At 41.6% G+C, this 288358-nt stretch overlaps 11 protein-coding genes and 1 long non-coding RNA gene across 30 annotated transcripts; 9 read left to right on the plus strand and 3 right to left on the minus strand.

Annotated features, from left to right (window-relative positions):
• Positions 1-2528: 2528 nt before the first annotated feature.
• On the plus strand, positions 2529-8409 carry LOC118318572. The gene is made up of 5 exons (XM_035648353.2): positions 2529-2804; positions 3965-4291; positions 5154-5300; positions 6687-6730; positions 6831-8409. Exons 1-5 carry the CDS (start codon positions 2735-2737, stop codon positions 6975-6977), a joined length of 735 nt encoding a protein of 244 aa, XP_035504246.1. The 5' UTR covers positions 2529-2734; the 3' UTR covers positions 6978-8409.
• Positions 8410-14826: 6417 nt separating this feature from the next.
• Positions 14827-23915, plus strand: il12rb1 (interleukin 12 receptor subunit beta 1). 9 transcript variants are annotated; one of them, XM_047336943.1, is made up of 17 exons: positions 14828-15040; positions 15472-15592; positions 15695-15821; positions 16678-16806; positions 17218-17360; positions 17455-17476; positions 17610-17681; positions 18119-18241; positions 18707-18783; positions 19282-19516; positions 19612-19752; positions 20120-20230; positions 21210-21365; positions 21453-21608; positions 21707-21776; positions 22383-22458; positions 23222-23915. In XM_047336943.1, the coding sequence occupies exons 4-17, from the start codon at positions 16773-16775 to the stop codon at positions 23549-23551; spliced, it is 1746 nt and encodes a 581-aa protein (XP_047192899.1). In that variant the 5' UTR covers positions 14828-15040; positions 15472-15592; positions 15695-15821; positions 16678-16772; the 3' UTR covers positions 23552-23915. The 9 variants fall into 9 exon arrangements, with proteins under 9 accessions (XP_047192894.1, XP_047192895.1, XP_047192896.1 ...); XM_047336944.1 differs by having other exon boundaries at positions 17260-17360; XM_047336938.1 differs by lacking the exon at positions 15472-15592 and having other exon boundaries at positions 14827-15040; positions 16678-16829.
• Positions 23916-26564: 2649 nt separating this feature from the next.
• On the plus strand, positions 26565-32554 carry klhl26 (kelch-like family member 26). Its single transcript, XM_035647533.2, has 3 exons — positions 26565-26857; positions 28788-28970; positions 29437-32554. Exons 1-3 carry the CDS (start codon positions 26784-26786, stop codon positions 31016-31018), a joined length of 1839 nt encoding a protein of 612 aa, XP_035503426.1. The 5' UTR covers positions 26565-26783; the 3' UTR covers positions 31019-32554.
• A 1288-nt stretch (positions 32555-33842) lies between these two features.
• crtc1b (CREB regulated transcription coactivator 1b) lies at positions 33843-49205 on the plus strand. Of its 4 annotated transcripts, none has more exons than XM_035647535.2 (14): positions 33844-34044; positions 36072-36188; positions 36687-36812; positions 37721-37782; positions 38008-38102; positions 38611-38693; positions 38777-38820; positions 39757-39980; positions 41316-41467; positions 41579-41803; positions 42414-42500; positions 43523-43609; positions 43702-43876; positions 44576-49205. In XM_035647535.2, the coding sequence occupies exons 1-14, from the start codon at positions 33919-33921 to the stop codon at positions 44785-44787; spliced, it is 1815 nt and encodes a 604-aa protein (XP_035503428.1). In that variant the 5' UTR covers positions 33844-33918; the 3' UTR covers positions 44788-49205. The 4 variants fall into 4 exon arrangements, with proteins under 4 accessions (XP_047192792.1, XP_035503428.1, XP_035503430.1 ...); XM_035647537.2 differs by having other exon boundaries at positions 33845-34044; positions 38626-38693; XM_035647534.2 differs by lacking the exon at positions 33844-34044 and adding an exon at positions 34937-35760.
• A 1909-nt stretch (positions 49206-51114) lies between these two features.
• On the minus strand, positions 51115-60909 carry LOC118318161 (cartilage oligomeric matrix protein). Its single transcript, XM_035647532.2, has 19 exons — positions 60748-60909; positions 58928-59001; positions 58477-58528; positions 58061-58209; positions 57739-57876; positions 56884-56961; positions 56511-56663; positions 56206-56310; positions 55500-55607; positions 55205-55364; positions 54811-54929; positions 54526-54578; positions 54247-54440; positions 53977-54155; positions 53815-53863; positions 53218-53414; positions 52730-52902; positions 52409-52548; positions 51115-51538 (listed from the first exon to the last, which is right to left on the minus strand). Exons 1-19 carry the CDS (start codon positions 60812-60814, stop codon positions 51480-51482), a joined length of 2247 nt encoding a protein of 748 aa, XP_035503425.2. The 5' UTR covers positions 60815-60909; the 3' UTR covers positions 51115-51479.
• A 2544-nt stretch (positions 60910-63453) lies between these two features.
• Positions 63454-72989, minus strand: tmem38a (transmembrane protein 38A). 2 transcript variants are annotated; one of them, XM_035647893.2, is made up of 6 exons: positions 72642-72989; positions 67690-67846; positions 66534-66718; positions 66130-66217; positions 65004-65121; positions 63454-64191 (listed from the first exon to the last, which is right to left on the minus strand). In XM_035647893.2, exons 1-6 carry the CDS (start codon positions 72646-72648, stop codon positions 63991-63993), a joined length of 756 nt encoding a protein of 251 aa, XP_035503786.1. In that variant the 5' UTR covers positions 72649-72989; the 3' UTR covers positions 63454-63990. The 2 variants fall into 2 exon arrangements, with proteins under 2 accessions (XP_035503786.1, XP_035503785.1); XM_035647892.2 differs by lacking the exon at positions 72642-72989 and adding an exon at positions 72336-72616.
• Positions 72990-73908: 919 nt separating this feature from the next.
• smim7 (small integral membrane protein 7) lies at positions 73909-76925 on the plus strand. The gene is made up of 5 exons (XM_035647894.2): positions 73909-74062; positions 74282-74323; positions 74893-74945; positions 75040-75130; positions 76195-76925. Exons 1-5 carry the CDS (start codon positions 74037-74039, stop codon positions 76208-76210), a joined length of 228 nt encoding a protein of 75 aa, XP_035503787.1. The 5' UTR covers positions 73909-74036; the 3' UTR covers positions 76211-76925.
• Positions 76926-78024: 1099 nt separating this feature from the next.
• ccdc124 (coiled-coil domain containing 124) lies at positions 78025-81173 on the plus strand. Its single transcript, XM_035648546.2, has 5 exons — positions 78025-78172; positions 79025-79202; positions 80022-80211; positions 80374-80479; positions 80622-81173. Exons 2-5 carry the CDS (start codon positions 79044-79046, stop codon positions 80824-80826), a joined length of 660 nt encoding a protein of 219 aa, XP_035504439.2. The 5' UTR covers positions 78025-78172; positions 79025-79043; the 3' UTR covers positions 80827-81173.
• Positions 81174-82363: 1190 nt separating this feature from the next.
• On the plus strand, positions 82364-90791 carry LOC118318102 (small conductance calcium-activated potassium channel protein 2-like). Its single transcript, XM_035647440.2, has 10 exons — positions 82364-83642; positions 85268-86443; positions 86574-87011; positions 87221-87316; positions 87838-88256; positions 88502-88643; positions 88935-89045; positions 89308-89435; positions 89591-89660; positions 89861-90791. The coding sequence occupies exons 2-10, from the start codon at positions 85307-85309 to the stop codon at positions 90143-90145; spliced, it is 2826 nt and encodes a 941-aa protein (XP_035503333.1). The 5' UTR covers positions 82364-83642; positions 85268-85306; the 3' UTR covers positions 90146-90791.
• Positions 90792-91553: 762 nt separating this feature from the next.
• On the plus strand, positions 91554-103595 carry uhrf1 (ubiquitin-like with PHD and ring finger domains 1). The gene is made up of 17 exons (XM_035648085.2): positions 91554-91707; positions 94423-94585; positions 94892-95158; positions 95763-95917; positions 96763-96978; positions 97224-97339; positions 97448-97634; positions 97969-98092; positions 98363-98470; positions 98649-98753; positions 98888-98994; positions 99106-99268; positions 99466-99603; positions 100323-100434; positions 100681-100829; positions 101186-101284; positions 101769-103595. Exons 2-17 carry the CDS (start codon positions 94433-94435, stop codon positions 101913-101915), a joined length of 2346 nt encoding a protein of 781 aa, XP_035503978.1. The 5' UTR covers positions 91554-91707; positions 94423-94432; the 3' UTR covers positions 101916-103595.
• Positions 103596-104135: 540 nt separating this feature from the next.
• kdm4b (lysine (K)-specific demethylase 4B) lies at positions 104136-142152 on the plus strand. 2 transcript variants are annotated; one of them, XM_035647253.2, is made up of 22 exons: positions 104136-104273; positions 106755-107196; positions 108306-108481; positions 109171-109285; positions 109766-109959; positions 116345-116394; positions 120036-120139; positions 122403-122540; positions 127640-127836; positions 128095-128342; positions 128821-129071; positions 129507-129627; positions 130644-130801; positions 130990-131194; positions 132719-132795; positions 133029-133084; positions 133256-133364; positions 136893-137081; positions 137633-137809; positions 138165-138284; positions 139109-139201; positions 139985-142152. In XM_035647253.2, the coding sequence occupies exons 2-22, from the start codon at positions 106783-106785 to the stop codon at positions 140513-140515; spliced, it is 3723 nt and encodes a 1240-aa protein (XP_035503146.2). In that variant the 5' UTR covers positions 104136-104273; positions 106755-106782; the 3' UTR covers positions 140516-142152. The 2 variants fall into 2 exon arrangements, with proteins under 2 accessions (XP_035503146.2, XP_035503147.2); XM_035647254.2 differs by having other exon boundaries at positions 128824-129071.
• Positions 133150-225392, minus strand: LOC118318010. 6 transcript variants are annotated; one of them, XR_004795596.2, is made up of 8 exons: positions 225105-225392; positions 207282-207384; positions 143568-143706; positions 142898-142985; positions 135618-135746; positions 135404-135433; positions 134085-134158; positions 133150-133361 (listed from the first exon to the last, which is right to left on the minus strand). It is a non-coding gene; the product is annotated as an uncharacterized LOC118318010 (long non-coding RNA). The 6 variants fall into 6 exon arrangements; XR_004795592.2 differs by lacking the exon at positions 134085-134158 and adding an exon at positions 206671-206703 and having other exon boundaries at positions 133157-133361; XR_004795597.2 differs by lacking the exon at positions 135404-135433 and having other exon boundaries at positions 133153-133361.
• Between the last annotated feature and the right edge of the window lie 62966 nt (positions 225393-288358).

Raw genomic sequence — 288358 nt, forward strand, 5'->3', positions numbered from 1 at the left:
AATACGAAACCACACAAAAACACTGTAAAGTGAACATGAACACAAATAGATGCCGCTTCAAAATGCCACTGGACTTGCACAGGGACCCTAACAACATACATAACATCACAGGGGAAATGAGCGACAATAAATGTGAGTATGTAAGTGTGTACTAGTGTGTTTCTGTTTCTGAGTGTGGGAGAGGAAAACGTGCGTGTGTGTGTGTGTGTGTGTGTGTGTGTGTGTGTGTAATCACGTGTCAGAGGCTTTGCAAGTGTTCTGCTTCATATACCTAAGTCCACAAGATGGCGTAGAAATGCAATGGTGCCAGTGGTATAATCACGTCAGGGCCTGTAAATACAGAAAAATATATTGATTGAAAATATTGAAATAGATTAGAAAGAGAAAGATGAAATGCTAAATGAGATGTGAAAAGTAGGAAGATCAGTCAAAGATAATAAACCACTTAAAGAGATGTGAAAAGGAAAAACATAGAATAATAAGACGCTAAAAGAGATGTGAAAAGGTAAAGATAAAATAAAGAAAAAAATCAAAAATGCTAGAAAAAGTGTAAGTAAGACCAGAGATAAGAAAATAGGGTATTAAAGGGGGAAAAATCAGAGAAGGTGAAACATTTAAAAGCACTAATAAGCATTCTGGTTGGACACGTTGACCCCTGATGGATGTTTGTGATCTGTGGTCCTCTGTTGTATTACATTATAGCAAATACACAGATAAAAACACTTTTCCTACAGTGTTGTCATTATAGAGCAAAACCAAGCGTATTCCTCAAACTACTCACTGTTATTTTAAATAAAAGGACAAGCAAATGGGAGTCTTCACTTATGATATGTCCCCAACAAGGGTCTGCACAAACGACAATAACACTGTTAACACACACGAGATATTGGCCAAAGTGTGTAGTTAGCCAATCAGAAGCATAGTAGGATTATTTTCAATGTGACTGCAGTATTTATATCATATTGAACAAAGGGGATGAAGGACTGAAAGAGATGAGATGCCAGTGAAAAGTAAACTCACCTGTACAAAAACATGCTGTACTCATTGTGAGACAATCGGCCTTTGGTCATTTTATGACAATGTGCTGTCGTGTTTGTCTCTTTGTGGTAATTTTTTTGGTTTCTTTACTGTCAGTTTTGTCCGCAGCCACAAGCTGTGTGGATTTAGAAAGATTTACATTTATCAGTTACTCAATATTGCTTTCATATGCAGCAGCTGTGTGCTGCATTTGAAAACACATTCAACTGTGTCCGCGCTTTACACACTCTGAAGGTCTCCAGCATGGCTGTGATTTAAAGAAGGGGCATTACATCACTTCCAATTGTAGGCCCCTTACACCTGAGTCATCTGCTTTTGTGGTTTAAGACGCAGGGTCTCCCTCTGCACAATCATGCTGAGTTTACAGTGGTGTTCCAGTGGGAAGACTGAGAGCAGGAGCTGCAAGGAAATGGCCGCTTCCATAAACCACTGAAACCACATCCAACCAACAAAATACCCCCTGAGCCATACACTGACGGTGTGTTTCTTTTAAAGCCCCCAACTTCCTCTGCTGTGGTGTGGTTAAAGTGTTGCTATGTGTGTGTGTGGTGTGTGTGTGTGTGTGTGTGATTTTTACCAATATTGAATCAACATCACAACAATTTATCTTACTTGTCCACAATCTGGATAGTTGCTAACAAGACAGTTTGCGAGGACAGACATTGATAAAATAATATCAACAAAAATGACTTTTATCGTATATAAATACGGGTTTATTCAAAAAGAGGGACTGATCTGCATGAGTCAGACCTGAAAAGCAATAAATGATAATCTGCAAAACTGCAGCTAATAAGATGTTGCCGCTTGAGCTCATCTGTGAGGAAACAGCCGTGCGTAACCCCGGACTAAAATGTTGGGCTCCCATCATTTATACCAGCTCATCATTTATAAGGTCGGAGCCAGTGCCAGCTCACTTTGGACTGGTTTCCAGTCTTTTGCAGGCCCGACATGGACAATAATTCACACTCACAATCACACATATAGTCAATTTGGCCTGGTAGCTCATGTCGTACAATGCAGTAGTGCTACAGAGGTGGCTGAATGGGAACACGGCTCTCTTTGTGCTTGGGGCAGAAGAAAAGTTACATAGTCAAAAGAGATCTGAAAAGCCTCAGCAGACAAAAACCGAAACTAGTCTAAGAATAGTAATGTAGGGGGTTTTTTCTTTTGCAATTCAAGTGAACTAAATCTTTAAAACAAAGTTGTTCACAGTCACTGACTGTACTGGTGAACTCCAGTATGATGGATAAAGAAAACAGCTTAAACGCCCCAGCTCAAAACTATTGACAGGGGGTTATTGGCAGCAGAAAGAAAATCCAACCCATAACCACTGTATGGTGAGCTTAGTTTTTCTCCTGTGGGTAAAGTGTTTGCTTTAAATTGGAAGGAAACGATTTGCTCCTGCTAAATTTGCAAGTACCGTGTGAGTGACAACACAGTTCCCCTCAGTCTGCACCACATGTCCATGAACCACTTTCTTCCGTGACAGGAGGTGCTTATGATGCTGTCGGTATAAATCGGGGTTTGTGCTGGTTCCTGTCGACAGTTTCCTCCTGTCAGGCACACAAACTGCTCTTTGGCAAGAAGAATTAAACGAAAGGATCCAACACACAGGGGGCAGCCCATAATCATTCAGCACGATCAGAGACTCCAGGGCCAATCTCGCCAGGCCTGTAAGCAAAGCATTTCTTCTACCATGGTTGCCAACATTGTCACAAAGTCACTCGGGTTGGTTTTGTTCGCCACAGCACACGTGGTTTTCAAAGGTAAGCGATCTTCTTCATTACCGACGTTTTACCCTGTGACATTTGACTGATTTTTGTATTTCTTTGTTCTTTCATGTCATAGTGCCTGTTTTTAAAAAGGTTTATCTTTTTTTTTTACAATTATACATCGTTTTGCCACAGTCACGGAAGTGAAACGGGACAAATGTATTTGCCGGGTTTGTGTTGTTGTTCGACCAAGTCCAGTTGCCCTGGATTCTACATTCCTTGGATGACCATGGCATGGATGACAAGGATGAATCTTCACAGACATTTCATCTCGTTAAAAAACACTTATTAATGCTCACTGAGACATTGAATGTGGAATCATCTAACACAAATGCATTTACTTTAAGGTGATTGTTTGAAATGACAGTGAAATGATCCCTGCAAAAATATCCAAATGAATTCAAATTTTAGCCTTAAATGTTTTAAGTAAAACAAAGTCTGCCTTGTATTATGTGTCCTAAAAACAGATGGGATACCCAGTTTGTGAAATGCCCTCAAGGTTTCATTAAAAGTTTGGTACATACTATGTACTATGTTCACATGCAGTGAAAACATGCTGACACTACACAAGTTGAGAAAAAGGCTTTAACATTTTCAGGCCAAAAATTGTGAAAGAAAGAAAGATTGTGCACTTAGCGCTGGAATACTCTTCGCGGGAAGATGAAATAATCTGTCAGCTGTTTTGTCTACTTAAAAGTGTGTTTTTGAAAGAAAATAAACTTCACTTTTACCATTTATGGTTCAAATTTCATAGGAATAAGCTGCAGGGTACTGCTTGGCGACATCTGTACATCCAGCCTACCTATATTTATACTAAATAAATAATTCTAGTTTTGTATTAATAATATCAATATGTGATTTAAATGTAGTATAATTACACCAAATCCCATACATTCTTATAAAGTAAAAAAACAGAAATGAATGTCCGGAAAACCCATTTTTTTGAACTACTTCCTCATTAAGCAAATATAGTAAGTGTAGTAAGTAGCAGTTTCAAGCACACAGAATAACAAAGTAGTAGTCGTAGTTCACTCAGAGAGCATTAACTACACAGCCACAGCACAGTTACTGTGGGCCGCTTTTTTGCCTTTACAGTAAGTAGTGATGATTGTATCCTCCCACTCATGCACATCTCTTGTTTTATCCTCACACAGGCCTGAGGCAAGCAGAGGTCACTGGGATCCTTGGCACCAACGTCACCCTTCATTTTACATTTGACGACACCGTCATCAATAATAACAGTCATTTTGCAGTTTATAGACCAGGAATGAAAAAGATTGCGGAATGCTCAAAGAACAAAGGTTGCTCTGGGGGAGTCGTTTTGGACATTCACCAGAATAGTTCTGTACAGTACCACATCACTAAACTCCAACAAGATCACTGTGGAATTTATTGGGCCAGCTTGTTCATAAACTCAGGACCACCCAAAGAAAGTAACAAGGTTCAGGTGTTTGTCCAAAAAGAGAACAGCAGCAACACAGGTAAAGTCCCACTTCATCATTATATGCTACACCTACAAGAAATGACACAAATATAAAGCAAATATATAAATTCATACACTATAAATACATCAAGGTTTTACAACCTGAATTTCGTTGATCCATTCAGCTGTATTTTATACATATTTGAGATGAATAACACTGTATTCATTTTACTGCAGTAAAATCAATAGCATGCCAACAATATTGTTACATTGCCATTTTGCAATCCTGCTCATTAATTTGCTTATATTCAGGTCTGCTACAACCACAATTATTAAAAAGCTAGATACCATGGTATGAGGTAAATATTTAGTTGTCTCGTTTCATATTGTCAAAGCATTGCTGCAAGAATATCCCACTAAAGTCAGAGGGTAGCATGGATATTTGAACCAAATTTCCATGAATGGTTTTGAGTTTTGAGCTCATGAAGGCACTAGAGAAAAAGAAAAAAAAAATCAGCGGTTCACCAAATTCTCAAGGACACATCCTCTCAACACCTTGGGTGTCTGAACCACATTTCAGGCCAATCTGTCCATTAGTTGTTGAGATATGTTAGTCTGTACGAAAGCCCAGACTGAAATATCTCTACAGCCAAATATCTAATCCTCCTCAGATGTAGGTTATATATATATATATATAGTGACCTTTTTAAAAGATTTCATTAACTTTCAAAGGAAAGACTGGAATTAGTGAGAGACAGGGTGTTGAGTCACACGTGAGATACTGTTGGCCAATCCAGTGCTACATCTCTCCTTGCCATAGCACAACTCGTTAAGGACATCGAAAAGATATTTTCTGTTTTGTTTTTTTCGGCAAAGCGATGAGAGTACATATTTTCATAATTTCCCTTTGACTCCCACAGTTTCTCCACTGCAAACCAACATCACAACACTCACAAAAGACAGTGGGAGTTCCAGTTTCTCCTTCTATCACATCATCACTATCCTTGTGGTCGTGCTACTGGCTGCAGTACTTCTCTTGCTGATCTGGTGTCTCGTGAGAGACAAAGGTAAAAAAAAAAAGAAAAAGAAAAGAAAAGATCTTCTTATTTGTGTTTGTTTTACTTGTCTGGCATTGCTGACAAATCCGGGTTCTCTGGGTTTTTGTGTTGTGTCATTTGTTGGGATATGCCTCTCGATGTTGACTTACACCACCTGTTGGTTGCATGTAATTTCGGTGAGTTAAGTCTGTATGCAGTACACAAGTGACAGCCGAGCTCTTAAAATCAAAAATACAAAGTGTTAATCTTTGACCTGATAATTCAGCCAAATCAAATCCAAGGTTGTAGTGGGACTTGTAGTGAGACTACCTATTCGGGGCTACGGCGAGGGGAACTTTCTAAAAGATTTCTTTCAAGCGAGCATTGTTATTCAGTGGAAAATATGTGCAGTTGTGTGGTAAGATGCTCAAAAATGCAAACCAGATTACAGTTTCACATCCTTTTTGATGATTCACAGCTTTTGAAACAAAGTCCTCCCTCAGAGCACTATCACTGGAGGGTGTAAAGGGAAAAAAAAAAGAAGCTTGCATTATTTGCTCACTATCATGGCCTAGTTTGAGTAGGAACATTGCAGCTTAAAAATATCTGACAGCCCCAGTTAACCGCAGAGACCACATTTGATGATTTTCCCGTATGTATATACAAATGCAGGCTTTCGCTGACGGTGCGCTCCTGTGTATGCTCACTTTGTCCGACGCCGTCCACAGATAGCACCGCTCTGAGTCTTCGACTGAGACAATATCACAACTCAGCAAACTGACAGATGGTGGAGATAGACTCTCCTGCCATGTCGAGCTCATTTGCACTGCCAGAGCACAAGAGGATAACGCCGTTACAAGCTCATGCAAGTGGCGTAGTCGTGTACGAGAGCTACACGTCAGACTTAGTCAGACTGCAGCGGGATGAACACGTTAATGTCTGCACAATTCAACAAAAAACATGTCCGCTGGGTGTCGTGACACGCTCATGTCCGTGCGTCAAGAATGGAATTTGGCAGCTCATTACCGTACCTTAGCTTAAGAATGAAAGCAGGGGGGGGGGGGGGGGGGGGGGGGGGGGGGGGGGGGGGAGAGCTTGTCAGGCTCACACAAAAACAGAAACGCAGACAATAACAGTTTCTCATCCAATGTTTTTTCACAAGGCCTTCGGTGCAGCGTCTCCAGCTAGGTTTCCAGATATGGTCACCGAGCAATGGTATTCGCAGATATATTTGTACATCAGTTGTGAGATGGTGCCGAATCTGGGAGAGAGGGCATTTTGATGACAAAACCATACAACTCACAGCAAGACAATTACTAAGCTTATTTGCAAAGAGTTCCAACTATTCCTCCAAGGAGACGAACTGAACGATTTCTGACGCTGACTGACATTTCACCCCTTGTGCTCCTCATGCAGACAAAGAACAACCACAACAACAGAACTCTAATCCCACTGTGCAGGTAAGAAGACCTCTCGTTGTTTCCCACTTTTGAAGCCTGACAACACGTCAAAGTCAATACTTGCAGAACTTCTTCAGCTTTCCTCTAACCGTCTTTGCAGGGAAGAGTTGAGGGGTCCTACAGCGCGGCGCCACCCTCACTCATTTACAGCGTCCTGGACTTTGCCCAAAGACCGTCTGCCGTGTTGGACATCGACCCAAATGACACCGAGTACGCGAATGTCAGCTATCTCCCGGAGAAGAGATAAATGTGATGCTCGGCTGAATGTGAACCGTTCTTGGTCTGAGCAATGGTTTGGCCGATGACTTACATACTGTTGACAGAATCTAGAAATGTATCGCTCGTAAGAGTGGCAGTTGCTTCTTTTTGTAATTGAGTCATGGAAACTCCCGGCGTGTAATAAATCACAAACAATGGAGCTCTGAGGGGAAAGCAAACCCAAGACTTCATGCCAGAGGGTCATTATTATGTTAGGTCCCACTTAGTTTTTTGGTGTTTGCTAGATTAAATGTAGACAGTTGCCGCGGCAACCCAAGAGCCGGCACAGACACAGTGTGTGTCACGATAATACACCAACGGTTTGGTTTGATTTGGTTTGGTATTGTTTGCACTTTATTCGTTCTGGACGCATCCGGCCCCCAGACTCTCGAAGGGCTCGTGTGGCGAAATTCTATATTTCTTTAACTGATCCCATAACAAGTGTCTCCATTGTTACGACCAAATTTAATGAAAACTTCGGCGTCAAATTTCTTTAGAAGAATCTGAGCCTTTTTGACCTGCATTCTAAAAATGAAACTGCATATTTCGGCTGCGTTTCAAAACATTTAGATCGTTCGGACTGATGCGTGTTCAGTCTTCAGAACTAACTGACAAAATGAAAATCTGTCTCTCTTTGGCTTTTGCCCGCAGATTAAATTTGGACCACAGTGTTGAACTTCAACGAAGTGACATATCTGACTTGATTATTAATACTTTTTATTTGTTAGTGAGGAGGTGGGATGCCTTTGCCTGCTCCCTTTGGTTTTCAGGTTTCAGATTCCATTCTGTCAATGTATTCATCACAGTTTTGAGTGATCAGCTTTCCTTCATTTTTCAGGTTTTTAAAATGAACAAAAACTAAATGAAACAGAGACATGGTGAAATTTCAATTGCAAATAATGAGCTGGTTGTAGCTCAACGGTACTGTATGTTCACGAATCACTTGTGTGATTTTCCCTTGACACTGTCCCACCAGTTTCACACGCACAACAACTATCGGACACTATCTCGGCACCATTTTCCACTGCATGGCATCGGAAGTACGTTTTTGGTAGATCTGTCTGTCGAATTGTTGATTTAGTTGTGTCATCGAGTTTTGAAGTGTGTTAAAGTCACTCAACGCATCTGTCAGTGTCGGACAAGTAAGTTGTTTATTCACATCACATGTTGGTTGTTATTCGAGAAGGGAAATAACCCTCTGAGACAGTTAATTAAGACAGTGGTTTTTCAAACGGTTGGTCACAGTGACATGAAACCAAACACACACTGCTCGGAAAAGCGGAAAAGAAAAGAAAATTTGAAACCTACCATGGTACCAAGTTTAATATTTTTTATATCGCTAAACTGTTTCTTCCTTGAGTGCGAACATTATTTGCACTCATTTGAATGTCTAAAAATAATAAACCTTTATTTTTTTGGTACTTGTGTTCATTGGTGTTTCATTCCTGCATGCAGGGCCCCATGTGGCAAATGTTAGGTCAGTTCAACATGATGACAACAAGCTGAACAAAGCTGATTTTTTTTCTTTTCTTACTAAAATACCTTTATTCACTCAGTTTCATTTCACAGTAATGGAAATTCTTATTTAAATGGGCGGCCTTTTTTTTTTTGAAGTGCGTAAACCCCAGATATTTCACCCTTTTTCTTTTATATACTTATTTTTGAGTCTTTTGATAGTGAAAAGAAAACATTTTACATGATCTACATTAAAGGCATGTAGATTCTTTGATTATTGATTCACTTAACTGGTGCATATTTCTTTACAAATTTATGTTTATTCAAATCACTACACACAACAAACCTCAAGTGAAAAAATTGTTGCATCTGTTGGGGTCGAGGTAAAACACAATGATTCTCCTATTTTTTTCTGTACAGTACTGTAAATCATTTGAAATGAATGTAATGTAACTTTAAAATGTTTCACCGTTGTCTTAAACATGCGATTTAAGTCAACATAGGTTGAATGTTGTCTTGTGAGTTTTGCAAAATTAAAACCAATTGATTTAGGAATTAAGAACTTAAGTTTGATTTACAGCTGTTCAGTCACAGTGTCGATCATTAGACAGGTTTGCTTTTCCATATGACTTATCTTCATAACTATGAGACAAAGACAAACAGGAAGTTAAGATCAGATCTGTGTTTCCTCTAGCTAAAAAAGTATAGTTTCAATTCTTAAACAATGCTGCAAAATCTGCCAGCATAAAAAAGACTTCAAAACAACTCATGCATATCATTTCTGAAGCAGTCTGAATAACAAAAAAACTAGAAATGTAACTTTAATTTTTTGCAAATTGTTTAATTTGCATACTGGCCAGCCAGCATTAAAACTAGCCTTATCAGACTAAATACATACAGATACATCATTCTGCTAAGTGATGTTCAATCAGCCAACCCCCCCCCCCCCGCCCCCCCCTCTACACACACACACACACACACACACACACACACACAAATATTGGAATCAGTTCAGTATTTGTGGGTAAAGAAAGTGATACGAAACCTGACTTCATTGCATTTTTTGGTGAGCTTATTTGCTGCCATGCTCATACTTGTTGCAATGTCACAAGCAAATACCGTGCCTGCACTTTGCACAGTGTAACACCCACCTCCCCTGTGCCGAGGTTTCTCATAAACCAGCCAAACCTCATTTTTCCATAAGAGTGCTGCTTTATCTTTTGCATCAATCTAGCAACATTTAAATTTGTCATTGACAAACAATGCAGGTGATGGCAATGTGTATTTTGTTTCTGGTAACACGTCTACTTCCCCTGAAGGGCACTATGTCTACCACATTGACGGCTAGTCCATGACATTCATCCTCATCAAAGGTCCACTAGAATCATAAAGAGCCATATACTCATTTGCCTAAAAACACTTTAAATATAAATAGACAACTCATGTACAATTATTTCAAAATCAAATTACAGAAATGAATGCTGCCTGCCACAAGGAGACGTTTCTCAACGTGTTGATTGTTTAGTTATGGTTATGAAGATGTTAGTATGATTACAGGGTTGGTAATGGGAGGAGTAAAATACAATGTATTGGCAATACAACACCATTGTATTTAATCTGGGCTCAATCCGAGCGATTATTTGTATTATTTCATTAGTTATTCTTTCTTCCAAGTCAGACATACAGCATTAGATAATGACCTGGTGAAAGCATCCAGTATTTGTGTAAAATACAAAAAAATTTGTATTGCTATTTTCATCTTGCAACCCCCCAGATTTATTTGTGGAGCCCTTGGCTCAGTAACTCGGGCATAGAAATCCAGCCTGGTTGTTTCTGATTCTCTCGCCTGCTCTGTTATGACCCATTGCCTAACTTTTATTTAACTTCATCACATACGTTTTCCCGCTTTGCCCTCACTTGGTTGCCTTTTGATTGCCTGCTTGTGAAAGCCTGATTTGAATAATGGCCCAGTCAATTTTTCTTTGACCGACTTCACAAAGTATTCCACTGAATCTGATTCAGTCAGTAAACAATGGCCACATTTATGCATAGCTGAAAATGTGTTACGACATTCTTTGTTTATTATTTCATAAGATTTTTTCCCCTTTGTTATGATATTGTCATTTGTCAAAAGTATTAGTTGCAAGATATAAGAAATATAATTAACTCTGACCTTGGTTGAGACCTGGGTGTTCTGTGGGGGGAAACTTGCAGAGCTTTTGATCTGTAGGTGTGGGGTTAACATAGATCTTGTTTTCCACTTGACATCAGCAGAAAGAGTAGCATCCTCTCGTCTGAATGTAAAAAAAAGAAGGTTTCACAAGTCAGCAATGCATCTTATCTGGTCAGAGCCAAATTTCATCTTTAGAGAATGCTCAAATGCAACTACCTCACTATGCAATAAAGCATCCAAACTCCCTTTCTGCTTCTAAACCCTCATAGTGGATGAAGATCCAGCCGGGGTGATAACTTGCACATTTCCGATTTCGCCTTTAAATTATACTAAGCGCTGTTTGAGATATCTGCAGGAGAGATTTTAAACTGCAAAATACAATTTTCTTAATATTGTACTTACATACAGTCCATTAATCTCTACACTCTCACTTCTCCACATCCCTTGGATCACTGGTCACTCCTCTACAACACTGTCCCAACTGTCTTGATGAGAGAAAAAGGACAGTTTAATGCATTTTTTGAGAAAGTGCATGACATATCAGTTTCAAGCCAGCTCTCAAAAAACTGAAATGATGTAAATATTTTTCTGTATATACAAATTTGAATGTAGGGTATGTGAAAAGAGTTTATTTCTTGTGATTTGGTTAACACTGGGCTCAACTGAAAAGTCAGAGAAATGCCTTCCTCCTTTGGCCAAACTTGCAGCTGAGACTGCCCTCTGGTGGCAGTGAGTCACACTGCTGGAACCACAGATGAAATTCAATCTGAACCTCACCTGTTCTTTGAGGCACATATTTTTTTATGGCCCAAAATGTCCTCACTTGCCCAAAATGACCTCACTCCGTAAGGTCTATACATAAATGTTCCTCTCACAGATATAAGTACAAGTAAAAACACAAACACACACACACACGCACACACACACACACAGGCATGCTTCAATAATATACAGTAGTTATCCCACAATCATTCATCCTTTATAAAAAATGTATATATACTGAACAAGGCTATAGGTTTTTTTTATACGCACAGTGATACCACTCTGGCTAATAATAAGCCAGTTTCCAGAAGCCTTTAGGAAATGATAAGTCTGACTCTAAAATTGCCAATGCTAGAGAGTTATCTCTACTACCATCTGTTGGACAACTCGTGGTACAATATGTAACCATTGAAATATTACAGTGTTGGCTGATTACAGACACAAAAAAATTATTAGAAATATTGCAAACACATACACACATACACACACACACACACACACACACACACACACACACACACACACACACACACACACAAACACACACACTGTCTTCTTTATTTACCTGTACAAGTATAAGGATGAAGGCTGTGTGTAAAAACAAAAACAAACAATAAAGTAATGTAAAATTTAATATTTAAATTTTACATATTTATAATAACCTTATAAACACATTCATTGAGTTTAACAAACTTAACAATTATGTTCTTAAACTTTTACCAAGCTGTTTGTTGATTTATTGAGATTTACACATCCTTTATTATGTATTTTATTTAGGAGTTAACTATGTTTTTTGTTGCTACCGGATAGTGCCTTTACACCAAAAAAAGGGGGGAAAAAGTAAAATACTACAGTACAAAATCTGACAAGCCATTATCAACTATGTACAAATATAAATGCTGAGATGTGTAATTGTATCTCTATCCATGTGATCCTAACCCTGAAAAAAAATCTCTCAATGTACAGGATGTGTATTCATAGACAATGTGTAAGTAATACGATTTTGTAAATGTTTGTTACTTTGTTTTGCGCCTAGAGTTGGAAATGGGTTTTTTCTTCCGATGGAAGTCCAGAGTTGTGACATGGGGAGTTGTGTACTCAGAAGGCTGGTATACAGGAGGTCAAGTTGTGAGAACAGCACTGCCAGGCAATGGCAACATGGATGCTAATATTAACATTACTGTCGGCATTTAGAAGTCATAGAGGCTCACCAATTACCAAACTAGCAGGCAGGGGTAATTTAATACAGGAAATGCAAAGGCCTAATGCCAGAAGGGAAACATGAGGCCACATAGAAAATTTCTTTAGACAGAAGAAAAATAACTAAAAGTAAACACGTAACAACCTGTTACCTCAGAGCTTTCATTGCTCCAAAATTTCTGAATGGGAATGATATATTTCAGATTAATTTCACACACCTGATCATAGCTGCCACGAGGACATCAGACATATAACCATTCAAACTCAATACTTCAACAGTTCAAAATAAATCTAGGCTTCAGAAGTGCCAATATCAAAGCATGTTCTCAGCTCACTTTTGTGATATGCACATATGTGAGTGAACAGGAGTCACCTTTGCAAAATGAAAGTGCAAGTGATTTGACAATGAAACTGTAATTTATATAAATGGGAATTGGGGATAAAAATGAGGATGTAAGATGAGGAGGAGTTTGATGGGAATTAATCACAACTCTAGCTGGGAGGGCAGTTGTCTTTTAGATATTACAGTTCGGTTGCTGAACATTTTTTTTAGTAGTAGTAGCAGGAGTAAACAGGAGGAGTGAGAGGTCCTGTTTTCAGTGTAAAATCGTTGTTTTTTTCCGACCAGTCGACAACACAGCGTCTGATTGGTACAAGTCTGTAACAAAGCCTCTGATTCGTCAAATGTATCCAAGATGGACAGCTAGAAGTCCGCTAACAACGACAGTAGCCTTTTACGTCTTGAAAAACGGGATAAAGATGATCATCAAAGTCATTCAATGTTGGATTTATCATCGTGCACATGTTGTAACAAAGTATCCGAAAAGACACTGAAGTTCCAGGCCGCACTACAAATCTTCTAAAAGGGCCACGGCCGCACGGAAGCCCTGCCTGGAACGGCGCAAGTGTTAGCTTCCTGTCAAATCAGACCGTGAGTTGCATCAACTGATCAAATGTTATGATCATACGACAGGTTCGGGCTCAGACAGTTAAAACCAATATCCCGGCCTGACTCAGACTTGCCCTGCCTTTTCAGCCACCCGACCCCTCCCCACACACCAACTCACTGCATTGAAGAAGACTTGAAAGTCGAGATGAAGACCATTAACTCCTCAGGAAAGTGTTTAACTGTCTGTTGTTGTAATCAAGTGAGAAGAAGGGTCGTTTTCTCAGAGGTCTACAGAAACAAACTTCTTTTGGGAACCAGCTGAGTTGCCCTCTGCTGGTCATTCGTGAGAATACAGGTTTGAGGCACTTATACATTTTCTTCGCTTTCTGGACCCAGTGACTTTGTCCATTTGATATATAGTCTATACTCATTCTCCATTTAGGACGTAAATGGGGAATAAGTATAGACTATATATCAAAATGGACAAAGTCACTTTGCGCAATCATTGTCGCTCACTGCTTTTGTCTGTCGAGCCTAAATAACTTTGAAATATGTATAATATTTGTTGCTGTGAGTAGTGCGTTTTGACTCCTTCCAATTCTGAAACAGTGGAGAAGTCGCCAGTGAAGTGGTTTTGAATCACCTTCCCAAATCACAACAAGACTGGGTCAAAACCTACAATGTGGTTGGAATGTCAGTCAATGTGCAAAATTGAGGATGTGGGAACCACCACAGACATTTTCCACAGCAGACATTTTGACATGTAGTAGTAGGAAAAGAATGAGTGAAATTTGTAATGACTAAATTGAATTAATAAATTATTCTCCGGCCAATAACTATGTTCATGACAACACGACCAAATCCAAAAAAAAAGCTGAAAAATGCATTCATGCAACACACACACATAGACAAAAACATGCTGTGAATACCCACAACACACCTAATTACAGAAATGTACTTCAAGTAGCACAGATTCACAGAAGTGTGACCAGGGAACAGAAAAAAAGTGATATTAAACATATTAAAAAGTCCAAACTGTAGTTTCAGTAGGCTGGGTGTCATAGAAATACTTGATCCTCCTCCTTCAAACCTCCCGATTGACCCCAATCTAATATCATGATCACCTGCATGCTGCTGACAGAGTTTAGTGTGTGTACTCTGCTGCTGTAATTGTTGAGTTTCATCTATTTTGTCTTTGACTGGGAGCCTGATGAGAACTAGACCAATTGTAGGGAGAAAACCCCCCACAGAAAACAGGGTAATAAAATCAACGGAACGACTTCAAAGAGTTGTCACTTTCAGAAAGGTTGTTGTGTCTGAACCAAACGCATCCTCCCCCCCCGCCCCTGACTACGTTGTTTTGCTGCAACACATCTAACCTGCTTATGAAACTGCTGTGACATTTCTGAGAAAGAAAACGAGTTACATGAAGGAAGAGTCACTCAGACAACTCTTACTCACGTAAGGAGGCTCAACTTTCTAGACTTTCCACTATACCTGATGGAAACCTTGAAACACTGGAGTTCACTACATGGATATATTGTGTTTATGCTTCTTACAACTGTCGGCACAGGTAACTGAACACGTAATCTCTTTATTTTCACCTTTTCTTTTCTTAAATGACCTTACCATGGCTTTTCGTTTACTTACTAATATCAGACAAATATGAGACATATATCAAAACACAATGCTTGATGCTTATCAGACTTGAAATTGAACTTCTAGACAGTAAAAGTGCAATATCCGCCACAACATGTTGGTTACCTCCTGTGGTTTCCACTATCAGATGGCAACTGCACTGCGTTGCTCCGCGCAGCCTTGGGTGTCAGCTTCTTTAATTTTGCGTGAACTTACATTTTACACAGTCAAGTTATCTTTATATGGGTAGTATGTTTTTTTTTTTTTTATTAGTTTGGACTCACAGTACTTGGAAATTTAGTCTTCTAACCTTATCAGAATGGCAAAATCGATGTTATATATAGTTAATCACAAAGTGCTTTTCAGTAACAGGTCACGATGAGAGGGGAGGTAGATGTAAAGTAAGATAGCAGTTAAAATGAGATCCCTGCAGCTGCTGCCTTCTCTATAGATGATTGCTGCGGGTTTGTGGCTGATCCCTAAAAATGTAAATATATTTTTTTAAATTTCTGGATCAACCCAGTAAAATAAAGCGCAAAATCAATTGGATAAGAAATGGGGTATTTTTAAAAATGCTGTTTCTCCAAAGGTTCAGCATGTGAAGCTCCTTCGAGTCCTGAGTGCTTCAGGGAAAGCGATGACGGATCAGTTTACACGTGCGAGTGGAGCACGAACAACACCGCTGATAGCAACGTGACATTTGACCTTTTCTTTAAGTGAGTATGCTTAAAGTGTTTGAGCTGCAATATTTCAACATAGTGATGTGTGCTCCACCAATAAATTGTCCTTGGGGATTTTCCCTCTATGTGTTATGTGAACGTATCAAACTATTGTTCAAACTTTGCGAAAACCATGAACGCATTTACATTTTTTTATTGCAAAGTTTCTAAATTCACGTAGTCTCACACATCAAATAAGTTGAATGAAGTTGTTGGAACAAGACCATAGAGTGTATGAGACAATGTATGATATAGAATATAGTATGTATATTGAAACATGATTTTAAAGGAATAGTTTGACATTTTGATAAATATGCTAATGCTGTCTTTCCGACAGTCCGTAGATTGATGGCGCTCGCATGTCTTTACAGTAAATATGGAAGGAGGCAGTTATCTTAGTGAGCTAAGCATGACAAACTCTTTCTTACGTTAGTGAGCTCTAGAAGTGCTGGTAGGTTGGTTTTGTTCATTTTTTCCCGGTGTTTCCCGGTGAATTTAACATTGGCATCTGCAAGTGGGACAGACTGAAAACTGTGAATAGCTTGGAGCCTGGCAATATGCTACTTCTCTTGCAAGAAGTCCAGCTGCCTGGCAAGGTTACCAGCTTTTCACTCCGCCTTTGAGTCTTTAGGTCGGACAATACATCACAACTACTCCACTCAAGTGCATGCTCTTGACAAGTGAAGACAGTGAATCCATGAATTTGCCCAAAATGTCAAACTGTCTCTTCAACAATGTTAAACTCGACAGAAAAATCTGGATTGTAGGGGTCAATATAAACCTCCAGTCAAGTGGCTGACGTCTTGTGAGATGCTCTCATTGTTTCTGCTCATACCTGCCCGTCGATCTGTAGTGAAACAAAATTTGGGGGCATTAAGACGACCAGGCATCACATCATTGAGGAACTGCTGATTCGATATCGAGCTGTTTACATTTGGGTGGAAGCTCATGTGGGGAACTCCAGCTGCACGTCGCCCAGGAGGTCTGTTGAACTCGAACACATAGGTAATTTATACTTATATCCTGCAGTATGGGCGATCAAAGCAGTGGGGCCTCATTCACCAAGATCTTCCTAAGTTTTTATTCTTCAATTTCTTCCCCGCACAATTGTTGGCACATGTGGTTTCAGTGATGAAGCTCATTGTCCATTGTCGGTTCAAAGCATGTGCCAGTTCAGTTCATGCCAATCCCCATGAAATGGCAGGAAAAAAAAAAACCCCAAGATGCTTGGGATGCCATCACTCTACAAGTACATATGAATAGATCTTAAAGAGAGACTCCTTCTGAAGAATGTTTGGTAAATGAGACCCACTGTTTTGCGACGTGATGAGTAACATTAAAAGAGGTGGGGGGGAAAAACCTCACACACATTTTCTTTGCTTCTCCTCAACAGTTAAGTTTGATGCACCACAAAATATTTCCATGTTTTGGTCAGAAAACAACCTCACCTTGATGTGGAAGAATCCAGGGAAGCATCCGGCTTTAGCCGAGGTCTGGTTTCGCCGAGACGGACCGGCCACAGAATCATGGGAGAAAGTGAGGCCCGCCAAACCTATTGTATCTGAATCCAACACTAAATGCCACAAATTGCCACACTAAATAACAATTTTACCTGCAATGCTTTTTACAGAGATTAACAAACACCACCGTATGTAAGTACCTAAATGTTCTTTCAGGATCATTTCATGTTTTCTAATTCTTTGTATGCTTGATGTGGCTATATATACGCCTAGAAGCATGGAGGGCCACTGAATGTTTCCTGGGCTTTATTTCTCCCTTCCTCAGTGACTGCTCACAGCTCTCGAAAGATCCTGACTTCAATGTGTCCGACTCTAAAAGAAGAGGTGACTTCTGAATGTACGTTCTGTTTACCTGGGTCTGACATTTGAAGGCTTTCCAAGCTCGCGCAACATTTAAATTAGACAACTTTGGACTCGTCTGGAGTCGCATTTCTCCTCTTTTGGTTGAGGCCATACCGTCTAACCTGTAACTCAACCCTATGTATGATGTATAACTTTGACCAGATGCTCGGTTTGACCGCGAACAAGCCCCCCCCCCCCCCCCCCCCCCCCCCAAATGTAAAAGCTCCTGAGCATTGCTGGGATTTTACTGGAAAAGTTAAACAGCACATTACTAAGTGATCTATGACCTTACACTGTAAATCATAGAGTGTCTTTTTTTTTGGTAATTTAGATATGAGGACTTGCAACATGTAAGAGGAAAACAATAATCTACCAGAATTTGAAGTGTCAAGAAAATCAAAACATGTCTGTTTTCCTTTTTTATCTGTACAGACCAGGCGGCTGTTGTGAATCTCTTGAAGCGTTCAGCTTACCAGGTTCAGATCAGACATCGGTCCACTCAGGTTAAAACCCCGCTGTGGAGCAAATGGTCTCCAGTTGTGGTTGTTCCTGCAGGTGAACTCATGTTGGCTCAAAAAACTACCGGATGTATCACAGCTTTGATGGTTTATTTAATGCGGTAGCGCTTTGGACTTCAAATTCATTATTCTGCTTTTAAAGATAATTTGTATGTGATGATTTATGTCATTCGACACAAGTTAAGCCGCTCTAGATATGACAGGAAAGTCTTCTCAATTTACATGAATGAATCACAAAGGAGCACTGCAACAGTGACGAGTATCAAATCCCCCCCTGACTGTTTCGGGCATGATTCGACATGTGTCACCACTCCCACCCAAAACTTACATCATTTGCATTTTTTTTATTAAAATTTTCCTCAAAATTTACACAGGGGTGGCAAACTGCGAACAGATGCAGCTCTACCGAAAAGTTCAGATGTAAAAAAAAAATCAGATGACGAGGAATTTTATCTATTTACTTACACAGACTGCTCGCTATTATTTTCTCATTCTGTTGCAGAGCTTGAACATGAGCCTGAAGTCACCATGACAACAAAACATTTGAAAGGCTTTCGAGAAGTGACGCTGTCCTGGAAGGTAAACCAGTGAAGGGGAAACGACACGAAAGCATCCACACACATCCAACCATTTCAAACAAAATTGCTGCATATAGAATGAAGACACACATTTGAGACATAGAGGAGATGGAATCGCAGACAGAATGGTGACATGCTGTGTGAAATGTCCACCGGAACATTTTGCAGAATATTTTTTTTATCACAGTCGCCATCATTTGTCCCGTTCACTGGTGGAACTTCTTATGTAACAGACAAAAATATGCCTTTAAATTCTTTAAATTCTACTGGGTTTTTTTAAGAAAATCAGTTGCATATAATTTTGAGTTCTATTGGTTATTCTGTACAACTAATCAAGAATTTTAGCATCGGGTGTCTTTGAAATTTGAATGTGTGTTATAATTTGTTTTAGATTCATGTTTCTCCTTTTCACTGAGTTGGTTCAACAGTATGTGAACTGTGGCGTTGTTGAGTTGGTGCTGTTTCCTGTGTTTGACTGGCGGACTCTTCTGCTCTTCAGCCGATGCCACGTGCAGCAGCGGCGGCAGCAGCAGGAGTGAACTACACTGTGGCGGACACACAGTCTTCTCATGGATGTCCTTGTGCGAGGAGGACAATTGACATCAACACAAACAAATACACTATCAATGTGACGTACTCTGCCGTCAACATCTCTGTTATCGCCAGAAATGCAGCGGGGTGTTCTCCTTCAGCCGTCATTCAAGTACCGGCTGAACCTATGGCAAATTTAGAAAGTAGGCACACGTGCTTGTGTGTTTCTTGAGTGCGACAAATATTATTTACTATTGGGCAGAAGTTGAAGGCTGTTCTTTTCTTTTCTCCCTGGCAGCTTGTGACAAACCGTTGGTTGACAAACTCAACAGGAAAACTTGCAAGCAGTGGTACGAGCGTCAAGAAGAAACTTCAAAGCCAGAAAATATCATAACTTTAGCGAGTAAAAAAAAACAAGAAAGGAAGACAGAACGAAAGAGTAATTACATTCTATTGCTATTGATATAGACTATAGGGATTTCTGTTTAGTTTTCAATTGTGAAATTTCAACTTTCAACTTTTCTAACAAATATCCGCCACAATTTATCTTTGGCCAAACTTTTCACCAGATTCCATTCACAGTTGCACGACATCCAAAACCCCCCATCATTTTTTGCTGTTAGTTTACTGACATATAGGCCACGCAAACCAGAACCAAAACCAGTGGAATTTCCGCTGCCTTTTTACAAAAAACACCACATCAACTTTTCTCTTGTTCATATTCTGTTGTGGCGAACTTGCCCTGGGATAATGCTCTCTGCTACAAATCAGTTTCATGCGCTGCTCTGTTCTCTGTTCTGTTACAGGAGGCGTGGCTCTGTTAAAGGAGTATGTTGGCTATCTTTACTTTGAACACGTATGTGATGGTGGGAATCCACGGACCGTTAAAGCGTGCCTCTATTACATTAGAGAGGGTGGTAAGTGTCTGTAAACGCAGAAACCATGCACCAATCCCACCGTTCCCAACACTGAATCAAAAACCTACATTCAGCATCACTGGATGGAACTGTGACTATGAGCATTCGTTTACTTACAAATGTATAATATTTCTACAATGTTTGATACTTCACATTTAGGTGACAGACTTTAACTTATTGTATGTGAGAAAATGAAACTCGCCAATCAATCAATCAACCAATCAATCAATCAACCAATCAATCGATCAATCAATCAATCAATCAACCAATCAACCAATCAATCAATCAATCAATCAATCAACCAATCAATCAATCAACCAATCAATCAATCAACCAATCAATCAATCAATCAATCAACCAATCAATCAATCAACCAATCAATCAATCAATCAATCAATCAACCAATCAATCAATCAACCAATCAATCAATCAATCAATCAACCAATCAACCAATCCACCAATCAATCAATCAACCAATCAATCAATCAACCAATCAATCAATCAACCAATCAATCAATCAACCAATCAATCAATCAACCAATCAATCAATTCATCACCTTCCATACAGGTTAGTGCAGATCAAACTGCTTGAAAAATTGATGAAACAAATTAAAAGGCTGACAATTAAATACTGTTTAAAAGATTTTAGAAAATTCCAATACCAATAAGATGTAAAAAAGCTGATATGCTGATAATAAATACCATGAAAACACTTTTAAAAGACAATGACAAACAATGAGATAATACTTAAAAAGGAAATAGAAACACGATAAATGCCGATAATTAAACACTGTGAAACTGATTTTAAAAGACGACAAGAAACACTTTTAAAAAGATCAATGCTATAAATGAAATATCATAAAGAAGACAGTAAAAAAAACAATATAGAACCCATTTATTATTATTATTATTATTAGTAGTAGTAGTATTATTATGGGGTGGGGTTGCTTTTACCCTAATGTCTTCTTTTCCTTGTCAGAACCACGCGCAGCACCTGAGGATTTCACTGCTCCGAGTAAAACACACAGTTCTGTTACCCTTTCCTGGAAAGCGATCGCCTCTGTGGACCGGCGAGGCGTCCTCACACACTACAGGCTGTGCACCGTGAAGCTCGGCTCGCAGGATGAGCAAAGAGGTGTGAAAGCTCCCTCTGGTATTTGTTTAGTTACAAATGTATCACATTTCAGTACATCACATTGAATTGTCGGCCCTGTTTCATTAGAGTGCCATAATGTATCAGCCTCCCTGACAAAATTACATCTGGAAAAGTTGACACCGGGAGCAAAATACAACATCAGCCTGGCCGCAGTGACGCGAGTGGGAACGGGACCCGCGGCCACAGTGATTGTCAGCACACTGCAGGCGAAAACTGTGAATGGTATTGGACTTTTAGAATCAGCTGTCGTGTGGAAGCAACTTTGCTGTTTTTCCGCGTGTGGATGCTAACTCATTTTCCTTTTACTCTCCCCAAATCAGCGTGGTTGAGTTTCGGCCTGCTCTTTGTGTTCTTCTTAGGCTCAACGATGTGCACCGTTGTCCTGAAGAGGTAGGTGACCTCCATACTTTAAATATGCTACACTTTTGGATGTAAACATTAATAGTCATGCGAACTACACTGTGGTGCTCTCGTTGTGGGGAGATTGTTGAAGCTTTCTGACTTTTTTTCTAAAAGTCAAACCACGTGACTTTTATAAACGACTCACGCACAGGAAGATGTCCAAATTTCTTTCATCTTCTAAGATGCTCTTCGTTTGTCTGGTTTTACTTTTGTGATGAAAGCGACTGTTGTGCCAAAATGCTTCTGTGTACATATTATAGTACCGGTAGCACAAATAGAGCAAATTAACCGACTTGGTCACATCTAAATTTAAGCATTTAGCATTTTACCATACCAGTCAACCCAAGAGAGTAATGAATTGAGTAAGGGTGCATTTTATTGTTCATGAATTCAACATTTCATTTCTTCATATTCTTTTTGGAATTATAGAGTGTCATTTTGGTATTTCGTTGATGTTTTTGTCCCCTATGAAAAAGAAACCACCTCGGTGAACATTAGCACAGTTCATGTGTTGTATTCATTCATGTACGTGGTGGCAGCTTTTTTAAAGGTGTTTGGATTATTTAAACAATTTCTACTACTTCCAATACTCAGAATCAAAAACAGGATCTTTCCTCCCGTGCCGACACCTGTTATTCCAGATTTCTCCTCCAATCAGCCGGAGCATCAGGTGAATCTCTCACACAGACTGCTCTTTATCTGGGCTCAGAACTGTTTATCATTAGGGAACTTTTTACTCTTTCTGAAACCCTGACAGCCTGTCACCTGTATTCATTTATTCAATATAATTTGATCAGACAGCAGATATAATTTCCTCAGACATGGTAAAGAGTGTGTTAGGTAAACCAGTGCCATCTATATTCAGTATATCTATTCAAAGGACGTGTTTTTGTGATTAAAAAGATAACTCACAACTGAAACTATGCAAATCTGCGTCTTCTTTAGTTATAGGGATGATAAAAAACAAACCCTGAATCACGGGGTAAATTAAAAAAAAAAAACAGCACGACTGACGAGACAAAAAGTCTTTCTCCAGTCTTTAAATGTTAAAGTAGATTACAACTTCTATGATTCAGCCACAATTAAGTTACAAATTCTAGCAAAAGTGTCGTTGAAAATAAAATCGTATGCTCACTTTATGGTGAGTAAGGTGAATTTTTAAGTGGTTAGATATGTTTTAATAGTTATTGTTTTAATATTTTCCACCTCTATTGTGCTTTCTGCACTGCTTTATTTGAGTTTTTGAGACATTAGAGCGATTTCTTAGCAAGAACAGAAAAAAGCAGTGACCTGTTCCTTTGATCATTTGTATTGTATACAGTAGACGGTAATCAGACAAAAGCTAAGCAAAGAAGTTTCAAGCAACAGTGAAGTTTGTTCTCCTTTGACTATTGAATCTTCGGTTTCATGTACTGACGTGTGACCTACATCAGGGGATGCTGGAGGGGAAAGAGGAGTTGCATGATGAGCTGATGCTGCTCCAGCTGCATCCGGAGGGGAAGTCTGTGCCCGAGGACACAGAGGAATCCACGGCCCTCCGAGAAGCGTGGGACGCTGGGAGCGACACGGACGTGAAGAAGACCGAGAGGGGCGATTCAAGGTCGTCAGGAGGGAGCGGCGATGACAGTCCTGACTCGGCAGGTCAGGCACCGAGGAGCTCCAGAGAGGGAAAGACGACAGATCTGGACCAGGTGGACAATGAGCTCGCCATGCTGATATACAGGAATGGCTTGGTCTTTGATGTGAAGACAGATTCACCTTAAAATGGATGAAGTCCCGATGCACTAAATGTGTCGCAGCACTAAATTACACAAAGTGTCGACGCATTTCTTCACTTATACGAAAGACTCGATTATCGAATTTTGTTTTGAGAGTCTTTAACTTTTTGAAGATTATATATCAGCAAATCTTGTTACTAAGAATTTATTGGTTTGTGTATTCCTTTTTTAAAACGTTTCCATAAAGAGGCCACTATAAGAGAGCAGGAGGGTTGACCAGTCACACGCTTTGTCAATGCAAGTTTGTTAAAAAACATTTTTTAATTCTAAACTGTGGTAAAGCTTTGTTCAGACAATTTTTTTTCTTTTTGTTTGTTTTTCCCAGACAATAAAATTGTGATGACATACATATTTATTTGACCTGTTCTGCTTATCAAGTCTCCTTGACTAAACTTTCTGCTATACATCAAAAACCTACAACATCTAGATCACATTTATTGATGACATATTATAAAACACAATCAAACCTTCAAACAGATCAGATACACTAAAATTAACATTCTTGTGTTCTGTAACAACAATAAATTGTACACAAGAAGAAAAAAAAGCTTTACTTAAAGTTCAGTGGCCTATTGTTGGTCAGTGAAAAAAGGAATCTGAGACAAAGAAGCGATGGGTGTGAAGGCTGAGCAGCGAAAATGTGAAGCGGTAATCACGTGACAGGAAGTGGTCACAACAGAGAAACGATGGCCTTTAGAATAAAAAGGTGGCTGACGCAAGGTGAACGATTAGATTAGTCATAACCAAAGAGAACTCTGTGGGTTTCAATCGACCTTGTTAAAACTAGAACGTGTCATGTTGATTTGCTAGAAGTGATGGCAGACTTACTGCAATTCCCACAGCACTGCACTTTATTAATTTCTCAGCAGAGAAACGTTCATTTCCCCATGTAGTGTGAAGCCTGCTTCAAGAGAGTAAAATCATTGATAACTTCCCTTTGTACGGCGTCACGTATTTTCTCTCTCACCACACTGAGATCAATATCAGCTATACCGACCACAGGCGGTAGGCTAACACCTGATAAATGTGATTTGTGGTTAAAATACTATCAAACAATACTACTGTGTGCATAAAGACAGTACAGACATTTATGTTCCACACGTGTGGACTTGAGATTGCAAAATGAGTCTGTGTAAGACTTACATGTATCAGCATGCATACTGTGTGGTTAAACTCAGGGGTGTAGGTTTGGTGTGGTTGTTTGTCAGTATGGGCGTGAGTGTTTGTGTGTGTGTTTGTGTGTGTGTGTGTGTCTGTGTGTATGTGTGTGTGTGTGTCTGTGTGTATGTGTATGTGTGTGTGAGTGTGTGTGTGTGTGTGTGTGTGTGTGCGTGTACAGTTGCACTATGACACTTGTTTCTTCAATGTACACACTCTTAATTAAATATGTATTTACACATATATCTTGCCTTAAACAAGACTCAAGACTTATGTATCAAAAAGTGTATATGTAACAGATTTTCACCATTAACCTTACAATAAATAAATGGATAATAACTGGTGGATACTTTCTTTGCATAGTCTGCTAATATGGGCAACACAACTCAAGAGTTTATAAAGTTGGAAGACAACTGATGAATCTGGATTTCCATTGAATTCATGGACGCCGCCACCAGAGCAGGAAACTGCGAAAGGATGTACAACGGAAGTAAACAGGAGTAGCAAGATGGCATGCGCATCAATTACCTGCGAGCATTTGTTCTTTCTTTTATTGCTGATTTTTTTTCTTTTTTTAACTTAAAAAAACGAGCATGGACACAATAGCAGACGTAGAAGACGTCATACCAAGTTTTCTTGGTATGTAAAACAACAACAACAACAACATGGCCACAATGTCATCATGGTTCACACTGAATTACCTGCATGTTGTTGAGCCTGTTCCCTGCTGGTGTTAAAGGGGTAATTAATAAATCGAGAAAATAATCGACAGATTAATCGATTAGTAATCGATTACTTGATGAATCGCCAACTATTTTGTTTATCGATTAATCGGTTTCTATGTATTTTTATGAAAAAAAATCTAAATTATCTGATTTCAGCTTCTTAAATGTGAATATGTTCTGGTTTCTTTGCTCCTCTGTGACAGTGAACTGATTATCTTTGGTGTGTGGACAAATCAAATCATCATCTTGAGGTTTTGGGAAAACACGATCGACAACCATTTTATGACATTTTCTGGATCAAACAACTAATCGATTAATCGAGAAAATAATCAACAGATTAATCGATTATGAAAATAATCGTTAAAAATGACATGAACCCATTTCTATAGACTTGCTTTTATGTGATGACGTCTTTTTATATCGTCTTTTTAAATCTTTTTTTATACAGATATGTGACCTGAAAACCGTATTATGCTGATTTTAATTGTCTATGATTTGTATGTTTTTTTGAAAGCACCATTATTATTAATAGATGGAAGAAAAAACTTCACTGAGTCCTGGCTGGATGCAAGTGTCAGATTGATGTTTGTTATCAGCATGTACCCAATATGTATCTACATGTGAAAATGTGAACAGTCTTTAGATCTCCTGGACTCTGTATGAACTGCCTGGAAAAAATAAGAAAAAAAAGAAAGAAATAAAATAATCGTTATTAGCAGCCCTACAGCACATCCATGATGGGAACCAGTACAGACCCAGGGGCCAACACTGAGGGTGAGAAATGAAGCCTATGCGGAAGTGCTATAAACTGCAGTTCACTAAATGCCCGCTTGAGGCTGGTTCCAGAAAGGAGCAAATCCCCATAGAGCCTCATGTTAAAATGCCCGACTTTACAGCAGAATTAAACATGTTTACAGCCTGGTACAAAAAACGGGTTTGGTCCCAATGGTTAGTTCCCCCCCCCCCCCCCCCCCCCCCCCCCCCCCTTGTGACAACTGTGGGGCCCAACCCAAAACCGGCCTGGAGAAAACATCGGATGACGTCACGGACGCTACGTGTTGATGTAACATGGCGCCTCCCGGTGGCCAGACGCTGTCAGTGCAGGGGGGCGGACAGGTGGCGGACAGCCAGGGGGAGGAGGAGGAGGAGGAGGAGGAGAGGTCGTCACCGTCTGGACCACAGTCCGGGAGAGAGACGGCTGCTGCTGCTGCTTCTGCTGCTGCTCTCCGTCCGCGGCCTGGGCGACAGGCTTGTTCCCGCACGGTCACTAACGCCATGAGCAGGGGGACAACGGCGCTGTTGACCTCGTCCCGCCGCTCCTGAAAACATGACCCATGCGAGCGGCTCTGTGCGAGAAGATGGCGGAGACGGACGGAGCGGACTGTGCCGCGAAACACTCGCAGAGCAGGTGAGAGGAAGCGGGGCGGAGGAGGATGTTGTGTGTGTGTGTGTGTGTGTGTGTGTGTGTGTGTGTGTGTGTGTGTGTGTGTGTGTGTGAGAGTGTGTTTTTGGTTCGTACTCGTCTCCCGGCGTTATATATCGTGGACGAAGTCTCCACTGCTCCGGGGACTGCAGCCCAGTCCGAGACCGCTGCAACGTGCCGGCGCCGCGGCTTGACTTTGAAGAATCGCCGAGGCGCTGCCTGGGGCCTCCGGGGCCTCCGGGGCCCCCGGGGCCTCCGGGGCTGATGGATCAGCTGTGGAGAAGAGGGACGTGTCCGGTTAGAGGAGTTGACACAACATTCCCGGTCTGTTGTGTCGGTACAGCTCAACTTCTGGTCCAATATTTATATTTCAGTTTTTGAGGCTTTTCTTCAGCTTCTTACCTCTCATGTTAAAAAGTCTTGTTTGCATTGGATTAAGGTAACGTCTGAGTAAGTTTCCTGTAGGTACAAGTGTGGATTTCTTGATGGAAATGTCATTATTGTTATAAGTAATTGTATTTCCTTTATTGAACAATACAAATATACTATCATGGATTAGACAGTAGTTTGTGTACTTTGTTGGCAGTGTTGATGCCCTGTAAAGTTCAATGAACCAGCTTGAGGATGCAACTAATGATTACTTATTGTTGATTGATCAATCAATCTATCATCCACAAAAGTGTTACTCTCAGTTTCTCAGATCCCAAGGTAATGTTTGCTTATTTTGTCCTAATCGAACTCAAAACCTATTCAGTTTACAATCAAAGCAGCAAGTATACTCAAATAAGAGAAGCTTACGTTTGTCTGGAAGTTTTTTTTCTTCTATTGATCAAGGGACTCGGTTTGTTTTCATCAATATTCAAAATAGTAGCCAATTGCTTGTTTTTTGTCAGTTGACTGATCGTTGCAGCTAAATCAACCAAGCACAACGAAGCAACGTACTACTGGATTCTTGGGACTGATCATACTGATATCAATTTTTGACAATCTAACAAATCAAATTGAGAAATATCAACAGATAGTGTTTTTTTATATGCGGGTGTTCCGTTACACAATGTTGTTGATTACCGCGTCACTTGAATATGCCACTCTTATCAGTAACTAACACCTGTAGTTTTTCCCACAAAGTAAAAAATATATCTGCTGCGAAAAGGGAGCACTGTGGCCAAGACGTGGGGCATGTTCTAGTTCAAAAACAAGAGCGTAGAGCGCAGACCTCCGCCAAGGTTAAGCAATCCTCCACCCATATGCTGAGAAATTTCTGGATCCAGATCCTCCTTATATTAAATTATCATGCAAATCCGCCCATAACTTTCTGAGTAAACATGCGAAAAGACAAACAGACAGATGATAGACATGTTACCATGTTGCCGTAAATATAAAGAGAATCAATTCCCTTTTTCAACAACAGTTTTTTTTGACGATGAAGCCATTATTTTCTATGGCAGAGAGAATTTCACAATCTCTCATTTTGAGCCTCTTCGCCATTATTTTCTCGCTCCTCAGGAAATTGTTTCCTTTGTGCCGCCAGCAACACATTACAAAAAACGTTCCAAACGTCCTTTTTGTGCAGTCAACCCTGAAACCCTTTTAGGACTAACTTACATTTAATGTTACAGGCTCACTGGACCAGCGCCCGCTCTATGTTGTCGGATGTTCTTTGATCCGTGTAAACACAGGCCTAAATGCTTTAGTGCTTCCGTCCTCCCATGTATTGATGTGTGCATCTGTAATCCGCCTGGTTGGAGAAATTTTTCACTTGTGGCCGTAATCCTCTTCTGTAGACCTGCATATAATGGCTCAGAGCAAACATTGAATGTAAAAGTTCATTGAAGAATTTAAGTACTGGTAATTGTTTTTATGTAAGATCCTTTGATTCGCTGCTTGTGACCAGGTCTTTCTTTCTCTCTTCCAGTATGGCTAACAAGAATAGCACCCTGCGCTGTACCTTCTCAGCCCCGAGCCACAGTGCCGTACTCCTTCAGGGCTTGGCGGCCTTGCGGGCTCAGGGCCAACTACTTGACGTCGTGCTGGCCATCAACGAGGAGCGTTTCCAGGTCCACAGAGCTGTGCTGGCTGCCTGTAGTGATTACTTCCGGTTAGTGAAATCATAAAACTTATCCCTTGCATATTTGCATTTTTAAAGTCAAAGCACTTAGCGGATGCTCTTACCTTTGTACTGAGTGCACTGTCAGAGCAAGCGGCAGTTCACAGATCGACTGTATTCAAAGCAATTTAGCTGTGGAACATAAGAGCGGAGGCTGTCAATACTCCACAGATTTTAGTTCCTGCTCATTATATGTTGTCGAAAGATCTATTCCAGACATGGAATCTGTGAATTTTAAAATTCTGATTTATTAAAACATAAATGAAACCCAAATGTTTGACATAAAAATGTACTTTTAATTTTGTTGTGCACCTTTTTTTCTTTGAACAGTAGTTTTCAGTTCATGTGCAATGGAAATAAAATAGGTAACTTGGTTGTGGAAATTACTGCCCTGCATTTAGAATTATCAAATTTTATGGAATTATAAAAAACGTCTTGTCTTGTTTTTGTGCTTCAGAGCAATGTTTACTGGCGGCATGAGGGAGTCAAATCAAGACACCATTGAGCTGCGGGGTTTGTCTGCCCGTGGGCTGAAACATATTATCGACTTTGCCTACAGTGCAGAAGTCACATTAGACCTGGACTGTATTCAGGATGTCCTCGGAGCAGCGGTGTTTCTTCAGATGGTCCCAGTCGTAGAGCTCTGCGAGGAGTTCCTCAAGTCGGCGATGAGCGTGGAGACCTGCCTTCACATCGGCCAGATGGCCACCACCTTCAGCCTGTCCTCCCTGAAGGAGTCGGTGGACACCTTCACATTTCGTCACTTCCTCCAGATTGCCGAGGAGGAGGACTTCCTGCACATTCCCATGGATCGCCTTGTCTTCTTCCTGCAGAGCAACAAACTGAAGAACTGTTGCGAGATCGATCTATTCCACGCCGCCATCAGGTGGCTCCGGTATGACAAGTGTCGCCGGGCTCAAGCCAGCAGTGTCCTCTGCCACGTCCGCTTCCCGCTAATGCGCTCCTCGGAGCTGGTGGACAGTGTTCAGACAGTGGACATCATGGTGGAGGACGTGCTGTGCCGGCAGTATCTCCTCGAGGCATTCAATTACCAGATCCTTCCCTTCCGACAACATGAGATGCGCTCCTCGCGTACGCTCACTCGTTCTGACGTCTTGTCACTCATCACCTTCGGCGGGACGCCTTACACCGACAACGACCGCACAGTGAGCACCAAGGTGTACTATCTCCCCGACATCACCTCCCGCCAGTTCAAAGAGCTGACAGAGATGGAGACCGGCTGCAGCCACGCTTGTGTTGCTGTACTTGATAACTTTGTGTATATTGTCGGTGGACAGCACTTACAGTACCGTAGTGGCGAGGGCGCGGTGGAAAGCTGCTTCCGCTACGACCCTCACCTCAGCCAGTGGCTGCGCATCCAGCCCATGCAGGAGGCTCGTATCCAGTTTCAGCTCAACGTGCTGCATGGACAGCTGTATGCCACCGGGGGGCGCAATCGATCCGGCAGTCTGTCATCTGTGGAGTGTTATTGCCCAAAGAAGAATGAGTGGACCTATGTGGAACCATTAAAGCGCAGGATTTGGGGTCACGCAGGAAGTCCCTGTGGAGAAAAGCTGTACGTTTCAGGGGGCTACGGCGTCTCGCTGGATGACAAGAAAACGCTTCACTGCTATGATCCAGCATCAGACCAGTGGGACTTTAGAGCTCCCATGAACGAACCCAGAGTGCTGCACGCCATGATCAGCATTGGGGATCGGGTTTACGCTCTGGGCGGTCGCATGGACCACGTGGACCGTTGTTTTGATGTGCTGGCAGCGGAGTATTACGTTCCAGAGCACGACCAGTGGACCACTGTCAGCCCCATGAGAGCCGGGCAGTCTGAGGCAGGCTGCTGCCTACTGGACAGGAAGATCTACGTCGTGGGTGGATACAACTGGCACCTGAACAACGTCACAAGCATCGTGCAGGTGTACAACACCGAGACGGATGAGTGGGAGAGGGATTTGCACTTCCCAGATTCTTTTGCTGGCATCGCCTGTACACAGATTATACTTCCACAAAACACCACACCACACTAAACTGCGACTGTGAAGATTTTTATTCCATGTGCTATTTCTGCCGATCTTGTGTTGTCACAAGGTGTGAAACTAATGTTAGCTGTGTGTGTGTGTGTGTGTGTGTGTGTGTGTGTGTGTGTGTGTGTGTGTGTGTGTGTGTGTGTGTGTGTGTGTGTGTGTGTGTGTGTGTGTGTGTGTGTGTGTGTGTGTGTGTGTGTGTGTGTGTGTGTGTGTGTGTGTGTGTGTGTGAACGAATGGATTTTTACGTTGGGACACTTTGGGAAGCTTTTGAAAGATAGATTTTGACAGTCTGTCAGTGTTCACCAACACATTTTTGCAAGTTGGCAACAGTGGAAAAGCCTTTAGCATGATGATGAGCACTTTTTCTGTTTGAATTCAATAACAAAGTGATTGGTTTATTATTACCAGTCAGATTTAAGTATCATAATATGATATATAAGTGGTATGTTTTAATAATATCTTAACAGTCTTTGATTATTGTACACTTGCCCTCGGGCACATTTACTGGAAATATGTATAGTCTCTCTTCCAAAATTCCAAAATAGTGACATTTATAACACTTTATACCACAGAAATATTGATTGATAATTATATCAACCAATCAACTGTAAAAGTTTCAGAAGGCACAAATACGACTTTTTGATTTTATCCTCGTTTTATCGGAGTATATGTGACTTGGAAATCTCATTTTTGATCAAAAGTCTTGAGTTAAAATTTGCTGTGCAAACACTCAACTTTTATAATGTCGGACATTTTGATTGTACAATTGTGATTTTTTTCAAATTTGAATTTATTGTTTTTATTATTCAAGCAAACAAGATAGCTTATAATCTTACTGTTTTTACTCATCTTTTCAAATGTACTAATCACCAAACCACATATTAACGCACAGAATCGATTGCAAAAGTATTGTGTAAGTATTTGTCTCAACTGAATTACTCTACATTATTTTGTTAATGTTTTTTGTTTTTGTTTGTTTGTCTTGAATAACTACTGCTACTCATGATTCCTGAGATAAACTACCCCCCATCCCCCGACACACTTATCACCTAATGTCACAAACTATAGTAGGCAGCTACATAAATCATTAATGTGTGTCCATTGGAATGTCAGTGTGTGCTGGTTTTGTGTTACATGTTGTAGGATAACTCTCTTTTAGCACCTGAGCTGTTTCCCAAACAAGCACAAATGTCTACTTTTCACGCTCAAACTATCCATTTGTCGCTGCTGATTCCGGCTTTTGTTTTTGTTTGCATTGTTGCACTTTTCAGAGCAGTATTTATACAGTATTTATACAACGGTTGATTTTGATGTGTATAAGGAAGAAGCAAGCTTAAAGTTCTTGTTTCCTTTTAATCGTGACTATCGGTATGATGGCGAGTGTCTCCTGTTTGCCTTAGTGTGTCTTGTTCTGTACCAATAAAAGCACATTATATTGTTCAAGTGCAATATAAAGAAAACTGCTGTAATCAAAGGGGAATGTAGACATCTGTGTAGCTTTATCTGCATTCTTTATTAAAGGAATATTGCTTTTTGGTGCTTTGTCTTTCTCTATTTTGATAAGCTGATGAACTTCCGCAACACTGCTCTGCCTTGCATTATTAAAGTTCCAATGTTTGTGTCTACACATTCCCACATACACCCAAACAGCGCCTTTATTTATATCTAAAAAATAAATATATATTTCTTTTCATTAGGGCTACAACTAACCATTATTTTTCCTTGATTTACAATTTATTTGAAATAAAGAAAAATTAAAAAACCTGCTACAATTCCCAAATGTACCAAATTTAACGTAACAACAGTTTACAGTTTTCAACTTTTAATCACTGTTACTTACCTACAAATGCAGTGGATCATTAAGTTGCAGTGACATTATGGTTCATAATACATTATTCAAACCCACAAACAGCATTAAAAAAATTACACCGTTAATTAAAGACATCTATTATTCTTCACGAAATTACTTTCGCCCATGGTCTCTACATACAATACACTCTGTCCAATGTGTCACCTGTGATGAAAATGAATTACCTGCTTGTACTATATCACCAGCACTGGAGTTTGATCAGTGGATCGACGTGAAATGTGTGGTTTTCCAAAAAGCAATATCATGTAAGGGCAAGAAGACTACAGTGACGTAGAAAATCATCTGTCAGGTATACGCCATCTTTTGGTCCTGATCTTGTTGAGGTGTCAAAATCTAATTTTCAAGGTGTTCACTTATATTTGTGGTAAAGCAACACTAGGTTTTTATCAAAATACATAAAAAAAAATTGTAAAGAAATTAACACCGAAATGGTACAAAGGACATAAATTATTATTACATCCTAGAGGTATAAGTCTTTAATTAACAAATATTTTGATCATCAAAACGTCTGACTATATATATATATATATATATATGTGTGTGTGTGTGTATAATATAGATGTGTTTATATATTGTTTGTTTATTACTATTCTTACTGGTCGGTCAAAAACCCAAAGATAAAAGAAAACGGGGGAAACTAGCACATATTCACGTATTTCTGCTTTTAAAATGAATTGAACAATGAATAATTAATACATTCTCAAAATTATTTTCATTCTACCAACCCACTATGGAACCAGCTGATCATTTGTGCTCCACGGCACCGGCCGGTGTCGGGATCATGTCGGGATGTGTCTGATGAACGGTGGTGGCCGCAGCTCCTCGGTGACCTGGCAACCACAACAGCTGTAGAAGCGAGAAAAGGGCAAACAAAAACACACACGAACAACAACAACAACAACAACAACAACAACAACAATAACCAGGGCAGAAAACCGCTGTCCGTCCGTGCGTGATGACGTCACCGCGAGGGTCTCTGGCGTAGACGAGCGTAACGTAACATTCCATTGAGAAGAAGAGAGGGGGAAAGATGGCGTCCTCGAACAATCCTCGCAAATTCAGCGAAAAGATCGCTCTGCATAACCAGAAGCAGGCGGAGGAGACCGCGGCGTTCGAAGAGGTGATGAAGGACCTGAACATCACCAGAGCTGCTCGGGTAAGACCACCGCCGCCGCCCCCCCCCCCCACACACACACACACACATACACACACCCCTTTCTCCCCGCGGATGTGTACGTTTTGTTGCATCGCTTCTTTTCATTTATTTATTTTCTTCCTGCCGCCAACGAACTGCTGCGGAGATTGAAAGAAAAAAAAAAACCTCAAACAACGGAGCAGTCGGGATGCTACAGTGGCTAAAGTCCATGTTGACGTTAGCATCGATGTGCTCGTTTATTCTACAGCGGGCGCTGTGTGTTCATTCCGAACAACGTGTGTCTGACATGTCATGAGCAAGCACACGTCGGCTGACACGTCCAACCACTGCAGCACGAACATGCTAGCAGAGCCAAAGCCAAGCTGCCGGAAGAGCCGAGCAGCGGCGGCACGTTAGCATCTCTGACGGGGACCAGATGCTGCAACCGGTGATTCACCGCCTCCCCGGCTCGGCGAGTGTCCTCCGTTAGCTCCCCGCTAACCGTTAGCTTGTTTGTCAACAGCTAGCTAGCAGCCGGACTTACGATGACATTTTCTTTTGCCGTTTTAGCCCCCGACAGTTACGTTTTGTTCGTGTAGATTATAGGCCAGTGTGACTTTGACAACTTTCTGTCAACTGTGGTTAAATGGAGCTGCAACAGTTAACCGATTGGCAATCGACTGCTAAATTGATCGCCTACTATTTTGCTACTCGATTAATCGGTTCGCGTGGTTTTTATGGAGAGAAAACGAAGTCAAAAATCTCTGAGTCCATCTTCTTAAATATGAATGTGTTCTGTAAACTGAATATCATTTATCATACATTTTTCACTATTTTATGAACCAAACAACTAATCGATTAGGCGAGAAAATGATCGAAAGATTAATCGATTATGATAATAATCGTTAGTTGCAGCCCTAGTGGTAAACATCAGGGTTGCAGTGTTATTCCATTTTTTTTATGAGTGTATAAAATGTTAGAAAATTGCGAATAGCCTGTTATATTTCTTTCCACAGTCCGACACGATGTCTTCAAATATCTGGTTTTGTCCCAACAACAGTCCAAAACACAAAGATATTCCGTTTACTGTGATGTGTGACAAATTAAAAACATTGTCTTTTGCCACAGAAAAAAAGGGACTGATACAATTATTGGGTTATCAAAATGGCTACCAATGAATTCCTGTCTAATGTTCAAGCTGGATTATAGATCAACCTGATGATTATCATCCCGAGCAATTTAGTGAATTTAGAGCTGAAACCATTAGTTGTTCAGACAATTATTCCACTCATAGGGAGTAATTATTATCATTTTTTTTTTTACCATTAAATGATAATTGAAACAATTTACATGCTATTAAGCCAAACTTTTTTTTGCATTGGTTCCATCTTAAGTGAATAACCGGGACTACAAGCAATTGTTTCAGCTTAATTTACCACAAAAGATGGATCATGTTGTTACCAGGAAATGTTTGGGCCAATTGTCGTCGGCCCTGTTGCTGGAAATGATGCCCGCTAACCACGCACTGCTTCTGTGTCAAGCTGAGCTGTACTGTCATTTGCTGCATGGAGAAGAATTCAATTAACTTCTCAGATTTGTGGTGTCTGCCAGATTTTCTTTGTGTCGTCATCCGAACATCAATCCATTGCATCCGTTCAGATCAACCCCACCGCAGTTCATCCTTGGCACAGGAGGCCTTCCATCACAGTGTTTTTTGTAACAGCATACATGACTTTTGTGAGTGATCTTTGTATTCAGACGTGCGGCCGATGTAATGGCCAGATGTGTGTTACATGGAAAGTCTGATTGTAATTACACTCAGTCAGCTGTCATTCACATCAGCTGATTGACATCTGCCTCTTGATTGCTCATGAAATAGCCTGTCTCATCATTGCAATTGTCATCATGTCACATGTCACCTAACGGATTCATTAATCGTTCATCTCACCACTGTGGACTGACAGGCGTCATTCATTTTTTGGCATCACTTCTTTTGTGAATCAGATCGGTCATTCACTCATGCTTTCATGCAATTTTACTTTGCACAGTTGCAGTTACAGAAGACCCAGTATTTGCAACTAGGGCAGAATCGTGGACAGTACTATGGAGGCTCACTGCCCAATGTCAATCAGATTGGAAATGGCAACATTGACCTGCCTTTTCAGGTGAGCCCTTAGCCTCTCGGCTGGTAAATCAAAGGTTTGTTCTTGACCAGTGTACCTTTCTTAGCTGTTGGCGATAATGTTGGACACACTAAGGTTGCAGTTAAGTGTAGTATTGGTGACAGATTGGCTAAAAACAGTTAATCCTTTATAAAGCAATTTAAGAAAGTCTGCAGGATCAGTTTAGGAAAGTAAAAGTGTTCAAGGTCCGACCAGGTTTTGTCTTGGTTCAGGAACGAAAAGATATATAGGTATATACCAGTTCTACCCTGAGGAGTAATTTGGTTCCTAAATTTTTAAAGTATATCATTGCTTGTCATGGCTTTCCATCTTTAAATACATTTGCCAACTCGAGCACCAGTATGGGGGGCCCATGGCTTGACTCATTTTGAAATGAACACATTTGCACCATTTAATCCTAAGACATTATCTTAAGACGTAGTTTTGTTGTGTAGCTAAGTGGGTTTTCCCAGCCTCATTCACCTGGTGTGTTCACTCTAGAACTCGGTGCTGGATACCAGCCGGACAACCAGGCACCATGGGCTGGTGGAGCGGGTTTACCGCGACCGGAACCGCATCACATCTCCTCACCGCCGGCCGCTGTCAGTCGACAAACATGGACGCCAAATATCCTTTGTTTGAAAAGGCACTGGTAATGAGGATGTTGTGTTGTTTTTTGTAATTGCTTTCTGCATCCAGAGGCGGCTTCATCACAGTGGGATTTACACCCTCATCTTGTTGTGGCCTGTCTTTGGTAATAGACACTTGGGGACACTGAGCCGTGCAAATTAAGTTGTTTTATTTATCCATTCCTGGAAGACTTGACGTTATCCGAGTTTGTTTCAAATGTGAACAGTTAGTGTCTGATCTACTTGTCCTGATACACTGTTGCTATCACTAGTCAGAACCCACAATGTTCACAGACACAAATACAATGACATTTTATTTCAGCCGTATGATATTATAGTTGGAATGACAGATATACTTGAAGCGAAACTACGAAATGGGAATGATCTGCCCACATCTTTAAGCTGTGGCTTTTTGTTTCTGGTTGTCCGATAGATGAGACTTGATTAGCGTGGCTCAGCTAACAGAAGCAAGTAAGGAGTGTAATTGACGAGTAACACTGGAATTATTAAGTTCACAGGCTTCTAATGGTTTCTGAGGAATGTTAAAAAACAAGGAATGAAGCCGTGGATACTTGCCTGATTCATTTAGAGTGATTTCTCTTCTATATATTTAGGCCTAACACATGACAAAACCTCCAGATGTGGTTAAGAGTGTGATATTGAATGATACAATACTGAGACAGTGTGTCGTTTCTCTCCCGTTGACAGGATTATTATTAGAAATATGTTCCGCCATTAGCTAACAAGAACCAGACTGAAGCCTTTTTCAAAGTAATTGGATCCCTTAAACACGTACTGTGTATCTATCACTTCTATTAGGTTGAATCAGCCAACAGGCACGAAAGTACGACCGAGCTCCGATTCATTTTTCATCCCGTCTGCTTCATTAGCCTTAACTAAATTCACATTGACAGCTGTCCTTACAGCTCAGTTTACCTCTCCCCGCCGCCAGACACTAGCTGGAGAAGGTAAGCAACTTGTCATTTTGCTCAAATTGACAGCAAGTTCACAAAACTGCACACAGCTAAACTTCACTCTGTGCATCGGTCTTGATCTGAAACTTCCAAACTCGACCTAAACAAAGAAGGGCCACACATTTGCCGCATGATGGTAACAAGTGATTATTGACGTGTACGTTGCCGTAGAATTGGCTTGGAGTTTTTGCTGACGTCTCGTCTTTCTACCGCATGCAGGACAAATTCGGACTCTGCCTTACACCAGAGCGCCATGAATCCGAAGCCCCAGGAGGTGTTTGCAGGGGGATCACAGGAGCTGCAGCCTAAACGAGGTAACGCAAGATCCAGTGACTAAGACACAGAACTGCTATTACTTATTAATCTGTGAACCCGGTGACACAAAAGGGTTGATGTCACACAGAAAAGAATAATCTCCACTCCGAGTGAAATATTTATAGAGTAAATGGATACTGATCGCTGGCAAAGAACTGCCTCAGCATGCAGCCTAGTGTACAGTACGCAGCTGGCTGTAGAGTAAAGTAACATCTGAATGAAGCTGACTCATGATGATCTAGAAAGGAGGATCAATACTTCTCTGATTATCCATGGATTATGTCTTTTTATGTGTGATGCTCTGCTATAATGAAGCCAAGATTGCATGGCATCCACTCAAACTGTCTGATGGTCACCTTGCTATTTTCAGAGACTCAGGAATCGAGTGCACAGCACTTTATTCTGCACGGCTGTGCGGGATATCGATGACTCATTTCTTGCACCAATTTTTAATTGTTATGTATTTTGTCCTAGCAAGCAACTGTGTCTTGCTGTTTCACTAATTAGTACTGCTGCTAACAGTGCCTGGGATGGAGGACTCAGAATCGGATGCAGATAAGGATGCGCAGGATCAAATGTGGAATGATAAGGTACTGGTGGGAGAGGGAAGGGCTGCAAGGTTCACACTTTATGAGACAAGATTTGTTGTTTCAAGATTCAATTTTCTCCCCAGGATGACGTATCAAACCCCAACACGTGCGATGTCCCGGGAATCAAGTGAGTGGCACAAGTTAATTGTGCTCTTCTTCTTTACAGTGAAACAGTACCGGAGTATTGCAGCAGTCACACAGCCATAAATAAGTCATGCTGTGAGTGCACTGATACAAGACGGCTGGTCTGAGTACACTGGAAACATGCCGCAATGACTCTTGAACATGTTGCCTCAAGTTCAACAGGAAATGGCCATGATGGTGATATATCACCACTGATCCCAGTGAAATGCAGGGCCTGACCTGTGTGTTGCATCAATGTTTTCTAGATGGGAAATTATAATTTAGGGAGCTGCAATTATTGCTCTTAATATAATTTTGAGTCAACTGTTGTTATATTTCAGCATTGCTAAAATTGAAGGTAAAATAAATAATCTCTGCAATCTCAGAAATGTCATTCCCAAATCAATGAATACACAGACTGTAGTTTTTCTGGCGCTGTTATAGTTTCTTCACATCGGTAATGTCTGTCACACGGGCCTAACTTTTCGATTCTGCTCAAACTTCATGGATCTTTTAAGCTGTTTTCAAACATGAACTCTGACATTTTCTGGAAATTTTAGTGGGGGACTGACAGGATAAGTTCACGGAAATGTCCAGAGCAACATTTTTGGATATTTACCTTCTCACATCTGGAAAATTTAAGGAAGGTTTCAGCGTATTTCTTAAAAATGCTCTAGTTTTCCTTGCTGTGGCAAGTCACCATAGATTCATTTTCTGCTAACCTTGATAGAGTTCTATTTGTCTGACTCTAGTTATCCTTTTTCTTTTCTTTTTTATAAAAATTAAAAGGCTTTTTGATCTTGAAAGAAAGCATCAGTTTCTTTATATTTTTTAATAACGGCATCATTGTTTGGTGAAAATGTAGTCCTTGCATTTTTGTTATTGTAAAACAATAGACATTTCTTGTGATTGATGAATCTTGTGGTTTTTTATTTTTTAGTATATTCCCATCACCAGACCAGGAATTAAATCCGTCCGTGCTCCCAGCTGCACACAACACTGGCGGTTCGCTGCCTGATCTGACCAACATGCAGTTCCCTCCTCCGCTGTCCACCCCGCTGGACCCCGAGGACACTGTGGCCTTCCCCTCCCTCAGCTCGTCCAACAGCACGGGCAGCCTGACCACCAACCTCACCCACCTGGGCATCAGCGTTGCCAGCCACGGTAACTAACCACCGATAATGTCGGGAGGTTGAGGAAAAAATACTGACATTCACTTTGAACTTAACAAGACTTTTTCAACACTTTTTTCAGTTTTTTTTTTAATTTTATGTAAGTCAAAGTGGATATAATGCAAATTGTATTTGCTTGAAGCAGCTACAAAAGTGAAAAAGTAGAAGATATCCATACTAAGAGTCTGTAACTATTCACTGGCTTTGTTTTTTTAAGTCTTTTTATTTTATAGAGATTTGTGAATAAATCAAGCTCAATGCTATGCCAGTAATATTCTCAAAATGCCAAAAAAGTAAACAGGATGCTCTTCTTCGCTCATATCTGCCACCTGTAGTGAAAGCACATGCTGTGTTGGCATGATTGCCGAGTCTGGATCAGCAATTGGCTGCCTCTTCAGTTTGGTATCAATTAGTTACAGTCTCTCATAATATAAAACTCAATGTGTTTGAGAGGCAGACTGCATTTTCACACAGTCTTAGCAATTTACATTGTGACTGCAAGTTTTCACCAATTCTTATTTTGTATTTTGACTCTAGCTGCAACAATTACTTGACTAATCAATTAATTAAGCTGCTGTTTTTAAAGAATTAAATAATTTTCGTGTATTTAAACTTTTTCTTTGTCATAGTTGACATTAAATTACATCTTTGGACCGCTGGTATAATATATGACTATTCATGTGAAGATGTCACATTGAGATCGAAGAGATGTGATGACATTCTTCACCATTTTCTGATATTTTATAGCCCAAAAGACAAATTGATTGTGAAAATGAAGAACAGATTAATCATGATGATCATAACGAAAATAATCACAATGCAGCCTTAAATCTGACCATAATCCAGTTTCCTCTTTGGGCACACAGACAAAGAAAGTGTCATATTTTCATGTTGCTTTTGTATTTTTTCAGAAATGTTTAATCAATATCAAACAGTTAGTGTTTTCAACAAGACTAGCATTCAAGGACAGAACAGAGTTTAATATTTATTTCTGAACTAATGCGTTAATGATACCATATGCAGCTGGTATGGCACAGTTGGTTACACCACTGGCTTTGTTACAGAAGGTCAGGGTTCAATTCTCAATCCAGTGTGGGCCCTTAGGCAAGGCCCTTAATGCCCCCTGCCTACCTCTGATATCAGTCAAACATTGATGGGCGTAATGTAATGTAACAAAGCAAAATTCATATTTTCACTTGTCTTATTATTATTGATAATTGTTGCTTTTTGTTTTGTGTTTTTCATACAAATGAGTTCGTCGTTTCGAGTTGAGTTGCGTTCAGAGACGGTAATCATTTATACATGATGTATTTATTTTCCTTCGCAGGTATTCCCACCTCCTCTCAGCCCACCATGACTGTAACGGCACAGCGCCGGCAACCTCCTGTGGTGCCGCTCACCCTCACCTCTGACCTCCACCTCCAACAGTCGCCACAACAGTTCTCACCCACCCTGTCTTCACCTGTCAACATCACACAGGTGAGGATCTGCAGGGCTGCCTGGCTTGGGTGGCGTTTTTACGACAAAAAAAGTGTACAACACACGTTGTTGGACAATGTTAAACAAGAGTCCGTATGTGTCTTTTCTCAGGCCGAATCGTTGACGCTGGAGCAGCAGCTTTCCCAGTACCCGCTGTTCAGCCAGTTGACGGCTCAGGCCCAGGCCCAGCTGCTCAGTGACCTGCAGAAGCAGCAGCAAGCCCTGTCGCAGGGCATCCAGCTCATCAGTTTCCCAACTCCAGCCTCCACTGGAACAGCCAGCAGCCCCTCCCCAGACAGCCAGAGCCAGACGACCGCCAGCATCAGCATCAGCTCGGTAAGACGTCAGCAAGTGGAAGCAGCAGAGATGGCGGTTAGCCTGATGAAATGACTGGCACCCTTTTGCTTATTCTTAAGCTTCTATTCATTTTGTCACTCTATTGCTCAACCCAGAATCCAATATCTTCACATCTTTTGATGCTACTGGTCAATTCTTAGATAACTCACCGTCTCAGGAGAAACACATCAGTTTATTCTATTAGCTGTGTGATTTTCAGGCAGATGCGTATTTGTCCTAAACCTGATACATTTTTCTCACCATTGGGGACTTAATATCGTTTTCTCAGCTTTTGTGTGGGTTGAGGCATTTTTCTAGATGTAGTAGATTGAATTTGTGTTTACTGTTAAAGCCAAAAAATATTGGCTAATATAAAGCTCATAAGAAACACAATCACACCTTTGACCACTCACTTTATCATTTAACGAGAGTGGGATCCACAGATGTGACTATGCTACAGTGTCATTTTCCACAGCGAGTCACACGTATACACACACACTATACAAACCGAGCAGATCCTTGTCGGATGCCCTCTCACAGCCTGTCCTTTGAGATTTGTGTGTGACAGGACATGAAGCGTAGTGCTAGCTAACCCTCTTCCCTCCAACAGTATCGCAATCAGACTGGCTCACCAGCCACTCAGTCTCCAACCTCCCCAGTCTCCAATCAAGGCTTCTCCCCCGGCGGCTCGCCTCAAGTAAGGGCCCACCCACCGAGCTAGCTGCTGTTTGGGGAAGGGCTTTGCACCTGGGGGGGGAAGCTATCTGTAGATGAGTTAGGCTGCTTTTCGTTCTCTGTATCAGCAGTTAACCACTCATGTTGGTGTCAGCCGCTGCATAACTCACCTTCACATCAGCACTGTCACTGTTCACTGTGTGCATGACAACGTGGCCGTGGTTTGTTGATGGAGGCCCCCGACCATCTGTCACTGTGCATATGTTCATGTTACCAAACTCGAAAGGTTCTAGTGATGAGCTGCATTTTTAGAACAGTGGTTCTGAGATCTGTTGGGAAGAGACAGTTATACATTCAACCTTTCGAAAAGGTTTCCCTTCATCATCGAAGCTTTTACTCTTGTATAAGGGAAACATAGAATGCAGTACAATATAAAACGCACACCATCAGTCACATATTCGCACTTTCAGTGGTAAAATCGGCTCCTAATTTGATCTTGGTGCTCATAACGTTAGAGTGCAACTGTCATAAGTGTTAAGTCAATATACTTCTTACATTCTTAGTTAGAAGGTCAAAGTTAGTGCCTGCACACTAACTATGTGTGAGGGTGTGTTCCTGCATACGCTCGCTCACGGATATGCACACTGGTGTTGACTTGGTGCTGTTATTTAAATTCGTCTTTCTGGGATTTTTTTCCCTGTAATGTTAAAATTATTAGGTGTGTTGTTAACACTGAAAATTATTAAAGTACATCACTTCCTTTAAAAAAAAACTTTCATTCACCTCTTCTTGACTCTCGGCCATTACAGCTCTAGTCCAGAAAACCATTTGCTTTGGTCAATGATCAGTCCGACAGTTGTGCTACTCTGTTGGGCTTTATTTTTTTTCGCTTGTGTTTTCAGTTCTTCCATCGCTGCAAGTTCTGCTTGTGGGCCTAGATGACCTACCCCGGGGATAATTTTGCTTTTGGTGTGTGTGAGTGTGTTTTAGTCGTAGCTGCTTTCTTCCCAGTTCTAAATTCCCTGGCGTACTTCTTTCCTCCAGCACATCCCTGTGGTGGGCAGCATATTTGGCGACTCCTTCTATGATCAGCAGTTGGCATCGAGGCAGACCAATGCACTTTCTCACCAGGTGACACAGAACACCCAGACAATAAGCCGATTGAATGTTTCCCTCCGATGGTTCCTGACTTTGCAGCTCGGTGGACTTCTCTTTGTTTCTAGCTGGAGCAGTTCAACATGATCGAGAACCCCATCAGCTCCACCAGCCTTTACAACCAGTGCTCCACCCTCAACTACACGCAGGCGGCCATGATGGGCCTCACTGGGAGCAGCCTACAGGACTCTCAGCAGCTCGGCTACAGTAGCCACGGCAACATCCCCAACATCATCCTTACAGGTAGCCACAGCAGTCAGGCCATTATTTCCACTTTGACCTCATTCCAACCTGTGTAAAAATCTTAAAGTCCCCATCCACTCAAAAAAGTGTTTTTCTTCTGTTTCTGTCCCCTAAAATGTCTGACATTGTCTATAGGGACTTGTATCAGAGCAAATGTTGTTTTTACATTCCTCTCCTGGAGGAGGAGATTTATGTCCCTTCTCTGAAATTTGAAATTCAAACGAATCCTGGCAAGCCAGATTGTAGGCAAGGAAAACCGGAAACTTCCAGTGCGCGCAGAGGCCGCGCATCCATGAGAGGACGACAGGTGTGTCAGCAGACAGTTAGCTTTAGCATTAGCAGTTCGTGAAATTTGAATGGCTGGATCTCACAGAGGTTGCCGCTAGCCATCTTGTTGTGCACATTCTTTCACCCGTAAACCTGGCGCGAGCAGCTGTGGTGGTCAGTGGCGTGTTGCCTGTGTTTATTTGCATATCATGAATATTCATAGTCTCAGGATTCCAAAATGAGGGCGAGTGGATGGTTCCAGCCCCATTTCAGAGGGTTTTTTTAAAACCTTTTTTGGGTGAACAATATTAAACAAAGTATTAGGCATAGCAGATTATTTTTATATACTTTATATACTTATATAAATGTGACAGGAGGGGTTCTTTAACATATAACTTGTCAAACCTCCCTCATCTTTCTACAATGTCTCAGTCACAGGTGAGTCTCCTCCGAGTCTCTCCAAAGAGCTGACCAACTCTCTGGCCGGTGTCGGCGACGTCAGCTTCGACGCAGACTCTCAGTTTCCTCTGGACGAGCTGAAGATCGACCCGCTCACCCTGGACGGCCTGCACATGCTCAACGACCCCGACATGGTGCTCGCCGACCCCGCCACCGAGGACACGTTCAGGATGGACAGGCTGTGACATTAGAGGATGGCTGTGGCCAAAAAGGAAACAAAAGAAAAGAAAATCACTCCTAACTTGTGAACGGAGAGAATCAAAGGGCAGGAAGAAACCTCTCCCTCGTTGCATGGCTGTCCGGCTGTCCGACCTCGCCCCTTATCTCCGTGAAGTCCTTTTGAAACGACGCGCCAACAAAAGACAGCAGGGAACAAGACGTCCAGTGGCTTGCTGGGGAACGGCCTCGCTGTCCATTTGAATGAGCTCGGTCACTCAGCGCTTTCGCTAGCCTGCTGTGTTTACAGTGTACCATTACATGCCACTTATATTCCAAAAAACGCACATTTGACAATTTTTTTTTCTCCCCCCTTGTCATATCCAGTTTATGTTTTGTTTTTGTTTATATTTGCTCGTAGCAGGAAGCTGCTCGGACATTGGGCAAAACTGTTTCCCGTTATAACGACAAAAACAGAAGAAGAAACATCCCACATCCGGTTTGCTTGTACCTGGCGATCAGGTAAATTGGTTTTGCCATCATGCTGTAACGGCTTTCTATTTCACACTCAAAGCTTTATTTTTTGACAACCAAAAGTTATTTTCATCATGTAGTATATGTTTTGATGCTTTGTGTATTTATATGTTCTATTTATTTATTTGGTTAAAGATTTTTTATATTCTATTTCATAATTTAAATTTGATGCCAAAATGCTCTCTGTAAGCATAGTGTACTATTGCACTGATGTGATTTATGTCTATTTATTTATTACTAACATATTTATATATGTGTTTGTTTAAGCTACTTGGTTTAATGAAGGAGTGCAAAACCTCCCCATAGTTGCTCTTTGGTGTTCGATGTGCCATTCTCAGATGTAGGGACATGGTAGACGATGCCGTTGCTGCAAACAAACGGTCAAATTCCAAAAAATGGGTTCGTTTTCACACCACTTAAGAAAATACTTTTTTTTTTCTGAGAAAACAATCAGGTATTTCTATTCAACTAGAAAGCAAGAAAAAACGCGTCCAAATTGATTTTCTGCCAGTGAAAAGCCAACGCGCACTCAGACCGACGCCGTCTGTCTGTGAACAAGAGAACACTAAAATGTCAAATCTTTTTAAGTCGCCACTGTGAAATCACCTGATTTTGCCTTACATGAGTGTTCCACTGTTCTACTTAAGTGTCTGACGTGACAACGTATTTTCGTAACTTATTGTAAAAAAAAAAAAAATCTTGTATTTGAGAAGGAACTTTAACTTTTGATCGGTGATACTTGTGGTTATGTTGTGTAAGGTTTTGACAAATCATTGTACTGTATTTTGTAGCGGTACAGTTTATAGCCAAATTGTCAATGTTTTTTAAAGTGAGGGAAAAACAAAACTTTGAAAAAAAGGAAACTAAAAAACGTCACAGGATGGGTTTAAAGTATTTGAGAAGCGGTGCAATTATGGGAAGGCTTTTCGCTCCTTGACGGGGAAGCTCTAACAAAAACGCTGCTGACCTTCGCCACAGGGGTCATCGATAGCAAAAGTACTAATACAGCGCATTAGAGATTTTACTGGTGGATTGTGGGATATTTAACAGTATCAATCAAAGCCCTCAAATGGTCGGACCTGTAAGATGCAATCTTGCAGTTTCAGAGTTTTATGAATATAAGGATATTTTTATTATATTTAGTAAACATAATGGAGTACATAAAGGCTAAAGAGAGGTTCATTTTAAGAAAGAATATGAGCATATTTATATATTTAAAGTACTTTATGCAATTGTCTGCCAGCGACAAGATCGGCCTCATTCTATTCAGGGTTGTAAACAACTCAAAACGGTCACAACGACAACAGAGGATGTGGTAGAGACTTAAATTGTTGCTTCAAGTGTTCACACACACAAGTTCCATCTGAAACGGTTTATACTCTCATCACCTCTTAACTACATCCATGACACACAAGTCTCTTCTGCCAAAAATGTGTCCAAAACCAATTGTTTCAAATTGAATCGTTCACGCCAGATTTCAGTGTGCGTCGGCCTTTTGTCAGAGTTTCCCTGAGAAGTCGTGTGTGTGTGTGTGGGCCTGTGGGATCATGTTTGGTATATTGTAATGTTTTGTGTACAGACGTGCTGAACATTTACTCACCTGAAGCGCTGTTGGGAAGCGTTCCCAACCTCTCTCTCCTCCTCCTCCTCCTCCTCCTCCACCCTCTTCCCAGAAAAGGAATCACGTTTGGTTTTCACTACACACCTCTAAAGTTGTACAACTAAGTTTGAGTCAGGGTGTTTCCTTGTCTGCTGTACTCCTCCCATCAAAGGTTTTGTTTGCCTTCAACAGATCTGTGATTCCTATGCAAATGAGACACACAAAAAAGAAGAAAAAAAATCTGCGTCATTATGTTTTATGGTTTAACACTCTCCAGGAGCTGAGCTGGATTCATACTTCTGAAATGGTTTGGTGATGGAGACACAGAGGCTTTGGTCCATCTCAAGAATGTACCTTACACATTAGAGCTGCAGCTTGTTTTCTCTCTGACGCGGTGCCACGGCGGTAGGAATTGTTGATATCGAGGACAACAAGGTGAAACCTTGGAAGAAAGATTCAGTAATGTTTGGAAATACCTTTTTATTGTGATCCAGAGAAGCCGTTTCCAACTGTTAACTCTCTCCGTCGTCGTCGTCGTGCACTATAAGGAAAACCTGGAAGACGGAGCAGTATTTTGTGATATCTCTGTTTTATCTAAATTGTTACTTGTTTGCTCACCGAAGGATTTCAAGGGCTCTGTAGACTTTGAAATGATGACTTTCACCAAACGATGACTTCACGGCTCAGTTCTCGTGTCTTCTCTTCTTCGGCCGCTGGGACAAATGTGTGTTTTGAGATGAAGCTGCAGCTCCTTTGTTTATCTGAAGTTAATTATTAAAAAAAAAGACGCAGACTCGATTAGTCGGAGGAGACGACGCGTAATGAATCGCAGGATGAGAAGTTTTACAGTGGTGCTATGACAATCAAATCTCTGTACCGGAGAACTATAAATCCAGCTTTACTCACCTGGCCAGCGAATCACTCACCTGGCCTTTTCTGTCTCATCACTGGTTGATAAGCCCCTACGTGTTTCACTATCCCCCTCCACCTGAACACATTCTGCATCTTTACCTCTTCTACAGGTTCCTCTGTGTGACTGTTCAGCATCAATGCAAAAAAAATAAATAAAAAAAAAATAGCTGTTTGAGAAAAGAAGAATCCTTTCTCTCTGATCGTAAAGAGACGAAGGCCAAACTTGAAACTACGCTTAATATTTCCGATCGATTAAAAAAAACATGTTACTGTAGCTGCTGAAAATATCACTTTAACAGAAGCAGATTATCTTTTGTCTGAAGTCCCCCCCCCACCCCCCCCCTCAAAGGTTTTTATTCCCAAAACAGAAAAATGTGACTGTTGCATCGTCAACCATGCCGGTGCTCTGAGCTTCTCCCGTCATCCCTGTTCTCTCATCCTGCCGATATAACAGTCGCTCACGCCGACCTTGTACATAAACGCTGCAGCCGAAACTAAATGCATGACTATACCGACGGTCAAGGCCTCTGAGCCAAGAGCGGCCTCTGCTGCTCCGCAGGTTGGATTTGTGCAACGTGGCGACGCCGTCACAAAGTCTGAAGGGATGCATGTGTGGGGCTTTTCCTCTCCTCCAACTCTGTATCATGGTACTTTCACGAATGATGAAAAGAATGTATTCTCCGTGGCAGTGTCCTCGTTGCAGCCTGTTGCCGAACGACTCGACCTCTCAGAGTTCTTCGTCCCTGGCGACTTCTCTCTCTCTCTCTCTCTCTCTCTCTCTCTCTCTCTCTGTCTCTCTCTCTGTCCAGTCTTCACTTGCTTGTTCAACTCTCTCTCTCCCCACTGTAGCATCTCACTGTACTAAAGGAGCTCGCTGTCGATCCCGGCTCCTCCTCCTCCTCCTCCTCCTCCTCCTCCTCCTCACTACCTTTTGACTTTCTTGGGAAAAAATGGAAGCAGATGGCAGAGGCACGGGCACTGGTCGTTCGCATAAACGTTGACTTGAATATTCTGACGCTTCTTGCATCACGCTGTCAACTGCATGACATGATAGACCCATTGAGCTGATTCCTCATCCCGTGTACAGGCCTCGGATCTCGCCGTGCCGAGTGTGTCCTATGACATCAGATTAATTTGTTTTATGTTGTTGCCTATCATGTCAGGTTGTGGACTGGGTAAAGTGTAATTCTGTGTTTTTGTTTTCTTCCCTTTCTATTTCTGTGCAATGGTTTGTCCACTAGTTGCTTGGCACTTTATTTGTGGCTTCCTGGCTCCTGAGCAGGGACTGTTCTGCCCGATGTGAATGCTGACTCTTTCACTATACAGATGTAAATTCATCCGGAGATATTTTTCATGTCAAAGAAGAAAAGATGAATTCTCTATTTTCCTTTGTAAACTATATTTTGGCTTGTCTTGTTTATTTGTTATTGGGTTGTTGTTGTTTTTTTGGTTTTGTTTTTTTTGTTTTTTTTATCTGTGAAGATTTTAGGAGATGCAACTTTAGAAAGGGCTTACTCCAGTGCAGCTCTCGTGTTGGGATAGGAACGGCGCTACGAATGTATTTCTCTGTTGGTCATTTCCCCCCCCTCAAATTAAAACAGCGGTGAGTCTTGAGCGAGTCGCGCATTAGATCGACCTCAGTTCAGGAGTTTGTCTCAGCCTCAATAAGACTCGAGTGAAGCAGTTTGCGTCTCGACTTCGTCCACACATACTGCGACTGACCACACCAACACACTCTCACTTCTTGAAGTCTGCCCGACTGAAATGCAGGTTGTGTGTTTTGGACATAAGGAATATGTGAGTCCATCAAAAGTAAAAAAAACAAATCCGGCTCAGTTCTTCTCCAGGACACTTTGCTCTACCAGATGTTTGCAGCTGCTTGGTCGATAGAGCATGGTGAGCTGCACGATGTCTTAAAGTCTCCAAAGTAAGAATTGAAGAATTATGAGACGAGGGTGCTCATTTGAAGATGCCATTTGTTTGTCACACAGTGGAAAGCAGAGGTGAGAGTTGGATTCAGGCAGCTAACACAATTTGGATCAAAGTTAGTGAGTCTGAGTCTATACAGGGAAATATGGAAAAAGAACTTTTCAGGCCAGTGAACAAAAACCGAAGATTCCATTTTTTTTTCAAACGAGAGAGAAAGATCACGTCAAAGAACATTCTCTCAACGGTTGACTTTTGACTCATCTGCTCGATTTAGTTTAAGACTCTTCTTCTCTTCTTGGCACGGCACATTTTTTAATGTTGTGCTAAAAAGCAGAAAGTGGAATCTGGTCCCGAAACCGAAAAAGCAGATGAGCGAAGCTCAAACAGGCGTCATGGGTTTAAAGGCGAATCCTCGAAAGGAAGGAGTTGCTGCTTGTTCCCAGAGATTTCCTTTTTTCTTTTTTCTCGGTCTGACTAATATGTCCCTTTAATGACTTGGGTTTTTTCTAAACGACTACACTTCATAGAAACATGTAAAAGGCTCTGGAAAAAACACGGTTTGAGTTCCACTTAAAGCTTAATAGTGAGAATAGCATTATATCACTGTTGTCCTGTAAGTCGTAGTAAAAGATCTGTAGTTATTTATTTGTTGCCATGTGATTCTCCTTAAGTGACCATTTGTTTATAAGAAGAAAGAAACATGTCAATTAAACTGAATGTTGAAAACAGATTTTTTTTTCCCCCCTCTGCACATAGTCTTGATTTGCAGAATAATGCTGATTTAAAAAAGCAACAAAAAAAAAACCTTTACAACATCGCAGCGTGTTGCTGTGGACATGCATGACGTTTTGATCCTGTTGTATATTGTCTTTGCTATTGTTTCTATTTTGTAATCTGTATTTCCAAATGCAAAATTTAAAAAAGATTATTTTGGATATGTGCATGCCTGTGAAATGTTCAGAATGTTGATTTCCACTAAAAGCTGTTGAGTTTGAAAAGAAAAAATCACGTCTGTTACTTATAGTCAAATGTTTTAGCTCGTTTGTAGAGCTAACATGATGGGAATTTATTTATATTTAATAATTTATAAAAGCCTGATATATAATGCACCTGTAGATACTCAAATATGCTTTATATGCAAAATACATTATTCCCAGCATTTTTTTTTACAAGATACCTTCCATTATCCCCATTGATCCTTAAAAAAATCGAATATTTCACAATTTCTTTTTGGCAAATATTCTTTCATTATTGACTGGAGAGATTAAGGTATATTTAATCGAAAACAATCACAAGTGCAGCAGTAAGAAATTGTCACATCACAGTAAGAAGAGTTTATATTAATTGAGATACAGCACATGATTTACAAAAACACCCCCACTTTTATTTGTTAGTGATAGTTTTAATCCTTGCATTCGCTCTTCCGTCAGAAAGTATACATTGAAAGTTATAAAAACTATAGTTGATGCTATTTTGTTGCAGCATTATTTCAGACCGATTTCATTGGAAAACTGATGGATTCTCTGTTGAACGTTTCATTTTACGTCCAGTTCCTCCTGAAGAGTTTTTACAGCTTGTGGAGTTTCCTCTCGAGTTTTTTGGGCACAGTCAATCTTTTCACCTCACTCCGGAGACGCGTCTTGGACTTTTTCATTAAACGTTGTTTCTTTCTTTCTGAGGCGCAGGTGTGCATTGGAAGGTCTTCCCTGATTTGCCCTCGGGCTCGTCTGTTGTCCCCCGTTTCCCTCAGGCCGCCAGCTGGACCTGCTGAGCTCTGTAGGTGTCAAAGTCCTCGGGAAGAGTGTCTGAAACAAGACACGGCATTAAATTTACTTTACGGTTTGAGCAGCTGACGGGAAAATACTGATGGCATATTTGGATGCATTCACATTGGTCTCCATTTCATTTATATGTAGTTTTCTCTTGCAAGTATACATTTGCCTTTGTGTTCCGATGCCTCCGTCAATACTTTTAGTTCGTACTTTTCATATTTGCAAAAACCTGAAATTCTCTTTGAATTGAAACGGAATTGGCGAACCTTTGGCTTAAACTTGTCATGATGATGTTAAAACTGATTGCACAGTTTAACGGGGATAGAAAGCGACACCATTGGTCCCCTATAAGCCTCGCTTTCACCGTGTCATTTTCTTGTATGATACCAGCATGCTGTTTTCCCGGAAAAAAACATGTTTACGTAGCCATTGGCATAAAAAAAAGAGAAAAAAAAAGGGAATAACGTTCTGCCAGTATCTATCCCCAGTGACGGAAATGGCGGTGGACCAGCTGGATTTACGAGAAACAACTCAACCTCGCAAGAGAAAAAGAATCCCGTTGATGAAGGAGAGCGAGACAACGAGATCCCCGGGACTTGAGAGGCTTCAAAACATGACACGTACATCCTGTTTGTCTTCGTCCTACTGGATCAGTAAGTATCACAACCAGCCAAACAATAATAATACCAACTGGACCCACTAGGGGCACCAAAGTGGTCCGGTGCCTCTTTAACTTCTCGAGTTATTGAAACACGCAAAGCCCAAAGCATGTAAACACGTAAAAGAAGAAAGTGGCAATGTAAGAATAAAGTGTGCTCGTTTTCTGCAAAAAGGTGAACAAGACACAAGATAACAGGAGGGGAAGAGAAGTTTCTGGCCCACATCCAGTGGCGCTCGACTCACCGTTGCAGCGATAGCGCAGGTTGGCCCAGATGATGTTCTCCTGGGAGAAGCAGAAGACCCCCAGTCGGCCTCCTCTCATCGTGGCGTCGATGATCACGCCGGTGTCCGCCACCATCTGAGGACCCTCGAAGAAACGCACTCTGCACGGCGACGGAAGAATCAACGTCACAACATCGCGCAGCAAAGAACCTCCATTTTACATTCGTTATTTTTGTCCGGGAACAATTTCGATTTGTTCTCTTCTGGTAGCAGTTAGCAGTTTGTATTTGTGCTAAGTTAATGAGCTCAATCAACCCCGAAATCTCTTCTCTGAGTCAGCACCTGATGTAGCCGTCAGCAGGCCGGTGTTGGAGGAACCAGCGATACGAAGTCTTGTCCTTCCAGCCGACGTTGCGGGCGTCCTTCCACAGGAGTTTCACCTGGTCGCTGGTGTCGCCCGTGTGCCACAGGGCGTTCCTCAGGTTCTCGCCTGGTCCCGTGTTTGACTTCACGGCCTTTTCAAAACCACCACATGACAAAGTCTGAGTCTCCGGACGAACTGGCGCCCTCGGCCCTTTGAGTGCAGCAGAGCACTCAGGTTATAGATCCGATCTTAAGCCATTAAAAACAACCTTTTTGGTTTACCTGCGAGGATTTATCCATTAGTCAATTGACAGAAATTTAATCGCTAACTGTTTTAATAATCACAATGGTTTTGTTGGTTTCCTTCTTTTGAAATATGAGTATTTGAGACATTTGCCACATAAGATCCAAAAAACACAAAATCCACAATGTATTAAGAGACTCTGACTTTCTGCGACTGAACCCACCTTCAGCTGGATGCCGGGTTCTGCCACCGCTCTGAACGGGTTCGCCTGCCAGTAGATCTGCTCCACTTGCTTCCACATCACCACGTAGAAGCTGGAGCTGTCCTGGTAGCCGAAGATAAACCCGGCGTAGTCGTCGTCCGTGACCGTATTGACATGAAACGTCCCTTCGAAGTCCACGCCGCTGAAGGCAGTGTAGCCTGTGAGGGGAAATGTTGCACGAATGAGCGACGAGGTGTCTCCATGGACTGTGAGTCAGGTGCGTTCACAGGAGCAGGGACATTTCTGGAACAGTCACGCTTGTTTGGAATTTTACTCGGGAGCCGTCCAGAGAAACATTTGCGGACATTCGCCCTCTCTCACTTGCATGTCTTGACCTCAGTGCATGTCTGAAAGCAGCTGAACAAACATGGAGCAACTTCCTGTTATGGTCAACATGCAAAAACTCAAGAGCCATGAGTCTTAAAAAACCACTTGCTCACATAAGGTGCTATCTAGCATTATCTAATATGACATTCCACATTTCAGTATAAATGCCCAAACTTCAAAGGTCATTTACACAAAATTTCTGAAAAGAATATACCGATATAATGCGCTTACCAACAGCCAACCCAGGATCGCTGTTCATGGTCTGGACTATCTCTCTTCCCTGCACAAACCATAACATTGATTTAATAGAGATTTCATGAGATTATGGAAAAGTTTGGGAGACGAAAGATACAACAAAAGTGTGGGGCGGGGGGGGGGGACCAACCACTTCACCTGGTTCAGCACCACCCAGTTGGGGTCGATCTGTGCGTCTCCCTCCGGATCTAAAACAACCGTCTGGTACTCTCTGAAGTCCGTGAGGGTCACCTCGGCATTTTCTGGACAGACGTCGATGGTGTCGACAATGGTGTCGTTGTCGAAATCCTTTTCGCATACATTACCGACACCATTGCCTGGGGAAGATGAATTTTAAAAAAAGACTTGTATACTGACTCGCTTTATTTGTTGTTTACAAGATGTAACACCTACGGAAGGGCTTCCTACCATCAGAGTCCTCCTGCAGGGGGTTGGGGATCAGGCGGCAGTTATCAGGACCCGGCGGCAGCAGGTCCGGGATGCCGTCGTTGTCATCGTCGTCGTCGCACTCGTCCCCCTTGCCATCTTTGTCTGTGTCGAGCTGAGAGCTGTTGATGACAGCCGGGCAGTTGTCCCGAGAGTCCTGGTGACCATCGCCGTCACTGGACGGGGGAAAGTTGGATTTCATTGGCACCTGTGGATTTGTATTTCTTGTCACCAAGAGACATATCTGTGATGCGATGGTACCTGTCCTTGTTGGTGTCGCAGGGGTCGCCAATCAAGTCGTTATCCACATCCGTCTGAGAAAGACAATCTGAGTTATTGTTCAGGTGAAAGTGAAAAAGCTCCATGTGACCTTTGACCAAACCGAGCAGGAAGTAGCAAGGCAATGAACCGTAAGCAGAAGGTTTGCAAAAACAATAACTTAGTTGTTCTTAGCTTTTTTCTGAAGCCAAAAATTGAGTTTTAGTATGTAAGAAGCATCGTACAATGAGTACTATGTTACCAAAAGTGAAAAAGAGCAGGTCTGACCTGTTCGGGGTTGGGAACATAAGGACAACTGTCGCAGGCGTCTCCCACTTTGTCTCCATCTCGATCTTTCTGGTCGGCGTTGGGAACCCTTTTGCAGTTATCCAGATGATTGGGGATTCCTGAAATTGAAATAGTCTTCAGTAAATGTTCAAAGTTTAGCCCTGATTCATAATTCATCAACTATACAATCATATCTCAAATTACAGGCCTCTGGTATGTAACTGTTTGCAAATATTGCAATGACAAATGGACTCACCTCATTCACAAGTAAGTTTAATGATGGATTAGCTGTTTTATAATGTTCATGTCTCAAAATATCAATGCTTAATATAATCTATATATAAATATTCCTATTCCAACCATTAAAGGTTTGGTCTCTCAAAGGCTAACTCACCGTCTCCATCAATGTCTTCATCACACTCGTCGCCAAATTTGTCCACATCGGTGTCTTTCTGGTCGTTGTTTTTCACTGCACGGCAGTTGTCGCAAGCGTCGCCAAAGTCGTCCTCGTCGATGTTCCCCTGATCCACGTTGGGCACCAGCACACAGTTGTCCTGCAAGGAAGCTGTTTCAGTCTGTGCAGGTGAGGTGACTTGAAAAAACACATGCAGGATGTAAAGCTACTCTTTAAACCAGGTCCTCTCTTAAAGCGTTGTCAATTTTTCTGCCACATTCTTCTGCGCATGAACCTGCATGTTGAGGATCCCGTCTCCATCGGCATCCTCATCGCAGGCGTCTCCGATTCCATCTCTGTCTGCGTCTTCTTGACCCGAGTTGGGAACAGTGAGACAATTATCCTGGGAAGAAATGTCTTCATTATTAATCGAAGAAGAATACAAAAAAAAAAAAGGCCAACAAAAATCAGGTACAATATAGAAAGAGAGATGACAGACAAAATGTATAAGTAAACCTCATCTTTTCCAACAGCGAAGTGTTTGATATTCAGTGTTGTGGACAAGTTTCTTCTACCACGAAGAACATGCCTCAATTCAAGAGCGACTAAAACTAAAGTAAGTTAGTTTTAGTTTAGAAATGTAGTAGCTCTTGATGGTATGATTATTCTTTCTAGTGCAATTCAAACCGTGGCCTTAAAACTTATTATATACAGTATAAATTTATTGTAAATGGTGTGAATTTTATTTCACTTTATCTTATTTTATTCTATTTTATTTTATATTATTCTATATTCTTTTGCTAATTCTGTGTATATATGTTGACTGCTACATGCACCTTAATAACACCAACAAAAAAATCCTCATACGTAACCTGTTACTTACCTGGCAATAAAACTGAGTCTGATTCTGATTCTGATTCTGATATATATGTGCACATGTTTTTCTTTGCAGATGACTAAATTGTGAGCTGTTTTTGTGTCATGATATGAGAGAGGCTCACCTTACTACAGCTCATCTCGGGACAGTCCAGTTTCTCATCGGGGACACCGTCGATGTCGATGTCAGGACCACAGAGGTAGCCATTGCCGGCCCATCCGACTCCACACTGTGAGGATGGGAAATGTTTAATGAGCTTCACAGACTGTTTGCTCTGGCCCTGTTGTGCACTGCATACACCATCAGATGAGCTTAAGTCTTCAAACAGGCCTGTGATTTAACGATATCCGGCACGAGAGCTCACCTCAACTGATACTTCTGTACATTTAAAGCTCTGAGACACACGTTCTAAAAGTTCAATTCGTTGACCTGACACTCGATTTTTCCCTCCCGGTGGACGATGCACTCGGCGCTGGCGTGGCAGGGGTTGGGCTGGCCGTTCCCACAGGCTCTTTCAGGCTTGCAGCCGCGTCGCTGGTCGCCAACGTAACCCGTTTTACAGGGTCCACACCTGAAGGAGCCCTGATGACACACAAAGGTACTGACTCCATCAGCATCGGTGCTCAAAGTTTTTGACCAGTGCCCAACCAGATTCAGTCGTAAAGACAGGGTCAGAAATCGTAGATTGGGATTTCAGCCCGGTGTAGCCGGTTGTAGAGCGTCCACTCGCTCTACAGCCGTGAATTTTCCAGCGATTTCCCTTGAACATGACAGTTTTCAAATCCGTAGTGTTCATACTCACAGGTGTGTTCATACAGACAGAGTTTTCCACACAGCCTCCATTGTTGGGCCCTTCACACTCATTGACGTCCTTGCACACCTTGATGGGACAAACGGGCAGAAGGAACATCAGACAACTTGACGTCAGGACTGGAATAAGAGGCGGATGAAAGGAGTGTAGTGAGGGGGAGTCGGCCTTGTTTTGAGGATTAAGGTTTTGCAGAGACATCCCAGCGCGGTCTTTTTTTTGACATACCGTATGTACAGATGAGTGTTGTTGATGGATGTTGAAAGGAGCTGGTGAAAGGGATTAGACAAATATGTTGTGGTGCAGAGGGAAAAATGAATCCGCCTCTGCATTTTTGTATATAATATTGTGAAGGGATATTTTGTGTGTTAAATATTTCATTATTTAAGCATCTTGATATTTTTTGACAATTTCCTTTTTAAATGTCTAATTGAGTAGGCGACCGAATCTCGAGTAGTAAGTGATACGTCTCTATCTTTTTCTTAATTCACTTCCGAACATTTTATTTGTTTAATATTGATAAGACATTGTTGATTTTTTAAGCAATACTAGTCATAGTATTAATACCACACGGCTATTACTGCAACTGAAACCGACATTACTTAAGCATCTGTGCAGCCATAAAACTTGATATGGACCACTTGCTTCAGCAAAATAACTTTAAGAAGGTCGTGCAATTGTCAAATTGGTTTTCATGTTATGACTTTTGTCCATGGTGATTGCTCAGTAAGTTATCAGTCTTGGTTACTTTGTTCTCTTCCTCAGTTGTGACAGCGACAGTGGATTTAGTAGTTCAAAGGAGATTGACAGTGTTCGTGTGTTGGTTCGTCCGTGTTCTTCATTGCCGACCTGTTTGTTGGCGGTGGCGTAGGCGAGGCCGACGCCCTGGACCTGGGGGCCCGTGTATCCAGCGGGACAGGAGCCGCAGCGGAAACCCGGCGAGGTGTTGATGCAGCGCACGCCCATGTGACACGGCATCACTGAACACTACCGACAACAGAGATACAGAGGCAGCACACACATCAGGATGCTGTCAGGGACCCATGGCTGGCTCTGCTACACTAATGCGTTTAGACTTTAAAAGGCCTTGCACCACACACTCAAACACACACACACACACACGTTAATGTATTATTTTCTATCACAAATGTGACGTATGTTCATACCATACCTCGTCCACGTCAGTGCAGTGGGTCCCGTTTCCATCCATGCCTTCAGGACAGGGTCCACACTTTACACCCTGAGGTGTCTCCATGCACGCCACCCCCGGGTGGCAGGGGTTGGGCACACAGGAGGGACGAGGCTGCATTCCTCCCATCCCTGAGGACGAACCAGTTCAAGATCGTCTATTCCGGTTCAATGACTCGTCTCTTGACCAATTTCTTATCTCATCCAATCTGTTCTGTTGGATGCTGTGCTTCATCGGCTCGATAAGATGAAATGTCCGCCAACGCAGATAGATATTGCATCTTGTCATGGTTTTATTCTTGTGTATTTGTTTGCGATACACGTTTTCAAGATTTTGAACAGCTATGGAAACAGTGATGACAGTAATAATGAGGATTTCTGTTTGGAAGGTGGACTCACCGCAGGCCTCACACTCCATCACTGTGTTCTTCAGGAACACGATCTCTTTTATCTGAAAAAACACACCATGGCTCAGTGGATTACTGTACCTACAGTGTGTATGATTCCACAACACAACAGGCTCATAAGAGCAATGGTGGCAAACTCTTCTGAATGTTATTTGTGGGCCTAAATTATTTGTGATTCACAAACACTAGGAAGATTTAAAAAAAACGTTGCATGAACTTTGAGAGAAGTGAGACGATTTGACTTTTAACTATTTCTGTTGAAAACGAGCCGTACGCTTGGTGTTGGTTCCAGTGCGAGCGACTAGCTGAAGCCGAGACACTGAGGATTGGCTGATACGTGTACGATACGATACGATACAGAATTGTGAACACACACGATCTCGCGAGCCGTGAGTCATGAGTGGACGGAGCCGTGTGAGTGTCAGTGAAGGGGAAGGTTTTACCTGTTGTTTCAGAAGCTCCTTGATCTCAGCCAGTGCAATGTTGGACAGTTTGATCTGACTGATAATTTCTCCATCTGCATTTGACAAAACAAAACATTTGATGGGACTGGCATCCATACAGAGATAACTGTGTGTGAGATACAGATCCTTTCAATACACGGTGTCCAAACTGTGAGGGCTCAAAAGTAACTGGACCCTTAGCTACTAAGGTCAACTCAAAAGACTGTCTCTCAGAGTTCATCGAGGGTTGTCATTGAGGTGGAAATCTTTAAAATCACAAAGGTTAGGCTGCAGTTTTCGAAAAGAAAAATGGTGGAGCTGCAGAAACTGGTCAAACAAAGTGATGGAGAGAGTAGAGAAAAAAAGGAACAGCTCATCTCATCGTTACATGCACCTTCTATCTTATCTTATCTTATGACCCGGAGCCACCACCTCCTCTTGTGACTCAGGCCTTCTATGACATCAGGTACGTAGAGATCCATGATATCTCATCATTCAGCGGGACAAAGATCCTGAACAGTCGACCCGACGTGCTCGACCGGGCCGGGCGAACATCACTCGCCCCTCCTTGACAAGATGATCCTCACTGCCTGTCTAATACCGAAGCCTTAGAATACCTGACATTCCTCAGTCACCACAGAGCTCGTCTGGGTCCGCAGCCCACACATTCACTGGAGTCTCGGACCTTTTGATCGCAGCTGCACAATCGATTTTCTAGATATGGAATCATAGGAGGATTTGTTTTTCAACCTGAAAAAAAAGGCTTCACAGGAACTAAACTCCAGGGATGTCCTTGTGTTTCTACAGTATTAAATTATATATATGAAAAACATAAATCTTAAATCAGACCTGAATATTTTTGTGGGTGTTCACTCTCTTGTAGCTGTTTTTCATCTTTTCTAAATCGACCTAAAAGTCCCACATGGTTTGCAACCATGTCTGCCAAAAACAGTTATGTGCCAGTGGTGATTTTTCAGTTTTGTTGTTTTTATTATTATTATAATAAAACAACTGATTATACCCGTTTTAAATTCCCCCTTTAATTCCATCAAAATGAAAAACATCCTCAGTTTACAGATCCTGTGATGTCAGATTCATAAATCCCCAATCAAGGTGGGAAAAAAACGTGTTCGGGTGATTGTCAGGCGATGGACCACCGACTGCTTGTACTAACTGACCCAAAGACCCCCAACATCCCCTCCTTCAATCACCACCGCTTCCCCGGGAGGAGCCGCATCGAGGGCAGAAACCTCAGGAGCTCCGGAAATGTGTTCTTCTCATTAGCAGCAACTCTGTTTACTGAATGAATTCCACACACTGGAAATAAATCCCTCGCCTATATAAAGGTTGGTGGGATCTTCTCTCACATGTAATCCAAACAAAAGTAAGATACTCGGTGAGGACGTTATGAGGTTCTATTAAAACCTGTTTTGTTGAATTTTAAAGCACCAATCGAGCCTGGATGTCGTTTTCCAGGCTCGATTGGTCAGCTGTTATTTGAAGGTTTCCCAACTCAATCCTTGTGTTCATGCTTTTCTAATCATCCTCTTCATTGATGTGCCTCTGTCTCTATCTGCAGTCATCAACTGTCTTCCTTGAAGACAGGGCTCCCTCGAAACAAGAGAGCGTGTGTAATCTCAATGGGACTCACCTGGTAACATAAAGGTAAAAGAAATTCAAAGAAATCTTCCAATGTCATCCCTCTTTTCATGTGTTTGTTAACGCCGTGTGATGAAATGAGGAGAATAGAGTTCCTAGCTCGCAAAACCTTTGAAAATATAATAACAATTAAAAATGTGAAGCAGACGAGTGTGTCCCACCTCTCTGTCCTTGTGTGACGTGTCCTCCCATGGAGAGGACACAGGTCAGGACCAGGAACCACAGCATGGCTTCGCCTCTGCCAATCTTCAGGCACAGCAGCGTCGCCTCGTCTCGTCTCTCCTTCCTTGAGCTCGGCGTCAGTGCTCCTCGTCCAAACCTGGTCCCAGCATAGTTTTAGTCTTTCCTCCCCTGCTTTGGTATTTATACCAGCTCCCCCCGATCCACACATCCCTCGCCCCCCTCCCCCACTCCCTGCCTTACATCCCCAACCCCAGTCCTGCAAATCACTTGGCTGAAAGGTCCAGGAGACAAGGACAGGGGGTTTCGATCGCACAACAAGCAACATGTCCATTGTTTTCTACCACATAACCCCGTGCACCTACTTGTCTTGGCGTCATGGCCGCCCTGCCTCGACAGCGGGATGGGTTTTGACGCTCCGATTGCGAACAGACCCACCGCTCCACCAAGTCCCCGTTTCTCTCTTCACTGTGGGTTCACGCGACACCGAGCCTCAGGGGGATCTACCACAGAGTTTTCTAGGCAACATAGTAAGGTATTTTTATCAGACACATTTCCTCTGAATTTCCCTCTGAGCCTCTGATTGTTTTCTTTGGGTGCTGGACTCATCCAGATGTTCTAAACCGACACCTTCAAACCTGCAGAGAAGTTCTTCAACTTGCAGGGATATTTCAGTGGACACGCTTTATTTTTCTCATATATTTTGACTCTTTCCTTTGGACATTTGCTTTTGAGAAAAAAGAACGGACCAGTCCATCTGCTAAATACCGTACCTCACTGTACCTATGTCGAAAGGTTTGATTTAATGGGGCTCAGTATATAACCAAAGTGGCTCGGGGGGTCCGACGCTCGCTCTGAGGGTCTGATGCTGTGGGTGTAATCCTCAGGGGCTTCCTGAAGTCCGACACCCACGCGAAGCTTTTCCAATTTTGCTCTGGCCAAATATCTCGGCATGTCAGGGGGACTTCTTGGAACTTCTCAGGATGTGGGTTCAATATTTACGAGGCTCCGCGTGTTGCTCAGGTCCAACATCCAAAGTGAGAATCCAGAGACGTTCGACTGAGCAGACGTCTCAGTGTTGTGGGGCAGATTGGAGGGTTGAGCTTGTGAGTTCAGTCCTTGTTCGGCTCAGTGCAGAGTCGCACCGCTCCCCCCTCTCTGATTGACACGGATCACGGGCGCGCGCGGAAACCTTTTGTCAAGAGAAAATCACAAAGGCAATTTTGCACTTTAATCAAGAAAGAAGACCTTAAAAAGTAGAACTCGTGGTCCGACAGTCCGAATGTATGCGTGTTTGTATTTTTTTGTATTCGTCAGTAATGGGATGGGCAGATGTCGGTTACATTCCTTACAGTGAAGGTTTTCGGGGGATTCGGTCCAGATCACTCTGACAAGTTCTCACCACCGCCACTCTCTCTGCCCGCCTGCTGCCTTGCCCAAAGGAGCAGGGAAGGTCTCACTGCGGGCCTCGCTGGAAGAACTAATAGCGCGACACCTCGTTTCTGTCACCGTGCTGGAGAACTGCGCACTTCACTTTGTGTGGAGTAAAAGAAATGACGCAACATCTCCGAGATCGTTCTCCTCACCTTTAAACTATCATCAACTGGAAATTGCTTGTACAGGAAGCACCACGGGAACTTTTCAGCGGACAGATCTTCTTTACCTCGCCCATCTTCTGTGCCGCTGTGAGGAATGCTGAGGTCAAAGGTCGAGTGTAACGACCTCCTGCAAAGTTCATTAGTGATGCTTTTTATTGCCCGAGCCATAAGAGTTTGTCAACACAGCAGGACACTTCCGAGTTTCTCAGCACGTGACCTCAGGCTGACCTCGGGCCTCGGGGGTTACATAACACAGAGGGTCTATGAAGACGTGCTCCAGATTAACACCAGACGCTCAGTCTTATATGTCAGTAGTAAAACCTGTATTATTTCGACAGTGACATCCTAAGTGTTCTAAAAGAATTCACAGTGATTCTCTGAAGGCGTTTTTATTTTGGAGGAAAAGATGTTTTGGAAATGAATAATGCCAAGATCATCTAAAGATACAAGGTCTGCCACAATACCCACACATGCATGAACATTAAAAAAGTTAATGGTTGGTCAAATGTCACTGAGTCAGTTTGCTGAATTATACTTAAGTTGCTTGTACTTAATCTGAGTGTTTCCAGGTTATGCTGCTTTAATTTCCCTTATTCAAACGTGTCGCACAAATGTAAATTTTTTTTTTTTTTTTTATTGAGAATATTTCAACCTTTTTCTGTCAATTCTTTCGGAATCAACTTTCATACATAAAGCAGCGGTGGTTCCATATTCTGTCTTGTTTCAAGATGCATACAGTAGTTGTGTGCTTCTTTTACTAAAGCACCTTAAAAACTTCTTTTCATCGTGGGTATAGATATTCGACTAGTCAGATTTGTGAACTTTTTTGCTCATAACTCCCAAGAACATTTTCCCAAAAGTTACTTTAAGGCAAATATATATATTCGAGCTTTCTTTGCAGAAACATAAAAGTTTTTTCCGAGTTATTTTTCTTTGATTAAACATCTAAGCTTTTGTACAATGTACAAAATACATTTTGCTGAATCTAAGACTGGAACTAAAGTAAATCTACAACACTGGCTTTACATATTTATTCATTCATGAAAATGAATGTCAATAAGAGAAGCAAATTAAAAACCCACCAAGACACAATGTTTCTCTTGATTTTATTCAAAGACGTGAATTTGTCTTTGTCTCAATGTAAAAAGCAGCAATGTTCTTTCACGTATTGCTTCATTTGCATTTTGCATTTGTGATTCAGAGTCCGATTCATTTGCAGATTTCTATTCTTTGAATAAAATAAGGTTTGGTGGACTTAACTGAAACCACTGACACCTGGCGACACAACTACTGATGTGGAAAAAAAAGAAAAGACGTTCCTAAAATGACCCTGTGGCTCCTACACACATGGATCACCGCACAGTGTTGGGCACCGATGTTCACAGACACATGAATAAATAGCCTTAAAATGTCCAGGTTGGGTTGAAGTGTGAAACAGTTGCTGTGGTGTTCACAGAGTCCTCATGCCACATAAAATGCTGAAAGTACCATTTTTGCTCTAACAGAAAGGGCCTCATCTGGTGAAACGTCAAACCGCCCCTCTCCCTAGAAAAGGAATGGGAAGTCCCATCACGTGGCGCCCACCCGGGCGAGTCAGATGCAGCTTCATCGGCGTAGTGCGACGTGCTACTCGGCTTTCTTGGCCTTCCTCTTGCGGGTGCCATCGCCCAGCTCCTCCTTGGTCTTGAGGGGTGAAGACGAAGGGGCGGGGGGATGGTGGTGGTCCTCCTCGGGGCCCCCCAGGGCGGAGCCGAACAGCAGGTGGCACACCCAGGACTCAATGAGGGCGAAGGGGGAGCCGTGGGAGTGTCGGGCGGTCATCACCACCTGGAGGCAGAGGGTGACAGTCAGAAGAGTTCAGTCTCATCGTAGTGAAATCAGTTATATCATTTCACACCGTCTCCCGTCGTTCCGAGAGAACTTTCTGGTGGACAAACCCTGATGACCTTTGTGACGTGGTAACAAAATCCGACCACGAGTTTCATCATGGGAATCGTAGGATCCAGTCATTGGTGCTTGACTAGTGCAAGGGGAACTATTTATCAAATGAAATGTGTGTCTGTTTATTTATGTCTAGCACTGCACTGTCACTGCACTCTGAGTTTTACTTTCTCACGAAGATCTATTGAATACTATGTAATCATGTTAAAATTCTTTTCATGTTGTCTTGTTTTTCTTTTATCTGTTCATGGCTGTTTTTTTTTAAACATGTTCCAGACCCCACAGCAGGAAACGGTCCGAGTCAGAGGCGTTCAATATCCGGGAACATTCAGAGGATGAGTGACGCCTCGGTAGAGCGCCCACTCCCTCTGTGAATCTTACAGATATTTTCCGGCTATATTCCTACATGGGGCTACTCAGACATTCAAACCAGGGGGGCTCGCAGGAGAAGTTCCAGAAAATGTCAAGGAACATCTCCGGACTTCAGTGCATGTCTGAAAACAGCTCACTTCCTTTTTTTTAACTTGCACTCTGAATTTCCTTGCTGTTGAAATAGGCAGTAATTATAACTACCTTATAATTACCTTTAATGAAAAGAGCTAAACAAAAATGTGCATAGCCTGCCGATGCGTCAGAGTTTCAGACTTAAAATAAGAATAAAAAATCTGATCTGTCATCTACATTCAACTCAGCAGCACCTTGCTTGTGGCCATGAAGAGGGTGAAGGCGAGGATGAGGGTGCTCTTGGACACCGGCAGCCATTGAGCCTCCTGCAGGGTGAAGAGGATCGCTCCGTACAGACTGGCTTTGGTCGGGCTGCGGGGACCAAGAGACAAACGGTCAGCAAAACATCTGTTCATCATATTTACCGGGACTGAAATCACAGAGGGACTAGAGGATAAAAGCGCCTCAACTCATTTTATAGGCACAGAGTTCAGTTCATCACTTTAGTACACGTATATACAGTAAACCTTTATGACACAGTATGAAGGTTTCCTTTTTTTGTCAGTTTCATTGAAATTGAAATGTCAGATGTTTCTATTAGTGGTGTGTACACAAAGATTTACTTATTTGAAAAATAATGAGTAATTTACCATTAACACACATTTTAAAATGAGTTAGACCTGATAATGAAATAACCTGTTAGTGTAATAATTTATCACATTATTGGTACAGCGATTATTAGATCTTTGGTTAAGACATTTTATTATCAGTAAGGTTATTGCATTATAAGGTTTTATAAAATTTTTGATGGAGTGATGTGGAGATTTCCATGACATTATTGGTAGTTATTACATTTAGTTGGGGCTCCCTAGGGTAAGGTTTCACAAATCATGTTTAGTTTCTTTTATACAGGAATGAGGAATAAGTTGTATAAGGAAAGTGACCTTAAATGACTTCTGCTTGGCATTATTATGGCAAAAAATGAAAAAAGAAGACTTTTCAGGGGGGGCGGGGCTCCCTTTGGAGGGGGCGCCACATCTAAGGCTTGAATAAACTATCTTAAGGTTATCTAATAAAGTAGAAAATACATTTATGATAAAAACCATACAGTCTTCCTTCTTTCGTCTGACAGAGACAGTGCTGTCTGACAGAGGGTCTCTTTGAGATGCTACCACTAGAGGACGCCAACATCAAGAACGTCTACGAGCAGAGGCTTCAGCAAAGGTGTCGTGTGTTTCTAACAGGTTAACTGTGGTTTGTGGGCGACTGTGATGACATTTATCTTTAAGTGCTAGTTTTGTGTCTGGGTTTTGGAAACGCTGTGATTTAAAACCTGGCTGATTTGCCCATCAGCGGCCGCGGAGCGGGAGACAGACTTACAATGACATGCTGAGGATCTCGTTGGTCTCGGGCCTCCACACGCCGCGCAGCAGCTGCTCAAAATTGGAAATGAGAGCCACTCCAGACCCTGAGAAGATAAAAATAGAAAGAGGAAAAAAATGAGGACCAAAAAAAAAAAAAGGTCTGTGTCTCGTGTCACTGCTCGGACTTCAGCTTTTCTCCCCCCTTATTTTTTTATTTTCTCGCCTGAAGGGCCTCACTACTGCAGCAGGGACGGGAGGGAACTCAATCAAGTTGGCACACAACTTAGAGAGGAAGAACAATTCGTCTTGCTCATAATATGTTGAAATAAATACTGCATATGATCCTGACGAATCTGGAAAACTAACTATTGTGGCCCATACTGTATGGACACTAGTCACTGTGGGGGAAAAAACACGGACCTTTGACGTAGCCCACGATGACCATGATGAAGAAGCCGTGGTGGTAGGCGTGGTGGGCGTGGTGAACGCCGGCGGCGATCTTGCGCGTGCGGACGACTTCCTTCAGCGCGACCAGCACGAGCTTGACGGGCAGGAAAGCCACGCATTTGTAGAAGAGGTTCATTGGGCAGTAGAAGAGGAGGTACCTGTGTTCGGATTGGACACGGCGGAGGGAAAAATAAGATGTCAGAGTCTCGAGTCAAAGTCGCCCCATGAATGATGTTTCCAAGTTGTGTATACGATGAAATTGAACCATTTATTTTTTTGCATTGACATTTGGCAGGTGCTTTTATCCAAATCAAATTATGACTCAAGGACAAAACAAAAGATTCAGTATCGTAAGAGACCTTGAAGGGAATACTAAGCGCTGAATCTGTTCAATAAGACAAAGTGCAGGAGATCAGGTAAAGAAGTTAGATATTAGATATGTTTAGGTGTTCTGTGTAAGGAGAGGAGTTGAATGAAATAAGTCATGAAGAGATTGGTAGAGAAGGACGCCTGACGCTCTGATGGTGTTACACAATGTTCCACAAGTGGGGAACCACAAACGAGAACAGTCTGAGATGGAGGAGATGGATGTCCAGAGAGCCAGAGGTCACTCTTTAGTGACTTGAATTTGATTCTGTATCATAAGTGTACCTGTGAGGACGAGCTGAGGTGCGTGGATTATCCCACGTGACTCGGGGATAGTTTCTTTCAAGATTTCTTACGTTTGACTTTGTTTAATTCTTTAAAAGAAACCTTAGAAACATGTAGATGTACAGTTAGATACCATTGGTTATAATTGGGGAAACATACTTTTTGTGTTTTTTGGGACTGACACACGAAAATCTGAAAATAAATTAACCATTTTATCCTATGACCAGCTCACAAGCCACGTGACATAAATTGCCAGCAATTTTTTTTATTTCATGGAACAGCCTCCAAACAATGTCCGACAGGGGACAGCTGTATCACATATACAGTCTTAAAAGTCGGATAAAAAAGCCTAAATCTCAAAGAAGCAGATCTGCGTCTGCACGTGTGACCTTGAAACAGAATCCCCCCCCCCCCCCCCCCCCCCCCCCCCCCCCCCCCCCCCCGTGAGGGGGTGAAGTCGCCGTGAGGATTTTCTCACCAGACAGCTGAGGCCAGCAGGATGTGGCTGTTGTATTGGAAATAGTCGATGGGGCTGCCTCCGAGCATGACGTCTGCCAGGATGTAACTACCAAAGCAGTAGAGCATGGCGCAGAGCCAGGAGGCCACGGGACTCCGGCGAGAAACCTCCACAGAACCTGAAACACAAGAGGAGCAGCCGTCAGGGACATTCTGCCAACAACCTGTGTGAAAATGAAAATATATAATAGGAATCCAATCCAGTTCCTGTACAAGTTAGTTCAGGGGTCGGGGAAGATGGTGGAGTTTTGTCTTGCTTGTGTCAGTGTGTGTGTAGAATAAGGTAAGAGTATGTCCGGCCTTCATTGAATATCAGATGTCAAAGCTTCATCAGCGATTCACGACCACAGCTTTTATATTCATTGTTCCATTTATTATACTAGATCCATTGAAGGAAATGATTGATACCCATTGGTGAAACTGATTTATGGAAAAGAAGAAAAACTAGGTGAGACATTTCAAAGATTTTATAATCGATAATAATTGATTCCGTCAGCAGCAGATTTCAGCGCATGCCAGAAATCATCTTTCCATAATTTGAATTTTAAAAATGATAAAGATGTATTAATCACTAAATGTTATTATAAGATGTTGGATTACTTATTCTAAAGCCTATTTGCAAAGAAAACTTTGATTTCATCATATTCTTTTCCATATTTATCAAATAATAAGTATCAGTTGTGATTAATAAACACAAACGTCTAAATATGTTTCTAGAAGCTTTTGTGCTCCGACCTAAAGAAAGTTCTGTGGTAATCTTTGTTCTTCTTATTGGAAAATCACAAGCATCAGATTGAAAACTTAAATTTTAAATTTAAAAAAACTTTCTGTTTGTCCTTGGAGTGCAAAACTGTTGGTGATGACCTTCACAAGTCATTATCTGTGGATCCCTCGTGTGTCTGTCTGCTGGTCCACGCCCTGTCCACCATTTTCTGTGCACGCCCTGATAATATGGCTCATTATCATAATCTAATATTGACTCAGGACCTGAGCTGTCGAGGAGTCGACAGCTCAACAAATGCCTCAGTCTTTATAAACTTGAGCAGAACAGCCAGCTCTGTTTGAATAGAGACTCTGTGTTTTATATTTAGTTTTGTACATACGACACGCTTTGAAGTAAAACTACCCACTGTATGTGACGCTGAATATTTTACACCACCAGACTTTGAAATTGCTGGTGTCTGATTGGATGGCAGGTTTCCACTGACACTGTCTACAAGGACGCGTCCATTACATCTCCACTCAACAGTTTGACCACATTTGACCATGGCAGTTGTAGACATGCAATTTTACATGTATTCAGATACTTCAATTAAGCAAATCTACAACAGGAAAATTCTCCATCACACTGTCATATATTATTGCATATTGAATATAATAATATTGAACATGTAAGCTGTACTTAAAAGCAAGATCATGTAACTTCTGAAGGATTCAAGTACATTATTTCTTTCCTCTTGTATGTATAAAGTTGATTTATCAGCTTACTTCTATATTTCGCTGCTAAAGCCTGACTTGTTATGCCACGACACGTAGCGTATGGTTGTCATGATTTTGCGCCTGTGAACTCTTCAACACCTCTTGAACTCTTAAAAGACTTTTTATTTTTTATGTGGCCTTAGTTTATGTATGTTTTTTTCGTTGTTGTTGTGGATTCCTGTTTTGTTTTGATATTCACTTCCTGTTCCCCTGTCTCGTTTTGCCTCATGTTACTTTTTGAGTATTGTATTTCCTGTTTCACTTTGTCGTCACTTTCCTCGTGTCTCTCCACTTCCTGTCGTTGTGTGGTTCCCGCTCCTGTGATAGTCCGCCCCGCCCTAATGTGTTCCACCTCCACTCCTCTTGGGTATATAATAAGATGCTTGGTCTCTGTGCTTCCTTTTGTCTTTGTCGAATCACCTGTTCAGTTTCTTCCTCGTGTTTTTGCTCCTTTTGTTCTCCCCTCATGGATCACCTCAGTTGGATTTTGCTATTTTGTTTGTCCCTTTTATTTAATCCTCACAATGGTGGCTGATATTGGTTAATGGTCACTGACTCTTCCCCACTTGGGCTACTGTTACATTAACATTCAGCCAAAGTTACATAGTCTCACTCAAGTCTTGTCAGTTGGCAGGGTGGAATTTCCTAATCTATAAAATGGTAACTAAAAATAGTTGAGAAATACAGTGGACAGTAAAAATAATGTACTTAAAATCAAAATGAATATAAGAAACTACTTTCCATCACTGCCCATGTATCCTGATACTGTATACACCCCCCCCCCCAATTTTCACTCTTATACTGCTGTATGGAATCTATATGATCACATGAACTTCATACATCACATATGACATATATGCTGTGATTTCAACAACGTGTATGTTTTCAAAGGAGAAAAGACGAGAGTTACATTGTTTAAGACGTACGGTGAGTCGAGATGTGGGCAAAAATCTCCAACAACAGGTGGGCGAGGGTGTCGTGGTGCGACTGGTGCTCGGTTTGAGAGCAACCTGATCCCGAGAAATGCCGCCCTATTAATACACTCGGCTCAACTTCTTCTCCTGCCTTGCAACTGTCGGGCCCGTCTTAACCTCTGACCCCTCCTCCAGTGCTGACTCCCACACCTCATTCATGTGCTCCTCTAACTTGTGTTGTGTGAACTGTGACTACTCAGAAATGTGGGGGGAACATATATATATATATATATATATATATATATATATATATGTATATATATATATATATATTTATATATATAAGGTGATCATGCAAATGTTGGCAGCCGGATTCATTTGACTGTGAAATATTCTGCAGTATGAAATGAGATAAAGTTACAGTCACAAAACCAGGAGACACTTATTAGTTCACCTGAGGTCTTACATTATAATAAATTTTAACTTTAAAACACATGTTAATGCCTTTACCTGCATGACTGTTGAAGTTTATTTTTAAAGAGCACTACCACAGTGTTCTTGTTTATAATTTAAAAGACAACAAATATGTAAATAGGACAATTAGCCCATCGCCTTCACCTCAACTGCTATGATGAATGTGACCAGCATCACAGTGTTGTATCAGCTTTTTTTTAAATCAGTCAATCAAATTGTATTTGTATAGCCCATATTCACAAATCACAATTTGTCTCATGGGGCTTAAAAGTTAAGTAATGCCAGACTGTTTGTGCTGATAAGGTCAATCTGACTGACTTCACTATGTACCTACAAAACCTCCTCTGATGGCTGTAAAACGTTGAGTACAGTAATAACACAGTTTATTATAACTTCACACTCACTAGATTAAAATAACTGGCATATGCTCGTGCACCATTAAGAGTGAAATGTATCTGATCACGATTTTAAAGCGTCTTGAGGGTTGTTCTTAAAACTGGGTTTGGATGAAGTCTCGAGCTACAGGCCTCAGTGGCTCATAGAGGTCTTCTTCCTAACTCAACATGCCGACAGTCTTCCCACCCAAATAGTGACGGTGACTCAAGTGACATCACTTATAAGGCAAATCGTCCTGTTCCATGCAGCTTCTTTAGAGCCACAAAATACAGAGTCGTACTCCCCCGAGGTCCGTGAACAGACTTGGATCTGACGATTAATCTGAAGGTCGTCTCTTGTAAACTACATCTGGTGGATTTCGTAATTCATTCATTTTTGTCTGAATTTGATTTGAAACACAAAAAAGGTCAACAATATAGATAACCCTCACAAACTACAACAGTTGACAGTCAATGTGTTTTAGTTCATCGGCTACACGCCTCCCAAGGGTCAACAAGGTCAAGCTGTGCTTCTTGCTCAACACCTTATTTCATGTTTAACACTTAGTGTAAATAACACACACTCATCTCAAACGCAGCCGTACAAGTGTGCAGCAGTGTAGCTGCTGGGGCCCACCGACTACCTGTCTATTTCAGGATCTTCTATTTATTGCCCCAAGTCGCTGGTATGCACAGGCCCATTCTCTCGGGTTTCATCCCCTCGTGACCCTCTGTTGCTCAAAGGAGTTAAATCTTGGGGGAAAAAACAGCGGGCTTCGACTCAAAGCTGAGTGGTTTAATCTACTCCAGTGGTTTCCCACAGTGTGAACGAGGTCAGGCCGCTGCTGCTGCTGCTGCTGCAACAGACATTCCCTCACAGCAAGTAAGCAGAGCTGTGGTGCTCCTGCTCCAGTTTATGTAACAGGTCATGCTTTATATGGATATGGTACTATGGAGATAACAGCAACACAAAAGCCCATATTGGGATATCAGAGCGATGAGTAGTGGTACCACAGGAAAACTAAGGACAATTAAATTTACCTTGTTGTTATTAAATGCACGTTTAATTTCTGTGACAAACATTCGTTTCTAATGTCATTCATTGCTTATATATATATTCTTAAAGGTATATATTTCCATTTATGTTAGAAATGTGTTATTCTACATGTTTCTTCTTTTTTTAACCTTTTTGTTGTTGTAAATAAGTGCTGCTAAGTCTGCTTAGGGGGAAGCTGGTACAGAGGCTGCACCTGCCAAACAGTTTGCAGAGTAAGACACACTTATTAATTTAATAATGAACCCACACCTTTAATCTGCAAAAGCAAACGCTAACACAGAGCAAACAGAGGAGTGTGAAACACACTTACCTGGCTCATACTTGAGGTAGAGGATGGACACGATGTAATAAGCGAGATCGAACACAGGAAACATTCCCATTTTGGAGAAAACTTGGGCAATGTCGCCCAAATTAAGAACTGACAGCACCTCCATGTTGCGTCTCTGACAACAATCCCTCTTTTTATTTTTTGTCTTATGATATAATTATATATATATTTTTATTCCAAGTGCGTAGTCTGGATCGGAAGCCCCCCCAACCCGGTCCACCGATTCACCACCAAGCCCCCCAGTCACGACAGTGAACGCCTGGGACACTCAAGCCCTCCTATTAATACCACTCATCTCCACAGCCTCGGCATCATCATCATCATCATCATCGTCGTCGTCGTCTGCGCTCCGCTGCCAGCTGCTCCGCGTTCTATGCGACAGGAGGTTTACATGTCAGCTGCCGAAGAATGATCACGACGAACAACTCCTGCCTTCATCAGCATTAGTTCATCCTCTACCACAGGACGCAGTCAGTGAGGGCTTTGTCTGCAGCCAGGAGCCAGGACGCACAACCGCCCGAGACAATGGTCCTCCTCGCTTAGTACGAGCAAAGACTGGTTCCCGTCAAAAACATCACCAACTCCGAGGTCGACTCGGAGCCAAATGACCGACTGTGATCTCGCACAGCTCCACAACGTGCGGCGATATCACCGCTTGTTTACATTTTTCCACGCAGACAATAAAGAGATTAAAGTAATTAAAGGCGCAGTGCCGCGAAACCCACACATGAGCGCGCGCGCGCGCACACACACACAAACACACGCACACGCACACACACACACGAATGTACATAAGTGGGTTTTTTTAAGTTAATTTGATAGTTTTTTCAATTTGGGGGGGGCTTTTAATTCTTGAGAACAATAATCAGAGCAACGACCTCCGTCACCACCAGGGGGCCCCCAAACCACAAAACTGAACCAGTTGTTGACATTATTACCTAGAGGTTTTATTGTAAAAAAAAAATGATTATCTCAACCAAAAAAAGGAGCGTATAGCGGATCTTTAAACTTCATCTAGGAGGTGCTTCAAAGAAAGTAATTAATGATTCTTGTAAAAAAACAATATATCTTTCACTGATTCCATTTTTACCACGTTAGTAACTACAAGTTACTTTACAAAATAAGCTTTTACACACAAACCATCATATTAGCTTTTTAAAAATATTGTCAATTGATTTGAGCTTCCCAGCAGTGTTTGAAATAGTACAATTAATTGAATGCAGTTTCTTTCTTGTTTATTTTTTTAATATATTCACAATTGTAAATTGTTGCTGCTGTTACTTCTCTTGCCTGAGGATGGCGCTCGTTGCCAAGTGTAGAGCCTGCCGGCAGAAACTGAAAGAGACGTGGGTAACTTGTCCCTGAGTTTAGTCTTTAAAGTAGAACTTCTTGATAGTGCCCGTTCTGTTTTCGTCCCCCCTCCTCTTCCTTTTCCATCCCCTCCTCTTCATCCTCCTCCTCGTCCTGCGTCATCACTTTTAACCACAGTTTCAATTGCCACCCATGGTTTAGGAAACCAATCGTCGTTGTGATGAATGGAGACCTGCCTGACAAGTCAAGAGAAAGGTCCCAAATACCGCCGCCCTACGTCACGTCGGACACTGAAAGCTCACTGGTCACATTCCTGATTGCGTGGCCCCCGAAGGCGGAAGCGAGGCGTCTCTGTGATGTGACGAGAGCAAGATGATCGCGGATCTGTTGATATTCGGGTAATTTGTTCAATGTCCGACGTGATTGTGTTCAGAGACAGTTGTTTGATTTAACTGACTCGTTCCTCGTGTGTGTCACTCTACACGCTGGCCTCAGTTAGGTGACGGTGTACCAAGCTAACTAGCTCCGCGCTAATGCCAGCTCAGCAGCTAACGTTAGCCCCGCAGGTAAACAGCCTCACCTGTAAACAAACACTCTTGTGTCTCTCTGCTCTCCAGGACCTTGCTGGTGAACGCAGGGGCTGTGCTGAATTTCAAACTGTGAGTATAGAGTATAAGTATTATCCTCTCAATAATATACACGGAGTACAAGAAGTTGCCAGGAAACTGAATTACTGGAAAGACAGACACAAAGACAATGTATGTGTGAAATTCTCCAGTGACAATCAAAGCATAGATTCTTACAATAGAACAGTAGATATAGACAACTTACAGTTTGACTTCATGTATATATTTCTAATTATCACTGTACATGTGCCAGTGTTAGTCTGCTGATTTCACCCACATTCCTTCAGATGTTCTGAAGTTTACATGCGTCAGACAGAAAACAATAACAAAATAATAATTTTCAAGACAATGTAGATCCCATGCAGAGCAACAGGAAACAGCAAAAACATTAGTACAATAACACAGCAGTGTCATTATCCTTTATTCATTCAAACAACATGAATAATGGCAATATTGACAAGAAATAATCAATAATTCAAATAAATAATAATCATAATGTCAATGTTTACAAAATGTGAAAAGAGGCCGTTATGAATAAAAACTAAATTCCCAGTAAAGTAATCAAATAAAGCGACTGGAGTCTGACTGTGGATGTTTTGCAGCAAAAGGAAAGAGACCCAGGGATTTGGAGATGACTCCAGAGCACCAACAACAGGTGTGTGTGACTGTTCAAGACAGAGATGGAGACACAATTCAGAAAATGTGTGTGTCACAGATTCATGAAACAAACCATCATTCTATTTTTTCAGGTGACAACATCAGAGAGTTTCTACTCAGCCTGCGATACTTTCGAATTTTCATCGCTCTGTGGAACATCTTCATCATGTTCTGCATGATTGTGTAAGTAATAATGCTGTTGGCCAAATGCTGCTCTTATATCTTAAAATAGGCGCAAAGTTGAATGTGCTGCTCTCTCATCAGGTGGCCATTATTTCTGTTTATTCTTGTGACTTTGAAGAAAAGGAGTGACAATATTCTATATTTTTGATATCAGCAATTTCAAGGAAAGGAGACCTAAACCAACAATAAATAGATAATCAACCGGTGCTACTAATAACTATTGTCTTATAACCCTGCACCAAAGAGCTTTATTGTTCAAAATAATAAACACACATCAATGAGCCACACCGTTACACTGGAATATATGTTTCTTAATTGACACTGTACTTTATTCTGACTCAATCCCACGTGCAGTCCAGTGCCATGTACACTTACTATCTCAACACAAGTTTATCATTTATGGAGGAAAACAATCCCCGATAATCAGCTGTTTTTTTGAAATTACCGAGCCCTTTTACAAATGACCTGTTATTCAAGATTTAATTTAGTAGTAGCCAGTGGGTTTGGGTTTGAGTGTCACAGATTGAATAAGGAAGTCAGAGAGTAATTCATTGGGTTTTGTTGACAGTATGAAAAATACATAAATTATGCTTAAAAAAACGTTGAGTTTCTGCTGCTCTAGATAGTAAAGACGTGGCACAGTTAAAGCTTTAATCCAAATATAATTAAAAAGTTGATATCGCTCTCAGATTGATTGACGGCTCTTGCAATACAGGGACACTACGCAACTATGGCGTTCATGTTTTCTAAGGCAGTTAAAATTTATTTTACATCAAACTCATTGCATGCTTGTGGCACAGGGTTGAAATAGGCCTCCAACTAAAATCTGTTTAATAAACACAACATTTATTTTATTTATATATTTAGTCACAGCTTTCAAGAAAGAATATTAATACTTAGCAATGTGAGGTTTCCGGTTCACATAAGCAAACCCAGTTTTCCCTCCTCCATCCTGCATCAACTATACTTCTACATTTTCAAAAATACCTTTTGACAAAACATCGTTTAATTGTGGTGTGACCTTGTTTATCATCTAACTGTCTGAATGTCTTCAATCCTCACAGGTTGTTTGGATCATGATCCACATTTTGCAGGGACCAGAATCCCTCCTTTTTCAAGATGGACACTCTGAACTTCTCCTTGCTAGAACTTCTCCTTGATAGAACTTGTCTGTTGCTTTGGCCATTTAAACATTTAGCTCCATTTTCTTCAGCACCTCAAATTCAAAATCTCCTTCTGGCTGTACAGGAATTTATAAATCGCTGTATTTATTTTGTCTCATAGAAGATGTCACTTTTCTTTTTTCTGTTTAAGCTGTAACTATAGGAACAACCCTGCCCTCTGCTGGACATGTGACGTAATGTGCCCTCTTGCTTCAGAACAGAACATGGGACGTTTTCTTCTTTACAGTGATGGGCAGCCTTCAATAACAGGATAGAAAATGTTTTTCACTTGAGGATCCCATTCTGTCCTAAAACCTCACATTCATCTACTGTAGAGCTGGTGGAGAACCATTGACCTCAATGATAATTTTCCTAAATTTTTTCCCCCCTTACCTTCTAAGGCAGGCAGATATCGGCTGGATCCAACATACAAGTCACAATGATCTCAGCCGCTGTATGATATGATATGATAAATGGCTCTAACATCATCAAATTTACCTGCTGTTATGTGCAGCCTCTCAGATAAACAATGTAATCTCCTTTTGTTCTGGGTCACCTGTGCTGTAAGTAAAAGTATCTGCACTATAATGTAAATGTGTCCTTATTCTTAACAATTAAAATACAGTTTCTTATCCAGGCGTCTGTTCATTGACTTGAATATTATGACTGAATATGATGACCATATATTTGAGCAGGGAATGAGTCAAACTGGCTTTTGCCGCTAGTTGTGGCTGTTCGGGAGCCACTGACCCGCTCCTACCGCTGATTTATTCTATTCTTTTTCACCTGTATTCTTTGGGCTGCTGTTATAACCAAACTTAACATATTAAGTTATAATAATAATTATAATACATGATATTTATATAGTGCCTTTCAGGGAACTCAAAGCGCTTTAGGAGAGACTGAAAGGTGGTGACGGACTCGGGGGTGGCAGATCTCTCGGGGGAGGGAGTTCCACAGCCTGGGAGCTACCCTGGAGAAGGCTCGGTCCACAAAAGTGCGGAGGTTGGTTTTATGGGTGGAGAAGAAACCGGCAGAGGTGGATCTCAGGGACCATGGGGGTTGGTAGGGGGAGAGGAGGTCAGTGAGATATTCAAGACAATGGAGGGGTGTGAAGGTGAGGACCAGGATTATGATGGTAATCCAGTGAAGTTCTTTTAGGACTGTGGTGATGTTGTGCCAGGATTTGGTGTGAGTGATAAGCCGGGCGGCTGCCTTCTGGACCAGTTGGAGTCTACTGATGGAGCTGGAGCTGATGCCATGGAGGAGGGAGTTGCAATAATCGAGACGGAAAAGCAACTTACAATAATTGCATTCAACCATGAAGATACTACCCCAAAAGTACAAGAATCAAGAGAGTACATTAACATTTATCAAACAGGCAAAAAAACAGCTTCAAGTGCTCCATTAAAAAAAAAAGCTTTCTTTTTCAGGCTGTGATGGAAACATTTGGGTTTTCTGCTGTCCTGACTAGTTGTAAACTAATTTTAATTACACAAATTACTGGTTCCCATATTTTTGCCATTTTAACTGCGCTCTGTGTAACTGGCGAGATGCCGCGGGTTGCCAGGTTTCGAGAGATTTCTGCAAAAATGTTGGTATTACAATAATAGAAAATGAAAGTAAGTGAGTTTTTTTTTCTCTCCCCCCCCCATAACCTTTATTCAAATGAACAATACAAACACAGGTACAACACATTTTAAAGTAAGCGAGTTCAAATGACTCAACGAGAGTCGCCGCCGTTACGTATTACGGCGGCGACGCTGACGTACGATCCCGCGGCCAGTGCGGCGTCTGACGTCATCGTCGGCGTCTATGGCAGACGCATCCTCGAAACAGCAGTCGCCCAGCTACGACCTGTTCTTTCCCTCTCGTACTGGTATGAAACCACGTCGGTTACTCCGCCGCGGTCGTGTCGTGATCGTTCCCATCTTAGCGGGAATTGGGCGTCGTCAAACGGGGCAATATCCGGTTCGTTGCCGAGCCTCTCTTGTACCAGGCTAACACCACCTAGCTAAAGCTAACTGGCCCCACTAACAAAGCGAGTGTGTAGTTTGTCGGGGATCTAGGTTCATTCAGTGTTTTCCTTTTAGGGCCATTCTGTCAATGTACGTGCTGGAAAACTCACACGTTCACACCGGTGGTTGGTCGTGGCTGCTTCGTAGCCAGAATGATGCGCTTCCGTTACTTCATTCACATGTTCGACCAAATGGCTTTAGGTTGTTTTACTTATCTCGTCATCTGTGCTGTCAAAACAACAACCGGTGCTCACAACCGGGGAGCTTTTCAAAACATAGACGAGAGACACCTAGAAGAAAAGCCAATGCCACCTTTACACGTTTAAAGTAGGTCATTTGAACAACAGGTTCATTTCATAATCATTATTGTTATGTTTTATACAATATAGTGTCTGGTATTTGAAACGTAAAAAAAGATTGGGATTAAACGCCAATCACATCTTTGCAGAGCCTGAAGTGACATCGGCAAATTACTTGTTTCTATCAAGCCTCCAAAACCCTACGGTTTTAGTTTTATATTTATATATATGATAAAGAGAAGAGCAAACCCTGCCATTTGAGAATCAGGAACCTGGGAATGTTTTGGGTTTTATGTTCACAAAATGTGCCCTTATTTTCCTGTCAAATGATTTAACTCTGGCCATATTAGTATTGAGCAAATCAGTCGGTCATCCTCTTCCTCTCACACTTGATTTTCCCGTGTCGCTTTGCAGCTGAGGAGCAGCTGCTGGGATGCCAAAGAAGTTCCAGGGCGAGAACTCCAAGGCGGTCACAGCCAGAGCCCGCAAGGCCGAGGCCAAGGCAGTGGCAGACGCCCGCAAGAAGAAGGAAGAGGAGGATGCTTTGTGGCAGGAAACGGACAAACATGTACTGAAAAAAGAGCAGAGAAAGGTGAGCCATCTCTCCAGCTTGCAGCGTGCTCAAAGATTAAATTACAAAATATTTAGGTGTGACAAAGGAATAAACACGACAGTGAGGCTGACATAACTTTCACAGTAGAAAATGGGGACTGGGCTTGGGTCTGCGTTTGTTTAACACACACACACACACACACACACACACACACACATCAACATGTCTAAAGTCTAGAGAGCGTTAGGTCTTGATTAGCAACTCGTCACAAAACAGCACAAACACACAATAAAAAAAGAACACATTTCTTTCGCTTAACTTAATCAGCATTTAAGTAATTAGGGGGCCAGAAATCTTAAATATCTTAATGTACATAGTGTGCAAAGAGCTTAATACAGCTACATTAACTGTAGTGAGAGGAAGACGCAGAAAAATGATCTTACTTCATGGATTTAATGTACGTATAACTGTCCCAGAAAGGCTGAGCAATGGACTTTGGTCTTAACTGGGGATTTATTTTAACCTGTCTTTATTAACATGGGAGACTGTGTATACTGTAAGTATTTCGTTATATAATTGTTTTTTCTCTATGATCTTGGACAAACATCGGCTAGGAGATTGCAGATGTGGTATGGCCAAACGACTTATAGCAGAAATATCACATCATCTTATTTAGATGGATTAAATGCACAAATTCTTGCTACACTATCTATACATGTAACAGTTTTGAAGAATCGTCTAAGAGGAGGTATTTTGTTTTGAAGCAATGTGTTTGGTCTGTAAGAGAATGAATATCTGCAGAGTTTCGTCAGCAGAAACGCTCTCCCAGCCTAATAAGACGGCTCGCTGCATTTGCAGGATGACAAGGAGAAGAAGAGGATGGAACTCCTGGAGAGGAAAAAGGAAAACCAGCGTCTTCTGGATGAGGAGAGTGCCAGGATTAAAGGCAAAGCCTTAAGGGAGGCTGCAGCCGGAGGGAAAATGACTCGTGCCCAGATTGAGGAGACTCTTCTGAACGAGGAGCAGGACCAGCAGCTCGACCCGAAAGGTAAAGACTCAGGTTGAAGGTGTTGGTAAATGTGTGATGGTTAAAATAATGATGAAGCTCGAGTGGGGGATCAGATCAAATCAAACAGCAGTGGCTGTTTCGGGATCAAACCCAGGAGTAGATTTTGTTTAACCGTTGTCGTGTCTAAAATTAAATTCACAGAAAAGAACCACCTGGAGACTCCACTAGAGGAGAACGTGAACAGAATTATCCCAGAAGAAGGAACAGAGGAAGCCAGAACAATAGAAGATGCCATCGCAGTGCTTAGGTACATTTACGGTTTTTACTATCTGTGACATCCTGTAATTTCTGCATGTTCAATTAATTCAAAGTGTATAGGCATGTAAATTGACTGTGACCCTTGAATGTGAACAACTCGTTATCACTCACCCTGTCCTACCTACTCCCAGCACGGGGCCTGAGGACCTGGACCGCCACCCAGAGCGGAGGCTGAAAGCAGCGTTTCTCGCCTATGAGGAGGCCAACATGTCCCGCCTAAAAAATGAGAACCCCAACATGAGATTGTCGCAGCTGAAGCAACAGTTGAAGAAGGAGTGGATGAAGGCACCAGAGAATCCCCTGAACCAGCGCTTTTCCACGTACAACTCAAAGTGAATGCACTCCTTCCGCCGGTAATGCCATTTGAAAACTGCACATCGGAGAGTTTCATTTAAAAAACGAGTGCTGCTGACGAGAACATCGGCACTTCCTGCTCAGAAACAGTATCTCCGGCACCAGAGGACTCTTCTTTGTTGTTCCACTCACTTGCAAGGAGACGCTCACCCCCCACCTCATCAACGTCACAACTGATCATCGTGTGTGTGTGTGCACGTGGCCCTTTAATGAGGAATCTCAGCATCTAATAAATTTAATTTCATCTCTTTTTTTTTTAAAGCACTTCTGGGAAGCTGGGGAAGATGTCTTCAGAGTAACTTATTAAAGTTCACCATTCAAATAATCAACATATGCTGTTTCTTGTAAATGGTCTTTCTTGAAGAACCACACTGTCTGACGTCAAACATTTTTTGGCAGCTGCTGCAGCTTTTTAAGAAGAGAAGATAATGGAAATGCAGAGATCAAACTTTACCTAACATTCAAGGAGAAAGTAGACAATATCTGATCAGGCACAGTTTATAGTTCATTTAAAATAGTTGAATGAGTTTAGGTTTTGGATACTTAGGGTTAGGGAATTAAGGGACCAGTTTCTTGTTTCTATGGCAGAACAGTTGGCCTTGAGAATCAAGGCCACTGTCCCCAGTGGATAAAGAGTGTTTCTCTGAATATACACTGATACGAAGTTCATTTCCTACCAGGCTACCAATATATCCTCACCGTGTTTTAGGCAACTTAAGCTGTTTTTAGAGACATGAACTGTCCGCACCCAATTTTCCGGACATTTTCTGTAGTTTGCTGTTAACTTTGCCGAACACGTCTGTCTGGGTCAGACATGTTCACACCAGCGGGCATTTCAGAGTCTGTTGAATGCAGCAAATGTCAAATGAACCTTGTGTGTGCTGTGACTCTTGACTGCGGAGTTGGTGCGAAGCTAATGGTTAAAGGGCTGAGGTATGAGTTTTGACTAGTGAGATTTCCTCACAGCCTTACACACGTACCTGACGTAATGCTGCTGATGCCCCTATTTTCAAGGCACTGACCTCAGCTCGGCTTGATATAATATTGCCATGGGCAGAGTTGAGGTATACATTTGGCCTCATATCTTGTCAGAGCCCTGGTGTGCCTTCTTTTAAGTGAAGTCGCTCGATTGTGTTAACCCACCTGTACCAACTAGAACTTTAACGTCCTTACAGCATTACCAAAATGAGACATTCGTCTTTAAAAAAACAAAACAACCCTCTCTGGATCTCAGTAGGTGACTGGCCTCTCTGTCTGCTGTACTCCTTTGCTTTAGCTAAAGCTATGACTTTGAATTCCTAGCCTTCAAGATAATGTTGGGATGGTGAAATCTCAGTTGAAAACCTCAGCTGTTCTGCTGCTGTGTTACTGTGTCACCGATCACGAATCACCGTTTAATTTTAATGAGCCATATAAAGATCACAACAGGATCGTTCGCTACTGTGTGGAGAGACGTCTCTGGAAGAAACAAAACGATACAACAACAAACTGAATTTATCGTGGAATTACTTTTTAAAAATGTGTTTTGTGACCAGTGCCTCTGTTGGTCACAAAGGATTTCTCCAGCGCAGCAACATTCAAATACTGAGCTGCTGAGGCAGCAGGCTGCAGGCTTTGTAGGTTTGTCTGATGCCAGGTGAAGAGACAGAAAGCACAATCGCAGAGCGGAATATATCTATTTAGGCTTATTTATTTATGTGTATATATAGCCTTATAAGTAACACCAAGAAGTCACGAAAAATTAAGTAAAGTGAAACAAGTAACTCAAATATAGTTCACCAGCGGTTTTATCTGGGAAGTTGGGTTTAAAGAACAACAAGGCTCTTACACAACTCAAGCCATTTACAGGTTTTAAATAATTGGGAAAGGCAAAAAATAATTTTAAAAAGCTACAGCCCTAAATAAAGCAATAAGTACTTGCCGAGCCACAATACTTGGCTATAAGTCCAGCAAGCACATTTGTTGAACACATTTTTTTTTTATTTGACCTGTACAACACATTGAGAGGCATCAGATCTCTCGTTTGTCCAAAGAGCAAAACAAAAACAAAAAAACCACTGAAGTAATAAGTAGTTAGTTGAGCAAGAAGGCATCACTCCTGCTGACTGAATCTAGATTTTAAACATATGTATGGGGTGGTGTTAACATTGAGCAAAATTGCTGCAGCAGTTGCCTTCGTTAGATCTTCCAGGACACGCAGCGAGGCCTTGTACTCACTGGCTTGATTCATTTGAGGCAGATTTATAAATGGACACTTTTGTCCAGCAGGGCTCTTGTGGCGGAGGAGATAAGAGACCCTGTGAAGACCTTTGAAATATACGGCTTTAATGACAAGTTCAACTGACCTTTTATTTTCCATTTTGCATTGAAAGCAACCAATTGCTTTTTTCTTTCCCTTAGCAACCAATCAGTCCACTCCAATTCAGACGGATTTCTTTGAGCTTGTGTACGTGTGATGTTCCGCCTGATCACTCTGGTCTGATGTTACCAGCTTTTTGTTTTTCTGCATCCGAACCTGTTGCTTCTCCCGTCGCCCTCCCACTCCCCGTTTATTTGCATGTCGACCGACCCTGCACGAGGCCAGCTGTTGCTGCCCTTTTATTTCTTCCCACTCAATTCTAATCATTACTTTCAAAGGAAAGTGTCTCTGAAGCTCTTTATCAACTGGGAGGAGGCAATCCGCTGTCCGACACCACTCAGGCTGCCCTTCTTACCACTTCTGTTCTGCACACTGGGAACACTCCCTAATTGTAACCTGCGTCTTTAAGTCTGGAGGAAACAAGACATGGAAGAATAAGGTAATGATCACCTGTGGGGATTTGTTCATAGATTCATTCTATATATTTTAAGGAGAAATTCATAAGAAATGTATATGTTCAAAGGCAACCATTATTTGGATCAATTCATTTCCTTCAAAAATGATTAGTGGTATCCAGTGATACTATAAATGAAATGTATTATTATTATTATTATTATTATTACAAGTTAAGATAAACTATTAAGGTTGTCACTATGCTTGTGTATTTATATTTTCTTGTGGCTCATTATTTTTACGTGGAGGTCGGTGATTAACCAACCATTTGGGCAGAGCTTTAGAAGTTAATCATTTATATACATAAATTGGAATCAGTCCTCATCACATTAGGTTGACATCCTTTATGAAAATAAAAGGATGGATTAGTTATTTTCTAAAAATGTGACAATTTACAAGTTACAGTGTTTGAATGATAGTCCCTGGAAGAGGACTTTAATGGACTGTACATGATCATATCATCTTGGGGGAATCTGTGGATATCTTTTTTTTTTAGAATATACAGTTTGTAATAGCACAGTTAAAAGAAATAAACTTATAAAGCTATTATGTCTGTTACAAAATGTTTATTCTACTCTGCTTCCTAAACAATTTTAGATAAAGACTTCAGCACATTGACACTCCAATGACAATAATCCCACATTAAGAATTTATTTCCGCTAAAATACCTGAATGTTGTGTGAAACTGATCTGTTTAATTTTCTGAGCCTTTATGATTTCCATGCACAGTAGACTAACACGAGAGGTGGGTCACATCTGCTTTTGACAGAATGTTTCTCATTCTTAACCAGCTGAACATACAATCTGAGGCTCAGTAATTCCTTGCGAGGATTACCCCTTGAATAAAAGATACTCACTTAAGATAGTGAATTGTTAGTCAAATGATTTTTTTGATTGACAAATATTCTGACAATTTTTGATGGTGAGCTAAGGCCATTATAGAGGAGAAGAAAGACGAAAAAACGCCACGCCACTTTTAAAATACTTTATTTCTCAGGGAAAATAACATTTGCTTAATGTTTCTTTAGTTTCTATGTGAAATCATTATTTTTTCTCATTTTCAAAATTTGTCCAAATTTTTAGAAAAGTTACTTCCCTTTTCCAGTTTCTTCTGCTATTCCGAAATTGGGTCACAGAGGCAGCTGGCTAAGCAGGGTGTTCCAGACATCCCTTTGCCCAGCCACGCTTTCCTGCTCCTCCTGAGGGATCCCGAGGTGTTCCCAGGCCCTGCAGCAAGTTTGGTGGTCTACCCGTGGGTCCAAACTCCTCACCCTATCTCTAAGACCCAGCAACCATACGGAGCAAACTCATTTAGGCCCCTTATATTCGCAAACTTATCGTTTCGGTCACGACCCAGAGCTAATGACCATAGGCGAGGGTCTGAACGTAGATTGAGCGGTAAATTGACAACTTTTCGTCTTCACCACAACAGTCCAGTACAACACCCACATAACTGCTGACAGTGCACTGATCTGCCTGACCATCTTCTGTATCATCTTCCCTGGAGAAAAAAAACCCATCGATTAAGCGTAATATGTTCGTTCAAATATATTTCAGGAACTTTTTTTGCTTGTCATTTTCATCTGTCTCATTTCTCCTCTCTGTTTCCAGTGACAGTGACAGATCTCATTTCATCTCTACAGTGATGCCATGAGGTTGATTTTGGTTAAACCCACCAATGCAACGCGACGTCTTGACTCAACAGGTGAAGTCTTCCACAACGGGGACCATGAGCATTGCACCTCAGGGGGCCCACCCCCTCAGACAAAAGTACCTGAGGGGAAGTGTGATCAACACTCCGGGGCCTCAGTTGGAGCATCGTCGTCCCCGCAGGAGACAAGCCTGTGCTGTGTTCCACGCCATGAAATGTCTAATGGAATCAATCCTCCGAGAGTTCCAGCCCAGATGTCGCCGCTGAAAACCCAAAACTTAACCTTATCCCAGCTAAGCAATCAGGAGTGGCTGCTTCTTTGTGGCCAGGTTAGCAGCGTAGCGGATGATTCGCCCTCAGCAGAAAGAGTAGTGACCGGCGTGGGGCATCCAAACCACAATGACAAATGTGGTTGTTCCTGTCCTGATGCACATCAGCATTCAGACACTTCCACTTTTCAAGCACCATCAACACACAGCACACTCCAAGACTGCCTCTCCAGAGTTGCAAATAAGAGGAGCTTTTCATCTTCTCTGCAAGCCCAGTCTTTCTCTCAAAGCAGCCAATGTTCAGCCACTTGCCAGGTTTTACCACAGCAAACAAACCAAAAGGATCTTTTGAAACCCGCAGCAAACCATCCGCACCATAATTTCATGCCTCAGTGCAGTGACCAAGAAGGTCGAGACGAGCTTTTACAGCAGCACCCTTGCAATCATTTTAACCTCAAAGACAGCAGCCAGCCAACTTGTCCAAATATGTTCAACATTCCTCTAAACTCTGTCGAGAGTTTGGAAACAAATCAGAAACTTCACCAACGGCCTGAGCCAGCTGTTGCTGCAGACCTCAACTGGAGAGAGCTTTTTGGTAAAGAACCACTGTTAGTTCAACAACGTCAAAAGCATAACTCTCACGGCTTGACAACTGGCGATCAAACCTGTAAACCAGCTGGGGATCCCTCCATTTTCCTCAAATGCCGTCATCTCCCTAAGAACCTACTGACTGGTACTCAGTCACAGTTGAAGAGGTCATCAACACCAGCCAGTGAAAAAAGTGTTCAATCCTTCTCCATCAGCCAGTATAGTTCACTAGAGAACCAGGATTCAGTGGAGGGAAGAGCTCGATATGGACAAAGTCAGGTACAGGATTTCTCTCAATATTGTATTTTCTTTTAAGGCAGTCCTATTTCTCTTGATATACTGTTAACAGTTTCTCCCAGATTTGTTGTCTGATGAGTAACATTCCCTGTTCCGACTGTCTCCCCTGCAGACGACCTCTCAGCAACTCAGTGGATCCAAACTCTCCCTCCCTAAACATACTCCCCCACCAGCTGACAACTTAGACACTGGTGGTTCAGTTAACGGGGATGCCGTGCGGCCGCTGAGCAGCCATGGCACTTTAAGATCCAGTCTTGCAGATCTTCACTCAGGCCAGCAGCCTCTTCAGCTTCTTCACAGTGGCGTCCTGGAGGACGCCTTCTCCAGAGTCATCAGGGACGACTCCAGTAAGGCCAACAGTGAAAACCTGACCAATGACGAAGGCAGCGCACCACAGAAGAGGACTAAGGACATTAGCTACCGCCTGGGGCAAAGAAGAGCTCTCTTTGGGAAGCGCAAACAATTGAGTGACTACGCCTTGGTCTGCGGGATGTTTGGCATTATTGTCATGGTGATTGAGACAGAGCTTTCCAGGGGATTTTACAGCAAGGTAATCCTCTTCCGACTCATGTATTCATGCATTCATTCATATTGATATCTGATACCATTGAGCAATGCAGCCAAGAAAAGCTCATTGCTTACTGACAGAAGACTGACTCAAACATGAAACTGATATCAGCATAGCACCTCTGTCATAGTTTATTCGTTCTGGTGACATTCTTTGCCTCTTTTGCCTTTTTTTGTCTCCATTGTTGACAGGAATCCATATATTCATATGTTCTGAAAGGCCTTATCAGCCTTTCTACAGTTATTCTTCTTGGACTCATTGTGATGTACCATGCAAGGGAAATCCAGGTAAATACTATTAGATAATTGTAATTAAAAAAAACAAACATTTAATTTGGCTAATTATGTGATAAACACTCAAACCTCAATGCTCACTTATTTTGCTATTTCCGAAGCCTTCTTTTGTATTCTAAGGAATCTGCTCTGATGTCATCATGTAAGCCCATGTCATCGAGTACAAGACCGAAGTCTACTAGAAGTTTTAATATATTGATCTTTTTAATTGTTTTCACAGCCAAATCATTGTTGAGGGTAACTTAGTTGGAAGGTAGGCTACTCTTTGTACCCAAGATGGACCTCTCGACAAAAATAGCTTTAAAATTTAAGAGCAGACGCACATCGGTGCCAATAGTATTAACTTAGAGAGTAATTTGGCTATTATCCCCAAATTCCTAGATTTATCAATCATAGGAATAAAACATTGAATGGAAAACTACAATCCAAACAAATCTGTTTATCATAGATGATTCTCTATATTTGGGTTATTTGATTATTAATTGCTCTTATTCTCCTCCTCTCCTGGACTACAGCTGTTCATGGTGGACAATGGGGCAGATGATTGGAGGATAGCTATCACCCTCGAGCGGATTATCTTTGTTGTGTTTGAGCTTCTTGTCTGTGCCATCCATCCAATCCCGGGCCAGTATGTGTTGACCTGGATGGCTCGACTGGCCTTCAGTCACACCACATCAGTCGGGGACACTGATGTGGACATCCTCCTCTCTGTGCCGATGTTCCTGCGCCTCTACCTGATTGGTCGGGTCATGCTGCTTCACAGCAAACTGTTCACCGACGCTTCCTCCCGCAGCATCGGGGCGCTCAACAAGATCAACTTTGACACTCGTTTTGTGATGAAGACGCTGATGACCATTTGCCCCGGCACAGTCCTGCTGGTGTTCAGTGTGTCCTGTTGGATCATCGCAGCATGGACCGTGCGCCTCTGTGAGAGGTATCTGGAAAACATTTCTGAACTGCTCACTCTTTCCTTTTTTTACCTTTAGTAAACAGTTGTATTACCAAGTATCATCAAAAATTTTGTGTATTTTTTTCCCGCAGTATTCAAATGTTTGATGTTAATTTAAGAAATCCAAATCAGTGGTAGTCTACTTTAAAACATCAACCTTGACATTACACAGCACAGCTCTTCGGTTTTTACATCAACTGCTGTTGCAGTTAGGTTTCATGTCTTAACAGGTATCATGATGCGCAGGAGGTAACTGGTACCTTCCTTGGAGCAATGTGGCTGATATCCATCACCTTCCTGTCGATCGGCTACGGAGACATGGTCCCTCACACCTACTGTGGAAAAGGGGTTTGCCTATTAACAGGAATTATGGTGAGACTCATATACAGATACCGTAGAACCAGACATGTAACCCAATCAAAAAACTGTATGCAAACCAACAAGCCAAATTACAAACTATGAGTATAGCAAAAACATTTTGGCCTTGAATTTATAGTCAACATAATCTGGAAATGTATTTGTATCATTTGTATAAAACTGATGAAAATCATATGCAGGAATATATCAAAGGACAGTTGTAAATGGTTTTCATTAAAGACTTTTATTCATATTTGCTCGTAAGCCTAATGCCAATGTGTCACTAACCCCTGCTTTTCTCCTCAGGGAGCGGGCTGCACGGCTTTAGTTGTTGCTGTTGTTGCAAGGAAGTCAGAACTCACCCGAGCTGAAAAGCATGTCCATAATTTCATGATGGATACTCAACTCTACAAAAAGGTTATTTCAATATCAGATATGCAAATTTATTGTGCATTATTGTAGATTATTTAAGATATTATGACTTAAACTCAATCGGAACAGACTGGTCAGTTTAAGTTTTGTCTGGTTTATGTCTCAAGAGCTTTACAATGGAAACTCATCAGCAATGGACACACACTTTACTTTAATGTTTTATGTGAATTACTGTAAATGCTGCTCTGCTAGTTTGTGAATGCTATTTCAACTCTGATGTTTCATCTGTATGATATTCCTTCCTCAGATAAAAAACACAGCGGCCAACGTGTTGAGAGAGACGTGGCTCATCTACAAAAACACTAAGCTGGTCAAGAAGATTGATCATTCCAGAGTACGCCACCATCAGCGTAAATTCCTGCAAGCCATCCACCAGTAGGAATGCCTTTGAATAACATGTATAAATATTGCAGGAAAAATTTAAATGTTGAATACTGTTATCTTGGTTATGACCTCTGTTGTTGTCAAGACAAACTGTTTTCCTCATTTATACTTGGCACAAAAGTGACTGTTTTGATTTTCAACCGTAGACTGCGAAGAGTCAAAATGGAGCAAAGGAAATTAACTGACCAGGCCAATACAGTTGCTGACCTTGCCAAGGTCTGTATATGTAGTATTTTTCACAACAACAACAAAAAATTATTAGAGGAGAACTTTTTACTGGCTCATACTGTGAAGTTATTCCTCCTTAACTTAATTTTGTAATCTCTATCTGAAAATACGCTGAGTGACACTTATTCAAAGTGGCCACAGCATGCTGTAAAGTCAGATGTGTGATCTGTCCACCCTGATGCTTTCAGACTCAGAACATAATGTACGATCTGGTGTTGGAGCTGCAGCATCGAAGCGAGGAGCTGGAAAGGAGGATCGTAGCTCTGGAGGAGAAACTGGACTCCATCCTTCTCGGTGTGCAGTCGCTGCCAGTTGTGCTTACTCAAGCGATAACAAAGCTGCAAAAGGATTTCCTGGACGACTTGGCTTGTCGCGTCCACTTTCTGTCATCCTCCCTGAGCTCCGAGTGCTGTCCGGTCCCTGCCAGGCAGCTCTGTCCAGGGCCCCCCACTCCAGAGACACCGTACAGCTAATAGGCCTTGCCCAGTGGTTTGCAACCATTTTCTTGGCATGCACTTTTAGTAACTCTCCGCTACATGATCATTCAGTTACACACATTCACCCCTGGGAGTTACAGCTGTAGAGTCCTGCTCAGCAGCTCCTATGAGAGGCGAAGTGTTAGCTATTAAGGCATGGAGAAGAGGTCTTCTATTGTTAATATTACTTCCAAAGCAAAAATGGTCTGGTACAAACTAAAACTGAGCTTGTGAGAAATTTAGTCTGAGTGGTCACTCAAAATATGATCATATATATTTATTTACTCACTTGACTCACACTCTTAATTTTTTGTCTCTTTTTCTCTTTTTTTGTTGCAGTTTGAGATTTGATTTACATATGGTGCTTCACTGCTTCTTGTAAATTGCATTGTGGCTGTGTATATGTCCAGGTGCTGTCACTGCTCTTTAAGTTGTATACATGAAAATGTTCTAAAGAATAGAAAAATATAAGTAAAATATATTTATTTTTAATAATTTGGGAACAGTATTTATAGTGCTGAAACCGTATTTTGTGGAATTAGCCTAAATATTTTTGGGGGTTTTAGACAATAGAGACAGGTGACATATAACTTGCCCTTTTTAAAAACGTTTTATTTTTGTAGCAACCACATAGTATTTTATTTATTTGAATACATTATGTATAGCCTATGTATTAAATCACTTATAATAATAAAGATGTTTTTTTCAGAGCTTTATTTCTGTCCTTGTCCTCTCATTCTCTGTCCATCAAAAATACATTTAGGTGTCCGTTGTAGGTTTTAGAGCATGTTCGTTTTTTTTTATTATTATTTCTTATTACTTGTTGCCTGATTGATTGTTGATCCTGGCGAGTGACAGGATCCAGTGACCATCCATGGCACAAGTTTATTATAGTTATTATATGTGCCCAAACACAGATATTGTATTGATATTTCCACTGCTCCAGTGTGAACATGTCATTTGCTTTCAGCTCCTGCAAAAACTGAGGGAGAGTTAAATGTATACAACTTAATTAGTAGCCTATACGTTAAATCAGTAGGATGGCTCCACATTGTAGTTAAACACATTTTTGTACGCTTAGTTTGAAGACGGAAAGGCCACTATGGCACCATATAGCGAGGCCTTCAACTCTCAGGACACCGCCATCAGCTCAACAAGTGAGGTTGTTTACCAGAACCAACCATCTGTCTCTCCAGGACAAAGTCACGATGCTACGGGTTTTACATGGCGCTGCGTAGTCTCGCGATAGTTCCGCCGGGGGCAAGCTGCGCCCACGAGAATGTCATTTCGCGCGCTGAGGCTAAGCTCCAGTCACATTGCAGATCGACAGCTCCGCCGTCCAATGAGAGTGAGCCACTCGGAGAAAAGTAGCCAACGGCGGCGCTGCACTTTCGCAGCGGGCGGGGACTCAAAGTCTTGAAGAATAACTCATTGATCGGTCTCCATCAAGGCAGAGAGTTGGTTGTGAAAAACCACTGCGAGGAAGTTCACTGGGGAAAACGTGCGCGTTATTCCTTCAACGTCGACTTCTTATTTCCACTTGGACGAACAAAACAAAGGTAAACCCGTCACGTTCTCATAACTTTTAAAAACAAAATCCCAACCATTGAGTTATTTATCCAGTAGCTAGCTTAGTAGTAGAGGTTAGCTAACTTGACAAAGTCCCACCTCGTTTCTTGTTTGGTTTACAACCCCCAGTTTTTCTTTAGCCAGACAAATGTAAAATGAAAGGCTGGGGGGTGGGGAATAAATAAAAGTCCCCCGGACAGTTTTGGCGTTGATGGATGTGCTCTGATATCTTTATTGTTAAAAACATGCCAGTGGAAAGCGATGTTCACAATAAGTAGTAACGTGGTTTAGGGCTGGATGATGAACTTGACTACTGCCTGTCGCCCGACAGTGTTGTTTATCCCGGTGTCTCCATATCGTCCAGAACACGTCGTGAACTCCCAACTGGCGTTTTCACTTCACTGTTCACCGCGAAGCAAAACAAACGCGCTCAACCTTACACGGATTTCCTCGTTTTCCCCCTTATTTTTGTCTCGTGGTGAATTGACCCGTGTTTTCATCCTGAACATGCAACCAACTTGTCTCGTGCTAGAGAATGGATTTGTTTTGTTTTGTTTTCCCGATGTTATTACATGCGTTTCGTTCAGTGCTTTTGGGTTTTTTTTTTCATTCGGAGGCGATCAAGAGCCGCAGCTGAGAGCCGAGCGGCCGCCGAGCTCGTCGGTTCCTGCTCGATGGGAACAAAAGCGCGCTCCGTGCGACTCAAATGTCCGTTTGTCGTTGTTTTTGTTATGATCGACTGTATTAAACTGTGTCCTCGGTGATATTTCGTGGTGTTTTATTGTCAGCGAGCGAGGGGGCACATTGTTTGCTAGCGCTCCCTCGCGTCCGGATGTGCCTGCTTTTAAAAGAAACTGGGCGTGGCCTGCACTCGGTTTCCCGCACTGTATTCAAATCAGCCTGTTCCCTCCCTTTCTCATGCCCTGCTGGAGAGAGATGCCCGGTGCTGACAGCTGCTGCACGGTGCACCGAACTGACCATCAAGTCACACCTCTGCCACTGACAAACGTTTAACTTATTCTTTTACACAAAGAAAAAAGGGGCCCATTTGTAATGGACGGAATTGACAGGAATCTTTTCGTAAAGGCATCCGTTTACGGTGTTCATATCACAGGTTTTGTGGTCTGAAGACTAAAGAAGAAGAAAAGAGGAATGTTAAATGTGATCACCTTCGCTTGAACGTGCAGTCACAAGTTCGGAATCTGTTTATCTTTTTTTCTTAATCAAAATATGTCCATGAGAAAAAAATACTACAGCCCGACCGATATGGATTCTGGGGGGCCGATGCCGATATTGATATTTGGGAGTACAAGATTCCAGATACCGATACACCTGCTGATATATGTATGTGTATATATATATATATATATATATATATATATATATATATATACACATCTATCTGTCAATGATTCCTAAGATCAAACCTTTATGACAAAGACGATGTAATCAAGGCTTTACATTTTGGCTTAACCATGAACTTTATCATAAATAACTATAAATTGAAAATAAAATACACAGAGAAACAAATAACTTATAACAAACATTTATTTTACATAAAAATTTAAACATAAATGCACATTTAAATATTATTGGCCAACTGATTTATTGATCAAATCAGTTGACCAATAATATCGGTCCTTCCGATATATTGGTCAGACTCAAGTTAAACGTGAGTATCTTTGCTTGAATGTGTAGTCACAAGTTCAGAATCTGTGAGTCTTTGTTTTTCTTAATCAAAATTTTATCCACTAATTTTTTTCATATTTTAATAATAAAAACTCAAAGTAAGCGCACACATGGTAAGAACATGTTCAATTTAAGTGATAATCCACAAATGCATCATTTTAAAATTATACTCCCAATTATTGGCAAGCTGAAGAGAAAGCGTGATATTAATTCGTATTGACAGCCACATGATATTTATCAACAGTGAGAAATTTTGTGTGCATGTTGTGAATTTTGGTTCAAATTTTAAGACTAAAATTTCAAAATTGAATCATCAATTTCTCTACTAATGCAGGTGCAAAACAAATCTTTTGACTTAATAAGAATTTTACACCCCTGGCAGAAAATGAGGGAAGATGGAGGTTGATACACAGAGCAGATCTTCAATTCTTCTCCACAGTTGAAAATGTTTTGTGCACTTTTAAAGAACATTGCGACATAAAAATGTTTTGGATTTGAAAATGTTTTGGGTCAATTATTGATCCAGAAAATGAGATTTATTACTAGAACTTGACCGATGTATCAGCCAGCTGATATTGTACCATCACAATTATATCTGCAGTGCTATATACGCTGTCCAATATGCACTGATGGGAAAACTTTTTTTTTTAACAAATCATAATGTCGAAAAAGATATTTGGATAATATATAAAATGTCATCACATAGTTTGTCCAGCAGAGTGTGCTCTCACTCCATTGTTTACAATACTCACTATCTGCAGTACATGTATTAGCCAGAGTATGCGTTATAGCTGGGCAGACAGTTTTGCAAAGTCAAGTAGCGTCTTTGTGTTAAGATGCTAACTAGCTTGTTGGGAATTTGATAAACTACCCCATCAATTTCCCTTGTCATTTAGTATAAATAAATAAATAAAAGAATACCGGCCAATGTATCAAAAGCTTTGGCTCCAGCTTTGGTCAGTCAGTATCTAGTGGAATAACTACTCTAATTGATCATGGTTTGGCTGTTGATACAGGGCAGCTGCAATGTGGATTCAAGTGCGCACGATGGACGGGAAGGAGACCCACCGGGTGGACTCCCTGTCCAAACTTACAAAGGTGGATGAGCTGCGTCTCAAAATCACAGAGCTCTTTAAGGTGGAGCCGGAAAGGCAGCGGCTGTTCTACCGCGGCAAGCAGGTGAGACGACGACATGGTTTACATTTTTTTCAGAGATGCATCTTTGATGCTTTTCGTTGTTGTGTTCGTACCTTCAAAGTATCATTTAAGAAGGCACCATCTTAATCATGGTTAATAGAAGTAATTTTGTTTGTTGAATTGTATTTATTCATTCTCAGCTTACAAGCTTGTATTAAGTAGGAATCTAAATTTCTCACCCTGAAAAAATACCTTGTGGTTGTATGGCTACTACTTGGATTAATCAAAGACCACTGAAATGCAAAAGAATTGTAATTAATCATGTTCCACATGTTTATTTTTTATCAGATGGAAGATGGCCATACCATATTCGACTACAGCGTGGGACTTAACGACATAGTGCAGCTGCTTGTTAGGCAGAAGGCGCCCGCTGCTGATGTTGTCAAAAGCAAGGACAAAGAAGCCGAGCTCTCCGACTCTGATTCTGGCTGTGGCTCAACCCAGAGCGAGTCTGACAAGAATTCTACACACGGAGAGGTCGAAGGTCAAACCGCCGGCACCTCTGCCCAGACAAACACCCCAGAGCTAGTCGATCCAGGATTTGGATTTTACAAGGTGCGTTTTGAAGTGTGTTATTCATCCAGGGCATAGTAGTGATCTAAAGGTGGCGAATCAAGAGCAACTGGACTTGGTTGTAGATTCTTTACATGTATATGTGTAGACATTACAGTTTACTTTTTCTTTGGGGGGAATTGAATATTAGGGGTAGGCGGTGAACAGTTTCATTGTATGACCGTGAAGTTCAATTTTCTGCATTCATTTTCACTTGTGCTTTTGGTCTAAATTTACCATGGCATTGTGAGGAAAATGCCACAGAAATTTTATATGGATGATCACAATAAGGTTTGAAATCTAGTAGTGGTAATCTGTGGACTGGTTTTTAGATCGGTTTATTTGTCCATTTCTACTTCCCACTAACAAGACTAAGATGGCAGTCCATGCACTTCACTCAAAGTTAAAGTGGCTTGGATGTGTTCTAGCCTTTCTTTTTCTAATTTCTTAATGACGTGATGCGAATATGTGACTTTTAAATCGTGTTTGTAAGGATGAAGGCCAGTTTAGTTGTTACTAACTGTGCTGTAAACAAAAGAAACAACTACAGCATTTGAAATGTCTCTGGAGATCTGGCTGACTTTTTTTTTCTTGTGTGTTTCTGAAGATTAATGAGATGGTGGATGCGAGAGACTTGAACATGGGAGCCTGGTTTGAGGCCCAGATTACCAACGTAACGAAGACAACAAAGACGCCAAAAGAGGAGGCCGCAGAGGCCCGGCCAGCAGAGGAAGAGATACTGTACCATGTTAAATATGAAGAGTAAGAATCCTTTCTCTGTTTCTCACAAAGAATCTTTTCTCTAGAGTTTTTGACTAATCAATACATAAATCAGATGAGTCCTGAGCCCAGCTATCACTGTCAACCCAAAATTTGCCAGCTATCCCTGCTAACATAGACCCACATACAAAGTTATTTTTAACAAATGGCTCACCTCCTGCAACGTCAAACTGGAAGTCGGAAATAAAATTGGATACTAAATGGGGGTTAGGTGTATCTAGTTTATCGAAATACATGGAGGGCTACCATTTAATCTATTCTCAAGTACAAGACGACCAGACGATGACCGTACTGTGTTGTGTTGGGTTGTCTCAATAAGTTGGTCTCAGTCCATCAGAGGTGATGGGCATTGCCGGATAGAAAAATTTAATATATTGGCAGAAGGAGCATCAATTTAGACCAACCATCTGCCGTTAGACAAAATAACATGCACTCCTTTTGACTGAAAATGAAGTAAGCATCTGTCAATCTACTTCTGTTGTGAAATGAAGACTTCCTGTTCTATTCTCACATCGCAGTGACTTTCATCTTTTTTTTTTTTCAGTCTCAAAACTGAACAAAACTTGAATGATTACTAGACCAGGTACCGGTGTAATCTCTTTGCCCTCCCTGAAAGTTGCTCTTGTGTTAGTGAGTTTCCAAGTGCGTTAGTGTTGGAGGGAATGATCATCTGAGTGGTGCAGCTAGTTTCCACCAGTCAAACATTCTCTTATAGATTCAGCTCCGCTCCCTGGCAGCACTGTAGGAAGCACCTGTCGTGGTGGTGGTGGTGTGTGGCTTCTCGCACCAAACTCCAAACTGATATGGTGTAACATTTACTCTCACAGCTACCCAGAGAACGGGGTGATTCCGTTGCTTGCCAAGGATGTTCGTCCGCGGGCGCGCACAGTGTACCAGTGGCACCAGCTGGAGGCAGGAATGGTCGTCATGGTCAACTACAACCCAGACGACACCAAGGAGCGCGGCTACTGGTATGACGCCGAGATCCAGAGGAAGAGGGAGACGCGCACACTGCGGGAAATCTATGCCAAGATTATCCTTGGGTAAGGGCGTTGTTGTAACACTGTGTAGGGTGAATTACTCCCAAGTGCTAATATCTGCTCATCTAACTGTTGTGGCAGGTGAACAGTGGTTGAACAAGTTTGTTTGGATATTTAATGCCACAGTAGCAGGTGGGCAGATGTTCATTTCCTGTTATGATATGAATATGTTCTTTACATTGTCAAGAGAATGTATTACTGCATTGCTTTTATGCGGGTTACGTTGACATGTTTGTTTTTGTTTGCAGTGATGCCGGCGACTCTCTTAATGATTGCCGCATCATGTTCGTGACTGAAATCTACAAAATCGAGGAACCGGGCTCTCTGGGTGATGCCCCACCTGGTTCTGAGAGTCCACTTAAAAGTAGGTTTACAATGTTGTTTTAATTTATGTAAAGCTTTGTTTGAGGCATTGACAGCAAAAGGTTGTATAATAAAATAAAATATTAAATATTACATCTCTATTCTCCAGGATCAAATGGACCTGAGTGCAAGCACTGTAAGGATGATCTGAAAAAGAACTGTCGCTGGTGCAACTGCCACATCTGCGGCATCAAGCAGGATCCTGACAAACAGTTGCTGTGTGACGAATGTGACATGGCCTATCACACCTACTGCTTGAACCCGCCACTCACCTCCATCCCCGAAGATGAGGACTGGTCAGTCAGAGCAGCTGCAGAACTCCACAATTCCTAAAAGTGTTCAGATATTGGGATGTTTGTTTGTAAACAAAAGTTAGGAAATTACTGGTCGTATAGTGATTAAGGGCAAACTTGTAATCGTCTGTGATGTTGTTGCAATTTTGGCAGGAACTGAAAGTTTTCAGCAGTTAATATACAATCTAATGTTCAGTATTTTCAAATCGTCATTCACACCTGTCTTGCTCAACCACTTCATATCATTCTACGTGTGACACGGTGAAATGATTTGAATCAGCACTTGAGTTTAATAAGTTGGTCTTGACCTTTTACGACACGTGTCATGCTGTTGCAGGTATTGCCCTGGTTGCCGTAACGACAGCAGTGAGGTTGTGTTGGCTGGAGAGAAGCTGAAGGAGAGCAAGAAGAAATCAAAGATGGCTTCGGCCAGCTCCTCCAGCCAGAGGGACTGGGGCAAGGTGAGTGTGAACACAGTGCTGCCAGACTGCAAATCTTTTATTAGATCAAAATTTGGATGTTTTGAGAAGTGGTACAACCAAGTTGCAATTCGAAAGGTGATTTTTCTCAAGGATCATTTTGTGTTTACACTGGTTAAAGCACATAACTGTGCTGTGAGAAATAGGCTTGCTATTTAGATGTTCAGTGCCAATGTAGACATGTAGCCACTATATTATACATATTGTTAACACCAAAGTCTTTACGTGACAATTTTGACTTCTGCCTCTAAGGGAATGGCCTGTGTTGGTCGAACCAAGCAGTGCACCATCGTCCCTTCCAACCACTACGGTCCGATCCCTGGCGTCCCCGTTGGCTCCTTGTGGAAGTTCAGAGTCCAGGTCAATTCATGCAACTTGTCATTTACTCTAATACTGTTGAAACTACTTTTGCAATATAGTGCAAAAAGGTGGAGAAAAACAACTTGTTAAACTTGATGTTATTGTCTCTGTTTTGAACTAAATGACCACAAATTTTTTTTCCTGTGGCATTAATATTTTACCTCTTTGGCTTTTGTAGGTCAGTGAGTCTGGCGTCCATAGGCCACATGTAGCTGGAATTCACGGCCGAAGCAACGATGGTTCCTACTCTCTTGTCCTGGCTGGAGGTTATGAGGATGATGTGGTATGCTTTATACTTTTATTTTTCAAATTCAGTAGCAGGATTACAAAAGTTATTGAGGAAAGGGTATCTCAAATGTCAAGATTAGGTGAGGTTTGTGGTCGTGTGTTATATTTGTGATGGGTCTTACTTTGCAGGATGATGGCAATGAGTTCACTTACACTGGTTCTGGGGGACGAGATCTGTCTGGAAACAAGAGGACTGCTGAGCAGTCATGTGATCAGACACTTACCCACATGAACCGGTATGACACCAAGGGACATGACACATAGCTGCCTTAAATCAACAGGATTTCTCAGTTTTTGCTCCATATTGTTTTGCATATTTCTGACTTGAATTTTGTCGCTGTCACCAGGGCAGTGGCGCTCAACTGCAACGTCCCCGTCAACGACAAAAATGGAGCAGAGTCCAAAAACTGGAGGGAAGGCAAACCAGTCAGAGTTGTGCGCAGCTGCAAGGGTCGTAAACACAGTAAATATTGTCCCGAGGAAGGAAACCGATATGATGGGATATACAAGGTATGAAGATACGCTGGACAGGTTTCTGTTTGCATTTTTAGCAAAAGATCTATTTATATATTAAAAATGGGGTCTTGCAATTCAGTCATCACAGCGATAAATTGCATGATCCAGCCTCACCACAACAGATTAATAATATTGTTTTGCTTTGAGCATCCGTTTGTAGTTTTACATGAAATGTTTTTGACTTCCTTCAGGTGGTGAAATACTGGCCAGCCAAGGGCAAATCTGGCTTCTTGGTGTGGAGGTATCTGCTTAAACGCGATGATGATGAGCCGGCACCGTGGACAAGAGATGGCAAGGAACGCATCAAGAAGCTTGGTCTCATCATGCAGGTAGAGATTAAATTGTGATACTGAGATTGTTTTTTTTTTTTTTGTATGCAAAATAGTAACTTTGGTATTTCTGGGTTTTATCAGTCCCAAATACCACATTTTTGGTAGAATGTGTTTCCTAGTATTTTGTGCTACGGTTTTATAAAACTCTCTCTTTTTAAAATTAATAAATAAATACCTAATTTTTCTCATCTCTAACTTGGCTTTTTCCACCGTTGCATCACTGTAGAGCTGTGTGCGGGCTCTTTGTTGTGCTTGCTCGCTCTCTTTCTCCCTCACAATCGCTTTGACATGTCTGACCTCGTCTTCAAAACATCTATTAAGTTTTTACCATAGTTCCCAAAACTGGCATGCATTTCTCAGTAGGCAGGCAGATGGATTTAGGCTTTCTCCCTCCCCCCTGAGTACCTGACACTTGGCCTTAGTTGCACATAAGAGCGTATTGCAGGCGTTTTTACTTTAATCAACACCCCATTTGCCTGTACCCTGACACAGATAAAGTCTAATTCTTTAGGAAACACTCAACAAGAATTTATAATATTTTGGAGTAAAATGCAAATTCATTTGAATTGTTAGAAAACAAACTTCAGTTTCCATATTCACCTGCATGTTTGTTGATGTGCAAACATTGTAAATGTAGCCTAGTAAATGCAAAATGTTACGTCTAATAGCTGTTAAAATCCAGGTGACGTGATAACGTTGATGTCGTTTGGTTTCAGTATCCCGCTGGCTATCAGAAAGAGAAGGAGAACAAAAATGAAGTGGAGGAGGCAGTGGCTGCGGCGGCAACACCCAGCAAGGCCAAGAGGAAGAGAAAATCTCAGGGCAGCGGTAAGTTACGCGCATCTGAGTGGTTTTTTTTGCGTTTTTTTTTTACTTTTATCTAGTATTCAGACAGGTTCATGTAAGACTTCTCCAAATCATGTGCATACAGTAAACTATTGGTGGTAAGGGTGATCATGATCTTTGGATGCAGGTGGTAGATAGACTTTTCCTGTAGTAACCCAAGTGAAACCTTCCACCCTTTATCACACAACCTCCCTTTCTAAATGGAAAATGTTTCTTTGTGTTTGTCAGACTCCTCCAAGACATCCCCTGCCAAGACTCCCAAGAAAGTCAAGGTAGAGGTGTACAAGCTTACCAAGCAGCAGAAGGCCCTCATCAAGGATGACGAGCCCAACAAGAAGCTGTGGGACGAAGCCATGGAGTCTCTGTCTCTTGGACCGGTGAGGATGACTCTCTTTGGATATGTTGGCCAAAGGTGTTATTTTTTTTAGGGGAAACTTGGTATGATTGTCTTGCATCCATTGGTGATTTCAGACCAAATGCAAAGCAAAACTATATGCGTAATGAGATTACATACAGTATAAAGTCATTGCAAAGATTGCTTCACACGCTCAAGCTGAAACATTTGAACTCAAGTGTAAGATTTGTGTGACGCAGTGTTGTGAAAGCCAATCAGCATTGAGGTTCTCCAAACCAAATGATAGATTGAGGATGCGCTGTAAAATCTGACAAAGTAGCAGTGTCTGTAAGAAAGCAGATTTTATTGTCTTCCCAACTGTGCATTTTGTTCCTGCAGAAATTTTTGAACAAGGTTGAGGAAGTTTTCCTCTGCATTTGCTGCCAAGAAGTGGTCTTTCAGCCCATCACCACAGAGTGCCAACACAACGTCTGCAGGGTAAGAAACTTTAATTGTACCAAATGTAGGAATCTGCAGAAGCAATGACCAAGATTCTCATGGAAAACATGATTGCAATACTCTGCGATTAAATTAACCTTCAAGCTTTTCATATTCACATCTGTAAATATAGGATGTTCATTTTCTTTGAGTATGACTTCTGTTATATAAAGTTCCTTCATCAAATCCCTCAAACAGTAAAGGGATGTTTTATGATGGATGGTAATGCCTTTTATTTTTGTGGTGCAGTAGTGAAACGCTATCTTAAACGTGAGCTGTGGTAGCTTTTTATCTGTTGTCACATCCCTACCGTACGCCTTTCTCTAAAGCTGACACTGTCAAATAACATTCTGGAGAATTGGGGAAACCACCAACCAAATAATGTCATAACAAACTTAATATGATCCCAAACTGGTATTTAACAAGAGTAACCATCTTGTGGACCCCCTGAGAACTGAAAGCCATTGTTTCTGCTTCACTCCAGGAATGCCTTCAGCGGTCCTTCAAAGCAGAGGTGTACACCTGCCCAGCCTGCAGACATGACCTGGGCAAAAACAACTCCATGGCCATCAACAAACCTCTGCAGGATATTCTAAATCAGTTTTTCCCAGGGTACAGCAATGGCCGATGATCCACTGGATCTGCTTAACACAGTCCTTGAGGAAAGGCTATGTAAACTGTAAGGGGAATTTTCAGTATACGCAATAAAGAATCAGTTTCTCTTAATATATTTTTTATGATTATAAAACTACAATTTTTGTGGACTTCAATGTTCCCATTTTCCACCTTGGACTTGCCTTGATGTGTAGTTACTGATTAATCAAGAGTTCCTATATAAACTGCCTGTGCCGTTATGCCTCCAGTAATACTTTCAAACCGTAATTTTACTCACTCTGTTCTGTTCCATTAACTGATGCAAATGTTATCGATGATGTAAAGTTGTTACTTTAAAGTAAAACCCCTCCATGTTTAGCACTCCTTAAGAGAACGTTAAGCCATTTGCTCAAATTGTTAAGAGATTCTTCCTGTAGAAGATTATTATATTATAATCTGGTTCTATTGTTCGTTTTGCTGTGGCTCGTGGATGAATTTGATGCAATTTTATCAACCTGATCATGCAGTTGAAATTTCGTCTCCTGTAGCCGTGTACTCGTTTCTTTTTAAAAGTCCTCTTGTTTAGTTTGTCTCAGTGTTTGCAAACACTGCAGCTTGATTTGCTATCGAGAAATCCCTCGACTAACTAGAGTGACGAGGTAATGTTGTCACCGCAGGTTACAAATGCGCCACTTTGTATTTGTTCTGGCATGATCAGATGATTGAAACTCGCATTAACATGACAAGTGAACAAAGCCATCTTTTGGAGAAAAGAGGCTTTTTTGAAACTAAACCGTTTTGTAAACTGTAGATGAGACTTAACAAACGCGCCCAGACGGAATCGGGTCGTATTTTCTCTCTCTGCCGTTCAGCAGTGTCTCAGAAAAAGTGTCTTGTTGGGAAATCGTGTCATCAAACGTGGTTGGTTTTTATAGCTTGTGTATTGGCTCACTTTTTATATTTTCATAAAGTGATTTTTCTTTTCTAAAATATTTGTATATGAAGTTTCTGAAAGTCAGTTTTAAAAGTTGGTATGAATTTGTTAAAACCCTGAAAGCCAAACATATTAGAATTTTACTCTGTGGCATTAATTTGAGTATCCCCAGTTTTGAAAATGTTCACTTTGATTAAGTCCAAAGAAGCAAATGTGTTTAACCAAGAGTGTAATGTAGAACTCCCATCTATCTAGCTCTTTAGACATTGTCTCTGACATTTAAACCTAATTGAGTCTAGAAACTTTATTTGTGTTTTTGTTTTTTTTGCTACAATTAAAATGTGTAATTTTCATCTTTTATAATTTTACTGCCATCTGTGGAAGGGGGTTGTTCAGTCAGGTTTTTGTCTCTTGTGGTCATGTTACCTGATCTCATTAAAGGAAAGTTGACATTTTAAGTATAGCCACACACTGCTCCTAAAATTTCATAATGAATCCACCAAATTATCTCAATGTCATTGACTAGTTCTGCCACTTTTTTGAGGGGCTTGGTGTTGAATTTCAGCAGCAGTGTGTGACAATGTCCATCCACATGCCAGCACTTTGAGTTTTTAACAGAGAGACAAAGATTTTGCATAAACCAGGAAATGTATATTTTCTAAAATTGTATAATTCTTAGTCCATTTTAGTTTTGATATGTAGTTTTTAGAAATGTTTGCACGAGTTCGGTGCAAAAAATGTGTCAGTAAATGTTCAGTGTTATTCAATAAAAAAGTGAATTGATGCCTTTTGTTTATATCCTCTCACACACCTCTGTTTTGGAATATTTTAGCAAAGGTAGTGGAAGTGCTGTCCCTCTTTAGTTTCCTTAGGTCTGACGAGGACTAAAACAATAAAACTGTTTTACTATCATTCATTTCCAGTGTAGGATGGGTTTTTTTTAATAGGTAGAAATCAATTTAGAAATTCCAACAGGAACTAGAAACGTTGCGGAATGTTTCCTGTTATTCAGGGGAAGGGTAAACTCTTGAACTCATACAGGGGTCATGTGAAAACTGGTTAAAAAAACCCATCTCAACTTGCAGGGGGTTTCATTTCTCTCTTGGCTGACGGAGCCATAACAAGACCTCGACAAACCCGGCACTGTGTACGTGCGTGCCGTGCACGCCTGTTAAGTACCACCATCGAGGACAGGGTGCACGTGAGCGTCTATTATCATTGGTTAAATTGTGTGTCCGTTAAGGGAACACACCAATTATATCACCGGCTTTCTCGCCAAATTACCCCAGCATCCGCGTCATCCAACCAATCACGAGGCGGTGTTCTCCTGGGTGGGCGTGACTTCGACACAGTCTCAGCTAGCTAATGCTAGAAGACAACCACCGATCCAGGGAATTCTTACATATCGAAAGCAAATCGATTCATCGTAACGGGGAAAAGGTGATACCCGCACTGCAGGAGGTAATGCGCCCCAAACGGGATCGATCTTTATTCAATCTCCGAGGCCGTGCTGTCGTTTAATCGAGATGTGTGCGCTTATCTGTCGTCGCGGTGTTTTTATTTTTTTTAAACTGCAGATATGGAAGTGGCTAGCGCGAAGCTAGCTAGTGTTAGCTCGAGAGGATATGCTCTCACGTCAGGACTCGGTGGAGCGCAGCACAGTTAGAACGTTGCAAGTGGCCGGTTCTGCGTGTGTGTGCAAAACACATTGACGGTTCACGTGAGTGTGACCCCAGATATGTGCTTTATTTTAAAGTTCCCTGTCATTTGAGATCAAATGCTAACAGTGTTGCTTGTGCAGAGCTACCGTCGCCCTTAGCAGCAGCAGCAGCAGCAGCAGCCTGTAGGTGAAGCAGCGTCGTTTTACTCTCAGCCAGCCTGAAACAAATGAACTATCGTTAACAAACGCCGTTTATGTGGATTAATATCACAGTCCTCAATAGCAGGGCTGCAGAATCGAGACAAGCTTGGGGCCCAGGTGGAGTTAAAGCGTCTGTGTAGGCCCCTTTTTGTTGTGGTTGGACAGCTGGGGGTCATGTGGCCTTCCTCTCACTGATTAGTTCCCGAGCGAGGGGGCCCACTTATCATTCAGTTATTTTAATAAGCATTACGGTAACATTTTGTCTGTGTGATGAACAGTTGAGGAAGTACAAACGCATTTTACATTGTTAGTTCGATCGGTTGTGTTACCAGCCAGTTCTGGGAGACACTTTTTTTCCCGAGTGTTGTGGTTCAATGGGCTGAGCTTCTTTCTTTTTTTAAAAAATGAGTTTGTTGTGAACTCGCACCATGTTTCCTGCTCAACAGGCCCGTTTGTGTATGATGCAAATGCCTTGCTGAATGACAACCACTCTCATGGGCTCAGTTCCAGTGTGAAGCCCACATTTACATCTGTGTTGTCACACAGTGAGAGGCAAATGTGTGGGATGTGTTGAAAGGGAAAGTTCACAACATAAGGGAAACAAATCAAATCAATGGATGTGATGTAAAACAGAAAGAAATACATGCAGTGAGACTATAGCAATCAGCTGTGATAATTTTTTTTTATTGTTGCACATTATTACATGTGGGGACACCATTTGATAAGTTGTGGATAGTTTGTTTGTGTGACTTGTGCACAGATGATAGTGCCAAGTCGATCTTAAAACAGATGACTTCTTGTCATCTGTCTGGGGGCTGTTTGCATTATGGAGACACTCATAATCGTCTTAATGTTAGTAACCGACCACTGAATTAATGAGCGACTGTTTTGATAATGGATTTAGCGGCTCAAGTAGTTTTTATGAAAAAAAGTCTAAATTCTATGATTTCACTTTCTTAAATGTGAATATTTTGATCAACCTTTTTTCACCCTTTCATGGACCAAGCAACTAATTGAGAAAATACACGGTTAATTGCAATCACTATATAAAAAAAATATAAAATTGCTAATTATTATGTTAGTTTATTGTGACTCCTGTAACTATGAGACGAATATATTTTTCAATGCAACCGAGACAAAAGTCTGAAAACGCTCAGTTTTAGGCCCGTTCACTGAAAAGTCAAGTCTCCTCCGGTCGACTGCTCAGAAGTTGGGTCGCTGCAGTAGTCGGTGTTGAAGGGTGTTCAGGACCACAGTGAAAGTGAAAGTGACTGCTCTGTTCAGCAGCAGAGCAGAGTCACAACCGCAGACTAACAGAATCTGATCACCTGATGAGAGGAGAGTTGACCGACAAGACTGATGACGGTTTTTCTGTCAAAGGATGGTATCATTCCTTCAGTGCGTAAGATCCTGGTTCGTAGTTATAGGTCTCTGCTGTAGTTCTTAGTTCTTTCAGTTGTCCTTGGAGCTGTCCTTGTTGCACCGACACTGCTGTTTGTTCAATCAGAAGCCTCAAGCATGCAACAGTCAGCCACATAAGTCCAACATAAGTTGCCAGTAGTATCAAGATTTTTGTTCTACCGTTTGTGCTGGTGTTTTGGGCTTTGTTGGACCTTAAGTTAGAGAAAGGGTGTGGGGCAGTTGTGAGTGAGATAAGAGAAAACAAACATAATTTATTTGTTGTTTAAGTACTTCTGCTAAAAACAAATTGCCATGGGCATAGTAGAAGCAGTTAGCTACAAAGTAAGTGCCTTGTCTCTGTTTTTTTAACGGGTGGTATTTAATATGGCCTATCTTCACATTTATTTTCGGATTTTCCCCCAGTTCATGTTGATATTTGAATAAAAAAGGCCATCAGCATTTCACAGAGTATCATTGTCATTATGACTATTTTGAAACCACCGACACCAAGACGCCACTCATATCATGTGGTCATGTTCCAATTTACTCTACTCAAAACAAATTCTAGATTCCTTAACGTTTCTGACGTGTTGTACACCTTGTAGCTGTTCGCAAGTTAAGTTTGCAAAAATGTCCTTTGAAATTGAATATCTCCTGATTTCCCATGTTCTCTCGTCCAGGTTCACCTGCGACACGTCAACGACCTTAATGGCTACCGACATGCCCATGGACACGGTGCCGGCTCCTCACCCTGTCCCAGCCTCATCCCCAGACCCGGCCCCAGCCTCACCACCCGCCCTCAGCTCTAGTTCCACCCAAGACCAGATTCCCACCCAGGAGCCAGCAATAGCTGAAACCCCCCACACAGCGGTGTCCTCAGAATACGATGCTGCTCCAGATCCCACCCCAGCCCAGCCTTCTGACCCAGAGATGGCCCCAGGACTTGTTCCAGGTTCCGAGCTGCCCCCGACCCCTCTGCCGCAACCACTGCCACCAGTCAGTGCCAAGAACCCCAGCTGCAAGATCATGACCTTCCGGCCCACCATGGAAGAGTTTAAAGACTTCGCCAAATACATCGTCTACATGGAGAGCCAGGGAGCTCACCGTGCTGGCCTCGCAAAGGTGAGGTCAAAACACGCATGTAGTGTATTGTATATTGTACATACACTTAAATATTTGGATAGTCCTGTAAGTAAGGTATCATTTATACCTTTGACATCAGCAGCTTCTGTCCATTCATGCATATTTTTGCACATTCAAGTCTCTCTCTAAAGTGAGTCATTGTCTAAAACGATCAGAAAACTATTGAAAACACAATTTATTATTATTTATACAACTCTCAAATCTCTTGTCTGTCTGTCCATTGATTTTCTCAAAAACCACCCATCTGATCAATTTCAAACTTGAGGTGTGAGTGGTTGAGAGCCCAAGGAAGTGCAATGTGGAAGTGTTTTGAATGAGCATATCTTGAGAAACATAATAAGGGAAACATTAAACAACAGTTGGTCATGGTTGAGGTGATACATCCATGTAACCGACTTCATCATCATCATCATCATCATCATCATAGCAGCATTTCACAGCAGTATGCTGCAGCTATGCACAGTCAGTGAAAACATCACAGAGTGCTTTGTTTCAGATGCAGCCACAGAAAGGCAGCGCTGATTTGTTTACTGTTTTATCCCCACCCAAGCCGGATATATGAGGATTATCGACAGGTGGAACAATGAACGTATGCACCGCTACGTTGTCATTCAGCCAGTGGTGACGTGATCATTAGATAATTATTATGACTTAATGACTTAACAAATATTGAACTACTAATGAGACAACAAGCAGGTTGTGAACGCACACTAGTAATATTAAAAATTAAAAACAAGCATGTCTTGACATTTTAGAAGCTGAAATTAGCAAATATTTGACATATCAAGTTTTCATGAATGAATGTTCAGTCAAATAATTAATAGATAGATTATAGATCAATAGTATTTGTAATCAGTACTGATCATTGATTGTTTAAAGAATACAGCGGAATAACATTGAATTTTGATAATATCCTGTTGAATTAGAGAATTCTACATGCCCAAAACATTTGAATTTTAGGTGGTTGTTAATATCCCTATGGAATATAAAACATTTTCTTTGATGACCTTTGATGAAGTCACTGTAAACCTCTCAGTTTGAATGTCAGCTAACTGCTTGTGATGCTAACCATCTGCTCACTTTAACAGGTGATTCCCCCGGAGGGCTGGAAGCCGCGGAAATCCTACGACACCATCGAGGACATGGTGATCCCAGCTCCCATCATGCAGGTGGTGACGGGTCAGTCGGGTCTGTTCACCCAATACAACATCCAGAAGAAATCAATGACTGTGAGCGAGTACCGCAAGCTGGCCAACAGCAAGAAGTAAGTCGGCGCTCAGTCCAGTTATAAATGCTCATTCTTTTTTGCTTGAAGATGTCACTCTAAAGCAGTTTGTTCACAGGTAGTCAAATTTTATATATTACAATGCTAATGGTTTTCTTAGACACAACAACACACACACTGTACATGTCTGAAGTGAAACCTTCGTGTTCAGAATAATAAAAAGCGCAATATCGCTCAGCAAAATTCCATCGCTGACATGAAAGCTTGCATTGGACTGTATACAGGTTCGACAAATATTAATAATGTGCAAATTCATTGTAAAAAAAAAAATTCAAAAGCCTAGAATCTTAGAATTTTTTCAGTGATTGGCGTGGATCTCCTTCGACAACAACAAACTTGTTTGTGTGCTGTCTGACCTGCAACAGAATTATATCAACATTTGATGATGATGCGTTGAAGACAATATTGTCTTAAATGAGATGTCTTCTGATTCATGTAAAAATGCGAACATGTATGACAGAGATGGGGAGTCACAGTTGGGAAAAGAGCAACTGCACAAATCATGAAGTTAGAGGACTTCTATGTTGATATGAGAAATGTAAAAGTTTTTTTGGATCATTATGAAACTGGCCACAGTCTAGGTAATTGATGGATGCCAAGATGATGGTGTACTGAAAGGCCACCTCTCTTCACCGTCGACGTTACATCTGGCCCTGCTCTGTTTTTAGGTACTGTACACCTCGCCACAAAGACTTCGACGACCTAGAGAGGAAATACTGGAAAAACTTGACATTTGTGTCACCCATTTATGGTGCAGATGTCAGTGGTTCCATCTACGATGAGGTGAGAGGGGTTTGTGTGTTAGTGCTCATTGGTTAAGGCTGATATGCTTGCCCTACTTGTTTTTCTTCACACCTTTTTATTAAGGTCATTGATCACACTCAGTGAAATAAAGGATACAAAACACTCAGGAATTATATATCATGTTTTTAACTGTGTTTTAGCAACTCACCTGTATTGCTGGTTACCAATATTATTGGATAATATGAGAACTTAATCCAAAATACAGCCTGTGCTTAATTCATCCACTACAGGGATCCATATATGAAATATATTGATGAATTGATAATTTTAAATTTTAAATATTGTGCACTTACTATAAGATGAATTGAATATTCTGACTTGCTGCTAGTATGGGAAAGCTTTCTGCTCCAAATGGTGTAACATTATGACCTTGTGGAGGAGATATTATTGCTTTTTGTTTGACTACAGCAACATCTGGTGGTGAAGTCTTTGATGGGCCTTTCATGTTTTTTTTACCAGGACATCCAAGAGTGGAATATCGGCCGTCTCAACACGCTGCTGGATATGGTGGAGCAGGAGTGTGGCATCGTTATCGAGGGCGTCAACACTCCATATATGTATTTTGGCATGTGGAAGACCACATTTGCCTGGCACACTGAGGACATGGACCTCTACAGCATCAACTACTTGCACTTTGGACAGTCCAAATCCTGGTCAGTCACATTTTATTTGATTATTCTCTTGAAGCTTTTCGTGTGTGTGTGTGTGTGTGTGTGTGTGTGTGTGTGTGTGTGTGTGTGTGTGTGTGTGTGTGTGTGTGTGTGTGTGTGTGTGTGTGTGTGTGTGTGTGTGTGTGTGTGTGTGTGTGTGTGTGTGTGTGTGTGTGTGTGTGTGTGTGTGTGTGTGTGTATATATAGTTGTTCTCGTTACACTATGCCATCTCACAGTCCTATTTCACCATCCGTTATTCGGCGAGTAAACTTTTTGATCGTGTTTGACATTAGTTTGTCTTACAACATTGTTTTGACCTTTAGATATTAGGACCAACGCTTCATGAATAATTCTAATATTCAGTTGGGTTCATCTTTTCCTCCTTTGCCATTTCTTGTCACATTGTTTAAGGATTGTTTACCAATGTTTTGCTCTGTTGCTTTCTCCTCAAATCATTATAATTTGTGCTCAAACTTGTGCAGTAAATTCTTGTAATGTTAATAATGTTGGACTCGCAACAGCTGGTTTAGGGATTTGAACTAATATTTTGCTGGCTCTCTATTATGTGCATCATTTTTTAACATTTTCTTTTGTCTTTCTGTCACTCATCACTGGGGGTCCCTGTCACCCCGAGAAACATATTTCTTTTTTTCCTTGTCTGCCCGTTGATTTTTTCCTTTTGTGTGTGCATGCTTTCCCTTCCTCTCTTTCCCTTTCCCTGTTGTGTGTGTGTGTGTGTGTGTGTGTGTGTGTGTGTGTGTGTGTGTGTGTGTGTGTGTGTGTGTGTGTGTGTGTGTGTGTGTGTGTGTGTGTGTGTGTGTGTGTGTGTGTGTGTGTGTGTGTGTGTGTGTGTGTGTGTGTGTGTGTGTGTGTGTGTGTGTGTGTGTGTGTATACACGCTTTTATTCTCTGTTTTCGTACTCTCACCTGTCTTCATTTTTGTCACAGTATGCTCCCCCTTTCCCCCTCTCCACTGTGTGTCTGTGCGCATGTTTGTGGGTGATACACCAGTTCCTGCGCTGCGATGTGATCTCATTAAAACCATCTACCTGTCTCGTTTTCACACCTCTCACTGACGGTGGCTCTGGATCATTACAGCTCACCGTCAAACAAACACTATGTGGGTGTGTAGATAAAAACTACATCCATCAAGCTGGGATTCATAGGCTGCTGTTTAACAGGCAGAGCAGTGGTGACAGTACCATGCTTGTAGAAATCAGTACTGGTTTAGTCCTGTCTTATACTTTCTTCTCTGGCCATAGTTGTTGTTGTTGTTGAACCACCACTCAGGTCAGATGTTTAACTGATGCAGTGCTACATTGGCAGACAAGCTGGGTGTTACTGTCATGCTCATGGACAATTCAACAACTCATCAATGATGTACCGGACAAATTCATTTTGTCCAGCATCAGTAAAGTAATATAAAGGGCACTGAATATACACATCAGAGTCTGTTCATGGGCCTTGAGGAGCTCTACTGCAGAGTATGTGGAAAACAGTTGTAATACGGTGTGAAGTCAGAAAGAAGTGAGCTTACTGGACCTCTGTAGTTGCTTTTTTTAAATTAATTTTTTAAAATCTCTGCTTGAGGCGAAAAGTTCCAGGCTACATTAGCTGCTACCTGTGTAAGATACTCAAATCTCTCACTGATCTGATGTTCAAGGTCTGTTGTGAGTGATGTCGGTGCCACATTTTGACAAGGAAGATGGATGTGTGGAATTTAAAAAGACTATCTCTGGTTCTGCTGCATCAATTTTGATCCTTTTTTTTGAGAATGGAGTTTGATGATGTTATGTTAGTGCAATACCAAATCAGAGAAGTACTCTTTTAAGAAGAATCAGAGCCTCCGCGGCCTTTCAATTGCAGATTTTTTCCCCCTGCAAATGTCTCCTTTTTAAATATTTTGTCTGGACATTGTATTAGAAATGTTGTGGTTCATAGTTAACGCTTTCAACACCCCTAAACTAAAAGTGGTGCTTTGTAAAAGGCCTCTTGACAAAATGTTAAGTAAATTCAAAGCAATAAATTCTTGAGAAGTCTTTCGTCTTCTGATGATGACAGCTATTTGAAGCAAATTTAGGATGTTGGACAACACAAATAAAACTGACAGGACTCAGCTAAGGACAGTGGGGAAAAAAATGAGATAGATATATATATATAGATATATATATATCTATATATATATATATAGATATATACACACATACTCTCCACACCTATAAACATTAAGCAGATTTGATTTAAGAATGAACATACATTTTTCAGGAGAAAATGAATTGATGAAAGAAAATGTAAACAATTTCAAACCATGAATAAATGTATGATACATAAACACATATACTTTATCACAAACTATTCTACTGCAGAAAGTTCCTTCACATTATTTATATCTATTTAAAAAAATCTATTTTTAAACAAGATTCTTTCTGCTTTCTGTCCTAATTCTTTGGCAGCATAGTCTGACTGAGTGTGTATTTGCAACGTGTCTTAAGAGATGCTCGCCTCAAGTGCGTTCATTAATTTTAACTTCATTAAGCTCATAAATTTCTCTGTGGCATATATGCAGAAGGCAGCTATTCATTGGACTTTTTAATTCTCATCAACTTGCTGACACCGGTGTTTTCCAAATTGGCTTGTCTAATGAGGATGTTCCCCTGTCTCTGTGCATTCAATGCAGCTCCTAATGTGTTTTATCATCAGTAATTTTTGCTAGAATTTGTCAAACACAAAAGACGACTGAGTTTCTGCTCTCTACTCCGTACATCTAAGCTGAGAACCCACACATTCATACAGAGACTGTGGGGGCGGGACTTACACGTCTATATGTTCCGAATCCTCTGCTCTGTGCCTTACTTTATTTCTCTTTGTATTTCCATTTAGTTTGCCCCCCGTTGTCTGTCATCTTCTAAGACTAATTAACTCCCAGATGGATAGATGCCCAACATTTGTTTTCCATTCATAAACATGTTACATTTTTTCCCTCTTTCCTTGCTTTTGTCAAATTCTCTTGCCTGTTTTTTTTCTCCCTTTGTCTCTCTCTCTCTCTGTCTCTCTCTCTCTCTCATTTATTCCTCTGAAATTGAATCATTTATATTTGTGTGTGGTAATTACAGGCTCTTAAATCACACACACACACACACACACACACACACACACACACACACACACACACACACACACACACACACACACACACACACACACACACACACACACACACACACACACACACACACACACACACACACAGCAGTAGATCTGCAGTCAGATGAATGATTCGCCTCAGAACATGTGAGGTGAAGGTAGGGAGAGGCTGACGAAAGAGAATTTAAAGGCATATTTGGAAGCGTAGCCCAGCTGCAACTTCAGGGAAATGGAAGAATTTTTAATGAATCCATCAGTCTTTAGCCTCTTCTGTAGTCCAGCTGTTTTGAACTGTTTCTCATGTGAAGGTGTACTTTGTAGTGTTTGACTGGCGACAGCCATTGTTGAATATCAGAGAGTAAGGGATAAAGTTATGGTCGTGATGAAGTTGCCCAGTTGTGGGACTCATCCCATTGGCCATTGCTCTTTCAAGAAGATTTGGCAAAAAAAAAATTCTACTACGTCATCAGGGGGCATTTACATTGGATCCACAACAGCTTTCATTTAATATCGAGGAATTCACATAATTAACACTGACTATTCCTGTAACTAATCGGCCACAGTTTTCAGACTTTGACTACACACTGTCCAGCCATATACTAGCTTTTGGCCGTGTAATGTAACCCAGAGGAGAGAACCGGAGGACAGAAGATCCGCGTATGGCGTTAGATGAGTGGGAACTGCAGTCTGATTGTTGGGGAGGATGTGCTGGGCTTGACTTCGAGTTTGCAGTAATTAAAGGTGCTATTACAGGTCCCATAGAGACTCTATTAAGTTTCTAGAAAGACCCTGTGAGATGTCAGGAGCTTCCCTCTGTCTGTACAACAAAAATTATTATAGTTTTTCCTGTGGAGAGATGCGGACAAATATCTTAATTTTCCCTTCCTAGCAACACAGGCTCACCATCAACAAATCATACTCTTCCGCAAAGAGGTGGAACATTTCAAGCCTTCATTTACTGTTTTGTTTCGTGTGTTTCTGCTGCCAGAGTGACAGACGTGTTGCTGCCATGGCAACCGGGGCCTTAGGAGGGAGGCAAGGAGACACGCTGATCGGCTGATTTGTTTAGTTTGATGCTGGGATGAAAGGGATCATCTGAGGGATGTTCTCTGGCAAAGGCTGCTCTGAAATGTGTGCACATTTACACAGAAAACTCTGCAAAGTAATGTTTCCCCGTTGACAAAAAATGCTTTTAAAGGAAATAAACTTTTCTGCTCTCTTAACAAAGAGATGAGAAGAGACCAGTTTCATCTGTACAGAGTCATATCCATGATATACTAAGACCAGCAAAACATGAAAAAACCCAAACTTATTTCTGACCAATAAAGTGAACCTCCGACTGACATATTTTCTCTTGTTGTCCTTTGTCTTAGAGCCACGGGACAAATTAAAACTCATAAGTCATAACTTCAGTCATTACCCACAATCCTAAAGTGCAAAACGCACATGTTAAAATAATGCTCACATATAGAGAAATAGATAGAGACAATGGTCATAAAGCCACAACAAATGTGCAGGGGGATATGAACCATGTATTTATCCAGTAATATAGACTAGTGGCAACATTCATTTAAGTACATGTGTTCCTTGTCACTAGCTCCTAAATTACATTAAGGACTTTGTTAAAGAGCCTCTGATGTTGGAGAGCTGTGTAAATCCAGGCTATTATACTGAAACACTGAAGGATGCTGCAGCTCTCTGAAGTTCTACGGTTTTCCCAACAGGTGGCAGTGTGGCTCTATGTCTTGGCTCCTCTGTGTGACCTCATCTTTGTCTCTAACCTTCTCTATATTATCATTGTTATTATTTTTTTCATCTCGCTCGGTGTCTTATGCGCTTGTTTGTTCTTTTTCTCTCTCCTTAAGTCTTGTTGCCTCTCACCATCACTCAATCTTTGCTCTCTCTTTCTACTGCTCTCCTTTTGATTCTCCTCCTCACTCTTGTTTAGGCTTGAGTAAGCAAGGAGAAGTTTATTGTAGTGCCTTTTCTCCCCACCCATGGTTCATTGCCTTATGTCTCTGGAGGCTTAAGCAACCCAGAGGAAATAATTGAAGTAATAAAAAGCATTGTAGTAACTTCCCAAATAGATTTGAGCTCTGCTGGATCCATCCCTCCACTCTGTTTTACAAATAAAATCCCTCTCTAAATGCGGCATCTGATATTTGGTGTAACGTGCAGACTCTACTTTGCCCACTCATTGCATTAACAGTACAAACACTTGGACTTTGTCTTCTGTCTCTACTTCCACACCTACCGAACTGCAAATTTCTCCTGAAAAAAAGATAAATTCGATAGAAAACAGAATACATAAACATTTAGTTCCTCCCACCATGCAGACGCTGACAGGAACAGTGATTGGTGTGCATGATGTGTGTGCATGGCGTGGTATAAGGGGAGGGGAGGGAGGGGTGGTGAGGTGTACAGCATGGGTACAAATTTCATTTCTTAAAACGTTTGAGTGCTGACGTCTGTAAAATAACCCAGCACTCCCAAAACAGCCATTTCTCCTGGTTCTGCCACTTTATCTTTCCCACCAGCCGTCCTGCTCCCCCTTCTCCTTCCCTTCATTTTATAACTTGTTTTAAGCATCTACTCAAGGCTGTTACCTTGTGCAGCTGCTTGTGTGTCATGCTAATGGGTTAGTGTTAATTCAAAGGTATGTTCATAGGCGTGTCCTCTCAGTATTTGTGCAAATTTAATTGCTGGAGTGATTCAACAGTCCTTGTTTACCAACACTGTTGATGTTCTGATTATCTCAATCTTCAACACAAACATCGATTTGCCCATGTTAGTGGCCTTCATGTCACTGCAGTGTTCCCGGAATTTCTGATAATGCGTATGTTGAGCCATAACCTGCAAATGTTTTGCACCAGGTGCAGTGTTGTTACCTCATATGGTGGCGTCTTAATCTTCAATCTGCTCGCCTATCTCGAGTTTGTGTCTGTTTGCATTGACTTTACATACCGTTGGGTTGCCTCCACCTTTATTTGAAGACTCTGAGCATTGCTTAGTGTGACTTCTGCTTTATTCAAAACCTTTGGAAGTTGCATGAGAGGAATAATAGCACAATCCAGGGGGAGTTGTGTATTTTAAGTGGCAAGAATATTGAAAGTGGAAGATTTGATTTAATTAACAGGTTAGAGAATAAGGTGAGACACAGCTTGTTTTTGATGTTGCTGATGCTGATTGCTGCCCCAGTCACAGGCCAACGATCTGATCACCCTTTTATCCCCTCTGTTTGCAGGTATGCCATCCCACCTGAGCACGGCAAGAGGCTGGAGAGGCTGGCACAAGGTGAGGAGCTAGGGATTTGTTCAGTTATTTATATTTTTGGAATTTCCCTGAAGTCATACACATGCTGCACAATTAACACATTCACAGAATACACACTAGCCCACTTACCCATTCTCCCTGGCACAGAAGACTAGAGAGTAAAGTATCAGATCTCAGCTAAACCCTGCCTCATTCCCCTTAAAGCACAGCATGCTCAACACTGTTCAGAACCCTTTGCCAATCATGATAAACAACCTTTTGTGCAGAGTCGTAAAATGTTTTGCTCACATCCAGAAGATGAGAAACTTAAACATTCCACTTTCTCGCCACGTAGAAAGACATATTTTTTAGTCACCTGGCCGTGCTAAAACGGAGCTCGAGAAGGAAGAGCAGCTTGAAGCACTTACTGTGTGCAGTCACTACTTGTTGATGGCGAGTTTGGAGGACAGGCTGGCGGAGCGGAGACCTGCAGCTTCAAATCTTTCTTCTGCACAAAGAGGAGACCTAATGAAGTCCAATCAAAACTGTGATCCAGCCAGTTTGTAGATGGATTGTTTATGATGCTGAGGAGCAAGCATTAGCTGCTGCTACTGCTCGCTTCAACCCAAAAACATTACAACCAGTTTTAATGAATGTGTCAGACTGCACCTCTAGTTTACATGAGCATTACTTGCTTTGCTGGACGGTTCTGACATGAGAGCTTTATCTTAAATTTAAAAAAAAAATCATGTCTGACTATTAAATGGGATCTGTAGTGAGATAGTCTTGAGTCATTCTGCCTTCACTGTTTCATCGACCGTCTGCCCCCCTCACTGGCACAAGATGTCTCCTTGCAACTCTCCTCTTACTTCTTTCCTCCCTTCCGCACACGTTCTCCTATTCCCTGTTTTGATCACTGCAGATTAACTTGTGAATTGCTTGTTGTTCAGAGTAAGATAGAAGATGTGGGGACGATGAGGGAGAGTTGTTCAATCCAAACTGCATGAAATAGACACCGATTGTCCCTGTTGACGCAAATCAATAATCACCAATGCATGGCCCCTGTCACTTGCAATCCCTCTTTTATACCGGAGTGGGTGGGATATTTAATGCACAATATGTGACGGACAAGTGACAGTTGCTCAAAAGGAATTTTTAACACACGATTCACAGTATGATTAACTGTATTCTTATGTAACTACGTAACATTTGTCCTGTAGTTTGAACTTTATGAATGGACTTTTATACCATAGCGTAGTGGTGGATCTAAAGAATAAATTGAATGAGACTTATTTAAGATGCCTCAACATCAATACGATTTTAGCTTTTATTTATGCATTCTTTGTCAGGTGTACTGATACTTTTTTCTATTCAGTATAGCTGCTTTTAACAAGTCACTGAGAGTTGTTCTTCTTCCTGCGTCCCTTTCTGTTGTCCAATCTTCTAGTTAAACTTTTTAAGTACTTCGTAGTCAGTGAAGCGAATGTTTGCTCAGTAGCTGAAGTGCTATAGTGCCATAGTAGTTTGAATTATTGAGTCAAATTTAAGACTTGGGACGTTTTTCGTCTAACGCCAAGTTAAATTATTTTTTTGTGATGGCAATGATTATTCTCTATTAGATTGTTGGATGGTCAAATTAAAATGGATTTGATAAGGGACATGAAAGCGTTCAGAGTTGATTGGTAAATTCCTGATAGATATGATTAAATGCCAATCTTGAAATACACGCAGTCGACATCTGTTGTCATCCTTCGTGTCTTGCGTTCAGCTTTCAATCACAGTCTGATCGCAGCCTTCCTCTCTTATCTAAGCAGCTGGCAGTGGGAGGGAAGCAGTGCCAACGTTATTTAACAAGCACCCACTGACCTATCAAAGCCACCATCAGCAAGGGCAGCCAACTGTTTACGAGATCCTAAAAAGACAGTTATGAGTGTAGTAGGAATGCCTAATGTGGCTGGAACTACGGTCTTGTTACTTGAAATCTCCTCTCCAAACATTTGACACAGCGACAGCCGTTGCTCTTATCACTCCTCATTACCGCATTATTTCAGTCAATGCCTCAGAGTTTTTTGGGGGTGGGGAGTGTAAGGCTGGAAGCAGGAACTTAATTTTCAAACTCAAAAGGAGAGAATGAAGCCTTTAAGTTAATATTACCCCGCAGAGAGCTCAGAGAGCCAGCTGCATTTTAATGGGGATTAATACCCGGACTGTGTCGGCACATTATTCACCTTTATCAGCTCCAACAAGCAGGCAGCCCATGAGAGAATAGAAGCCCTCTCTGCCTCTCTTGCTTTGTAGAGTAGAACAGGGGCTGAAACAATGCAGACGAAAATGAAGGATGAAATGGGTACCGATTATACTGTCAGTCACATTAAAGTTTAACTGGGTGGATGCTTGGGTGAACCCCCCCCCCCCTTTGACGCACTGGTGGGTACAGACAGTACAGAGAGGGGGAGTAAGTGACGGAGGAGAAACTGTTGCTTTGATTGTGCAGAGGCCATCTGAATTTCATTGTCTGCAAGAGCAAAAGTGATCCTTTTTAGAGAGAGAGAGAGTTGTGGCTTTGAAAACCCAAAATGTCAGAGGGGAATATTATGATCTCGAGGCAGAGGGTTTGTTTTGTAAGCCCAAAAGGTAACGCTTGAAAATAGTTGTAATTACAGTCACGCATTTGCGGCAAAACACACTTTTATTGGCCCTGTAAAGTACTGTGACTGCAGAATTTCCTTGTAGTGATCTTGGAGTCATCAACGCATAAAGGAGAGCAGTCAGAGACAATGGGTTTTGTTTTTGGATCAATTACACAGCAGACAAATTCAATCATGGTTAAGACAATCGGCGGCTTTCATCTTTCAGTTTTAGCTCTGCGTCTCGCACAATTTAAATGTACACAGTTGTTTCGCAGCGAAGTAGATCGTCTTCAGGCAAGTGACAGCACCGAGTTTCATTTTTGTGCTATAGTCTTTCTTTTTGCCATAATGCGAGCCATGAGATTTTCCCCTGAAATCCAACCTGGAGGCTCACAAACAATGCACTTACATGCACTGAGGTAACGTGATTATGCAACACTTTAGGCCATAAATTAATTTACGCTCATGTGAAAGGAAAACCAGATTTCCTTTTAGTGTTTGTGGGATCAACAATAATCAGTAAACAGAAGTACATTTCTGCTGAAGAAACCTGTGTATATGACAATACTTAAAACGCCTTCAGCAGAGCCCAAAACTTTCATAAAGCATCATCATACAATTTATTAGCTTTCTGATCGAAACATCACTAATTTGAAAATATGTGCAATTTAGTAAAAAAAAAAGGTACCATACAAATGTGAACCAGACACCATGTCCAGAGTAGTAGAAGTAATCAGACTAATACATCACTTGTTAACATGTTATCTGAAGGCATTACTCATCTTGTAATCTGCTTCTTGTATTTTCTACGTTTTTAGTTTAGTTTGAAGTAAAATAGTACGTATCTTTTTGAAGGAAGTGATGCATTTTGAGATAGCTGTTTGTTTGATAAACAATATTTGCTGGTGATGTATTTCTTATCATGCCTTGCCAGTGCCTCTGGTGTGTTGGCGCAGTCATTCATCGTTTAGTTTTTTCAGATAACTTCAGTTTCTCTCATTTAAGTCAGTAAAATGCTCCTGAACACCATGTTCTCCTTGTGACCCAATGCAGGATTCTTCCCTGGCAGTTCCCAAGGCTGTGACGCCTTCCTTCGCCACAAGATGACACTGATATCTCCATCCATCCTAAAGAAATACAGCATCCCCTTTGACCGGGTGAGTGGGTACAAGTCCATGTTGCATCATAGTAAAGGACATTTTATTGGTCGCTCTGAGAAAAGAATTTTCATTCTGGTCTCCGTAGAGGATGTTGTAGTTAAATAGAGTCTGTCTTATATAGTTAGCAGCTTCTGTCCTTTAGCTTTACTCTGAATTCGATGTGTCATGATGCGTTCACAAAGGTAAAGCCATTTTCCAGCTTTGACACAGTGTCACTCATCATTCAGTTGTGTCCACACACTCAATTGTTGACTCCAATGTTTATCTGAACAAGCCGTTGAAAGTAGTTTTTTTTTCATTATTACCCATTACCTTATGGTCACAAGATTCTTGTCAAATGACAAAATCATGGCCATCAACATTAACGTTTTTTCAGTGTAAAATCATTCCCGGTGCACAGGCCATGATTATTTGATACCTACATGTAAAACAGGTTAATAGTAATTACTGAAAAAGGATGCTAGTTTTTTCCCTGACTGATTCCAGTACTCCTTAACATTAGCCCAGCTACATCTGTACACCTTCACAGTAACATTAACACACACGATGAAAGTGATGTCCATGATTTCGCACACTGATTGGCAATGACATCGATAATAAATAATAAAGGGGCTTGAAAATATGCATGGTTGAAGGAGGAATTGAAGTTACACATTCCATACCCTCTGTTCTCCGGTAACATGAGTGGACTTTGTGTAATTCACAGAAGGGACATGCTTGTTTTGAATGATGAATGACAACACAAGGGAGGTTAGTGTCTCAGCTGTGGCGCAAACACCACCACCGCTGGAGGCTGTAGTTTTGATACTGCATGAGTAATGATCTTCTCTTGTGTCTGACATAGGGAATTAAGTGGAATTTTTTTCACCTCGCTGTTTTTGTTCTATTCGGCAGGCAATAAAAATCTCTACCTGGTAAAAAATTAATTGAAGATTGAATGAGAAAAAAAACTGGCACAGAGCAGGCATACAAAGTTCTCCACTGTCAGCAGAGCCCCCCCCATTTATCTTTTCACTCCCCCCTTCAGGACGTCATTATCACAGCGAACATGCTACTTGTTACACACCTACAGTACCTCTTTCGATTCATGTGTAAAAATAAAACCGCCTTCTTCCGTTCTTGCAGGAGCAAAAAGGGATGTTTGATATATGAACCACTGCCTTTAGCTGAGAAAGTTTGAATCCCGCTCCCAGCCTCTACCCCCCGTTTCTCCCCCCGTGTCTGTCACCTTGTCTGGCTTGATGTGTCTCTTGATTGCCTGGATCCAGGCTTCACAAAGAAGTTGAGATCCACAGCAGACAAGGAGGGCTTAAGGTTTGGGGCAACACATTAAAAAAGAATGTGCGTAACTTGTCCTCGCATTTTTAAACATTCTCAGAGTAACACTGAGCTCATGGGAATGCACTCGAGAGGAGGAGCAGTCATGTTAGACTGAATTAAATCGCTCAAAAGTCAGAAAGTTTAGAGAAAAGTTGTTACTGATAAGTTGAACTCCCTGTCTGTACTTAAAACCTTAATGGAAACTGTTGTGTACGTGAAATTCCTGAGTAATAAAAGAATATAATTAAGAATTAGATCAGATCATTTTTAATGATAAGAAAATGGGGAGTCATAGGTGCACGTAATAATTGGGTAAATCAAAAACCATACATCATGAATTTAAAAAGAGAAGCTAAATGGGCAGCGTGCATAGACCACAGATCCTTTCAGCAATAGGATATATAACACATGAATGCGTGAAGAACATTTAGGTGTGCAAAATGGCCAGGGTGGAAAGGTTATTCATCAGAGTTAAGAGACCACAAAGTAAAATTTGTGTAAAACTAAAATCTACACACAACAAAACTGGTAAAGGTCAAATTGCTCTCTGTACTCGTAGTCCAGTTGATCCTTGCCATTAAAAGCAAAAGGCAAAATATAGTTATACAAAATAAAACGTTCAATAAAAATGTGGCAACAAATAACCATAGTTTTGCCTGAACAAAACCTTCAGACACAAGTGTTTTTGTCTCCCAAGCCAATTAAAATTAAGATTAATAGTCCCCTTGTTGAGAGTCCAGATTTGTTTTTATTTAGTCAGTTCATTAATGAGATGCATAGTTGTCTTTATTGGACTTGACACTGCACTGGGCAATAAATGTGGCCGGGGATTGTCTTCCCTCTTCATGGTGATAGTGATGGGAAATCACAGAATATGGATGGCAATTTAACAAAATGTAAGCAATCAAATCTTTGTTTTCTTTGGCCTCTTTATCAACAGATAACTCAGAATGAAGGGGAGTTTATGATCACCTTTCCTTATGGTTACCATGCCGGCTTCAACCATGGCTTCAACTGTGCAGAGTCCACAAACTTTGCCACCCTGCGCTGGGTCGACTACGGCAAGATGGCCACCCAGGTGAGATGAGATGGACTGAGGGTTGTTTACGCCACACTGTCATTGTAACAGGGATAAAATCTCCGTGTTAAAATGTTTTGAATCTGGGTGTTTAACTGAAAGACATTCCTGTCTGGAAAATTATGGGAAATAATTAACGTTTGTGTCTTGAATTCGTATGGATTGATCTGGAAAAGTATAGAGGCACCGTTGGAACTGCATCTTAACACCAATTTGGGTGTTGCATTAACAGGTTGATTATTTGAAAACGTTTTCTTGGTTTTACCAGGTGTCAACAAACTAATGGCATCATCAGTGTCTGTGAAGCAAGGTTTGACATGTTGAAGTGAAATAAAACACATGGAAGCCTTCAAATAAAACGCCATTAATATCATCATCTTCACACAAACGTTGCAGGCAGGCATTGACACTTGAGGAGGTTTGATCCGATGTGTGAATCATTTTTACAGTGTTTCTGGGAATAGATCATTTAAAATTATACAGGCGTCTGGTTCTCTTTCAAACACTGAGCGAACCCTTGCATCCTTCCATTGATGCTAACTGCCTCTTTGCCTGTGGGCTGCTGAGCATGAAATTGACAGAGCATGGTTTGGTTGTGGATTGGAGTGCAACCCCCCCCCCCCCCACCACCACACACACACACACACACACACACACACACACACACACACACACACACACACACACACACACACACACACACACACACACACACACACTGCCTTGTCTCTTTTCAATATATTCCACTTCATTTTCCTGTTCAGTTCCCCTTCTCTTTTCTCGAGTGTGAGTGTTCATGTGTTTGAGTGCGTACCCTGTCTCCCTGCTTTCTCTTTACTTGGCTGCATGTCAGATTTATTAGGTGCCAGTTTGCAGGAGTACATCTCCCTCCCTTCTCCCTCGTTCTCATTTTCGACCTTCCTACTTTACCCAAGTGGCCTGTTGTAATTTAAGAGCCAGCAGTCCAGGCTCCAGCAGTCTCCAGTCCACCCAGCCCAGTGCTCAAGGGAGCACCACCACTACACTAAACCTCACTCTGATAAAGTCTGATAAAGAAGAGCGGTCCATTCTGCACTGTTCACCCGAGTCGACAAATCGACATTGTAGCGTCACGCCCAAAGAATCAGAGGAATGTGAAAGAGAACAGCTCGGGCTGTGAGACTGGGCCTTTCTGCCGCTCACTCTCACTCCCTCGTTCTATTTGTCTCTTACACATTTCCCTTCTGTCGGGTCGGTGTCGTAGCATAGTGGTCACAGATTGTCCCAGTAACCAGTGCTGCTTAAATTTAGTCCAAGCAGTTGTCACACTGTTTGTCCTCCAGCAAAATGCTGAAACCCATCCAGGATTCCTCTCTGTGAATAAATGTGACTTAGAAGGTAGACTCAGTGCCTTTTTCGGCACATGACCAGTTGGACTGATCTTTTTCCTCCCTGGATCCTATTTCTGCTTATACATATGTGGGTTCAAAAACTGCTGTTAATTGCTATTTGACTATAATATAGGTTATACTGAAAAGATAAATGATATCATCTGTTTTCAAGGCCATGAAAAGAGAGAGAACTATTAGTAGAATTTAGCCCTTGAACACACTCTCACACAACTACTTGCCTACCCCTTACACGCTTACACCCTTACCCTATCTACAACTGACCAAAAGTCAGCTTTTTCCCGATTGGGGACACAGCTTAGTTCCAGATCAGGACAGCCGATGTTAAGCCTAAAACCAAGTCTTAACCGTCAAATAGTCCTTTGAAGCTGTACCAGAAAGTGAGGACTGACCAAAATGTCCCCACTTTCCCAAAATGTCTTCAGTTGAATGGTTTAAAACTCAAGTGTGTAGTTATACAAGCGTTTTATATAGCTCACCTACGTGTCTCCCTCTCTCTCAGTCATATCCGAACCCGTCTGACTCTCTTTCCTCCCCCTCCACTCTTCTGTCAGCACCAAACGGCACGGTGAAAAATGGGGCTCTGTATCAAATTTGTCACCGTCTGGGGGCTGCCAGCTCTCGCCCCATAGAGAGGAAGAGCGACAGCTTGGGTGTGCTTCATGTCTCAGTCTTTTTAAATACAAGCTCCTCAACTGCAGAGCAGACCCATCTCTCCGACTCGCAGAGAAAACACACACCCGCAGTCAAGACCGGTCCAGTGTCTGTACTCCGGGCGTTAACCTCAACAAAATCCAATGCTTACAAAACTTTAAGTGGTTAAACTAGATTGTTTTGAATAAACGGGGAAAATATCTTGTCAAAAGGCCACCCCGATTATTATATATACTGTATATCTGTATATACTTTCATACATGGACGTTTTTGGCAGGTTTGGTAGAAAACCGCCCAGCATGAGCCCACTTAAGATGGCAAAAAGGAACTTGCAGATTATTTGCAAGAGTAGTTACATCTGCGGATCCATTACGTCACTGAATGTTAACAAGCCACGAGGCTTCCAGGGTGATTTCTTTCTGTCTGGTCGAGGAGCGGAAATCATCCTTGCAGTTTCCGAGCTAACGCCATCACTTTTTCATCGTGGGAGTGAATTGCAGATAACTCACTTCATTTTTTTTTTATATATATATATATTTATTTGTTTGCAGGCTTGTCTTGTTTTGAGGAACCCAGACATGCTGTGATTGGACATACTGAATTTCGGTTAGACTGATACCCAACAAACAAAATGTTTTCTCTTAGTTGCGTAGTTGACTCGCTGCATAGGGGAGGAGGATTGGTGTTAGGCGTTAAGAAAAATAGTCATTATTTTAATGTGGTCAGCGTTCTTCTACTGCATGCATCTCAGTAAAAAACCTTTGTGGAAGAGACACAAGCAAATAAGGACTCAGATCAATTCTTCCCCCATTTCACAGTAGGTTTTAATAGCATAAGCAGCTGGATGATATACAGTCCTGCTGAGAAGTATATTTTGCATTTTTCATCTTAACAATCTTTTAATTACCTCTCAAATCTCTCCTCATTCAGTAGATTATCTGCCTGGTTTATTTATGTCCTCAGCAACAGTGAGATCAAAGCAGGCACAAAGAATTTAGGATACTAAACATTTTAAAGCTACCGTGGATCAAGTCAGACAGGTCAGACTCGAGCCCTGGTCTGTCATTAGTACTCGACACATCAAGTCAACTCCACAGGGAGTCCCCGGGCTCCTGCGTTTTTGATTTGTGTGTGGCTCCAACAATTCAGCTTTCATTAGGAACCCAAGCGTACTTCAGGGCTCATTGACTGCCTGCCTCAGGGTGTGTTTTTGTTTTCCTTCATTTTTTGCATCTTCAAATGTGTTCCCCTCCTTTAATTAAGTTTTTATATGATAATAAATTGGAAGTCATCCTGGCCCTCGAGGATGGCAACAATCTCCATAATCTCTTAATAGTTTCGTAAAAATTAAAATAAGCATTTATATTCTTTGACGAATGAAAATAAGCAAATTTTGCCGGTACAGTCGCCGTAAGAGCAATATTTATCTGGTGTTCTTTTCTGTATCTGTAGTTTCCGGCCATGAGGCTTTTTCCACTTTAGGTTTCATGATGGTATCAATCAGCTGGAACCATGCTCACTTGCCCGTGTCTGCCCTCCCACTTTCCGCTCCAACACCCTCCACCCGACACCATATTTTAATGTTCCGTCTGTCAAGTGGTGTCTGGATGAAATGTAGGCTGGATATTGTTTTGCTGGGGAGGGAGAGCCGCTGTGTTTCCAGTAATTGAACATAAGGTTCTCAGCACAGCTCGGGAAATAATAATAGGCCCAGAATGTAATACAGCAAGCAAGGCACAAAAGAAAATATTTTCATCTCCCTCTCCTCTCCTATCTTTTTTTTTTGGTTTATCTCCCTCCTTTTTGTTTTCTTCATTCCCAAACAATTTTTTGCTGTACTTGCCATTTTCCCCTCGCTCATATTCTGCACAGTGTTTAATTTAACGGCACTGAGCGGTGCTCCTCCAGGAGAACGATTCATTCTGCAGTAGTGTCATTGTGAAGGTTTGTGAAGGTTTTGACACGTTGACGTCTGATAGGTTACCAGATGCAGCTGTCGGATTCATTTGCATCAGAACTACCTGCACAATCAGCTTTACCTGCTGTCAGGAGATTGTCCGAGTCAGAAGTGTTCACAACAGCATCAAAATTTCCGGAACATTCAGACTAAGGTTGGCGCCTGGGTAGAGCGCCCACTCGCTCACCATGAGTTGTCCAAAAATGTTGCTGCTGTATTCTCACATGGGCTCACTCTGACATTTTCTGGAAACTGGGGGACAATTAATCGTTGGCACTGTTCACTCAGCCTGTCTGATGATAGTTGTGTCAATTGCTTCTAGTGGGGTCCCATGAACTCACAGAGATGGAGATTGCGTGATTTATCGTTTCCTCTTTCCAATTTCAGTCCATCTTAGTTGCCACGGTAGCCGACAACGGTTACCTAAGGAACTTGACTCTATGTACTTTTTTTTATAAACACTGCTCTTTTATTCAATGTGAAAGACATAAAATACCATTCCAGACCATCTCTCACAACTAAGCACAGTTGTCAATCAATCGGTGGCGTGAATGTAGCATAGTTTATCTCTCTCCCTCCATCTTGGGTAAAATAAAGGTGTATGATAATTATTGTGATTTGCACATATGATATCCGATTCAATGTTTACTTCTTCCTCTGCATACTAAAACCTCTTCATTAGGGAGAGTAGAGACTTTTATTTGCTGAGTGCACAACACAGTTCAAATAAATATGCATTTAATGATATGTTAATTATGAAACATTATATAAATATGTAAAATTCCCTCTGCACAGTGTGATTTCGTTGGCCACAGGTGGTTAACCCCTCTTTTGATCACCCACTGCAGAGTTTTCAGTCATAAATCTGTGAAGCAGAGCAGAAAAAGTCCCGTGTAGCATCTGGTCAATGTGTAGACAAACACCAGGATTCCAGCCCTGAGGAAGATCACACTCTAAAATACTTGAAAGTGGTGTAATGTGACACTGGTTCCCAGATTCGGATTTGCTGAGATCAATAGTTTGTTCCTGTCCAACCTGCAGCTTTTACCCACTCTGACAAACAGCCATCTCCACTTTCCCTGCCGTCTTCTTTCCTCCAGTGTACCTGTCGTAAGGACATGGTGAAGATTTCCATGGACGTGTTTGTGCGCTGCCTGCAGCCCGATCGCTACGAGCTGTGGAAGCAGGGCAAAGACTCTACAGTGTTAGATCATTTGAAGTCCACTGAGCTCAGCTGCCCCGAACTGGAGCAATGGAAGCAGAATCGCGTCACCTTCCGAGAAAACCTCCTGCGAAGGTGAGAGGTCATACTATACACACTGTCTCAGTTTAAAACACACGTTACAGATGTACTAATTGACTGAAACTTAGCCAGTAAAAGTAGGCCAAAAGAGTGAAGTAGTGGGCAACTCGATGTGCTGAGCAAAACTCATTTCTCTCATTTTGGATATGTGCTAAATTGTCATGTTACTGAGGCATAATGTGTATGTGTGAGCATTCGTGAAATTTTTACCTGCCTGTCTCTGGCAATAACTCTAGACTCTAAACCCTATAGGGCCATGCAGAAGATGAAGCAGTTCCGTCGTCTAAAGCTGGAGGAGGTGAAGGTGCTGGCAGAGGAAGGCATTGAGCTGAACGCCGCCGAGTACCAGCGCCAGGTGGAGGAACGTGATGCTCAGCGGAGGAAGGAGAGGGAAGAGCGTCTAGCCAGAGAAGCCATGATGACCCTGGAGGCCATGGAGCGCGAGGAGCAGGAGGCCGCTGAGGCTGCTGCTAAAGCAGCTGAGACTCCAGCCTTAGACGGTGAGGATGATATGAGCAGCGCGGTTGTCTTTTTGTATTCTCCCAGTTTAAGAATCACTGTACTTGATTAATGCGGACATTCGCAAAATATTACTGGTTCAATAAAAAAAACATTTTAGATAGTGTTGATGCAGATTCAGGAGGAAGGAAACCGTAGATGTCTTAAGCAGAAGTATTTAGACTTTTGCTTCGCTACACAGATCAACAGTGTATCGCGTCCCATGACAGTCTGCCTATCTCCGGTCCCTGTAGTTGTATTTAGCTCTGTCTCTGTCAGAATAATGTCGTCATCTCACCGCGACAATGACACCTCCCGAGACAGCCCACCGACTGTTTCGGCTTGCCATAGATAAGATGACCTCGCTTGGTGCCTGAGAAAGCTCATCTTAAGAGTTTTTCAGGAGGAAAGGAGAAAATTCCACAACAACCTTCTTCTGAAGTTTTTTTTTCCCCCTCCTCTTTTTTTTTTTTATATCAGCAGAAGAACATGAGGCCAAACCACAGAACCTGACTGAAGACGGTGAGAAAAAGAAGCAGAAAAAGCCAAAGAAGATGTCAAATGTACACAACGCCATCACTGGATTTGAGGAAGCGTTTGAGCAGTATGCTTCATCGGGCACCACGAATTCAAATACCCCCGTGGTCAGTCCTGCAGAGGTGGGGAACCCTCTAACCCCAAGGCAGAGTGGCATCCCGTCAGACAACAAACTAGATGTAAGCGACACCAAGGTAAAGACCAACACACATGTCTGTTGACTTGCAGGGCAGCACATTTTTTGCTGTTCTCTTTCTTATCCACACTTTCTGGTATTTTATTGTACAAATATGTAGCTGGCGGGAAATAGATTTGAACTACCTTTTAGGTGCTTTTCTGCCACAGTAACAGGTAATGCTGGTTAATCTAACATGGCAAAACTTCCCCACAGTATCGGTGTAACACATAGATGAAATCCAAGAATCAGAATGTAGGTGTCTTTCAGTGTTGATTAATGTGATATTGCATTAAATTAACCAAGGTATATATTTATTGGATTTAACAGTGATTTACAAAGTGATTGTCTACTTATGAATATCTTGAAAGGGTTTTATACATGTGCTGCTTTATGTTGCAAAGTTAAAAGACTGGGAAAAAAATAAAAACAAAACAAACTTTTATTTTATCAGGCATGCTACTCCAAGATGAAGATGCCAACGGAGGTAAAAAAGAGTCGGCGTCATCCCCTCACCAAGCCACCCACACGCTCCCCTCTGTCCGTCGTCAAGCAAGAGCCGACCGGTGACGAAGGTATGTGACTGGCTGTCATTGCATATTCATCTAATCTATGTTATTGTAAATGTTTGCATAGGAAGATTTATACTGTTGAAGGGGAGTCGCCCTTCTTCAGTGAGCTGTTAAACCCACCTACAAGAATTTAATAAACCTGATCTCATGTAATGTAAATGTGGTTTAATATTTGATATAAATGAAACTGTCACAAATTAATCCCACATAGAAATATCGCAAGAAACCTATATCTTTTGAACACTCAAAATAATCAATAATACATCCATTATCAATGTCCATCCCTTTTTTTTCTCTGTTCCCGCGTCATTATTCATCCCACTTATTGTCGTCTGTCGCTGCGTGAAATGAAGGAAAAACATTTTTGTTTAGATTATCGACCTGGAAAAAAAGAAAAACAAACATGACTAAAGCTCCCTGTAGATAATGAAATCAAGACTGCAAAGCTTCTTTTTCCTCCTCCCCTCATTCTGACTTTTCTTTTTTTTCCCCACATTTTCTGATTGACACTTATTGATCTGGGGATCATGACTTCCAATTAACTGCTTTCAAAGTCATTTTAAGTCGGCAGCAGGGGACCTGACTCTGGGCCTGTCCTTCAGGAGAATGCATGGGGGACAAGGAGAAAGAGAAAGGCCAGTGTTGGGAGAAAAAAGAGACTTAAATGGGAATCTTGTGAAAAGATTGTCCTTCCCTCTGTCCAGGTCTAACAAACTGTCTGGATCAGTAGCTTAAGGGGCTTCGCTGCTAAATTGATTCCTGAGGTTGTTGTTGTTGATGCCTCTGCTATTTGTCATCAGCCAATAATTCAGACCGTGGTGATGTTGTTGTCTGGGCGACAGCCTGCTCTTTTTGTTTCTTGGCAAGAGCTTCCATGTTTAAAAGATTCTTGTCCATTTCCAAAAATGCTTTGCATGCATTTACGAGAAAAATAAAAATCATTACCAGTGATGTCTTACTTTAGACGATGGCCTTGTTGTGCAGCAGCACTCAAATGAATTTGATTGTTTTATCCACAGAGCCGTCCTCCCCCATGCCACTGGACGACATGAAGAAACAGGAGCACCTGTGGCAGAACCTCTCACCCAACTTCCTGGCAGAGAAGGCCTTCAATGCTGCAGTCGCGGCACTCCAACCACACTGTGCTGTCTGCTCGCTCTTCTGCCCCTACAATAAGGTACAGCCACACACTGCAGCGACGGCACATTCATGTTAGCCAGCAGGATTAGTAAAGTATGTCATTCGTTAGTTGACAACAAATTGACAACAGCCGTGGGGACATAAATGCAAAGAAAGGATTAATCTCAACCAATGAAAAGACTAACATATAATCAAAATCGTCCTCTTTCCTCCTGACCTTTCCAGCCACACAAAGATGGGTCCGTTGCGAACGACACCCCGCATGCCTCCCTGCCCCGGCACGGCAGTATGACTCGTCCACTGGTCCCAGAGATGTGCTTCTGCGTTGGGGCAGGAAACACAGAACCTCCACCCACCAACCATCACATCGGAGACGATGGCACCAGTCTTCTGCTCCGCTGCTCATCTTGCAACATGCAGGCTCATGCCAGTGAGTGGAATACCTTCAATACAGCAATGGATCAATAACGCGTTGAGCAGTAAAAGTAAATCTGACCACAACACATTGGAGGAAGTTAAATTTCAGCTTTTACACTGAAGCAGCACCAGGAGGTCAGAGCAGCTGCTGAGGCCTTAGATAACAGGTTTTTAAGGATGTTAAAAAGCGGTCCTTGGACAACATTTTCTATTTAATGTATTTATGTATCGAATACGTTTTAATGTTAACTGATGAAGCATAATGGCTGTGAAACAATGATGTCTAAAACAGAGCTCTTTTGGTCACCAGTATATTGAGGATATGAAATGGTAAAATAAACAATAAGAAATTATCTGCAGTGGTACACTAGCAACATTTGATTTATAACATCCAGAATCGTGGTCTTAGCCAGCTACAGGCCCGTTCACGGGCTGACAAGTTTTACGGATGGGCTCTAGTTGGCAAACCCCTGTTCTTCTTGACTATTCACAACTTTTTTTTAAATCCCTGGACCCTTGAGAATAGTGCTGGAAAAAAAGGAACACTGACGACTCCACTACAAGAGTGCAACAAACTGTCAGTCCAATTCCCCTGTTGCTACACTCAGCGAGGCTTCATAGTTTAACTCTCCTTGACTCGGGTTGAACTAGCTAAGAGGCCGCTCAAGCAACGCATGGGCCTCTCTGACGGCGGCACAATATAAAGCATTTTTTCAAAAAGCAAATGATCAAGTGAATTTGGCTTCCATCATAGCAAAGTGTGAAAGGACAGGCAGCTTGCTAACATCGTGTTAGAGATCTCTCTCTCTCTCTATCTCTACTGGAAAAAGAAGCTGTTGTTTGTTTTCAAATCATGCTACAGATAAACAATATTTTAATTCAGTGGTGTTTGTAAAATAAGAAAGTATCAACTTTTTGTTGCTGCACATTGAACCACATGAATTACAGCATGGGCATGTGCAGTCAGTAAAAAGCACAACGCACACACCAACCCTCCTGGGTTCTTATTATCCCTATAGCTGAGGTGCACCTTCAAAAAGGGCCAGTTCATTAGTCATCCAGGGATGAGCCGGGCTCCGATGGGGAAAGCAGCGCTGCTATTGATAAGAGGACATGAAGCAGAAAGAGCCCCTGTCAAGAAACACCCCCATCTTTCTGCTCTCCGTTGTTTTTGAGTGGAAATCCAACAAAAAATCGTTCAGACGGGCCTAAGTGTTACATAAACGTGCCAGTCCTTCGGTTCAGAATCCCAAATTGGAGATAGTGAAGAGAAGATCCAGCCAGTTGTGTATAAAATGTGAACAAACTGGTAAACGAGCAGGTTCGGTGTTAAGTGCTTTGAAGAGGACACAGAGAACAAAGTAATTGTGAAAAAATTAGGACTTTGATAAATACTGGGGTAAAACTGCTACACAGATCATTAATTCTGATCATCTATATGCTCCTGGATCTAGAGGCTTTGGAAACATGAAATGTAAAAAGATAAAAAAAAGTAAGGTATGTGAAGTCAGTTCTCATCATCTTTTCTTTCTTCTAGGTTGTTACGGTGTAAAGCCAGACTCTGTCGGTGATTCCTGGATGTGCTCCAGATGTTCAGCAGGAGCCTGGACAGTGGTGGGTGGCAGCATTACCTCACGTCACACCTCCATGATTAAAATGTTGTTGTATAAGTGTTCATATTAAATTACTAATAAAGTGGGGGTCAAACGTCCAAAAGAGCTGACGGCACTTAAGATGGCACCCATTCATGTATAGTAAAACAAAAAAGTTTGTATCTGCGTCACCCTGTCCCCCATTTCCCTCACCGCCTGAACCCAATCCTCTTTTTTTTTTTTTCTGTTTTTCAGGAGTGTTGTCTCTGCAACTTGCGTGGAGGAGCTTTCAAGACCACCATAGATAACCGGTCAGTGGCACATATGTACCAGATATATACCTCTTTCCTCACATCAAATTAGTTGCAAATTCACAAATACCTAAATCCCAATGGGTTTATTAAAATGTCTTTATTCAGGAAACAAATGAAAAATAATCACTGTATGACGTGTTGATGTTGACGGTCTCTCTCCATGTGTAGGTGGGTCCACGTCATCTGTGCCATCGCTGTGGCTGAAGCTCGCTTTGTCAACGCCATTGAAAGGGAGCCAGTAGACGTCAGCGCTGTTCCAGAAACGCGCAAGAATCTGGTATGTTGAAGCAGAGACAAAAGACTTATTCATCTCTCTTAAGGTACAATGTGATGCCAAACGGGCAGCTTCACAGTTAAAATCTTTACCGTAGTACTAAAAATGACAACCTCTATCTTTAAAGAAATGTTTAAAACTTCCTTGTGCAATGGGGAAAAAAAGGATGGAGTTGACGCTGACTCAGGAAGACGGAGATCGTGAGTGTCTTAAGCAGAAGTATTTATTGCAAGAGCCCAATATATTGAGGAGATTTCTGGTTCGTTACACAGATCATCAAGTGGTCAGTGCACTGCGTCCCTAAAACCTGCCTATCCCCGGTCTCTGCGGTGTATTTATCTCTCTCAGAATCACATGTAGTCATCTCACAGACAGAACGGCTGTCTTTATAGTTAACCCTCTGTCTCTGTCTGAGTGTGCTCGATATTTACCGCAGTGCGCCTCGCAAGATGTCTTTCAACTAAAACTTAAATTCTGCAACTACGACACCCCGAGACAGCTTTCGGCTAACCATTGACTGTCCCGGCATGCCAAAGATAAGATGACCTCGCATAGCGAACAAACACTTCTGAACAGTCTCGCCGAGAGGAGAGAAATTCCCATACACCCTGTACTCTTTAATGCAGACCCTTATTTCTTTTGCCATAACTTCATCCTTAATTTCCCTCTTTCACTCCTATAGTCTTTATCTACTTAGAGGCGAATCCATTCTTTCCTACTCACTGCCTCTGTATCTGTCGCTCTCTCCATTACCCACCCTCCTTCCCCGGTGGATGGATAGATCATGTTTTTGTGAGCTGTGGATGACACAGGGTAAAACAGATGTGCTGAAGGGAATGGCTGAATAATCAGCTGTCATTTCTCACTGTGCCAAATGAACTGCATCGATCCCGTGGGCAAGAGGCAATTTCCTTATCGCTGCCACGTCTTTGAACACAACTCGTCCCCTCCCTCCCTTCCTCTCCTCTAGCCATCCCTTCTTCCCTGTCTCTCCGCTCCCCCTCCGTTCACCCAATCCCATTTCTCAGGCAGTAGCAGTGCTTGCTGGTGTATTATAACAAATCTACAGCCCCCCTTCTCTCTCTCTGAAAATCTATCAAAGACAAGCTGGTTGACATTTGCATCCGAGTGCTGTCAAAGTAAGTTTCCTCCATCTCTTCTTAAAAGGCCATGAGAAGAAACTCTGCAGTCTAATGATTCGGATGGCTGGGCTGATCAAATGTGAACACGCACGTAGCACACTTGGAAGCAGTTTATGTTGCAGCATATTCAGCAATCGCTGGGTTTCCCTCCCATCTACGAACGCATGGTTTTCAGGGATGGAGAGATAGTTATTTCAGATTTTCTCAGATACAGTGAACACCGAACAAATCCAAATTAAACAGATGAATTTCCAACCATTCCCTTCCAGGTCCATTCTCCTGTTACATGCAGCAAAACGCCAAAGGAAGCGGTTGTTATATGGACTACTGCTCTATTTCTGGAGTTAGCAGAGTACTCGAGAGGGTGGATGTAGTGTTCATTAGCATGCACTGTTTTTTATGCTAACAGAGGCCACGGCCAAAGTCATACATTCTCATATTGTACTAATCGAGGCTCAAAATGCATTTAAAAAATGGATCGAAACAAGGTATGTTTTTGTAGATTTCTTTAAAAATTATACTGATTTTGAATTGGAGATTGAATGGAAACATCAAAAGGTGTTAACAAAGTCATGTGTCTTTCCTCTCATCACAGGAGGTCTGTGATTTGCAAGCGGTGAAAACTTTAAGCCGTAGCAGGCGTTTAAATATTGCTCAGTAAAGCTCTTTTGAGAGCTGTTGTATATATTTCCTGCACCCGTACAAAAAATGAAGTATTGGCACTTCAATAAAGAATTTTTATTTGTTATCGATTGGCTGGGCGCTGCGCTACAGCTGCTCGCCGTGTGATTTGTCAAAAGGAGGCGGATGGAGAAGGAAGGGTGAGAGAGAGAAAAGAGGGATTGGGAAAATGCAGACTGTGTGTGTGATAAATAATTTCAACAAACTGAGTACACGGACCAGTCAGATAAGACGAGATGGCTGTCAAAGCTGTTGGGAGAAGAGTTTGAATCTGTTAGTTAGATTGACGCACTGTGTAATGAGGGAATAGTGTATATAATCCCACATTTGTCTCATAAAATGTATGTCTGCAGATGATTTCTCAAAAACAAAGAGTAAAACAAATAAAACTTTTTATTAGGATTTGAGGGAAGATGACGTTTCTGAAACATACCTGAGGTTGCCCTGGTGTATTGAGAATATAACTCAGTTTGACAGGGTTAATTCTCCTACATGCTGTTTGTCCCTCTCCTAGTTGCATCCTGGCTTTTCATTTATCTCCCCCATGTTCTCTCCGTCTAAACTGAAACGGGGGACAAATGAGAGATGGGGAGGATTGAAGGATTTGAAGTGAATGGGGTTGTGGGGCTTGTATGTGTGGTGTGGTTATGTGTGGAAGTGGCTCTGTAGAAAGCAGATCTGGTTCACAGACTCGGGCAAAGCTTTGGTTGGCTGGTGGTAATTTCACAGTCAGGATGTGGGGATGGGATGAAGGGATTTGAAAAGGAAGGTGCTTGAGCAGCAGTAGAGGTTGAACAAGTGATGCAAGAAAGGAAAAACATTTTTTGAATGCCCCAGTGACTGTTCAGGCTGCTGTTGTTAACAGCTGTAACGCTCAACGTGTAAAAAAAAAAAAGAAAAAAAAAAGTGAGTTGGGAAGAGAAAACACAAGAACAACCTGACTTGAGCTACTTTCAGATTTGAACTGAATTTATTTTCCGGAAATTTGCTGGAGGGGGAGAACGCAAATGTCCACAAATGTTGCTCCGGACATTTCCCGGAATTTTTCTCGCCAGCCAGTAAAAGTTCTGGAACATGTCTGACAGAGCCCATGTGAGAATACAGCAGGAAAATGTCCGGAGGACTCACAGCGAGCGAGTGGTCATATTAAGGTCTGTAAACAAAAACACTTTCCACAGAGGAATTATCGTCAAGTTGTGCCTCCTGCGCTCTCTACCCAGACGACACTAAATGTTCGGTTCGGACTCTTGACAATCTCCTGCTGCATTCGTCATATTTGAAAGGCAAACTCCGGATAATGTCCGAACCCAATTTCCCTGATGTCTTCCAGAGTTCATGTCTGAAAACTCTCTCTGTATCAATTTTGTGAAACATCTTCAATATGAATTTTGAAAGTGTCGTGTTTTGACGACAATTTCCCTGATACAGTCGTTTGATAAATGTGTGACGGAGAAGCATCTGTAATCATGAACACTTTCTTTTCTTTGTGTCTCTGTGTTGCTCCGTTCACATATTTCAGATTCAACATTATTGTATTAAGCTGAGAGTCTTTTACAGATACCCCTTAGTAGTTTTGGGTTTGTCTGGCAGTAGGTGACCAAAGGACAGATTATAATTCCTGTGAAAAGGAAACATCTGTGAAAAGAGAACTCAAGAAGTAAAAAAAAAAAAAAAAAAAAAGGATACATTTTTTTCCTTCTCATTGCAGAAGTGTGTGTTCTGCCACGGCAAGAACGCCAATCCGAACCGCGGTGCCTGTATCCAGTGCTCGTATGAGAACTGTGCCACCTCCTTCCACGTCACCTGCGCCCAAATTGCCGGTGTCATCATGAAGCCCGCCGACTGGCCCTACGTGGTGTCCGTCACCTGCCACAGGCACGCACGGGTCTCTGCGAAGGTGAGTGCACATCGAGAGTAGTAATAGACCATTGAAGTGTGTTTTTGTCAAAACAAATCCACAGAAGCTCAGATTTGATTCCTTTTTTTGTTTTGCTGTTTTAAGAGAAGGCGTTACATTTGTCAGAAAGTGGTTCAAGGGAAAATTGTTTTTTTGTTTGTTTCATTGTAGTGGAGAAAGTTTAACATTTTCTTTTTCTCTTGTTATGAAATGACTCTTGCCTGAGTAGTGGAGATTTTTGTGGCCCGGGCAGAAGCACAACAATTGATAAAAGGTTTAAGCCGATGAGCGAAATCAATAAATTTATTTTTGAAATATTCTTGTGAACAACGTAACTCTAATTTCTGTTCCTGTCACAGAGTTGGGAATTTGAATATATATTTTTAAGCCCCTTCCTACATTACTAGCTGCATTGTAGAAAATAGTTTTCCACCTATGTCTTGTTAACACAATCTTGTGCCTCTTGTTTATGGTTCTCTATGAGAGACAGAAAACATGACCAGCCTATCATATTTGATTTTCCAATTAAACCTGTTTCTCCCTCCCTCCAGTCGCGGACAGCACCCAAAGGCCCACAGACTTCGAACCTGGGCCAGAGAGTGATCGGCCGCAACAGTGACGGCTGGTACTACCACTGCACCATTATCGGCATGGCAACGCAGACATTCTATGAGGTCAACTTTGATGATGGGTCATACTGTGACAATCTGCACCCAGAAAACATATTGGTGAGTTCTTTTTTAAAACAACATAAATATCCAAGAAATCAGAAATCAAACTTAATTTTCTGCTGCCTGTTAAAACACTTGAAAGCAGTTTGGATTGCATAAAAGTTAAAAGTGGGGAACGTAACCAAAATCCTGCCAAAAAACTGCTATTAGCCAAATGTGTTTATTCTGGATAGTGAATGTGTCACGAGCTTCCTCTGGTCAGGTACTTGTAATGTTATAGTAAGTTTATTCAGGTAAATGACCCAAGCACGTCTGTTAAATGTCATTTTTCTGTCGCTCCATCTTATTCCTCCATCTACATCCTCTTTCTCTTCTTCCCCCCTCCTCAACCTCATCCTCCTCCTCCTCTCAGAGTCACGACTGCCTGCGTAACGGTCCTCCAGAAGCCGGGGAGTTGATTGTGGTCAGCACGCCAGAGGGTCAGATCCTCAACGCGTCCTTCATCAAACAGCACACTCACAAGTTCTACCAGGTGAGGGCACAACACAACCAGTGTTAATGAGCCTTGTTCATTTATAGTCTTCGGTCAACTAGGTCATTTGGGAAATGTTTTATCTATAATTTTGCATACTGCACCATAGCCCAGAGATCTCTTACTGAAAAAGCGTCTGTATTAAAAACAATGTCTGCGATATAATCAAACCCTTCTTCCATGTTGTTGTTTGATCCCTATACTGGGGGAAACATTTGCAGACATGTATTCGTGTCTCAATCTTGAATCTTGTGTCTGTATTCCTCTTCAGCAAGTCAGTGTTGTATCTCTCTGTGCTCCTTTCACGTCTCGGCGTGGCCGGTGGCCACAGATCCGAGGGTCGCGTTACAGACGAGGAACAGCGTTATCACGAGTAAAAGAAAAAAACAAGCCTCCAGCTGGTCACTGTGTCGAGTCCACAGCCCTGACCTTGTCCTTTTTTTTTTTTCTTCCTCAAGATCTAGATTTACATTTAAAGTATTTGCTGATGGTCTTTTTCAGCCAGTGAGCAGCTTTGGGGTTCAGTGCCACGGTCAAGGGCATTTTGACAGAACACATGGTTGTTGATGAGCCATTTGTTGTGGCTACAATTCAGCCTGTGACTTTCTGAGTACAAGTTTGCAATCATTTTAGTCACCAAGCCTCCCTGACACTCTTTTCCTCGCAACCTGCTGACGCGTCTTCGTTCTCTATGCTAACGGTGGGATCTCCCCTTGATAGAGCCCCAGGTTAAATATTGTTAGAGCTGTGCTCTCTGCTCACGGGAGACCGAACAGTTGGAGATGTTGATTCATTGATCTTGAGCTTTTGTTGTATCTGTGCAGGTTGAGTTTCAGGACCAGAGTCAGCTGATGCTGAAACACTCGGAGATCCATCAGCTGGACCAGGAACTGCCCAAGAGGGTCCGAGCCCGATTGGTGAGTATTTTACTGAATTGTATTTTGCTTCTGCAAACAATAACAAGCTCAAACAATATCTTGTATCATTCAGTAGAAGGACTCGCAGATAAAACAACTCTTTATTCAAACACACAACCAACGCTTTGTAGCCCACAGAGGCTGTTAATTTGAATATATATCTGTTGTATCTGGTAAAAAAAAAAAAAAAAAGAGTTGATGTGCTTCTGAAACTTTAATTCAGCGTTGACATGTAAAGGGTTCTGATTCAGGGCCATGCCACAGATATTTCCCATGAATATTTATCCAGATGAAGGCTGGGCTCACTTTTAAAACCCTGGTTAGATGTGAATACACTTAATAACAGATTTCATAGATCATGTCCAAATGGTAAATCTAAACTGCACTGGGTGATTGGACAGGACCGATCGTGAGCTTTAATATCTCAGTAACTCATGCAAACCAACATGGATGTGTATTAATCTACGCATTATTCAAGCAGAGCGGGGGAAAAACAGGAAAAGAAATTCATTAGCTGTAGTGATGCAGCTTGTGTAAACTGTAACTGGTACAAACAACGTGTCAGTATGAAGTGTCACATTAATAAAATGCTGCTCGTTGCATCCTGGGATTGTTAACTGAACGTTGTGTAAATGCCACGGACACTTTTTATTCCACTCGGGAAGTTTTGACATCACTATACGAGGGATACATTTACATGGTCACTCCTAAACTGTGCACCATTAACGTTGAGTAAATAAGGAGTGAGGTGTCTCATCTGAGTACGTACCTGTCTGCTTTCAGGCGATACTCGTACCCAAGGAGGAGGAACCCTCAGCAGATGAAGCCCAAGCAGCGAAACGCCGCTGCCTTCCCACTGGCTCAGCCCCGCCCACCGAGACGCCTATGGAAACGACCGATCTGCCAACTTGCCCCCTATCTACAGCCCCGGTAGACACGCCAGTAGCAGCACATGACAGTATTAGCACACAGCTGACCTCACAACCTCTGTCCCAGCCCGGCGTGACCCGACAGGACACCCCAGCCCCAACCGCCGGTGTTCAGGTGGACGCCGAGACCCCGATGGACACGAGTGTCTCCCTCACGGAAGCCCTCACAGAGTCGTCCCTGGTCTCGGACCCCACGCTGACTCCACAGACGACCCCCTTTCAGTCGACATTGAACTCGGACCCCCTCCTCTCCGCTCCGTCCCCTCCCCCGCCGCCCCAGCACATGTCCGACAGCTACACGCCGAGCAGCGGCTACGTTTCCTACATGGAGACTCTCCTGCATTCACATTTCCCTCAGGACGACGGGCCCGGGCCCCTCTATTAAATAAAACACACACAAACAAAAACTCCAGTATGTTATTACTCGGTCAATCGAGGCTGAGCCAATAGGAAGTAAGCTAATGGAGGCGGATTCTACTGAGTGCTGTATTAATTGACAAAGAACATTTCCTGAAGCGGCTCTGAGAGCTCGGGGCGGGAGCAGGAGGAGACACGGACACATGAGCACTCTTTTAATGCATGTTACCTTTCTATTTTTGAGTTAATGTATTTGCAGTGGTGCTTTAGCCTGTTCCAACGCAGAAGCAGCTAAAGAGGAAGAGGCTTTTTATTTTTGACTTTATTGTTATTATTATTATAATTATTATTATTTGTTATTTTGTTTGTGGGTTATTTTTTTTAAAGGTCCTTATGCTTATTGTATTTTTTGGTCAGCTGCTGTGCTTTTCTCCTCCATTTGAATATGAATACGTCTCTGGGTGGTATCAACTCCATACCTCGTTGCATTAATTCAATAACGGAACCCTCTTCTTTTCTTTCTATACGAAGCTAATTATCAGGACGACATCTCAGCAGTGAGGTCTCGGTGGACTTTTCTCTTTCTTTTTTTCCTTTTTTAAAATCCAATAACCAGCAACAAAAGATCTCTATTTTTCAATCCAGCCACTGGTTGCGAGAAAAAAGTGTGACATTATCCATCTGCAGGAAATTTTCAGTGCGGTTTTATTGCTGGATTGCAAGAGGTAAATGGGGGGAAAGGGTGGGGGGGGGGAAAGTATTGTAGAGGGAATTCAGTATTTAAATGTCTTAGTCAGATATTGAGAGAATAATTTGTCATAGGATAAACATGTTGAATGCAAACATTAGTAGAATTGTCCTCGGATGTGTCACAGTAGTTAAGAGATGAGACCTTTATATATATTGACATTATTTAAAATGGCTCCACTTTAACCACCCAAAAGTGTCTCAGGGTTCCTACATGCGTAATTGGCACACAACATTATAATTTTTTTTTATTTGGGGCTTGTATTTTCACATTGGCTCCTGGTTACAGTTTATCTGCTGTTCAGGGTGATTACCTTTTGTTTACTTTTATCTCTATGAACGGAAAGTATGGAGAATGTCTGATATTTGGAAAAAGGAACTTCTGTAGGAACCCTAAAATCTGGAAATATTTTCTACCATTCTTGGTTTAAATTCTATGTATTAATCAATATTGTATATTGTTAATGTCGTCTGTTTTTCTATAACTGTATTCTTTCTATGTTCATTTTCTCAAATGAATTCACAAACTTGGCCGATCTTTAAGGGAAAAACATATGAAAACCTTTATTTTTGACAGATTTTTGCAGGCGTATTACTCGGTTTGTACTGACAACTACATGTTTTTGTTTTTTTTCCCCGGACGTGGCCAATTTGTGCTACAAGAGGTGCTAAAGAGATATTAAAACTACTGATGGACTAAATACCCCAAGTTCCCAATACTGTCCACCTTGTACATACCGCAGGCCTTGTGAGTTGTGAATCAAATTTGTAAATGTCTCGCATATACTGTACCTTACCTTTCCTTTCCTTTTTCTTCCCTGTCACCACAACTGAAAAGTTGGAACACACGTGTTCCTGTATCCAAATGACATCCATCAAGAAATCATATTTCACAGGGATTAAAGTGGGTTGCTAGTTGCCAGCTCTTCTGTGTTTCGTGTATTCAGTAGACCATAGATTTGAAAATGTAGTTTCTGGCTCAGTAACAACCCAGGCGGTATGTAAACGGTCACTGGGTCTAGAAAGTGAAGCTGATTCAGCAGTGATATCTATCAGCATCATATCGACCAGACAGATGTAAGTCATGTCAATTCACTCTCAGCAAAAAAAGACACTCAGCGTAACTGTTCCTGGGATTCTCCGTCCAAATACTGATCCGTCCTATAAAATGTTGTTCTGGCCTTTTAGTTATGTGTTTTGGGGGGTTGTTTTTTTTAAGTTCCAACATGCTAAATGTGAACACACGTTTTCAGTACAGACGTTTAAGCAGGCCTCAGCTGACATGTATGGACCGTCATGAGGGACAAAAACAGTTCGACATGTTAAATAATGCACTCACTCATGTCAACTCTAGTAGAGTGTCAGATATCCAGTTAAATAACAAAGATAGGCCCAAGGGTCTTGGATCTTAAACAACAAAAATTTTGTCCCAATAGGACACAGATGTTTGGACAACGTCAGTTAACAGTATCATTAAACCTCCCATCCTCACAATTTCTTTTGTGTGACTGAAGTTTGACTTAAGTCTCAGTCATCATGTTTCGAACATAGCTTGTGAGACACGGGAGTCTAAATAAAAGTTCTTGGGAGTTGTCCTTATTAGTTCCTGCTGATATTCTCACATCCAGACCTAACCCTCTGTAAGACTCACATCACACATTACCATGTCAAACGTTGTATTTCTCTCTCAACACGACCGTCCGCTCTGGCAGACCCATCACAGCCCCTGTGGGAGATCCATCCTCTGCATCCTGAAAGAGAACATCATCATCAGCTTTTCAGCGTGACATTTACAAGGTTGAAATGCTTTTTCGCCCAAGGTCCTCTGGGGGAATGTTTTATTTTTTCCTCCTATTTATTCACTCGCTAATGGTGATATTTAATTAAGGCCACCAGGGTTACCCCGGGTCCGTGGCATGTAATCGCCTGTTGAAAGACATGAACCTCCGTCGCCTCCTCAGACAAAGAGCTTGTTAAGTGTACGTTCAATAAGTGGCAGTGCACACAGCAGCAGCTGCTGTTTATTCCTCTCTGCAGTGTCTGGTTGGCAGGAATCTTGGCTTTGCCCATTAAGCACACAGCGGGGGGGAATGTCTTTGCACTGGCTTGCTGGCCTCATCATGCAAGTTATTTTTAGAGCATAATTAGCTAGGAACCACCATCCTGACCAACCGAAACACCCGGCAAACTAATTCTACAGCTGAATTATGTTTTCATCACTCTTCATGGGAGTTTACATACTGTGTCAACATACCATGATTCGCATTCGATGCTTGTATTTTCGATGTTTGTCTACCAGCATGCCAGAAAGAGGAATGTGTACAAAGACTTACAGCCATTTATTTGTGTGTAGTTAGCACAGTATTTGATGGATGTTCTCTTCTACTTCATTTAGCACCACTGCAACACATGGGAGGGCAGAGGTCACTGCAATGGAAGCGGTGCCTTTAACAAGGAGGACCATCTGCTGCTCTGTAAGAAAAAGAAAAATTCCATCCTCACATATTCTGACACTGTTCTGTGTTTAACCTGAGCCTACAGCTGCTTTCCGGAACTTTTCCTGCCAAACCCCCTTGCAAAGTTTTCCGAGAAAAGTGTCAGGAGCGAGCTCATTTGAGAATACAGTAGAGGAAGGAAATTCTCTGGAGAATACACAGCGAGCGAGTGGGCGTGTTGGTGACTGTAAACAGAAATCACTGCTTTCCACGGGGGAATCGTCATCGTGTCCTGTCCCTCGCATGCTCTTCCCGGAAGCCACAGAATTTTCCTGCTAGCGGAAACGCGTCTGACGCGGACAATCTCCTGCTGCGTTCGTCGCGCGTGAGCAACTCCGGGCGCAATTTCGCAGAGCTCATGTCTGACGACAGCTTACGTGGTCCACAGCATCTTCACACAGGTTGGAATCGTTGTACGGGTACTAATGTTGAACTGGAAATTCAACCAGACCTGTGGTCTGCTACGGCTCCGGGGCCCGTTTCATTAAGAAACAAATTTGCAAATGCTGCTTAGCAAATATCACGAATTAAGGGTGTTTGTTTTCATTAGTGACACGTGAAGATGAGCCAGAGGGAGTGTTGCAAATTTGATAAAACCGGCCCATGTCTACTTCCTGATGTTACATGTGCAGATTGTGGTTTTGAACATTGAACTGTGGTGCAAAATGGCCTCTGTAAAATAACTGACCCTGCAGAACTGACACCGTTTTTTTGTTGTTTTCTACAGCTGAAGCATTTTCCGTCGTCAAACGTCATCACGGCTTTTGAAAACGAAAATGACATCATTTGCTTCGACATTTGCCAAAAGGATTTTTTTTTTTTTTTAAAAGACACGGCAGACCAGCGCAATATGATCACTGAAAGCTGTGTCAGGTGTTTCCTTCCTTCGTGTCCTGATGCACTAACAGGATTCACTTTGACTCCTCGGTGTTAAGACCTTCTAAATTTGGAATCCCAACGAGAAGAGGATAGAAGTGGAGCGGGAGAAGGTCACGGAAAGAAATCTGTGTCTTATGGACAAATTGTTAATGTGGGCATGAGCTCACACAAACACACACACACACACACACACACACACACACACACACACACACACACACACACACACACACACACACACACACACACACACACACACACACACACACACACACACACACACACACACCCCACTAGCCGTGCATATGCCAAGGCTGCATTGCCCTCGCTGGATCAGGGTGGCCATTAACATTCTGAAGTGCCTGCTGTGTCTTTGCGGAGGAACTGGGGATGTGCCAGCTTGGCAATTACTTTAACAACTCCAGAGTTTGATTTCTTTATTCGGTTGAACCTAGCCAGGGGTAAAACTAAGGAGAAACACGAGGGAAAGGACTGCAAAGGACAAAAGTTTGAGTTGACCCAACTGTAGTTTAGCAGAGGAACCGTATGTAAAAACATGAACGAGAACCTATTCCACCCGTATGTGTCCCTGAGTTTACAGAGACCGCAGACACACAAGTTCAAAGGTCATGACGGCCGGTGGGATTCTGTCTCCAACACGGCGTCCTTCAGGGCGACATTCAAGCCTCTAACTTGCTCGATGTGGCTCTCAGACAGCGGAGTGGCTCGCATGGAAATGGAAATCAGCGAATGCAGTGGGATCTAATTGCAGATGGAAGTGGCAATTATGCTGACAAGCCGGTTGATATGACAGGCTCCATTATGGCCTTAAGCCTTTATTACATGTCTGCCTAGTAAATCACATAACGGAGGGAGTATTATCATAATGACTCAGTGGAGCTCAAGCTGTCAACAATGTCCCTTGTTTAAAGGGGACCGGACTGAGTAGTTGTCGGTGGCCGATTTTTATGAACTCCCGTAGACACGGAGGACGTTCAAGTGGCGTAACTATGGTTACATTTTCTCTTTGAAGATCCACTCAGGCTAATCCTCTACAGTACGTTCTGTATAAGATGTCCATCAAGGACTCTGATGGAGGATCAGGGTTGCAACCTGTGTCCCAATCCAGGCTACATTTGAAGACCCACTGCGTCACAACGCTACGACTCACATCGAGGGGCTCCTTCAAATGCGGCCAACAGATAGACCTCCGTAGACCAGACCGTCTCATTTAGGTTGACACGCAGCCATAGAGGGCGCATGGCCTCCGTCTGCCGCGTACACCGCATCATTGAGGCGGGCCCCTGAATTGGGACACAGCTATTGACTGTATGTGAAGATGGACGACGCGTCTCCACTTCCTCCCTCTGTACAAAAATTGAGCCCAAATATCCTGTGGATGATGCCAAGCTCCCATTTGGATCTAGAGTCTATGCAGTGGTTATTGTGGAGTGGTGCTGTGGAGTCTCAGCTGTCAATCACAATATTTCAGCCCATTTTATGACATCAAATTAATTAACATCGAACTTATCCGGAACAGGAACACTTGAACATACATGAGTGTGATCAGAACTGCTTGAAAAAACATTTCTTGTGAAAAATCTTTTGTTTTCGACCACGTCCCATCTGCTAACATGGAGCAGGCGAGGTTATGACCTGTACCGCAGCCAGCCACCAGGGGGTGATCAAGATGCTTCGTCTTCACCTATGGGGAGCTGTCATGTCGTCCGTCTTCAGTCAGCTCAAAGTAGAAGTGATGCTAATTGCTAAATGTTTTTCATCTTGATCCCTCACACATTCGTTCCATATATTTTATATAATCAGTTTTTCTGAAAATGCTTTGCGGTTCAAGGAATCGTTACACAACCTTTTTTTTAAATTGAAGGAGTCTGTATTTTCTGGACGGTAACTGTTTGTCACAGATGTCTGGATCTGGTGATGCAGTTCTTTTTCTCTCAAGTCTCCCATTTGTTTTCTCTCTTGCTCCAGACACAATTAACTGCAGGAGAGAGAGAGAGAGAGAGAGAGAGGCTTGTTGAAGAGCGAGGGGGAAAAGAAAAAACAATGTTGGTAAGTGCCGGGCCTTATTAACGAAGTGAATCTTCATCCAGTCACACACCACAAATAAATGGCCGCCCCCTTGAAGCCCTTAATCGGCCCATTAGTCTTCGAGCGACCACAGCCTCCTCTCTCTCTCTCGTTCCCTCTGAGACAGAGCAGATGCATCCATCACCTCGCATTTGCATGCGGACCACACGCGCTGACAGAGCTGAGTGCACAGCTGGAGATGCTACATCATATTTACTCCCTTACTTGTGCAATAAACACTGTTCTCCACCTCTTCGGGCGCTGTTTCCCTTCCCTCTCCTTCATTTTAAATACTCGCATTACTCTTTTCTTTTCACACGAAACCAGGACAGTCGTCTGCTCAAGGAAGCTCCAGTCTGTCGGCTTCACTTGCACGCTTCTGTCTGCGTGCACAAAAACAAGTCCTGGCCTTGTGAAATATTCTTTTCCTTAGGGTTACTTCACCTTCCACGGTCATTTTCGGGAATATTTGGTTCCTTGCAGTCATTTTTATCCGCTGACGTACAGATTCAGTCTCATTCAGTTCTGTGACTCACTGTATAGGGAGTGTCTGAATGACTGGGATGAAATATGAATACGCCAAGTAATGACAGGGTTTGCTGCTCTAAGTCAGCCTCATTAATCACCAGACGTCGGCATCCTGTGCTCTTTAAGCCGCACAAACACAGACCGACTCTTCTCAGAGAGCTGGCACGCTTATCTGTATATGACCTGCGCGTAGTTTCCCTTCATTTTCTCTCCATTCCTCAGCCGCCGTCCGCTGCACCGTCTGCTAATTTGGCCACTTAAAATCTAATTCCAGACACAATTAGCCTTTAGCCCATCCGGGTGCGTCACCTGCGTGTGGGTCTTTTCCCCCTTTGATTCGTTGTGCACATGTTGTCTTTCTCTCCCTGATAAGAATCATTACGGCGGTCGCAGGAAAGGAGTTTTGATCACTCACCGGAGAAAACACATTAAAGGGCCTTTTAGCGGACGCCATTAGGAGACTGTTCAAACCAATTCCCTTGTTGCCACACTGGGGTTATCAACACCGGGAGACTTGAATTCATTACTTCGCCATAGGTTTTTACATTTGTACTAGAAAGACTCTCACTTAAGCAGAGCCCGGCCCTGCTGCTGTTATTTATTCCTCGGGAAACTCTTAACTGCAGAGCTTGCAAAACGATGAAGCTCATCATTTTTACTTTGCAGGCGAGTCACAACATCATTTCACTGTGTCTGCTCTGCAGCTGCTCGCAAATTGGTTTATTTTTCAAATGCACATTTGGGTAAGTTTTGGGTTTGGCTAAGTGCCTAAAGAGTGCGTGTGTGTGTGTGTGTGTGTGTGTGTGTGTGTGTGTGTGTGTGTGTGTGTGTTTTCTACATTTGTGTGTAAAGCGTCTGAGCAGAAAGTCAATCAGCGACCTGACAGTGTTTGTTATTCACCATTCAAGCGGGGTGCGGCCCAGTGTTTGCAGGTTGTTGGCTGATAATAACAATGCTACTTACATTTCTTGAGGTTATTGTTTCAAAATCAACATTGATATTTATTTGTAGATTGTAGATTTGTACACCCAAATTCTACAAAAATATGTTTTTAAAGAATCCTAGAGATCATAAAAGCAAAGTGTAAAGTGAACATTTCCATTCGGGGGCAAAGTGATGTCGGACTCTTTATCCCACCGTGTGTATTATATCTTACTTGTATGTTTCATTGCATTTAGATGATTCTGAATAATCTCCTATTGCACATTTTCTGTAAATCAAACCTATAGAGTTAGCATATAATTATATATAATATAATATAATAGCATTTTACAGATATGAATTAAATCCTTCATTCAGTCATCTAGGTCATCTCTTATCCATGGATTTCCAATCATATCTGAGGGCTTTTCCAAATCTTGCTGACAGAGACAATCCAAATAAATGTTGAGATATAAAGCCAAATCTTTCTGGGAGGAGTAAAAACTCACCCAGCTTAAGGTAAATGCCTCAGATCAGTGTGTGTGTGTGTGTGTGTGTGTGTGTGTGTGTGTGTGTGTGTGTGTGTGTGTGTGTGTGTGTGTGTGTGTGTGTGTGCGAGCCCTCAGCAGATTGAGCTCTGCTGCGCGGCGCCTCGCCTCCTCCACCTGCCTAACGACTGTTATTTTCCGTTGCAATTGGCAGTGTGGGGTGTTGAGCAAAGGGGGAGAATCTCGGTGCGTGCAGGGACCAGACCGTGGATTTTCGGCTGAGGCACCAGGAAGCAACTATAATAGGGGAGAGAAAAGGGGAGGCAGGGTGTGGAGGGGAGTGTAAGGAAGAGTAAAAGGGATAAGGATAGAGGAACGACAAATGATAATATCGTGTGCTACAGAGTTTGCACGAGAAGGTCATGAGTGATTTTTATTTATACTAAGGTCTAGATTCCTCCAGTACAAACCTCAGACAGTTGTTGATAGCAACCAGATATGCATAAAAAATGCATCCGCACTCCAGTACGAGTATTTCATCCTCTGACTGGACTTTATGAATTCCGTCAAAGACAGAATTGAGTGGGTCGCCGAGGGAACGTGACACTACAGCCCTCTGTCCACGGAGTCAACACTCCAACCTGGTGTCCTGACAGAGGACTGTTCTCTTGACAGGATCTAGTCATCAGAATCAGCCCTCACGACTCCCCATTAAATGAAATGCAAATTCCCAAATTCTCAAACACTATCAACGACATGACCGTGACTTCCTCAGCTGCCTTCTCCTCCTTGTAAGAGGAGTGCGTTGCCGTCATTTTGTAATTGTAATGCTTATTTTAATTTTGTTTCTAATTCTTGAACAAATATTCTTCATTGTACAATACAGCCGATGAAATAAATAACACCAACTCAATCACAATGGATGCCATGGATGGATGATGCATCTGCAATTCTCACTGCTTCTCACAAAATACACAATTTTGTTCATGTGTGTGTGGGCATATAGGATTTCTTGAGAGTTGTGTGTGTGCATTTGTGTGTGTGTGTGTGTGTGTGTGTGTGTGTGTAAGCGTGAACATGTTTCTCTTCCTCCGTGTTGGCGTGTGTACTGTGCCTCTGTGTTTCTGTATAATTATGTGTGTATCCTTATGGGCACAAGTCTCCTCCGTGTGCACGCTTTGCGTGTGATCATGTGCAGTACTCGCCAGCCGGGTTGTGTGTTTGTTTGCGTCTGTCAGTGTGAGAGAGCGAGCGCAGGGAGATTTCCTTTCTATAATTAAAAAAGCTAAGATGGAAGAGGAGAGGGAACACTTTTAATGGCCTTAATTATCCTCCTCTCCTCGTGCGCTACACCTGCGCTGCCGTCGGAGCCTTGGAGGGGATTTCATTTGAATAAAATTAAATTAAATCTGCGTCACAGAGAAAAGTGTTTGTGTGTGTGTGTGTGTGTGTGTCGTCTCCGAGGGTCAACATTAACCGCCAGGGAATTGAATACAAGAGAATGTATTTGTTCCCATTGAGAAGACAGAGAAAAGTAGTCATTTGATTATTTGAGTCTCTGGGTGCGGTCCAATCGTCAATTTTGCTTAGGAAGGTTCCTAACTGAGTGAAAAATATTCTCAGACACAGAAAGTCCATCAAGTATTGAATAACTAGTGCCATACATTCTCAAAGCATCTAGCTCATAGCACACCCTTTCATATTGTGCATGTAAAGTCTTATGACAGCGCTTTATTACGTCCAATTAAACAGCCATCATTAGATATTTAGTGTCTGTGAAATATTAAAGACTCTAACTCACTTTACATGTTCTAACATTTTTACAAAAAAAGAAAGTTTACTTTTTTCATCCATCATGCTCAGTGCAGGGACACACGCCCGCACACACACGCACTCACACTTTCTCACTCACACACACACACACACACACATACACACACGCACACACACACGCGAACACCCCCCCCCCACCCCCACCCCCCGACCACGCACACACATGCATTAGGCGAACACACACACACACACACACACACACATTAGGCGAACGCACAAACACACACACACACACACACATTAGGCGAACGCCGTGTTATGGTTGATGTATTAACAGTGATGTAATATGAGGCCAAATCCATCATTTTTGAAAGCGTAGCAACATCCAATTCAAATAGCAGAGCATATTTTGCAGAAATGAAACATCCGACCCGTCCACACAAAATTGATTTACAATTTGACTCCAGCTGTAATCAAAGCTCCCGCGAACATCAGGCCGCGCAGAGAGCTACATCTGCAGACATGACGCAACAGATGATGAGCCGCTGGTGCGGAAACTGAAGAATGGAGACATCAGCCGTCAACATATCTGATTGGCTTTCCCTCCTCGAACATCCGACAGAAGTGCACCCTGGGAGGAAACCACCCATCAGCCCCCTCCACCTCTCATCCTGAGATCATCCCCTGGATCATTATCACCTCCAACACTCCGGTCTCCGCCCCCTTCGCCGAGGAGCCTTATTTTTCTTGTTAATTGAAAAACACAACACTTCGACGCTGCAGACACACTTCGTGCTCGGCGTCTGAGGAGTTTCTCCGTGGATTCTTCGAAAACACACAAAACTGATCGATGACCTCATTTGCATTTTCCTGCGAGGAATCCTTGCACTTACATCACGACGAACATCTGGGAGTAAAGTAAAACCAGCCTTCGGTATTGTTTCATGTGTGGACATTTCTCAGTGAATTTAACACACCTCCTCACAGCACAGTCGCACTAAGGTGGCACGAAAACAGCAGCTCAAAACAGGGAATAAAACATATATTAGTAAAAAAAATGAAGCAAAATAACTTTCATCTACGATAACAAATACTCATCCAGCTCTGCTGCCTTCTGACGCGGCTCTCTAGCCTGTGGTCACCACAGAGGTGTTGTGCTATTTGTTTCATGTACATCATCTATGAAATGCACACGTCTCATTACAAAGGTAAGTTATGTAACCACTGCTGGCAAGTTTACATAAGTTCACCCGGAGGCTGTCGCCCAAGTTTCCTATTTGTCAGAAGAGTGAGTGATGAATGATAATATGTTTTGCTGCCTTTCCATTTTGAGCGCCGCAGAAATGAATAATTTAATTCACTGTGCCACTCGAAGGCAATCTGTTTTCTTGCGTGATGCTCAATGCGCGAGTTGACGATGTGAACCGATCAACACACCTCCAATTCCAATACGACAACTTTGACCATTCCGTTAGTCTTTTATCGGCTGTCTTACGTGACACACACTTAACGTAATTATTGAATCTTCAAGCGCTTAAATCTCTGTCAGTGTTGGTACGTACTCGTACTGTAGCCTACAAGTACAGCGTAAGTACAAAGAAATGACACCGTAACTGCGGATTATCTTCACCGTACGATGCAGGCTGTAATCTTGAGCGTTACCAGATCTTCTTCTCAAGAGAAGAGGCCAAATAATGTGTCAGCATGAAAACAATGAAAAGAAAATTTGGTGATCAATGGGATGAGAAAATTTGCCAATGTCCGCTTATTGATGCTGCCTTGTCTCTGCCATGTCAACCCAACCAGAGAGTGGAACTCGTTGCTCTGGAAACAAAATTCAGCGGCAGTCGAAGGACCAACCCCTTCGACAGCAAAGATGCAGCCGCCTTATCTGCTTGCCCGTGAACAGCGGCTCCTATCCTCGCTCCTCAACACAACCATATAGACGTGGAGAAGAGGAAGCGGCAATGAACGTCCTCTCGTGTTGCGATGACAGCATCCACAGCCGTTAATGCCAATGAATGAATCCCTCGCCTGCGGAGTCTATATTCAGCGCTGGCCTTGTAAGGGGACATACTGCATACTCCACAGCCGCCTTCAACTTTTAAATGTTTATAGTTAACTCTATCAAATAAGACACAGTTGCCTGGAAGCGCTGCCCTCCGCTCCTTCGTCATTAAAACTAAGGTCATTACTTCAATTAAAGGCCACAGCCTGTAAAGGCGCGGCCTTGCAGCGGTTGCCGCTGCCGCTGCCGCATGAAGCCACACAGTTACTTTACGAATGGAGCCGGCCATTCACATAATTAAACCCAAGATGTTAGGACATAATTCTTAATTAAGCTTTAATGTGATAAAGTGTGTAAGCAGGACCGAACTCTCCTTTAAGGGAAGAAGGCCTTTGTAATGAGGTGATTAATGGACCTAAGAGGGAAGAAGACGTAATTGGCTGGTCGTCCCTCCCGGCTGTAGGACAGGACACTGCCTGTCGTCGGCTGCTCACCGGGACATGATGTGATGTCGTCCGTCCGCAAGAAAAGCCTTCAATAGCAATATCTAATGTCGGCACAGATTAAGATTACAGCTCTTTACCTCGGACTGCCTCCTGCACACACTGTCACAAACAGTAAGGCGACGGGTTTACGGCTCAGACTTAAAGGTCAGTGCATAAACTTGTTTAATATCAGGCAGAAAGAGCTCCTCTCTGGCATAGTTGGGTTTTCTGAAGTGAGCTGCTACGTCACTGCAGCAAGGGAAGAATAGCCGGAGGTCAACAAAACAAACTTTTTTCTTGCAAACAGAAAGTTGGGTTTGCATTCAGTGTAACAAATGCACAACGTGCATCCTTGCAGTGTAAAGCGCCGTTTTCCATTAGACCTATTCAAGTCCTAGGCGACAGTGGGAGATGTGCATCATTAGACGGACCCTTCCTCACATGATTTTGATGCTACTCTGTCAGTGTCAGTATTCCGTCTGCAAATTCAAATGTATCTGAAGCGGGTTCATTGATGTCTTGTACTAAAACCCACTTCCCTCACCATGATGACCCTGGGCTTTGACAACAGTCAGCCTGTGACTGTGACAATACTGCCACAGCATTGCAAACTTATTTCGACACATTTCAGAACAAGTGTCAAACTTGCAGCTGAAGCATGGTCTCCCAAAAGCCCTGTAGCACATGAAAAATGTCCCAGTAACCTGCATGTAAGCAGTTCTTTTACAGGGATTTTCCGAAATTAGACGCACCGCTCTCTGACTTTAATGTAGAGGCTCTCAGAAATGATTCAACTTTGATTTTCACGTGTCGAACAGCATCTCACTTGACCTTGATCTTTTTGACTCTGCGTTATTCATGCCAAGAAATCGGTTTAATGAGTCAAAACTGTAATTGTTACTTGTCACCCTGAGGCTGAAAGTGTACTGATATTCCCTCCTCACCCCTCCTCACAGCCTGCAATATTCTCACCCACTATTCCGTGAATCTGTGTCCTGACCAGGGTCCTGAAAGCCTCTGGAGGTGTTGAAGGCAAATTGATAATCAGAATATGCATATAAGCATCTTCCACAGACTCTAGTTTCAGATGTTTATGCAAAATAAAATAAAAAAGCTTGATTGGCGCATGAATGGACTTTGGGTGTACAATCCAAATCTCTCTTGTTATTGTAGCTGTTAATGATGCAGAGTTGTGCGGCGGCCTAAATCAGGATGTCTCTTCTTTTTTTTCTAACAGCAGTCAGCAGCTGCTACTTTCATTTGCACTTTAAGATGAGCACTAGCTTGTTAGACTTGTTTAAAAGAGTTGTTCACTTGTTCTTGTCACAGCAGAAGTGGTCTTAACAGACCAAGGACGGCTCGTAACCAAACATTAACCACACCTATGAAATACTCATGGACAGAAAACGACAAAAGAACAAAGCGGATGTGGAGGATCGAGGAGATCGTCGCATCATCGCATGAGCAGAAAACCCCCCGAGATGACTTCATGAAGTAATGTGTAACCTGTATCGCTTGACCGAGATCTCCGGCCGGCGCGTTTTGATCAAAAGTAGCAGGAACTTTTTTTTTCTCAAGGAACTAAAAGCAGCGGGACAAATGAATTGGAGGGGGCGCCACAGTCCAGGTGATTAATTGGAAACACTGCATTTAAATCTGGAAACACTACAGCAGCAGTGAGGGAGATTCAAAAAGAGACAAGCAGTAGTAATGAAGCATATTCAAAACACCTGAAATGCTACACTAAATGTCAGGAAACAGATTTGATGAGCTATTTCCGGAGATTGATCGGCTGAAATAAAACGCTGGAGCACTCGACCAAGCAGCCGTGTTCAGGGCTGAATGACCCAACTCAAAGGTTCCTGAACTTTCGTAGAGTTTCAGTAGAGTTCCTGCAAAGGTTCCTAGGTCCTGAGCAAAGTTCAGGTATATATATATATATAGAGAGAGAGAGAGAGAGAGAGAGAGAGAGAGAGAGAGAGAGAGAGAGAGAGGAGGTGTAACTGCTGTGACCTTAATAGCAAAAAGGAATGTTTCAAAATGTTTGTTGTGGTGGATTTGATGAAACATTTCTAGAATCCCTTTGCAGTCACAAACTCAGCGCCACTTGCCATATGAAGAATGAAATGCCAGGACAGTTCTTGTCCTCTCTGCTCTGATGAAACTGTTAATTTGACATCCTGGTGGAAGGGAATTTGCAGCTTTCATTGGAAAATCCAACCCCGAACCTCCCGAATCCTGCTTTGTGTGGGAACAAAGCAGCTTAATGTCGCTGCCGTTTTCCTTCCTGAATATTCAACTGTTTAGAAACAAAGTCAGGCTTGAAAACAGGAGCAGCCATAAGCTGCGGGATTTTGCTTAACCCCATCAGAGCTGCTTTGATTGTGCATTATGGACAAAGAGATCTTAACCTGTGGAGTCTTCATCGTCAAACACAAGTGATGATGCAATTTACCACCTTTTACCGTCCATCTCTGCAGCTAAAAGAGAAAAAGTACCGCCACCACCACAAAACCACTAGATTTTGACCTCCAGGGAGGAATCATAAAAAAGAAATGCAGCCTTAAAAGCAAATATTTCACAATATTTTATAACTTCATCAAACGCAACCGGACCATTTTATATTAAGTGGCTTGAATCGCTAATTCACGCTGAAAATATTACTTTGCAAATTACAGACCTCGAGTGGACCCCGCCATTTAACGACGGGAATTATGTGTGAATTGATTGCTTCTTTGTGCTCCGCTTAGCTGTAATCATGTGAAATCATCAGTGGATTTTTGATGTCAACAGAAATTACGCTTTGTATTTTAATTCATGCTTTTGTACAAATAGGACACTCAGAGAAAAGGACGGGTGATGGAAATGATGTTTCACTTCTTGGCAAGATGTGTTCAGCACACGGGAAGCTCTTAGTGCCCAATGTCAAAGGACAGTGTGAGGTCACCATTCAGATGATATGGGACTCTCTAGCGTGTATAATACACAGAGCTTCCTGAGTTCTGTGTTCATTTATGCATCGCTACTTGAACGCGCCGACTCTCACCTGCAGACGCTGAATTAAACTTACAGGAGACCAACATCGACAATTTGCAGATTTCAAAAGCGACGAATCCACAAACAAATAATAATTCCAAGCCCGCCGGAGGTGGCTGGTCCTCCTTGCCCCTGTATGAGCAGGACAGCAGACCATCACATGTCCAGAGATTCAGACTCTCAGTCAGCTTTGACTTCCTCGCCTGCCAACATGGAGGCTCCAGAACTGTGGCCGCTCTCTGGCCCAGTGAGCAGAGGTTGTCTGTTGGCTTCGCCCGCTGGTCCGTACTTCACGGCTCAACCTGGGCCCACTAATCAGGCCACCCGTCGCCGCCAGTCCCACCCCAGCTGTCTCCACTGGAAACGGGGCGGCGCACAGCTCGACGAGGAGTGAGGGGCGGGAAGCCTCAGTGGAGGGGGAGAGAGAGAGAGGGGCCGTGTCTCCGTCCCCCGGCGGCGTCCCACAACCTGCTGCGCAGCGTGACCTCTGACACCGGGGGAAAAGCACGGACCTGCGCGATCGTCGAAGAGGAATATTTGAACTAGCTCCTCCATCAGTTCAGTTTAAGAGCAATTACGTTTCGCGGCACGAATAACATTTTCCCGGCGAAGACACCTGCAAAAATGTATTCTGCGGGGGGAACGCCTTCCGACGGGCTCATTTACAATTCCTTTAAAAAGTAAAGGGTAATTACGTGGGAAATTAATTGAGGATCATTATATTTCTCTTTTCACGTCAACAAAGATGAATGTTGAACAGCAGCATGCTGCATTCCTAATGACTCGCTCTGCAGTGTTCATGTAACGTTTTACCAAACGCGCCGTATCAGGTAGGATTAGTTGTCACGTGTCGATTTGAACCCGTTCCGTCTCAGGCAAAAACGATATCCACTGCTGCAACTTTTGGCATCTCACCACTTCCCTTTGAACTTGATCTGGATCAGTTAGCGCCCGTGAAGTGTGCCGCCGAACGAAACACAAATAACTGAGATAAAGATGTTAAAGGTAAAGTCTAAATGCTGCTTTCACCCTGCTCCTTCACTCTCTGTGTTTATTTCATGAACAGTATTTTTCTGGTGTTTTTCTGGATTTTTTCCAGTTCATTTCCTGTCATGTGTTTTATGTTTGGCTTCACCTTCTCTGTCTCTGCCACTCTCTCTCGCTTTTCTGTCTTCTCTAAATTTGGCTTTTTTTTCTGGCTCAACTTCTGTGAGCTTCGCCTTTCTTTTTCTTTTTTTCCCCCTCTCTCCTGTTTTCGCCATGTTTTATACTTTTGCTGCCGGCTGTCTCCCTTTATCCACCTTTCTCCTGCTTTTAGACCCGGAGCTAGTCCTGAACTGCAGAACATTGATGATAATTGTAATAATCATAAACACAGAACAGCAACCAACGTTGGTAGAGGTGTAGGAAAGCTGTCCTGAAATGTAAGTCAGACACTCACGACGAGCCCAGGGTGCGTCGCTTCTGTTCTGCCGCTCGTTTTCTTTCACCGCGCGGTTGAATAGAGGATAAATTCAATCAGTTCTCCTGAACCGCAGGTCAGTTTCAGAAAACCGAATGGTTTGAATCTTGACTCTGTCGAGTGAATGAGAGTCAGCGGCTGCTGTTATTTTAAACTCCTTCCGCGTTCCGGTCGACTTCTCTTTGCTCTGTTTGTTCACCTCTTCTGTCTCGGTCACAGTTTATCTCGTGTCAACTTTTTCTTTCATAAACTCACACATGCTCATTTCACGACTGGTCAACTCTCTCTCTCCATATATATATATATATATATATATATATATATATATATATATGTGTTGCCATCAGGGGGCAGTAAACCTCCACATGTTGACACTTTAACGTGTCCACACCCCACTCGCCCTCAAACACAGCCACCAACGAACACACTGAATGAAGGGAATGAGCACTTTGACAAGGAATTCATCACGTGTATTTGTATGAATTCAAACTACAACATTCGATTTCCTCCAAGCAATTGTAATGACTTGCTCTGCATGATTTTCCAAGCCCGTGTTCACACAACCTGTTTGGATTGGAAATGCACGTCCCCACCTCCCCACCATCCAGCGTTGTCGGACATGTTTGCTTCTACATCTCTGAGTGGGTATTTAACAGGACACCATGGTAAATGAAGAAGTCTCTGCCGTTTAAAGCTAAAGCAGTTGCAAGCATCATAATGAATTCAATTGCTGCCAATAGACAATCAAATTAAGATGGTATATTCAAATGATATTTTACCTTTATCTTTTCTTGGATATTTTAACATTTAGTGCAAGTACTAAAGCCTCTATTTCTACCTTGTTTGTTGTAAAAAATATACAGTAAATATACTGTAAGACCGATTTTTTTTGTGACTTGAAGTGTCAACTCCTCTGGGAGATTATCTTAATGACAATCAAGCAAAATGTATTGATTTCACACTTTCTGACAGTTCATCCTTTGAGGCAATTCGACCGAAATATTGTGACGTAAATGTCGACGAGACCAGATACAAACAAACAAAACAAGTACACCGTAGTTTCTTCCATGACTACTTTTCTCTTCACACTCATTGTTTCTATCATACAAACACAGATAAAAGTAGAGGACAGCGCGTTCTTGTATTCTGTCTTTCGTTCCATCAGCGTGTGTGTGCGCGTGTGTGTGTGTGTGTGTGTGTGTGTGTGTGTGTGTGTGTGAGAGAGAGAGAGACTGTGAGCAGCCCTCTCTTTGGCTACTGCATGGATCTCATTTCAGGAGGTGGAATTAAAGCTGGCTGAGACCTAATCCCAACGTAATACCCCCCTTCCTCCCCCGTTCTCCCCTCCTCATTTCATGAAGCAGGGAAACAGGACAGAGGGTGAGAGAAGGATTGGAGGTGTAGAGAGGTGAGCAAGGACGAGGGGTGAAAAAGGCAAAATGAGAGAGAGAGAGAGAGAGAGAGAGAGAGAGAGAGAGAGATGAGACGATGGGGAGAAAAGCTACATCTGGTTCTGCAGTCGTCCAGTGGGTTTTATTTTTTCTGTAAATAATGAGTGTATAATGAGCGAAATCCCTTGAATAACAATAAAGTTCACTGAGTACATATCTGAATAAATATTCAATATGTTCAGTCATCTTGCGGTACATGTGACGAGATAGCGTTTCGCTAGAGCTCCCTGTGCTTGCACCCACGTCCACGCCACTGGACTGGCTCCATTCAGATGAATGAGGATGCTGCGTTTCTTCAGTCGGGCGTGAATGGCGCCCTGAACCGGACACGCTGTCCACACTGGTCATGTGACGAGCAGCCTTCTCATAGTCCTTTCCACCAGAGAGAAGAGAAGTTCTGGTTCTTGAAGCGGTTCTGTCAATGGTTATCTGAACTTTGGTGCCGTCTAGCGAACCCGGCCTACGTCAAAAAAACGAGCGTGGACCGACTTTCCTGCTGTACTGTATGTTCACAAGGGCTCACACAAACGTCTCCTGAGATTCAACAAGGGGGCAGGAAGGGAAAGTATGCGGACAATGTCCCGAGTAGCATTTGCAGACATGTGCGACCTCACATACAGTACAGCCCCTGCAGATAAAAATTCAGGAAAGTGTCCAGACTTTGGTGGATGTCTGACAGCAGCTTTATAGAAATATTGACGCATGTACCTGAGACGCAAAGTGAAAGACTGGGATGCAGCCCCAGACCCGATTGCGCTGGATATGATTTAGACAGGAACCGAGTGGACCTCCACATCAAAACATTCCACTGGGCCACCGTCCCATGTGCCTCGTCACCAGACAGAGAGTTAACCAACGCTAGGGCGCCCCACACTGTACGTCCCTTTATGTACAGACGAGTCGCTTCTCTGCATTTGTGAGGGTTTAGATGACAGCGAGGTGTTTAGTGAAGGTCACTGATGCTGCGGCCCCTCTGTTATTTAGGCTTTTCCGGGACGAGAGCCAATCAGATCCCTCTAAAGCCGTTTCCCCCAAATCCTCATCACATTATGTCGCAGCATAAGCCCTGTTGAATCAGCAGCTATTGGACTAGCAGTAATCAGCTTAGCCTGGCCCCACTGTAAATATGCAAATAGTATTTGATGATTAATTGACCCCAGTTGGCGGTGCAGCCAAGCAGACGGAGGGAGAGAGAGAGTGTGTGTGGGAGAGGAAGAGGCAGAGTGGCAGAAGAAGAGCGTGTGAGGTGAGAGGGAGAGGACGTGGACGTCAAAGAGAGTCAAATGACTCTATGTCCCGTCAGTGGAATGTAGAGTGAGGGCGTACTGTCTTTGGGACAAAAAAAGTTACGGGTAATGTGTTGACAACATGCGTGCAGAATAAAAAGTCATTTTATAGGCATTCACATGAATAATTTAAGTTATACATTAAACGTCACCACCAGCCACACCAGACCTCAGTCGCAGCCAACATTTCATGTCATAGAAAATACATCTGATCCGTTGCTCGAAGAAAAAACAATAACTGAACCAGAGTTTTTGTAGCCTGTGATTAAGAATAGAGACGTCATGGGGGAACTCAGCACATATTTATTTAATTGAGTCGACAAACATTATTGTCTCCTATGGTAACCGTTAATGTACAGTGTAGCCTCTGTCAGTGATGGGTTGAAAAAATCATACTAAATAATTGAACTTTTCCAGAAAACTGCAAACATGAGTGAGTGAGTGTGTGTGTGTGTGTGTGTGTGTGTGTGTGTGTGTGTGTGTGTGTGGTTGCATTTCTTTGAGGGAGTAAGAAAAAATGAAAAAAACTTGGAAATAGAAATTGAAAAATATTTAAAAAAGGGACTGTAGCTATTTACACACGCACACACACACACACACACACACACACACACACACACACACACACACACACACACACACACACACACACACACACACACACACACACACACACACACACACACACACACACACACACACACACACACACACACACACACACACACACACACACGGTGCCCCCACCCCCTTCGGCTCAAATGTCAACAAGGAAAATTGGAAAAGAGTAATTCTCTCAGAGTGAGAAATAGATTGCTTCTCATATATGTACGTCCCTGAATATGACAAATTGATTCTTGCGGAGAGGCGAGCAGCAAATCCACCAAACAATTTTCTATTGTATAGCTTTTTTGAATTATGATTACGATCATTTATTTATTTGTTTGTCTGTTTTTTTTTGCAAAACACAACTCTCCGTTGTAATAGAAGTCCCCTCGCCTGCAGGGCAAGTGTTCCTCCTCCAACCCTCTAATTTGTTGTTTTAGCAGCCTTTACTTTCATTCCATCATACATCCGAGAGTTTGTGAGTGTGCATTTGCACGTGTGTGTGTGTGTGTGTGTGTGAAATCAAGTGAGTGAAAGAGAGAGAGAGAGAGCGAAAGAGAGGGAGAGACTTAAGACTTAGCTTTAGCTGAGGATGAGGGATATCAAATCGATTGGATGCTTCCTGTTTGTGTGTGTTTGATTTTCCAATTTTCCAGCATCTCTTTTTCTCTCGTGTTTCTATATGTCCAACCCAGCCACACGCACGCACGCACACGCACGCACACGCACGCGCGCGCACGCACGCACGCACGCACACACACACACACACACAAATCGACCACCAAATCGCTCTGTCTCCTTCCTCCACCTCTCTCTATCTTTCCCTCAATGTCTCAGGAGGATCAATGTTTTATGGAGTTGGAAGCTTTGTTGCTCTGCCGTTTGCTAAAATTGGTTCGGCAAAAATAACTTGTAACCTGGCTTCTGCTATTGGCTATCTACCAACACACACACACACACACACACACACACACACACACACACACACACACACACACACACACACACACACACACACACACACACACACACACACACACACACACACACACACACACACACACACACACACACACACACACACACGAAGCGTAAGACTGACACGCCTGTAGTTCCTCTTCTTCCATGCAGACATTTACCTCATCATCCATTACTTTTATCTTCCAGGTTATAAGGACTTTTTCATTTTGTTTTAGAATGAGAAAATATACATTTTACTTTATTGACTGTACTAATGTGTATGTAAGAAGAATCAATCAGAAATTTTATATCCTTGTTAATAGTAATTTTTTTTGAAAATAAAAAATGGCTGCAATAGTGATTACGACATGAGTAGTATAATCACTCATACTGTAAAGTACTGCGAGGGTTCTAGTTCCAGCTGTGTTTAGAATGATTAACGATGATTCATTTAATATTTTCTATATACTTTCAAATGGTTCCTGCAGAAATGCATTGCATTTGCCATCATTCTCTTTTGAATGTGTTTTTCAACCGTTTTGAAAACAAAACAAAATGCGTGTTAGCATTTGAAACAATGTGCTGCAGATATATCGTGTTTCGCAGTTGGTGGAGTATGAATGAAGGAAGAGTTCATGGATTTTGGAAAAATGTGGTCACTGAGTGCATTTTTGTGAAAGCAATGGAAAAATGATTCAAAGTTTGGTCCACATACTGACTGTGTGAAGAGTTTTGACAATGTGATTTTATGTTGGCAATGGAACCCCCCCCCCAGTAATGTCAAGGTGTAGTTTGGGGTCAACCTTTGTTGTCTTGGCTCAACGTAGTCCACTTTTATTCAAGCCCGTCCCAGAACTACCTGGACACCTTTTCATCGTTCACCAAAACATCTTCCTTTGGAAGCACCGCAATAGGTGGAGAGTTCAGCCCAGTATTTGCCTTTAAAAAAAAAAGTATAATCCCCAAAGAGATACAACATAGAAACATAGAAGAGAAGGGGATTTACATGGAACTTGTTGACAATGAAATCTGAAAGTGCACAAGCGAGAGGATCAGACACGTCCAGAAATGTCTTGTCGGGGTGAAACTAAAAGGCACCCGAAGAGGAGGCCTCCTGGTGTGGAAGTCGAGGGAACTGCAAAATGAATCCCACTGTCTTATGGACCAATAATAAAATTACTGTTCCCTTAATAATTCATTTTGACTGTTGATTCTACAAAGAAGAATGGAGCCAGGCATAAGGAACTTTTTTTTTTTAATTTTACATTTTGAGAATTAGGATGTAATGTTGAGGAAATAAGTCTTTTAAAAAAAAAAAAATCTGGCATAGCAAGAATACATCTGCATATTTATTAAATCCTGGGTGATGATGAGAAACACGTCCATTTAGAGCTGTTGCTATTATTAACCATAACACAATCTCAACTTTGTATAGTAGTATATAGTAGCAGTAGTACTACTACTGTAAATGAAAATACTGCTTACAAAGTAATCATTTAGGGGTTCTGCTGCTTTGAATACTTTCCTACTTTTACTCTAAAAGCAGGATCTCAAAAGATCTCAATACTTCCTCCATCACGAGTAATTATTATAATAATTAATAATTAAACTGTGAGTAGTTTTTTTTTTACTGTCTTCACTGTTTTATTCTCTATTTCTATCTCCCTGTAGTGTTTTAATACTCCAGTGCATCTGCATGAGGAACCAGACGTGTGTCAAAGCTGCAAAACCTCCATTTCTGACCGAACAAACACTAATGAAATCTCCGAAACAACAAAACAACAGCGTGAGACAAAGGGCAACAGCGGAATAAAACTGTTTTTGCCATGGCGGGTGCACTGAAAACAAAAGATGGCAGGCACAGCGTATTACTGCTGTCTGGTAATCTGAGAGTGCAGATGCTTGTTGGGGGAATTTACGGCGGCTAACTGGATGTGCAGGGAATCCACTGTGAAACATAAAGTCGAACTGACAGTGGTGGTTCCCAGTTGAATCTCCTGGTGGAGCTACACAGTCCATGTCATTTACATAATTCAATTTACTTTGCCTTTTCCAGGAACCGTGTATTTACTTCAAACTGAAACCTGACATTTAGCTTCTATAAAGTATAAAATAGTGATAGAAATAATATTGCTTTTTACGTCTGAATATATTTTAAGTTTTAAAAGCCAGCCTGTATAAGAGAGGCAACCAGGTGCATCGGATTTAAATGTCACTTACACAAACGCACACGTGCAGCAGAAACACGTCTCCGTGACTTCATGGGACATTGACCCTAACCTCAACCTCAACCTCAACCTAACGTCATGGTGCGTTCACGGCAAACCCGAAATCTAATTCTCGAGTCGCGTTACTCACGTGATGCTCGGGCCGCTGGACCAACCCGCCAACACTCGCCGCTTTCGCCGCGCACGTCACTCACGTCAGGAGACTGTCAACGCTCACTGCCTGCCCCCGACACTGCGTCACGCAAATAATTTTGCTCACGTTCAAATGTTTCAACTCGAGTGAAGCAAATGACGCGACTTTCAGGTCTTTGCGTTAAGCGCACTGCGTCATTCGTGGCGCCTCCTTGCATTGACTTTGTTTCTGTAATCTCATCACGCCAAAAATTACGCCACTACGCTCACCTTAAAACATCCTCGCCTACAAATTGAATACATTTGATAATTTACACCAGGAAGACGAAAAACAGATTTAGGTCTCGACAAAATGAGGAATATCTTGACACATGCACACACAGAGATGTCTGCTCACACATCCCCACATTCATAAACTTCACTATCTTGACACCCTACTCCTTCTGTAATCCCTCCTGCCAGGGTTCCAGATAGTGAAGGGGTCGTACTTGGAGCTAAAACATTATCTTTCTGCTCATTAACCTTCGACAGGGTTTCCTTTCCGCCTGGCCGACTCCCCCTCCTCTGCCACCTCTGCCTTCACCTCCATCTCTTCTCCTCGTCGGCCCTCTCCTCCCTATTTGTCGAGGCACTCACCCGGATGAGACGGGAGCCTTTTAAAATGTCTAGTTATGCTTCACGGTGCCTCTCCTCGGCATTGGAGATCGACTTATCTGGACAATTTGTCCCACAAGTTGCCAAGGCACTAATGAGATCATCCGCAGCAAAGTTTTGGGGGTTGAACTCGCAGGCGGTGTTCTCCGACCATGTCTGCGCTGCCGGCCCTGCTGATGCTTTCTTCCTGAAACCAAGCGCCAAAGGTGGACATGTCCAATATCCATTATTATCATGAATTAACATTGACACGCCACACAGTCAATGCTCATTTGCTGAAAAACTGTGATGTCACTGACAGCACTTCCAAAAAGCTCCGCTGAATGCTGATTGGCCGAAAAGCAGAGCATATCAAAGATATGTGTTATTGCATTTCAGCGAATCAAAAATGGCTACATACAGTCAGAGAATTCCTGGAAAATAAAGTATATTATATGTAATATTGGATCATGTGAGTCAGTTTGTTTTTCACTGTTCGTAACTGTCAATGAAGACATGAAAAATTCCTTCCCCTCATGGATTTTTAAAAAATTAAATCCATGAGGGGATTTAATTTGAAAATTAAATTTTCATAATAAAAAAAAACCAAAACTTTTTGATAAAGCTGTAAACACAGAACGCTCCTAAACATAAAACAATAAAAAAAATAAGAAAATACATGAATGAAAACCCTTCCACAGAAGAATTGCCATTTGAGATGGATGTTTGACTGTAAAAGTCTAGATTTTAGAAAATATTTATGTCCATGTGAAATCAATAAGACTTAGATTTCATGACACACACACACACACACACACACACACACACACACACACACACACACACACACACGTTGAGGATGCCAAGCTAGTGGTATAAGAAACAGATATAACAAGCAAACAGCAGTAATGGTTTCCCCTGCTGCTGTGGCATAATCTGACCAATCATCCTCATTTTACCTGGTGCTAAATGTGGCCGCGTCACCGCAGGTTTGTTCCCGTCTCCTCCTGCCACCACTCACACAGCAGCCGCAGCAGCAGGAACATCTCTGCACCAAGAACGACATTTGTGCTTCACCGGTTTTCAACAGGAGCCGGAGAAGACGATCTGATATGGGTGCCACGCTGCGCCAGGGTCCGACCAGGGTGTAAGCTTGCAAACAGAATGATTATTGCATCAGATATTGAATTTTGCGAAATGAGGACCTGACCTCTTTTGGAGAAATCTGCCGTTGAGCAACATGCCTAACTTCAGGGACTCGTGTCAGCCAGTGCGAGTGATTCATAAATCCCCTGTCAAACTGCCTTCAAGCAAGACAGTCATTCCGGTAAAGCACAAGCACAATTGATGTTCAGAGACGTTAATGAGACGCGGACAGACTTTGCGTATAATTCTCACGTATAATCTCAAACGTTTATCCTGTATTGTGCTACAGTCGTCTCATGACATCATGTTTATGTGCAGAGTAAATTAGCGTGGATTACTGGGTGTTGTAATATATCGTGAGTTTGTGCTCGTTGTCTTCATATGATGAATTCTGATCGACCTGTCTGTTTCTATGACGTGCAGGGCCGCAACGCAGCGGCGATCTCACAGACTACTTTTCGAGTCTCTCAGGCCTAAACCTATCCCCATTGCAGTTCTCTGCCAAAGTGTAATTCCCGCATCAGTAATCACCAGCCGACGCTGCGGAGCCTGACTGCTTGTCGACAAAGAGGCGAAGCATACTCAAACTTTGACAAATATTGGTACGGCGCCGTGACATTTCGGCTGGAACAAAGTTCAAGTTAAGAATTTTTCCTGTTTGTGCAACATGTCACAGTGTGCAGACGTGAACACAGCTGCTCCTGTTTGCTTCTTTCAAACAGAAATATGTTTGTGCATCGTCGAATCCAAAGATCTACTGACAAAATGGTGTATGCTGTCTTTCTTTCCTGTAACTCAGTTGTGAGAGTATCTGTGGTTTATCTGTCTTTATTGTTGCTTGAGATGCGTGAGAAATCTCTGCGAGGACCGATAGCAATGTAAAATAATAAAACACTGTTCTCCAGCTGCTCCAGATCATAACCACGCATGTATTACTGTAATGCCCTCTTTGGCTTTTGATGGCACTTAACATTTTCACAATATCCCCTTGATGAAAGTTTGCATTTTTGTCTTTGGCAAATAATTCAGAATTGAAACATATTCGGAAATATCATTTTAAAAGAGAGGTTTCTCATTCATTTATGTTTTACATATTTCATATCATACATAACATAATTAACTAGGTATGATAAAATATATCTAATTGTGAAAGACACAAGAAAGATTAGGGAGATTCGTGGTCTTTTCAGGCTTTCCAAAATGTGTTTCATACCAATTTTTTTCTCACAAGCACATTTCTAAATGAATTAACCTTCTAATTAATGAATCCATTAATTCCACCATGTAGAAATGAACATTTTGTAACTAATATTTTACCTGAGGTGTAAAGTGTTAGAGAGGAGGCGAGTATCGACAACCTGGAGGATGTGATATTGATGTGATCACTCTCACTTACCGAGGGGAGCCGTCGAAGTGTGCCTGTGAATAATCGGCCTTGGCGAGGCGGCGTCACCGCCACATTTTGCAGTAGCTGAGATTTTCCAAGCCCTCTGGGAGGGCGATGAGCAAAAAGGGAAAAATAAATGTTTCATCTGCCCGGCCACAGTGACTGATGGACGCCAGAGGTTAAAAAGATATGTTTCTTTTTTTAAGATAAAATACACAGGAATGCATGTTTGAATTTGAGGAGAGGAGGAGCATGGATCTTTTACAGGAAACCAAAAAACAAGCTGGGGCAAAAAGGGGAATATTTTCACCATAAAAAAAATGTACCAGTGAGCATGTGACTTATGAAATGTATGAGTGAGGATCCCTTTTAATGTAATCTTTTGCATTTTACTCAAAAGAAGCATTTTACTTGATGTTTACATGTTGTTAGCTGCTTTCATGTCATGAGGCAATTTTTACGTTTCACTGCTAATGTGAAGTTATGTGGAAACCAAATAATTAAATAAACCGGTGCAGTCCCGTTCTAAACATGAACATTTCCCGCTGAAAATGCTGTGTGGATGCTGATTGGCTGAAAAGCAGTGATGTCACAGTGATGAAATACAGTGGGTGACGCCACACAGTCAATGCTCATTTGCTGAAAAACTGTGATGTCACTGACGGCACTTCCAAAAAGCTCCGCTGAATGCTGATTGGCCGAAAAGCAGAGCATATCAAAGATATGCGTTATTGCATTTCAGCGAATCAAAAATGGCTACATACAGTCAGAGAATTCCTGGAAATAAAGTATATTACATGTAATATTGGATCATGTGAGTCAGTTTGTTTTTCACTGTTCGTAACTGTCAATGAAGACGTGAAAAATTTCTTCCCCTCGTGGATTTTTTTAATTTTTTTTTTTTTACCTCTGCCTCATTTTCAAATTTAATGAGAAAAGTTAAATATTTTTTCTTGTTACTCAAACGTCATCACTGTTGGCTAAATAAAGAAAACACCACCGGAGTCAATTTATATTTCAAGTGTCTCTCCTGTGGCGAGGTGAGAGCTGTAATGTAGTGGAAAGTGAGAGCTCGATCAGCTCGTACTTGTGATACTGAATTGTAATTCTCCTCTCAGTGGGGATCTCTCCTGTTTGGCTCATTATTTTCCCTCATAAGTGTTTGCGTTACGCTGATCCCAGCATCCACTGTACTCAGATGTCTCCGATGTCAAGAGAGCGTTTGCTCAGCGGCGGCAAACACAGGGAGATGATTGTGAACGTTTTCATAAGTGTACATGCGGCCGCGTCGCTGAAGTGCTGAAATTCCGCAGGGCAGGATTACATCTCTGCCTCTATCAAGGAGGCAGGGTTGACTTTGTTCAACCTAACGTCCTGCTTGACATTCATACACTTCAATCCTCGACTGTCATGCGTGTTAAGTGCTTGATGAGGGTTAATTGTGAGGCTTATATCAGTCGTCCGTCCACTTAAAATGTCGAATTAGAATTACGTTCTTTAAAATAAAAATAAAATAAAATGCCTCATGCCCTTACTGGCTGGTGGGAATGTTTTTTCTCATTTGATTATATTTCAGAAAACTGAATGAAGATTCGGCATGCTAACATGATGTTGTTTGACAGGACACGTTTGTTCTGATCGTTTCACAGGTTAGCGCACTTAAACTAAATATAAAGTGATCAGCTGATTAGCCTCAACATCCAAACTGCTCCTGCTGAACTAACTCGCTACCTCCTGCCCTGATGTTGCCATCTCTACAGAGCTGTTACTGTAGCTTGGCTAAAAACCTTGATTCTACTTTATCAAAAAGATTTTTTTTTTTTTTAAATCCCTCTTTGTGGCATCAAACACGCTAAAACAAGAAGGGCAAAACAGAAGATTCCTCTGACGGATTGATCATCGCATTCCTGAAGTCGACGGTCCCTCTACGATTCCTGTCCCTCAACTCAACTCCCCCTTTGACTGCCAAGCCTCAGTCACATCTCCAGTGGGCGTGATGGGGACGTAAAAATGCAGCTGCTGTCCCCCCCCCCCCCCCCCCCCAATTGCTGAAAGCAAAAAAAAAGAAAAACGGAGGAAACACTCCAGGCTGGAGACATTACTCTAAGTGCCACCTCCCGTGACTCATTCGTCTCATTTAAAGGCCACAGCTCGCCGGCATGCACATATCATACCAGCCATAAAGCTCAGCCTCTCTGCAGCAGCAGGCGGAGAGTCAGGGGAGCAGAGGGAAGACATCAACTTCTCAAAGGACTGATTCCTCCCCCCCCCTCCCTCTCTCTCTCTCTCGACCCAACCGCCGCTCAGAGATGCAGCCGGTCAGCAGAAAGCGCGTTGAGGGATTGCTTTGTGGCAGTGCGAGGTGAAAAACAGAAAAAAAACAAACAGACAAAACAAAAAACGTCAGGAGCAACTTCCTTTGTAATGCTTGCGGCAGACGGTGCCTTTTTACTGTACTCCGGGCCAGCGCAGGCGCCTGACATGCACACAACGTCGAACACGGGCTCACATCATCTTCGTCGCAGGTATTTTTTAATTGCGCTCGCTCACCTGTGTATTCGCAGAGGCCTACTGTCGACACAAACACTGGGACGCGCACTTTACACCTCCCTGCAAGTGGAGGACGATGGATTTTGCCCCCCCCCCCCCCCCCCCCCCGGTCATTTCAAAAGGATTTTTCAGGAGTAGCTGTTTGTCCTGCAAACTCACCCACGGGCAGACCGGAATGAAATGATGAGGGGGGTGTGCCGGACGCAATTAAAGCAGGTTTTGATGGAGTCCATGGCCTTGCATTATTCAGAGCTCAGCCGCTGGCCTTGAGGAATGACGTCCATGTTTTACTGACGAGCTCCTCTTCCAGGCGTTTCCAGGACATTAATTGCCGTGAAGGATTTTCATCACAAACAAAAAAAAAGTGACATAATTCATTTTAAGCACATAAATTCTTAGAAAGCCTGCGGAGGGATATGAATGTCACCGCGCAGGATGATGTGACCTAAGCGTGGTGTTCGCCACGAGGGCGCTTGCCTTGCAATTTTAGAAGAGCTTCAAGAACTCCATTTAAAAGTAGAAATGCCCGCCACATGGACACAAGGCAAAAATAAGATATGCTGCTCAATTCTAAACAGTTGTTGAATATTTATTGATGCATATCAAATATCCATATCAAAATATGCAGACAAAAGTTGCAATTTGAAAAATGACATTCATTTTATTTGAATTCATTAAAAATGAAAACATAACGCGACAGTAAAGTACATTTTGAAAGTCTGAAATTTCTTTTGACGGATTGTTTTTGGAATTTTTTTTTGTTTCGCCCAATTCTGAAAGGTCTAATTTTCTTTCAACCTACACCAGCCAGGAGCTTCACCAGGAAGAAATGTGGAGTTTCACTCTATTCACTCAGTAATCATGTCGTTTCAGGTACCGGGGTGCCAATTAAATATAATCTACAGTAGGATTTCCAGTTTGAGTCTTGGTCAAAAGTTTCCTGCTAAATCAGTGAAGCTCTTTTTTTAAAAAATTCAATTTCTGCCCATGTTGCTATTTTATTTTTTTGTCTCCATGTGCTCTGTGATCATACACTTTATTTTTCTGGGCAGCACACAGCATCACACTGATAATTATGAGAGCTTCATACATTTTTGTAAAAAGCCTGAGTCAGATTAACTACTAAAATATAAAAATCGCACAAATGGTCAGTGGCACTTCTACATTCCCTTTCATGAGCCTTCATCAATAACTAGTGGATACCGAGTTGCCTGACATACAGATCTGTTACATCACTCTGACATGCAGCCAAAGGGAAAGAAGCGTCTCAGAAGAAAGCCTGAATATCATGCAACTGATATCCACACTGTGCTGTGGAGGAAATATTATAATATCAGCACAAATTAATCAATCTAGTTTTCAGTAGTTAGAAGAGGTAGAGAATGTTTCCAGGGGGACTCATCAGTATCGAGTTCAATCAATTCATTTGAAGTTTTTACTTTTGTTTTTAACTTTTACGAATATGGTCCAATATGTATGCTAATGAATCCACAAAGGGTGTTGAATTGTGTGAAAGTATAAATAAATAAATGCTTGTTGTTTTTCACCTGTTGTGCGTAGATTCAGCGCCATGAGCCCCATTAAATTATATTAATGTGATAGTACATTGCTCGCTGCGGGGCCTTCATTTTATGCATCCACACCCACAGCCCATTTCCTGGAAGGTCAGAGGTCGGCAGGTTCAGAACAGCATAACTGAGCGTGGCGGGAATTAATTACATGTTGGAAGCATATCTGATGCTGTCAGGGTTATTTACTGTTCCTGTTCTGCCTTTTTGGGTCCACTAAGGTACAAATGGTAAAAGATTGTATTGATTCAAATAACTTTAGTAAAAGGTAGCGGCAGTGTTCCCAGATGTACTGTAGGTAAATCCCCAGTCGTTTTTGTGGTATGTGATACTGTTGGTATGTTGTCTCAACTAAATTAAAACTTAGAAATAACAGCTTCCTGGGTGTTGTTGTGTTATAACATCATACAGACGGACCTCAATTACTTTGATTATGTCTGCTAAATACACTTAATACAAATGTCTTTCTATCTTCAACCATGAACCAATAATGATTCATTTTCTGTTCCATAGCAGCAGATGTTTTGAATTTCCCAAAAGAGCCTCCCTGACTGACCGGAGGTCAAAGTCCACGGAAGAATCGACATGCCAGTGACTCCTACAGGCTTAGACGGAAACAAGACTTCTGGGAAAGGCAGTGCAGCGACACCATAGCTATTATGTTAATACGCCGATGAGCAGCAAGAATTATTCCTGGTGACCTTTGGCATGTTAGTCTGCTAACACTTGGGGATTAGCTCTAAACACACAGGGCAGCAGAGGCTGATGGGAATGTAATTGCACAAATTGAAATTTTCACCCAATTTGTGACTATTTATCCTCAGGGGGGAAACCGAATGTCTCCGCCGAATCCAAATCCAAATCCATCTAACATTGGTTGAGATATTTCACTCAATACCACAACTGTAATCCAGGTGGTGACGCTGTATGACGAATCAGGCGGTCGTCCGGTGACCTTAAATGTCTGAACCAAACTTGTGCCAATGATCTGAAATATGTTGAGATATTTCACATGGCCAAGTGAATGATTCTGTCATTCCTTGAACCCCACATGACTAAAAAGATTCTTACTCATTACAGAAATAATCAAACTTTGGAGCTGCCACATCTTATGATGCTCATTATTTTGTCCAGACATGTAACACAGTTATTTTTTATTCTACACTTTCAATTAGCTTTTGGGGGCAGCCCGTTAGCCGTTAGGTACCATCTACGCCTTCCATCTTTCCCCCGCTCTCTCATCCTGCTTCCTGTTGCTTCTTCACCATCACACTGTCAAATTAGTCACACAGATTTGTACAAAGATCAGAACGGCCTCGCTTCATAAGTAGAAAGCAGCGCTCAAAAGCAGCGTCGCGTCGTGATTTAGGAACAAACAAAAGAGGCTGCATCTTGTATTTTTCTGCATATTATTAGTGGTGTGGACCGGGATTGCCTATTCCTATTAGTTCCATTCATTACTCACTGGAGGGAGGCCTAATGTATCTTCTCCCCTGCCGCCGTCATAAGCCTCAGATTGGTTCTGGATGGTCGGTGGACTGCAGCCTGCTGCGGTGGAAACATATTGAGCTTCTCCACAACTTTACTTGGGGTCATTTCATTAAAAAGGAGGGGCCTTCTGATTAATTTTCTCTCAGCCTCATTGCTTTGAGTACCCAACAGATAGTTTCCATGGGGGCTCCAGTGTCCCCTGATTCTGTGCATTAGCATTAATCTGCTTGATGGGACATTCAGAGAAAAGTTCCAGCCAAAGCAAATTATGTAAACAGTCTTGATGGATGCATTTTTTAAAAAGTGGCTTCATCAGAAAGTGTCAGTGGAAGTCTCAAAGTTGTTACAGGTGGTGATACATAAGTTTTGACTGTTTTAACAGGGGATGGGGTGTTTTATAAAGGGTTGTGTGGGCCTGTTGGCTCTGTGTCTTTTTGTTTCAGCCAAAGGAGGAAGCTGTTGATGAACTTTTGCTCAGCCTCATTGCTTTGAGAGCCAAAATGATTCCTGGTCAGTCTGTAGTTTCAGGTCTCAGCATTAGTGTTTTCTCCACATGATCAGGAACAAGACTTTGACATCTAAAAAATGATTGTAGAAATCTAAATAAATGTAATGAAAGTGGACCTGTTGTATACCCGCTTGCCAATGTACATTTATCATCCAGTGTTTTTTGTGTGGAGAATTTTCCTTTATCTTTTAATGGATGGACAGAACATTTGTTCTCACAAGAAGAAAAAACAAAACTTACTGGCTTCATTTTGTTGAACATCACATTCATGTTTTACCGTGTCTTGCGAGTGGGAAGCCGGTGAGGGAACTTTGTTCCTGGCTCTTTACCAGGGAACAAAAATCCAAATGGTTTTGAGAACATTTACAGTTTTGCAACAAAGGAACAGTCCCTGTTGATGGTGTAATGGAAGTTGGCATCCATTCAATCATGATTCCTTATTATCGTCATTAAAGTAAAAAATAATTTTGTAGTAATTTAAAATCTCTGCATTTTGCTGCAAAACTTCAAATATGCTCACCGAGCACAAATCTTCCCACGGGGCGAGCTGTGGAGCTCCAACCTCTGGGCAGCCACCTGACAGTATAGATCTCCTTGTAACAACATAATATACATCCAGAAACACTTAAACCCCGCGGGCAGCAGGTGTAGCAGGGGCGGGTTACCTCTCTGCAGGGTATCACAAGGCTCTTGACAGCGAATGGTGTCACCTTTAATTGGAACAAGCACAATGTAATGGAGCGTGTCAGATGGTTTCCACTGTGCCTGAGAGGAGGTACGGCTTCCAGGTTTCTCCATGTTTGGAAGGTCAGCGAGGGAGGGGGAGATGCACACACAAGCAACGGGCCGACAGGAGCAGAGAGAATGGAAAGATTTGATCTGACTGTGTAATGTCAAATCAAAGAGACGTGAAAAACACGCAGATTACGATATCTTGCATTTTTTCTTGATTTCATGTGGATAGTTAATGATATATTTCTCGTTGCGGCAATGGAGACAAGGCGAGAGACATTTATGATGCATTTTTCTTCAAACAAATTAATTTATTGAAATGTATTGATGGCAGAATACATTTCAGAAACCAAAGAGCCTCAGAGTTATCTGCACTGTGTCAATGCAAAACAGCTTTGCTCCAGGCACCACTCCGGGGTAAATAAGTGTGCAACAAATTGTTATATACTGTATATATATATAAATTAACTTATTTGACTGATAAGCACATTCTAAAGTAACGGGAACAATTTTAAGTCAAAGTAGGCTTGTTGTCATTATATTGAGGGGCCAGAAAACAACAGCAACAAAAAAATTCAGTGGCAATTCCCTGAGGCATAAAAATATAAGAACATAAGATGGTTAAAAGAGAGGAGAAAAAAAAATATTGGCTTGCAAACAGCCTTTGTTTTTTGTAGCTGTCTTACATGTGTCGCTTGTTTCATTCTGAACTGGAAAAGCGAATAGCTAAACTCTTCATTTCCTCCATTTCATCTGCAACAAAAAGTCACCAGTGTTGTTTAATTCAAATGGTCGGATGCACTTACAGACACAAAAAGCCTGACTGCCCGATCTTTTACATACCACTTCTATGTCCAGCCAAGTACGTTGAAATTCCCCTCACATGCAACATTCATAAATGATCTTAAATAATGTGAGCTCAACGTAAGGTTAGAAATAATAGATCAAAGCAAGGAATTCAACTGCATCGATTTCGATTCATGTGTTACTTCAGATGGTAATAACTGACGAGATGGATGCTGCGCTGTTTCATCAGAAGGGTAGTGATGAAAATAGCTGGCAAACCGAGGAATGAGCAAAATAAAAAGATAGAAAGACCCCGGTAGATGACTAAATCATGAACACATGAGGACACAGACTGTTTGCAAGGGCTGGCGCTATGATGATCAGACTTTGAAACTGATCTCTCTTATATATTTATGCATCTTTTAACGATCATTCTGGCTCGACAGATGGGATTGTACACCGTCAGGCACACAGTTGTAAAAATTCACAGATCCCTGTGCAGCAGAGGAGGGGGCGGAGGGATTTACAGGTGGCCCACTAGGTGTCGCTCTTTAGTTTTGGCCTCGAGATTCACAGCGACAAGACCCCTCCCAAACATGGAGGGGATTAGACATTACTGTAAAAACAAGGTCTTCATCATAGAGCTGTTACTTAAGGGAACAGTTGAGTGGCAAGCTAACACTTTCCTGATAAAAACACCGTACTAATACAATTAAAACTTACAGGAGACCCGGTTATTATTACTGCGCTAAAATAAAACTGCACTTTGGCTCAATCCAACAGGAACTGATGGAAATATTTTGTCCTCTCTGAATCGAGATAGCGGTGAACAAATACACTGGTAGACAGAGACAGCAATTTAATTCTAAGAATAAAGGGTTGATTAAAGATAAATGCGGTGATTGACGGAGCTCTGACACATTCACCGCAGTGTGCATGAAGATGTAGGGGGATTGTTAGGCTTGCTTCCCTCTTCGGAGCTTAGCACAGGTTGCAAAAATTCACCCTTTTCTTCCCGCAGGAACTTAAACGGAGGCAGCGATGTGTTGTTTGCGCCAGTCAATAATTGTTCTCTTCTGTTTCCATGTTCCCTTGGCAGGAGCAGGTATTCAGCTGCTGTGCCTCCTGTTCGCTGAGCCAGTGGCAGCTCGCTCCACAACACTGCTGTGGGAAAAACTCCCTGCGTGGACCCTAACACCCCGGAGACCTTCCACTGCAGGGCACGGCCAGTAAAGACGGAAGGGGAAGAGCAGGGCGCTGCGTGTCGCAGTAGAATGTGCCGCTCCGTGGCTCCTGCAGACACACTCTTTCAGGCGGAGCGATAAATGCGACTTTTTCATTCCGATAACAGCTCGTTGCTTGTACAAATGTGGGTGTACGTGAGGGGGATGTGAGAGGGTAATACAGGGGCAAAGCGGGGGGGGGGAGGGAAGTGGGAGTTTTCTGTTCCATCATGCTGCGATGTCCTGTGATGAGTGTCTCAGACTGAGAGGGCTCAGACACAGGGTGAAATGGAGGCTGCAAATCAAAAACCATCTCACTCATAACCATCCTCTGCTGCTAATATGTCACATAAGACAATGTAATGTCGTCAGATTGTTAGAGTGCCAACGCAAGATGCTCTTATTAGCCATGCGAGCGTTAAATGACAACTCGCTTTTCGTGTACAAATGGAAACTCTTGAGTTGTAATTCATGGTGCTTGTCAATCAACTGGAGCAGAGTTTCTTCCTCACTTTTGGTTTAAGTTGATCAGTGTTGTCGACTTATACTGTCGACACTTGCCTTGTGCTCAGCTGCCCTAAGGTTCAGCCACAGACACATTTTTCTCTCTGCGTCTGAGTCGCTCTTTACGGCTTATTAGGTGCTCAGATGAGACAGTGCGTGTGCGTGCGTGTGTGTGTGTCTTTTTTCAACCAGACCAGCTTGAAGAGAAAGGCTATATATATATATATATATATATATATATATATATATATATATATATATATATATATATATGTGGATGAACCTGAAACACAAACTTGATTGATAACACTTTTCATCTGCACAAATACGTGGGCCCTTTTGATCGATTGCCCAATAATTTTGGGGGGTTTTAATGCGGTATTTCTTTTTTATTTTGGTTATACTTGTTACACTCCAGGTATTGGACAACAAGGGAGGGAACGCTGAGGTAGTGGTGGGCGGATCAATATAGAAATATGAATACTTCAGATCCCAAATGTTTTTTTCCTCTGGCATCAATTCTCATATTAAAATATTGACATTTAAACTCATGAATTTGAAGTAAATGTATATGTTATCATCCACAGGGAGGGAAAGTAAACACGGTATCATCCAGTCTAAATAATGCTCAGTTGATAGGAACTCTCCTTCTCTCCTAAGACTCTTCACGGCCTCATCTGTCACTTCTCCTACTTCTCCTATTGTCGCCATCTCTGTCTCTGGTTCTCACTCTCACCCCTTCACTCCATCTGCCTGCCACCCCCCCCCCCCACCGGTCTGTGTTGCTTCTCAGTTTCTCTCCTCTCTCTCCTTCTTTCTCTATCTTCACCTTTTCTGCTCTTCCTCTCTCTACCTCCTCCTCCTCACAGACAGTGCTCATTAGCAGCAGCAGCCACTTTTTGCTCCCCGTTTCCAGCCAATGGGCCATTAGTCTGTTGTGTGCAGGGCAATAAATCGCATCAGGCAGCAACCCAAGTGCCCCGACTTCCTCTCCATGTCGGCCAATCAGGACAATTTGCCATGGTTTGTTAAGCAGTGTGGTTTTGCGAAGCAGCAGTATCGCCTCAGAGATGCAGTGATGATGGATTTGTGTGAAGACACAAGTCAACATTTGTGCGGAGAATGCAGGCATCTTACAACAAATATTGCCACAAAGACCAGCATCCAAACTAACAGAAAAGGCTTAACATGCACATTTTCTTAAATGTAATTCAGATATGGATATTTTTGTTACGACAGAAAATCAAAAGTGAAAGAAAATTTCAGCAACTACAGAAATCCTCTTCAAAATAGCAGAGAGCAGTTGAATGCATTTGGTACTGAGGACGCTTGGGACCCTGACAAATTCTGAGAGCCCAATTCATTTGCTCAGCCAGAATACATCTGGATCCCGAAAGGGATTTCCCAGCGGCAGAAATCTTGCCGGTCCAATTCCGATTATCTGATAAAAGGCTGCCGCTGATGAACAAGCATTTGACTAAAAGTACCCGATATTTTCAAATTTCTTTCACGACAAGTGGCAACGCTCATTCACAGACATTGTGGAATCATCATCACAGATAGATATATCCCCTCTTTGCTCTAGTCTTCCAACATTTTCGCATCGCTCACCTAGACGTCAAATGATTCGATGCTCTCACTGGTTGTACGTCTATCCAATTGCGTCCGGAGGCATTATGGTCTGCGTCCGTTGGTAACGCCTCTCGGAAATAGAAAAATGAGCTGAGAGGGCCCTGACTAATATGCATTTGAGTATTTGTCTGGCTACGCCAGGCTAGTACTGAGGAGGAACAAACCACCAAATTGAATGTGCAGATTCTTGCTTTGAGCTTGGTTCTTCCTGGGTCCACATAATCTGAGATCATGCTATACACCACTTGCAAACCTTAAGAGGAAACTGCTTGTGATAGGTCACATACAGACAGATCGCGGAGCCCATCGGCTATTGTCTGACAACAAATGAGCCTACGGGGGCAACGGCCAATATTTTTGGGGCTTCCAGTGTAGACAGCGGATATCCGGGCCAAGACTCCGTCTTCCATTTGCCGCACAATGTCAACAGGCCAACTGGCAACGTGAGACGCGAGACTGGAACAAACGCTACGTTTTAACTCCTCTATTTTAAGTTGTAATCCGACTTTGACAGGTAACTTGTTTCTTTAGTGACACCAGTCAAACTTCTCTCTAGGTGGAGGGTCCATATGACATTTTGGCTAATCTCTATTAACAGTCAATAAGTAAATTAAAAAGCCGATAGCTGATGCATTTCGGTCAATGACTTGTGACTCTTTTGCACTCCACGTTGACTCTTTACCGGCAGGCAACCAAAGCCTGCTCAAATGTGATTGGTCGAACTAGAAATAGACACCAAAAGGCTTCCGGCCCCCAAATCTTGTCACTCCTACAGATTCTGCATATTCACAGGCAGAGTCTGTTTATAGAGATTACATAAAGACCAACTTTCTGGCACAAGCCGGTGCTCCTGTTCTGTGTGCAGTTTAATATCCTGCAAGGTGGTGTAAGTAAAGTACTGAAGTAAAAAACTTTTCAAACATTCTCCTCACTTCACTAATATTTGGGGCTGCCAGATGATCCCTGCGGCGGAAACCAACTTAAAAATTGAATTAACAAGACAGAAGAAGAGCAAAGAAGAGTTAAGGAAATAGAATATGGATGTTATGAACACAGCACTTTTGACATCTCCAGAAGTGAGATATATAAAGTAGAAAATATGTAAATGAAAATTTGGGGAAAACTGGGTTAGAGTGATCAAATGAAAAGCAAAACAACAGCAGCCGAGAAAAATTTATCAAAACAACAATTATATGGGATTAAAATGTCATCACTGCAATGAACGTTCTTAGAAGAATATCAGCAGCATGCAGCTTCAATTTGTGAGAGAAATACACAACTACAAAAGTTACAATATGGGAAAGCTTGATGAATTTGTATTGAAAGTGCATGAACATGCTTCCATTCACACTGGCACATAAACTGGCCCAGTAATGTGATAAAATTACACAAAACACTTCAACAGACAAATCACATGCAGTCATGCATGCATCACATGGAAATGATAAGGTGCCCTTGTTACAGCATTGTAAAAATACAGTGCTCACAATGCTCACAAGCTATTAAATATTACAAAAAAGATGAGAGTATATTGATTAATGAATTGACACATTTGCAGGTAAACAGCACAGATGTTTTGCAGATCAGCGAGCAGGGCTGAACAGCTACTACTACAACTTACTGCACAAGGAAAAAATACAGTTTCCTACACACGTCTGTGTGTAAAATGTATTGTATTGTATGTAATAATTACAGAAAAATAATGAATTAAAAAAAGATTAATTGAAACGTTACAAAGTTCCTTGACCCCATATGGGATGGTGACAATTCTTTCCACGATACCAATGTCTGGTCTGTAAGTATTATTGTTCTCCTTTGGCCCTTTTGTGACAAAAGTTTGGTTCATTTAAAAAAAAGGAGGAAATGATTCAGTAATTAGCCATTGTCGCCGCAGTCACAAATTTTTGATGATTCAGAAGATGAATCAGCAGGTGATCTTGCGTCCTCTCAGATAATTATTGATTTTAATTTAGATTAATTATCGACACAGATTGTAATTAATCAGAGATTTTTTTTGTAATCGCTTCACAGCTCAATAATAAGATAATACGACAATGCAGTATCCTATCTGATGTCTGACCTGTGCAAAATGAGTCAAGGGCGGCATGAGTTGAGCTCATGCACACTTGTGGCTTCAGCTCATCACCTTTCAAAGATCCCAGACGCATATGTCCATGAAATTCTGCTCTCCCCAGTTTGTTATAAAAAAAAAAGCTCCTGCAATTGTTATCAGGACAAGGCCATGCCCTTAAAGTGACAACAGTCCGCACAATCAGACAGGATATAGCAAGATGAATGCAAGCGGGCAACATCAGATTGTTTATGGGATAAAACGCTGTTCTTAGCGGTTCGGAGAGATATCCCCTCCACTTCTGTATCGCTCTGGTCAAGCACTGCTTGCCTTGCTTGTCCTGACCGGATGCCACTGGTTAACAATATTTATTTATAATTTAATTCCATCACTTAAAGTTTACTGTGCATTTTTTTGGCCTCATCCTTTTTCCAGTTTGCATACTAGAACATTGTCATACTGAATGTACAAGGATCCAGGCAGTAACATCGTCTCACAGAAGAGAAGATGTCTGGATTACGAGGCAGCCTTTTCCCTGGTATTTGGACAAACATGCATATATTTTGCTTCTCCGATCATACTGCTGCTAAGGACTGAGCTGACCTTTAAGTGCTTTGTAAGACAGCAATTTGAATGTGGCACAGACACTGCTACAGCACTGGCTTCTTTTCCATTCAGACTCAGTTACTCTAAACCCGAATGGAAACGAAGGTACAGGTACAGATTATACGGAATTGTTCATTAATGGCATGTGTACAATATGTGTTAGTGAATGTATATTCATGTTTACAGCGTGCCAGCATGAAACCAACTTTCTTATATATGTGTAAGATTAGTCTGTTCAACAACTTACATGTAAAGAGATGATAAATCCATCTGCGTTTTTAATTGCACATAAATTTTAGGTAATTTATTATTCGTATTTCCGTTTCTTCCTACTTCATATTTCAATTCCACAACATTTCAGAGAGAAGCAGCTATAACTTCTTCTCAGATAGAGATTTAACTATAAAAACAAAGATCATGTAACAACACGACTGTTATATATAATTAACTGGTGGTATCCAACGGTTTTGTTTTGCTTGTGACACCCTACCAACTGGGGGTCATTGTTAGTTTTCTGATGCCTACAAATTGTTAGCAGTTCCACTACAGAGTGATTCCCTCTATAAACTTCTCAGACTCTCATTTAAATCACTATTTAAGGCCCAAAAGAGTAAAAGCTTAATTGCAGCATAATTGTATTCATGACACTTTCACTCATTCAATTTTTTGAATGCAGGACTTTTGCATATAATGGAGTATTTTTATGATTTGCCAAGTCAAATGTTTGAAACGCAGTAGTGTCACGCTCACTATGATGTTTCTTTCTTACATGAAAACTGAGCTAATTAGAAGTTGTAGCAGCACGGAAGCTAAATGGTGACTAATATCCCAATAAAATGGCATCTTACCTCATTAATTTGATTTATTTTCTGTTTAATACAGGATTTCAGAGAAGGACATAATGTAACCACGGCAGTGCAAAGCAATCGGGCATTGGTTAGGTTAAGAAGGACAATTTGATTTTCAGGGAAAGACATATGAGGCAGCATGTTTCAGAAATGTGGTTTAACTGCTGTTATTCTTCTTAAATTGAAAAGTGTTGTTTGGTTTTGCGAGATCATATGTGTCATGGAGAATTTACATGGAATATTCAAACATAACGCACTACGAGGGACTTGCAACAGCAGCTATTTACTGTTATGTATGCGCGTATCTTTTTTATTTCCTTCAGCACGGACGTATCTACATGTAATGTTTCTCTTTTTCACAGTGCAAGCAGGGAGTGAGACCTAAAAGATGAGAGATTCTGGGGTCTTACATTTTGCTCCCTGTGCCTTGTAAAAGGTTATGTGCTTCCCAGTCGGCAATTGTAAAAAAAAATAAAAAATATCCAAGGTTTTGTGTAAAGCCATCATACTGTTTACAAGTAAGTGTATGTACAAAGAATGGAGAGGGGGGAATGGAAATGTCAGAGAAATGTCAAATGCCTGCTGGCTCTGTCCGCTGCATTTTTGCAACAGAAATGTTCTCTCCAGGGAAGAGGGTCCCAGGCAGGGCAACTGCGGTGGTCCAAGGTCACAGTTGTTGCTGACTTTGAACAAAAACCTGTAATAATGTGGTATGAATTGAATAAGTGAGAAATAAACAGATGGGTCAATAAGGGTCTTATGGTTGGAATTCATAAATTATTGATTGATAATTGAACAGAGGAAAACTGTAGGTGATTCAAAACAGCAAAAGTGTTAATAGACATTCAAGAAATAGACAGATAGATAGATATCATGTTAGCATGTTTTTTTGTGAGGCGACAACTAGAGAAAAATAAACCATGAAATGTTTATAGCTAATGCAAAAAAAGTGATGAAATAATAGATCGATAGATTCTTCCACGGATTGAAAAAGGATTTTAAAAAAGGAGCTTACAAACAAATAAATGTGACTAAATAAATTGATGGGTGGTTGATGGTAGGACAGACAAATAGATGGACAGATGAGACAAACAAGTGAACAGCTGTGTTGGTTACACACAACCACACACACACACACACACACACACACACACACACACACACACACACACACACACACACACACACACACACACACACACACACACACACACACACACACACACACACACACACACACACACACACACACACACACACACACACACACACACACACACACACACACACACACACACACACACGCTTAAATGCACAATTACTACAAATCAAGTGCCTCCACATACACCCCTCTCATTGCCTCCTCCGCTTCCATTGGCGCCATCCGATGCCAGTGAAAAATTGCCTGTCTCCATTCTTTTGATTTGCTTGTTTGTGGGGTGCTAATTTATGGCTTAATCAATTATCCATTAAACCCTTTTTCACATAAAGACTTGTGATGGTAGTTGCCAGCAATACTGTTGTGCTTAATATGCATTAGCATGCCTATCATCCTCCACTTCCCCCTTTATCGTTAATGGGCTGAGGCACTGTTCCAGTTTTTATTATGTGTCATGCATCCGTGGATTTTTCTCCCCTTCGTCTTGCTTAATGGCTTGACTGAAGCACATAGCACTACACTACATACTGCATGAGATCTCCATTGTAAAGTGACATAATTTGTAGCTGTTCTATCACAGCCAGTTAAACCTCCAAGAGCAACTTCAGTTGTTCTTTAATTTGTGTTTATCAAGGTTGGCGTGTTACAGGATTGTTTCGTTTGTATTGTCTGTTGCACCTTAAGGAAGGGACAAATTCATCAACAGTAACCATCATCAGCAATTAAAGGAACCATTACCAGTGCTATGTTTGCAAGCTGGCAAATGTATGTATACTTATTTCTTATTTTCTTATTTATTACTTATTTCTTCTGTCTAGGTTCCACTATGGGTTATTTTCTGACATCTAGAGGTATAAGGAATTTTTCATAAGGAACAAGCATGTCAAGACCAACTCTCACAGAGAGTTGGTCTTGACATGCTCCTTTCCATTCCACCCATCTAGCAGGGATTGAATAACTTATTAGTAGTAACTACTTGGTAGGATAGAAAGGCAGCAGCTCTCTCAGTCCTCAGTGCCAGGATCAGGATTGACAACCACTGTTGCGTTGAATGACTTGCTTTATGAATGCATTAATAATAATACAAAATTGCTGAATATGAACATGTAGTTATATACAGGGTATTGTGTGTTTTGTACTGGATGTATTCTCCTTATTACCATAATGTCTGGTTAATACTAAGAGGAACAAGGCTTCTGTTTAGATTATGGGATATCTCGGAAGCACTGGCATACTGGTCCATTCGTCTAAAGGAAACATTTAAGTTTCAAGTAAGAGCATTGAAAGAGGTCGTCCACAAGTCAGAATTCATATGTCTGCATGTGCACAGCCACACCCAACAACAGTTCATTTCAGCACTAAGCCGTCATCTGTGTTCACACTCTAACGGCGATGGACTAAGCACTCAAACATGCTCATTGTTGACTGCTGCTGTGCAAATAAAGAAGCATTAAATAATACTTTTTGCAAGTGCAGACATCCTCTATAATATCCTGCCTGCACCCTTTTCATATTCATTAGGTTTAGAATTTGTAGTGCAGGCCTTTTGTGTAACATGTTAATGACAAAATATTTCAATTCCCACTCTGTGGGGCTGCAGCTCAGTCACTTAGCATTTGACTACCTGAGCTGAGGAGGTGTTTGGATTCAGTTAAACCATTTGTTTCTTTGGTTAATCACACAGCTGCATGATTAGTACAGGAGCAACTGCACTTACGGAGCTAAACTGCGGCCAAGTGTAAATTGCAAACAATAATGTTGGGGCTACAAAGGAATGCCACCTGATATCTGGTGGAAGCTGGGCATGTGCAGTAGTTTTTCAATTTCGTCCAGTAAATGATAAAATGATCCAAAGTGGGTTAGGGTTTGAATTCTTCAAATGGTCCATTAAGCCACTATTTCTGCACTATTAATTTTTTTTATTGATGAACCCTTACAAATACTACCTTCTACTTTACCCCGCACCTCTCATTCTCTCAAGCATTACCACTCAGGATGTCTGGGAGGCAGAGAAAGTGTAAGGACACATTGTGAGAAAGTCTCGGTAGGAAGCAAACAGCAGACATGACAGGACAGCCTTCCCCAAATCTCCGACTGATATGTTAAGGTTAAGAGGCATTGTCATAAGCATTGACCGTCAAACTCACTCAAACGGATGTAATAATCTGTACTGCAGTAGTATTAGCTCATGAATGGTATACGATCCAAATTGGGATTGGATTTTTGTTTGAGCTAACAACCAACAAGAACATTGAGAACCCTTCCACAGACAAACACAAATATAACAAACTGAAAAAAAATCACACTCTAAACCTCAGCAGGCTTTTCACTCTCTCATTTATTTGAACACAATTTTGTCCAAAGGATTTATAATGTCAACACAGAAGCTCTTTGGTAATGGAGACAAGAATTACCATAGAAATGCACTCCCAGTACAAAATAAGGTAAGGTGGAATTTCAGTATTCAAGTCTGGACGTTAAAGAATGGTGAGCGCCTAGAATGCAACTTGCAGCTGTATACAGGGATCTTGTGTCCACCCCATCCCTAAAAACAATCTTAGCATCATCCATTTATCACCTGAGGTGAAACAGAGAGGCTGCTGTCTCCTCCCCATTGCCTGTGGTGTCACCAGGTATTAAGATCCAATACCAGGTTCAGGGAGAACTGGGGGAGATAAGGTGAAAAGGTTTAAAGAGGAGGTGTGGTTGAAGGATGGATGGGTTACTACTTCAAGGGGCCCCCAGATACCTCACATTTTCAGCACTTTTCATGGATGATAAGGCTCAAGTGCTAAAAAAACAAGGGCTGGCCAAGCCCTGGTCTATTTAATGTTGCTGAATTGGTGCTAGCGGATGGATGACCTGATGACCTTACGAATCAGCTGGTGTTGGATGGTTGGCTTGGAAACATAAACCATTTTTCGTGCAGGTGCTGCTGTTTGTCGTGGTGTGGTGGGTCCCAGCCATGTGTCAATATGACCAAGGAGTGTGCAGGTTTTCACTCCTCTTAAACACTGCAGGCAGAGGGCACTACCAGTGGAATCAACTCCAGAAGTGTTAAATGATACACATGGACCTCTGAGGCAAAAGGAAAAGCTCTGTTGCTGATGTGCGATGTGGGATACCCTAATGGCAGCGGCTTACGTTTGCCTGCGGTAGTAAGAAGACACTTTCACCCGAGCTACAGTCTATTTCAGCCATGCTGGTGGGGCTCAAGGGATGGGAATATTGTTATATCTGGTAGTCGGTTCACCAGTTTTTTTCCAGACTGAAACATCTCAACAACTACTCAATGATTGGTGGCACCACCAGCAGGCCAAAGTCTTCACTATAATGTGAAATATCTCAACACCTTCTTGATGGTTTGCCAATATATCATGAACATTAAAGTTCTTCGAGGATGGATCTAGTAATCCCCCAGTCTGACACACCAGATTTAGACTGTGGGTCGTTCCCGCCAGTGGCCGTGTGTCTCTTCCTCTTCTGCTCCCTGCCTGTTACCATTTTCAAAATCCCTTTCACTATGGGAATCAACAAAGACCTCTGAGCCTACAGCTAACATGCTGAAAATGGCAATGGTTTGACAAAAAATTGGATGATACAATGTTGACATATTGCCGCTTTTTTGATAGACACAGTGAAGTAGAAATAGGAAACTGGGTAAAAGATGCCAGGTGCCACAGAATGTTCCAGAAATTTTGCCGCTGTTGTCTGCAGCTCACATATGTATTAAAAGTGGGGGACAATGCAGCTGAAGCCTCCCCACAACGGGACAAAATGGCTCCAATTATCCTCAGTGTGACTGCCTCAAAGGTGTCTATAACACTGCTGGATGCCTTTGGCCAAGCAGTCCTCCTTACATGTGAGAGAAAGAGCCCCAGCAAGCCACAGCAAAGCCCGATGATCACTTTGAATCACACAGGAGCTTATCTTCCTCTTGTTTCAGAGGTAGGGACCAACCATTGCCTTTTCCTTTATTTGGTTCATTTTTCATGGCTTTAACTTCCATAACAAATGACATAATTACAGACACACTGGAAAGCCATTATGCCAAACAGCTTGCTGTACTGTAGTATTTTCTTCTGTGCCTCCTCTTAATTTCAGCTGGCTTCGTCCCATTGTTGCTAATGATGATGTAGAGGGAAAACAGAGGAGACGCAGCAAGTTAGTTGCTTGTGTGTGTCTTCTCAAAATCCATGTCTCCGCCCCAGGCCCCACACACTTATATCAATGAAAGAAAATCTGATTTGATGTGTAGCAGGTTATTGCAGAACATTGAATAAAAGAACTATATATGACTTCAGTTAACCTGCTGTTACCACAGCTATTATAATGAAAATAATTTTAGAATAATGTCATTATTTATTAAAACACTCTTTTTACTGACTTCCAATAACATGGACATTAATTTATATCACAGATCCTATTCATCTAACATCTAGATCGATTGATGAAAGTCTGACATAATCGGCATAGCATTTACAGAAAGGAGACATGAGGGTGGGGGAGATGTGATCTACTTTAAGTGCTGACAACAGAATAAGGAGCAAAAGAAGAAGCAGGGGGAAGAAAGGGAGTGAGAGGGGATAAAAGAAAGACTGTCAGGCAAAGATAAAGCTAGTCTTTTTCCCTGATGTGCAGTTGTGGCCACTGAGAAGTTAATACTCAGTGGGTCAGATGCAATCTTTTAATGCCACTCGTTCCAGTTCTCCACGGGTACCCCCCCCCCCCCCCCACACACACACACACACACTCTATTTTACACACACACACACACACACACACACACACACACACACACACACACACACACACACACACACACACACACACACACACACACACACACACACACACACACACACACACACACACACACACACACACACACACACAGAGGAAGGACAAGAAAGGTTACAGGTACAAGTCTTCACATCAGCCCCACAGGTCTTTGGTCGATGACCCAGAAAACAACTACAGCGTAGGCAACACTCACTGGTACCATCTGTCAATTGTTCCCTCACACAGATACATGGACACTCAACACACACCTGTCACTGCAGACCTCAGTGATAGAGGAGGTCAGTGAAATTTAGAGAAAAATCATTCAGCTGTGATCTGATGCTCTTTCACATCAACTCCTCAACGGTCATTTTCTATTCATGTTTTTAAAAGTTCCAGGTCCAAGGATAGCCCACTGGATTGGTTTAAAAGTCAGCGCGTGTGCTGTGCTCCTTTCCTCCCTTTCTTCTGTCTAGGCTCCTGTAAGGCAACGCCCCAGTCAGAGACATCTCCTTTTAGTGTTGCTATGGAAACAGTGCGGGTATCTCTATCAAATAAGATAACAGGACGAAAAATAAGTGTGAAAGACTGAGACATGTGTGGTACAGACACAAATGTGTGTCAATAAGAAAGGTATGTGTGTGTGTGTTTGTGTGTGTGTGTGTGTGAGGAGGGAGATAGACCTCAACTGTCTTTAGTGGTTCTTGTGTAAGTGCAATACATGTGCAAATGCTGAAAAATTCACTGGCTATGTTGCCATCCAACTGTCAAGAAAGTGGAAATCTTTCAAATGTTGCGAAAACTTAAATTTGAGTTAGGACTTCTCCATCAGCTGAACTGAAATGAATATTTTTTTTCCCCAAAACACCATGACAGGTGCCTTTTACATGGGGAGAAAAAAATGTCCTTTACTTTTTGCTGTGCTTTTGAGGATATACTGCATTGTTAGAAAAACAGATACTTCTGAATCAGTATTTATTACATCACCATTCATCTATTTAGTTATACGTAATAGTTATAGCTCCATGAGCACATGCATAGGATACCAACCCTCTGATCCAGCTGCCCCCTAAATTCCTCACTTACTGGATCAAGAAACCATTATACAGCCTGAGGAAATAGATTAAAATACACTGGGAAAAAATTGGGTTCATCTTTGGATGCCCCATTACATGCAAATTTCTGTATACTGTACCCTGCAGGCATAGAGCCTGTTCAACAGTTCAGCCTCTGCTCGTAGGCTGTAAACTTCAAGCATGGTTTAGTTGAATCAACTAGTCCTTTGTCATTAACTTAATGATAATTTTATTTAAAAAAATCTATTTTCTTTATTAAGTGCACCCCAGGATTTGGTCAGATTCTTTGATGCCAGCAGGTAAGGTGTGTTCTTCAGGACCTGGATCAGGCCCTCTCAAATACCAGGGGAATGACTCTGGTGATTTTCATAATCCAAAAGTATTAAATCACGAATGCCAACTCTGGCTAGCTCTTGATGATCTTAAGAAAAGCATGGTAATAAAAACTGTTATAATAACGACAACCTTGTGGTCTGTGTGTAGAGTGGCCCGAGGGAGAGCTTCAATTCTCAGCCTGAATGATTTCCCTAATGAAAACCATGCTCCTAACTCAGGGACAGAAGTCAATATATGGTAGATGCCCAGCATCACAGCCTTCTACTGGCTATTGAATTGCAGAGGGATATATGCTTTGCACATGGGGACTGTAGCACTGGTTGATAAAGGAACTTTTCTCTGCCTTGGAAAATAACAAACAAAGCTACAACTCTGAAAACAGGCCCTTCTTAACACTGAGCAATACTTTCTGTCTCCCAATTCCCTCTGAAATGCTTCATGGATTAGAAATATCATCAACCCAATGCTTTGGGACCCCGCACACCCTTTGTAAGCCAGCCCATTGGGGATCAGAGAAGGCAAGGGTTGAAGGTTACTGACTCCTACCAGGGAGCATTAGCTTAGCTAGCTATGAGGTCACATCAGATGATAGTGGATGTTTGCGGAGAAAGGTCATAGGATGGGATTACAGCACAATGCCCAGGTGTCCCACTTTGTCATGACAGCATTGCGATAAGCATCTCAGATGCTGATCTGAGGGAAACAAGTGAACAGATACAGCATGTCATGAAAGCATGTCTGAACAGTCCAAGTACCACATAACCAATCTCAGTGTTATCTTTTATATTTTTATTTTTTACTTACGATTATTTGTGCACTGACATGACAGTCAGGTTCCTTTTGCAAATCACAAAAACTAATAAGCCAGCCAACTTCAATGTCAAAAAACATTGTCCATTTCGTCTAACGTGACACAGAAGCATTGTTTAATATGACATCCCACTGAATATTCAGTATGTGCTACATTGTTGAAATGTTTAAGCATAAAAAGTTTTAACCGTAAAGCACAGAGGAATGTTAAGGAATAACAAAAATATGACATTATCATTAGTAGATTTGTTATGAGATGGGTGCAGACCAAATAATAATAATAGACTGAAGGGAAGGTGGTATTCCCTCAGGTAAAGAAATGAGTGTGATGTCAAACTGGTGAATTTCATGGCGCTGACTTGCTGTTCTCTGCATAACCTTTGCGAGAGTCATGGAGAGGACGATGACAGTGTGTGGGAAGCACATGCAGTAGCAGCCGGCCCCAACGTGGTACTGTCACAGGCTGTGGAAGAGGAGGGCAGGGATGTACGAGAGGGTCTGATGCATTACTGGAATAGGTAAACAACAATTTGCTCTTTCCTATCTTGTGTACTGAGCATATATTCCAAATTATATTAAACAAATCTTAGTAGACCTCATCTATTTTTTCAGTGGTTTCATATTAAAGCAATACATTGTAGAGCAATGAAAACCATTGCATGTTGTTTACAGTTAATTTAATATCTGAGAAAATTTGCACAATATTGCAAAGATGAGCAAAAGACTGCTTGCATGATCGTTTGTAAGAGGATGACCACTCAAGAATCCTCATCATAATTCCTTTTACATGACAGAAAATATAATTTCGACTATCAAGAGGACATCATGCTTGAATATAGCTGTTCAATGGAGCTCAGGGTGCGTCATTGGAGACCTGCAAAATACCTCCCAAATACTTTCTCATGCTTGACGATGAAGATGAGGTGGAATTCAATGCAAATATTTAAATATCTGATTTTGCAATTTAACTTCTTGAATGATTTATAATGTATGCAAACCTGTCATAGCTACAAGTAGAAACCAAAGTCCTGCCCACAGTTTCATCATTATCCTGCCAAGCCTCTCAATCTTTTACTTGACCATTTTTTTTTATTGAAATCCTTATTAAACCCTACCATCCTTTTTGCAAAGCAAATAATGACACATATCCTCATCAACTTGGTGAGATCCATTTTGCTGCAGTACGTTTGTTGCCAGCATTATAGCCAGGTAAGGAAGATGCACTGCAAAGATATTGAATTCTAGCTGTCAGCAAGAGGCAAAGACAGGCCAAGTTCGACAGAAGAGGAGAAAGAGACTAAGGAGGAGGGATTGTCACAGGCAGGTGCAGTAACCGCATCAAGTGTCCAGAAAACAGAACAGTTTGTCCCAGATTTGGATAGAACAACAGAACCCTCCTCAAACCAAATAAAATAATCTTCATTAGATGTCATTATATATATACACACACCCACATTTGTATGCAAAACCCTATTTTTGGAATAACATTTACATGAAATAAACATAAAAGAGATGAAAATACACAATTATGTAATACCAGCTGACGTGGGTTACATAACAGCTGTATTGCAGTTTTCACAAGCAGTGGGAATATGCAGAATTATCTTCTGTGTTGTATATCTTGTCATTTAATCAATGTTAAACATGTTTAACTGCAAAATCTGTAATATATTTTATTTTTATGTTCATAACATGAACTACAGGCTGTTATTTCATCTTCTCCCGAAAGGTCTAAAGATTTTTTTAAATCTATTTTAACCTAATGTAGTTATTCGATTTTTTTTTTTAAATAACCGTGATATTTTTAAATTAGTCTAAAGACCATGAACTTTGGTTAATTGGTTATTTGCTCTATTTTGCGTTTTCAAGCGAACCAGGATTTAACCTGCTTTGTAGGAAGGGAGGCGACTGATACTTATTAAAAACCCTCAGATGAATCAAATCTAGTTAAAGTTGAATCTGTGACTTCAATCAGTTGTAGGGAGATCTTACTTAGGACAATAATCTGAATCGCCAAGTTTGTCATACTTTGAGGATTTTTTCTCGGTGAGTGCACATACATATTCGACTTAATGAACAAACCACACAAGTACACAGACCTTTTTTACAATGATTCAAGAGAGGTAAAACATTTAGGTTAAGGAAATGATCAAAAATAAGAATATACAATAGAGTAAATCTGCAAGTGTAAAATCTAAAGGTGAAGGAGCCAAGAGTGATGAATATGTGAACATGTAAGTGCAGAGTCTGAGGAAACACAACTACAGTACAACCCAATGTCCTTTTATGTGTTGAGCCAGACAGCATTCACGCTGCATTAAAAGGTTATTTTTCTCACAGTGATATCAAAGGGAAATATTCAAGTGACCATTCTCACCGGTGTGCCCTCGGTTGGAATGTCCTCCAAGAGAAGACTGTCAGGATGGGACCTGCATCATTCTCTCTCCTGTCGCTGGCTCTTTTTCTTTCTTGTCTGTGTGCTTGTGGGTTTTCTTCTTTTTTTACATTTCGTTGTCTGGCCATGGCACACATTTCTATATTTTGAGTTTTGATGAGTGGTCGCAGAAGGAAAACACAATGGTAAATTATTTTTCCTGTTGGTTTATGACTGTAGATGAGACCTTTATCTGACCTTTGAGTCAAGAGCCTTACATTAGCCTACATTAGGCCCACAGAGCTGTGGTCTTGGTCATGTTTATTCTGAACAACTAATTTCAATTTTTTTGTTAAGTATACAGTCTATGCTCTGTAGGGTTAAAATCATAATGGTCCTATGTGGTTGTTTTACAGTTTTTACAGGTGTTTTACAACCTATTTTACTTTATTAACCAAAATTCTGTATTGTTAAACTTAAAACTGTCAAGGGTCTCTGAATGGAGATACAGTAGGTCTCTATTTAGAAATATTGTAATTTACTATACATATCTATGTTCTGGTTGACAATTGCAGCAAATTTGAACACATTCAAATCAAAAACTCAAAATACCACACTTAACAATCGTGTGATCTTTTAAATGACCAGTTACAGCTAACTTGTCATGACAGTCATCTCTACCATGATTTTAGCATCATTTCAGTTACTTCTCATTAAAACAGGATGAATAAATGTGTAAAGAATGTCTGATTTATTGTGGACTCAACCTGGCAGCTCAAAAGTTATTTGTAATTACTGAGACAACCTTGCGTAGGATTTTCCATTGAAGAAATACACGTTGTAGTGTCCTGGGAATTTAAGGGTTAAATAAAGACTAATTCAGGAAAATGAGACTTAAAGGGACTCAATTACAGACATATATATAAACAATGCACAATTATATGATCAACTGGAGAAATACTCAGATCAGCCAAAACACTATAAACAGTTAGGGGTTTGAACAAAAATGTTATACATTTGTACTTTTTCACTAATTTCATAATGCAATGATATATGAAGTAAATGAACGAAATATGCAGTTGAAGGAATTTTAACCCTTAATGGCAAGAGTTGTGTTTCATGCTGTAGACTCAGCATGTTTCACCTTGCAAGCTTGTGTTGTATTTCACCGACTTGCTTGGTGTCACATCTTTCACCTAGTCCTGGACCGATATCTCAGATTCCTTTAAGTGGCTGATGACACGCAATAAATTCAAGTGAAACATGTCGCGTTGAAAGGCCTCCACCATGTCGGCCTAGTTTGGTTCTTTATCTCAACAGCGGTGAGCTGCAGTGTGGCAACGCTCTGACAGACAGCCTTGCCAATGAGGTCTCCAAAGGTTTCTCTTTAATCTTTGCAGTTCCTGACATGCCTGCAAAGTTGATATATTTGCAAACGACATGATGTTGTGATATCTGCTTTGTGTCACACTTCCCCCCTTGTGCTGGAACTTGTTGCCATGGTAACAGCTTTTGTGATGCTTCTGTTCTTGATGAAGATACAGTAACTAAGACGGCTAATGACTGGCATATTTATGTGTCCTCCCAGCATCAAATATGGCAGTAACACTTAAAAAATATAACATAACATGTACTGCAGTACAAGGAACACAGCCTTGTATAATTTGTGTAATATGTATTGTTATGTGATTTGAAACAACTAATGCTATTATACAGTACATCTTTGAAATTACATCCAGTTAGTTCAATTAGTTCCATAGATACCACAGGAGTTGGCATAGAAACCAATAAGGCATGGCGTAATGGAAAGCAACCTGACAGATTACAAAATTAGATGTTACATAAGAATGGCCAACAAATGCCATCTCCATCAAACTGCTGATTTCTTCTTCTAACAAGCTTTACTCAAAAGTGAGTTCTGTGACATCCTGCCGGAAGTTGCTCGTCAAGAAAGTGTTTGCACATATTCTCAACAGTTTGTGCATGGTGCAAGGTGTCCATGTGCGCAGCAGTCTCACAGTCATATGAAATATACTTTTCATTGTAGAGGAGGAAGATTTTTTTTTCCTTTCAGCAAATTCCTCAAAAAGCAACTCTATCCCGGTGGAAGAGCTTCACTCGTAGCCCCTTGCACAGAATTTTGCCTCATTTCCTACACATTCTCAGTTTCACTGCCACAATAAAATCAAATGAACTCTTTCCCCCATCTTCTCCTTCTTGTCGCCTTTCTTCTGAGTTGAAGACTGGTATAGTTACTGTCTATTTTTAGCCTGAGATACATTGCCTTTTAGCTTTAGACTCTTTTGTTCTTTCTTGCTCATGCACAATGATCCTTTAGCTCTTTCTTGTTCACTGGCATTCCTCAGGGGATGAGGCTTCTGAGCAGTTGGAGGAGTCTGGTAAAAGAAACAAAAACTTTTCTGAACTACAACTAAGGCGTGTGTTCGGAAAGTACAGTAACAGCAAAGGACAAGAACTCTGTGCCGGGGTATCATCTCACAAAGCTGTCATGTATGCAGTAATTTGTGTTACATACTTGCCGAGATGCTCAATGTGTCTGAGTGCCATGTGCTGAGTGTTATGCTTGAGAGATTTGAGAACATGCCCAGATGGTGCTGTCTGCAAGCAACTGGTGGTTTCAGATGGTTTAAAAAGTGATCAAATACTGACCAAATTTGCTTTTGACATGGCCCTGAGACTGGCAGCAAGTTAAACAGACAGTGTCATATGAGGAAGGGCACGTAAATTATGAGAAGTAAACTCAAATACCCCAACCGTGATTTGACCACATTCAATTATATATAAAATGAAATACATGCCAAATAGAGAAACGGTCAATGGAGGTAGAGGAATGCATCTTTGGTGGCACAAACTGAAGAAAACCCTGATCATTTTCTCGGCTCCACTTTGGTATTTGGTATTAAACTGCTGGCAGTTTTCTCCCGAGAAGACATCCTTCAATACTGACTTGCCATTGTCGAACAAATTTAGAAAGTGTAGAACAAATGATTTTTATTTTCAAGACACCTAGACCTTCTCATCACTACTCAAAGAAATATTTAAAATGTTACTCAAAGAAATTATAATGGACTAGATCATAGAATAGATATAGCTTGTTTTTGCTACACTTGACGATTGTAAAAAAAAGCTAATGTTTGGACATCACAATATGATGACTTATCCTAAGTCAGACATTGTGTGTATGCTGATTAATGGCAGTTATGTTTGCATGTATATGTCTAATGACAGATGTTAAGGCTAAAACAATGGTTATTGCTTCAGTTAGGTTCTACCACAGAGCACTAAGCGCTACATCAACAAGTGGCCATTGAGGGACAGAGAAACAAAGAAGACAATAATGGATCCCTCCCTCTGTCAACAGCTTCATTAATCACGCCCTGAGTCGATGGCTGCACAGGAAACAGGGGCGGCCCAGTGCTTCTCACTAACACACAATAAAATAGATTCTTCCCTGTTCTATCTCTCACTTGTATCTTTGACTCAGTTAGTCACTAAATGTGATTTTACTCTCTGCTGAACACCAACGTGTGAAAACCCCAATGTTTCAGAGTAAATACTGGAGATCATCCTCACTGACACTCATAACTACAGTGCTATTGTTTCACAGTTTCAGTTCCATACCACTTATAATTGTACCATTGTACCATATCACTGATAATAGTGCCTCTTTTTCTTCCCTTCAACTCAAATAGATGTTATGGGTCCCAGAGCTGGCCAATGAGCCATGAAGCATGCTTGATGAATTGAAAAATCTAAAGGGATAAAGGCCAGACTACGGCTAAACTGAGGAGCACAACATGTAATGAAGAGATGCAGGCAGCAATGCTCCAAAGCCAAGAGACAAACGCACTAACAAAAAGACGTTAGACATTATTAAATGCAAGAAGATTATGCTGCAACACATCTGCAAGTAACATATTCATTATAACATATTTAAAATACCAACGGTCACATTTTCCTATAGTTTGATTGAAGACAGGCGCAGAGGAGGGGCAAACATAACACAAACATAAGAAAGATGACGTACTGCAGAAAAGTTGTATCTTTGTTGAAACTGTCGTGGACAGTGAATAATAAGCTCAGCGATTATAGCCTCAAGTCTTCTTGGGTAAGATGCGACAGGCTTTGCACTCCTGGATTTGGGGGATTTTGTGTCATTCTTCTCTGCAGATCAGGTTGAATGGGGACCATTGGTGGACAGCCATTTTCCGGTCTGAGAGAGATGTTAATTTGTTTCTCACTGTCAAGAATCCTTCAGGTGCTTTTATGCACACTTCAAAGAGGCTTTCATGTTTCTTTCACTGAGGAGAGGCCAGATTGATGGAGTGTTGCATTGATGATTGTCCTTCTGGAAGTTTCTTCCATCTCCGCACAGGATCTCTAAAGCTCTGACAGAGTGACCATCGGGGTCTTGATGATTACCACGGCACTTCTTTCCCAATTGCTAAGATTGGATGGGCAGCCAGCTCTAGGAACAGTAAATAAGTCTAATAAATCTTTTTCGTTCATCTCACAACAAATAAGCATTAGAAACCGTCTTATTTGTATAAAATGTATGCGTGTACCGCTGTTCAGGGGGGCTCAAACCACGTAAGATATTTTGTTCAAATATTATATAAGTATTTTAACAAAGCATTACACAAGCTGATCAGCAATGTAATGTATTCCAATTTCCCTGTGTTCTTGCTAATTGGTCCAACTTTTGATATCCTGTTTGATTGTGGCAACTTCACTATATCTGAGTATCTGTCTGAAGCTCCACGAACCCCTGCAGATATCCTAATGAACAAGTTGCATAGATACTGTGGAGTTACTGAAACAATTCAAAGACATGCGGGGAGGGTGGATCCAAATCAAACAGGGGCTGGAAACATGCTCAAAGAAACAACCTCCTGTTGAGACACCTTCACGTTGTCAATGTTCCACACTCGCCATACTAAAGATGGATTCTTTGGATGAAAGATGGAGAGACGGAGGATTTGATGAGGCCACTACCTTGCTTAGTTCAGAAATTTTCCAGAGGTAGGCACCCCACAGTGTAGCACCTCATCTCTGACATGGATTTAAAGGAAAAATAATGTGGCGACCTCTTCACCTTGCCCACGCAACCCGTTCCCTCCACTCATCCCTTGAATTTATCACATCATTAGTGTGCAGCCCTGGAGGATGTTCAAGGTGTTGTAGATGTAAGGCAACCAGATGCATGTTTCACACATCCAGATGCATTTTTTTTTTCACCATTTGCTGTTGTGGTACTGAAGCTGCATCCAAACAGAACACAGTATGACGTGCAGTAAGTAGATGCAGTGTCACTGGAACATTTTTAATCACAGGTTCTTTTGGTCTTGAATCTGAAAGGGGTCTTGAATCCCCTTTCAGGAAAATCTGCCCCTTACTTATATTCAAACACAACAAAACACTGGGGGACCAGAGTTAAGAAGCTGTGTACAGAGCAGTGGTTTGACAGCAGGAACTGTCAGATGGCATCTTTATTATGTTACGTGAGGATTCCTGGAGGATTGCACAAGCATCTGTTTCCCCTCTTACTGCCACTTCAGTCATATACAGTATAAAAATTAACCAAGTTTTTCCATTTGACAGAGGCGGACATGATTTAGGGAAATTGAGGGAAGTGCATAGCAAGTGTGTTGTTGTAAATGAGCATTAAGGAGTTGTGTAATGTAATCTTGTTTGTTTACAACCGATTTAAAGATTCTTTGTAGATATCAAGGATATAGGTATTTGTAGATGCAAACTTTACTGTAGTTGCCTTTGTTAATGAGTCAGAACAAGAAGTAAAATGCTGCCCCGTCAGATCTGGTGCTGCCAAATGTGCACATGAAAAGTGAATAGAACTTTTTTACATAAACCTTCAGATTTATTTTTTAAAAACATAACACTCTCATTCATAGTGGTAAAAATCACAACGTACCCCACTTTCTATACCTTGTAAAAGTGTACACTGAATCTACAACTCCACTTAAAATTTTTCAAACGTTTGTAGAGTTAAAGCTTGGAACTTTCCTTCTAAATTAAAGTATGCAGTTTCAAATTTATCTCAAAGATTTTTAGTGAATGGCTTTCCCTATGAGTCCTTCAGAAGAGTCTCAAAATGCAGGTGTAGTGTAGGAGGAGATGTGTGAGCGTAGGGTTTCAAATTGAATGAAATAATATCTATACATGTGAGACATAAAGGGCACCACCACCTGCTTTTGGGAGCTTGCTGGGAGCATTTCCCAGCAGTTGGTTGAAGATCAGGGATGAAAACGAAGCAGGGACCCAGTGGGGAGTCCAAATCTGGAGTTTTCAAACATGAAGGACCAGAACAGAGGTTTTTTAGGGGCCTGATTTAGCAGGGTTAGGGAAATGCTGTGGCCAAGAAGAACAAAGCACTGTCAGCTGTGTGATTCCAAATGAAGATAAAAAAATAAATAATCAAAATTAGTGTGATGTGACCGACACCAACATCCTTGTGCACATACCCCTCCACCCACACACACACACACACACACACCGGAAAATATTTAATGCTTCACTCGACAATATGGTGCTCTATCAAAGCATTATAATGTTCCTGTTCTTAAATATTTCGACCATACAAGCTGGCTTTGGAGACATTTCTATGGCAACAGAGAAAATGAACCTCCATACTGCTCCTTAATATCTTTTCTGAGTGTTGGGCCTTGGCTGCTCTGCAGGGGGAAAAAGTTATAGATTTCTCCAATACTGAGTTTATGGACAAATAGCAACAACACCAAAACAAATACAACTTGGAGCCACTTCTGCCAGATAAGTACCTCAGAAATTATTTGACGTTGGGATTGTTAAAAGATTAAAGCTGAACAATTTATTTGTGTGGGTTTTTTCTGTACGGTTTAGATTAAAAGCTTCAACACACTTGAAGACTGATATTATTTTCAGACCAACATAAAATGAGTGAGGCAAACATGAAGTTTACTGCCCTGCTTAAGGCCACTAATCTCCTACAGTGCAAACTGATGGGATAAGCATAAACTTTATATACGGTAAGTATTGATAATGAATGGATGAGCAAATAAATAAATAAATTTGTGCAATGCAAAAGAAATTCCAGTGATATCAGACAATGTTATAGTGGTGTATGGGTGGCTTCTTTATTGACTGTGGTTTAGAATAATGGACATTTCTAAAACTAGATTTTTGTTTCATTTCTTACAATATTCAAGGAAAAACAAGGAGGTAAACATTGCATATTATGACTCCCTAATTACAGAGTACAATATACAATCTTACATAAAACAATCTCACACAGACACTTTCTGCAGAATGAGTAATGGTTATTTTTTGCTTCTTACAATAAACCAATTAGCAGCAGTAATTCAGGTGTTAAGGAGGCATCTTAACTTATAAAGCATAAATCACCACTTTAACATATAATTTGAGGATGATAAACACTAACACTGCAGTGAGCTGAATTTACCAAGGCAGTAAGGGCAGAGGGCTTAACTGTTGCTGCAAAGTCTGTCCATATGTATAGGATGAAGCTGGAGAATAAAGAGATTTGTACTACTGTAAAATAATATTTCAGTTAGGGCCACTATAGTCAAAACTGATCCATTTCAATAATTAGTCTTATTAGTAATAATCAGTTATATTCGGCTGTGTGGCTGTTTTGTGAACTGAAAAAAAAAAATCTGTAAAAACCTGAAACTGCCAGTTGTTACTCTGAATTGTACTATAAACCTACTCTGGCACTATATTTACTACTGATGCTACTGCTGATGCTACTACTACTACTACTACTACTACTACTACTACTACTACTACTACTGCATCTACTAATGTGGCTGCTGTTCGCTGATCTGACTATGCCAGACTCATTATGGGATGTTAACTGAGTCTTGTTTATTTCTGCACAATTTAAAGGGTCAGTGTTGTTTTGCAATGTTGTCTTGTGTTACTAATCCTATTTGGATCATCATACCCCATGGGAGCTGTATCAGTTACCTTTATTATAAAGCCTTAGCAACTAAAAAGTTGCTCGAAGCGCCTGTTGCTAAGCTTCTTCTTTCAAGCCTTGATATTGCTGTCTCTATAAATAGGTTTATCTCTGCTGAGGTCAAACTGCTTTATTCAATCTGGTGAATACAGAGTCAGAACCCCATTTATCATCAGTAGTGTTTTCATTTAAAAGATTCACAATTTCATCATTAAGATGGCACTCTTATTCAGGAGTTAGTCAACTGGGATTTACTGTCTTTACATGGACAGATTTCAGAGAGTTAGTTGGTTAGTCAAGCTATGAAGTACCTCCAAACATTGTTTATTCAGTCTCAGTCTAGAGTAACTAACAAATTTAAACCATATTCTAATTGCTATGTTAATTTTAAAGTTACACCCAAACTGGATCCTCATACTAATCCGACTGCTTCTAAAAATCCAAACCTTTTTCCCTAATCCAATTCTCTTACTCTCTCTCTCTGAAAGTATAAAACTCACACTTGATCTTGATAAGAGACTTTCTATAATCCATCCATCCATCCATCGTCTACCGCTTAAAGGGGCCATATTATGCTCCAGGCACCTTTTCAGCCTGCCTCCACGTATATTTGGTTATCTGGGGTGTCTGCCAGCCCACGGAGAATGAAAAGAAAACAATGAGTCGTTGATTCGTGGTTTGGGTTGATCGTGGAGCCAATCCCAGCTGCCATTGGGCGAGAGGCGGGGCCCTCTCTGTATGTGGCCCCCCTATCGCAGGGCCTCATACAGACGGACAACCATTCACTCTCACATTCACACCTACGGTCAATTTAGAGTCATAGAGAATTTACCTAACCCCATTCTGCATGTCTTTGGACTGTGGGAGGAAGCCGAAGAACCCTGAGAGAAGCCACGCATACACGGGGAGAACATGCAAACTCCACACAGAAAGGCCCTGGTTGGTTTGAACTCGAACCCAGAACCTTCTTGCTGTGAGGTGACAGCACTACAGCACCGTGCAGCCCCTCTTACATATTAATTTCCTTATGAATTTATTCTTATTGAGGAACATTTGAAGCTTGTTTTTAATCAATTAGAGAATGCTAAGGTGTTTTGGTTCATGAACATGTGACAGTCTTTATAGTCGTGTCGTGGGTGACCTGTTTATTTTGATCATGAGGCCTCCATACAGGATCCTGCTCTTCATAGGCTGGAGCCACAGGAGAGGACATGGCTTTTTCACAAACCCAAGACCATGTGTCTGAGGTGGAGCCCAGAAATAATCGTCTCAGTGGCCTTTTGTGCAATCAGCAAGGCAAGATGTGGAGTTCATTTGCCGTGAGAATTTATATCTCCCTTTTTCTCTGCTCCTGGTGCTTCCCTTCCCCACCACACACACAGCAGTATGGGTATTCTTCTGTCTGTGGGCATCAGCCGCCATTCCTGACACACCATATGTTTTATTGCCCGCTAAAGCATAATGCTCCACTCCTTTTGATATTGAATAATTTATTTATTTCACGGTGCAGCCTGTAATCCCTTGTGAATGATTGGGCGCTACGGGCCTGCTGTGACACAAACTCTGGGGGTATTAAATATATTGCCAGCATTTGTTTCCCACATATAAGTGGATCGGACGACACTGCAGAAAAATGCCTATCCTCCAAAGTAGAAGCGCGACGACACTTGACAAAACAAGTATGTCCTTAGCTCAATAATGCTTATTGTATCCAGCCATCTGGTGGAGGTAGAATGCAGGAATATAACACTTGTCTGGATTTTGCATATGAAATCTGTGACTTTTCATTACTGTAGAGACTCTGCATGGAACATCATTCATAATAGTCCTTGTGCGTGTGCTTTTCTCTTATTACTTTAAAACAAAACAACAGCATTTGGTCCAGGAAAAGGGAAGGGTGAATTATTTGTTCAAAGACGCCTGCTCTTCAGTAAAATAAAAATCTTCCATCTCTCATACCATATATTACTTTCTTCTCGAATTTGAATATTGAAATATTATTTAGAGATGTTGACACTGAACACCAATTTTAGTCAGCGCACATTTAGATATTGATATAGATATAGATACTGTCAATGTTGAGAAAATACACTGCTCATTCAAAGACATTTGTACGGTAAATCAGTAATAATTCCCAGCAAGGAATAAAACTACTTTCATCTGCAGTCTGTTGTTTTGCTAAAACGCAATGCCTCAGACATTGTAATTGTTGTATCAGCATTTTTGTAAGAATTGATGAAAAAAAAGGGGCAGGGCTGAAGCTCTCTACTCATGAGAGCAACACAGGACCTATTAATTCCCTGACAAAATTTGAGATGTGGGCGTTGGTTCAGAGGTTTGGAACCAGGCTAAGTAATTAATGTAATGCTTCATTAATAGAGTTTGGGACAGGAGGTGGGGATATTTAAAAGACAGCTCTGTCAATTTTAAAATGAAAAGACACTTGATGTTGTTTAATTTCAAAAGAAATAATACTAAACATTCAAAGTAAGTTTACCATATGTGAGTTGATAAAACTTCAAATATGGTATATAAGAACGGTCGCCACTACATTTTGCAATACGTTTGCTGTGATTCATAACCTAATGACAAGTTGGCAAGTTCCACCTGCAGATGTTGAAATGACCATATAAAACCTTCTCAAAAAGGACATCACAAGAAGTCTGTGACCAAGCATACATTTTGGTCAAAAACAGATTCCTAATGCTACAAAGCAACTTAAACTGTAAATACTACTAATGGAAGTTCTCAAATTAGGGTACGGGTTAAGCTTCCCATAACCCTACCCACCACTGTCTTAACCTATAGAGCAAGCAGAAAATCCATATTTTGTCCACAATTCAAGGACAGAACATCTATTATACCATGCGATAAATTTGTCGAACTTCAGTGGAAACTGTGACCGACACAATCCCTTAAGTACTGATGTGAAACATGTGCTGGATGACTGCAGTATGTTTCTCACACTCGCTTCATCTCCATATCTCAGACTTTCTTAGGACTACCCCCTCCCCCTTCTTTCTCTTTCATTCACTCTTTGAAGCTGTGACAAAAGAAACAAATTGAGAGAGTTATCTCAGTTTTTGCATTACCAGCCCATCAGTCTCATACAAAATCATGTTTATTCATGTTGCCCTCGGGGGAGAAGGGGTAAAAGGGAGATGATTAAATTCTAATTTGACCTCTATCATAATTTAGCTGAGCCTATTATTATGTCAATCATTTGAACTGAATACTGCAATACTGAGGAGAGAGTGACTGGGTGGTAAAGGGAAAGGGGATTATAGACAGTTTGGGGACCACACAGTCACTGTATCAAATTGGTTTTATCCAGCCACATGTAATTTTTTCCCCGGAGAGAATAGAGCTTGTTCAAATGTTCGATGTGTGAAGTGAACATGGAGGATCAAAGGAACGATGGACTTGACTATATCTTGTAAAGGTTGCTTTTCAGTGTGTAAAAATTGTGTTGCTTCAAGGGGAATTATTTGCTTATTCAAAGGGTGAGTCAGAGATGTGACAAGCTCCATATGATGGAAGTCTGAGGAAAGAAAAAGTATTTGCTGTTTCCTAGCTCTGTGTTGTATTGCGTGTTGTGTGCTCTTTGTTAGGGTGTGTGTGATGAAAATGCATGGTTGAGAAACAATGAAACCCATTAGGCACATTTGGTGAATGACATTATGTGATTATATTCACCTGCAATACAAAGTAGATCGCCTACACAGGATACTGCATATGAACACTGCAGACTGGACTGATGCTTTTTTGAAAAAAGAAAAAAAAAAGTACTGCAACAATTTAAGGTTGAACAGCTATAAGGATGAAGGATTAACAAGAGACAAGGTCAAAATAGATGATGAAAAACTGTGGTAGCATTCATGTTATTTCCCAGTATGGGTCTGTCCCCCCAAAACACAGCAATTGCCAAAGTGTAAATGTATCATGATTAGACCGTCCATGCAGAGTAAATGTGCAGCTCGTTGAAGCTCCACAGGAACATTTTTGAAACACAGGTGAAAAAGGCTCCTGTGAGTAAAAATCTGTTCCAATATTAAAGTGATTTCTACACCCATACTGCTCAGCTTGAATTGCATTATCTCCGCTCATAATCCTAATCAGCTGACAGGGGGGAAAAAAACAGGAAATATATAAGGTTCATTTGAACCCATGTGACATTTGTTTCGATATTCTAATTAGCTTGTATTAGTCAACTTGGACCTCAGAGAACCAATTACCCCAATTAAATCTAAGTAACTGATGTTTGGGCCAATGATAGAAAAAAGTTGTGGCCCATTATAAATGGGAAATTAAAAGTTTCTAAGACTGCATAGTTCCACCAAATAGCTGTTTTTAAGAGCATGATTAAGCACCTGCACTTCATTGGATGTTTTCAAAATGAAGAAATTTGAATAGATACACTCGTCCTAGATAATCTTCTTTTGTACGGGAGCGTAATGATGTTCATCTAACATGTGTAGTATTGATCCCATTTGTTGCCCGTCTATTGCACCTCTGCTGATCTGTATGGAACACTTGTCGTCGCTGTTGATGCCGGTTATTGATAGCGGAGGATCCTCGGTGCTGTTAACATGGTTGTGGCTCGCTGCCTGGGAAATCTCCCTCTGCTTTTACCACTGTTTACTGTGTTGAGTTGTTTGTCTGTGTAGGGGCTTGTGTAAAGTTGTTGACTGTGATTGATTATCTGGATGTATCTTATGAGTGGGTTGGAATCTCTCTGTGTGTGTGTGTGTGTGTGTGTGTGTGTGTGTGTGTGTGTGTGTGTGTGTGTGTGTGTGTGTGTGTGTGTGTGTGTGTGTGTGTGTGTGTGTGTGTGTGTGTGTGTGTGTGTGTGTGTGTGTGTGTGTGTGTGTGTGTGTGTGTGTGTGTGTGTGTGTGTGTGTGCTCTGCGGTATGTTTGGCCCAGCTGCACATATTTCTTTTCATCAGAGGCTCAAAGACTGGCAGACCACAGGGATCCACTCAGCAGGCGAAATCACTCCTGAGAAGGAGCAGGAAGTATACTCGGGGTTATCTCCTGGAGTGACTGGAGCATGCTATGGGGGATAATGCTACAATGCATGTGATTTAATTCCTCCCTCTGAAAACACACTTTTTTTTCCCAGTCATTTCAAAGCGCAAGCAAAAATCTAGCCTTTCATGAAGTCTGGCTTGGAAATGAAAAAAAAAAGGAACATAAACCTTTAAGAAGTTCAATCCATCTCTGCTTTATATTCTTATCCTCTTTGTCTTCCTATTAGAGTCTTTTTTTTTTTTTCAATTAGCAATTGTTCATGCAAAGCTACCTGCATTATGTGATTTGTCTCTTTTGCTTTGTATATATAGGATATGTAAGGGGCAGTAAGCGATTCTGGAGAAAGCTTGTTTCTCTCTTTGTTGTTGTTGTGATTTTCCTCCTCTGGCCGGGACGCAAACCCGCCAGCAGGTCTCTTAAGGTGTCGACGAGTGATGCTTACAAACTGCGCTCGCAGTGTTGTGTGGTGCAGTCCGCACCATTTTTCTGTTTTTGATTCATGGAGCCTGGGCTTAGCCAAAAACCCAGATTTTTTTTCCGCGTACACACAATAGCAATATATATATATATATATATATATATATATATATATATATATATATATATATATTTGGTTCCATTCAGAACAGAATGACTGTTACATGAGAAATTATACAACTAAATTGCAACAACACAGAGCTTTCTCCAAAATCGCTTACTGTCCCTTTAAGACAGGGCTTTTTCAAAATTACAAAATGTGCCAAATAGAATTATTACTATATCACTGTATAATTAAATTCAACAGACCAGTATGACAACTGTATCTGTGTAGCATAGTTACTGTATGTGTTGACCTGCTCTATCACAGAAGTGAGGCACTTTAAAACCACTCACATATTCTTCAATTATAATGGTTGAGGAAAGACTCCATATTTCATGTCAAATGTCAATCACTAAAAGTTACTTTACTAATTGCTTTAACCTCGACCTACTGTTTGGCTATATTTTTCATAGCAATGTAACTGAAAAAAATCAGGCGGAAAATTTCACTTATTCAGTGAATCATTTTCACTTTTCAATTCCTTTTGACGATTGCAAAAGAACAATTTTGAAAATTAAACATGAAAAAATTTAAAATATATTTCTCCGGAGCTGATGATTCGTGGGCCAACCTGAAGAGATTCCCCTTCAACACTAAGGTCACGTACACTGGGCATGTGTGTGCCAATGTCAACAGGAAGCAGATTGTCTACATTGCAGTCAGTTGCTTAGTTACAGAAAATACTAATAATGAGGAACAGTAATGGTGAAAAGTAAGATCAGGGATTACTTTTCTTGGACAGATGAAGAGGTAGATCGGACAGTAAGTGTTAATTACCTTTTGCACTCACTTCTGGTAGTTGAGTCGGACCTATAATAACAAATCAGGATGTGAATGTGGTTGAAACCATCATCGTTTCCAAACATCTCCATTTTTGCCCATCAATACTGCAACACAGCCATGTAGCTTTCAAACTGAAATGGGGCGAGCAGCATTTCAGACGGTCTGATTGCGCAATTATACGATTTCCTCTGCAGAGATTCATTCTTCCTTCCATGCACCTGTGAAGCGTTTTTATTCTGCTATTAAACTAGCAAAAACCGGATTTCGGACCCTGCCTTATTGCATCTTTGCCACGTGCTTCACACCACTCATTGATCCCTCGGCTCTCCAGCAACCACATCCCTTAGGCTCTTCTCTGACCTTCCCCTCTTTTTTTTTCCTTTCCTCCTTCCCCCTCCTTAATGTCTACCTCCAAACCGCAAAGTCTCATTGATCCGCGTCCTTCAAGGGCACAGCGATCACATGGTTGGATACATCCTGTGATATGGACTCTGAGACAGTCCAACAAGTTAAGATGAGTGCTGTGGTCCACTTGCTTTGGAGAGTCAGCAGGGATGATGATCAAGGGAAGACAGCATAGTACAGCTCAGAGATTGAGGACTTACCCACTTCTCCTCCTCATTATCCTGTTATTCCAATTTATAGATACATTCCTCAGCAGAGCATTGCCCCGAATCATGAAAGGTGGACTTCTCCTCTGCCAATAACCTGGAAGGAGGGAGAAAAAAAAAGAGATATGATTTAAAAAAGCAATTTCCCCACACAGTTTGCCGTGCCGTAGCCGTGAGATGATTTTAATAAAATCCAATGTATTTCTTACCAGATATGACTACATGCATACACCACCCATGCCATTAACGCCCTGCTGTAAATCATGCCTCTTGGTTGTATGTGATTGAAGAAAACAGCTCTTTGAAAACTTGTTCATTGAAGGGTTAGCAGGGTAATATCACACGTGACTTATGTGTTATTTTCCATTGACATCTGTGATTGAATTCATAGTTTCTGCTCCCCAGCCTGCTGAACTAGATTCTCCAGCAGAGATGATTGAACGCAGGAACTACATCACTGGGTCGTTGATGTGTACTGTCGATGAGGAAGAATGAAGGTTTCCCCGAGGCTAATTTGGGATGTTTTTGGATTCAAGCTATAAGTATTTTGATTTTAAAGGATGGCATTGTCCTTGCACAAAATAAAAAATGAATGAATAATTGATAATTGAGAAATTAAATTGTGGGTGACTGAAGACCGTAACTCAAAAAGACTTCAAAATGTTTCAGAATAATATTGTAGCATTTTTAATTAACATTTACTTTTTTTAACAATTTTATTTTGTCTGCATTTATGTGGGAGTTGAATTAAGAAGACATATTTAGCTTTTTCAGTTTTTCCATTCCCTCTAGTGTGCTTTATACATTTTTTGCAAAGTTAAAAAGCCCAAAGTCCGCAGAAAGGGGAGCTCCTCTCCCCGACAGAAAACACTGCTGAAGCTCCTGAAGTTCCTGAAACATTATGATATCATGTGACATTGTGATGCCAGGAAAAGCAGTCAGGTAAAGCGACCAGGTAAAGCGAAAGCTGAGGCCGACACTCCCTACATGCGCTGGAAGCGGTTGACCAATAACAACAAAGTGGGCCTGCTGGCCACTCAGAGACTGGGCTTTATTGGGAGGGGTGCTTTAAAGGGACAGGAGCTAAAACTAAGTGGTTCAGAGAGAGGCTAGAAAGTGGCGCTGCAGGAATGGACAGTCGGAGGAAACTGACAATATGAGCAATATTTGTCTGCTTTAAATAATAAGCCTGTAATAGCCAGCACGTTCTTGGCAGATCCTCACAAATCTAATTGCTGTCATTGTGTCACCAGTTTGTCTTCCCCGCATCTGAATGTGTGTGTGCTTCTCCCTCTATATTGTGTTGTTTCTTCAAGAAAAAAGAAAAACCGGAGCATGGAATCAATATCATAGTTTACTTGTAGCAATCAGCAGGTAAATTACTTGGGGAAGCCACAGTGGGGGCTGCAGCTGTGCCCTCGCTGCTCAGCACCATGTTCCCACCCTCACGTCTGCTTTGAATATTACTTTACATCTCATTGTTGTTTTCTCCCCCATATTTCTCCCCCTGCCCTCTCATCTGTCTCATGTTATATATCTCCTGTGATTGAAATCGGCGTTATTTCCCAACGAACCATCAGCGATGCAGGTATGCAAGTCTCTGATTAGATTACATGCCTTGTCTTTTAAGAAGAGGGGAATTTATGCCTTTTCATTATTAAGGAAAAAGCATTTAATCAATAATTGCTGGGCAGGGTGAATTTATGGCAGGCATAGTCGGGAAAAATCTTTGGGGCCAATGTTATTAACTGCGACAAGGCCTGTGGCTGCTGAGGGCTTGGATCCAGGCCCACCGTGTGTAGACAGGCGGTGGCAAAGCAATCACTCTCTGTGTGTGTGTGTGTGTGTGTGTGTGTGTGTGTGTGTGTGTGTGTGTGTGTGTGTGTGTGTGTGTGTGTGTGTGTGTGTGTGTGTGTGTGTGTGTGTGTGTGTGTGTGTGTGTGTGTGTGTGTGTGTGTGTGTGTGTGGGGACTGCAATGTGTGCCAGCTGCTGACAAGAAGACAAGAGAATTGTGTCACCTTAAATCTCAAATAAGATTTGAGCACTGAAGAGGCATCTGTGTTTTATGAAAAGGAAGGTGAATACACAAAGATAGGTGTGAGCTGCATGTGTACTTATCCCTGTTATGATTGCAGGCAGCCTGAAACTCAGAAAAAATAAAATTCTGAGTTTGGTAAAATTCAAGGCGGACAAGTTCACTCATCACTGCCAATTCAGTCTCCCCTACATTGTTTGTGCTTGTCTGAGCTCTACATTCTGTTCATTTGATGTTCTTTTTTTTTATCTCACTCATACATTTAAGTGTCGGCATTGCCCAAAGGCCTCCCGTTCTCCTCCTTCTTTACCTCCGTAAAGTTTTATATGACTGATTTTCAGAAATTTTGTCTTGTAAATCCACTCTCTCTGTCGTGCTTGGCTTACTGCGCTGATGTCGGCCCGTGCTTCCCACACTGTTTCAGCTAAGAGGAGGTTGAATGAAGGGAGAGGTTGAAGGTATGGACAGAAAGGAGAAATAAAATAAATAAATAACAACCAGGATAGAGAAGGGAGGGAAGCCAGTCCTGTAAGAGGCTTAAGAGGCTCCTGGAAGCCGTCGTTTGGCTTGGGACCGAGTGCTGTTGTGGAATTGAGTTGCTCCTTTATCTGCTCTCGGCTTTGTGATTCCAGGCAAACGTCTGACCACTGCTGCACTGCTTGGTTGGCTGTGGCACATACACACAAAGTAGGCATGCACACACAGCCACAGGCTTAAGACCCTCTCACACACACGACTGGGTTCCATCTTTAATTTCTCAGTTTGAACTTTTTAGTTGCTGTTTGGAGGCAACAACAACAGCAGGGAGCATCGAGCGGAATGAATCTGTTCATGTCTCTGAGTTGGGGGATGAAGTTTGTACATCACAGAGCAGTTTTCCTTCAAAGTTTTTTTTTTTTTTTTTTAAAACCGGTGGTCATCATCGTGGCTTAGATTACTGTTGTGTTCACTGATGTGGCGGTTCCAATAAACATGCTCTGAGGACACAGGTTTGGGTTGTGCAAGAGCCAGTACGTTCAGCAATTTTGAAATATGCTTTCAAGTGAAAAACTGTTATTTTTCTTTCTTTTTTTCAATGCCGTTTAACTTTTGACGGACATTTTCCTAGACGTAGGAGTACAGTCTATCGCAACAGAAGAATTACACATCATACAGGCATCGTGCAAGTAGACACAACCTCAATACAGTTTGCATTTGAGTACAATGTACTTATCAATAAATCATTGTTAAAGTGACAGAATTTGGTTTTACAATTTTAAATTAAAGTGCTTAAATATTCTCGTCCGGACTCATTGGAGGGTCTGGCTTATTGTACCTAAATAAACTACTGAAACAAGTGGAGCAAAAAATTAATTGAAAAAAAACAATTTTTCATAACTATTTTATGAAAAACTCATCACTAGGAAGCAACACAAAATTCCACAGATGGACAATTTACGTCCGATACCAGACAGGTTAAGCAGATGATCAAAAACAACATCCTGGGCATAAAACAGACGGTGAAATCAAAAATATTAATCTGTATGATTCATAATCGTACAGATGAAAATCTGATTCAGTTCACACTCACTCAGTCAGAGTAAATGTTCCGTGTTCAGGTATTCAACAGACACATCTGACAGTGTTTTAAGAGTCAGAATCCAACATCAGGTAGAATTTATTCTCCCGTCATGCATGTCTGGAAAAAATGCTAATTTTACCCAAATGTGCAAAAATATTTGATAACATAAAGTACAATTATTCGCTGAATTCTCTTATCCTGTCATTTTTGAAGGTTATGCTCAGTGTTTGACTTTGACTGACAACTCTAAATTGTCCTCCATCGTTTGTGTAAAAAAAAAAAAAAAAAAAAATTCAATTACAGAGCAGTCACCACTGTGCCTGTGTTTCCTCGGGACAAAATGACAGTGCACACACACACACAGTAAGCTCGCCCATCACGATGCAGTTCCCAAGCTTAAGTTCAAAGCTCCGCTTTGTCTTTAGATACTCACTGAAAAAAACATGTCCAGTTCTCACGGTGTCAGGCTCTGTTTATGAAGTTTTGCTGGATAAATGTCAAATCTTGACCCTTTAAAAAAAATAAGTAATTACTCTCCACAGAAAGCCGACGCAGGTGAGGTGGTCTTTTACTGTTATAATACTTAAGCTGGGGTTATTTCTTTTATAAATTATTGACATCTGCACAATTTGTCCAGAGGAGCCAAAGCTAGAATGAGCATTCAAGTGACATGCTTAAGCGTCTAATGCTAGTCTATTACTAAACATGTTTTTAATGTTTCCCTCAGGATTTATTTGTCTGCAAATTTGAAAATGTCACAAACAACCCTTTTTTCATTAACAAATGAACTGTTAAGTGAACATGTTGTTGTCCAGATCCACTAACACTAGTCAGCTTGTGTTTGGTTTTCAATAACTCCCCTCATTTGATTGTAGACAGGAAGATGGACTACTCCGGCTGACATTAAATGACTGTACTGCTCTGTGGCTAATGTTAATGCAGAGTGTTGTCACCAAATGCCTTAAAAAACATACAGCAATACTAACAGTCTATATCACTCTATTCATGGGAGGTTTTTTAAACAAACACTTCTCTATTTCCGGTTCCTTACAACCACAGTTGTGTACTGCAGGTGCTTAACTACTGGAGGCTCAACGCTACCGTGGTTTTTATTGCACATTTCCCGCATGCAAATGTCAAAGCAGCTGTTCAAACAGGCTGATTTATTTACAACAGCAGCACACAATCCCTGATCCCCTCCTGCATATTTTGTCTTTTTGGTCGCTTGTCAGATCTAAAACAAAGATTTTTTTGAATTTGAAATAATCCGACAACATATGGGGGGAAGCAACAGGTGGTCCAGTGCAGGCACCAAAAAGGATGCAACAATCTGGACATCCAGGGCCATTTGAACTGGGGCGTAAATAAAGTAAACCAGAGGAGTCTGAGCCCTGGGCACAGAACTCAAACGCACTTTTGAAAATCCTATCTAATCTCGAAAGTGGTGATGAGTCTGCCTTCCTAAAGTCATGGCCACGACACACAGCACATCCTCAATGTGCCCCTCTGGAAGCGCGGTGTCAAGCCCAGTGGAGGGTTACATGGCTGTTTTGGCTCTCGATGTCACCACCTGTTCATGCAGCCGAGCGTTAAGTCAAATGAGGCTGCGAGTGAGCTGAGCGGTGAGCGAATGAGCAACATTTGACTGAAGCACCCTTCACGCTAGAATCACACCGCAGGTGAGAGGTACTCTCGACACACACTCGCTTCGTGGACACTTGTGGACAGATGTGCTTATACAGTAAATTATGATTGCTTCTTTACCAATGGAAGTGTGGTTCCCCTTCAAAGTATTTGAGAGAAGCCCTTTCCTCGTTTATTAATCATGTGTTTTTTTATCCATTTGAATTTTGTTACTCTCAACCGGAACAGCATGTGCTAAATGAGTATGATGGTGAGAAAGGACCAGGGGGTCCCCGGCCCTGATTCGTACCGACAACCTTCCTTCTGTGAAGGCTGCAGGTTTTCACTCTCACTTTACTGCTCACGTCTGAACATTTGTGTCGACTGTTTTTTTTAATCACGTGGTGCAGTGGTTAGCAGTGGTTAGCAGTGTCGTCTCACATGAAGATGTTTCAGGGTTCGAACTGGTTTCGACCGGTGCTCCTCCGTATGCATGTTCTCCCCATTGCCTGTGTCCCACGTTCCACCGTAGGTGTGGATGTGAGTGTGGATGGTTGTGTGACTCTGCATGTCAGTCCTGATTGGCTACAGCCCCCCTGTAACCCTCAATAGGAAAAGCGGTATAGAAAGTGGACGGATGGATTAATGGACACCATAAAAACATGGTCACACAGTTTAATTAAGCCTAAGACGCTCTTTCTATCTCGGTCTCTAAGAGGACGGGAGCACTAGTTGGTCACACACACACACACACAGCTATTTTACACAATGTATATTCAGAGTCCAAATACAAATGTAAATAAAATATTTTTACAAACAGAAATGGAGCCTCTTTTAAAACATCAGACAATTAACCATAGTAAAGAAAATATACTTACACGGATCAAATTCAACATTCAAGCCATAGTGTGTAGCAGAGTTAATTAAACCAGCTAACATCTAATTTTGCCAATAGGTCAGCAGACCCCCCCCCCCCATGTACTCAAGACATCAAGCTTTCAATTTAGATAATCATCATCCTGTAAAGTTGAATATAATGTATATGGGAGTCTGATAGGAGATGTCAGGAGAAAAGAGGTCACAGCCTATATGAGCTTTGCGTGTTGTGTCAAAATCCCTGAAGAAGCCAACTTGTCCGGTCAAACATTGATTTAATAAAACTGCATGCAAGCCTGGCATGCATGATTATGCACATACAAATGTTGCGTGATCAAGATGGTGATGTAGAAGTCAACCGCTCAACTTTTCCTTCGTCTGAGAAAAGCCTTTTTTTTGCCTATTTTGCTTTATACCAATACGTGTCATACAAATTACCTCATATTCAACCTGTTGTACACACACACACACACACACACACACACACACACAGAGAGTGATTGCTTTGCCACCGCCTGTCTTCACACGGTGGGCCTGGATCCAACAACCTTTCAGTTATACATTTAGTCTACATGTTGTCCACAAAGAAAAAGCATCTTTGGACAGATTTTTTGGACAGTTTTTCCACAATGAAACGTTCAACTTTTTTAAAGTTTTACCATTAGCGTAGCTGTTCGTCTAACTCCCAACCCTCATTTTAAGGGGTTTTCTAAAGGGTTTATGTACAAGACAAATGATTGAATGACTCTGAAACTGAAATATGCAGCATCTGTCCTCATATAAAGTTGTACCTCAATGACCTCATCAAAATTTATGGCCCCTTGGCCCTGCTTCTGCCTTTGAGTGACCCCATTAAATCGAGGAGTTCGAGGGTCAAGAGGTCATCCAATGTACTCATGCTGCTGGTGCAGGCTGGGATCAATGAAGAGGTACTCCCCAAACACCTATTTTCCCTTTAGCTGATTAAAAATGACACCATACCTTTTCATTATGTGCAGCTCTTCTACGAGACAGCGATTTGATTAAAAGGTGTTGGCCTATTTAATATTGTTCAGTTAATAAAATGTGGAAGCGAACCGCAGCTAGAAAAAGACAAAGAGACAAATGAAAAGCCTACAGTATGAAATGTGTTGGATACCATTTTGAAAATGACTGCTGGAATGAAAGAAAATTCCATCTCAAGGCCTCTTTTTCTCAAGTAATATGATGCAGTTTGTACGGTGAAAGTATTCAGCAGTAAACACAATGGAGAAATATTACATTCAATATGGATATGGTGCATCCGTATCATGTGTTTGAGAGAAAATGTAAGTGAAGAGTGACATATTATGGGTTAACATTAAAGCTACGAGAAGAAAATGATCGTGCTTAAAGAAAAGATTATGAATGTCATGTGCTGGCGGGTCTTTTCTGGGAGAAATGGAGCATCACGCAAGCAGTTATAGATTTCCCACTTTTGTTTGACATATAATGATAATAACCTGGTTATTGAACATGAGAAAACAAAAGAACAACAGATTGCTGCTTGACATGCGATTGATGCATGGTGAGCTGGTCTTGGGGATGAGCAGTAAAAATAAAACACAGCAATGTGCAACAAATCGACAAAGAAATCAAGAGAAGAGAGAAGAGAAGGGGAAAAGAATGACTGACATTTTTTTCTAACATTTCAAATTCAGTGAGAGGAAGAAATACTCAAAAAGACTGAGGGGGGGGAAAAAGATGGGAGTGCAGCAATGATTTTATCCTCAAACGTCAGTAGAGGGCACTGTGAGCCTTTTTGGTCAGTTAAACCCACCCCCCCAAACACAATGCTGCAAGTGGACCGGCCCACTGCCTGGCATGATGTCTGCTGGTGTAGGAGATTTAAACAAAGAGGGTTAATATCAATCAGTGTGTGTGTAAACACACTCATAACTCACTTGAGTAATGAAGCGGCAATGAGTCAGCCCTTTTGCTGTATGGGGATAATGGTGTTTGTGTGTGTGTGTGTGTGAGAGTAGGAGGACTGTAAGAGACGAGGTGAGCCTACAATAGAAGTGTAAGCATGCTTTGTGCAAATGGCCATACACAGATTTTGAAGCAGAGTTGCTGGGTCTGAGCTCTGTTCAGTACTCATACAATCCCTCAGCAAATTGAAATACAAAGTGTGTGAAGCCTAAATTAAAACTGTTCATGCTCAGACTCGGACCTTGAAAAATTTTGCGTTTGAAATCATACAGCTATGTGTGGATATCTTGACTTTAATTACAACATTTCAAAGTCAATAATGTAAAATTAAACTGGAACTGTAAATTTAAAAAAAAAACAAAAACTGTAGACATTATTATTATTTTACTTAAAAAAAATTAAAAAATACGAGAGCATATTCCCCCCTCAGGTACTTCATTTTGTGACGTCAGCCAATTAACATCCAGCATTGTGATCGACTTAACCTCGATTGGTGCGTGTTTGTTTTGACAAGGGCAAGTGTCTCTGGACAGGAATTATACATTTTCCAATGACACTGTCACATCGTAGTCATCTACAGATAGAAATCTGTGATGTCGTGGGCAACACAAAGGGGTTGTCACACACACAGCTTGGATAGTTGCCATTGCCATGGTGATTCTCGCCACACAGTTCAACCCAGCAGAAAACATGGAAGATGCAGGGGAGAGACTGTAAAAAGAAAATATCATAATTTTTATGACTCACTAATGAGTGAGACCACAGCAGCTGACGTAGAACTGGCAGGGTGGGAGAGAGTGAGTGATCACTGCACTCAATCATGTCTCCGTCCTTCCACTAACTTTAATTTCTTGGTGTATATATGTGAAACAAATCTGAGTGAACAAATGTACATTGAGCATATAAAAGTATATACAGTGTAATACAGTAATACTCTTCGAACTACATCACCTGCTTCTGCATAACACTTTGAAGACATGAGCCATATGTGATAATAAAAACAATTAAATCGTAATGACACACGACCATTAGTATGCTCCTGTAAAAGCTGTGAGTCAATCTGATTCCAATTTGCTGTGTTTTATTTATGACGTTGCTTGTTAAACCCTACACTACCCACAAGCATTAGTGAGCTTGCACCAATTGGGGACACTGTTGTTGCCATAGAAACGTTCAAGTTGGCAGCTAGACCACGATTAAGGAACACCAGCAAGCTAGTAATCACTACCAGGGCTTGGCATCGCTCCATGGTGGTTTTACCATCAGACCTTTCTTAGAGAAGAAAGTGAAGAATGTCATTAAAAAATATGAGAATTTGGTGTATGAGATAAATACTTTGTTCTGCCTGAAATATATAATTCAATTCTAGAAAAAGGGATAAGACAGTGGGTGGATTTAAACTCAGTGGAGACTCATGGGAGTTTGAATTCATCTCCTTAAAGACTTGATCCTTCCGAGGAGTAACTGAAACACATTCTTTATCTTACATATATAGTAGATTACAATAGAGCATTCATCAGTAATCCACCTCCCAGCTTGTCACAAGCAAGAACATCCTACTTAACGTTAGTCTTAACTTATAATATCAGGTAAACGGCACAAACTCTAAAGCCTACCGCATCATAAAATGGTCTCAAATGGTCAAGTCAAATTCTTCCAAGCTCTGAGCTGGCATTTGGAATGAAAAGACGGGGACAGATCAAAGATTTATACACAACACCCGAGGTGTATTTTGTAATTTACTGTGTAATCACACAAACTGATTAGGAAAATGCACATTCGACACACACATCCCCGCACATACCCCACTGTCATATCTCACTCCTGGCTCGTGTGGGCAGGTGGATCTGCTGGGCACCCTGTTCATCTCACTGTACATTCAATTACAGTCGCCCACAAATGACTTCAAGAATATGAGCCAGCATGAGCCGCCTGCCACCTCCGCATGCGAACACACTCCTCCTCCTCCTCCTCCTCCGCATGCCCCCTTCTCGCTTTCATTCCCTTCTCTTCTTTGACGATTCCACAGTCGAATGCTGGACAGTTAGCCGCCTGAGAGCAACTCGCTTTTGGTTTCCGTACTTTTTGATCTCACCAACAGAGTCGAGGTGGAAAATAAACACCCTCAATCAAGTGACCTGGTGTGCGGACACGTGCTGATAAATCCTGTTTTCTTCCACCCTGTGCTGTCTACACACATACACATACGACTACACTCGGGCGGATAACATGCACAACGCATTCACAGAAGCATGCACGCTCACATTTATAGTCGCTCAGATGAATGCATGTACACGCATTCCAAAGCAAAAAATACACACAGCCACCCTCGCAAAACGAGCTTGTACTCAGCGTGTGTTCTCTCCATCTTCCCTGCTCCTTCTGTCTCTCTCCAGGGTATGCATGATAGCAACTGATGTAGCCAGCAATTTATATCGCTGAAGGAGGCGTATGAAAAATACAGATGATATCCCGCAAAGGGGGTTTCAAGAGTGGAGGAATGGTGGATGTGAAGGGGGAGAGCGAGAGCAGGGTAAAGGGTCCTGAGAGCTGAATTTATAGTACGGCTATAGTGTCATTCAAACAGTTACACCAGAGACATTTGCAGTCCATCTGATAGTGTTTTATCGAAACTGGTTTTTCTGTGAATGAGAGACAATTCATTGTATTTTATTCCGTTAGTGTCAGAATTAACCATACTGTGAATGGTGATGGGGACAAAATAGTGGGGGGCTTTTCCTGTGTTGGCAAGCAAGTCACTCTGGCCTCCCGTGGAGAGCAGACATAAAAAGAAGATATAATGATAATTCATACTTTATTAAATTAAGCTGATTAGTTACCTTAGGTTCAGGAGCAGGATCACGCCTCAACCACATCTTTAATCACCTACCAAGCCGACAAACACATGATCAACCAATCAAACTCATTTGTCTGAGATTTCTCCACCCTCCCTTTCCCTTCCCTTAACCCATTCACCCTTCGACCTCATCCCCTCTGCTCATCGCTACCCACATCCTTTCATCCCTTTTTATTCAGTTCGGTGCATACCTCTCCCATGTCTCATTCTAGGTACTGGCTGGGAGGTCTGTAATCGGCTCGGGTGGAATGATGCCTGAGACGGAACCCCCCACACTGAGTCTTCCTCCGCGTTCTACCTGACCAGCTTTAGCAGACAATCTGTACCTAAAAACCCCTCAACATCCTTTCTTCCACCCTTTACAAACAATTCATCGATTCCATTAAAACCTTTAAATCACACATTGTTGTGGCGAGGTCTTTGCTTGTGAATGCGCGCTTACAGCAAAACGAGAGCTACAGAAAGAATGAGACAAGACTATATAGATAGACGGTCCTAGTCCAAGTAAGGATGACTTTATTGGGGCCATGCTATACAACTAATGTTAGAGCAGCTTTGTAGTGGTGGTACATTTGATGTAAGGGTAACCAGCCCCGCCTTGTCCTCTCCAACTCAATGGTTATGGTCTCAGTCAAGAAAAAAAAGCTATGTCTAGAGTCACAAGGAAATAGGAAACAAACAGCAGTCACCCAGTGGGTTTACATGTTAATTTCTAGTAGGTGGCCATTGATCTTGGTGTTACATGCCCTTCTGGTGGGTATAGTCACATTATGGCCTTCATAAATAAAACCATACAAAATACATTTAGCTACTATGTATCAGTGTATATACAGTAGAGTTGCACTGGGGTCCAGTTTTGGATTCGGATTGCCAACCAAATCACTGGGAACTCACAGCCAAAATGATGAACGTTATCCAGTGACATTTTTATTTCATTGATAACAGCCTCACTGTTTACTGTCAGCACTCTGTTGCACCAAACCAGCGTGTTTATTGCTTATAATTCAAATGGGAAATTCGTTTGTCCTTGTTTCAGCTGACAGAGCACATGGTGGCTTTTACTACGAAGTGGTCCCAGGAAACGCATGTCTTTTTTCACTACAGTTACTCAGACCAGTCAACAGTCATTTTTGGCATTAGACATTTTTTTGTGAGCGTGTCATTCTCAAGTTTTGTACAGGAAGAGGCAGCGGCGGTGAGCCATCTGATGAGAAGCTGCAGGCAGCACACTGTACACCACCAACTTCTCAACAAGGTGACCAACTTTACTGTGTCCTGCTGCAGTGTGGAAAAATAGCATGAAATCAGATTGTGGTTGCACTTATTTTTGACTGACTTCTCTTCTCAAACATCAGTTTGGACTGTACAAACATGCACCAGTTGCCATTCTGTTGTATTTCTGCCACAGTGAGACTGTCCTGTAAAAAATTTCCCCACAGGTTGTCTGTGCAAGCAGCTTACGTTCTATTGCCAGACAACCACAAGTGGTCGTAGTAATTATGACAGGAGTAAAGCGGCAGTTCAGATGAACGAATATGCAGTAGAGTGTCAAAGTAAGGGGAAGGTTTGGGTTGGCTGGATGGGTCGATAAGACACAGAACCACTGTTGGTTTCCTGTGTCGTGTCTAACAAAAAATGGGAAATCATGACAATAACTGGTGTATATTGATATCTGTTAACAACCAGTCCATAAAAACCTAAAATGTGAATTTCTTTCCATCTTCACACATAGTTTGTGGAAATAGATCCATTTCCCTGCCCTTAAAAAGATGGGTAATATTCGCTGCTGGCGCAGGTTTACTGAACGAAATTGGTCAAAATTCTTAATTGCTGATTCTGAATATGAATGCATTGCATCTAGTCGCCTTCAATTTAAAATCTTTCAGTCAACGTTGCCTTTATTGCACCATAGTAACAACATATATCATACATAATTCAGAAAATTGTATTTAGTTATCTATTTTGTAAATCTTCTACCATTCAATTCATTTTATATAACCTTTATGATATCATTCATTATGATTATTTTCATAATTTAATAAATCATCCTTTATTTTGAGATGATACATATTTTACATTTTAATACGTTTATGATTTTGGAAACCTTTCACACCACAGAAGTGCTGTATGCAACTTTCACTCTACACTAAAAAACCTCAGCCCTGTGCTGAGGCAGATCCACTCAGAGGAAAAAAATGCCGCAGTACACTCTTCATTATAATCTACTACAAAGCCATTCCATTATTTTCAATCAATACACAATTATCCTACAGGCTGGGGGAATATCTTGTTTATGTTCAATATTTTTTTTCTCTAATGGTTCCGGTTGACCTGTGGCTGAGCGGCGAAGACTGGAGGACGACAGAGAATGTGAAGGGTTGTGACTCACTCTCAAGAAGCTTGGTGGCACCACAGTGGGGAGAGGAAGTTGAAAACTTTGGGCATGAATTGGAGAGTTTTAACAAAAGGAGTTTTCATTGAGAAGTTTTTCCACCGATGTCAACAAAAAAAAATTGCAGAGTGAACATAATTCCATAATTGTCTAAGTATCAAAGCTGAATACGAATCAATACGCACATTTTGTGAAGAGCTGAGCAAGATGTTATTGGCTGTTATTGGTTATGGCAATCTTTTTTTTTATTCAGCTATAAAACCAGTTAATGTGGAGTCATTATTATGTTTTACTTACATTAAACAACACAGGCTCCTGAATGACCTGAGAGAATCAATCCAAATGACAAATATTTCCTTACCCAGCAAGGAACAAGGTCAACCTCATGGTTACAGGGGACCCTGTGTTGGATAGTTCAGTTTCATGTCTAAGTGGATCAGTGTTTCCCTTTCCCTCTGGTTAGTGCAGTGGTAAGCTATCCAATATCCCCATAAGGCTTGAGCTCTTCCAGTGGTGGCTTGCAGTAGGGGAGACAAGCCCCCTCGGGTCTTTAACATCCACCTACCCTGGTCTAAAAAAAGTCACCTCCCATTGCTTTATTGATCAGGATACTCTGGGGAGGTCAGACAGTAACATCGGATACCAGGGATCTGCTTGGGGATCGTGTCTGCCTGTCAACACTTTAAATTGCCACTGGGGCCAAACTAGGAACATTTGAGGTATTCAATATGTCAGATGCAGTCTAAGGCAGCGGGTGGGATTATCAGTGAGAGAGTGGGTAACAAAAGCAGCGCCCCATTTTGGGAGGGACACAAACAGGAATTTGTGGAGCAATTTGATTTCCATATTGATAGTTTTTGAAATGAGAAACTAGGAATGGAAATTGATTCTATGCAATTTATCAAATTGATTCCATGATAAGCTCAGCCTTGGCAGCTTTGAGAAGAAGCAGGTTTGGAAGAAAAAAAGAACCCATTTTTATATTATATTACAGCAATAGTTTTCTTACTAGTTTTAGTCATTCACAATGTTCCAACATTTCTTCTATGGAGACCTAAATGGAAAAAAGCTGTTCCCCAATCATATCATTTGACACTGGAAAAGTGACACATTGTTATAAGTGTCGCAACATTACCATTTCTCAGCTGTTAGGTGACTAAGTGGACGGTACGAGACAAAGCGAGGACAGAGTCATTGGAATGTAACCAGGAACCAAGATGACATACGGCTGACAAGAGGAAAGTTATGAAACAAGATTATATTATTATTATATAGGCAGACAAAAGGGTATGGGACAAGAATAAATGGAATTTCAGCTGACTCAGAGGAAAGCTGATAAATGCCAATGAGCCGGTGCAAAGACTTTTATTTTAATGAGACATGGACGAGGGTGAGCGGATGGAATGAGAGATCAAAGTGGCTTGGACATGAATGATTACACACCAACTCAAACATTATAACAAAATACATTTTTAAAGTGTCATTGTAGTTGTCACTGTTCAGATGTGAAATGGGGGCTAATTTTTGACCATTCATTTCTGCATATGTTTCAGATAAGAACCGGCAGGACCACAGGAGAGAAAGATTTTAGAAAAATCATAACCAGATTTGTGACAATCAATATGAATTTCTTTTGTAATACAAATTATTAGCTAATTCCATACAAAATTTAATTTTAATATGAAAAGACTTCATGAACCGAGACAGATAATAACAATTCTCAAGTAGCAGAGTAGTGTACTAGATGTCTATGTCACTCACCAAAAGATATATCACTAAAAGAGTTTTACTTGTTTACATGTTTTTGATATGAAATGCTGCCCCTCAGAAACAATATTCATTTAAGTCCCTGGTGTACTACTCTTCATAATTTCTTTCCTCACATTTTCACTCTATTCTCTTTCTGCTTTCTCATACTGCCAGGCTGATAACAAATATGTAACACTTCAGTTTCTATTTAGTATATACTTTAAACATATTTTACACAATATTTGATGCAAATATTGAATGTGTTTGGCTATGTCGGTTTGCAGATCATCATCTGATTTAAAATGTGCTGTTAGTGTCTAAGTCAGTTGTCTTCTTGGTGGCTGCAAATAAAATAACGACACAAACTGTTTGCACCTTCTGTTTGACTGTCATTTGTTATTTGAGTTAGACTGAATGGGCCAAAGTGGCTGTAGCAAAAGACTGTAGACTGAAATTCTGTATCTGGATCTTCACCAGAATTAAATCAAACTCTTGGGCCAAGGTTTCAGCCAAATCGGTTCATTATATCAGAGCAACGTTGCCAAGAGGCAGATGGAGAATTGTTTTTGTGGCTGTAATGAAATCAACAAAAGAGTGTTGGGCATTTTAAAGAAAGTGTAGCTTTAGTGGGACTGGGCTTTTGTATAAACCGTGTTATAATCATTGGTCATGGTGGCTAATCCCACTGTGGCAATTCATGCTTGTATACGTTACAATTATTGTTAAGAGGCCTCAATGCGGTCACCACATACTGTTTGATAAATGTAAGTCTCAGTGAAGAAGAGATCCTTGTGCTACGAGCAGAAAAGAAACACAGGGGGGGATTTATGTCTGCGGCTCTCTCCCTGGACCAAGAGTCCAAGCTCCTGGAGCCGTCTGTCTCTGACCCCCACAAGTCAGTGTAAGTCCTTTCATCTGAAATTATTCATGTTTCTACAAGCAGAGCTGAAGCTTTAATCAAAATGCCTGCTACCCTTCATGTTGTTGACCTCTCCCGCACACAGCTGTCACAGCGGGGAGGGCAGGTCAATCGCTTCTGCCACCACTGTTTCCTCTGAGGAGCGTTTGCACCGCATGGGATCGCCATTGAAGCAATTTAAATCAGTGTTGGCGGAGTGGACATGGCTTGCCGCTTGCCTTGATAACCCACAATGTAATGATTCATTTGTGTAGGTAATGATGCACCTTAGTTTGGGACAAACAACCTAAGTGACTGGAAAGCCCGTGAATGATGATGAGAATCTGGTCAGGGAATGAAAATGAAATGAAGAGTCGCCCTTCTTTTAACCGCAAATTGGAGAAGCACTAAAGCAGAGCTCTCAGGTCACATCTCCTTGAGAAGAGCTGCGCAATGGTCGCTGGTGAGAGGCTCCAGCCCCATGCAGCGTCATTTTGTCACTGAGCAACTGTCATTTCACTTTAATTAGTAAAACTGGATAAATTGTCGGTTGGAACAGCAGAACTATGCTATGATTATGACTTTGATTTAGAAGCGGGTTTAAACGGGGACTAATTACACAAAATCTGACATGACTGCCTTTGGCTCTGATGAATTTGTGATTGATGACCCTGGAGGTTAGAGAGGCATAGATCCTTCAACACGACTGCCGTTGACATGTTTTCTTACACAGTGTATCACTACTATGCAGTAGTTCGATAGGCTGTAGGATTTGTAGAGGTGCTAATTTAACTGAGACGGTGCTTTACCCCGTAAAGATTCTCATATCATAGGAACCTAATCAGGTCTCGGTTCCGACACAATTGGACCAAATCCCTCGTCATTTTTCTCAACATGAGGCAATATGGCCACACAGCATATTCACAGAACGGTTAGAAACTCGGCTGCACCTCTATATCAACCATTTACTTTCTCGTGGACACTCCTGATTCTGACTTGAATTGTGACTTAGACAGCTTTCACAATCTCTTCTTTTTGACTTTTTTTGCTCAGAGATCGTGGACTACATTTACATTCATGGCAGCATGTTCACAATCCCTTTGTTGCCGACCTCAGGTCTGAACGGATGCAGGTATTGGAATCACATTAAAACACACAATTATTACTTAAAAATAAAATCCATGCAGCCACATATTTGCATCATTGGGGTATAATAGTATCCCTAAAAGAATAAAATCATAACAAACAAATGAAACACAATTAAAATCACAAGCAACTTAATCAGCATGTGGCATAAACACAAAATTGCGCATGTGCGATATGTCCACGTGACAGTCGTGATATTCCGAGCTAACAACACACGCTACACATCAATCGAAAGCTCCGAGTCCACTGATTCCAATAGTGTGTTTACTATAACTCTCAGACCAGCTGTCATCGGATAAGCAGCAGAAGAAGAGAAAAAGAAATGTTTGTATCAAAAAGTGACATGTGAAAATTATATTTGGAATCACATATGCTACATGCTAAACATGAAGCTATGAAGCCATGCGGCATCCGCACAGAACGGGGAGATGCTCGGCTACACGCCAGTGTCAACCCTCTTCACCAACACGAAACACAGTTAAAACACAGAGCAACTGAGTCAGCATATCACATGAACACGACAACTTTACATGATAATATATCACCGATGTCAGACTTGATAGCTGCTGCTACCAACATGCTAACAACGCAAGCAACATATCATGCTAACCCCCAGCCTCTGCACATTCCAATGCTATCCTTCCTCTATAACTCTCAGACAAACATTCAGCCCACCAGCCGCTGACCAATGTTCGTATCAACACAGCGACATCATAATGCATGTCTTACCGTCTAAGTATTTGCAGGAAAAGTTGTGTTTTGATCCATAAATCCGATTCCGTTCGCTAGCTCGAAGACTGCTGGTCAATTCAAGATATTAATCCACCTGGACCGTCCTACGTCGACTACACAGGCGGAAGTCGCACTCTAAATGATGCCCCGTCACAGATACCAATGGTGTCCTTGGGAGGGACTTCGATGTTGTCCGTCGATTCTACTGGCTCTGACGGTTGTATAGACGTGTCAATCACGTAGATTGACCAATGCACTGCTGAGATACACGCCTTCCTACTTTACTTTGAGTCTGTTCCATTGCGTAGCACTTCAAAGATCGTTTATGGAGAGACAGATGCTCACCCGTCTTCATTAAAACGGTTCTATTAGATGTAATACACACTTACAGAGACATGTTGGGCAAATTAAATGAGTTTTTCAATGAGAAACCTCACATGGAACAGCCGGTAACTTTGCCTTGGTTCACTTTATCAGCATGAAATTTGGCACAGATTATGTTCAGATGTTGTTCTTTGGATTTCAAGATGAATGGGATTCACTAGCATTATTACATAGGACAAATTTACTCTGAATTTTTTTTTTTTTCAGGCGGGAATGAAATCTTTAATTTATGTTGTGTTCCATCTTCATTTACTCTGACCCAATACCATCTATACTTGATTGTTCACCTCTGCTGAAATCTCACGAGATTTACCTTTAAATAGATACCAAGATTATTCATATAGACCTTGTAGTTGCACAGATATACTCTTTTAATTTTGGGCATGTCATTTTCGAGCAGGGACCTGCAAAAGGGGCCTGGAGCATAGCTAGTATCCTGAGATTGCCTGGTAACCACTGTATCCAAAACAAAAACTAAAATCTGAGACACTCTATACTGTATGTATAAAATATCACCATATTTCTCCTTTACAATGCATTGACCTTCAAAAGATTTGGAGAATAAAGTCAAGAGCACAGATCCTGATTTTACCCCTAATCTACTTGCTAAATCAAATCCAAATTGGATTAAAAGGGTGTGTGTTGTTCAGACCACCCCCTTGTAGAAGAACACAAGGGCGTGGCCTGAACCATTTCGGCATTGAAATAATTTTTTCTGCATGAACTCTTGTCTATGGCTCAAAAAAAAAACCTGCCATACCATTTTGGAGAAGTCAATCTATTAATAATCTATCAACCTGTGATCTGTACATCTTTACATAAACTTTAGAGACTATAGTCAGACCTCTGTTATTTCAATTCATCTACATGCACCACTTGCTTTGGGTTCCTGAAAAGCACTTTATAAGTTCAATATATTATAATTATTATTACTTGGCATGCTTTTTTGCCATAAATATTGCTTTTATTATTTGAACAGGAATGATTTTTGTTCATCCTTTTCTTCTGAACATGGTCAGACCCCTTGGTCTGGTGCAGTATTTAACGTTAACCTTTAGTAATAACCTTTAATCTAATACAGAGGGCCTGTTGCAACTCAATAAACCAGAGTGTATTATCAAATTCCTTCTGATAAAGTCATCCTTATGACCGACCCAATGGCAGGGCGTCTCCCCGTCTTCCTTTTGTTGTGGTTGCACTACAGACACATGCCGTGTCTGCGGTCATAATTAGATTATTTTGAAAAATGTGTTTTTGTAATTTCTTTTGTGATCTTCAGATTTTCTCCTGCCACGGAGGGGTCAGGTGAATCATTGTCTGGCTAAGCTGAACCTGCAGAATGAATTTCTTCGGACAAACGTCCTTTTTATTGATTTATTTTATGTACCAATGCTGTAAAAGCTCATCTTATTATTTTCACGGGCCCCTGATACGTGAAGGAGCACACTGGCAACAAGAACCTCACTTAAGAGCCATGCTGTTGTTTAAGGAGAGTTGTGATCCCTATAAGTGGGCATGAGGAGGCTTTACAAATATAATGTCTGCTGATAACCTGAACGCATGTTGTTCAAAGACACTTCACGTCCTCCTTGTTTCTCTCTCCATTTCTGGCTCAATCCCAAGAATGGGGCCAGCTCTGTAACTACAACTGACTGAGTGATGAAATGACAACATTGGTCAGCCGGATAAAATGGGACTGATTGATGATTTTTTTTCCAATCTTTATATGAGAACTTTTATTTAGAGAGCATTACAACTTCATGCCATGTTTTGATTCTGTCATGCTGTCCCTCTGAACCGTGCCTCCTATCTAAAACAGACGCTGCTCATATTCAGATGTGCTCCGCTCGTGATACACACGACACTCAGATACGTTCTTACTGAACAGATATCCTGTGCTTCAGTCTGACAACTCAAGCTTCTGCTTCTGTGCACTATGCAAAACATCGGCTATCAGACGTTTCCTGTCGCTTTCAAATTTTTGTGAAATGACCCTGTCAGAATTCTCCAAGCCGTACAATGCCAGACATCACGTTTTCCAAATCTAGCGACTACAGAAGAGAGAACAGCAGCTGACGGACATGACTGAGCTTCTGTCTTTCTCTTTGAGTGATTATTTTTACAATAAGACTGGTGAATTTCTCTATGGTGATTTAGTGAGACAACATTGCATTTATAAAATCAGTGTTTTTATAACGGCAGTGTAGAAGAGCAGCTTGGAAATGGCTTGGAAGTGACTGCTTATTAACATGTTGTCTTAATCGGATGTGTTTCAGTCATTATTTCATACTTGTTCTATTGCGTGACAGTGGAAACAGAAAAAACAGGTAAATGAAAGCAACTTTATTGGGAATTCCGCCGTATTGAAATATTGAATATGTGAGCACAGCGAGGAGTGAAGCAAACAGATACAGGTCTCGAACCAGCTGACACGGGTCAGGATGCAAATAACACAATGACGTTACATGCTTTTTACCTTATTGTGTCATGTAGCAATATTTCGAGCAGGCTTTAGCTTCTTTCCATTGAAATGAGTTGTTTACAGGTGGTTCCACAACAGTTTCCAATGAAATCTTAGATATCTAACAATGACCATACATGGTTCAGCCAGGTTTGACCTAGTCTTGATGTCTTTTCAATGCCTCTCACAGGAATATTAAAATAAATGTTTGAAACAATAAGAGAGAATTTACATTTCCCACACGGATTCAAAGTGTGAACCTTTCAGTCGTAGACTTTCCTTTGCAACACCTCTGTGACATTCCCTGGTGTGTTTCAGAAGTGTCTCACTCATCTGCCTGGTATCTTTACAGGAGCACCTGGCGTGAAACACCAATGTCTTTTTTTATTTCACAACTGCACAGATACACAGATACTGATTCTCAAGCTCACTAGTTGTGTCAATTCCTGATAAGACTTCACCACATGATGCAGTGCAGTATTATACCACACTGACGCCTGCTAATCCCACCTGTCACTGCTAAGGTTCCATTTATTATCACACCATCCAGCTCATCTCTTATCCCCCCGCTGATGTGAAGGATCTAAATGTCATTCACGTCTTTTCACACCCAATTAACTCACGGAGGCAGAATATGCCCTGTTGACCACACTATGTTACCATGAGATATTTCCAACATCAATGCCGCATGACAAGAATAGAACTGTTGCCAGCTGCAGTTACCCTGGCAATCCGTGCCAACACACACTAGACAAAGACACTGCTCTCTGGCCAACAATGCAGCCACGTCCCATCTGTATCAGCTTTCTGTTCCATTACTGCAAATGCACACTAAAAATCCCATTATTGGCAACTTGCACCAGATATTACAGCACATTAGTGTAACTGCACGCTAAACATTACATCTGTGCAGTCAGTCCTGTTAAAATGTGAACATGAAGCATTAAGTGTCATTTAAAACAGCTATGCCATTTCAGAAAACTAGTCATTAACAACATACCAAACTGTAATTACTCTAACTTCTCCATCTTTTCTATGCAGCAGTATCTCTCTCTCTCTCTCTCTCTCTATATATATATATATATATATATAGAGTAAAGCATTGGTTTATTTAGTCTATAATCCTTTCTCTTCATACAACATGATTGCAAACACAACACACAGTAAATCTGTGCATAATCCATCGCTGATAATATAAGTACGCTCTGTTAACACCATCCATCTTTCTATCTTTGTCTCAGAAGAAACAGTGCTGAAGCTGATCCTAATAAAGGTATTTTCTTTCTCATATTGATCAAACAGACACACACAGAGTACATAATTGACCCACAGCAAGTATCTCATTTGTTTTTGTTTAGTTGTCCTTAACAGCTCTGTTATTTCATATTATTAGACTACGTTCAGTGGGATATTTCAGGCAGATGGGGCTAAATTCTTAAATCTGGAAACGCTAATTCCTTCTTGATTTATCTTAAAATAGTTCACTGTCTGTATTGTACCTGCTGTATGGTTTTTGTTTTGCGCAATGGTGATACTTTTGATCACTGTTCTGGGACCATCAGTGCCAAGCGAGTATGGTTTACCAGAGAAACCACCCGGAGAAGACAGAGCCATCTGTATTCCCAATGTCCCTCGTATACGATATGAGTGAACTATGCACAGAGCAGGAAAGTAATTCCCTTTCTGCTGCCTTTTGCTCGTTCAGCTGTTTTCATGTGTGGACAATCGAGAAAGATGAATAAAGACTGGATTTCATTTGTGTGTGTGTGTGTGTGTGTGTGTGTGTGTGTGTGATGCAGTTGTTCTCCTATAGATTCATATGTTACCAAGACTGAGTAGACCACAGCATAGGCTATTGATAATTTCTCAGTGGAAAAGAATGGAAATAAAAACAACTAAATGAACATTCAACAGATGAAATATCTATACGACTTTACACCTACCAATTAAATGCAATGCGATTTCAGTGACAGAGATGCAAGTAAAGTTCCCCAGTCACTTTTCTGTGTAAATTTACCCAATGTTCCATCATGTTGACCAATATTATAGGCTCTGTGACATCTGTTGTTTTACATAATTGAGCTCAGTATTAATCTTTTGAATCATAACTTATTGAAAAGGAATAATCAATGTAGGATTTCATCACAAGTACTTAGAGCAATAGTTATCAAATATGTGGGTTCAATTTAACTCATAACAAGCAGCAATGAAAAGCAATAAAAAGCTGTAAGTTCTGTGTGATACACAAAGGTGTCAACGTTTCCAGTGTTGCTTTACCCTAATTTTACTCCACTTACATTTTATCCTCTTTAATTGACCAAAAACAAACAAAGGATCCTTACCGCAATGGACTGGGTTCAAATTCAGCGCAGACCTTTTGCTGCATGTCACTCCTTATCAATCCTCTCCATTTTCACTGTCATGATAAATGCAAAATTGACCCCAAAAAAGAACTTCAAAAGGAGTAAGTAGTTCTGTGAATAAAATGAAATATTTTCCATGATAATATCTCACAACACTGTTACTGTCTCTGAACATGTAAGAAGTAAGGGGCAGATAGGAATTCCCCCTTCTGTCTCTAATATCAAGCTAGGGATGAATTACCACTCAAATTTGAAACTTGAAACATTTGAAAAAGCCTCTTTCTACTTCTTTAGTTCCCCAGTTTTAACTTGAGTAAAATAAACATGAAACTTGAGTATTTTCATCTTCCAGTTTAATGCAGCAGCCTCTGGAAGCTCCGCTACAGAAATATCCCCGATAATGTCATTAACGATTATCAATATTCCATCAATTGTATATTTTACTGGAGACAGGCACAATCTTTGCATAATCTGCTTTTGATTCATTCATTTTCTCCTTTCTGGGGCCTGTCAGTGCGGAAATCAAGAACTTGCAAAGACAACCCTTTAAATTGCTTCTTCATAACTCTTGAAATTACAAATACAGATAATTAAATTAATGTTAAAATTATGGCCAGGCCTTAGGTTGAGTATTTGATTGATGATGTCGCTGAATGCAATATTATCAATCGCACTATAGGACCAATGTTTATCAGGACACCCACTGCTGACACCCCAAATCACAAAGAATTCTGTTTCGCTGATTATTTTTGGCCTGAGATTTTAAATCCACGGATACAATAGCGCTGAATAATGGGAGAATTAAAGCAGCAGGAAACTGAGTGGCCCCTTGAAGCAGTACTTGTGATGACAGTGACCATTCAACTTCATTAGGCAGTATCGACACATTTGTTCCAAACTTAATCTCTTAGCAACAGGAGCACCGCTTGGCCTTTTTAGACAGTGTCGATGGGATTTCATGCCTGGTCTCCTCCAGCAACCAAAAAGAACTAACGCCAGACAGAGGTACTTCAGTCAGTGTTTTGAAGTGTCATTTCTCTCCATTGGTCCTGGCAACCTGGACGGCAGAAGATAAAGCGCTCTCTTATTGTGCAGGGACACTATGCAAAGCATATCTTTGCAGCAGGTGAAGTTGACATTTCCTCTGTCACAATCAACCCTTTTCTGCCATTTAAAAAAAAAGTTGGTGACCAACCCAGACACCAACCACATTGCTGTCTTCGATCTGCAGTCTCTTATTTGAGCAAGCCAGACAAGTTGCTTTTGCAGCAAGCTACACCGACCATCAGACCTCTGATGCTATTTCAGGCACCTCTGGTTTTATAAGGTTTAGTTAATTTTCTGCACAGACAGTGTTGTTCTCTCAGCTGGAGAACTTCTAAGGCTTGGATGTTCTCGAAACTCTCGTGGCTTAATGATCAGTATCAAAGTCTGGTTCTTTGATATAAAAGTAACCTTTACAAGTCTGTGTTCACGAAAACGTGATTTGAAAAAAGCAACTACAACAGCCATACATTTTGGTTACAACCATCCAATCGCCACGTTTAAATGTCTGGTACCTGCGGTGATAACAATGGCCTGAAGCTATAGATCACATAGAAGTCTGAGGATTTTATCAGTTCGTCGACTAGTTTTCTCAAACTTAGCTATGTATAAGCACACAATAACACTCCGGTTCGCGACGCATTGTAACCGATATGATTTACAGTTTATTCTAAGATATATACACAGTGTTGTGCCTCCTACCTGTATAATTCAGATACAATACATCAACAGGTTTAATTGAAATGTACCTGTTCAATGACATAGACCCATGAAAATGCACAAGAGACAAAAAAGAAATAAATGCTCCGGAAACAATTCAGGAAATGGTGACCATGTGCAATGGCCTTGAGACAAATCACTGCACTGGGCAGTAATTGGTCAAGTGCACCAATTTACCACCGTCAAACTAGAAACTTCAGACTTCATGGCGGAATGATCAAAGCCACCGCACTCTCCAGTGTTCGCTCCGCATACAGCTTCTCAAAAGAGACTTTTATCTCGCATTTCAGATTTTCCTCCTTTTCTCTGCTTTCAAATGTCTACCCCTCTCCTTGCGGATCAAACAAGAATGGAAATCATGATGCTGTATATCAGAGGAGCCTTCATTGCATAAATAATCATGTTACTGTGGCAATAATTAATATTGTTCACACCAGATCATCTACAGCAGAATGTGATTGCTTTAGTATTTTTTACATTGATGGAGCTGTGTGGAGGAATTTACCCATCAAGAAGTGAACTGTATTCACAGTGTCACAATTATTCAATTATTGAGTAAATGAAATTCATGAATATCAGAGCTGAAAAATTGATATGGAAGTTGACGTGTTGCTCTGTTGTTGTCGTTGTTTCCAGTAGTTTAGTTTCTCCAGCAGTACTCATGGATACAGAGTCTAGGACAAATCACACACACACACACACACACACACACACACACACACACACACACACACACACACACACACACACACACACACAGCACAATAGGGCCATAACAATCATGCTGAAAAGCCTAAAGGAATATAAATAGCTTTAATCACTAATGGTTGATAAAAAAAAATTAAAAAAAACATTATGCAAGTTCATATGTTATACAGACACTGTGTACAATGGATTGGAGTGGTATTTGAAAAAAAACATAAGCGTTTTTTAACACTGGATGTAAAAAATTCAAATAAAAAGCCAGACAATATTTTGTATTAAGTTGCTTCGGCAGATAATAAATAAACAGATCAATAACATTTTCTCAGAATCTGACCGGGCAGCTGCCTCTGTCTCACTCCGGGTCTGCAGCAGCTTGTACACCTTCACCAGGCGGAGAGGACGACTTGACATAGTGGGAAAACGATTTACAAAGAGCAGCGTGAAAGCAAGGAGCGCCCACTCTGCAGCTGCTTGTGGGAACCGAAAGGTCCTCAGAAGCACACTGCACACTGCACACACCTGTGAGAATGAAATTATGATGAGACATAGGTTCCAGTTGCCATTGCGATTAGCCTACTGTCACATTAAACTTAAATTTCTTAATCTCTCATTTTATTTGAGACTTTGGCAGGGTTTCATAGCATAGTTAAGATATCTTGTAGATAAATCCAAGGGAGAAATAAGAGACTCATATTCACACAATACAAAGGCGCTGTTGACACAGTAGTGCTGCAGCAGCAAATGCAGGTGCTGATTGCTGATTTCACCCTTGATTATGCTCATTGGAAAAAAAGAGCGTGCAGTTATCATCCAGACGCACTGACCGTGTTCATCTGGGGATGAACAGGATGATTTGAGCAGGATAACCGGATGGTGGTGACATACTTATCACCTCATGACTGTCTTCCAACTCCTTACTCCCCTCCTCTCTCACAAATCCATCTCCTCCCCAGACTGAGAGACCCTCCAAGCAGCGCGAAAAGCCATTATCACCAGCCTTTCTTCATTTTAACTATGATGCTTAGCCAAGCATCTGCATTAATCAAAGAGAGAGAGAGAGAGAGAGAGAGAGAGAGAGAGAAAGTGTAAACCAACAAAGAGATCAGACCTGAGAATACACAGAAGAGGCCACCGAGTGGACCACAAATCACCCTCTTATCTATATGAGATGAAAGACTTGTTTTCCCCCAGCCAGCAAACACAATTATGCATCTGAACATGCTCTCAGAAGATCATTCAGCAACAAATCATTTCAATCTCTAATTATATCTAATGCAAGCCGATAAGAGCCATGCCGAGGCAGTCTGGTAATCTTACCTTTGTGTATAGACCACTCAAAATCGGAGTCATCTTATTTAACACGTTGCGCCACCGTCAACGTGCAAGACAACTCTTTGGCGTTGGAAGGAAAAAAAATTTTTACACTGACCTAAATGGTTCAGGTGCTCATACCAGTGCATTATTACAGGGCTTCAAAGCTAAATATTATTTCGAGTGTTTGCCTTACTGTGTTTTGTAAACTGAGATTCCATTTTAGCATCAACAGCAGAGCACATAAGTGCAGTTTGCACAATGTGTGACAAAGGCAGGATTGTTGCAACACAGGACATGCAGTCTAATTAGATGGCACCAGCGTAGACGCCAGGAAACACTCTTCTTAAGAGATGCCATGAATTTCACATGCAGTCATTAAGTATAAACCGATGACTGGCAATACACTGGGCCAAGTTTGCATGAGACAAACCAAGAATGAGATCATTTGGACATGTGCTCTGCACATATAAATCTATTTGCACACCAATTGTGTTTGGTTGTGGCCGATTCTCACCTCCGCATTAAGCGTCGCGCCCATCTCGGTCTCTCCCTGGCTGGGTGACTCATCTTCCACTACGCTCCTCCAGATCCAACACGGTCTGAGCTCATCAATTGAGCTTCCATTAACACCGAACTGAGGGCCAAACCGAGACTCCTGGGCATTTATTTCATCCTCTCTGCATGTACCGTTGAGAAACCGAGCCTCTGGGGAGAGCAGACAGCTCTGGTTTCATAGTGTAATCTCTGTTTATATGTGAGGGCAAGCAAACTACCCACTTCTCCAATCCCCCCTGGAATAAAAAAAAACGGCTGAAATGTAGGAGGTCTGCTTTGCTCACAGCATGCAGTTTGAAAACGTTCTTTGATACGCAAGTGGAGGATAGATGGGAAAATAAAAGGGCCCTTGGTGCAATTCTAATCTATAGCACTGATATAATAACAAATGTGCATGACTTAAAACAACAACTTCCAACGCAGCAGGAGTCTCATTAAAAACCCATGGTCATTGAGTAACATGGTGTCTTAGGCTTCATAGACGTTACCATGCTTTTGTTTTAAAACACTTCACTGCTGCTACGCTTAAGCCTGCCGTTCACAGTACTCCGGACTTTTACTAGCTCCTGAAACAGAGAAGTTTGGAAATGCCGATCATCCAAGTTTAGTTTGAAAACTCTGGGGCTGCCTGGATGGGCAAAAACTGAGGCGTTTGGAGACGTTGATGCAATCACCCGCAATCACTTCCTGATTGGTTCTCATACCGTATGTCACAACTCGACTAATGCAGTAAACACTTACAGTACTTCAATTAGTAGTTCCACCTCGTCGAAAGATCCAAGGAAAAGAAATCCCTCGTCTCACTTTTTCCCATGGCTGTTTCTCGTTAAAAGTAAACAACTGACTGCAGAGACAATCTGCTTCCTGTTCAGATCGGCATATATACTGTATACATATAGCTGCTGCAACACAGTACATGGCAATGGTCTTGTATTTGAGAAAATAGGTGTAGAACCGTTAGATAAGGTGGTGGCAAGGTGACTCATTTGGTATAAGTAGAAATAGGCTGCTAATGTCTGAGAATTGAATGATTGTCGGGTGCCCACGGATTTGGAAATCACAGCGTATTTCACTTGTGAACACCTCTGAACGACCCATTGCCCATAATGTCTGCTGGTGTCCTAACATTTTGCTCACTGGCCTCGCGATCCTCCGTTTGATGAAAAGGTTTTTCACATCTCAAGTTTACTGCCTCTCTTGGGGTTCGTTTTCAGCTGCAGTCCATGGACTGGGGAATGCTCCTGCGTGTCACTGCTTCCCGGCCTCATTCTATGTACACCAACACGGTTCTCCCATATCCTTAGCCTTTCCCGTCCCCCTCTCCGCTCTCGTTGACTTTGTCCACCATCCAGTGTTCTATGGAATAGGTTGCTGCTGGAAATCAATGAGTCAGCCTTACCTCTCAACATTGTGATTTAATGTGTTCAATACCTTTATTGATCTTTGCTTTCGACACTCTGTCCCTCCATTTCCGCAGCTCCTGCCCAGTTTAAGTTCCTACATGGAGCAGGTGTGGAGGGTCCCTCCTCGAGGTCTCCTTCTGTTTGCGTTGCCCCGATGGGCATGCTTGCAAATCAGTAGTTGAAAGCAGACATATATAACGACGTGTCGAATCGATACATCACCTCGGTGCTGACAGTTTCCAGTGGTGAGGCGTATGAATACAGGTTATGGAGCTGACAGTGTACACGGGGAAAAGAGCACGGGAAACATTTGGTCCCTGGTGGGAAACTCTCCTGTCGCTTCTCCATCCATTACTCAGTGTGTCGCTCCCACTGCCTCGTCCTTTGACTCTCAGACGTGTGCATCAGTTTCTTTTGCAGCTGACAACAAACACCTTCATATGACACTGGAGATTCAGACGTAACATGAATGTAATTTTAATGCGCTCTGTATGTCACAGCACTGTGTAGTCCCATGAGTCAACACAATTCGATCATTAGAGGGTGTGTCACACTTCACCCGCTGAGCAACAGATGTTCAGTGCGCAGCATCACTCTTTGCAGGTGCTAATTAATATGGGGAAGATCTTTATAAATGTGAAGGAACAGGGGCCTTTCAGATGTTTTACATCCACTGGTTGTTGCTTTTTGGGGAAATAAGAGCTGAGAACACGGACTGCGTGTCCATAAATATATCAATAAATGTGGTAAACTTATTGTGACAAGAAAATATTTATTTAGTACCAAAAAGGCCAAAAGGCTGAACAATGTTTGTAGTGTAACAGTAAGCTGAATTTGAAAAAAACCTGCAATTCACTTCAACTTATTGTCACACTATCACATTTTTTATATATATATATATTTGTGTTGATCATTGAGTGTTCTTGCCCGGTTGCAGTTTTGAGTTAGGGTCTGTGGCGTGAGTAGCCATGTTACTATTTTACGTCCATTTTTCATGTTACTTTTACGTCCATTTTTCATTCACAGTTGTAACGCTGCGTTTTTTTAGCGATCACGAACCGCGGTAGCATTCTCACAAACTACATTTCACTCCACTTTCACCCTACATGTTCATTCAGCAGCACTTATCTTCTACTTTGTCACTGCGCCACATCCTTTAAATAAATAGATTAATTAAAAGAAATATTGAAATAAATTATAACTATATAAGATTTTATCTTAATCAAATCAAATATATTTTTCATGCTTATTTACTGTATATTTGACAGACTCTGCTGTCCAACATTAATGCGTTAACAGAAACATATATGACAATGTAGATTATTATCTTTGTCCTGTGAGCTGTCTGAAATAGACAACCATTAAAGAATCTCCATCACAACCAGGGGTGTGTGTGGGTGTGTACACACTGTATACTGGTGGGATGGGGAGGTGGGGGTCTTTGCTGAGGCAAGTTGTTGTCAGCATTTCCAACCCTTTTTTTCATGTGAGCTGGAGACAGAGGAGCTCCCTCAGCTCCTCCATTTCCATTAATCCCCCACTTTCCTGAAGGAGTGAAACAGGTGAATATTTCACGCTGACTGCCCAGAGAGAGGGATGAGGCATATGGGTGACGCTACACTTCGTTTATAATGGATGGGTGGAAAAGGCCGAGCTCGTCTCATAGAGGGTAAAGAATGTTCTCAAGGGGATTCCGTCCTGCTCCGACTTTGCTTTGACGGTCCCTCAGAGAACAGTTGGGGAGTGGACATGATGCCACCCCTGCCCCCACAGCTCCTGCCGGAGGAACCAGGTCATTTCTTTGTGTCCAGTGTCCACTACTGTTAGTCATTACATGACTGCAGCAGTTATTGCCGGAGTGGGAAATTAACACCAGCCACTGGTGGGTTGTTTGCAGCTGGTCAGTATTTTTAAGATATTCTTTGTTTGCTATTTTGACAGCCAGCCTACTATAATTTGAAGTACCTTTTTTTTTTAAGACTCAAATCCAATCTTTCTATCTCTTTGTCACTTGCTTAATACTTGCAAGAATAAAGCCCACTCCACATTAACGTGTTGAGCTAACATTAATGTCTGAAAAACTGGGCGTGTATTGCCAAAATTGGCCTCATAATTAATTTAATCCTACACAAGGACATAACAAAACATTGGAAAAGCAGAAAGTTATGTTACATTAGGGATAAAATTACATTTAGTACACCATAGTATAGCGCTGAGATCTGATACTTAATTCATTAAAAAGGATATTGAAGTTCATTGTTTTGTCCTTCCGCTGTTTAAGATTAAACATTGTATTTTATTTTTTTTCTATATTTTATAGATGATATGTTCTGTAATTGTCTTCATGTTATAAATAAGAATCCCCCCTGGAGGATTTCCCTCAGCCATCTGGTCTTTGGTGTGCTCATAAAATATTGAAGTCTCATTGAAAGTGCAGGTCTGCAGTGGTTGTGGTTCCACAGCGGGCCCTTTTTGTGTTTTGTGTATCTGGGTGTTTTGCATCTCAGTGTGATGATCGTGTACGTGAATGGGCCTGTGTGAGTGTGTGTCTGCATCTGTGAGTGGCGGTGATGTTGGGAGGGGGTGTCTTTCATCGCTGGAAGTTTAAATATATTCAAGCTTTTGGTCAGAGAGCCAACATGCCGGGGCACAATGTCACAAAGGAGTTTTTGATGGAAAGGCGAGCGAGAAGAAAAAGAAACGAGTGGTTTTGGGTCAAAGCATTGGATATCCTTTCGAGCCTGAACACTCCACTGGGCGTTTCAGCAAATGTCACACTCACTTCTGGCTGTGGACAGACAGCCTAATGGACCACAGCACAGTTAGAGTGTGGGAGGCCATAAAAGAGGAGGAGGAGGAGGAGGAGGAGACAGAAACCAAAGGTAAACATAAAGAAAAGATGGTATATGCAACTTTTCATTTTGCTACGTCCAAAACATCTGCAGACGAAGAAGACTAGACAAACTCATGGGTTTGCCAAGACACGTCTCCCCACCTTTCACTCTATGCTCTGGCAGCTCCTGTGGTTTATTTTCCTTTTTTTTAATGCTCTGCTTTGTTGTTGAGACATGGGAGAAACGACTCATGAATAGGAGTACAGCTCCAGCTGTCTCTGCTCTCACTGACAAACATCGGAGGCACTCGGAAGAGCACAAAAGCTTGAAGGATGATGGTGATGAGCTGAAGGCCTCCTTTTGGCTCATACTTCCAGCCACGCAGTGTTTTGACATGAGAGAAGCAAGCCAGAAATTAAAACATGATCAGGATGCAAGCCATGGGAGTGCTTGAGAGGGAATTGTTGATGAATGATTTCCCATTCAAACATCAGACAGTCGCATTGTGGGACTATTTTCTCATGAAGAACACTTGTCAAATTGAATTGAATCCCACATATAATGGTACATGTGTACACCAGCTATCTTTGTTGACATATTGTAGTCTATTGAGCCGCACAATTGTCCATGATATATGCAAATGCATAGCATTTAGGATTGACATGTACATAACGCATTTTTTCGTTGAAGTAGGACATTTACATTTAAAGGGAATATGCTACTGGAAATCTCATCCTCAATGGTCGCAGCTGCTTGAAACAGACTGTAGCTTGCACGTAGCAGCTGTAACTGCTGTGAATTTCTGTGGCGACCATAAAAACTCAAACTGCGGGTCATTCTAAAGAATACAGGCTTCAGGCACTTGGCTTAATTTCCGGACTGGTGACCATGTGCATTTTCATATGTCTATGTAAATGACCCTAGAATGACAAAAACAGAGAAAAACTGACCAAAGACATAGACCTGCACTATTTCTCACGAGGAGTAACTATCTTAAGGAACTGTCTAAGGAAGAAAAGGTAAAATGGAAAACAGGTTAGTACACTATATATATCCTATACAGTCGTCTTCATGACCACCTGTATGTGCTGTGTTTTAGCAGGAGACCTACAGCAGCGGACCAAATGCAGATAAATCCTATTTTAATCTATCAGCTTTAAGAGGGGAACTTGTAGAAAGAATAGAGATTGACTGTTTGCACAACTTCCAATTACCTCATCCCGTCTAATCTGTAATTATATCTTCACTCAACAAAGAGGTGCAGCCGCCAAAAAAAGCGCCCATCTGTTTATGAAAAGCAGTCGCTCGGAGAGCACTGTTCCACCTGGCCGCTTTTTACAGCGCTGTCAACAACACTCTGCGCACATCGTCTCAATTTACCCCGACGTCACTGCTGTTGCCCTCCAACTCCCCTCAACAGTCACACACACTTGGCTCTCATTAATTCCGATACACCACTGTATGCACTGGAAAGGCCTGGTAGACATTGTGCTGACTGTGGATATGTGCAAAGGAATATCTTCCTTTTTGTGTCTGTCAGGTTTAGAGCAAGGAGAGCTGCCAGAACCCCTGTATACTCGCTACAGAACGAAAAAAACTGAAAGTATGAATCAGCATGTTATATTATCATCAATAATAATGCAATATATCTATCTAATAAAGCTCAAATTGAATATAGTTCATCTGCTTTGTGTAAATATAAAACTTTAACAAGATGGAACAAGCTGATTCAAATCATATTAAAAGAAAATTTCCCAATGTTGGAAACATGAACACAACATATGGGGGAAATTAACCTGTAATTAAACTACATGCATTGAAAAAAGCGTCCTGTGTACATTTGAGGAAAAATGCCTATTATGATTGACATCAACCATATTGTTTGTGCTGATTGACTTAAGGTACGACGGCTCACACCTTCAGTGAGTTGAACCACAGTCAGGCCAGTGTGGAGATAAGGCATCTATCCTTCAGATACACAGTGATGACTTTGTCTGCTTGTCGGATTGTTGTGCAGGGACCCCGGCTTTGATGGCTTTGGCTGGAGGGATAAGAAAAGGCCAAAGTGATGGAAATCTGGATTCTGGGGTTTTTTTTGTTTTTTTTTTGCCAACACTGTCTCTGGGTATTGATTTTGTCTGGAAACGTTCAAAGAGGAAGTATTAATGTCTGAGGCACAAGAGAGGTGCAGAGATGCTATTGAGGTGGTTGGAGTGCAACTATTATAGATTAGGCTCAGTCCCAGGGCGTGCCACTGAACGGAGTGGGTTCCCAGGTCAGGAAACGCTTTTACGGACAAGGATGAGATAGGCAAATTTATTGATCTGGCCCACTTACATAATCTAGAGTTTGATACATGTGGTTTAAACAGAAAGGAAACATGAGTTTGCCTATTTTTTAAAGTGTAAACACACTATTTCTTTGAAGCCATGGCAGCTTCTTAGATAAATATACTCTTTCTTAGGTGTATACTTATAAGTATAACTTGAGTACAGTTTAATACATCACACTTAACAACTCATGTTATTGTCTACAAGAAAACTATAATGTTTTTAGCTACGTAGGCGGCAGATGGGTTGCTTTTGTTACATGCAACACACACATTTCCTCACAGCGTGAGAAGGTTCAAATGATCACAGCAAGAGTATCTGAGAATACTATTTTACTGCCAAATTTCCCAAAATGATCTGAATATTTCTGACATGGTGAAAAACCCTCCCATCTGGTACACCAACCTGGATAACACCAAACAAACAACAACTAAGAATTATAGGCACGCTCTGACACGTATGTTTGCGTAACCGGTGTAAATCGTCTTTCAAAATGATGCTGGCGGCTGTGACACCTCCACAGCAACAGGGTCATGCTTTAAGATTTCACACAGATTATGTGAGAAACAATGAAAGTCGGGGCCATTTATCATGTCCCTGAGTGGCTCTGTCTTTGCAGTGGACAGGAAATGTGTCCTGTGACATTTGGACACATCATGTTGAATTATTAGCGCCTTCCGAGAGGACACAGGATTTATCACCGCTTCTGTCCCAACACCCTCTGATGCCACACCAAGCAGGACTTGTGAGTCTCCTCCAGGCGAGCTGTGACATGCAGCCTGTGCAGGGCAGACAAACCGACATTTTACCATGGGTTAGATTGTGTTAGAAATCCAAATTAAATATTATACGGATTCACCCAACACGTAGGCCCAATCAACATTTCAATTCCTGTTGATACCATCACTATAAGTCATCCTAAAAGGTGTATATGTTCAGGGTGGTATAGAAGAAAAGGTTCTGAATAGTCTGGCTCTTGATAGTAGATCGCAGCAGTCAGCACAAATTTGAGCAGCTGCTAACATGGCAACTGTGTCAAACAGTTCATCACAGGATCACATCTGGGTACCCAAATGGAGCAGTTTTACATTTACCATTGAGCCTACAGACAACTCCCTAACACGTGGAAACTCCTGTGAGAACACTGTCACACTTGTTTGAGGTGTTTTTGGCAAGAAAAAATAAATCCTATATATATATGTTTGCCAGCATTTATTACACAATCATTTTAGTTTTACAAAGAGGAATGGGCTTTCCAAAGGTGGTGATAGTGGAAGCTGAATTATGTGGCCTCAAATTATTTCAACATTGTGGCTAAATGTCTCTTGGGAAATTACGTTGGGCAAAGAAAAGAGGGAAGGAAGGAAAGAAGATTGTAGACAAAAAATCTAAGAGTTTCTGGAGGTACAGTGTGTCCAGATCAGATGCGACTTGCATGTGTGTAATTGCGAGACTGTCCTTCTCTCTTGGGGAGCATTGCTGGCCAAGGTGCTGAGCTGATCCTGGTAGCACAGGTGGTTTGGCATTGCTTGTCCAGCGAGCCGAACCCCTGTGGCTGCTGATCATTGCGGAGCCGCATGGGTCCTGGAGAAAAAGAGGCTTTGTCCCATGGTTACTGGGAAACTACGCGTAATCATTGAGAGGTGTCTAGCTCAAGGACACTGACGGGATATACATAGCTGTTGATGGAAAACTGGGATCGAACTCGACACCAGCATTTTAAGTCATATTGTGCTTCTGCTGTCGTTATATAATGTCAAACAAAAAAGAAATCTGGCGTTTTTAAAGGACTTCTGTACCACATTGTTCTTTGTTGCTCTCAGACCAGAGCATGTATAGAACCTCTGCTATGTAGCCTCTGTAATCAAAGTCTCAGTCCCAGCTATATCGCAGGCAGCCTTTCAAAGTGGGACTTCCCTCCCCTGGATGTAATCTGCCCAGATAAACCTACAGAGGCCATTTTACAGTTACAATCTCAGGGGAGATAATCCTACCTGGTGTCACATTAGAGAGGGGGAAGGCTGTTGAGGTTATCTGTGCAATAATGATCGCCCCTGGGACTTCGCAGCACCTGAGACACTGTGGCCTGATAGCCTGGTCAGCTGTGCCCTGCTACATTTTCTTTCTCTCATTCTAGCTGGTGTGTACAGCTTCATACTGCCTGTATGAGTTGCTTCTATATGTTGTGGGTGGATGGGTTGTAAGATGGATGACAGCAAAAGGTAACAGCTGCCAACAAACTACAGTAAGAGGCGGGGGCACTCACACATCCACTCAAGAGACAGAAATTGAAGCAGCGAGGAGATGTAACCTTCTTCTCATTGATACCTGAAATAAACCAAAAAAAAAGATATCCCCCTTGTTTTACCAACATTTAACTTTTAAGCAGTGTACTTTTGATTACATCATATGATTACGCCTTCTCCTCCTGCAATGGTTTGATGGCACCCAACATGTGCAAACCCAGTGGCTGGGACTCCACGTGAATTAACATTTTCTTTTGCCAATTTTCAGGTTGGTTGGTTTCTTGGTAAATTTGGATAGAAACCTGATTAGTAACAAGAGTAACAAGGGATTACATTATCGCACCATGATACCACAATGTTTTTGGATGTGGATTTTCCAACATAGGAAATTCCTGTATTGCCATGCACCACTTGATACACATTACTGTAGCTACCTGCCCTGCTCTCCCTGGCTGCTGTTCTACTTCCTCTGCTCTGTGGTCGTGTGATAGGTTGCGCCATGCTGCTGGGTGAAGCTGGGAGATGTAATGAAAACAAATGGTTGTCATTATAGGCACTACACATCATATCGCACAGGCTCCATAACAAAGCCCGACAAAGAGCTTTCATCATGGCCGACATGGTTTAGAGGGGAGACACTCCATCTCGGTTTCTACTTTTTCATACCAAACGACTGTGATGCTGTGACTTATGGTTCAGCTGTTCCCAAAGGAAAATGTGTCAAATATGGTAGAATACCGCTCAATGGCTACAGCATTGGAGTAACACTGCTAGACTTGGCGAGTTATTTCCCATTGGACCAACTGAAGCTATAAATGAATGTGGTCTTGTTAGAAGTGGTTCTCAGATAAACGTTCTCATCAAATATCAGTAGACACATAATTGTTTTAATTTTCAGACCGAATTGTCACTTCACAAGATTAAACAGACATTGTAATTGATACTGCATAGTTCTAACTGTCAATGGATAGAGTCATTGAAACATACTGCACCACACAATAGCCTAGTAAATTGTTTTTGGAGATTGAGACCAGCAGCTCGAAAAAAAATCAACAACAAATATGTACATAACAGACAAAATTATAGTTAAAATATATTTAGTTCGGATTCAAAGATGAAATTAATCAACCTGCACTGCTTTGAACAAATCTGATTAAGAAAACCTTAGCATTTCACAGGTTTAAATTGTGAATTATAAAACACACAAACAAACCTTCAATATACACGGACGTAACGTGTTGACTGCCGATGGCACAGATGTACAAGTTGCAGAAAATATTCTCTTCCTTGCCTGTTGATGGCAACACTGCACAAACCGCAGCAGGTGTAGATTGGTTGCCCTTCCTGGTGATACTTCAGGTGACATATCGAACTGCAACTTTACACTTTGTCCAGACCAGCAGGACTGATCCTCTGTTTCATTAAGTTAGTGCTGATGACATGTCTTACCGCACTTTCTTTTACCTTCGTTAGGTGCCACATTTTTCAGTTTTGCTGTGTGTTGCTAGCATGAAGCTGCCATTTTTTAATTGCGATTTACAACAGTTGCCAACTGAGTTGTTCGTGCATTCGATTGTTCATTGCTTGGGAAGATTTTAGTTGAATAGAAACAGTTGCAGAAAGTCATCAAATTTTAAATCAGAGCCATTAGGAAAACCTGTTTTGCCCAAACTGAGATTCGTGATTTATGAGGCTGAAATACAAGGGTGGGAAACAACGTGATTCATTAACTACTATTAGACATTTTATGCAAACATATAAGTTAACCACAACTAAAACCAAAAAGTAAACAAATGTTTTTGGTTGTATATGAACTCTTACTCTTTTCTTATAAAAAGTTACTTATGATGAACTGGTGAAAACAACATCTCCATTTTGACCTGGAGTTGTAATGAGATTGGATTTCTTCTAATGATCCACAAACCCAGTATGAATGCATTAGTATTTCACAAGCGGTGTTTTTCTTCTCTGAGTGGTAACAGCTTAAAGATGTGCAGTTGTTTTTCTCCTGGAGCCTGACTGTCACTTCCTACACAGATTAAGTCATACTCGTTCACCCCTTTGATGTAGGAGTGCTGATTCATGTTCCACCTCCTCCTCCTGTATATCTGTAACATCCAGTTTTCAGGTGCACTTTTACTGTGCAATTTACACCCTTGCCCTCTTGTCTTTGTTTGCTCAGTGGTTCATTAGAAGCCATCGTCTTTTCCCTTAACGAAAAACAGCGTGCAGATCAATCTTCCATCAATCCATCCATCGTCTATCGCTTTATCCATTTAAGGGTCGCGGGGGGACTGGAGCCAATCCCAGCAAACATTGGGCGAGAGGCGGGGACAGCCTCTCTCAGGCCCACATACAGAGAGAAACAACCATTGACTCACATTCACACCTACGGTCAATTTAGAGTCTCCAATGAACCTAACCCCATTCTGCATGTCTTTGGACTGTGGGAGGAAGCCGGAGAATCCGGAGAGAACCAACGCATGCACAGAGAGAACATGCAAACTCCACACAGAAAGGCCCTGGTTGATTTGAACAGGGATTCGAACCCAGAACCGTCTTGCTGTGAGGTGAAAGTGCTAACCACTACGCCATCGTGCAGCCAAGATCAAACTTAATTGGGGTAATTTGGCAGTGACAGCAGAGAGTGGCTTGCATACAAGGAGCAGAAAGAGCAGATATACGTCTCTCTGCTTCTTGTCAACGTTGGTTAAGGATAACTATTTAATCCTATCCAACCTCCCAGGTACTCTGTGAGCAGCACTGTAATGGCATGCAGCATGCAGATTGAAGGTGGAGCATTATAACAAACAGTTAGGTAAACTGCTCACTAATTAGGATGGATTGCCCACTCCCCTCCCTTTCCCACACAGTCCCTATCTCTTTTTTTTCCCGGTCTCATTTCCTGCCCTGCAGTGATACAGGGTAGAATCTAATGGCTGCTTTCTCTTCACGTGGTTGCAGGAAGGAACATGGCATATATATTTCCTTCCCTCGGGTTGAGGAGCTGACCGAGACTGACAGCATCGGGGGAATCACGGTTCCCACCTCCAGCAGCTTTATTTCAATGGATTGTGTGCACATGGTGAACCTGGGCTAAATTTAAACACACATTCCCTGACAGCTCCTCACAGTCACATTACCCATGATGTGTATTACGGCACCAGGGGAGGAACCAGCAAAGTGTTGTACCCTCAGTTTTCCCCCATTAACCCACCACACCTGCATCCATATATGCACTATGCTCATTGTGTTGTCAACATCGACAACCCTGGCTCTCCCGCCTCTGCCCCCAAAAATAGAAAACTAAAGCTGTTAGTGGTCCCCACCATTAACCGCGTTATCTCTCATTCTCTTCTTTATCTCGCTCACACGTACACACACACACACACACACACACACACACACACACATACAAATGCTTTTTTTTTACAAGCATGCTGCTGGGGGAAATAAAAATGTTCCTCTGTATTGAGCAGTGGCTGTGTCGGATGTCTGAGGATGGGAATGTATGATAAGAGGAAGAAAGGCTCCACTGTGGAGGCTCTGGGGAGCACAAGCCACTCTCACTTTCACAGGAAATGGCACTTTCAGATCTCCTCTGAGCTGCGGCGCAGGGCTGTTTGCCTGGAGAAAGTGACCCTGTTGTAACTGTTTGTACTCCATGCTACATCAAGGTGGGCTCTAATGTCACCATCGACTGATTTGAAAAAAAGTCACAAACTAGCTGATGAAATGTGCCACACAGTGAGGCCACAGAGGAAAGCAAAAACCACAACTTACCATCTACAGCAACTTCATCATGGTTACTATCGCAGCAGCAGATTGATAATCTTCAGAAAGCCAAACAGTGTCTAATAACCTTTGCAGAATGAATGCATGTTGCCCAAAAAGCAAAAAATAAATAAATAAATCCAAACACCTGGTCCCCCATGAAAATATTGTGCCTAATGGGGTGAACATCTTATGTATAATATTTAGATGCATTTCTGCAGAGAAACTGCTGCTTTTGATCACGGACATAGTGTCTCATAAAGGCAAAAGTGCCATTAGTGAGGAGAAGGAAATGACTCAAGAGAGCTCTGGGCTGCTTCATTACAAGGAAATTACAGTGAGTGGAAGTAATTATACACAATGAATTAAAAATTACATACAGTTTTGGTAATTACTTAGTTGCTGTTTGCACTTAACAACCTCCATGTGTTACCTAAAATAGTGTGTACGTGCAGTATGTGGAGGAAAGAAATGGCTGCGTAAAACACATCACAAAATGTTGCTGCAACACCTATGCCTACCATCCATCTTTCTACATTAAAATCTGTTCAGACGAGGGCGAGCTTTGTTTCCGTCCATATCACACCTTAAAACACATATTACATGACCAGTCAGGTACACTGGGCATGCATGTGGAAACCACTACTCTGCAATCGGTTTGCTCATGCTGCGTTCCATTACACCTCGGAGCCTCGGACGTCGGGTTTGTGGGGTTCCTCCGACCCTTCCCAAAGTCGAAACTTTCCAGTTGCAACTTTGGTAATTGGTCATTTCAAGTTCCGAGGTATAACGGAATGACAACCCAGACTTCCGAGGTACAGTATAGTGGAACGCAGCATTCGTTGCAAAAAAATGCTACAAACAAGGAATAGCTATTGGGAATAAGGAGTTGTTTTTTTAGGGGGGATCGATGACAAGGTGGAACTGTTACTGAAATTCTGTATTAGCATTCACTGCTGGTAGTCAAATAGTGTCTGAAGACTCAATCAGGAAGCTAACCTGGGTGTCTACATCATAATTTCCAAATCTCCCCGTCATCATCCTGCATTGCTATATAGCTACCAAGCCTCATAAATAGCAACCAAAATTTGCGAGATGCGTGCATGTGGAAGACGCTGGTGAACAAATTGTTTCAAGTTGATATCCAGAGATAACAATTGTGGAATTCCCCCCCAAAAATCTGAGGAGTCCAAAATCAGTGGTGGGAACTCACGGTTGTCAATTAATATGTGAACGCGCTTCTCCCTTGTGCAGTCTCCTAGCACCAAGGCCTAAAGCTAGTATCAGCTACTAAAAGACATTGCAGCTAGGCTGACTCACAGGCTCCATAGTCCTGCATGCGTTGAGGGAGCGAACAGGACAAAGCCTGTAGGCGGAGGGTTTGGTGGAGTTCACACTCACTCACACAGCCTAATTTTTGGTTTACAATCTAACATGTTGCTTTCTGTCACAAACCCACTTCCCTAATCTGCCCTTTGTTACCATCCACCTGGAGAAATAAATGAATGTTGTTTGCATTGTATCTGGGAGCTAACACCGCCCTGCTGCGATGAAGTAAATAAGGTAAAGAAAGCAATTTCAGGTTGGTGAAGCTCCACCTGCAGAGGTCAATTACTTGACTGTCACGGCCGTGTGGTAGAAGGCAGGCATTTTGCAGCAGAGAAGAGTTTTTACCTTGCCAGGAAGGCTTGTTTTGCCGTGTGCAACCTCTACCCTGAAACCTGAACTCTCTCGCCTCTGCATTGTGAGACAAGTCGAATTTTAGTGATGAAGCGCTTGTTACAAGAAGTTTCACCAACAGTGCCTGGCAGAGAACAAAGCACATAAATATAGATGAAAACAGGAGATTACTACATAGAGTATATGTGTAAGGGCATGCGATACCAAAAGGTAACAGGAAGGTAGTTTGCATGAGAAGCTCAATCAATAACAAGCAATGCAGCAGAGAAACCAGTGGAGAATAATTCCTTTGTGAGTTGACAGTAACAGTTGAACTATTCAAATTCTTTCTATGTGATAATCCGGCTATATGGTGAGCCTAAATAGAGAGTTTCTTCTGAACAGTGAGCAAATACTGTTAATAAACTGTTCTTATTCCAAATAAATGTGAAACCCTTTACCACACTCACTCCCACAAGGCAGGATGAAAAGTCATCCACTGTTTTTATTTTCTCTTTTTAATTTTTCATTATTATATTTTAATGTGATTTTATCTGTTTCCTCCCAATTGCTTTTAATGTTGTATGTAAAGCACTTGTTTGTTGAAATGTGCTATACAAATAAACTTATACATCTACTTTTCATGTGGTCCTCATATTGAATTTATGTACATGTTAGAAAGTGAATTTTTGCCTTCTGATGTTTAAGTAAGTAGGCTACAGGTCACATCATACCTGTTCCGTTGTTTGTCAAATCAGACAGTTTAACAACACGCTGTTGCATTAAAAAAGAGAAATCTAAATTCCCGCAGATCACTAAACATTGCTTTACCCAAACCGCTCAAAGCCCACTCACTTTGAGATCACAAATTTATATCTGAACATCTGTCAGACTCCTTCTGATATCGCTGTGTACTGCATGAAAACACTTTGCACAGTTTCTCTTTTTGTTGTGATTACTGTACATCTCTCTAAAATTGATGCATGCATCATTCGCCTTTTGACAACACAGGCATAGTTTGACATTTGACAGAAATGTTTTGGATCTTAGCTGGATGTGTTGTGATGCCCGTGCCGTTTGTAGCTTGACTGATCGCTCCCTTAATCAAAGCGGTTTCTCCCTCAGATCCCTGTCAAGCTCTCCCTTCTCTCCTTTCACTCTCATCTTTCACTGGCCCTCTTATTCCCTCCTTCCCTCTACTCCCTCCTACATTCTTGTCTTCCACCCGTTCGCTGTTTATCTTTCCTCCACTACCTGTGGTGGTTATTTAGAGGGGGGTGCTGTACAGCCCCCTGAAGATCCAGCACTTTGTGTGTAGAAACGCTGTAAATCAAGCAATGCAGAAAACTGTGCCACATTTAAACAGCTGACTGAAAGTGATGCCCTGTGCCGACATGCCACAGGTAACACACCTGTGAGCAGGAGTTGCTTGAATCTTAAGGTGCATAACTCAGTTTTTCTATCTTCTGTAGATTTCCACTGGTTCCCAACTGAACATTATTTGTAAAATCCTTTTTTCTTTTTTTTTTTGAAATGACGAAACAAGGAACTTGAGCATGTCAGAAAACTTGACACGCAGGTCAACCATCTATGGTCTACCAGCTGAATGTTTAGATAGGGGTTAGCAATTGAAATGTGACAGAGACGAAAAGAAAGACAGAAAACCCTGTTATCACCATAAAAAATATTGTCCTTGGCATGGGGAGGGACCACGTGTTATTAATACCCTTTCAATTTGTTGTCCCAACTGTACTTCAGCATGGCGGTATGTCTCTCATAAATAGTGGTAACCACTTTCTAAACATTCTCTGACAAGCTTCCTGCTGGCGCTGAGTCAGATCAGGGGGTGCTGCTGTCAGCTCACTCACTCAGGAGTGGGTCCTCAGCAGATGTGACGTGGGCCTGGGTGGGAAGTAGCGGCTCCCTCTCCATGTGAACAAAATCCGAATGGCACGTCCTGATCGGGTGCCAGAATCTCATGCCAGTCAATCGCCGAGCTTCTCTCGCTCACAGGATTGAAATGTGCCTGTCATTTTTTGGGTGGGAGGGGAGGGGGCGTTCGGGCTCGAACATGCTGTTCTTTTCTTCACTCGGTTTTTGGATCAGAAACCAATGTGAGTTTGTGTTGAACAATAAGCAAGAAGAAAAATGGACTTTAACTTTTTCCCACTAAGCTTGTTTGGAGCAGTTTGTCACATTTGTGCTGGGAATACAATTCTAACTGATGAGACTAAAGAGCAGTGAAATGAAAGTTTTATGTGTGTTAAGAGACTTCAGGTGTGGGAAAACAATTCAAAGCTGCTTACAAAGCCAAGCTTAACAAAATATAAGGAGGACACACGTCAGTTTAAGTTGATCTTCAGTTTCAGCAGTGTCTTTATAGGCATCCGAGGCTGAATCATGCAAACACACACCTCAACATAACGCTTATGTCTCCTTCATTAAACTATAGCTTTCGAAATTGCAACCAAGACACAAATTAGGAAAACTACACATAGCTATTGAGGCTGTGTCATCAAGAGGACACAATGTGTTTTGGCTGCTTCATGGATATAAGATTTGTGTCTATGCATATTTAACACTGTTTAAGAGAGAAATATTGCACTTGCATTACCTGTGTAGTGAAGCTCTACAGTTAACCCCTTGCACAGATTAGAATGTTGATGATGAGGCAATACGGGGATGTGTTTTCGGGGAGCTGCGTCAAAGTGCAGGTGATTTCCCAAAGGGAGAAGAAAAACAAGCACTGACAGCATTATGACACGTCTCAAAACACTATGAACTGATCAGCGATTCCACGAAAAAAATGTTTGCGGAGGATTCATCATGTCCTTTCAGAGGTTTATTCAAGGAGGAGTTTTTTTTGTTGTTGTTGTTGATGTTTTGGTCCCCTGTCTAAATCGAAGAGGTTACAGGTCCACTGTGTTGGACTTAGAGGAATATGTTGCCAAAAATGTGAATATAACATTCATAATGTGTTTTCATTAGTTCGTAATCACCGGAAACTATGAATTGTCATGTTCTTTACTACCTTAGAATTAGCCATTCATATCTCCTTTGGAGTCAGTCCTCGTCTTCTTCTACAGAGTCCACAATGTTCTACCGCCCGTGTTTCTGCAGGAGCCCGGAACAAACAAACCAAAACGTAGGTTCTCATACATGCCTGGGAGGGGAGGGATTAAGAAGGGTCATGGTATTCAGTTGGTTGCAATGTACATCCTTGCTGCTCAATACCACTAAATCCAACACATTAAATTGCAAACTGCCATTCTTGATGCAGAAATTAAATGTTGTGGTTGTGTAATTTCGCGATGTGACCTAGAAACCAGGTCAGCTGATCATATAAAAATGTGAAATTGCAATTCAGTATGAATGAAGACTTAAATTACAGAAGTGCCAAATGTTGTAGAATGTTGTCAATATTATATGAATATCCTCTTTTTTTTTAAAGAAAACATCTATGAATGTCTAACATCTTCAGTAGCAGCTCATAATATCCTGTACTTTCAGGCCAGCAGTGACTTTGATGAACAGAAGGTGTCTCTCTTTTGAATGTCTCAGTTTGGAAAAAAATGAAAGCGTTACGTCATGACAACCTTCACTTTTCTATGGCCTCCCGAAGCATGCGTGAATCTGAGAATGCTTGTTAACTGTCCTGAATGCCTTCCCTTTGACGCCACCGGTGAAGGAGCCGTGTCGGCGTGGACGGAAGAGAAGCGATTGCGAATTCTATGTGATGATTAACGATGTATTCCAGGGAGTAGTGAGCCTGTCTTATCTGAGCCCTAAGCTAAATTGCTCTCTCTTTCCGGTCCAGTGAATGCCAGAGTGCCAGAGTGTTATATGAGACTTCCCCCCTAACGGGTGAAGGAACGCTTGATTACTTATTCATGCACTTAATTTTTTATTTCTATTTGTGAAAAGAAGGTAAGGAAACCTAGGCGAGTTGTTTCTTCCCTTGTTTCTTCTGTTTTCAGGTTGGTGGGTTTTTTTCAGCCCACTCACTCACTGCAGAGCAGCGGGAAGAATGAACCTGAGAAATCTTTGGGTACACTGTGGTGGTCATTAATGTTTAATAGATACGAGGTAAAGGAAAGATGACACAAGGCTAATGCTGAGTTTTCGCTTGCAAAGACATTGCGCTTATTAATTCTCGAATATAGTTTCTTCAATACTTTTTTAAAGGGGCAGGGGGCAATTTTCAAGAGAGCTTGTTTCCCTCTATGTTGTTTTTGTTGTTGTGATTTTACTGCTCTTACCGGGCGGCGAACCCGCGACCTCGGGAGTGGCCGACGATTTAACCACCAGGCCAAAACCGCGGAGATGCAGTGCCACCCGCTGGCAGGTCTCTCAAGGTGTCGGCAAGTGACGTTTACGAACTGCTCTCGCACTGCTGGGTGGTGCGGTCCGCACCATGTTATTTTTTTCCGATTTAACAGAGCCCCCCTGATCTCAATTCATCTGCTGACGCTGAACTCCATGTCGCGTCCGTGCCGAACACTCTTGTCGTAGCAAACGTTTACAGACGCTGGTAAGTACGACCACCGTTACATATCAAGTGCCTTTTTCATGGGCACCTTGACATTCCTACAGGATGAAAGACGTTTCACATTCGAGTTCACCGTTTGCCTTCGAGTGGCCGGGTTTCGAGAGTCAGTCCTAGATTCACTCAAAACAGTCTGTCTTTCCACAGCACTTCAGACTGCTTCCTGTGCTCCATTTTTTTTTTGTAAGCCAATGCACCTTTTGGTAACAAGTTTTATGTTGCTTTGAAAACTCACATGCAATTGTATAAAGATACACGTTTTTTAACCATGCATCTATCAACCACATTCATGTACAGTCACTCACTTGCTCATCGTCGTCACGTGTGAGCCTGTTGCTGCACATGTGTCTGCATGTCTACATCAAGTCCCTGTTGTATTTTCTTGCTTTGTACTGACAGAATGAGCGTTGGGAGCCTCCTTGGCCTTCGGCTCTCGCTCCCCCCGAGGTGGTGTGTCGCGCTTTCCTGCGCTCCACCATGGGGAACGGCGGAGAGGCCGAGGAGATGAGTTTGACTCGCAGCGTATTTTTCTTTGGGAGCCCCGAACCCTTCTGTCCTCCTATCGTTTTCTCTCAGTTCCATTCTCACTCCCTCTGCTCTTGGGTTATCTTTAGAGTAAACGTCAGCACGGCTAATGAAACACGGATGTGTTTCACTATGTCAAAGACCAGGATTACGCACATGAAAGTGAGGACACGTTTGTATAATTAAAAAAGCCACTAAATAATTATTCAGTAATGAACACTTTAAGGCACAATCTACCGGTGAAGGGGAAGTCAAAATTTTAAATTCAGGTGTAGGGTTTTTGGTTTTCAAGCCAAAGAAAGAATATATTTTTGTTTCATTTGAGACAAAATATTCAGATTCATATCTTATCTAATTAAAAGTCTTAACTAATGGATAGACAGGTAAGTGGCAGTGACTCTCTCTCTGCAATCCTTAACATTCAATGTGGCCTGTTCTTGTCCTGTTCTTGTCACAGAGATAGTAGCTGTTGGCTGTATAGTGATCACTTGCTAGAGGTCGTAGGTTACTGAGATTTCACGGACTTTGTTTGTGCCGTGACAGGTTCTGTTCCATTTTCCTTTAAAAAAAACTATATATACAGTAAATCACTGAGAATCCCTTAAGGAGAGGGTTTCTCTACACCACCTCTTAAGAAATGAAATGCTAATAGAAATTACAGTTGAGTCCAACACATCCTTAAACCCCCAGCATTAAGCAGCAGGAATTGTTCTGAAAAACAGTTGTTGACAAATGCTAATTAAAAGATTTGTTAATGTCGAGTGATTCAATACACTGCAGGCATTTCACAGGGAAATTCAGCATGCAAATTGTTTTCTCTGCAACTGCTTGTGCCGCTTGTTTTTTTTTAATAAAGTATTTTTTTCCGACTGTTATCATAATATTAAAGAGCTGTCACTTCTCCTGTAATGGAATACACAATGTGAGGAATTAGCATTTTTCAACAGCTATCTTGTTTGTGCCAGGATGAGCAATTATTGGCTAGATACCTTTTTTTCTCTCTCAGAAAGGTAAGATTATTTTCTTCCCTTCAAGGAAGATGTAGTTAGTCACAGCCTTAGACTGGTTTCATTGCGAGTGTGTGTGTGTGTGTGTATGCACATTATATACCTTTCTGTTTGTCAGGTTTTCATGAGATAAAAGTATGCTCTTTACAGCATTACACGCGTAAATCCTCATTGGTGTTGTCTTCACTTAGCATTTCAGGATTAATTCACTAATAAGTGCAGGTTAATACTTTGAGCATTCCGCCTAATCAAATGCTGATATTCAGAGAAAAGACCCCCCCCCCCCCCCAATAATTACATTATAAGCTCATTTTGTCAATTTGGATGGGTTGGCGTAAAACCGAGTAATTCTCTTAAACTCTTACTGTTGTCTCTATGAAGTTACTCAGACAGTAATGGCCGCTACTTGGCATCATTTTATGTCTTTTTGTGCAATATGCTTAAAACTGACAACAAAATCACCTGCTCAGCTTCCAATGTGTTAGTTGTGACTAAATAATGGTAGTTTGCACATTTAATAGTTGTAATACCAGTTACCGGCAACATTAGCAATTAAATGTATATACGCTGCTCTGAATTGGTGTATAGCTGTTGCTCACAAACAACACTGATCAGGCCATCTAAAGCTGTTCTCCAGACAGTGTGTGGAAAACTGAGTCCAGATTTTACAGAGTTGTTTGGATATATTTCAAATTAAAATGGATGGGACGTGAGTTGTTGTATTTCAGTCGGCAATAAAGCAGTGGTCAAATTATAATTGGCGAAGTAATGTAAAATAAATGCGCCATATATCATTTAAAAATGTACATATTCATGGTGACTATGAAGGACATGAACTATCAGCTCAGAGTGTTTCATCTATTACCTGAGCTCTCCAATTACTTTACGGGTGCAGTAGTGATAATATAGCTGCGCTGACCTCTAATCGATAGGGTAACAATTTATAATGCCAATAATATATTGTTATGGTAAGTAATAAGTAAATGGGATGAGATAAACCTAACGAAATGGCAGGGGTTGCCTAGCAGATGGTGATACTGTCCAGTAATTGAGAGGTCACAAGGTCAAATTCTCTAATATCTAATGTGTCCATTCACTGCCATGGTTCTTAATGTCCATATGTCCTTCAACACGTCTCCTCTCACTTTGTAAAATTTCTCGATATCAAAATTGCTCGTCTAGCATTAGTTAGACATGGTTTCTGTGTGTATTAAAAGCACAATTATGATTTTAAAATTTCTAATTCAGGAACTTATAATACAATTAAGTGTATCGACTCACTTTTTCTCTCAAGTCGGTGTGACCTAGTGTGCACTGTTGGACAGGGACTTGTCACAGAAATTTCTGAGAAATTCATAACTATGTTTCAGGTCTGCAACAGTTACATATGGGTATTTAAAATGACAGAGGTAAGTTCAGTCCAGGGAGTTCATGCAGCCAGGACCTGGTCTTGGAATAGCTGAGTCATAGATACTGATCGATGTCACATCCCTCCTCTGTGGATGCTAATAGCTGATTGCAGGGCCTCCCAATAGGGCTTTTGAAGTGCAGTCACTTGCCTTGACAGCAAGAGCTTGCTCCTTTATTGCGAATTTATTTCTTTCTTCCACTACTTTAAGTGGAAACATAGTGAGTAAAACAATGACATGTCTGGCTCTCCTCTCTGCCTGCTTTGTTAACTTAAAAAAAACCCAAGTCTGTCTGCAGAGCCAAGATGTTCAGAATGGAACTAACAGTCCCATATGGTGCCGAGGACACTGATAGCGGGAAATAGAAGGGCCAGCTTGCCTGGAGTGCTGTTCTGTCCCATATGCAGACTGTGGTGTTTGCAGGCTTTCCGACAGACAGATGCCATCTTGATGTGTTTAAGTGGGTTGTCCTCCACTGAAGTGATGATCGTCTTGCCTTACTTTTGGTGAGTAAAGAAGAGAGGAATTAGCAGCGGCCGAAATAAGGCCTCCTACCTGGAGAGCCAGAGCTATGTTGAGCTAAGTGAAAGGAAAGTGGCAATAGCTTTTTCTTCATTGTTCTTCTCAATTGAGTCTAAATAAATCAAATTAAATGAATCAAACAACTGTGGAATGCAGTAGTTCACCTTATGTGATTGAGTCAATTTTTAGGATTATTGAATCTTGTCTTCCCCTTATCAAAAAGGACAATCAAAGTTTGAAGTTGGGAAGCCAGTGAGGGATCACAAGCTGCTTTTGTTACGGTTGAAGGAGCAGCACCCAAATGAATGGTGCAAATAAAACTATTTTAATAAGTTGAAAACAAAACAGACTTTGTAGTCTATAAAATGTACAAATAACAAAATCACGGGTGAGATAAAACTAAACAGACCAGGTAACAAGGCACAGGACACGTCAGAAATCAAATAAACAAATCAAAGTCCACTAGAGTTCAGAGTCTTATGAGTTCATGGGGCAGAATCACGACACCTTTTCATTGTCCAAAAGTGGGAGAATGTGCCTCTTCCATTTTGGAATCAGCCTTTACTTGGATTCTTTTTTAACAACAAAAAACATAATACTTATGTAAATGCAAAGTCTGTTTTTTTTTCCCTTGTTAAATCCCATAAATAACAAAATCCCTAAAAAATATTGTGTGTGTACTGCCAGTTGGATTTGAAAGACATGTCAGTTTTAATTTAAATGAGGCATTGAGGGGGAAATGAAACTGAGTAAAACAAAAAAAAAACGCCATATGACCGGACAGCTGTCAGTGAAGATGCTCTCTTCTCTTGCTCTTTGTTTCAATTTTAAGTGAAGCACAAGGCCTCATGGAGTTTGGCAACTGAGAGCGGAGGGACAGAAGTTAGTAATTGGCCTAGAAAGTCAATTAAATTCAATCACGAACGAATAATTATGACAACAAACTGATGGTCCAACAAAATAGCCAAGCTGCCCTACCATGTTGCCATTTGCCACCTTTAAGCCTCATTTCAAGTCTCTGAGTTCAGAACAGATGAAGAACAGTATTTAAGTTTAAGTGGAGGGAGTCTGGTACTTTGTCAAGAGGATCTGGAGTGACATCTAAGCAATTGCTGACCTTTCCAATACAGTGACGGATTACAGACAGTTTTCCTATTATATTCCTATTAATTCAGTTTTACCTAATTCATTTTTTTCGGAAATGTTCGGTTCTAGAAGCTTGGTGATAAACTCACAGGGCTAGCTGGCGAACTAACACAAAATCCGTCAGGAAACATGGTTGAGCTGGTCAGTTACAACTGCTTCCCAAGCTTCTGTCTATTTCATCTGTATATGGGTCAGTTTACTGTTTTTCTTGGATTGTTCAGAAGTTAATTAATCACACAAGAGAGGAAAACCGTTCTTAGAGTTAACTAAGCTAACTGTAAGTTAGCCACATATTTTATTTTTGTCACTGCCTGAAATTTTTCTTTTATATGGAGCAGTTTATACTCTGGGGGTTAACAAAATTGGATGGTGGGCGGTGCACAGCTAAAAGTAATTATATAGTTAATGATACAGACAGTGGCACTTTGCTTCTTTGTTTATAGTTACCTGGGCTTTTCTAGTGTGCACAGACTACAAGTTTTGTAGCATTTTTTTTTCATGCACTTTTTAATTTTTGGATTAATTTTCATCTGCTGCACCTGCTACGCCAGTCGGCCACCACCTGCCTCCAGCCAGTTCTTCAGAGACTGCTAGTTGTTTTTCCTCAATAAACACCCTTGAAACCATCCCCTGCCTCCGTCTCCGCATTTCGGGGTCCAAACACAAAAAACCCAAAGTTGACACTTTGGCCTTTTATCACCCTTTCAATTGTTGTTTTTGGTCATTTTCAAGACAGCTAAAAACAATTATTGATGATTGGGTCGGTTTGAAGTGGCACCCTGGGGGCGTCTTAGCCAGGGCAATCTTCGATTAAGAGATCAGTTTTACTTCGCAGGTAAGAAAGGTGGGAGAGACGATCCAGGAGAGAGTTAAGACGCATGTGCAAGGACTAGCGCTGATCGAGTAAGGATTAACACTCTACTTTCAAATCTGTTTACAATATTTATCTCCGTTTCGCTCTTTGCTAGGTTTCCCCCAGTCAAACTGACTTTTTACAGCTTCCCTATCTGTGCTAAAACTGTTCTCGTATCACAATAGACAAACTCCAAATGTGTGCCCTCTGCTCCGAGTCAAATGACGGCGGTGTTTCGATAATGAGAGGATGTGAAGAGATTAACATTGAGCATGAAGCAAAGAGCAATTTGGTTTTGACATGGAAAGAGAGTGAAAGTTAAGTGTTTAGAGTTTAGGAGATAAAACCAGGAAATCTTTCAATAACTTGAAAATGTACTTTTAAAAAAGGAAAATTGTGGTAGTAATTTTAGTTTTTAAGTTTTGACCGCCCCCCATCTTTGGAGATGTTTTTTTTGTAATTGGAGGTGACTCAAGCTAATGAGCCTGCAGACAGCAGACTTTGAAGACTTCACTTCTATAATTGTCTCTCAGTCTTGTTTGGCCTCACTGTTTCTTGGAGCCTTTGTTAATTACAGCATCTCCCAAATTTAATTTCAGGTTGCACCGTTTGTGTTACCTGGTCAGCATGTTTACAGTTGGATGCATCTGAAACACATTACTTCTCTTGTTTCTTTCTTTTTATAAATTCAATTGCTTAAGTTGGATAGTAACAAAAGGCAAACGAGGCAAAACCTCACTTGAAAGTGAACAAAAAGAAATGATTTGCTCATGTCTGAAACTTGAACTTACTACTGGAAGCAGTGAGTATTGACTTGATAATATCACAACTCCTGCAGTATAATGAATATAGTCTAGTCTAATATAGTCTCTTCTATTACTAGTGAAGAATGCAAAGCGCAAAACCACACCACACGGTGAAAGATTAGCAGTTGAAGTTTTTCTTTTGATGAGAGCAAATTAGAGTTGTCTAGAAAAACTTCACAACTCAGTTGACTTTAGCAACACATGGTCACACTTTCTAAGAGTCTAACACACTATTATGCATATTTCCATAATAAGTTTATGCTGGAGTCCAATTAAATTAGATGTTTTAGGGGACTAAACGTAAAGGGCACTCAGGACTTTGTATGGCGCATTATTGAATGGAAATTAATGGCAGCTTGTTTTGTCAGCTGTTACTGGCTATCTCTCCCACCATCTGTTGTCTTTTACGAAAAGGAGAAGGACCCCTAATTCTCTCCCTTCTCTTCCCATTTCTCTCAGTCTGTCTGAAGAACAGATTGAAAGTCTTGGATTCACTTTTTTTTTTAAAGTGCAAGTTCCTCACTGCCTTGGGAAAGGTTTCCCCAGGGGCGTATTTCAACATAGTAGCCTTTTTTCTTCCCAAGTTAAGCATTGCCCTTCTCCTATTACAATGATTTAAACTGATAAACAGTTAAGGTAAGCATTGAAGGGGCATCCCTAGTTTCATGGAGAAAACCTGGAGAGTGATTACTAAAGCAACATCATTGGTTCACCTAATAAATTAATAATGCACCTGCAGAGATATACTCTAGCTCCTGCATGTGCTTTTGGAAGGACTGACAATTGAACCCTCTGTCCCAGTCCGAACATGACGCCATTGCTCCTTGAGATTCAATACAGCTAACCTTGATCTTTCTTTCGAGATCTCTTTGGACTCAAATGTCACATTTCACATTTACCTACTTTGACAAAAACAGTACTCACAGCAGCGAACCTGTAAAAAGCCACCACAGCCATTTCTGAAAGTGACCTTAAACCATGGAACATGGTGAAGGGAATTGATTTTTTCACTGGTCCCTTGCCCCAACCATCATGGCATTGTTCTACAAAAAAGGGACTGATGGGAATTGAAGAGAAGCAAAGAGAAGAGAGAAAATACCATGGATTTGAATAGCTGATAATCAAATTAAGTTTCCCAGAGTGCCATGGAACACCTGCACAATGCCGATAAGATAAAGAACAGAAAGGGGAATGGGGGCAGAATAATCAAAAGAGAAAGGAAGCCTGTAAAGCCCAAACAAGGTGGGGGATAGGCAATGAATAATGTAATGCACTTGTACAGCACAGAAATTATCTCTTTCGAGTTTAGTCTTTTGTTTTCTCCATCTCCATTTCATCTCTCTTCTTTAATTTGTTCTGCTCTCAATCTTCTGCTAGAAATTCCCCCCTTGACTCATTACATGTCACATCACAAGAGACCGGTCTTCAAAAGCATTTAACACAGAACAAAATTAAAGTGCTTCCTCAATACCAAGCCACCATCGGGTCACTGAGTAGGACTAAAACCTGTGATTGGCAAATTGAACTTCACTTTTAAGTATTTCTTGACAAAGTCACTGTTCATAATTGCATCGCCTAAGAATTTTTTCCTATGTGCAGTTCAAAAAAACACCAAACTGTGTCTCATCTCGGCACCAATGGGGTGATGGCACCTTAATTGTCACAAAGAAATTTCCTTCCTTACCATGAAATTGGTGAGATGAAATTGACAGGTAGTTCTGCTCTTTGGAAATCTTCATCAGTACAATGAAAGGATAACAGGTCATGGGAATAACATTGATTATCTTGTTGCCATGGCATCTGTCAGTGGGTGGGATATATTGGGCAGCAAAGTGAATATTTAGTCCTCGACATTGTTGTGTTGGAAGCAGGCAACATGGGTAAGTGTAAGGATCTGAGCGACTTAGACAGGGGCCAAATTTCGATGGCTAGACAACTGGGTCAGAGCATCTGTAAAACTGCAGGTCATTTTTGGGTGTTACCGGTCTGCAGTGGGTTGTACCTAGCAAAAGTGGTCTAACATAGGACAACCACTGAACAGTCAACATGGTCATGGGCGCCCCATACTCAGTGATGTGTGTGGGGAGCAAAGGTAAAGGCAAAGCTGCTAATGTCTTAGTACTAGATTCAACAGCATTACCTTCAGAGGTCTTATGGATTTCATGCCTAGACATGTCAGAGCTGTTTTGGCAGCAAAGGGGGAACATACACAATCTTAGACAGGTGGTCATAATGTTATGGCTGGTTGGTGTATACTGTTAGTGTTTCTTAATATGCATTATACAGGATATTATTGATGAAAGTCAATGCAGGCAACTACACATACGATTTGCACAGACTTCACCAAGGCTAATATCATTGATAGTAAGGGCACTCGGACAACTACACAACCATGCAAGAAGTATACTATGCCCTGCAACAAAATCAACACAACACACTAGACTCTCTCTCTCTCTAAACCGACACACATGTGTACACTCTTTTGACTTTTTGCTTTGAGGTGCCACAAATAATATGCCATCCTCTACATGAGGATTTAAAAGCCTCTCAGACTGTATGCAGTGAAAAAAAGAATTCCCGAATGTCCCACCCGATGGCTTGCTTCTCTATGTAAAGGACTTACTACTTCCTGCACTGGCACCAAGTTGTAATCGCACATAAAATGCGATTATCTGAAATGGACATAATTCCTATGAAGATTGGACTTCAAGTGGTTTATAAAAAAAATCACCTATAACTTAAAGATCACAGGTTCAGCTCTCACTGTATAACACTTTCCAAAACACATTGAATTTTCCCTTCACCGGTGACCAGCATCAAATACTGTACCCCATTTTATACCCTCCATTTCAAATCCGCATAGAACTTGCATTCCAAGATATGCAAACTTTTTTTTAATCATTGTTTTCATTTAAAAAATACAGGTAAATCATCTGTGATTTGTGGAATAATTTTCAAAATTGTGGCTCTTTGGCAGCTTGACTGAGATATTACAACCAAATTCAACAACGGGGGAAAATAGCACAGCAATTTCTAGTGTTAGTCGTAGTGATCCCTCAAATATAGTCAAATCTCCAGAGGTGCACATTATTTCAGTGTAGCTACAAAATTGGACATGACCACTTTTTGTCATTGTTAACTCTCTGTGTGCATTTTTGAGGAACACTGAGTTTATCTGGGCTGCACGGTGGTGTAGTGGTTAGCACTTTCGCCCCACAGCGAGAAGGTTCTGGGTTCAAGGGCCTTTCTGTGTGGAGTTTGCATGTTCTCTCTGTGTATGCGTGGGTTCTCTCCGGGTTCTCCGGCTTCGTCCCACTGTCCAAAGACATGCAGAATGGGGTTAGGTTCATTGGAGACTCTAAATTGACCGTAGGTGTGAATGTGAGAGTGAATGGTTGTTTGTCTCTGTATGTGGCCCTGCGATAGGCTGGCGACCCTTAAATGGATAAAGTGGTAGACGATGGATGGATGGAGTTTATCTTAATCTAGAAACTGTTGGAGCAGTGAAAAGGTGTCCTCTGGTACACTGCTGTACAATGTTCGAGGAATGCCCGAATGATAATGTCTTTCTGTGTGTCATCGTCACCATTTCTCCCTTGAACCCTCATCTGTGGTACAGTATCACGCCACAGCACTGCAGGCGCTGCAGTTCCAGCCATCTGGTCAGCCTGTCTGCTCCTCTGCTCTGCTGTCACTCACTCCTGCCCCCTCAAGTGTCACTCATCAGCTTGGTGTGTGCTGCGGATGTGAAGCAGCAAGCGAACATTAGCATCATAAACTCTCATTACTGAGGTTAATAGTTGACAGTTGAGGTGCAAATACGTCAAGGGTTCTTAATTAAACCTATTATATGGCAAGGCAGTCTCACTGCGTGTAAAACGTCACCAGGCGACTGCACACAGGCGTTGTCATGCAGCAGAGAGAAGCTCTTAGGAATGATCTTCTATTTTTAAATGTTATAAAATACCACGCAATTCAGTGTGTGTGTCACAAAAGGGGTGAGAAAGATGACATTTTGACTTCAAATTGGTTACTTTCTCAAATTAGTTCATCAGAGTGAATTTTTCTCCCACGATATTTCTATCGAAGAAGCCATTTGGAACTGTGGATTTTTTTTTTCCATGTATCAATCAATCAATCAAACTTGATTCATAAAGCACCTTTCAAACAAATCAAAGCTGATTTACAAAACATGGGATGTTAAAAGTGAATTACAGACTCAGATTTAGACACTAATGCACCAAAACAACAATAATTAAGAAGGAATCAATAAAAGAAGGGGAAATTAAGATAATAAATTATAATCTATTCATATATACAACAGACAATAAAAAAAACATGAGAACTTGTACATAAAGGTGATCTGTGTTTTGTGTTGATTTATTTAATGATAACTCTTCCTCGTTTTGCTTTGACGTGGGTCTTTGGCACACAGTTCAGTGACTCCAGGTCGCACCAACATGGCAACACAAACGTTGATAGCAGTCTTAAATGTGCTTGAATATGTGTTTACACACAACTTGTAAAGACTCATTATTATTTCACAACATCTTGCTATTGCGCGTATATGCACTTAACGTAGCAGAGTGTAGCCAAACACAGTTCTGTACATGCGGTCACGTGTGTCGCTGCACACTCACAAGTGCTAGAAACCATCTGTACAGTATGTGCACTCGCACAAACATGAGCACATAAGCTTCGCACATAATCATCTCATTCATCCTTCCTCTTTATCTGCTGATTTCTCGCCTCTCAATTTTTCACCCTGATTTGATCTCTCCACCATCTCCACCACCTCCTTTGTCTCCTCTATCTCCTCTGTCTCAGTGGTTCCACATCCTCCACTACATTTCTCTATCTACGCCCTCCTTTCAGATAGAGGGTGAGACCTGGGGCCTGTACTGCGAAGTTCAACACACCCAGGGTATATTTTTGTTATCTGGCTTAGCTGAACCTAACATCGGCTGTCATGATAACCTGTACCCTGAAGCTGATTATAACCTTTCTCAGTTAATCCTGGGTTTTCCTACCCGGCTACGAGTGCGTTCATGTGGAAGAGGAAGACTTGTTAATTACAAGTGACATTTCGACATTTCTGCAGCTAAAGCAGTGAGCGTAGAGGACAGAAGTTATGTGTGATGAGGTCAATCAGACTAAATTCTTCATTCATAATCACAGGAGGATCACAGTGTGGATAATTTTTCTAATTAAGATATAGTATTGACACACCCCGACGTGCGCGTATGTGCGAGGGCCCGATCATCACTGCTTGCAACTTTGATATTAAGTTTTTGTTACTATTTATCGTCACGCAGTCTCCTTGAGTTGTTTCGAGCTGCAGTGATAGAATAAGGAAAGTAAAACACTGTCAGGGATTCTGTCAGGAATCAAATAATCTTTATTGAATTCAAATGAAGCTAATGTTAATTAGTCTATTTAATTTTTTAGCATGATAAACTCTCCCTCCGTTTATGAGAAGTTCTGTTTTAAACAGCAAGTGTATTCCACTCGTGTATAAATATCTATTGTTCTTTATTATCTATCTCTTGTAAACATTTGTCTCCCCATCAGGATCCTATAGAAGGATGACTCTGGTTTTCCATTGATCTGACTGGTCAGTTGTTGGGCTGTTGACAGGCTTTGTTCTGTTATCATGAACATCGCCTGCTCCGAGGTAGGTTAGAGGTTCAGCATAAGTTGCCATGGTGATTTCCCCACAGTGAGAAGTGAACCAGCTTTGTAGGACTGAAATATCGAGAGTTAAACCTCAAGTTGCCTCGATAACCGCAGATCCTGTTTCACAGTACAGGCCCCTTTAGTCAAAGTGGTCTGTTTACATTTTCATTGGTGCACTCTGGCTGACGTATTGGAAGACAGAATAAAAGAAAGGATCAGAGGAAGGAAAAGAGAGGAAGGGGATGATGTTAAAGACCAAGATGTGTGTGCGTCCTCAGAGTAAAAGCATGCATGTGATATTGTGTGTATGTGTGTCCTTCTTCTGTTCCCCCCATCTGTCCCACCTGCCTTGACGTCCAAACACTCCTGTAATGTGCTGTCCAATAAGCGAATGATTATCATATCGGTGCAATATTAGCTTCTATCACCGCCTGGCTGAGGATCAGTAATTGCTGTCCGTGCAGAGGAAATGGGAAAGGAAATTACATCTGCCTATACAAAGAGATCGTTTCCTTGTTAGTCCTAAGGGACGGTGATGACCCTCTCCCCTCCTGTGTGTGTGTATGTGTGTGTGTGTGTGTTTGAACTTGAAAGTATGCATGTGTGTATGTGTGTGTGTGTGTGTGTAAGCCCATGTGTTTGTGGTATATTTGTAATAGTCCTTCTCAGTATGCAGATGAATCTGGCACTAATATCAGAGTTGTGTTAGAGAGAAGATTAGGACAAGGGCAGCTGGTGTATAGGTGTCTCCTGCTGTCTGTGAGCGAGGTCTTTCGTTTCCACGAAGAAGAAGAAACTAGCTCAGTGTTTTTTCATGAAAACAGGACCCGGGCCAAGTGAAGACCTTTTTTCCCGGTATGGATTCAAGTACTTCTGCGACCGTTCATTTTCAGCTTTCACCTGAAAGAGTTTACTCTCATGCCCCTTCTTTGCCTCGATGAAGGTCATTAGGCTGGCACACATCCCTAGGAATCAATAGTACTTATAATAATAATACAATGATTACACATTTTTCAAAGACAATTTTGTTGCAGATGTGCTGATATGATTCTCCATTTGAACATGGGGATATCTATTTTAGAGACTGTCCTCCACCAAAAGACGGCCAGATATGTCGTTTTTGAAACAGCGTATTCAAAAAGGAGACTAAAAGACTTATGCTGTCGTTTTAAAGAAAAAACCCTCTAGCGGTAGTTATGTCCAGGGCCGCTAGAGGTCAGTGGTTAGTCCGTCAAGTTTGTGTATTTAAATGGTTTTGCTTTTTCTCTGTAAAGTAATCGAGCTGATTCTCTGCCATGACATCCTAACCATAACCGTTACCTTTACAAGATCATTAACCATGCGTTGAGAAAGCAAATAAAGGCCCACGATGCTTGAGGCAAAATAAAAGTATTTCTGGTGTCCATCCTGTCAGCGGTAGAGGTGCTATTTTAGGAAACGGTCGAAATGGTCGTTTTTACCACATACGACATAGTTTGCAGTATGAGTTGGAGCACTTGTTGCTATTTTACCTGTTTTCTTCCTAAAAATGTTATCAAGGGATTTCAAACAAAGCTTTAACATGCAGAGCATGCAGAACCCGTTATGGACATTCAACTGACTAAACCTCATGTTTCATGTTGAACCCATCCTGAGGTGACATATCTATCTATCTTGTTGTTTGTTTCCGTGCACATACTCCATTTCTCAGAGACTGATTTGCAATTGTCACTTAAGATGTTTTGTGTATTTAACTCTATCGCCAGCATGCAAAGATTAAAATCTAAGGATATACAGGCTCCACTATTCATTATAACACAAAGAAAAGATCTGTTATTTTAAAATAGGTCCAAAATATGTTTACAATTCTTTCTCTCGTTGATCTGTACAAGCAAACATTATAGAAAGAAGCGCACTGAGCCAGTCAGTATGCTGTTGTTCACTCGAGCCTAGCATTAGAAGAAGAATGCTCTCCCTCTCACAACATGCATTGTGTTTACAATGAATAATATATATATATGGAGTTATTTTTTAAATCAAATGCATGCACTGTATGTAAATGTGTGTTTATATATTCATGCATGTTCTCAGCTGTCTACCATACACAAGGCACCGAAGAGAGCATATGAAGAAAGTGTCATTTCATATGGCTCAGTATATATGTGCTCGCAAGCCATGGGAACATCTGCTGTAAATAACAAACAATGAACACAAGGAATGTGGTAAAGGGTTGAATCGCAAGTACTTAAACTGCCACAGCAGTGACATGTAAACGTTAAGTTTTTTCTTCTACCAGTGCAGTTTCATTTGTTTCAAGACAGTATTTGGAATGAGTTACTACAACTTCAAAAAAAGGGGGAAAAAAAGGATTTAAGACATCCAGCATTTTTATGAGGCCATAGACTAAATCCATACGTTTAAAACGGCATTTCAAAACTGAAAGGATCTCCGTCCATATGAGCATTTTTTTGCTCCGCATCAGCATTAATCCCCATACTTAATGCACTTGAAAACATAAATCAAGTTGCATCTCAGTGACACAAGAAATGTTCCATACTTTTGAATTATTTACACAGCATGTAACACTCGTCCTTTACATGCAAACATGGACGGATCAACGTAGGTTGAGATGTAAGTGGGAAGAGAGATAAATTAAAGCACAGTTTGGGGTATAACTGCCACCATCAAAATATGTGGGCGTTTTACTGACACTGATCAAACTTGAGTAGGAGGATGACTGGACTGCTCCACTAGGAAACTGTTCCAGCTCCTCCAGCTCCTTCTCTATACGTACATAGAAGACCTGGCCTTCATCTCCCACTGAGTAAGATGAAGCTGCATGTACATCAGTCAGTTTTTTTCATCTACCGTATGTTTCTTTTACATCTTCTATTTGCCATGAAAGTGTTCTCGATTAAACGGGATTCTGGCTTGTCTTCCTGGTTCTTAATCATTCAATCAACGTTTGTAGTTTGATTGACGTTTACTCTTCTTCTTTTTTTAATCGCATCACTTTTATTCATCTGTTGTTAAGATACTGTGTCACTGACCTATGGAAATTATTCAAGAGGGATCAATATGTCTTCAAATTTAAAATTATCCTTGTTTTACTCGTGTAAGTGAACTGAAATGAGCTGCCCTTTGTCAAGGTAAACTCTTTTTTCATTTAGTGGCAAGCCCTGGGTTTTTTAATTTGCTTTAGTGTCAACAGTCTTCTTTACTTAAAAATAAATCTCCAGCTCTGTCTCCTTATCATTGTCACGAGTGTACCAGTATTTAGCTACTAGTTTATTCCGCCTTTGGTTCCCACAGCTGCAATAATATACACATAATATAATTTAAAAAATAGAAATTCTAACATGTTTAAAGGATTCAACAAATTATAGACGATTGTATTACTGTAAATTCATCCCGCTTTGTGTGGTCAGATTATCACCAATGCCCTGAAAACATAGCTAGAGAGCTTACAACGTTATTTTGCTATTTTACCACATCCCTGCATTTAGCCCCCTGAGACGTCAACACTGTTATGCGACGCCACAGCTGTTGACCCATGACTTTGCATCAAAGTTCACTCGACTCATGTGGATTTATTTCACCTACATGATTGTGACAATTCCTGTTAATGGAAAGCAAAATGTTGCTGTCACGTCGTGAATGCTGGTGTGATCTTCCCTCCCTCTCCTCCTGTCCAACATCATGGTGTGGCAGCTCGTGAGACCCGAGGAGCAGCAAAGCTTGAGGAGAGGAGGCAAACCATAGTTCTCCTGCTGGCAGGTAAACATAAAGTATACCACCCTCCGTGTTCCGTTCCTCACGTATCCCCTCTCTCCGCCTCTGTCTTTTGTCTGTTGCCTCATGTTCTCCCACCAAAACGTTCACATCATATCAGTCTCACTTTCTGAGAAAACAAACAGGTTTGTGCACACACACACACACACACACACACACACACACACACACATACTCACACACATTACTATGATATTCTTATACAGCTTTTCCCTTTCTCGATCTCGGGCTTTGCTGGTGACAGATGGGCTGAGGTCTGTGTACCTCGTGGAATTGGTGAAGGACAGAGGGAAGGAGGAAGAGCGGTACTGCAGTGTGTGTGTGTGTGTGTGTGTGGCAGAGAGAGTGTGTAGGACAGAGCTGGCTGACGAACGCTCTCTGGGATCAACTCTCCATGTAATACTAGGGGTGGCTGAGGACAGCCACGAACTGGGAGGTTGGTGGTTCAATTCCCCTTTCCCCAGTCAGCATGCCGGAGTGTCCAATTGGGCAAGACAGTTAACCATAAATTGCATCTCACAGCCTTTCCGTCAGCGTATGAATGTGACAAAAAATACGGAGTAAATCCTGATGCTAAATCAGAACCGGTTATCATTTCACCCATTTTAACACCCAAGATTAAAGATTAAATCACCACAATACAATGCATTTCTGTGGGATTGACTGGGATGTGATCAGGACCACTGACTCAGCTGTCTTGGCCAGTTACTGATTTTTTTTTTTTTAAGTCCTAGTTACCTTTCTCATCGGTGTCTGGAGTTAACCCTTGACCTTACTGCATTTGTTACTTTTGCTGCAGTTGAAAACGTAAAAACCTTTTTAATGCAAACTATTTTTAGATTATTCGTATTTGCTAATGAAGCTAATGTATCCTCCTTGACTCTTTTGACCGCCCCCCCCACCACCCACACACAAACTCCCTGACTCTCCTCTTGCCCTACAAATACCACTCACTGTCAGTCCCTCAGAGAGCTCCATCGAACCGCCATTGACTTCTGCTTGGGCTAATCGAAGGCCCCAGCGGCCTTCTTGTTGTGTTGGTTAATGGTGACGCTCCTTCCCCTCCTCTCCCAGTTGACGCTGCCACCATCATCCTTGTCCTATCTCTTCATCTCACCCCTCCCAACCTCTGGGCTGATTCGATGGCATTGATTCCCTCCACCTCTTGACCTCCTCTTAGAGGATGTACAGCTGTAGCTGCCCCACTTTGAGCCCATGCTGACTCCTGCTATAGCTACATTTCTGCCCCCAAAAAAATTATTAACCAAACGTATTATTAATAAAACTTGCACATGGTGCCTAGTTACACAGAATAATCACTTACATGTTTTAAGTGTCAGTGCAGCAGAACACATAGCAGCACCATTGGTAATTATTTGCTCTGCATGATTTTAAAAGGTTACAAGAAGTTATTCCACATATAACTAAAATAAGCTACTTCGAAAACTATTTACATGTAATTAGATTAAAAATCCAGCACTAGGTTACAGGTCCCAATGTAGATCTTAGAATATAGCTTGTAATATGTTAAATCACCAGAATTTGTTGAAAATTAAAAAGCTGAAACCCAAAATATAAATATTCATTACAATAGTCAAGTATCAGTAGAGCAAATTTACAATCTTTGCAGAATGTGACACTTTCTATCCTCAGACCTTTGATTCAGAAAAGGAAATACTCCCATTATTTTTTTTATTTTTTTTTTATTAAATAGGGAACATGGAGAAAGGGCTCAAGAAAGAGAGGCCTCAGATGTTTTGGATGAAGTTACTCTTTAAGAAATGGGAAAGTTTTGTCAAACAATGAGGGAACACTTGGCCCTCAAGTAAGCTATTGGCACCAGTCCTCACTCGCCGACCACTCAAAGTGATTTGGTCCTTCACTGCTTCAAATATAAACCTTCAAATTCACTAAAACAACATGGCCAAATTGTGAAACAACAGTGTAGTGTGTCTGAGGTGTATTTGATCTTCATTTATTCAGCGTCAAGCTTGGAAACAAACCAACAGTGGAGACTGTAAAAGACCGTTTGGCCATTAATTCATAGTACGTCTTATTCCAAACCCTACTTACTGTATGCCATTCCTTGGATGGAACAACCAAATTTCTATCCTTCCAAGCCTTGGAACAATTGTATAAGCTGGGAGCCAAGCAATCTGTTGGTGTTCTTCAGTTATGGATGGCTGCGTAACGACACTCCTCCTGCAACCGAAACCACTTTTTAATCAAGTTAACGTCGGCACCAAATCATCTTTTCTTTTGCGAAGCAGTTGTTTGTTTCCCCATGCTCTCCTATTTCTTCAGTCTTCTCCTTCTCTGTTGCCACACACACATGCACAGGCTCTCCTTTCCTTTTTTTGGGGTATATTACCCCGTCCCTGGTAGAATGGCTCAATTGTTTTAGCTGAAGACAGGGCCCATAAAGTGCCATTAAAGATGTATCACCACAGCAGCTAATGTTTTCTTATCCATTGTCGAAGCACCTCCAGGACTAAGAGACTAACAGATTCTTTTCCAGCCCATTTGCAGTCCTCCCCTCTAACCTCCTTCCACCCCCCCTTTCCTCCCTGTGCGGCAACGCCTTTCAATCCTCCTTCCTCTTCTGCCTCGTAGGGCTATTGGTTCTGCTTTATCTTCCCTATAAGTTACAGATCATCAAGACTACATCACTGATGAAGTACTCAGACTCCACAAATCCAGAACGATTCATTTCAGAGGGGAGCAGCCACACTCTTCTTCTTTTTCCTTACAAAACATGTTATTTGCTGTTTTGTATGTGATGTCTCTATTTTTAGTAATTTGGTTTTGGTGTGGAGAGAGAAGATGATTTAGATGCACAGAGCAAGAAAGGCAGGAGAACAGGTTGAATGAGAAAGAAAAGATGCAAGTGAGTAGATTTGGGTTTCATGACCCAACCCCACCCTTCTTTCAGAAAATGGCAGATTCTCTTTGTACAGTGCTTGATCTCCAGGACACACATGAGTGACGCACCGAATCATCTCTCATCCTATCTTGTTCGCTTCAATGAGATCAGCAGTTTGTGGGCCGCACACTTCATCCTCAATCATATTTAACAGCTCAGAATAAAATCAGGGAGAGAAGACAGAACGCAGCTGGCAGTCCGCCACTCACCTACAGTAAGTCGTAATCACTCTACCAGCACAGGTACTGGGTTTTAAAAGGGTACCATAGGTTTAACTCAAAAAATATACTTGAAACGTCTGTTGAGCGATGCGAAAATGTCAACAGACTAGAGCGTGCAGAGGGGAGATGCCTGTGATGATGATTCCACAATGTCTGTGAACGAGTCTTGTCGTTTTTGTGGTATAAATTTTAAATATCGGGTACTTTTAGTCAAATGCTCGTTCGTTATAATAATCACAGTTCCAAGTTCATCATATAGTTGTGATTCTTGGTGACTGATTTTGGATGACCAACTCTTCTTTACCTTCACTGAAACAGAAGAAGCAGAAAATTGTGCATCTTATTTTCAGCACAAAGAAACTGCTGCATACGTTGGGATTCACAAGAACACTCGTTCAAAATGAAGCTGATTATTTAGGTCCACAGGTTAACTGAATGATCGCCAACATTTTTAAAAGATCTTTAATTTTCCATATGTCAAACACCATTATTGCCTGCTTTTATATGAAAGAGTAACTTTTGATTGAAGAAACAGCATGCTATGTTTACCTATAAATGAAATGTCCAGGTTGCAGTCTTTCTTGGCAAGAAAGAACAGTGGTTAATGTTTGCTAACGTTAGCTAGGTGCTGCCTAAATTAGTCAGGTAACTTAAGCGTCTTACTTGTGCTTATGTTTCACAAAATGAACACTGATAAACATTGCTATATAAAAAATAATTGAATAAAGCAAAGAGTGGAAAGACTTTAGCTTAAAGGCCACGTACATTTCTGAAGGTCATTTCTGTGTGTTGGTTGAATTTATTCAGCTTCTCTGGGATGAACAAAATGTACACAATAATAGAACCAAATTATTGTGTGCTGTAACACATATTTCATTATGTGTTGCGGCTGTTGAGTTGGTGCAGAGCAACTGAAGCTGAATTAAGCTTTTGTGGGGATCTTTGCTGATGCCAGCATGACGCCACAGCAAGTTGGGGGCAAGTCAAAACTGAAATAAAACCATCGAGCACCGTGTTTGATCACCATTGATCGATTCAGCACAAGTCGATCAATGGTGCCACCATCGTAAGCCCACTGAGAGTTTTTGTCTTCCAAGAATAGAAGCGTAGTTTGCTCAAAAATGAGCAAATGAGGTCTGTCAGGACATTTTCCTCAGTGGCTGTCTGTCTTTTGCTGTTTATTCCTATAATTCAGTATATACATTCACTTTCACTTTTTACCATCCTTTCTGTTGTTTTGTTGGGAGTTTCCTACTCGTCATTGTATGGCTATTTCTATATTATCTGTCATGCATAATTTTTTCCATCCTACTGAATTTCCACATGGGCTTCCTAGTCTAACTCTGTCACCTGTAAAAAAAAATATATCCATCAATCCTTTACTCCATGTTATATAACCTATGTTGATGTTGAAGTTAGTCTCTTCATAAGAATTTCCATGAATTCCCATGATTCTACAACCCAAGAAACACAAGCCAATGGAGAGAAAATCATATTTGAGATAAGATACTCAGAGTCAAGCAAGCTCACATGTAGTACATCAGACCTTGTAGAGATCGGAGCCACGTTCTTTAATCTTGACAAAGATGAGACAAGGCATGGCACAGTGTGGTTAATGGGTCAGCAGCCGTCTGTGCAAACAAGCCAACAGATAAACAAGCAGTGAGGACAGGATGAAGAAGGGTAGAGATGAAAGCCAGGAGGAGTCAAGAGAGAGGGGTCGAGGAGCGGACCACTACAAAGGCAAAGAGAAATCAAAATGGAAATCAGGTGCCACCAAAGAGTGCTCCAGTCTCCCACTAGACGAGTCTGAAAGCCAGGCCAAGAGTTAAGGGGGTAGAGGAATAAGGTCCCATCCAGAGGCAGCAGTCCCTTCAAACAGACCAATCACGGGGCCCAGTCGGTTTTCATCTCTAACACAGGAGAGAAACGTCTGACAATTGAAAGCACTAATATGACCGATAGGATCATAGCACAGAAAGTAAGGTTCAGTAAAGCCTTACATTCACTTAGTTGTTCTAGAATGTGGGTGTTTACAGCACGTCATCATTTCCAAAAGTCTGTGCGCACCCCACTGATGTTTCCAGTTTACCTGCGTAGATTTCCTCCTGAGAATCTACAAAAAAACCTTCAATGGCTGTACTATGCTGTGCTTATGCATTGATTGTGCAAAGTAATGATGATTTGATGCTGTAGTTCGTTGTAGTCAACTACGTTGTAAAGACTGAAATAGATAAAATGTATTACTGTTGCCAGTCAAGCATAATTCTGACTTTATATCAATGGAATTTGTTAAAACCTTGTCTGCCATCATTAAGTGAGAAACAGATTAAGATTACAAGTGCAAAAGTAACAGACTGTGGAAAAGTCACAGAAATACATACATACATGCAAAGCAAGAGCTAGTGAGACAGCCAATGACTGAATGTGATTTAGAATAGTGGAAGAAACAGAAATGTAATAAGCAAAGAAGAGGAGGAGTGAAGAGGAGTGACAGGATGAAGGTTAGGAACAGGGAGATAATTTTAGATCCAGTTAGCAATAAAAAACTTGTAAATTGGGGCAAGAGGGGGGAAGGTAAGGGGGATCATAAATGAGAAATGTGTTGAGGAAAAAGAAGAGAGGAGGAGTTAGAAGCAAAACAGCCAGCGATAAAAACAAAAAGAGTCAAAGCAGGAAATGACAAAGAAGAGTGTGGCAGAGAGATTGCACGGAGGAGAGAGAGAGAGAGAGGAAATGAAACGTTGATGGAGACAGACAGGAAAGAGAGCTGTTGGGAGACGCAGAGGCAGGATGCCAATATGATGTCTTCATCCTTCTGTTAACGTCATGTCAGGGGGCAGGTGAGAAACCTCACACAGAGAGTATCAATCTCCCCATCTGTCCCCTCTTTCACTTCTTTAATACTCAGTTGCTCTACTCACCTTCGTCATTCTGCACCTTGTCTTCTTCTGTCATAAATGCATGTCTACGATTACATACGTATTTGCCATGGCAAGATGAGTGGAGGTTATGATATTTGTTCTAGTTGTGCATTTTGGTGTTTTTTTGGGCTTTGGATGACATTTAGTGCAAGAGTCTGCAGCACAATCTCGGTTTAGTCTCAGCTGACAATCAAGACATTTCCCCCTGTTATTAGCGCATCAAAAAACTAATTCAAACCAAACTATTCAGTGACATGAAAGCTACAGAACACCTAAACTGACAGAAACCGAATGATGGAAATTGTAAATATTTTTTACATGATGTACAGACCTATACTACAGCCAGCCACCGGTGGGTGATCCTTAGAGCTATCATTCAGTACAATGCTACTCACACAATAGAATCCGGTGATTCAACCTGAAAGGGGATTGGGTTGAAGGCTCATCAACCAAAGAGGCCGTTTCAGTTTTGCACACACATGCCTATTATCTCTGAACCCATTAACACTGGGACACTGGGTGAGGAAGATGACCCTTCGAAAAGCGAAGCAGACGCTTATCAGGTATATGGGCCGAGTACATGGGGTCGTCTGAGGTTGCTCTGACAGCCGACAGCCTAAAAACCGAAGTGCCAGGCACGTGTATGACATGTGCGGATACATAGGGCATGTGGGATATAGACAGGGGTGTTAGGTGCAGTGAATGCACAGAGAATGTGTCTCTGTGACAGTGGTGCAAAGACATACTGACAACTAGTTGTAGTACATTCGAGTGTACATGGTGGCGGATGGTCACAAAGCCTCTCCTCCTGTGTGAAGTTGCATGTGTGTTTATCAATGTGTTTAGCTGGGGAGGTGTGGTGCTCCGGTGTATTTTGAACTGTGGATGAATGTGAATCCTTTTGTCACAGTGTTGCACAGTCTCACCTGAACTAAAAGATTAAAGCACTGTTGAATCGCGAATGAGGCCGCGTGGGCACCAGCTGTAACTGAGCGCTTCAAATTCTCCACTCTGTAGGACAATAAAGTTATCTAAAGCAATCTCGAATCTTTATTCAAATTGGCCTCTCTGACTGCAAGACATTTTTCCGGCGACCTTTTGATGCAAGAAATCCTCCAAATTAAATGACAGACTACATGGGTTTTAATTGCTCTCTGAAATGACAAGAGTACAAGACGTTTCTGATCTCATCCCCATCATGCCTGTGGCTCCCAAACCGAAACAAATCCCTGTTACATAAATCAAAGCATTCTCTGATCTGGCATCCCCATTGTGAAAGGGGGCCTAGGTGTAGGCACAAACATGGAAAACACTTTCTTGAGGTTGATGGACTTGCAATTCCAGAAACACATGTCTACCCATCCATCCACCTACATCTCCTGCCTCCATGAATATTTAGGGCCAACAACGATTCAGTAAATTTTGCTGCTGTCATTTTTTTCTTGGAAAGACCATCTCTTCACGTACTCTGGGACCTGGGTCTAATTTTAGCTCTTGTGTCATAATACCTGGGCACCAAACGTCCCTGCTCCACAACTAAACTGTGGAGTTTGCAGTATTGACCATCACTGAACTGTCAAACACAGGCGCCGGGGTTGCTGCAGCTTGCAAATTCATTCATAGTGCAAACAAGCATTGGTTATTGATATTAGAACCACATTTCTTTCTGTGTCTAAAATATCCGTTATGCAGCTGACTTCTCGACACAAACAAAAATCCCAGAGGGAGAGCTGGCCACACTAACGATGGCTAAACATCTGCACCACCTCAAGACATTTATTTCCAAGGAGGGTGCAATTTACTGACAGGTCAGCCACACACCCTGAGTGACGATTAAGTATCTTGTCAGATAGTCAGCCCGGGGACCTCAAAGGCAGCTGGCCATACATGGACCACTAGAAGTGCATGGGCTGTTGAGAGTGAAAATAAGGGGCCAGGACTTACTTCAGTAGGTTTTGAGCCATGAGCAGCAAAATGTTCTCAGCTGATCGAACAGAGCAAAACAATCTGCTTTAATCTATCTTATTTGTGTTTAAAGTGGATCAAATTACAACGTGTAGGTGAAAAAGTTTGCACATGATGATAAACAGACAAATATGTCACAAAATTCTGCAGTACCTCTATTCATTTATTGTGTGTTTTAGCTCTTACAATCAATCAATCAATCTCTCTGATCTCAACAGCATCACTTTCAGCCAAAGCTTTTTTATTTGTTAAATTAAATTAAACAAAAATTAAACAATAAATTAAATCCAGTGAAATGCTCACTTAAAAACTATTCTGCAAAGAACCTATAGGTGGACACAAGCATGACTCCACGTGCAAGCTTATGTTGATCCCTGTCTGCTTGTATTTTTTTTTCTATAAGAAACTGTCAGTTACATGCTTTTCCCTGAGCCAATCATTCTCACAGCGCACACGCACCCTTCACAGCAGACATACTTAATGTGCACAAAATGAAGTTTGAAATCTACGATCTGACAGCAATTACAGTGCATCCCGCTATGTGCACTGATGCGATCACGCGCCCATCGCGGTATCGCACTGCATTTACATGTACACAGTACACATAGTGTGTACCAGGGAAATGGGAGATATTTACTATACCAGTGCTAATATTAGTATGCTGGCTGAACAATACAAATGCCCTGAAGGAAGTGTTGCCTCTCACTCGCCAAGCCTCTTCCACAAAAAAGATGGCAAGGATATCAACGCCTTGCTCCGCACATTTGCATAGTGATCCTAGTAATCTGATTTTCCTCTGGCTGCTATTATGTTCACTTTTATAAAAGTGGTTATAAAAATCCAAACATTTATTCCCGCAGTCCCTCGGGGCAGGTTTAGTCTAACAGACCTACTTGAACCTACAGCTTGCGCTGTTTTTTTTTCTTCCACAAGCTCTTTCTAGTCGTGCGGCATTACAGGGAGATGTGACAGAGAGGCCGTTGTTTTTCCAGTTTCTCAAATAGGGGGGAAATGAGTGTCAGCTCTCTTTTAATATAGTATTGGGCAGACTGCATCTTCTTTTACTAAGGCAGGATTCACTGAGTTAGACGTATGGCTGGAGATGTGATGAATCCTGTGTGTATAATTTCACTCTGGTGGTTTTAGTTTGAGCAGCACTGCGAGATGAACGAACTGATGCTGATATAAGTGACATTTGAAATGTGATGTGCTATATCCACTGGCAACCAGACTGTCGAGTGCTCCGCTTTGAAGTGGGTGGCTATAGTAACACGGTGGATGGAGATATCAAAAAGTAACACATCAAAGAAAAAATGCAACGTGCACGATCGCGAGTTACCGTTACACACACACACACACACACACACACAAACATGTTGTCATTCCACACACACACACACACACACACAAACATGTTGTCATTGTCACGCGCAGATAACAACACACATACAACTACAAACACACACAGACCAAAGTCTTGCAAAAAAAATAAATAACCCTCCTGCACGATCATGCGTAAAAGCACACATGCTCTTCATTTTCTTTATTTCACAGACTCGCTAGTGCACAGAAAATGTGAGGTATTAAAAATAACTGATTTCTCAATTGGGCAAAATAGGATATTATTTTCTCATTTGAAAATGAAGCCATGTTTCATTTTTACTTTTTTGTCAATAAAGCAACGATGTGGAAAAACATCAAAGGGAATGCTTATCTAGTAGAATAAGTACGGTTGGCCGTGCAATTAAACAGTTCTGAAAAAGTGGGCATTCTTTCTATGAGCAAAAGTTTTGCTTCTGTGAGTCTTTGATAAGACGCAACTCTCATTACAGGTGACATGCATAATTTATCTCAAGTCAAATGCTCACCATTTCGTGAAATATTCTTTACCCCTCCACCAAAATATACACGTCTTGTTTTCTGTAATTTTTCATGAATGTGGGTACATATTTCCAAAACATAATTTCTCCTGTTTCACAATCTCAACCGCCCATTTGACCGTGTCTCAGCACTCCTGTGCATACCACACAGGGAATGTCTTACTGCCGGTCTACTAAGTCCACATGTCCTCTCATTCCAAATGAATCATCTGAACACCTTTTCACATCCATTTGTTTACATCCATATACCTACAGTGACTGCAAGTGCTGCGTTCTGAGATCCAACCTGTCACACTGAGAAGTGCACCGAGACACACTGTCATATCACAGGAAGCACAGTTTGGGACCCGCTGGAGTTACAGAAACAAGTCTACCCTACTCTTCTTCTAGCCACTTCTTTCCACGGACCCTGACTTCATACATACGCATAAATCCCCTCAACACACAGCACATCCCGCTATCTGCACCACCTATCAACATCAGATAATGGTCAACCTCCGGAGCAACAAGCAGCAGTCGTTTTATCACAGAAGCCCGACACACGGTGCTCGGGAGAGCAAATGACACGCAGAACCTCACTATCTTCCCTGTGGGGGGCTTGCAAACAAGAGCTCAGACTGCAGGGACCGGCCTGTCGCGCACGCCAGCTGCAGTATGCTCAATGTCGTGGCACATAAAAGCACCGATGGTGTCGGGAAAGACCGTGGTGACAAATCCGAGGCAGGTGGAGGAGAATTATGCACGATCCTCTAAACAAAAACAGTGGATGGGCACTGATGTGGATTCCGCCTGCCTCGTGTATGACAGCACCCTGCGAAGAATTGTTCAAACTGATCCTGATTGGCTTTACATGTACACGTAATGTGAAGTGTCAGGGTGTGAAAGTCAACGGCTATCCACTGCTCAGATAGTGGGGCACCGAAATGCAAAAGGTGTCAAGGATCTGGTAATTTACTTATGGTAGGATTGTTGTTAATTCTGGAATTACGTCATGATAACAGTGAGTATCAAAATCCAGATTTGGGGACTAGGGATTGAGGGAGGATGAATGTGAATAATAATGTGGTTCATAGAGGTATACTTAAGGTCGGACGGCCTTCCTTTCAGATGCCACCTGTTTTCTGTTGTATCTATATTGGATAATACATTTCAAAAACATTGCAAGGAATAAACTATAAAACATTATACAACATTCTCTGTTTGAATTTCGAAAGAAAAAGAGCTCAGCTTCTAAGGGCATCACGAGAACCGTATCTATCATTGCCTGATGGTTCTAAAGCCCATTGATGAAAAAGTGATTCAAAAGTAAGCAATCTCAGCATCGGCAAAAAAAAATAAAATTTGAGCGACTGTTTAGGCATATTATGGTTATTTTGTGCTAGTGAGCATGAAGAGTCTCTTAAATCGTACACACTTTTTCAGGCCACTGAGTCAAACTGTTTGAAGCCATATCGTTCATGTCAAAGTGTAACAAAAGGTTTACTATCCTAATGCTGAAGAATAATTTACTGTGCCCATTATTTGTAGCTCTTTAGAGATGTTCATAGTGTGTGAGCGCACGAATACTGTAGGTGTGCTTTGCTCAGACACTCAAAACTTTCACGAAACCTCAATTTTTCCAGATGCTATTCAAATTCACACAATTCATTGTATTTCGCTGTGGGATGATAGCCTGACCAACATCGTGATAAGGTGCTAATTATTGCAGTACAGTGTTGTATGTATAATGATAATGCATCGGAGGACGAAGTAACACGGTTCGTTCCAACTCTACCAACAAAAGTTGAGGCACCTGTAGAAATTGTTTACGTTAACTTTCAAGGCTTCGTCTACTTCCATTGCTGCAAGGAAAGCTGCATGTTAACTTGGTCTGGGCACTGAACTTCACTCGCTGGAATTTCAATGAATTTAGTGAAAACAAAGTCTTCTAAAGGCTGCGAAAACTTTCTATGCCCACACCTTCCTGTTTATGCATATGCATGACACCACCACCTGGCTGTGTTTGTGTGTGTGCGTATTTTGAGTCCGTGTGTGTGTGTGTGTGTGTGTGAGTGTGTGTCACAATCGTGCAGCGCCATCCTTCTGAACAACACATATGCCAATGTGTTCAGTCCAGTGGCCAGAGTGGCAGCTCCGAGGTTTGGGCTGATCAGCGGGCATCGTGCCCTTCATGGTCGTGACAGATGGAGCCAGCTGAGACTCAAGGCTATTACAGGAGACAGGGAGGGAGGGAGGGCTGGGGAGAATGGACGGAGTATAAATGACTTAGGGAGAGGGAGAAACAAGACGACGAGGAAAGAGTAAAAAAAACGAGCGGCGAAAAGAGAGAGAGGCTGAGCCGAGGCTGAGGGCAAATTAGTGCGAGATTGAGAGGGAGAGCAAAAGAAAGGAGGCGAGAAGCTCAAACAATCAGAGAGCCCAGGAACAAGGATAAAGAAATAATGAGAAGGGAAATAGTAAAAAGAAGCAGTCGCGAGTGAGGGAGTGAGAGAGCCAGTAAACAAAAGGGGGATTTTAAAGACGGCTTTTAAAAATGACCCACTGGGACTCGGCCTCGTGTGATGCATGTTGTATTGGCAAATTGAATCCAGGACATCCGCACACACTGTTGTTTGTAGCCACCTCTGATCTGAGCGGATTAGTCTTCAGAAGTGCTTTGCCTCCAGTCTGCCTCCCACCGCCAAGTGAATGGAATGGCTGTGGAATAATTACTTTATGCTTAGCCAAAGATGGAAAAATCAAAACCAACGGAATACAGATGAAGGCGGAGAGAGGGGCAGGTGGTGTGGGCCTCAGGGCAAAGACATCAGGCACTGAGGTCAATATATCTGAATCTGAACCACAGCCAGTTGAGCCCAGTAGCAATATGGCAGATCATATTGACTGATGCCCATTTAGAACAAATTAAAATGATTCCAAACTGACAACAGCAGCAGTGCAACTAAAGAAATTTACAGCTCAGCCCCAAAAAATCTAGAAAGTACCTGCTTGCATTAGGAAAATAAAAACTATTGTCATGTTCAAAATTGCCTATCAAGGAGGATATTGTTGTTGTTATTGGAGAAACAAAAGGAATAATTTAGTAGTTTTAAACATCAGGTGTTATTGGAGAACTCAAGGGTAAGTAGGAGACTGTCCAACAAAAGCTTTTAAGCTTTTATGCTTTTTTTTATGTTCACAAGAAAGTAGAGAGATAACCAGTTTTTATAAAGGAGTAGATCAGTTGAAACTGATTTTCAGCTGGATTTTATGTCCTCACACATCATGGTGTGTCCTGCTGTAATGGGATACTCTTCATCATGCTTCACATTAAACAGGGTTTTCCTCTTAGCAAATGGCACCGGAGAGAAAAATGGACGAGACAAATTGGGAGAAAATGCGTGCTGTAACAACACCCATTAATCTCGCAATATTTCCAATCGATAGCCTATGAACACAAACATCTAAAAGTTTTCTTTCCTACAAACCCACACACTCCATGGTCCTTGATGATGGTATGTTAACGTAAGCTGATTGTGACAGCATTTGGTCGGCACATTTTTTTGTAAAGCTTGTTTGTCCTTTGAATGGAAAGAAAACACGAAAGAGTGGTTAACATTATTGGTGGAAAAACATTGTCTGGGAAATCCAAGCTGTGCTTATTAGTGATCAAGCAGCTGAGTCAACCTCCGAAGAAGAAATAAATCACTGCACTGTATGATTGTGATTGATTGAGATGTGTGTGTGTGTGTGTGTGTGTGTGTGTGTAACAGCCCTAACATTCAAATATTAAAATAACATTGCATCACAGCAGGATGAGTAAAAAAGCTTTGAATGCAGCACTGGTACACAAGACATCACTGTCGGTGAGAATCTGTACACAATCACAGACACACACACACACACTCTTGCAAACACATCACGGAACCTTTCCATGTCTCAGATGCTCTTTTCCTCCCCCTTGTTTTTCTCACCGAAACCCTCAAGCTCTCTCTCTCTAGTGTGGCCTTTGGTCTCGCTTTACAAATCCGGCGTGCACAGACCTCTCCGCCCACGGCCTCAGACCAGATCAGTATTTCCATGCCATGTCCTGTTTACCCTAAGTGCCTCACAGCTCACCTTCTCGGGGTGGAGCGCCACTGAACCCTGTTGCCCCGAGCTTTGGTCGACACCCAGCACTTCAGCAAGGATTTGTGTCACAGTCAAAGCAATTGCCATTTCACAATTTCCAAACCATAGAAAAAATACGATATAACAAGAGATTGTATTTATATATATATTCTTTTAAATGTTACAACTTTACTTTTCAGCAACAATAACCATGCTATTGGTCACACATGCCTCTTTTTTGTCTCTTTTCCAGGAAGCCATATTCAGTTTGCCTGTCTCCCCCGGTTGCACGGGCTTTTGCCACAGCATTGAACATCTTGGATGACATTTAGCCTCAGATACAATCAATTGAGTTTCATGTTTACATGGTCACATGATGCACTTGAAAACCTTTCAACCCCCATGCCACCGACAGCACTACTGACGCCCAGCTCCTATGAAAGGGTGAAAGAATGAGGGGGGGAAATGCCTTATGGAAGAAGAGAGGTAGACTTCAGCTTTGGTGCAGTTTCCATGAAATATTTGATCTCATTTACAATGCATGTCATGGAACATGGATCTGATCAGCATTCACAACTGCTGTGGGTGGATAAATGAACATGAAAAATGCCAGCCATTTATAAAAGTTTGTTTGTTTGAGGAAAAATTGTTGAACATACAAGCACAGTAACGTAAGGCCATTGTCAGCAAACAAATAACATGATTCAGCCAGATATTATTATTGCTACCATTGAAGTCAATACGAAATGGAACAAATGAAATCAAAAGATTCTTCCTGGAGTGTCTTCACTTCAGTGAGCATGTACTGTAAATGTTGTATTGATCAGCATCGTTGCGAAACAGCTTCCTGCCACCTGTGGCAACCCTCCAATCGAGGTCATAGAGCAGCTTCTTTCTTTTTTTTAGAAATAGATTTGACTGACTTTGATGCAACCAAAACATATGCAACCATGAGGTTTCTTCACAGTTTGAATTTTCAACATTTTTACTGCAATATTTATCAATGCCTCGCAGCAATCCAGAGTTCAACAACATTTAAGCTTTGACTTAATGTTAAATGACAGTTACGATACTGTACAGGCATACTGTACGTAGTTTGCATCACTGCTAGAAATAAGTACATGTATAATTTTGGTGATAATTAAATAATCCTTTTCTTTATTTCTTTCATTTTCTTCTTTAGGAGTGACCTTCGAAAAAGACTCCATTATGTTCAACCGCTGCGACATTTCCATATCCCTTCTGGGTCTGTCAACATGTCTGCCACAGTGCAAGGCTTCCTGTCAGCCTAATGACTCTTTTATCTGCTCATCTTTTCATTTATTTATGATGATGACAGTGTACCGGCACATGCTCAGCATGCTCAGAAAAACGTCAGGGGCTAATTAGGTGGTATTTTTTTCCGTAAGGGGTTTAGACCATTACACGGCCCTCTGGTTTGCTTTAGATTCAGGTAATGTCTAGAAAAGTGTGCGTGCGTGTGGCTCGCGGTGAGGGCTAAGTGCTGCCACCCGGCGCTGCTGTGATGGGGGCATGTCTGAAACCTGGCAAACCAGCCGTGTCACCTGGCACCTTGGTCCCTCACCAGCCTCAAGGTCATGAAGCTTGGCATGCTGCGCTGAAACGCTGGAGGGGAGGGAGTGTGAGAGGCATCCCTGAACAGTCGTGATCGGCTGCCGCGTTGTAGCAGGGGTCACTGTTCGCCTGCAGCAATTTGAATCCTGCCGTTTTGACACACACACACACACACACACACACACACACACACACACACGGCTTCAGCGTCCTCCTTGAAGCGGCCAACGTCAATTCTTGTCTTTGAACGAGAGAACTAGTCATTCAAATAAGTAGTGTGATGACATCTATAATACACAGAGACTATGAATATCCCCATTGATGCCATTGCCAGACACTGCTATGTAATCAGACAACGCCATGTGGACGAGAAGGGGAGGGAGGTCATAGATTGGTTAAGATTTAAAGCGCAGGTTTATTCCGCCTGAAATTGCTCATAACACAGTCTAATCACAGCAAATCTACATAATGAATAATGAAGTGAATACATGCAGTAAGCCCCACCAGAACCACCTATCCACACCTCCAGTTCCCTTTTTACATCTCTTATCATCTTTCGCTTTTACCTTTAACTTTTCTTTTCTTGTTTGAGGTTCGGTGACGATTGTGCGCACGAGTCTGGGCGAGCGTCAAGGGTTCGTTCAGCTCCGACTCAACCTCTGACAATACATCGAAGCTTGTTTCGACGCGTGTGCGTACATGAACCATACGGTTATAGAGAACAAAAGGCCGCTGTGAGCCTGGAAGTCATTCATATCTAAAAATGTCATATTATTCTGATCATGAGGGGTCGTTGAGAGCTGTACTCGGTGACAGAAAGAGGCAAATACAGTGATGGGTTGTCATTAACTGCTGCAATTCAAAGACACATAGTTGACAGTCTTGAAGATGGCGCTATTATAATGAATTTCTACATGGTGATATCGTCTGATTATCTTGGTGATGAGGACATCTTGCTTGAGATACAATAATGATATCCGCTTTTTGATGGACCATTTTCACTTTCACCACATAGGCTTCCTCAAGAAGTCAGGATCAGTCAGCCTACTGGCAATTGATCCGATTTGCCTTTACCAACTCACAATTAAATTTGTTGTGCTTTTACATCAACACTCGTGATGAAATGAGTGTAAATCAGCAGAGGTGGGATGTTGTGGTACCACAAAAGTATAATTCTAATGTATATTTGTGCCATTCAGCGGTGAGTAAACATGATTCAGGATAGACTAGAATAAGTCATTATATTTCCTTAAATGATTATTATTTTGTCAGACTGCTGAGAAGCTGCTCTACCATATTCTCCTACTATTTTATTTCTTTTTGGTGGTGGGAAGGTAACTTGCAGCTGGTTAACCAGGAACTTATCAAAGATGCCGGCTGCTGCATCGGGTGGACGAGGGTGGTGAGAACAAACACTGGGTGGACATGAGCGGAAAGATCCCTAAACTCTGCCGACTCAAAGATCATAACGGTCTGTGGGTTCATGAGTGACGCCTTTCGCATTACACATAGTCGTCTATTGTACATACAAAAATTATTGAAGAGTGTATCTTTATTGTCTTAAAATAAGGGTGGGGGTTTTTTTCAGTAAAAGAACCTACCACTAAATTCAAAACAGTTGTTTTCCGGCAATCCAATGAAAAACTGTGAAGAATGCTTCAAACAAATAACTGCAGAAGAAACCGGGGCACTGTGACACGTGTCCGTGGGTTTGAGTACAACCTGACACATGGAATACGAAGCCAACGGGACCTTGCAGTGACTAACCAGATAATGACACAACAATAGATTCAAAAAAAGAAGAAAATAACAGGCTTGACTCCTGAGGATGCCCCGTTTTCTCTTATTGACTGAGAACACCAGTGGTCCTCCAAGACTTCTGATCAGAAAGATTTCATTTGCTTCAATTATCAAATGCTTGTAGGATCAACAACACATTTTAGAGTTAATGTCAGCTGACTGTTTTTCTGATCCTGATCCAGATATAACCACTGCCCTGTGTCTCTTGTCCTGGTGATTAATAGAAATTGTATTTCCCTCTAATGTTCCACATCAGAAGATTAAAGACAGAGTGGTTATGTTGTTGTCTGCTGGAAGATGTCCAGAAACTAAGAGTGTGCAGGGAAAAAACATTTGAAAATAAAAAAGAAATTGCAAATAAACCATGATGGTATTTATTTTCTTTCCTTTTCCCCTCAAAAAGCAATCTTTGTGTTTATTGGAATGGAATTAAATCTGTCATTGAAATTGCCATAGATGTTATGACTGCACGATTCTTTAATTTATCGTTTTGCTGGTGATGGAGACTTTAACGATTAAACATTTGAAGGAGCCTTCTTTCCTCGACATAGAGCCAGTGAGGTAGAAAAGAGAATAATAAAAGATGGTTAAATTATTGATCGGGACATGACAGGACTGCCCCCCTGGGCACGCTTCATCAATATTTTCCATACAATTTAACCCGGTGCTGCCAGGACGTGCCTATACATACTGTAAGCACTCTCTGAATGATGCTCTGCACTCTGTCATTGACACATGCACATACTCACATTCACCGACACATGCGGCCCACCCCCCACGCCGCGATGCATTATTGAAGACTGGGCGTCAGTGTGCTCCTTAAGGCTAAGAAAGACAGCACCCCTGCTACCATCGTAAAATCACTGTTGCCTCCCTTTCTCGATGCAAGTGCGGCAGAGCCGGGCTGAGTTACTCCTGTTACCTGCACCTTGATGAAACAGAGGGCTCTGTTCTGGGTAGAGCACAAGCTGGACTGATACGTCCATCACTGCTGGCGAGTGTAGAGGCGAATGGACAAGCATTTTCCTCAGGTCCACGGGGGCTGGCAGTGGGTCTTCCCGCTTGCCCGCATGTACTCCCTCCCTTTGCCGCACCGCCAGCTGAACTGGAATAAGAAAAGCAAATGCCAACAGTAATCAGTCAACAACAAAGGGGGATGTTATATTGTTCGGACTTGGGGCCTCTGTGCAAGCTATGTGGTTTGTGAGTATAAGGTTGTCCCCCCGGGTGCCTTCCCCAGCCAGGTTTTGCTGGCTGAAATATTGGACCGGCTCCTGGAATCTTTTACGTCTCCACAGGCACATATGCAGAGCTTAGCACCTCGTAATGTCTTTCAATCCATCAAAGGCAGGAAGGGGGGGGGGGGGGGCATTTATGCACATGCTCATTGTTTGTTTTACAACAGTAGCCATTGTAAAAAATCCCTCTCCCTCGCATTAGTAGTGCAACACCCACTGCGCTGTTGCCAGTGATTTAGAGTCGAGGCTGTTCATCTGACTGCCCCCTTAAATAAAACCTCTGCTTTGAATTGATGGTTGTCAGAATATGCCTGATGCCAGATGAAAAGACACGTGCATCTATATTCCGCTGTCTAAATAAATTTTCTCTTTTAAACAAAAACCTACAATAACATGTGTGTCACCTGGTCACAGAGGCGGGACCACAAGAATGATGCACATTTGCACGTACTGTATACAATCCATGATGACTGTTGCACACAGATTTTTTGATGTTGGCTTTTAGTTCCATATTGTTTTGGGTTCAACTGACCCCTCGACTGAATGTGTAAAGACAGTGAAAAATAACAGTATCTTTGTTGTT

The sequence above is a fragment of the Scophthalmus maximus genome, chromosome 13, assembly GCF_022379125.1.
Source record: "Scophthalmus maximus strain ysfricsl-2021 chromosome 13, ASM2237912v1, whole genome shotgun sequence".
In the NCBI taxonomy this organism is placed as follows: domain Eukaryota; kingdom Metazoa; phylum Chordata; class Actinopteri; order Pleuronectiformes; family Scophthalmidae; genus Scophthalmus; species Scophthalmus maximus.

Coding starts and splice junctions, on each gene's coding strand:
- crtc1b (XM_035647535.2), top strand. CDS start 33,919: ATGGCGTCCTCGAACAATCCTCGCAAATTCAGCGAAAAGATCGCTCTG. Junction 36,813..37,720: donor TCGACAAACATGGACGCCAA/ATATCCTTTGTT, acceptor AACTAAATTCAC/ATTGACAGCTGTCCTTACAG. Junction 41,804..42,413: donor CCAGCATCAGCATCAGCTCG/GTAAGACGTCAG, acceptor TCCCTCCAACAG/TATCGCAATCAGACTGGCTC.
- tmem38a (XM_035647892.2), bottom strand. CDS start 72,459: ATGGAGGTGCTGTCAGTTCTTAATTTGGGCGACATTGCCCAAGTTTTC. Junction 67,847..72,335: donor CTACCTCAAGTATGAGCCAG/GTAAGTGTGTTT, acceptor CTTGTGTTTCAG/GTTCTGTGGAGGTTTCTCGC. Junction 64,192..65,003: donor TCTTCATGGCCACAAGCAAG/GTGCTGCTGAGT, acceptor CTCTGCCTCCAG/GTGGTGATGACCGCCCGACA.
- il12rb1 (XM_047336938.1), top strand. CDS start 14,968: ATGGAAACCTTGAAACACTGGAGTTCACTACATGGATATATTGTGTTT. Junction 15,822..16,677: donor ACATTTGACCTTTTCTTTAA/GTGAGTATGCTT, acceptor GTCGATCTGTAG/TGAAACAAAATTTGGGGGCA. Junction 18,784..19,281: donor AAGTGACGCTGTCCTGGAAG/GTAAACCAGTGA, acceptor TCTGCTCTTCAG/CCGATGCCACGTGCAGCAGC.
- ccdc124 (XM_035648546.2), top strand. CDS start 79,044: ATGCCAAAGAAGTTCCAGGGCGAGAACTCCAAGGCGGTCACAGCCAGA. Junction 79,203..80,021: donor TGAAAAAAGAGCAGAGAAAG/GTGAGCCATCTC, acceptor CTGCATTTGCAG/GATGACAAGGAGAAGAAGAG. Junction 80,480..80,621: donor GATGCCATCGCAGTGCTTAG/GTACATTTACGG, acceptor ACCTACTCCCAG/CACGGGGCCTGAGGACCTGG.
- LOC118318572 (XM_035648353.2), top strand. CDS start 2,735: ATGGTTGCCAACATTGTCACAAAGTCACTCGGGTTGGTTTTGTTCGCC. Junction 2,805..3,964: donor AGCACACGTGGTTTTCAAAG/GTAAGCGATCTT, acceptor ATCCTCACACAG/GCCTGAGGCAAGCAGAGGTC. Junction 5,301..6,686: donor GTGTCTCGTGAGAGACAAAG/GTAAAAAAAAAA, acceptor CTCCTCATGCAG/ACAAAGAACAACCACAACAA.
- uhrf1 (XM_035648085.2), top strand. CDS start 94,433: ATGTGGATTCAAGTGCGCACGATGGACGGGAAGGAGACCCACCGGGTG. Junction 97,340..97,447: donor TTCTGAGAGTCCACTTAAAA/GTAGGTTTACAA, acceptor TCTATTCTCCAG/GATCAAATGGACCTGAGTGC. Junction 98,471..98,648: donor TGTGGAAGTTCAGAGTCCAG/GTCAATTCATGC, acceptor TGGCTTTTGTAG/GTCAGTGAGTCTGGCGTCCA.
- LOC118318161 (XM_035647532.2), bottom strand. CDS start 60,814: ATGCTGTGGTTCCTGGTCCTGACCTGTGTCCTCTCCATGGGAGGACAC. Junction 59,002..60,747: donor CGTCACACAAGGACAGAGAG/GTGGGACACACT, acceptor TGTCAAATGCAG/ATGGAGAAATTATCAGTCAG. Junction 54,579..54,810: donor ATGTTCCCAACCCCGAACAG/GTCAGACCTGCT, acceptor TGTCTTTCTCAG/ACGGATGTGGATAACGACTT.
- LOC118318102 (XM_035647440.2), top strand. CDS start 85,307: ATGAGGTTGATTTTGGTTAAACCCACCAATGCAACGCGACGTCTTGAC. Junction 86,444..86,573: donor CTCGATATGGACAAAGTCAG/GTACAGGATTTC, acceptor TCTCCCCTGCAG/ACGACCTCTCAGCAACTCAG. Junction 89,661..89,860: donor CAGTTGCTGACCTTGCCAAG/GTCTGTATATGT, acceptor TGATGCTTTCAG/ACTCAGAACATAATGTACGA.
- klhl26 (XM_035647533.2), top strand. CDS start 26,784: ATGCGAGCGGCTCTGTGCGAGAAGATGGCGGAGACGGACGGAGCGGAC. Junction 26,858..28,787: donor GCGAAACACTCGCAGAGCAG/GTGAGAGGAAGC, acceptor TCTCTCTTCCAG/TATGGCTAACAAGAATAGCA. Junction 28,971..29,436: donor GCCTGTAGTGATTACTTCCG/GTTAGTGAAATC, acceptor TTTGTGCTTCAG/AGCAATGTTTACTGGCGGCA.
- smim7 (XM_035647894.2), top strand. CDS start 74,037: ATGATCGCGGATCTGTTGATATTCGG. Junction 74,063..74,281: donor GCGGATCTGTTGATATTCGG/GTAATTTGTTCA, acceptor TCTGCTCTCCAG/GACCTTGCTGGTGAACGCAG. Junction 74,324..74,892: donor GCTGTGCTGAATTTCAAACT/GTGAGTATAGAG, acceptor GATGTTTTGCAG/CAAAAGGAAAGAGACCCAGG.
- kdm4b (XM_035647253.2), top strand. CDS start 106,783: ATGGCTACCGACATGCCCATGGACACGGTGCCGGCTCCTCACCCTGTC. Junction 122,541..127,639: donor ACGGCAAGATGGCCACCCAG/GTGAGATGAGAT, acceptor TCTTTCCTCCAG/TGTACCTGTCGTAAGGACAT. Junction 127,837..128,094: donor CGAGAAAACCTCCTGCGAAG/GTGAGAGGTCAT, acceptor TAAACCCTATAG/GGCCATGCAGAAGATGAAGC.